Genomic DNA, 269,743 nt, shown 5'->3' with positions numbered 1-269,743 from the left:
CAGTAGAGTGCTATGGTGCCACAGCTCACAGCAACCTCCAACTCTTGGGTTTGAGTGATTCTCTTGCCTCAGCCTCCCGAGTAGCTGGGACTACAGGCACCCACCACCACGCCTGGCTATTTTTTGTTGCAGTTGCCACTGCTGTTTTAGCTGGCCCGGGTGGGGTTCAAACCCACCACCCTTGGTATATGGGGCTGGTGCCCTACCCACTGAGCCGCAGGCGCCACCCTTAACATTACATTTATATAAGTGAAAACTCTCCCTTGTTCTTATTTTCTACTCACCAAACAATTCTCTATCAATCTACTTTCAGGAAAAAGCAGAACATGATGACTCTGATCATGGCAGCACAGCTCCTCAGTCCATGTGATAGTTATATTCCTCCTTATTTGTAACTATACTGGGATTCTGTTTTCAGAGTTTCATCTGTCACCCAGGCTGGAGTGCAGTAGTGTTATCAGAGCTCACTGCAGCCTCAACCTCCTGGGTACAAGCCTCCCCAGCAGCCAGGACTACAGGTGCACAGCACCATGCCTGGCTGGATTCTGGTTTTGTACATTGCTCTTAGGAGTTTAGTTAATGAGTCTGCCCTGAAAGATGGAGCTGTTAAGAGTGTGCTGACCAAATATCCAGCTTCTGAGCCTTTAAAGATGAGGAAAAAGAGTAAGCCAAGGCAAATTTTCCAAAGAAATGAACTTCTCCTGATGTAACCCTTTGTTTATATCTCCTGATGTAGCCAGCCAGGTGAATAAACGCCCCGTCCAGTTTGTGATTACCTTCATTGAATTTCTGGAGAAACAATAGCCATGAACTATTGAATGTTTACTGTGTAGCAAGTATAGTAGTAGGTACTTTTCATTAATTGTCCCATTTAATTTTCATAGCAGAAAACATTATGGCATATAATTACTTGAAAAGATTTCCACCCAAACCAGTTAAAAGAAAAAAAGCCCAAAAGAATGAATGAAAGAGATTGTGCATTAATATGGAAAAATACATCTGTGTTGACTACTTACTGCTTATAATCTATAATGCCAGATCTGGCTACAGCGCCATGTGAGATATATATGCATACATGTGTGTATATGTATACACACACACACACATATACAGGTATATCTCACTTTATTAAGCATTGATTTTCCAAGTAGAATTTCATCGACATTCCCCATCCCATTACAAAGAATAGTCTTTTTTTTACATTTCAGATTAATATGAAGGTACAAATGTTTAGGTTATACTGTTTTCATTTCTAAGGTAAACTTCAAGTTGTGGTCTTACCAGCTTACCAGGGGGTAGGCTGAACACCCTCACAATGTGCACATTAGGTGAGAACTTGCCAATCACCCTCCCTCCTCCCCTTTCCCCTGTTCCCCCTCTTTCTTTCCCCTCACTAAAATGTACTTGTCTTGGCTCAGTGCCCGTAGTTCAGTGGTTGGGTGCCAGCCACATACAATAGAGTTGATGAGTTCAAATCCAGCCCGGGCCTGCCAAACAACAATGACAACTACAACCAAAAAAATAGCCAGGTGTTGTGGCGGGCGCCTGTGGTCCCAGCTACTCGGGAGGCTGAGGCAGGAGAATCACCTAAGCCGAGGAGCTGGAGGTTGCTGTGAGCTGTGTGAGGCCACGGCATTCTACCAAGGGCCATAAAGTGAGACTCTGTCTCTACAAAAAAAAAAAAAAGAGAGACTCACTTAAGCCCAAGAGTTTGAGGTTGCTGTGACGCCACGGCACTCTACCTAGGAGAACATAGTGAGACTGTCTCAAAAAAAAAAAAAAAAAAAAATATATATATATATATATATATATACTTGTCCTTTTCTTTTGGGGGTGTGTTTACATATTTTTATATAAACTGATATGTTTATACATCAGTTTCATATTAGTATTGAAAACATTGGACACTTGCTTTTCCATTCTTGTGATACTTTACTAAGAAGAATGTGTTTCAATTCCATCCAGGTAAATACAACAGATGTAAAGTTTCTGTCTTTTTAATGTTTATAGTACTATATGGGATACATATAGCACAGTTTGAATTCATTCATGTGTAGATGGGCACTTGGGTTCATACCACATCTTGGCAATTGTGAATGGAGCTACATTAAACATTCTAGTATAGATGTCCTTGTAGTAAAAATGATTTTTTTTCTTCTGGGTAAATAGATACCTAATAATGGGATTGAGGGATCAAATGGAAGGTCTACTTTTAGTTCTTCAAGAATTCTCCATACTTCTTTCCGTAGGAGTTGTATTAGTTTACAGTCCCACCAGCAGTGTAAAAAATGTTTTCTTCTCTCCATATCCACACCAGCATCTGCAGTTTGGGGATTTTGTAATGTGGGCTGATTTCACTGGAGTTAAGTGATATCTCACAGTGGTTTTGATTTGCGTTTAGCATTTGTTTCATGTGTTTGTTGATCATTCATCTGTCTTCTTCAGAGAAGTTTCTGTTCAAGTCTCTTGCCCACTTAAAAATAGGGTTGTTTGCTCTTTTTTGTTGTTGATTAAATTGAGTCATCTGTAGATTCTCTTTATCAGCCCTTTGTCAGATGTGTAGCATGCAAATATCTTCTCCCATCCAAAGGTCGTCTGTTTCAATTATTGTGCCCTTAGCTATGCAGAAGCTTTTTAGCGTGATCATGTCCCATTTATTTATTTTTGGTGTTGCTGCAATTGCCAAGGGGATCTTCTTTATAAAATCTTTTCCCAGGCAGATTTTGTCAAGAGTTTTTCCCACGTGTTCTTCTAGGATTTTTATCGTTTCATGTCTTAAATTTAAATCTTTTATCCAGTGAGTGTCAATTTTTGTCAGTGGTGAGAGGTGCAGGTCCAATTTCAGTCTTCTACGTGTGACTAACCAGTTCTCCCAGTACCGTTTATTAAATAGGGACTCTTTTCTCCAGAGTATGCTTTTGTTTGATCAAAGATCAGAAGGCAATATGTGGCTGGGTTCATCTCTGGGTTCTCTATTCTATTTCATAGATCTGTATCTCTATTCTTGTGCTAGTACCATTCTGTTTTGATCATTGTAGACTTGTAGTATGACCTGAAGTCTGGTAATGTGATGCCTCCAGATTTGTCTTTATTTCTTAAAGTCGTATTGGCTATTTGGGATTTGTTCTGGTTCCATAAGAAGCGAAGTACTATTTCTTAAAGTTCTTCAAAGTATGGCGTTGGTGCTTTAGTGGTGATTGCATTAAATCTGTAGATCACCTTGGGTGGTATAGACTTTTTTTTTTCAAATTTAATTCCATCTTTATAGAATGAAATTAAACAAATCAATACTACAACCAACTACAATACAGACATTTTAACTGTTGATTCTTCCCAGCCACAATCATGGCATGTTCTTCCATTTGTTGATGTCTTCTGCTATTTCTTTTCTCAGGGTTTCACAATTTTCTTTACAGAGATCTTTCATGTCCTTTATTAGATATGTTCCCAGCTATTTCATCTTCTTTGGAGCCACTGTGAAGAGTATAATGTCTTTGATTTTATTCTCAGCTTGGCTATTGTTGGCATATATGAAGGCTACTGATTTTTGGACCTTGATTTTGTATCCTGAGACATTACTATATTTCTTGACTACTTCTAAGAGCTTTGTAGTTGAGTCCTGGGGGTTTTCCAGGTATAAGATGATGTCATCCATGAAGAGTGAGAGTTTGACCTCCTCTGTCTCCATTTGAATACCCTTGATCTCCTTCTCTTCCTGACTGTATTGGCTAGGACTTCCAGTACTGTGCTGAATAGCCGTCGTGACACTGGGCATCCTTGTCTGGTTCCAGTTCTAAGTGGATGTGCTTTTACTTTTACTCCATTCAATATGATATTGTCTGTGGGTTTGTTATGGATGACTTCTATCAGTTTAAGAAATGTCCCATCCATGCCCATTTTCTTTCTTTTTTTTTTTTTGGCAGTTTTTCGCTAGAGCCGGGTTTGAACCTGCCACCTCCAGCATATGGGGCTGGCACCCTACTCCTTTGAGCCACAGGCACCACCCTATGCCCATTTTCTTAAGTGTTCTTGTCAGAAAAGGATACTGAATTTTGTCAAATGCCTTTTCTGCATCAATTGACAGAATCATATGATCTTTGTTTCATTACAAAGAATGATAAAGAATTTTCCATTTAAGATAGTATTATAGTACTATAATACTATAGTAATCCCATACTGTCATAATCCCCTGAAAGTGAGTGAATGATGAGGATATTGCTATTAATTACTCCACACTATAGAATCAAAATACTTGAATTCCACAGGTGCAAGGCATGTGTCTGTTCGAAAGCCAGTGCCAATTCATGTATTAAATAGTAATCATCTATAGCCACACAAAAACAGGATGCTTTTTTTAAGTTCAGAATATTAGGGGATACACATGTTTTATTTACATAGTTTATTTTTTTCACAAATGGAGTCAAGGTTGTAAGTGTGCTCCCAACGTAGACAGTGTGCACCATACCCAATAGGTGTGAATTCACCCTCCTTCTTCTCGCCTCTCTCCCAGCTTGGTTTTCATTGAGATTTACTTCCCTATGTGCACTTAACGTGTTGACAATCAGATCCAACCTGATAGTGTGTGTGTTTGGTTCTCCATTCCTGTGATGTTTCCCTTAGAAGAGTGGTCTCCAGGTTGTCGCAGAAGATACTAGATCATCATTTCCCTTTATGGCTGAGTAGTCTCCATGCTATGCATATACGACATTTTATTAATCCATTCATGTAGTGGTGGGTACTTGGGTTGTTTCCACATCTTTGCAATTGTGAATTGCGCTGCCATAAACATTCACAAACACAGAATTTTTATACTTTTCCCATACTCCAGTGTAATGTCTTTTATATTCCCTAGGGTACATGATCTTTACTAATTCTATGTTTTGCAGAACAATATTTCCTAGTGTAACAGAACACACTTTATTTATTATTTTTTCTTCCCATTTTTTAGAAGGGTTCTCTCCATTCCAAAATCAGGCTCAATAACCTAGTACCTTCCCAGTGGTATTCAGCCATGGCAATTGTTCAGGTGTTCTGAAAAGTGAGCACAGATTTGGAAGAATGGTTCACCAGTAGACATACCAGGACCACGTGTCCAGCGTCAGCCCTCAGCAGGACCCAGAGTAATGGAAGGTAGTGTGAGAGCACATTCCATCTGGGGTGAAAAGATCCGGACTCAAGCCCTTGCTGTATTACCTGTGAACTTCATGCTCTTCAAGATGTTTCCCCTTTTCTACATGAATTGAATAACAATTGGACCATCAATTCACAGGCTTATTTCAGCTACACTGCAGAAGACCCCAGTGGCAAGACACAGTGGATTGGTTACCCAAAGACATTTAGAAGTCATCTTCTCCCTTGCCTCCCTGTGCCTAAATTATTCACATTCCAAGGATCTCCTGCAGCTAGGGCTAGACCACCACACCTAGCTCTGGCCAAAGAGACATGGGACAAGGGAGGTGGGTAGTCACCGAGAGAGCCTCCAGGAAAGCGATGTGCAAGAAATATACTCCACTGGCATACTGCCTTTTTCTCTTACGCTCCAATCCACTTTTTTTTTTTTTTTTTTTTGTAGAAACAGAGTCTCACTTTACCGACCTCAGTAGAGTGCCATGACGTCACAGGACTCACAGCAACCTCCAGCTCTTGGGCTTATGTGATTCTCTTGCCTCAGCCTCCTGAGCAGCTGGGACTATAGGCGCCCACCACAACACCCGTCTATTTTTTTTGTTGTTGCAGTTTGGCCAGGGTTGGGTTTGAACCCGCCACCCTCGGTATATGGGGCCAGCACCCTACTCACTGAGCCACAAGCACCACCCCCAATCCACTTTTTATACAGCAACCGAAGTGATCTCATAAGACAGTGAAGCAGATCATCCCACTGCCCTGCTGAAACCCTTCAATGCCTTTCCATTGCAGTTAGAATAAAATCCAAGCTGTTTTCAATGGACTGGCTCCTTCTGCCTCTGCAGTATCATTCAGTCTGTTCTCCCCCACTCACTGTACTCCAGTCAGACCTTCTGCTCCTCAAACTTGCCAAGGGTTTTCCTGGCTCCAGGCCTGTGCACTTGCTGATTTCTCTGCCCACTGTTATGGTCTCTCACGGTCCACTCACATAGTCCTTGTTGGAGAAACCTTCCCTGACCATCATGGCTTAGACGGCCTCCTCCGCTTTAGTCTCTTATCACATCACCCAGTTTTTCTGTTATCCCACACCCCAATCCAGAGTTATTTTGTGTATTTGCTCACTTTTTAGTTTTCTGTCTTCTCCCACTAGAATATAAGCATCACTGGTCTGCCTGTTTATTGCTGTATCCTTAATCCCTTGTATGATACCTGAAATATAGGGGACACTCATTTAATGTCTGTTGAATAAGTGAATGAATCTTCCCTATGAATCTCCATCTTCTAATGATTATTCTTCATCAAAGATTTATGCAAGACTACACAAGCATGTGTAATGGATACAACAAGTGTTAAACATAGTAACAGAAAAATTAGCCTGGTGTTGTGGTAGGCACCTGTAGTCCCAGCTACTTGAGAAGCTGAGGTAGGAGGATCTCCTGAGCCCAAGCATTTTGAGGTTGCTGTGAGTTATGATGCCACAGCACTCCACCCAGGGCAGAAAAGTGAGACTCTGTCTCAAAAAAAAGAAGAAAGAAAGAAAAAGAAAAAGGCTCAGTGCCTGTACTCACTGGTTAGGGCGCCAGCCACATACACCAGAGCTGGTGGGTTCAAACCTGACCTGGGCCTGCTAAACAATGACAACTACAAGAAAAAATAGCTGGGCGTGTGGCACGCGCCTGTAGTTCCAGCTATTTGGGAGGCTGAAGCAAGAGAACTGCTTGAGCCCAAGAGCTTGAGGTTGCTGTGAGCTATGACACCATGGTACTCTACCAAGGGTGACATAGTGAGACTCTGTCTCAAAAAAAAAAAAAAAAAAGAAAGAAAGAAAGGAAGGAAGGGAGGGAGGGGGGAGGAGAGGGGAGGGGAGGGGAGGGGAGGAGAAGGAAAGGGAAGGGAAGGGAAGGAAAGGGAAAGGAAGGAAAGGGAAGGGAAGAGAAGGGAAGGAAAGGAAAGGACGAGAAAGTGTTAACACAAGACGTGCATGATGGTTGGATGACTTACAGGAAAAGGCAGTGAGGGCAGGGGGGTTGGGGACTTGTTGGCAAAAAAAAAAAAAAAAAGCAGGAGAGCGATTGTGATTGGATGAGAGCAGAATGTGAAGGTGGTGTAAAATGCTGTGTCAGCACCATCAACCAAGAGGTATTTGGATTCTCCCAGCTATAGACAGCTCAGGAGGTCTTGGAAGAAGATGTTTGGAGGAAAAAGTGGTCCAGTCAAGCCGAAATGCCTACTTCCCACAAATTCAACTTCACATGCCAAGAGTAAGGTGGCTCTCACTGTCTATTTAATTCCCATTTCTTTTGACTTCTCCTCTTTACCTGTCTCCTCTATTTTGTCAACAGCTGCTCCTGTTCATCTCCTTTAGGTTTCCCTGTATTGGATAATTTTTAACTCAAGAATAGGACAGTGAAGACTTCTGGGAAGAGCAGGGGCTGCAAAGTCAGACAAGCCTGGCTTTAAATCATTGCTCTATTCCTCTAGCCATATCATAGAAAATTTATTTCACTTCTCTAAGAGAAACAAAAATACCCACCTCATAAGAGTTATTGTAAAAATTGTCCAGGCAAAATGGCTCATTCCTGTAATCCTAGCACTTTGGGAGGCCAACACAGGTGGATAGTTTGAGCTCAGGAGTTCAAGACCAGCCTGAGCTACAGCGAAATACCATCTCTACTAAAAGTAAAAAAACTCAGGTAATGGGTGGCGCCTGTGGCTCAGTTGGTAAGGCGCCGGCCCCATATACAGAGGGTGGCGGGTTCAAACCCGGCCCCGGCCAAACTGCAACCAAATAAATAGCCGGGCGTTGTGGCGGGCGCCTGTAGTCCCAGCTACTTGGGAGGCTGAGGCAAGAGAATCACTTAAGCCCAGGAGTTGGAGGTTGCTGTGAGCTGTGTGAGGCCATGGCACTCTACTGAGGGCCATAAAGTGAGATTCTGTCTCTACAAAAAAAAAAAAAAAGAGGAGACCAGAGGTAGGAGTCAAGGGAAATAGGAAGCTAAATAGAATCTGGAAGTTTTAAGCAAACACCGGAATATAAATACGTTTAAGAAGGAAGATTATGCGTTTACAAATTTTAAATTACATGTTTATTTGAGCATTCCATTGGATACCTCAAAAGAAAGATGGCCCACCTGCAGCTGCTCATTCAGGAATTCAGGGGCAAAGCCAGGACTCTAAAAATAGGTTCAGGAATCTCAAGCTTTCTGCTGATGAGATCACAAAGGGAAAGAAAGGGCAGTTAGCTAGAAAGAAGACAAAGGCTCAGGGAGTGCCTCCTTGTCTAGTTTATGATACAATTTACCATGTGACTAAGTTGCCAGTGTCTTCAGAATTCACAAATGTATGCTATATGCAGACTCTAAGAAGCAGGCAACATTTACTAGTATTACATTTCTATAAGAAGTTTATGAAAATATAACAAATCACCAATTTAGCCAAGGATTTCTTTGTTAGTATAATACTTTAGAAACTCATGAAAATAGCAGTATATTTCCCAGTGAAAAGTTTTCACAGGCATAAACCAGTATCGCTTTCTGTGGCTGATGTTGACTGGCTCGCTCCTGGCCTCTCCTAGAGTGCTTTCCTGTTGTGGAGCCTGGAATGTTAAAAACTCTAGTTCCCAAGATTTCTTTGCAGCTTGAGTTGAGGTCACGGTCCAGGGAGGCTTGTGTCACCAGGAAGAATGGTCTTTCTTGCCAGCATCATGTTGGAGGGCTTCCTTTCTTCTGAGGAAATTTTGGGGACACATTGTGGCTGATCCTGAGTGTCATTCATGCTGAGGAGAGGTAGTGGTGACAGTGAACTTTCCACTACAATGCTGGGCCTTTCTCCTGGCTGCTATTTTTCCTATCTTCCTAGCGTTTAAATCTTGGCATCAGGTCCTCCTAAAGATTATATAAGCCACCCCAAACTCTCTAATAAGTCCTTTTCTCCCTAAATAAGCTAAAAGAGATCCCTAACCTATACCAATTCTATATCAGACTTCACACAAATATTGTTTCACATTCAGTAGTAAAATTATATAACATTGATTTTATCACAGACTGATATATTTTAACAATTTGAAGCTGGATATACTATAACTTAGATGAGGTATTAGCTAACCTGAAATAAAACAAAAATAAAAGTATTAAACAAAACAAAAATATTTTATCACTTACAAGCCAAGGCATAGCTGTCCGGGGCTATGATGGCAGCTGCACAGCTCTGGGACCCAGGCTCCTTCCCCTTGTTGCTCTACCACTCCTAAGGTGCTGCCCAAGAATACTGTCTGCATGGTTCATACATTTTCCGTTAAGTTCCCATAAGGATGTTTTTCCTTGGGGCAGGGTTGGAGGATGATAGAATGGCACTAACTCAGGCTCTCCCAAAAAGTTGCTCCTATGAAGCACTGGGGCCCTGGGACAGCATGTGGACACCAAGTCAGCTTGCTGCCCACAAGGCAGTCCCTAGACTGGGATAGCATGATCTTTGTTCAAAAGCCTTCATTTCAATGTCCCCAAGTCTCTTTCCCATGTCACCTAAAGTATTCTTCTGGGATTGAGTACAGCTATGTGTGCCCAAATCTGCCCAAAACTGGGATTATTATTTTTTCACCAGAAGTCATGAGGTGAACAGCCCAAGCTGGAGTAGTGGCTGTAGGACACTATTCTACAGATCTCTCTCTCTGTTTTTTTTTTGAGACAAAGTCTCACTCTGTTGCCCAGGCTAGAGTATCATGGCATCATTATAGCTCACAGCAACCTCAAACTCTTGGGCTCAAGTGAACTTTCCTCAGCCACCTGAGTAGCTGGGACTATAGGTGCCCACCACAATAGTATACTGGCTACTTTTTCTATTTTTAGTAGAGATAGAGTCTTGCTCTTGCTCAGGCTGGTCTCAAATTCCTGAGCTCAAGCAATCTACCTCCTTCAGCCACTCAAAGTGCTAGGATTGCAGGCATGGACCACTGTGCCCAGACTCCAGATCATTTCTTAAAAACAAGGCATCTGGCCAGACACGGTGGTTCACACCTATAATCCTAGCACTCTGGGAGGCGGGTGGATTGCCTGAGCTCACAGGTTTGAGACTAGCCTGAGCCAGAGCAAGACCTTGTCTCTAAAAGTAGCTGGGCTTTGTGGCGGGCGCCTGTAGTCCCAGCTACTTGGGAGGCTGAGGCAAGGGAATCACTTAATCTCAAGAGTTGGAAGTTGCTGTGAGTTATGATACTACAGCACTCTACCAAGGGCAACAAAGTGAGACTGTCTCCAAAAAATAAAAAAATAAAATAAAAACAAGGCATCCACACTAACCTCTTGCCTCCCTCCCACCTGTCCAACAGAGACAGAAAAGGAGAACGCAACCAGAGGAAACGGCAGTTCTCTTCCCAGGAAAGCAAAAGTTCCCTGAACATCTCCGACAAACATCTGCTTACATCTCTTTGGACAGAACTGTGACATATGGCCATACCCACCTGAAAGGAGGCTGGGGAATGTTTTAGTAGGGCACATGGCCATGACAAACAAAACCAGCATTCTTTTAGTAAAAGAGGAGGAAGAGACGTGCCATGGGCTGAATTGTGTCTCTCCAAAAAGATATTTTGGAGTCCTATCCCCCAGTATCTCAGAATATGACTTTATTTAGAGACAGGGTCTTTACAAAGATAATCTAAAAGCAGTGGTTCTCAACCTTCCTAATGCTGCCATGTATTTTCATTGTTACAAAGGGGTCGTGACCTACAGGTTGAGAACCGCTGATCTAAAGCAAGGTCATTAGGGTTGGACCTAACCCAGTATGCCTTGTGTCCTTGTAACAGGAGGATATCAGGACACAGAAAGAGACACATGTGGAGGGAAGACATGTGAGGACACAGGGCGAACACCATCTACGAGCCAAGGAATGCCTAAGTTGAGAGAGGCATGATTCTCTCTCACAACCCTCACTACTTTGTGAGAAACCAACTCAGCCAACGCTTCCAGCCCCCACAACTGCAAGACAATAAATTCTGTTGTTTATGCCACCCAGTTTATGGTACTTCGTTATAGCAGCCCCAGGAAACTGGGGCATATAAAAATTGGGTGGGCAACCTGCAGTCTCTGACACATGGATTTTATTATTATTATTTCCAGAAAGTCTCACCTTGTCGCACGTGGTAGAGTGCTGTGTCATCATAGCTCACAGCAACCTCAAACTCTTGGGCTCAAGCAGTTCTCTTCCCTCAGCCTCCCAAGTAGCTGGGACTACAGGCGCCCACCACAATACCCGGCTATTTTTGTTGTTGTTGTTGCAGTTTGGCCGGGTCCAGGTTTGAACCCACCACCCTTGGTACTTGGGGCTGGCGCCCTACCCACTGAGCCACGGGCACCGCCCTCACCCAGCTATTTTTAGAGATGAGGTCTCGCTCTGGCTCAGGCTGGTCTTGAACTCCTGTGACACATAGGTTTTAAAAAATAGATTCTAGAGCATGTTCACAGCAGAACTGAACATGGCCCTGCCTCTCCACATGCACATGGCCTTCCCCACTGTGCCCATTAATTACATTTGATGGATCTATGGTGACACAGTGATACATCATAGTCACCAAAGTCCCTCATTTACATTAGAGCTTACTCGTGCTGGTGCACACTGTATGGGTTTTGACAAATGTAGAATGACATGGATCCACCATTTAGCATCAAATTCCTCTGTGCTCCACCTAGAAGTCTCCTCCGCTCATGCCTCACTCCACACTTACCCTAGCAAACACTAACCTTTTTACTGTCTCCATAGTTTTGCCTTTTCTACAATGTTGAATAAAGTTGGAATCATACAGCATGTAGCCTTTCCAGATTGGCTTCTTTCACTTGGTAAGATGCATTTCTTTTCATGGTTTGATAGCTCATTTCTTTTTAATGCTGTAGACATTCTGTTGGGTTCTTTCATATTTTCCATTTCTCTTCTTATCATGCATGGCTTTCCTTCTTAAACATATGGAGCATATTTATAACTCCTCTAGCATCCTCATCTGTGGGTTCCTCATCTCTATCACTTCTGAGTATTTTTCTATTATTTTTTCTCCTGATTACAGTTCATACTTTCCTGCTTTATTGCATGCTTGGTAGTTCTTTATTCAATGCATTTTCAACTTTACATTGTTAAGAACTAGATTTTTCTATTTTGTATTCCTACAAATAGCATTGGATTTTGTTCTGGCACAGATAGGTGTTTGGAATTAAGACTCTTCCAAGGCTTGCTTTTTAAGTTGTGTTATGGCAGGTCCTAAATTAGCCCCCTACTAAGGTGATGCCCTTCTGAGGATGATGCACTAAGTATTACACAGTCTTTCCACTCTTATTGATGGGAATGCAACCTATTCCCAGCACTGTCCAGATCTGAATGCCCATTCTCCACTCCTTTCTGGTGGTTCTTCTTTTTTTTTTTTTTGAGACAGAGCCTCAAGCTGTTACCCTGGGTAGAGTGCCGTTGCATCACAGCTCACAGCAACCTCCAACTCCTGGGCTCAAGCGATTCTCCTGCCTCTGCCTCCCAAGTAGCTGGGACCACAGGTGTCTGCCACAACGCCCAGCCATTTTTTGGTTGCAGCTGTCATGTTCTTTGGCAGACCAGGCTGGATTCAAACCCGCCAGCTCAGGTGTATGTGGCTGGCGCCTTAGCTGCTTGAGCCACAGGTGCCGAGCCTTTCTAGTGGTTCTTGTCTGAGTCTTGAATAGATTCCTTCCTTCACGTACAAATCAATATCCAAAAAACGTGGGATGTTTCTGTAATTCTCTGCCATTCCCTCTCTGTGCAGCTCCCTTGTCTCCACTCCTCTGCCCTTGGCTTCTCAAAACTTAAATCTTGGGGCCAGGCACGGTGGCTCACACCTGTAATCCTAGCACCCTGGGAGGCAGAGGTGGCCTGACTTCATAAGTTCAAGACCAGCCTGAGCCAGAGTAAGACCTCATCTCTAAAAATAGCTAGGTGTTGTGGTGGGCGCCTGTAGTTTTAGCTGCCTGGGAGGCTGAGCCAAGAGAATCACTTAAGCCCAAGAGTTTGATGTTGCTGTGAACTGTGACTCCATGGCAGTCTACTCAGGGCGACAAAGCGAGACTCTGTCTCAAAAAAACAAAAACAAAAAATTGTAGCTCAAGTGGCTAAGTGGCGGGTTCGAGCCCAGCCCAGGTCTGTCAAACGACAATGACAACTACAACCAAAAAATAGCTGGGTGTTGTGGTGGGCACCTGTAGTCCCAGCTACTTGGGAGGCTGAGGCAAGTGAATCACTGCCTAAGCCCAAGAGTTTGTGATTGCTGTGAGCTATGATGGCATAGCCCTCTATGGAAGGCCACACAGTGAGACTCTGTCTCAAAAAAAACAAAAAAACTTAGATCTTGGTCTTTTCACCTCTGCAAGACTTGCAGGGTTCTGTCAAGTTTCTGCCTTCAGTGTGATGAAAGTGTGTCAAACGGTCTGTGAAGCTAGTGAATGATGCCCCATGATCATATCAATGTACACAGCTATGATTTAATAAAAAAAAAGTTTCTATACCACAGCCTAAAAACTACTTCCCAGGAAAAAAGTTCATGCAATAAGAGAACTTACCTCACTTCTCCTACCTTCTTTCTGGACAAGTAAGTCTGGAGTCGCCTTTTGTACTGTTTTTAAAAATTGGTGATTGATATATTTTATCCCAAACTCCAGTGCTTTAAGGCTAGAGAATGGTCCAGTCCCTCCATCTTGACCAAATATATAGAATAGTTTTGAGATACATTCTCAGAATACTTAATGTCCCCTAAAACATGCACAAAGAGTGCAACAGAAAGATAAAATCTCAAAAACATACCTCTCAAGAAATGAGTACAGCTACATGAAAAAAATCTCTACAATGCTCCTGAGGAGTATAGAAGATCACTGGAATAAAGTCTCAGCAGCATCAAACCATTGACTCTCTTTAAGTTAATCTCTTAATTCAAAATAGAGCTAAAGAAAACACTAACAGGATTCTTTTGTATTAGACTTTAGATCTTGCAATGATTTTAAAGTTCCAATGAAAAAATAAGCAAAAACAATGAAATTCTTGGAAAAGGGGAGCAAAAACTGGGAAGCCTACCAGATATTAAAATAATAATTAATAAAACATATGACACATGAATAGGAGATTAATGGGATAGCATAGGAAATCCAGAAGTACACCCAAATACACAGAAAATTTAGTAAATGATCAAGTTACAATCTCAAATTCAAGGAGAGAGCAGAGGTTATTTAAAATACGGTGTCAGGCCAAGTAGGTCCCATCTGAAAGAAACAAAAGTTGGATCCATATCTCTTTCAGACCTTTCATTGAAATAAATTTTAGATTATAGATTTACTTGTACACATAAAAGAAAGAAACCATAAAAGTGCTAAAATAAACTACATGAAAATTCTTTTTTTTTTTTTGAGACATAGTCTCACTCTGGTGTCCGACTAGGGTGCCATGGCATTGTAGCTCACAGCAACCTCAAGTTCTTGGGCCCCAGAGATCCTCTTGCCTCTATTTTTCTACTTTTAGTAGAGACTGAGTCTGGCTTTTGCTCAGGCTGGCTTCAAACTTCTAAGCTCAAGCAGTCCACCCACCTCGGCCTCATAGAGTGCTAGGATTACAGGCATGAACCACCACTTCCAGCCTTTGAAAATTCTTATATTATCTCACAGGTTAGTCTATCTAATTATGACACAAAACTAGTGTCATAGAAAAGATTGCTAACTATCACAACATTAAAATTATTTTCAAGCTAAGCTCACAGCTGTAACTCTATCACTCTAGGAGGCCAAGGTGAGTGGATTGCTTGACCTCAGGAGTTCGAAACCAGCCTGAGCAAGAGCTAGACCCTATCTCTTAGATATTGGGGAGTCTGAGGCAAGAGGATCACCTGAGCCCAAAGAGATTGAGGTTGCTGTGAGCAGATGATGAACTTTGAAATGAAGTGACAGTCAGACCCAAGTGATGATACCATAGCATTCCACCCAGGGCAACAGCGTGAGACTCTCTCTCTCAAAAAAAAAAAGAAATTATTTTCATGTTCGAAACAATTATAAGCAATACCAATTAGCGAAAGACATGCTAGAAAAATGAGTTAAAACTCACATCGCAGGGGGCTGGGGAAAACTCATATTACAGAAAGGGCTAATTTCCCCACTATAGAAAGTATCCCTACAAATCAAAAGGGAAAAAAACCAGCAAAGGAAATAAACACACAATTCAACAGAAAAGGAAATACAAATTACTATTAAATATAAAAAGATACTCAACCCTATTCATAAGAGAAATGCAAATGAAAATAACACTGAGATACTGTTTTTCACCTATTGATTTGCAAACATCAAAAACTTTGATAATGTGTAGAATGTGTTGGGAAGTGTGTGAAGAAACAAGAACTTTCACTTGCTAGTGTAACCTCTGAGGAGGAGGATTACAAATCCTTATTGCAAATGCACATACCTTTTACCTAGCAATGTCATTTCTAGGAATTTGCCCTTTGGATATACCAACACATTTGAAAATGACATATGTAAAAGGTTATTCCTTTCAGTAATGCTTGTAATAGCAAATGATCAGAAACAACCTAAATATACTCATCAGAGGACTGTCTAAATAATGGTCAACTAAAGGAATTCCTAAGCTCTAAAGAATAGTGATGAAGTTTACGTATTTTAACATAAGCTCATCTCTAGGATATATTGTTATATGAGGAAAACACAAGAAATTCATGGCATCGTTTGCGTATGATGAGAAGTAGGGACATGGGAGAAAGAGTGGGAAGGAAAACTCACCATTTCCTCTTTTGTGCCTGGTCCAAATAGTGAACCAGGTGAATGTGTTTCTTATACAAAAATTTAATTAAAAAAAGAAATCCTACTACTGATCACACTTCATTAGAACATGAAACTCTCAATTTCTAGCATGAAAGAATTAATAATGAGGAGCTGAGAAGTAATGAAATGCCCCCCCTTTTTTTTTTGAGACAGAGTCTCAAGCTGTCACCCCAGCTAGAGTGTCTGGGCATCATAGCTCACAGCAACCCTCCAACTCTTGGGCTCAAGCAATCCTCTTGCCTCAGTTTTTCTATTTTTTTAGTGGAGACAGGGTCTTGCTTTTTGCTAAGCTGGTCTTGAACTTGTGAGCTCAAGCAATCCACCGGCCTCAGCCTCTCAAGAGTGCTAGGATTACAGGCATGAGCCACTGTGCCTGGCTGAAATGTCTTTTTATACTTTAATTCTATGGAATAAATAACTAAAGAAAAATATTGAATTGTTTAAGTAATTTAAAGAATGTTCTGGGACTCAAAAAATATTTTATAATTAAATTATTTCAAGTAAGAAAATTATCTAAAAGCATTAGTATATAAAAGTTAAATACTTTTAAATGAGAAGTTTCACCTGTTTGAAAAACTTTGAAAAATAAATATGGAAATGACAGATGACAGGAATCAATCTTTTGATAAAGGCAAATTAAAGCAATATAATGATTCAAGAAAAAAAACCAAACCTAGACTTTCTAAAACATATGTCCACATATAGTGCAGTGAAATGTGTAGCCCTAGAAAATAATGTTAACTGGTTTATGAAATTAAATTGACTTTGGCTTTATCAGTTTACATTTAGTCAGTCTTTAACTCTGGGGATTTTAACTCCAAAATGTGTCAAATCTATATTCTTTGGCTCATCAGCTAAAGCTCTTCTAGGCTATCACCATGACTTCAACCCCGCACATCCCTTCCACTGCCAGGAATTTGCAGCATAAATCTAATGGTCTCAGTACACTTGCAAAAAGCTTTACTAGTTACCCATTGCCTACACAGTGAAGGCAATGTTTTCATGTGGCTATGTATATATATACACATACATACATAGTTTTGCTCCCTTTACCCCAGATTCCTTCTCCCACAAGTACAGATAGAAATTTCCTGTTTTACCTTTTACAGCTATTGGTCTTGAGTGAGCATCTGATTCTAGCCGGGACAATTAACAGTTCATCCTAAAAATTTCATCTTGGGACTGTCACTTCACTTCAAAGTTGAGAGGCAGTCATTGGCCATGTTTTCTGCCAATTTACCAGAAAAATGGAAAAATCCAGTTTTAAAAGAGAGACGCTAAAGACATGCAGAGAAACTAAGCCCAGTTAGAAACCTGGTGCTCAATCCCAGCTCTTAAGTCCAGTCACATTCTTGTTCTGAAGTCCAGTGAGTCAAGTCGGACTCTCCCCCTTGTAAACTGTTTCAAACTGAGTTTCTGACACCTGCACCCAAGTCAGTCCTGATTCCACCAACATGGCAACTTGGCAGGGTCACCACAGTTTATCTTTCTAGCTTCATTTCCCAGTGTTCTGACCAAACATCTACTACATACCTACACTGACTTGGGTGTCAGAAGCATTCTGTCCAAATTCAGTTCTACTCTTGAGCTTTGCAGTGCATTTACCTGGGATGTGTTTCCTCCCTCTACCTCAAGATGCAGCACAAACGTCCTCTCTGTTGGGGGCTTTTTAATGCTCCCCTGCATCCAAGCAAAAGACCACTCCATTCTCTGTCCTTATGTCTTTTGTATATGCTTCTTTGATGACATTTATCACATTATCTACAATTATATTGTAGAATTCCTATTTGCTTATACACTATTCTGTAAGTTCTTCAAGGACAGAGTCTTATTCATCTATGTAGCGCCACTGCCCAACGCAACTGAAGAATACATGGCAAGTACTTGATAACTGTTTAGTAAATCAGGTTATTCCAACAAATCAAGTGACTTAGCCCTTGTCACACAGCTTCTAACAAATCTCTCCCCAAAAGACATAACCAACTTGTTGTCTTAAAATCTAAGAAAGCAATCATTTGTGAATAATGTAATTTTGAACACAAGAGTAATTGATATGTGAAATAAACTGACCAGGGAAAGCAGTTATCAATTTTAGAGGCACACAAAGCCCCAACCTTCTAAGGCCTAAATCAGTAATTGCAATCTTATACCTGCAACATACATCATCTCTACTTTCTCATACTTCATATTTATTCTTTCTGCTAAATCCTTTCACATCTAAATACATGTCGACCATTCTTGTAGTATTGCCATTTAAAACTGAAGCATCTTAAACTAGTTGGAAAACTAAACCACACAAACACAAAAAACTACCCTATCGGCTAACTTTAATAGTAACCTCAAATACATAAAGGAAAATAAATTTCCAATGGGTTGGATTTTATTTTTTGTTTTTAAAAATGTATACTATGTTGTCTGGAAAATGGGGGAGTGGAGAATAAAACAATATCCTTTGTTTTATTTTATGTTTTACCTAGTAACCAAAGAAAATAAAACCCAAAATTCTTTGTGGCAAAGCTGGTTTATTGAACTTCATGGAAAAAATGTAAGAGTGACAATATTCCATAACACAACTTAACTTTAGCTTAGATTTCATAAGGAAACATGTTATTAGCAATATACTTTCAATAAAGCATTGTCATTAATAGCTTACTGTGTTCAATTCTGGGGTAGTTTCCTTTGGTGTTCTCAAACTTTTCCCAAACATATCTGGTATTTTCAATTAAAGATCATAGTTAAAATAAATTCACACAGATTTATAAAATGTGTGATTTGTGCTTAAAAATATTAATGATTAGTTGTTGGTCACCATTTTGGAAGTGATTTGTCAACAGTTAATGAAATACTTCATAAGTATTTTGAAATATCTCTAAAAGCTTTATCCCCACTCAACTGATAAGTATGTTCTTTTTAAAAATAAAAACATACATATAAAAATTAAAACAAATTGTTACAAATAAGATACAAATATTTTAAAATTAATAAATATTAAAGTGAAAAAATAAGTTCTTTCACAAAACTATAAAGAATAATAGTAATGTCTTACGAAATAAATGAAGTTAAATCACTTTGTTTTAAACCATAGAAACAATACTAAAAAAAATTGTGCTTGGAAAGTCTATAAATTTTCTTTCCTACTTTAGAAAATGTTCTGAGAATAAACAGATTCCCTTCTTTAAAAAACCTGCTACCCCCATCACTACAGCTGTCATTGTTTTACTACAAAAATAGTTATAAATCAATGTTAATTTAGATAAAAGTAAAACAATTTTTAATTCCAGCATGATTTAAAAAATTTATTTTTTCTGAATGCAAATAAAGCCAATTTGACCTCTAATACTTAAAACTGAATAATCACTTCCTGCAATTATTACTTTCAGTTCATTTAATATAATTATTTTGTCTGTATAGCTGAATTATCCAGTTAGCACTATCACAACAATTAAACAAAAATCCTAAACTAGATTAGATTACATATTTAACTGATTTCCCACTTTCTAAAAATACTATAAGTACAATCATCTTTTGGCTTAATTTCCCCTAAAATTATCAAGGACTGAAATCTATTAGGATTTGTAAATGTGCACAATTCAGTTAAAATCCATGGCTTACATTCCATTTATGTAAATAGCTTCATATGAGAGGTTGTTATTTTCTATGTGCAAAGTCTCAAATTCAAAATCAAAGTATTTAGGGTAAAAAACTTTTTGAAATAATTCTTTTCATCACTGAAGGATGGGATAAGATATTTTTCAATATCTAGTTTATTTTTCATACCGAAGAGGAATAGCTGGTCGTGACCATAAAATTTAAACATATAAAAAATTGACATGGGCGGCGCCTGTGGCTCAGTGAGTAGGGTGCCAGCCCCATATGCTGAGGGTGGCGGGTTCAAGCCCAGCCCCGGCCAAACTGCAACAAAAAAATAGCCGGATGTTGTGGCGGGCGCCTGTAGTCCCAGCTGCTCGGGAGGCTGAGGCAAGAGAATCGCGTAAGCCCAAGAGTTAGAGGTTGCTGTGAGCCATGTGAGTGCCACGGCACTCTACCCGAGGGCAGTACAGTGAGACTCTGTCTCTACAAAAAAAAAAAAAAAAAAATTGACATAACAAAATACTATTACAGCAATACATGTAGACTCACAGCAATTAGAGTTATACCCTCAAAGATATAATCCAAATGGAAGTTAATTTGTTAACTCAGCGTTTAGTCATTAAACTGATTGGGGGAGAGGAGAGAGCAAAAGATATCATGCCAGATACACAGTTTGAAATTACTAAGAGCTAAGAATAAGAATCCTGTGGTAGCAAGGAACAATGTTTACCTATTTTCTCCTAAGTTACAACTCAAATGCTTTCAAGTAGTTTCTCACTGTTTAAAGATATCAAAATAAAATATAAAGCACCTTATTATGTCACTTCATTTGCCTTAAAATTTGACTTATTTTTGCATATTTTAATAGAACTCAGTAAGGAAACAATTCAAATTATCCTTTTAAAAATAACAATGATTTTTGTAGACCTGGTTGATATTAACTAGAAATAACATGCTGGGCATGGTGGTATGGACCTGTAACCCCATGTACTTGGGAGGCTAAGGCAGGAGGTTCACTTAAGCCCAAAAGTTTGAGACCATCCTGGGCAACACAGCAAGACTCCTGTCTCAGAAAAAGTTAAAAAGAAATATCAAGCATCTGGAACTGTTGGAAATTCATCCATATGGACTAAGAACCAGAAAACATTCTATGCCTTCTTATCCCACAGGAACTAAAGTCTTGGCTCTAACAATGTACCAATAATAACACCATTAAATATAATAAAACAAAGAAAGTCTGGGCACGGTGGTGCATGACAGTAGTCCCAGCTACTCAAAAGGCTGAGGCAAGAGGATTGCTTGAGCTCAGGGGTTTGAGGTCAGTCTAGGCAAAACAGTGAGACCCTATCTCAAAAATGAAACAATCCCCTCCCCCCCAAAATGAAAGAACTGGCCAGGCATGGTGGCTCATGCCTGTAATCCTAGCATTGCGGAAGGCTGAGGCTGATTGCTTGAGCTCAGGAGTTGGAAACCAACATGAGCAAAGAGTGAGACCCCTATCTCTACTAAAAATAGAAAAACTAGCTGGACATGGCAGGCGCCTGCAATTCCACCTACTCAGGAGGCTGAGGCAAGAGAATCGCTTGAGCCCAGGTGTTTGAGGTTGCTGTGAGTTACGATGCCACAGCAGTCTAGCCTGGGGCAAGAGAGTGAGACTGTCTCAAAAAACTAACAATAATAACAACAACAACAACAAAAAAAAAAAAAAACACAAAAAACTCTGGGGAAGAGGCAAATACCAGTTTTTACCCTATTGGGAACACTTCCCATTCAAAGGACATTCAAAAATGTGTACTAAACCCTTGATATTTTTTTCAATTCCAGGAACATGGAACTGATCAATTATTGATTCTTAAAATCTCATCATACTCTCTCATCTGAAGCCTTCTTCATTGGGCCCTCTATTGAAAGTTATTCTGATTCATCTATCTGCTTCATTTATAATCTCACCTGAAAACCAAAAATTTCCTTGTGTTGGCACAGTAACAAACTTGATTAAGGAGATACAAAATGCAAAAGTAAGCACAACAATGATAAATGGTAAAGTGTCAGAACGATCCATAATGGTTGAGTTAAATCTATGATTTACCACGGTCATACTTCAAAAGTATTTCTTTAGTCAAAATTAGATAGTATAATAAAGACTGTTACTTAGCACCAGCACGTCATTGTAGGCTTTGGTTCAGGCTTCAGAGTAATTCCATTATCAGGGGGCTGACTAAGCATTAATGGTTTGTGACTCTTAAGCTTATGAGCCAATGTCATAAATATAGCTTCCACATGGTCATTATCATTGGGGTTTTTAGCAGAAGTTTCAAACAAAGGCATACTGTGTGTGTCGGCAAATTTCTGTGCCAAGTCTGTGGGTACCTGAATGGCACTTCTCAAGTCACATTTATTTCCAACTAAAATCCGTGGTATATCACTGGCTAGCAAATGTTGCTTGCATTCCTCTATCCAAGATGGCAGGCTGTGAAAACTAGCCATGTTGGTCATATCATACACGAAGACCACAGCATGTACATTTCTGTAGTAGTGCTGTACCATGCTCTTTCTGAATCGTTCTTGTCCTGCTGTGTCCCATAACTGGATCTGAAAATAAAAAAAAAAGAAGAAAACTAAATATTTCATTCCAATTATATATATTGAAATTTTTAATTGCCTTTGCATAGTCTTTACTTATACTTTGATCCCTTCCATGGTGTTTTCTCAGTGTTACGTATGGAATCCAGACTTCATGATAACAGTAGTTACCGCATAATTAAATCACAATGCAAGTGTCAGAACAAATAATTCAATTTAGTGTTTTATAAATTTCAGTAAATCAAATCTGTTTGCATAAAATTATGACAAAATTTTATTTAAAATGTTAAAAAAGTTTTTTCACATTTTAACAAACATGTTAAGTATGTAATTCCTGTAAATTTATTTACTATATGCTCTTCTTACCTTTTCTAGTCTATATTAGATCTAGAAAAGCTGTTGAGGGTTATGAAGTACAGCCTCCAAATCCACATGTACAGGTATATATTGTATGAAATCCAGGCTCCCTTGGACATTTTAAAAGGTTATAAAATCACTTATCTATCCTGCACATCTCTACGAACAAAACTATTCCAGTACCTTCTAGTGGAAATATGGGGGAATTTGGGGAAATTATGTGTAAAGCTAAATTTAAGTCACATACTATGATTTCTCCTAAAACACTGAATTACCTACACCAATTATATTCACATTTACTCAGGAAATCACAAGGTTTTGCTTCAATAAATTCTTATATGCCATGTCACAAAGTAAATAAATCATTAAAAAAAAGCCACTTTGTGATGTAAGCTAGATAGCTAACAGATGGGCCACAAAGAAAGACTCAGTGTCCTTTAAATCAGATATGGAAGCAACTAGTAGTAGTTGTGTGCAAAACTACTACTAACATCAAAGAACATTTCGGTCATTTGCTTACTTCCTAAAAAAAGGTTAAATGGTGAGGATACTAGTCACAGTGGAAAAAGAGACAGATTTGCTTAGATAACTTTAAAAGACTTCAACTTTATATACATATGTGTGTGTATATACATTCATTTACATATACATAAAAAACTAGCCATGTTGGTCATATCATACATGAAGACAACAGAAACATTTAAAAGACTCTTAAAATCTCATCATGCTGACTTCATTGGGTTCTCTATTAAAAGTTATTTAATTCATCTATGTTTCATTTTTAGTCTTACCTGAAAACCAAAATTTTCCTAGAAAAGAAAAAAAGTTATTTGATTCATCTATATGTTTCATTTTTAGTCTTACCTGAAAACCAAAATTTTCCTAGAAAAGAAAAATCAGACCTAGAAAAGATGTTGACAGTTAAAAGTCCAGCCTCCAAATCCATACACAGACACACACATACACCTTTACATATATATACACAGTGGTTTGCTCTGTTGCGAGGGCTAGAGTGCAGCGGCCTCGTCATAGCTCACTGCGACCTCAAACTAGGCTCAAGTGATTCTCCTGCCTTGGCCTTTTGAGTAGCTGGGACTACAGGCAGGCATTAACACACCCAGATAACTTTTCTTATTTTTTGTAGAAATAGGGTCATGCTATGTTACGCAGGCTGGTCTTGAACTCCTAGCCTCAAGCAATCCTCCCACCTCAGCCTCCCAAAGGGCTGGGCCAATGTGCCTGGTTATACCTACACCAGTTATATTCATGTTTACTCAGGAAATCACAAGGTTTTGCTTCAATGAATTCTTAGATACCATGTCACAAAGTAAATCATCAAAAAAAAACCCCACTTTGTGATGTAAGCTACATAACTGGCAGATGGGCCACAAAGACTCTGTCCTATAAATCAGATATGGAAGCAAACAGTTGTCTGCAAAACTATTAACATCAAAGAACATTTCAGTCAACAAATATTTATTTGATACCTAATATCTGCTGGTAGATTATGGCTATACCTCCAGGCTTTGGCTCCCTCAATTTACTTTTACAAGTAAAAGTAAAATTTGCTCCAGACCTTATTAATAAGTACTCTTATACTAGCTACAGTGACAATGAGAAGAGCCAGTTAAGAAAATACATAATTCTTTAAAAGTAAACTTTCCTTAAAAAAAAACACCACAACTTTTTAAAATTTCACCCCAACTAGCATGGTAAGAATAAAAACATTCAAGATGGGCGCAGTGGCATAGCGCCTGTAGTCTCAGCTACTCAGAAGGCTTAGGTGAGAGGATCACTTGAGCCCAAGAGTTTGAAGTCGTACTACATTTTTATCACACCTATGAATAGCCACTGTACTCTAGCTAGATCAATACTCAAAACCAATAATTTAAAACACTTACAACTTTAGATCTCAAAATTTACTACAAACCTATAGTAATCAAGACTGAGTGGTGGGCAGCGCCCACAGCTCAGCAGGTAGGGCAACAGCCACATATACCAAGGCTACCGGGTTTGAACCCGGCCTGGGCCTGCCAAACAATAATGACAACTACAACAAAAAAATAGCTGGGTGTTGTGCCGGGCGCTTGTAGTCCTAGCTATTTGGGAGGCTGAGGCAAGAGAATCACTTAAGCCTCCTCACCAAGAGTTGGAGGTTGCTGTGAGCTGTGACACCATGGCACTTTACTGAGACACAGTGAGACTCCGTCTCAAAAACAGACTGAGTGCTACTGACATAAGATTAGACACAGAACAGAACAGAACAGAACTGAGAATCCAGAAATAAACCCATATACCTATGGTCAACTGATTTTTCAACAAGCGTGCCAAAGGCAATTCAATGAGAGGAAAGAATAGCTGTTTTAACAAATGGTGCCGAGACCACATGCAAAAAATGAGGTTGGATACCTTTCTCACAGCATACACCAAAATTTCTCAAACTAGACTGAAGACCTAAGACTAAGAGCTAAAACTTTGAAGTTCTTAGAAGAAAACACAGTGGTAAATCTTTGTGACCAAACTTAGGCAATGGTTTCTTAAAAAACACATAAAGCACACGTAACCAATGAAAAAATAAATAAACTGGACTTGATCAAACTTTAAAATGTTTGTGCTTTAAAGTACACTATGAAGAAAGTGAAAAGATAGCTCAAAGAATGAGAGAAAATATCTGCAAATAAAATATATCTGATAGGGATCTATCTAGTATCTTTAACTTAATAATAAAAAGACAAGCCGGGCGTTGTGGCGGGTGCCTGTAGTCCCAGCTACTTGGGAGGCTGAGACAAGAGAATCACTTAAGCCCAAGAGTTTGAGGTTGCTGTGAACTGTGATGCCACAGAGAGAAAGAACTGAGACACAGATTGTGTGACTCTATATGAAATGTCCAGTGTAGGCAAGACCATGGAGACAAAGCAGATTAATGATCTGAGGACAGGAGAAGAGAGAGTAACTTGCTAATGAATATGGGGTTTCTCTTTTGGAGTAATGAAATGTACTAGAATTAGTGATGATGGTTGCACAGCCTTGTGAATATACTAAAAACCTCTGATTGCATACAGGTAGTCCCTGGGTTCTATAGGTCCGTTCTTAAATTGAATTTTTAAGTTAGAACAAGGTACATTTACCTATTAGCTATAATAGCCTCCATTTGTAAGTGTGAGTTGTACATAAGCCCAATGTTTGTAATTTGAGGACTTCCTGTATTTTAAAAGGGTAAATTTTGAATTTTATGGTATGTCAATTATATCTCATTTTTCAAAACTAAAAAAAAAACTCTTCAAACTCTAAATTATTGTGATAATAAATTGGATTACCCATATAAAAGTTGTCTAAAGAAACCAGAGCTCATTTTTTTCTCTTTTTTCTTTTTTTAGAGACAGAGTCTCACCCTATCACCCTCAGTAGAGTGCCGTGGCCTCACACAACTCAGAGCAACCTCCAACTCTGGGGCTCAGGTGATTCTCCTGTCTCAGCCTCCAGAGTAGCTGGGACTAAAGGTGCCTGCCATAACGCCTGGCTATTTTTTTTGTTGCAATTTGGCTGGGGCCAGGTTTGGCCCGCCACCCTCAGTATATGGGGCCGGCGCCCTACCCACTGAGCCACGGGTGCCACCCTTTTTTCTCTTTTAATAACATTTCCTGCAGCTCATATATTCTAATATAACCTCACTGATGAAGAATTATTTATAATGTAAAAAGTATGAAGTATATTCACAAGTTAAATAAATAAAAAGAATACCCAAGGGAAATAACAAAATATTAACAATGGTTTTCTCTAAGGCCATTTCTTGCTTTATTTCCACTTTTCTGTTTTCCGTAACAGATATACATTTCTTTTATAAAAATAAACTCCAAAAAAATAATAATTACACATAATTTTGGCCTGCCTCAAAGAATTATGGAAGCCCTCAACAAATATAAGCAGTGGCTGGGCACAGTGACTCATACCTGTAATCCTAGCACTCTGGGAGGCCAAGGCATGTGGATTACTCGAGCTCAGGAGTTGAGACCAGCCTAAGCAAGAGCAAGACCCTGTGTCTAATAAAAATAGAAAAACTAGCAGGAGGTGTGGTGGGCACCTGTAGTCCCAAGTACTCAGAAGCCTGAGGCAAGAGGATTGCTCAAGCCCAAGAGTTTGAGGTTGCTGTGAGCTACAGTGATGCCAGGACACTCTACCCAGGGTGACAGAGTGAGACAGTCTCAAAATAAAAAGCAAAAACAAAATGTAAACAGTAATGATAAGGAATTTTAACCCTAAGAATATCTTTGAGTTTGGGGTGGGGCTGGCTAAACAATATTCCTCTTTCCTCCAATCCTGTTCAATACTTTTCATTCTAATCATATCAAGACTTCCAGAAAGAAAGCAAGAGGTGTGAAATAACTCTTCATACTTTATCAGAGAGGAGAGAGCCATAAAAGTAATTAGTAAGTTAATGAGGCATTTACAAAGGCTTTTTTTTTTTTTGAGACAGAATCTCATTATGTTACCCTTGGTAGAGTGCTGTAGCATCACAGTTCATAGCAATCTCAAACTCTCGGGCTTAAGCGATTCTCTTGCCCCAGCCTCCCAAGTAGCTGGGACTACCAGCACCTGCCACAACACCTAACTATTTTTGTTGTTGCAGTTGTCGTTGTTTAACAGGTCCAGGCCAGGTTCGAACCCACCAGCCTTGGTACATGTGACCAGCGCCATAACCACTGTGCAACAGGCAACAAGCCTACAAAGGCATATTTTAAAAGAAGTTTCAAAATTTCACTCACAGGATAACTACATCACATGAAGGCTGAGGGCTACTGCTGCCTGCTGCCTCCTGGGCCTGCACACGGAGGAGAGGAGAGCACTGGACAAGGAGGAGTAGTGACAGACTCAGCCAGGAAAGGACAAGTAAACTGATGAAAACTATTGACCACAAAAGGCTAGAGAAATTTTGAGAGCAAGAAACACGCAGAAAGACAGACACTATGTGGATAACAAATCTTACAATTGCCTTGAAAGCTCTAAGTGGTGTTTCATGATGTTTAGAAAAGAAGAAAGATGGCTCAGCATCTGTGGCTCAAGCGGCTAAGTCACCAGCCACATATACCTGAGCTGGTGGGTTCTGCCAACAACCTGGGCCCCCAAACAACAATGATGGCTGCAACCAAAAAAAAAAAAAAAAAAAGCTGGGTGTTGTGCGGGTGCCTGTAGTCCCAGCTACTTGGGAGGCAGAGGCAGGAGAATCCCCTGAGCCCAGGATTTGGAGGTTGTTGTGAGCTGTGATGCCACGGCAGTCTACCCAGGGTGACAGCTTGAGGCTCTGTCTCAAAGAAAAAAAGGAAAGAAAAGGAGAAAGAATGACACTTTGGAACCTAAGGAAGTGACATGTTTTTTTCTGGTAAACATTAAATTAGGAAATATTTTCAGAGAATATTTTACTTAAATATCTTAAGAAAGACAGCTAATATGTGCTCTCATATATATTATTCCCATCTTAAACATTATAAAGACAACATAAAATATACTTCCTTTATAATAATACTTCATGAATCTCCACTTTAAATTCCAATGTCAAGTTCCAACAAAAATGGCACCCTAACTATTGCTAAACCCTAATAGAATCTAACAGTACTATAATTGCATTAATGTACACGTCTATGATTTAATTAAAAAGAATCCTAACAGTAGATTCTTGTTCATGGAAGTTCTTTTGGTAGTTTTATTACCCAAAATGAGAAATGATTTGACTTTAAATTGATTTAACACTCCTTTCACTTGACTTAAAATGTTAAATGTATTAATTCAAATTATCTTTCCTTCCCTGATTAGCTATCGAATTTCTTTCCCCTGTTCCTTCAAGGAACACAGTTTTATTCTTTCTGCTCTAAGCAACATGCCTAAAAGACCAGCTATGAAAGATTAACTATCTAAGAGCTTCTATTACAAGGTTAAGTAACTTTCCCCAGGACACAAAAGTAGTAATTCTTAAGGCCAGAACTTAAACTTGGCCTGCCTTTACTGCCTTTGAAAAGAACACATTGTTTTCCCCAACCTAATTCCCATTGCTGTTAACAGCACCCCCATTCTCCCTGGGGGAATCACCCATTCCTTGTTTTCAAATCATGTGAATCCCTGGCTCCCATGCTGCTTGCGGGGCATGTGACCTAGGCCTGACTAATCAGATGGGGCAACTGCCCCATCACTACCATGCTTTAGGAATGGGCGTTATAGGCTTGTTGTTGGATCTGGCAGAGAAACTTACTTCTAGGCTTTCAATTTTGTGAAACAATAAATTCCCATTTTGTTTAAACTAACTTGTGTAGAGTACTAAATTCCATAGTAAAAGATCTTGACCACTGATTAAAGATTCCAGGGAAGTAAAGAATTCTCTCTTCTCACCACTTCTCAGGGCACACACCAATGTTGCCATCTTCATAAGAAGTGCTCCATAAGAATCAGTTTTCTGAATTCAAGCTGGAAGAACAACAGGAGCTCCGACATCCAGAAAATGTATTTGGCTTACACCATTTAGTCCCCAGGATCAAACTCCAGTAATTGAGAATCCATCAGGCCAGAACCAATGGTTTCTGAACTAAGTAAGAGGTTACGAGTTAAGATTCTAGAATATTTTTCTTAGAGCATCCTGACTGCTAACATCTCATTCACTGAATTCCAATGAAAATTAACTCAAAAGGACCATCTCTAACCACCAATACCATACTTCAAGAGATAAAATATCAATTTAATTCTTTTGCACTAGAATGTTTATTGCAGGTTAATTCACAATAGCCAAGACATGGAAGCAACCAAGGTGCCTATCAACCCATGAATGAATGAACAAACTGTAGTATATGGATAGTATAGAGTACTATTCAGCCATTAAAAAGATGGAGACTTTTTATCTTTTGTTGTTTACCTGAGTTGAGCTGAAACACATTCTTCTTAGTAAAGTATCTTAAGAATGGAAAGACAAGTATCTAATGTACTCAATACTAATATGAAACCATTATATAAACAACTACATTTCCTCATGGAAGAAATACACAAGTATAGTCTAGTGAGTGGGAGGGAGAGGACAAGTAAACTGATGAAGGTGATCAAAGGGCAAGAGGGAGGGTGACTGGCGGGATTTCACATAATGTGTACAATGTGAGGAGGGTGTTCAGCATGCCCTCTGGGTGAAGGGCTCAGCTATAACTTGAACTTTATCTTAGAAACAAAAACAATGTAACCTAAACATTTATACCCTCATATTAATCTGAAATTAAGAAAAAAAAACAAAACCCCCCACAAAATATTCTTTGATGTACAAACATTAATTTACTTTTAATGAAGATTAAAACAGAACAATGGATTTATTCACATATATCACCATTACCATTGAAAGGACCAAGTTAACTCCATTTTGTTAAAACTAACTCCATTTTGTCTCACAGCCTTCACTGACCCCCACTCTGCAGCCTTCAATTTGCAGCTGCATACCAAAGGTGATAGGCAACCTGCTTCCTCCCCACCCCCACTCCCCCCACTCCCACCCCCCCCACCCCCGCTCCAGTATGTCTGCCCCTGAGCGATAACAGCACCCACCCTGGCCCCAGTAGTAGTAAATCTTTCCCCTAAGCAATCAGCCCAACTCAAACATTGTTTAGGTCCCTAAGCCCCTATCCCCCCTCCCTTTTTCCTTTCTGTATCCTTAAAACTGCTCTTCCCTCTGCGATCAGGGCTTCTCTGCTGTCCTGCTGTGCCAGGAACGGAGAATTCCAGGCCCTGGCCTGTGAATAAACCACTTCTTGCTTTTGCATCGGACTTGGTTTTCGGGTGATTTATGAGGGGTATCCCACGACCTGTGCACAACACCATGCCATGAAACAAACCTTTCTCTAGGAATATTAGCTACATTGAGCATTTTGTTCTTATCTAGCCATGCTTCCAAACTTCACTTTCTTATTCATTGTTATTTCTTCTGTGCTCCAATCACACATTCCTATCAATCAGAATATTGATTTGAATATAACACCATCCCAATAAACACATGACTAATGAGAAACACATTAGTTCTCTTCAAAACATTGTTCTCTTCAAAATTCAATGTTCCATACAGATTCCCTTATCTCCACTACCGACCTCTTGTCACCCAGACTCGCAACCTTAGTCATCTATAAGTCTTCTTTCTTCTCATCACCAAAATCCAATCAAGGAAGCTGTTGCCTTTATCTTCAAAATACCCCTTTCATTACCTCTTTCTTTCTTTTCTTTTTCTTTTTTTGTTGAGACAGAGTCTCACCATGTCGCCCTTGATAGAGTGCCATGGCTTCACAGCTCATAGTAACTTCAAACTCTTGGGCTTAAGTGATTGTCTTGCCTCAGCCTCCCAAATAGCTAGGTCTATAGGCGCCCACCACAACGCCTGGCTATTTTTTGTTGCAGTTTGGTTGGGGCCGAGTTTGAATCCGCCACCCTTGGTGTATGTGGCTGGAACCGTAACCACTGTGCTACAGGTGCCAAGCCACTCTTTCTCTCTTTTCCTTAGCTTCCCTCGTCACTTCAATGCTGCATTTCCAGAGCAGCCTACCATACATTCAACACTTATCCCCTTAGTACCTACAACATGGTTTAGGAACTGAGCTAGACACAGGAAGACATCTATGGAATTACCAGACTTGGACCCTGCCCTGAATAAGATCTAATCAAGGTGGTAAGACACATATGTATATCTAATCAAGGAGGTAAGTCAAATGTATATGTAATACATTCAGGTAGAGATCATTTAAAGCAGTGGTTCTCAACCTTCCTAATGCTGCGATGTATTTTCATTGTTACAAAGTGGTCGTGACTCACAGGTTGAGAACTGCTGATTTAAAGATTTAGGTAAGGTGCTAAACAGGGTTCATAAAAGAAAGTAGATTGAAGAAGGCGGAGAGGGAGATTCTTTTTTCTCTTTTTCTTTCCTTTTTTTTTTTTTTTTGGTGAGACAGTCTCACCTGTGCACTGGGTGGGATACCATGGCATCATAGCTCCCAACAACCTCAAACTCTTGGGCTCAAGTAATCCCCTTGCTTCAGTCTCCCGAGTAGCTGAAACTACAGGCATCTGCCACAACCCTGCCTAGTTTTTCTATTTTTAGTAGATGGGGTCTCACTCTTGCTCAGGCTGGTCTTGAACTCCTGACCTCAGAGAATTCACCCATTTCGGCCTCCCAGAAAAATATGGAACACTTTACCAACTAGCCTGTCATCCTTGCACAGGGGCCATGCTAATCTTCTCTGTATGGTTCCAATGTTAGTATATGTGCTGCCAAAGCAAGCACAGAGAGGGGACATTCTTGATAGAGGTCCACTAAGTTAAATAAGAAAGAATCTCATAGGGCAAAATATGAGAAAGGGGAATATTCCAACTAAAGAGTATGTAAAAAGTGAGGAGTGAGGGGAAAACCTAAGGATCAGCAAATAATTGGTGGGACTGCGGGATACTTCAAGGAAATCAATGGCGAAGTAAGAAAAGCAGTCTGGTATAAGAAAAAGGCAGGCATATGTTAGTTTCAAAAACTGGAACTTTATAATGGAGAACCATCCAGGGCATCTGAGATAGGGAGATAAATCTCCCTTGAGGTACAACACTAATCCAGCATCTTGACAACAATGTATAAAATAGATTGAGGACTCCAGGTTGATGAGTTGAGCTACCATAACAATCCAAAGAAAGGTTAAAAAAAAAACAAACTTGCACTAGAATTTTGAAGAGTAGATGACTGAAATTGTGCAGGTAGAGGGGTGACACCACAAGGATAACACCACTATAGCCTACGTGAATTTTGAATTTCATATGATTTTCATGCACCATGAAATCTTAAGATTTTTTTCCCCTAACCATTAACAAATGTCAGGCTCAGTGCCTGTAGCTCAGTGGCGAGGGCACCAGTCACATACACCTGGGTTGGTGGGTTCAAACCCGGTGGGGATCTGCCAAACAACAATAACAACTGTAATAAAAAAAATAGCCGGGTGTTGTGGTGGGTGCCTATAGTCCCAGCTACATGGGAGACTAAGGCAAGAGAATCGCTTTAGCCCAAGAGTTTGAGGTTGCTATGAGCTATGATGCCACAGCACTCTACCAAGGGAGACATAGTGAGATTCTGTGTCAAAAAAAAAAGACAAATGTCAAAATTATTCTTAAATTGTTAGCCATTCAAAAATATGTAGATAACAATTTTTAGCCCTTGAGCACAGTTTGCTGACCTTTGCATTGTGTCATAATTATTTGTGTTAAACAAAATGTCTCTCAGGGCCGTGTCTATCTCAGTGAGTAGGGCGCCGGACCCATATACTGAGGTCCCCCACCAAAACTGCAACAAAAAAAACCCAGCCCCCACCAAACTGCAACAAAAAAATAGCTGGGTGTTGTGGTGGGCGCCTATAGTGCCCGCTACTTGGGAGGCTGAGGCAAGAGAATTGCCTAAGCCCAAGAGCTGGAGGTTGCTGTGAGCTGTGACGCCACAGCACTCTACCAAGGACGACAAAGTGAGACACTGGCTCTAAAAAAAAAAAAAGTCTCTACCCAACAATTATATTTGATTTACTGATATTAGGAGAGGTCCTGATTATTTTCCTTTAGTTAATGTTAACATCTTGTACTTAATATGGCAAAATTTCAGTTCTACCTCTACAATAAGCTACTGAAATCTTCCAGTAGGAACTGCTAACCCCTAACGGGAGGATGAACTAAAAATATGACACTGGGATTTAACAATTCCACTGGTATATTTGCCATCACAAACTGTGTGACAGGAATACAGCTGGTCATGATCCCCATCATACACGTACAAGGAATCAGCATAAGGATTAGAGTTGGGAGTCTCAATTTAAAAGTCAAATGTATTTCTACTTAAAGAATTTATAATTTTATTCAACTTCCAAATTTTGCAAACAAGATTTTCCCTTTCAATTACACATATGTAGTACTTAGGAATAGATTAGCAAACATAGACTTTCTTACATTTCATAAAACATTTTAACTGATCCTGAAAGGATCAACTGCAATTGGAATATTGGAAATATTCCAATCCACAATTATCAAAGCATTTAAGATAATAAAATCTCATTTTTATCTAAACAAATGACTAGAATTATCTAAACAAAAAATGTTTAGATAAAGTAAAGTAGTAAAGTAACTATGTTTGTAAGTAACTAACTTTGTTCTAGTAAAGTAACATAGAACTTTCCATCTTTCAGACAAAACTTAGGAAAAATGTCTTTGCAAGCCAGGCTCACAATTTTCCAAAGATATAACATGAGCAAGATATGCAAATTTCAGTAGCATTTAAGATGTATTAAAAATTAACAAAAAGTTAAAAAAACTTTATTCAGTACACAGAATAAAGTTATTTATAGCACTTCACTTTTTAGAAAAGATACATTAAAAAGTTTTATGGATTTATTTCCAGCACTGCTATATGTTTTTCTGCTACAGAAAACTCAAAACATTCCTATAGTCATTTCAACCACAATAAAAATCTCTCTCAGTCTTAAGAGTTAGTGGCACATGGGCAGCACCTGTGGCTCAAAGGAGTAGGGCACCAGCCCCATACGCCGGAGGTGGCAGGTTCAAACCCAGCCCCGACCAAAAACTGCAAAAAAAATAAAAAAGAGTTAGTGGCACAAGTCATTGACTAGAAGCTTAGAAGAAAAAGAATCTCAGTGTCCAGGTCCCCATCAATATAACAGATTAAACTGTTTTCCTTACTCTTCTTAACCAGAAGGATCAACCTCTGAGATCCCAGATTCATCACACCTGTGCTTCTGGCTTACTTATTACTGCCAGCCCTCACCCCAGTAATTAAATATTCAGCTTTAGGGTGGTGCCTGTGGCTCAGTGAGTAGGGTGCCAGCCCCATATACCGAGGGTGGCCGGTTTGAATCTGGCCCCAGCCAAACCGCAACAAAAAATAGCCAGGTGTTCAAGTGGGCGCCTGTAGTCCCAGCTGCTCGGGAGGCTGAGGCAAAAGAAACGCCTAAGCCCAAAAGCTGGAGGCTGCTGTGAGCTCTGAAGCCATAGCACTCTACTGAGGGTGACAGAGTAAAACTCTGTCTCTAAAAAAAAAAAACTTCAACTTTATACAATGCTCTTGCTCTGTATCGTTTCAATATTAATATTCTTTTAAATTTGCACCTGAGTCATCTGTGATTTTTAAGTATAAATGACAACCCAGGAACAGGTAAAGGATCCTCAAATCCCAACCCCTCCCCACCCCTATTCTCTCTACTCTTTAAAAATTTCTTGCTTCTTTCTTTCTTATTTACTGTATTTTGTTTCCCTTTTAGTTCTCTATCTATACCCTCCTTTATCTCTGCTTTCTTCTTTGGGTGTACAACTGCAGAACTAATAGTGCCAAGGAGAAAAATAATGTTAAGCTGCCAGAAAAGATAAAGAATCTTTGTAAGGGTACTAATTATTAAGCAGGTGTTTTATTTACTTTTTCATCTAATCCTCCCGTCAGCCTGACAAGGTATTATGATACTAATTTTCAGAAGAGAAAACAGACTGAGAGGTTAAAGAATCTGCCTAAGGACCAGAGTGACCAACTATCTCAGTTTGCCCAAGATTGAGGGGAATCCTGGGATGTGACACTTCCTATTTTACCTAGACAGTCTCAAGCAAAGTTGGTGTCACCCTACTAAGGACAGTCTGTCCTTATTCTTTCATAGGTTCAGATTTGAACTTAGATTAGTTGGGCTCCAAAACCCATGCCCTTTCTTCCAGAACTACTTCTCCCAAACTAAACTCCCTCTCAAACTTCAGAAGGCCCCTTATTTTCCTCCTCCACAGGCTTCTGGGCCTAATCTAATTCTGGAGAAAAATGTTCAGTCTCCTTTCATTCTTCTTTTCTTCAGCAATGTATGCAAATCTTAACTCTCTAATACAGGGCACCCAAAGTACCACCATTGCCAGCCTGAATGGGACAATGAAATGGCAAACTGAAAAATTAAAAGGCAAATCTGCCTATAGAAGGGTTTTCTTTTAACCTACCTTATATCTCCTTTACCGTGATTAGCAATAAAACTCCTTGGTGTGGGAAGCAATGATTAGAGAACCGAAAGATAAATCTGTTCCTCCTCAAAGATACAAGGGTAGGAATGACTGCAGCAAGGCTGTTCCTCCACCCCCTACCCCACTAGGGGACTGAGGTAAAGAAGAATACTAATTTAAAGTAGAAGCAGTAGTATAAGGAAGGTAGGGCAGTTCCTAGGGTCCACTTTTTATAGGGTGGTATCAGCTGGTGACATTATTTAGTGGTGGCTTGCAATGAACAAGTGTGTCTAATGTTTATACCATCAGAAGGCCTCAGCGTTATCACTGATCTTCATTCTCCACTGTCCCTGTTTGAGCCCCTTAGAACCCCAGGGTTGGCCTACTATCTTCTCCTCTATTGTTCAGTGTCTCAAGTCTCAGGAGTCACCAATAAAGGGAAGGAGAACTGGAAGAGGATGCGAGGTGGCATCAAAAGGCACATCATAACAACTATCATAATATACAATCTTTCTGCAGGAAAATAAGATTTTTCCAACCAAATCAATGTCATACAGAAAACACTATAGCAAAATTGTACAAGAGAATACCTAAGTACTTCCTCAAAGGCACTGGGCTTTACTTCCACAATACCTAGCGCAGTGCTCCAGTGAATGTTTAATAAATATCGATTAAATGAATTTTCCATGCTTCCAGAGAAGTCCCACTGTTTTTCCTTCAGTCACATTTCACTGACTCCCAGCACATGAGACACAGCCAATGACTCAGTGGACTACACTCCTGCTGGTGAAAGTGCACGGGCTAGCAGCATCTACATCATCCGGGAGCTTACCAAATCATAATCTGCATTTTTTTAAAACATGATTTTCAGGTAAACAGCATGTACCTTAAAGTCTCAGAAACACTGCCTTATAAGTTTGCTACATAGAAATCCTTTCAATTCCCAACTCCAATCTCCACACCAGCATGGGGGAAAATGTAGCGCACACCCTGCCCAGCGAATAGCTCACACTGGGTTGAGACACTTGTCATTCCGGGAGTCCTTCCTCACTGACAGTCCCCCATCCGCTCACCTTGATGCGCTCCCCATCGATCTCCACTGCTCGTTCTCGGAAATCCACCCCAATAGTGGCCTCGGTGCGGTCGGGGAAGCGGCCAGCGCAGAAGCGGTAGGTGAGGCACGTCTTGCCCACATTGGAGTCACCGATCACGATTATCTTGAAGATGCGGGAGCGGGCCGGAGGCAGAGCCCCTGATGTCCCCGACACCGCACCGCTGGAGGAGAAGCTTGCCTCGAGCGACGACTCCATCTCCGAAGACATTCTCCCCACCCCGCCCCAAACTGAGGCGGAGAACTAGAGACGAAAAAAGGCTGGGAGATTACGCCACGGCGAGCTAGCGCGCACGGCCCGCCAGTTCGGCTGCGCAGAGCCGCAGGAGCCCCCGCCCGCCAGCGGGGCAACGCGCCTGCGCACCTTCTCGCCCCTGCCCCGCACAGGTGTGGCACCCACCCGCACCGCCCCCCAGTCCCCAGCCGGCCGGCAATTCCACCTTCGGCGTCACTCCTACGGGGGCAAGTCTACCTGGGAAGGTGCGGGGTGGCCGGGACTTGGCAGCGACGTGTTGGAAAGCGAGCCCACCCCCACCCCAGACCCAGCACTCAGGCTGGCTCAACCCCGCCACATCCAAGGTTCCCACCCTCGGGAGGAAGCCGCGCAATCGCTCTGGGGGCGGGGAAAGAAAGAGAGCTGAGAGGAAGGAGGTGCCACAGGCGCTCTCTCGCGAGAGGACCGAAGAGCCGCCATTTGAATGGGGAATGTGCCTGGGGAGCGAAGGTAAGGACGTGAGAAGGCTCGGACCTTGGGTACGTCGTAGTCGGCGTGTTTGCTGAGTCTGCCCGGGACCCGAGAAGAAGACAGATTCCCTTGGCTTGCAGCTGGGGTCTGTGACATCGGCTGGGCTCTCTCCCCCGCCTCCTTGCTGAACTGCGGGAGTTGGGACAGCGGCCAGGGCTGAATGGGGTGGGACTCATGGGCTGCACCGAGCTGCGCAGCCTACTTGGCAGAAGCGTTGCGGTCAGGGAGCAGGCCGCAGTTCGAGGCAACCCACCGCCTGGGCAGCTAAGACCATGTGAGAATATTCCGCGGGACCACACTGCCCAGGCTCGTTTGGCCAGTACCTCAGCCCCGAAAGTACGGCACGTCAGATGTGGGCTACGTGGGGGCATTGAATCTGGGAGTTGTTACTCGATACTTCTGGTGAAAATGAACCCTGTGATGCCTTAGTTATTTGTCTTAGTGACTGAGTGACGATGACCTGGTGGTTAAATATTACTGCGCGTGCTTCATCTCACTTAGAGGCTATCTTTGTCAGACTGTGGAAAATATTAATAGATGAAACCACTTATACTTAAAGAATTTCTGTGAATTTTTCCGAGGAAAACATTGCCATACAAAAGGTCCCAAATGTGTAAACATAATGCTTTTTGTTAAAAGTTTTATTTTATGGGCGGCGCCTTTGTCTTAGTGGGTAGGGCCGGCCCCATATGCCGAGGGTGGCGAGTTCAAACCCAGCCCCAGCCAAACTGCAACAAAAAAAATAGCCAGGCGTTGTGGGGGGCACCTGTAGTCCCAGCTATTCGGGAGGCTGAGGCAAGAGAATCGCCTAAGCCTAGGAGTTGGAGGTTGCTGTGAGCAGTGTGATGCCACAGTACTCTACTGAGGGCAATAAATATGAGATTCTGTCTCTGCCAAAAAAAAAAAAGTTTTGTTTTATAATGTCCGGACTTCATTATCTGTTTGAGCAGATGGATAATGCCTTTGGAAAGTCAAAAACTATGAAGAGGAAGACAAGGCAGACCCTAAATAGAGGAGGACACTAGAGCCCTGAAAGTTCTAGGGAATGAGATAAGCTGCTTATTTCATCAGATTAAGTGAAAATGTACTCAGAACAAATGAGTAGTATAACTTGAACATGCCCAGAGTTGTTGGGAATTTGCCAAATCCTTATAATAAAATACTTTCTGTTGCTGTAGACTTTCTGTGGTCATTAACATACCAGCGTACATTAGGCTGAGAAAAAAAGTTTATTCATTTGGTTTAATGTGTATGCCAATTCCAATTTTTCAGTTTCCTGTTACAGAAATGAGAATATGGGTTGGAAAATTCTAAATGTTTATCTCTGAGGTTATTTCCATGGACATAAATCATTCAGAAACTATTAGAGGGCCTTCGTATATATTCCTGTAATCTACTCTATCCCAATCAAAGGAGAAATTCTGAAAATTAAGGACAAAGAGCAGTTGAAGAATTCAAAGCTGTGGTTAATCACAGAATTTTACAGCATGGTGAGAAAAAGCTTCAGTTTCACGGCACCCAATGACCCAGCTCTTTCTTTTTTGTATTCTAGCCTTTCAGTTTAGATCTGGATAAACTACATCAGAAATTCTCTATCATATTTTTCCAAATCCTATTCATTTTTCACTTCTTAGCTCAAAGTCCCATCTCTGGCCAGGCATGGTGGCTCACACCTATAAACCTAAAACTGGGAGGCTGAGGCAGAAGGGTTGCTTGAGACAGGAGCTCGAGACCACCCTGAGCTAGAGCAAGACTCCAGATGGTGATATCAGTCTATAGTCCCAGCTATCACTTGAGTTTGAGGCTGCAGTGAGTTATAATGATGCCATTGCACTCTATCCAGGGCAACAAAGCAAGACTGTCTCAAAAAAGAAAAAAAAAATCCCATTGCTATAAAGCTTTTCTCGTTACATCAAATCAGGGTGTTCTTTGCTCATTTAGTCTTTGAAGACTATCTTTGATGTTTAAGTTTCATGATCATATGTTGTGTCCTATCAACTAAGATTGACTACTGCCTGGAAATTGGTTTTCAGAAGATGATGAATAAATAAGAGAAGTGAGAAATTTCTTGTGTAAGGATTGTCAACCTGAACCCTTTATCAATTATACACAGTTCAGCATTACTTAATTGAAAAATTATTGTTGCGAGTTTTATATTTTCATTTTTTTCACTACTACTCAGAATTTTTATGCTTTCTCTGCTAACATGTATTTTCAGTTTGTAGCTTGAGAAAGTCCTCATGTGATTGAAATATGTGTACTCTAATTGAATAACCCCAGAACCTCTAGAGTTGATAGTTGGAGGAGACTGCTGTTCATTAGAGTGGATAGATTATGGCAGCCCTGTTTTTTGAGAGTTCATTTTGTCCTTGTGATACAGGTCAAGTGGCTCCCCAGCCGGCTCCAGTGGAGCTGAGGGGAGACGTGCTGCCTCTACCCTGGCTGTGTTGGTGTGGTGGCAGCTGCAGAGGAACCAGTTGGGGGTGGAGGGTGAGGGGAGGCAGAAGGCTCCAGTAGCCAGAGGGGCCAGACTGCTGGGGATACACCAACACCTTAGTATCTCCTTCCCTTGCACTTGTAGCTGAACAGGGAAACCCCCTCCCCCCAATTTCCTAAGTCTAGGCCAATTTCATGTAAGTTTCCTAGGCCTGGCCAATTCTGTGACTGGACTGTATCTATTCATTAATGCATTCATTTACCTTGTTACAGCAGAAGGGACTGTATCCATCCATCTTGCCACAGATGAATGAGTGCATTAATGACTCATTAATGCAAGTCCTGGCCTAATGTAACTACAGAGGATCCATGTGACTATATATACCCCTAGACAAAGAACGAAAGAGAGAGAGAGAGACAGCGAGCCCCCCCACCCCCAACTTGGGTTGTTTCTCTCTGCCAGGAGCTTTGGTGTTTTTGCATTCTTTTCTGTAAAATAAATCCTGTCTTACCAGTGATCGGTGGTCCATGGATTCATTCTTCAAATCACCAAGACCAAGACAAAATTCTGGTATCACTTGGACTCTCTTACTATCATTTGGCCTCAAATTATGATGACCCCTTCCTTAATACTTTGCTACACAGCTAAGGAGAAACTGTAAATTTGGATCCTTTATCAGTACAACTCAAACTAGAACATTATATGGTTTAGGGTAAAATGAGTAGGTAAAAGTATAGGTGGAAAGCCTATAAATAAGCCTTTAAATAGTTCTATTTTGTGAAGGCAAGTTTGAAGTCTTCTGTGAGTTAGAAAGGAAAAAAAACCTGGATAGAACTCCATATATGGCTAAAGACCTGGTCAAGTAGAAGTGATTAAAGGCCTGGCTTTGTGGGGGCAGGCCTGCAGGTACCTATATATCTCAAGACTTTTCCAGACTACTCCCTAAAAATGAATGACTGCCTCCAGATGATCTGTTAAAGTCAAGCATTCAAACAGCTTATTCCCCCAGAACCTTTTTTTGTGGTTTTGTTTTTGATTACTTAGCATAAGAATAGCTTTAGATAATGGAGTGGTTATCAGTTAATCCGTAGACCCATAGGCACAGGCAGTGAGAGGCCTGGGGCTAAGGTTTAAGTCATGTTTATTGATTAGTTGTGTGTACGTGTAGTATGGCCTATATAAGCCTTGGTGGAAGAAATAAAGTTGCTGCATGCCATAACAGAGCTACAGCCTTCCTTATTCGCCAGTTTCATTGCAGGTCTAAATCTCTGTGGCACCGCACCACGCAACTTTCACACCAACATTTTGGCGCAGCAAGCAGGGTGAGCTTCACGAGGACAGCACGGGATTGCTTCTCTGTTTGAGCAGTTGTCAGGTTAAGATAAGCCTGGTACTTTGAAACTAGAAGGAAGGTCATCGTGCCCGTAAGTACGTGAGACTTCCAGCAATAGAATAAGGAAATAATGGGAAATTCTCAGTCCTTGCAGGACCAGTATGTGGCCCTGTTAAAGTCTAGAGGCACCACTGTTAAAACAAAGACCTTGCAAGGACTGTTTCAGGTAGTAGCTAAACATTGCTACTGGTTTATTCCAGAAAAGAAAAATCAGTTAAATTTAAAAGTTTGGAAGAGTGTAGGCAAAGCTGTTAGGCGTGCCCATCAGAGGTAAGAATGTATAAGTAGAGATATTTGGGTCACCTATCACTTGGTAACTCTGGCATTGGAACCCTTACAATCTAGTTCCGATGAAGAATGTCTTGAAAATTTCCCTCCCCCCACCTCTGAAAGAGGGACAGACTGTAGGAGAGCCTGTGTATGATGAACCAGAAAGTCCAGAAGTTAAGAAAGAGTCAGAGAGGGCGGCACCTGTGGCTCAGTGAGTAGGGCACCAGCCCCATGTGCTGAGGGTGGCGGGTTCAAACCCAGCCCCGGCCAAACTGCAACAAAGAAAATAGCCGGGCGTTGTGGCGGGTGCCTGTAGTCCCAGCTGCTCGAGAGGCTGAGGCAAGAGAATCGCGTAAGCCCAAGAGTTAGAGGTTGCTGTGAGCCATGTGACGCCACGGCACTCTACCCGAGGGCGGTACAGTGAGACTCTGTCTCTACAAAAAAAAAAAAAAGAGTCAGAGAAAGATCCAACCAAAAGTGACTCAGATCATACTATAACCAGTTTTTCTGATAGCAAGGACATGACTGAAACTAAGAAAAAGTTAACCCAACGTTGCCAAGCCATTGAGAAACGTTGTTCAAAACCCCCCAAAAGTAAGTATTTTCCACCTTTACAAGATAAACCTTTGACCCCCCACTGCTCTTCCAGGTTGCTGTCCAGTGTGGCCAAATCCTCTAGATTCTCAATTCGTTTCTAAACTCCATTTTCCTGTTGATCCGGCAACTTTTAATATCATCCAAAATTCCAAGTCTTCCTCAGCACTGCCCCAAGCTTCTAATGCTCAATCCACCAGTACTTTCACTTTCCCGCTATTTAGGGAAGCACTTGAGGATGGGCAGATACAAACTAGTCATGTTCCTATTCAACTAAAAGTTTTAACTATATTAAAAGATGTTATTCATACTTATGGCCCTAACTCAACGAATGTTGTGGGGATTTTAAGATCCTATTGAGCAAACCATTTACTTATTCCTGTAGATTGGGATACTTTAGCACAGACTACTTTGAGCCCAGGACAATACATTCAATTTAAGTCCTGGTGGATGGAGGAAGCAAAAAAACAAGCTTGTCGTAATAGACTTGAAAATCCTCCTACTTTTAACTTTGATTAGTTAACAGGAACTGGAGCCTTTGATGGTATAAATGCTCAAACATGGTATTCTAATGAATTATTGGCTCAAATTCAAGATATTTGCCTTACTGCATGGCAGCATCTCGATGAAAAGGGGCAGATTAGACAATTTTTCACAAAAATATGTCAAGGAAACAATGAACCATATACTGAATTTATTGCTCGATTACAATCAGCAGTTGAGAGATCAGTGCCTGGACAAGATGCCCAAAAAATGTTGCTCCTGCAACTGGCTTTCGAAAATGCTAACAATGATTGCAAAAAAGCCATGGCTGGACTCAAATATCAGGATAATGTCACCATTTATCAAAATATTCACGTTTGTCATGAGGTAGGATCCGGCACTTTCCAAGCTAATTTGTTAGCCTCAGCTTTGTAGCCCAGTACTATGAGATCTAAATGTTACAACTGTGGAAAATTAGGCTACATTTGGAAAGAATATAGAAAAGGTAAAAGTGAAACTAAAACCAAGACCAAGCTGCCAGGCTTTTGTCGCCGGTGTGGTAAAGGCAGACATTGCCAAATGAGTGTCGCTCAAGTAAGGACAAAGATGGCAATATTCTGCCTTTTACCCAGAATCAGGGAAACTCCAATGCAGGGCTAGCTAAGGCCCCCAGACAAACAAGTCGAGCTCTCTTCTTCAGCAGTTTCCAGTGAACGATGGCCAGGCTCACGCTCAGATGAATCAGAACTAGGTTCTGTTAACAAAGTCCATGTCCAGGATTTATTTCATGCCACTCAAGTAAGTGCAGCCTTGGATCTCCCTATATTAACAGATGTTAAATTAACAGTGGGGAATCTCCTAAAAAATTACCCACTGGAATTTGTGGTCCCATACCTTCAGGGTCTGTCAGATTTATACTAGGAAAAGTCCTTACTATGGAAGGACTTTGTGCACACCCAGGAATAATTGATGAAGATTACAAGGAAGAAATTTTAATAATGGCTTCAGCCACAAAAAATATCCAATTGTCTATAGGACATCGTGTAGCTCAAATATTAATTTTACCATATCATAAAGGCAAAACAGCGCCTTTTACCAGGGAAGGTGATTTTGAAAGCACAGGAAAACATGTTTTTTGGCATAATTTCCTAAATGATGCTCACCCTCAATGTAAGGTGACATTTGAACATAATATTCAAATTGAGGGGCTAGTGGTCACAGGAGCAGATGTCTCTATTATTGCTTCTCACATGTGGCCTGAGTGTTGGTCAAAAGCTCAAGTAAAAGCTGCTTTTGTCAGACTTGGAACAATGACTAATATTGAACAAAGTACTTCTGACTTACATTGTCAAGGACCTGAAGGACAAGCAACTCGTATCCGCCCTTATGTTGCACCCATGGCCATTACCTTGTGGGATCAAGATCTATTACAGCATTTGAGAGCTACGTTCACTATGCCTACAATTTCAAAGGCTGTTAAAAATATAGTGTTTAATATGGGCTACGGTCTAACTCAGCCCAGCTCTTCTAGAGAGCCCGAAATGACTAATTGGCCATGATAAAAAAGGCCTGGGGCTTCCTTCTTTATCAGAGGATTTTTCTTAGGGACCTCTGCCCAGTGCTTTGCCTTTTCCTTTCAGTGGAAAACAGATAAACTGGTTTGGGTGGAACAGTGGCCTCTTCCTTTGGTAAAATTAGAAGCATTACATCAATTAATTGATGAACAATTACAAGCTGGACATATTGAACCCATGACCAGTTCATGGAATTCCCCAATATTTGTAATTAAAGAGAAATCAGGCAAATGGAGAATGTTAACAGATTTAAGAAAAATTAACGCAGTCATTCAACCAATGGGTCCTTTACAACCCAGAATTCCAACTTTAATACCAAAACATTATCCTATAATTATTATTGACTTAAAAGATTGCTTTTTTAATATTCATTTGCAACCGAAGATGTGAAATGTTTTACTGTTCCTGCTTTAAACAATGAAAAGCCCACTTGGAGGTTTCACTGGAAGGTATTGCCTCAAGGTATGCTTAACAGCCCCACCTTGTGTCACCTATCCTGTTTCCCTGAAAATAAGACATCCTCCGAAAATAAGACCTACTTACAGGAAAGATAAGACGTCCCCTGAAAAAAAGACCTAGTGCATCTTTGGGAGCACACCTTAAAATAAGACATTGTCTTATTTTCGGGGAAACAGGGTATTTATAGATCAACCTTTAGAAGAACTTAGGAAATCTTTTCTAGAGGACACGTGTTTACATTATATGGATGATATATTGTTGGCTCATCCATGCCCTAATAAATTACAAGAATTATACCTATTAGCATGTTCCAAATTTAAAGAATATGGTCTTCAATTGGCAGAAGATAAAGTTCAAACTCAGGAACCTTGGGAATATTTATGATATTGCATTACTGCTCAAAATATTGTTCCTCAAAAAGCGCACAATAGAACAGATTCTCTTTGAACTCTAAATGACTTTCAGAAATTATTAAGAGATATTAATTGGGTACGGCCAACTTTAGGAATCCCCATTTATTCTCTTATGAATTTATTTTCCATTTTGGAAGGGGATCCTGATCTTCACAGCCCTAGACAGCTTACTCCTGAGGCTGAAAAAGAATTACAGTGGGTTTAGGAACATATTCAGGATGCTCAATTAAACCGAATCTCTCAAATCAATAATTTTTATATCTGTTTTTCCATCAACTCACTCTCCTACAGGACTGATTGTGCAAGAAACAGCCTTTGTTGAATGGTGCTTTTTACCTAATAAAGCATCCAAAAGGATGGAAACCTACTTACAAAAAAATGGCCTTTATAATATTAAAAGGAAGACAGCACTTAAGACAATTAATGGGAAGAGATCCTGAAAAAATTGTTGTCGCTCTAACTAATAATCAAATTTCTGATTTACTTATGTTGAATAATGAATGGCAAATTACATTATCAAATTATATTGGAATAATAGACAGTCATTTTCCTCCAGATAAAAGAATTCCATTTCTTAAAAATAATTCTTCAGGGTGGCATCTGCGGCTCAAAGGAGTAGGGTGCCAGCCCCATATGCCAGAGGTGGCGGGTTCAAACCCAGCCCTGGCCAAAAACTGCAAAAAAAAAAAAAAAAATGCTTCTTGGATTTTGCCTAAAATAGTAAAATTAGAACCCATCTCACATGCACAAACGTTTTACATGGCTGCAAGTAAAATAGGATTGTCTGGATATTTAGGTCCTCATACTCATAAAGTACAACAATCCCCTTATTCGTCTGAATAAAAAGCAAAGCTATTTGCTATTATATTACTTCTAACAGATTTTCCTGATTGTCCTCTTAACATTATTTCTGATTCACAGTATTCTCATAATATAAAAACTATTGAAACTGTTATTTTGCCATTTAATTAACAAGAACTTACTTTATTGTTTTCATGCCTACAGCAGTTAATTAGAAATAGATCTTATCATATATATATATATATATATATATATATAACTCATGTTAGAGGTCACTCCAATTTACCAGGACCCATTTCATTGGGCAAACTATTGATCAGTTAGTAGGTTCAGTTTTATCTGCTCAACATGAGCATACATTACATCATACTAATGCTCATGCTTTAAAAAGAAGACATCACATTTCTTGGCATACTGCAAGAGCTATAATACGCTCTTATATACGCGTATTATAGCTCTTGCCCTACTTGTCAGCCTTTAATGGCTCCACATTTACCTATGGAGTCAATCCTAGAGGATTATTATCTAATCAATTGTGGCAAATAGATGTTACTCAGTTTCAAGAATTTGGAAAATTAAAATATATCCATCATTCTGTAGATACTTACTCTCATTTTTCTTGGGCTTTAGCAATGACACCTGAGAAGGCTGATGCTGTAATTTCTCATTTATTAGAAGCCTTTTCAGTCATGGATAAACCTTTGACTATAAAAACAGATAATGGTCTGCTTATATTTCTAGCAAATGTCAAGCTTTTTAAAAATTATATAATATAAAGCATATTACTGGAATTCCTGGTAATAGTATAGGACAGGCCATTCTCGAAAGACAAAATCAAACTTTAAGGGCTTGGTAGACACAGGAGCTTATGTTTCCATCATAGCTTCTTACATGTGGCCTGAAGGCTGGCCAAAAGTCAAAGTTAAAACCATTTTTGTAGGTTTAGGAACTATGTCAAACATAGAACAAAGTGCAGTTTCTTTAGAATGCAGAGGGCCAGAAGGACAAGCAGCTAGCTTACATCCCTACATTGCTCCCATAGCCATTATCTTATGGGGAAGGGACTTATTGCAACAATGGGGAGCTACACTAACAATCCCCACTGTTTCTAATGCTGCTAAGAATACAATGCTTAACATAGGCTATGACCCTATGCACCCTACTTCGGTACGAGAGCCTGAAGTAACCTGTATAGGAAATGAAAAAACAGGACTAGGTTTGCCAGCTGTCTCAGAGGATTTTTACTAAGGGGCCCTGCACAGCTCTTCGCCCTTTCCTTGCAATGGAAAACAGATAAGCCAATCTGGGTAGAGCACTGGCCCCTCCCTCTGGAAAAATTAGAAGCACTACATCAATCAGTTGATGAACAGCTCTAAGCAGATGACATTCAAGAAACCTCCAGTGGTTGGGATAGTCCAGTCTTTGTTATTAAAAAGAAGGTCTGGTAAATGGAGAATGTTAACTGATTTAAGAAAAATTAATGCCATTATCGAACCAATGGGAGCCTTGCAACCAGGGATCCCAAATCCAACATTAATTCCAAAACATTATCCTATAATTATCATTGATTTAAAAGACTGCTTTTTTAACATTCACTTGTGGCCTCAGGATGCAGAAAGATTTGCTTTTACCATACCAGCCCTAAATCATGACAGGCCAACTAAAAGATTTCATTGGAGAGTTTTGCTTCAAGGTGTGCTTAACAGCCCCACCTTGTGTCAGTTGTTTGTAGATCAGCCATTAGAAGAGCTTAGAAAGGAATTTCCTGAAAATACATGTTTACATTATATGGATGATATTTTGTTGGTTGTTCTAAAAAATTACAAGAATTATTTTAAATAGCTTCTTTAAAATTTAAAGAATATGGTCTTCAGATATCAGACGGTAAAATTCAAAGCCAAGAGCCTTGGGAATATTTAAGATATCGTATAACTGCTCAAAATATAATTCCACAGAAAATTCAAATTCGAAGAGACTCTCTTAAAATTTGAAATGATTTCCAAAAGGTATTAGGAGATATAAATTAGATTAGACCTACATTGGGAATTCCCACATATGCTCTTAAAAATCTTTTCTCTATTCTTCAGAAAGACTCTAACTTAAATAGCCCCAGGACATTAACTCCTGAGGCTGAAAAAGAATTACAATGGGGCGGCGCCTGTAGCTCAGTCGGTAAGGCGCTGGCCCCATATACCGAGGATGGCGGGTTCAAACCCGGCCCCGGCCAAACTGCAAACAAAAAATAGCCGGGCATTGTGGCAGGCGCCTGTAGTCCCAGCTACTCGGGAGGCTGAGACAAGAGAATCGCTTAAGCCCAGGAGTTGGAGGCTGCTGTGAGCTGTGTGAGGCCACGGCACTCTACCGAGGGCCATGAAGTGAGACTCTGTCTCTACAGTAAAAAAAAAAAAAGAATTACAATGGATAGAAGAGCATATTCAAGATGCTCAATTAAATCGCATATCGTAAAGTGGCAAATTTTTTTTTTTGTAGAGACAGAGTCTCACTCATGGCCCTCGGTAGAGTGCCATGGCCTCACACAGCTCACAGCAACCTCCAACTCCTGGGCTTAAGCGATTCTCTTGCCTCAGCCTCCCAAGTAGCTGGGACTACAGGCGCCCGCCACAACGCCCGGCTATTTTTTGGTTGCAGTTTTGGCCGGGGCTGGGTTTGAACCCGTCACCCTCGGTATATGGGGCCGGTGCCTTACCCACTGAGCCACAGGCGCCGCCCTAAAGTGGCAATTTTTGTATTTATGTATTTCCATCTATACATTCTCCTACAGGTTTAATAATACAAGAAACAGCTTTTGTTGACTGGTGCTTTTTATCAAATAAAGCAGCCAAAAAGATGGAGATTTATGTTCACAAGATGGCCTCAGTAATTTTAAAAGGTCGTCAAAGACTTAAACAACTATTGGGCAGAGACCCTGAAAAAATAGTAGTTCCTTTAACCAATAACAAGATTAATAACTTGCTTATGTTAAATGTTGAATGGCAGATAGCCTTGTCTGACTATGTTGGAATCAGAGACAACCATTATCCCCAGAATAAAAGAAATCAATTTCTTAAAAATACTTCTTGGATTTTACCTAAAATTATTAAATGAAAGCCTATTCCTGATGCTCAGACCTTTTATACAGATGCCAATAAATTAGGAATTTCTAGTTATGTTGGTCCTTATTCTCAAAAGGTACAGCAATCTCCTTATTCATCAGTACAAAAGGCAGAATTATATGCTGTTATTGTGTTATTAACTGATTATGCTGACCAAGCAATAAGCATGGTCAGTGATTCGATTTATTCTACCCTTGTAGTGCAAAAAATTGAAACTGTTACTTTGCCAACAATACAGAAGAGCCTAACCTGTTGTTTACCTCATTGCAGCAGTTAATCAGAAATAGAAATTTTCTTTTATATATCACACATGTTTGAGCTATTCTAACTTACCAGGACCCATAGCTGAAGGAAGCTAAGCAGTAGATCAGTTAATTGAGTCTGTGATAACAGCTCAACATGAACACACCTTACGCCATACAAATGCTAAGGCATTAAAGAAGAGACATAACATCTCTTGGCATTCAGCCAGGACAATAATTCGATCGTGCCTTACCTATCAACCATTAACTGCTCCTCATTTACCAATCGGAGTTAATCCTAGAAGTTTACAATCTAATCAATTATGGCAAATGAATGTGACTCAGTTTCCAGAATTTGGAAAACATATTCATCATTCTGTTGACACGTATTCCCATTTTTCCTGGGCATCGGCATTATCAGAAAAGGCTGATGCAGTAATTTCTCATTTACTGGAGGCATTCTCAGTATTGGGAAAGCCTTCCACCATAAAAACTGATAATGGATCTGCTTATATTTCTAATAAATGTCAAGCTTTCTTTAAATTACATAATATTAAGCATATTACAGGAATTCCTGGAAATAGTACAGGAAAAGCAATTATTGAGAGACAAAATAGGACATTAAAATAGATGCTGCTGAAACAGAAAAAAGGGGGAGAAGAAAATAATATAACCCCAAGAAATAGAATATCTTCAGCACTTTTTACTTTAAATTTTTTTAATATGAATGATGATTATGAGATTCCCACATTTAAGCATTGGATAACTGTTAACATCTGCCCCATTAAATCAACCTGTTTATTATAAGGATACCTTAACTGATGCTTGGGTTCCGGCAAATGTTATATGTTGGGGAAGAGGTTATGCTTATATTTCTACAGGAAACACTAAACTTTGGGTTTCAAATAAGAACTTGAAGTTTTGGCACAGTCCAGAAGAACTCTGCTTCAGTAATGGGGAGGAAGAAGAAGAACACCAAGACAGTAGCAGCCAACCTAAAAAAGATTCGTCTAATACCCTCAAGGAGAGAAAGGAGAGCTGCCACATTCCAGATGAACAGAGCTTGAGCAGTGACATAGGGACAACTGAAGAAGCTGTGTTAGGAGTCTCAAGGTTTGGTACATCACACACAGCAGGAAGTTAATGTTGTGAATATTTTTCTAGCTATAATTGAGTTATTATCTGCTCCTACAAACAAGCAGAAGTTTGAATATTAGACTTATGTCCCCAACCCTTCTATATTAAGAGGAGTAAGGTGGTTGGAACCTACTGTGCCTATATATGTTAATGATTCATCTTGGCTCCCAGGTCCTTATGACACCAGAGGGCCTTTTAAGCTTGAGGAAGAAGGCATAGTAATTACTAATTATACTAGTGGAGTGACTGGCGCACCTATTTGTTGTGGAGATCAATCACATTGTCTTAATATGACAATCCAACCTTGGGTTAGCCTATATCAAGAATTAAAGGAAATTTATATGCTAAGGACTTATTCTTTGGCTAAAATACAGCATAATAATATGTTATCCAATCCTGAATTACCACCTTGTAAAATGCATTCTTTCATAGAGGTACACAATTGGATACATTGGATGAAATGTAAAGGGCAATTCCCTTATATGCTTATTAACACCACAAGTGGTGAAGTAATTGATTGAGCACCCATTCCTAATTTACAAACTTCATTTGGTGCACCAGTTTCATTTGAAATACCATTGCACAGAAATAAGACTGTATAGGCTAAAAGCCTATATGTCTTTGTGCCCACCTGCCTGAGAGAGAGCAGTACCAGTTTCTTGCTTTACACAGTACCGCTGGGGCCTAGGCTGAACTCAAACAATAAGCTGTTAAGCCTGGATGCTTTGGAGGTAAAAGTTCAGCTCCAGTGACACGGCAGCCATTAAGCCTGAAGGCTTTGGAGGTAAAATTCCAGCCTCAGTGATACAGCAAGAGGCTAATGCATGCAAGGCATGTCATTAGTAAGCCTTTGGAACCTTCAAGCTGTGGTTTAGCAAGATAATGAGTTTCTGCCTCCAGGTGGTCATGGGCCTCCGGAGACTGGAGATACAGTCAACTCTTTCTCCTGCTGTGGTCTTGTGACTTATCAGTTAAAGGTTAAATAGTTAAAATATGTTTTGTGAAATTATTATTTTTAGAGTTAGAAAAATGTGTATTAATCAGTAGAGCAGTAGGTTCCAGGGAGAGATTGATCAATTTTTTACAATAGACCCTTGAAGTCACTGTGTGATTATAGATTAATAGTGTGTACGTACAGAACTGGCTATTTAAGCTGGTCAGAAATAAAGAAGTTTGCTATTTGCCATCAAGAGCTTGTAGTCATTCTTTGTCCTACACTATTTCAAAAGCAGGTTCTACCAACACATCATCAACCACCCAAACAACCCCTCACACAACATTTTGGCACAGCGAGGAGGGTCCCGCCAGAGATGGAGGGATCGCAAGACCGGTTCCGGGTGAGCAGCAGGACAATCTTCGTGCAGACAGCACAGCCGGCCTCTTCAGGAATGCTCTCCAGCTGACTTTGGTGAATTCTTAAAGTAGGCTTCGGACTTTGAAACCTGACGGTTCTGGTCGCACTATAAGTACGTGAGACGTCAGGCATTGGCAAAGAATTAAACAATGGGGAACATTCAGAGTACTCAGACATTAGAGGATAAATATGTTGCTATGCTCAAAACTTTGCTTGGTTCCATGAATGTTCTGGTGAGAACTAAAATTCTGAGGGAACTGTTCCAAGTGGTGGTGAAACACTGTTACTGGTTTTCACCTGAAATAGAGGTCCAGTTAAACATGAAAGTCTGGAAGAAAGTTGGTAGGGCGTTAAGGTGCACGCACCAAAGAGGAGAGTTTATTAGCAGAGATGTATGGGGCTCTTTTCAACTGATTCTGGCTGCTTTAGAGCCGTTCAGTCATGCTCAGAGGCTAGTTCAGAAGCCGGAGAATTGCCTCCTCCACAGGTGGAGGACCAGCTTCCTCTTCCGCCTTCCAAGGCAGAGGACCAGGTGGAAGAGGCACTTCCAGAACAACCAACTTATGACAAGCCTATGCGCACCCCAGAGCCAGATTACCCAGTCAGCCCTGCTAAGAAACTCTCCGGTGATCTAGACCATGATTTTACTGACTTTAGTGATTTTAAAGTGATTTTAACTTTAGTGATTTAGATAATCAACATCTAAAATTGAAAGCCAGAAAATGCAAGATATCAAAAAACTGTTCACTGAAGGCTTTCAGAATATTAATAGTAAAATCCAGGCTATGGAGAAAAGGGAACAGCAGTCAAAATCTCCTTATGCTTCTGTTCCTCCTCCTCCTTTTGAATCCAGACCGCCTCCTACGGCTCCTCAGGCTTCTTCAGTAACTAGACCGCCTGTTACAGCTTCCAGGCAGCCCTTAAAGTGGCAGGATGGCCCTTGGTCACCCTCATCTCCACCAGGTATATACCCAATCTGGCATAATCCTTCAGATTCTCATTTCATGGCAAAATATCATTTTCCCATTAAGGCATCTACTTTTAATATTTTGAATGATGCCCCTGCATCTTCATCTGCCCTATCATCTAAACCCTCAAAACAAGACCCTATGGCCTTCCTGGTTATTAGGGAAATTCAGGCAAATGAACGCACTAATCCCATGCATATACACATTGAATTAAAAATTTTAAGAATATGAAAGATGTAGTACATGGCTATGGCCCTAATTCTCCTTATGTAATTGGCATTTTAAATACATATTGTGCTGATCATTTCTTTTTACCGGTTGATTGGGAAACTCTTGCAAAAACCACTCTTAAGTCCAGGACAATTTATTCAATACAGATAGATCCTGGTGGATGGAGGAAGCCAAATTGCAAGCACGTCGTAATAGAGCTGCTAATCCTCCCTCCTTTACTTTTGATCAGTTAACTGGCTCAGGAGAACAAGAAAGTGTAGAAGCTCGATTAAGATATCCTCAAGAGCTTCTAATACAAATTAAGGATGTCTGTATTAAGACCTGGCAGCGCTTGGATGAAAAAGGAGAAGTGAGACAAAATTTTACTAAAATCAAAAAAGGTAACAGTGAGCCTTTTTCTGAATTCATTGCCCGCCTGCAGATGGCAACAGAGTGCTCCATACCAGGAGAAGAAGTTTGCAGAATGTTGCTTTTACAATTAGTCTTTGAAAACGCCAACGTGGATTGTAAAAGAGCTTTGGCTGGTGTTAGAAGTCAAGGGAGTATTACCCTTGATCAGTATATTCGTGCTTGTAGAGAGGTAGGGTCAGGCACATTTCAAGCTAACTTGCAGGCTGCTGCCTTGGCTTCCATGTTAAAGGCAGACAATGGAAAAGTTAAATGTTTTAATTGTGGCAAAATTGGTCATACTAGAAAGGAATGCTGCAAGAGAAAGAAGAAAACAATTGAAAACCATCTGGGCTGTGTCACAGATGCAGCAAAGGGCGTCATTGGACTAATGAATGTAGGTCTGTTAAAGAGAAGGATGGCAACATCTTAAAACTCAGGAGCAGGGAAACTTCAACCTGGGCCTAGCTCGAGGCCCATAGACAAACAAAATGAGCAACTCCCCCCAGCAATAATTTCCAGTGAACAGTGGACTTGCCTATGCTCAAATGAATCAGAATTAAAAACTGCTAACAAAACACAGATGCAAGATTTATTTCATGCTACTCACGGAAGTGCTGCTTTAGACCTCCCTATTTTAACTACTGTTGATATTAACAATGGAGACTCTCCCAAAAAACTACCTATAGGAGTATATGGCCCCTTTTCTCCAGGAACAGTGGGTCTTATATTAGGAAGTGTCGCGACCCCTATGGCACTAGTCTTGGTTGCCACAGGAAGGAACCAGGCGTGACATGGATTAGAAGTACAAGCTTGCGGGAGGTGGGCTAACCTTAGTTGCAGGGTAGCCCCGAGCCCCCTTTGCAATAGCTATTTATTAAGGTTATACATTACAGGCGTGGTGAGTTAAGGTAATTACATAGGAGGGCTGCATGCGTAAGGATTGCCACGTACTCTCCTCACGTGTTCTTTCCCCACAACCCTCATGAAGAAGTACTAGATAATCATTACCCCCAAGACAAAAGAATTCAATTTCTTAAGAAGACTAATTGGTTATTACCTAAAAATTATTAAGGAAGAGCCTATTGATAATGCTTTAACCTTTTATACTGATGCAAATAAACAAGGAATGGCACGATATATTGGACCAAATGTCCAGAAAGTAGAACAGTCTCCCTATAACTCTGTTCAAAAGGCAGAATTGTTTGCTATTGTGATGTTGCTAACTGATTATAAACAAAATGTCCTAAATATTGTGAGTGACTCAATTTGTAGCACAATAGTAGTACAAAATTTTGAAACAGTTGCTCTTTCTGATACCATCTCTGAGTTAAATTAGTTATTTATTCAGTTGCAAGCCCTGATTATAGCTCGACAACATCCTTTATATATAACACACATAAGAGCTCATTCAGGCTTACCTGGACCTTTTTATGAAGGAAATCATATGATTGACAGCTCAACAAGAACATAAATTACATCATTCTAATGCCAAATCTTTAAAACAAAGACACGGAATATCTTGGCAATCAGCTAGAGCTATAATAAGGTCTTGTCCCACTTGCCAACCTATGGTATCTCCTCCCTTACCACAAGAAGTTAATCCTCAAGGCTTTAAATCTAATCAAATTTGGCAAATGGACGTAACTCAATTTCTAGAATTTGGTAAAACTAAATATATTCATCATTCTATTGATACCTACTCCCATTTTTCATGGGCAACCGCTTTATCTTCAGAAAAAGCTGATGTAGTAATAACATATCTATTGGAAACTTTTGCTATTATGGGAAAACCAAATACCATTATGAGTTAAAAACGGCTGTTGCTAATACAGAGGTTAAGGAAGCCTGGACACCCCCCCCCCCCGAGGCACACACAGGGCCAGTTTGATAGGAGTTAAAAGCCCACAAGCTGAGTCTCTGAAGTTGTGCACCATTAAGCCTGAGGCCAAAGGGCATGTCGCCCCTCCTCAGAGATACGGGCCAGAGGGTTGACAAATGTTAAACACATAATTGTCTAAATGTCTATAGGTGTTCTGCCCTGTGGAGAAACACAGTCGTTACTTCATTCTGGGTAAACTGAGTGAACGCTTGAAGGGCTTTTTCCATTATCTTTGTTCCCCTGCAGCTTTGTGATTTTTATTTATATGCTTGCTCAAAAGATTAGTTAATGTCTAGAAAGGAATTTAAAATGCAGAAGTGATTGTTGTGCTGGTGTGGCAACACAAAGTCACCCCCAAACTTAATTTTAGATAGGTAAGATGAGGTAATGGTGAAACTAGTAGATTATAAATTAAGTGTGTACGTGACTAGTATTGTATAAAACCCACTTTGGAATAAAGACCTTTGCTACACGCCATCTTGTAATGTGTAGTCATGTGTTTCTTGCCTTTTTTAAATTGCAGGTGCGGGTTTGCACCTGAGACTGCGCGGCTATCTCACCGTGGCACCTGCACTTACACCACAGTTCAGCATATATTTCTAATAAATGTAAAGAATTTTTAAAAATTCACCAAATTAGTCATGTTACTGGAATACCAGGAAATAGTACTGGTCAAGCTATAATAAGAAATGCTTCTTAAACAAAAGGGGGAAGGGCAGTATACCACCCCAAGAAATAGACTATCCTCAGCCCTCTTTACCTTAAATTTTTTAAATTTAAATGATGAAAATGAAACACCAGCTTTTAAACATTGGAGTATGGTCACAACGCCACCTGCTGACCAACCAGTATGTCACAAGGACAATTTGAGAAAAGAGTGGCTGCCAGCATGGTCGTAAGATGGAGGAGAGGGTTTGCTTATATTTCTACAGGAAACCATAACTTTTGGGTTCCAGATAAGATTATAAAATTCAGACATCCTCTTCATGAAGAAATATCCCCAGAAAAGGATAATGGAATCATTGATAAACAACATGACCAGCAGATTTCGGTGTCTGTCTCTCACCCAGAAGAAAATGAGGAAGAGAAAGATAAAAGTGACTCCTCATCTCGAGATGCCAACTATGGAACAATTGCAGGATCTGGGAAGAATGGCAGTTGAGAATATATGGAGGAAAAAACGTAAGGTGACGCCTGTCTCAGTATTTTTGGCAATGTTTGCACTTTTGGTTACTATAGCTAAAGGAGAGGAGTATCATTACTGGATCTATGTCCCTAACCCACTGTTATTGCGAGGAGTTAGTTGGACAGAACCTACTGTACCAATTTATGTGAATGAGTCTGTGGCTTCCTGTTCCTTATGATACTCGAGGACCTTTTAAAGGTGAGGAAGAAGGCATGGTTGTGACTAATTATGTTACTGTTACTGGGGTTATGGGCCCACCAACTTGTTTTGGACAGCAATATCAGTGTCTTAACATGGCAACTCAGTATTGGTTAAGCCATTATGACCGGCCTGCTCCTCCGGGATATATAAAAAGAGAGATGTTTATGCTACATGCAAATTCTACTACAAGATTTATTCCTGGGTTTGTCCCAATCGACGTAGAGGCTCCATCTTGTAAAGAACATAACTTTAAGGAGGTAAAAGATTGGATTCATTGGACTAGGTGCAAAGGTGAGAAAATATTTTTCCTCACCAATACTTCCATGGGAGAAATTATGGATTGGAGTCCTAAGGAAACTTTATTAGATCATAATAAAACCCGTATTAGACTGGTCTTGACTGAAGATGAACGTAAATATCCTATAAGAAAGGATTAAGTATAAAGATGTTGACATCTATGAGTTGGACTGATGTTGGCTTTTCACGGCCAGCACCAGGAATCTATGGATTCCCAAAACAAAATCATTTATGGAAAGTTACTGCGTCTTTAAAGCCGGTAAAGGCCTGGAAAGGTGGTCTGTATTATCATTATACCACCAATTTTCAAATGTATGGTATGAAGTTTGAAGTACAAGAAGAGGGAACTATTGAGGCCTGTGTACAGTTACCATTTGTATCGTTGAAAGGAGATATTATTTGGAATAAGAAAACAGGAGAATTACCTTGTGCCATATGTCAATTGTATAATTGCATTAATAACTCTAAGTTTTGATCCAAAAAAGGAACAGTTGTATTTATTAAGAGCCAGAACAGGCGTGTGGATGCCGGTGAACTTGAATAGACTCTGGCAAGAGTCTCCAGCTTTGACTGTTCTTCAATTGTTGGTGGATCGAGTCTTAAAAAGAACCAGATGTTTTACTGGACTTTTGATAGCAGTCATTTTGGGAATTATAGCAGTGACAGTGTCAGCAGCAACAGCAGGTGTCACTTTAACCCAAGGGATCAAAACACAGAACTTTGTGGCTGATTGGCATAAGAACTCTGAACAGTTATGGACTGCTCAAAAACAAATTCACACTGAATTATACAATAAAATATCTAATCTGGAACAAGCTATTGTAATGCTAGGAGGTGAATTAGTGAGTTTAAAGAGACAATTGAAATTGAAATGTGATTGGAATGTAACAGTTTTTTGTGTTACACCATAATGCATAACGAGACTTAAGTTTCCATGGGAAAAATGTTAAAAAGCATTTCTTAAATCATAAATATTTAACTAAGGAAATTGTTAATTTGCAACATTAAGTGTACTCGACCTTTGAGAATAAGTTGTAGAAGATAGATGGAAATCAGATATTACAAGGCATAGCTAATTGCATAAAACGGATGAATCCTATACCCAAAATACAAGGTTTAATTGGAAATTCAGTAGGACTTTAGCTTTGCTTTTTTTTTTTTTTTTTTTGTAGAGACAGAGTCTCACTGTACCGCCCTCGGGTAGAGTGCCATGGCATCACACGGCTGACAGCAACCTCTAACACTTGGGCTTAATGCGATTCTCTTGCCTCAGCCTGCCAAGCAGCTGGGACTACAGGTGCCCGCCACAACGCCCGGCTATATTTTTTGTTGTTGTTGCTGCAGTTTGGCCAGGGCTGGGTTTGAACCCGCCACCCACAGCATATGGGGCCGGCCCTACTCACTGAGCCACAGGCGCCGCCCTAGCTTTGCTTTTAATCATAGGTTTTATTTTGTATGTGATTTGTAGAAAGATGAGACATGCACAGCAAGAGAATGAGCATTATGCGCAGATTTTTCCCGTTATGATGACAGATACGAATGACTTGCGTCAGAAAAAAGAAAGGGGAAATATGGGATAAAAGAAGAAAAATGTCCCACATGAGGCATACAAGGCAAGCTCATTATGGGTTAAAAATGGCTTTTGCTAACAAAGAGGCAAAAGAGAGCTGGGCCCCCCCCCAGGCATGTAGAGGCTGTTTGTTCAGAGGTAAAAGACCAGAAACAGTTTCTTTGAAGTCATGCTCCCGTTAAGCCCAGGTGGTTAGGGACTAACAATCTCTCCCCTGGAGATATGGGCCAGAGGTTGACATGTGGAGAAACAGAGTCATTACTCCATTGTGGGTAAACTAAGTGTGCACATGAGGGATTTTTATTTCCCCTATTCCCCTGCAGCTCTTTGTGATCTTTATTTAGATACCTTGCTCAAGAGTTGACACATGTCTGAGAAGAATGTAAAAGCAGAAGAGATTTTGCTGATCTGTAGATTTGATGTCTCCCCACAAGTTAATTTTATGCAAGTTTCTTTTTTTTTTTTTTGTATTTTGGCTGGGGCTAGGTTTGAATCCAGCACCTCCAGCATGTGGGACTGGCGCACTACTCCTTGAGCCACAGGCGCCGCACCCACAAGTTAATTTTAGATAGAAGTAGTTAGGTAATGGTATAAGTTATACATTAAGTGTGTACATGACCAACAGTGTATATAAGGTGGCAAAAAATAAAAAGGCTTTGGTACACACCATCTTGTGTAGTCAGTTTCTTATTTCCTTTTAATAACTGCAGGAGCAAGCTTGCACCCGTGGCAAGGCTGCTGTTGCGTGTTTCCGGTCACACAAGAAAACAAAATTCCCATGGGATAAGTGTAAGAAGCATTTGGTAAACCATGAAAATTTGACTACAGAAATTGGTAATTTATAGCATGAGGTGTATGCAACTTTTCAAAACAAGTTACAAAAGATTGATGGTGATCAGATTTTATAAGGAATAGCTGATGGTATTGAACAAATGAACCCGAGGACAAAAATTCAAGGGTTAATAGGGAGTTTGATTGGGTCATTTGCATTATTCTTGATTATTGGACTAATCATGTATATCATTTGTAGAAGAGTTAATCAAACTAAAAGAGAAAATGAAAGACATGCCGCTGTCTTTGCTTTAATGATGAAAGACATGAATGCCTCTTTGTCAGAAAAAAGAAAGGGGAAATGTGGGGTAAAAATCCTCACATATGTGCCATTAAGGCAGGGAAAGACATGGTTTCTAGTAATACAGAAAGCTAAGAGCCTGGCTGCCTTGGTTGTCATGAATAGGGCCTGCAAAGCAGGAGGTAAAATTCCATTTGCTGTGTCTCTGATGCGGTTGTTAAGCCCAGAAAGGTCACAGATTAAGAGCCTGCCTGCTGGAGATACAACTCAGAGGTTGACATATGTAAAAACATATTGTCTTAACAGCTGTGTGGCTTCAAGCACTGTGGATAAACAGAATCATAAAGGTTGGTTCTTAAATCTTAATGAGCACATTGAATCATTCCATGTTTTTGACTGATTATCTTTGTCCAGCAGACAGCTGAAGCATGTCTTTAGATAAAGAAAAAATGTTTACTGTTGATACTGTGATTTGATAAACATGATTCTTAGACTTGATATCACCAAGAAGAGTTGAAATTAGTTAAGAATTGTTAAGACTGGACTTAACAGACATCTACAGAACATTTCATCCCAACAAAACTGAATACACATTCTTCTCATCAGCCCACGGAACATACTCCAAAGTCGACCACATCCTAGCCACAAATCTAACCTCAGCAAATTTTAAAAAATAGAAATTAATCCTTGCATCGTCTCAGACCATCGTGGAATAAAAGTTGAACGCAATAACAACAAGAACCTGCATACACATACAAAAACATGGAAGCTAAACAACCTTATGCTGAAGGATAGATGGGTTATAGACGAGATTAAGAAGGAAATCACCAAATTTTTTGAACAATCAAGACACGAATTACCAGAACCTCTGGGATACTACAAAGGCAGTCCTAAGAGGGAAATTTATAGCACCGCAAGCCTTCCTCAAGAAAACGGAAAAAGAGGAAGTTAATAACTTAATGGAACATCTCAAGCAACTGGAGAAGGAAGAACATTCCAACCCCAAACCCAAAAGAAGAAAAGAAATAACCAAAATCAGAGCAGAACTAAATGAAATTTAAAACAAAAGAATTATACAACAGATCAATAAATCCAAAAGTTGGTTTTTTGAAAAGGTCAATAAAATAGATAAACCTTTGGCCAACCTAACCAGGAAAAAAAGAGTAAAATCTCTAATTTCATCATACAGAAATGGTAATGATGAAATAACAACAGACCCCTCAGAAATTCAGAAAATCCTTAATGAATACTACAAGAAACTCTACTCTCAGAAATATGAAAATCTGAAAGAAATCGACCAATACCTGGAAGTACTCCCCCTACCAAGACATAGCCAGAATGAAGTGGAAATGTTGAACAGGCCTATATCAAGTTCTGAAATACAAAATCTATACAAAATCTCCCTAAAAAAGAAAAGCCCAGGACCAGATGGCTTTACATCAGAATTCCACAAAACCTTTAAAGAAGAACTAGTACCTATATTACTAAACCTCTTCCAAAATATAGAAGAAGGAATATTACCCAACACATTCTACAAAGCAAACATCACCTTGATCCCAAAACCAGAGAAAGACCCAACAAGAAAAGAAAATTATAGACCAATATCACTAATGAATATCGATGCTAAAAGACTCAATAAGATCCTAACAAACAGAATCCAACAACACATCAAAAAAATTATACACCACGACCAAGTGGAATTTATCCCAGGGACTCAAGGCTGGTTCAATATACGTAAATCTATAAATGTAATTCAGCACATAAACTAAAAAATAAGGACCATATGATTCTTTCAATTGATGCAGAAAAAGCTTTTGATAATATCCAGCATCCCTTCATGATCAGAACACTTAAGAAATATTTTCTTTTTTTTTTTCTTTTGCAGTTTTTGGCTGGGGCTGGGTTTGAACCCTCCACCTCAGGCATGTGGGGCTGGTGCCCTACTACTTTGAGCCACAGGCGCCGACCAAGAAGGGACATTTCTTAAACTAATAGAGGCCATCTACAGCAGACCCACAGCCAATATCGTATTGAATGGAGTTAAATTGAAATCCTTTCCACTTAGATCAGGAACCAGGCAAGGTTGCCCATTGTCTCCATTGCACTTTAACATTGTAATGAAAGTTTTAGCCATTGCAATTAGGGAAGAAAAGGCGATCAAGGGTATCCACGTAGGGTCAGAAGAGATCAAACTTTCACTCTTCGCAAATTATATTATCGTACATCTGTAAAACACTAGGGGTTCTACTACAAAACTTTTAGAAGTAATCAAGGAATACAGCAATGTCTCAGGCTACAAAGTCAACACCCATAAATCTATAGCCTTTATATATACCAACAATAACAAAGCCGAAAAAACAGCCAAGGACTCTATTCCTTTCACAGTAGTGCCAAAGAAGATGAAATATTTGGGAGTATACCTAACAAAGGATGTGAAAATCTCTACAAAGAGAACTATGAAACTTTAAGAAAATAAATAGCTGAAGATGTTAACAAATGGAAAAACATACCATGCTCATGGCTGGGAAGAATCAACATTGTTAAAATGTCCATACTAACCAAAGCAATATATAATTTTAATGCAATTCCTATTAAAGCTCCATTGTTATATTTTAAAGATCTTGAAAAAATAATACTTCATTTTATATGGAATCAGAAAAAACCTCGAATAGCCTCGAAACATTACTTAGCAATAAAAACAAAGCAGGAGGAATCACGCTACCAGACCTCAGACTACTATAAATCGATAGTGATCAAAACAGCATGGTACTGGCACAAAAGCAGAGAAGTAGATGTCTGGAACAGAATAGAGAATCAAGAGATGAATCCAGCTACTTACTGTTATTTGATCTTTGACAAGCCAATTAAAAACATTCAGTGGGGAAAAGATTCCCTATTTAACAAATGGTGCTGGGTAAACTGGCTGGCAACCTGTACAAGATTGAAACTGGACCCACACCTTTCACCATTAACTAAGATAGACTCTCACTGGATCAAATATTTAAACTTAAGACATGAAACTATAAAAATACTTGAAGAAAGTGCAGGGAAAACTCTTGAAGGAATCGGCCTGGGTGAATATTTTATGAGGAGAACTCCATAGGCAATTGAAGCAGTGTCAAAAATACACTACTGTGACCTGATCAAACTAAAAAGCTTCTGCACAGCAAAGAACATAGTAAAGCAAGCAGACAGCCCTCAGAATGGGAGAAAATATTTGCAGGTTATACCTCCAATAAAGGTCTAATAACCAGAATCCACAGAGAACTCAAACGTATTAGCAAGAAAATAACACGTGATCCCATTTTAGGGTGGGCAAGGGACTTGAAGAGAAACTTCTCTAAAGAAGACAGCTGCACGATCTACAAACACATGAAAAACTCATCATCCTTAATCATCAGAGAAATACAAATTAAAACTACTTTAAGATATCACCTAACCCCAGTAAGAGTAGCCTACATAACAAAAATCCCAAATCCAGAGATGTTGGCGTGGATGTGGAGGAAAGGGCACACTTCTACACTGCTGGTGGGAATGCACACTAATACGTTCCTTCTGGAAGGATATTTGGAGAATACTTAGAGACCTAAAAATAGACCTGCCATTCAATCCTATAATTCCTTTACTAGGTTTATACCCAGAAGACCAAAAATCACAATATAACAAAGACATCTGTACCAGAATGTTTATTGCAGCCCAATTCATAATTGCTAAGTTATGGAAGAAGCCCAAGTGCCCATCAACCCACGAATGGACTAGCAAAGTGTGGTACATGTATACCATGGAATATTACGCAGCCTTAAAGAAAGATGGAGACTTTATATCTTTCATGTTTACATGGATGGAGCTGGAACATAGTCTTCTTAGCAAAGTATCTCAGGAATGGAAGAAAAAGTATCCAATGTACACAGCCCTACTATGAAGCTAAATTATAGCTTTCACATGAAGGCTATAACCCAACTATAACAAGACTATGAGGAAAAGGCCAAGGGAGGGGGGAGGTTAGGGTGGAGGGAGAGAAATGTGTGGGGCCACACCTACGGTGCATCTTAGAATGGGTACAGGCAAAACTTAACTAAAGTCAGAATACAAACGTCTACATACAATAACTCAGAAAATGCCATGAAGGCTACATTGAACAGTTTGATGAGAATATTTCAGATTGTATATGAAACCAGCATATTGTACCCCTTGATTGCACTAATGTACACAGCTATGATTTAACAATAAAAGTAAAAAAGAAATACCATTGCACAGAAATAAGACTGGAATAGTAATTAATTACCCTGTACATTGGAGTAACAGTGGGTTTTCACCACCGTCTCCTGGTATTGCAGCTTATCCTAAACAAGTACATCTGTGGAAAATAGCTGCAGCCTTACAGCCATTAAAAGCCTGGATTGGAGGACTGTATAAAAATGAGATCATTTATGAAATGAAATTTGAACTGAAAGAGACTAAATATATTCAAGCTTGCTTACAACTGCCATTTGTGTGGTTAAAAGGCAATGTTACATGGAATAAAGCCACAGCAGAACTTTTTTGCCCAGAATGTCAAATGTTTACCAGCATTAACAATTCTGGGGCAGCGGCAGCCATGGACGACGAGGAGGAGACTTACCGGCTCTGGAAGATCCGTAAAACCATCATGCAGCTATGTCATGACCGTGACCCAGGATGAGCTGGACCAGACACTGGAAGAGTTTAAAGCCCAGTTTGGGGATAAGCCCAGTGAGGGGCGGCCACGGCGCACAGATCTCACCTTGCTGGTGGCCCACAATGATGATCCCACCGACCAGATGTTTGTCTTTTCCAGAGGAGCCCAAGGTCGGGATTAAGACCATCAAGGTATACTGCCAGCGCATGCAGGAGGAGAATATCACCCGTGCCCTCATTGTGGTACAGCAGGGCATGACGCCCTCTGCCAAACAGTCTCTGGTCGACATGGCTCCCAAGTACATTCTGGAACAGTTTCTGCAGCAGGAGCTGCTCATCAACATCACAGAGCATGAGCTGGTCCCAGAGCATGTCGTCATGACAAAGGAAGAGGTAACAGAGCTGCTAGCATGATACAAACTCCGTGAGAACCAGCTGCCCAAAATCCAGGCGGGAGACCCCGTAGCGTGCTACTTTGGGATAAAGTGTGGACAGGTGGTGAAGATCATCTGGCTCAGTGAGACAGCAGGCAGGTACATCACCTACCGGCTAGTCCAGTAGTTGCTGCCTGGCCAGGCCTATTGGGTGTTTTCCACTCTCAGTGAAGTTGGTATGGGGCTGCCCAGCCCCTGTGGTAACTTCTTTCCTGTCCAGACCCTGGAGATGAAGAGACAGTGACCACCATCATCTTGAGGACTCATGCCTCTGCCCTGTGGAAGTCTGATCCTCCCAAACTTTGCCACTGCTCCTCTGGACTTTCCCCAAGGCAGGCAGCTGCTGCCTTGGTTCACCTTTCTTGGGTGAGGCTTTCGAGGGCCTGGCCGGCTTGATTCACCTATGGATCCTTGAATGACAGGGCCTCAGGAGGAGCAAGGCCCCAGTTGGGAAGACAGCTGTGGATAGCTGATGGCACATGGCAGTGCTGGATTCTTGTCTAATCTGCACTGACTCCCTGGCAGGGGGACTTGGAGTCTATGTCTCCTGCCTGGCCTGTCAGGAGCTGGGGCTGGATCTTGGGCCTGTGTGTGTGGGCTGCACCTCCACTAAGCCTTGGCTTACACCCATGAGTTCTCTAAATTCAGCAAGGTTTGAGATTACAATTCATTTGGAGTTTTCAGTTGCCATAGGATGTTGGATATTTCCAAACTTTAAAGACATTTTGAGTAAATAAATTTGCTTGTTTCACAAAAAAAAAAAAAACCTGTAAGTTTTAATCCTTCTAAGGAACAAATGTATTTGCTGAGAGCATGCACCGGCGTGTGGCTTCTGGTTAAATTGTCACTTCCCTGGCAAGAGTCACCTGCCCTGTCTGTGTTGCAGTTGTTAGCTGACCGAATCTTGAAGAGAAGCGTTTTATCAGGTTGCTGATAGCTGCCATCCTAGGGATCATCGCCATGCCATCCACCACTGTCACTGCTGGTATTGCCTTAACCCAAGAAGTTAAAACTCAGAACTTTGTTGCCAATTAGCATAAGAACTCTGAACAATTATGGACTGCCCAAAAACAAATCCATACTGAATTGTATAATGAAATTTAAGATTTAGAACAAGCTGTTGTAATGTTAGGTGATGAATTGGTTAGCTTAAAAAAACAAGTTAGACTTAAATGTGATTGGAATATGGCAATTTGTTGTATTACCCCTGTTATGTATAATGAAACTAAGTTCCCATGGGATAGAGTTAAGAAATATTTGTTAAATCATGAGAATTTAACTTCTGATATTGTTAATTTACAACATGAAGTATATTCAACTTTCCAACATGAGTTAAAAAAGATTGGTGGTGGTTCCAGAATGCAAGGGATAGCAGATGGAATCCAGTGCCTAAAACTAATGGGCTTATTGGAAGTTCAGTTGGTTTATTTGCTTTTTTATTAATTTTGTGTTTAATTTTGTATATTATATGTAAGAAAGTTAATCAGACAAAAATGTAAAATGATAGACATGCTGCCATTTTTGCCCTAATGATGACTGACATGAATGCCAGGCGTCAGAAAAAAAAAGGGGAAATATAGGCAAAAAGCCTATATGCCTCTGTGCCCACCATCCGGGAGAGAGCAAGGACAAAGTTTTTCTTTACACAGCCAGGAAGAAACTGAGGCAGAACTCTCTTAAGCCATTAAGCCTGAGCACTGAGGAGGTAAAATTCCTGTGGTCACAAGCTGACCCCAGAGGCTGAGGCATGCAAGCACATCATCAGTATGTCTTAGAAATCACCAGGCTGTGTCTTAGCAAGATAATGTTATCTGCCTCCGGATGGTGAAAGGCCCAGAGGGCAGGTGAACAATCAACCTTTTCCCCCATCACAGTCTTGTGACTTACTGGTTTATGGGGAAATGGCTAACAATATGGTTTTCCAAAATTACTATTTTTAAATATAATAGAAAGTTTAGAAGAATGAGTATCAGTTAATCAGTAGATTAGTAGACTCCAGGGAAAGGTTAATTTGTTTTTACAAAGCAATTTTTTGTTGTAGTTTGGCTGGGGCCATGTTTGAACCCACCCTTGGTATATGGGGTCGGCGCCCTACTCACTGAGCCACAGGTGCCGCCCAGGTCCAGGTTTCTTGATCCAGATTTCACAAATACCTTTATACCTTTTTCCTTTTGTTCACCTGGCTCAAATCCAGCCTGGTTTATTACCTTGATACTGAGTTCCATCACATTCCTAGATAGTGGCCTAAGCATTAGAGGAAGTACTTTTGACAGCAGGGTATCTAGATGAAAAGAAAATCATCCAAAACAAAACAAATATATCCTTAGATTATATATAATTTACTTTCCACCCCTATATCCATGCTTGTAAAAACGCTCTTTTCTCATTTTTAGTGTTGGTGAAGGGCTTTATGGAAAGCTCAAGTGGATCCAAAAGTATTTAGGTGTTTAATGGATATGCTTCCATTGAAATTTTAGCACTGTTTTCTTTTTTTTCTTTTTTTTGTAGAGACGGAGTCTCACTTTATGGCCCTTGGTAGAGTGCCGTGGCCTCACACAGCTCACAGCAACCTCCAACTCCTGGGCTTAAGCGATTCTCTTGCCTCAGCCTCCTGAGTAGCTGGGACTACAGGCGCCCGCCACAACGCCCGGCTAGTTTTTGGTTGCAGTTTGGCCGGGGCCGGGTTTGAACCCGCCACCCTCAGTATGTGGGGCCGGCGCCTTACCGACTGAGCCACAGGCGCCGCCAGCACTGTTTTCATGTCATGGAGCAACCTCTAACTTTTATGCTTCTCTCATTGGTATATTTTATTCACTTGTGCAACAAATATTGAGTACCTGATATATATTTTCCAGATACTTTATCTTTAAACAGCTTCTAATAAAAATACTCAAAGAAGTTTAAGATAATACTACAGGGAAAACTGTGCCAAACTGCCACCATTTGGATCATCCTGCTCAGAAACAGCAATGCAAAGGCAAAGAGTGATGGCTTGGGACACAAAGATAAGAAAGGAGGGAAGTAAGTAGGAGGAGCAGGGAAAGGGAAGCTGGCAACCCAGGGGCAGAACCTGCATGTGGAATTGCTGGCAGATACCTACACCAGCCCTCACCACCTCTGCAGGCACGGACAGGGGACTGACCCAGTTCCTGGGTGGGTCTATCCTACTTACCAGACAGAGGATGTAGAGTGGGCCAGATGAGAGCTAGGGACACACGGGGCTGTCAGGTGTACTAATGCTAGCCTTTTAGGGAGGTCTGGAGAGGAAGTGGTCTAGCCCACGGCTTTTTTGGAATGGAGCCACTAACTTGCAGCCAAGCATTTCTCTCACAGAGTGCAGGCAGGTCTGGGCGTAGGATCAGGCTAGCAGAGGACCCAGTGGACTAATGAGCATTGTGGAGACATTCCTGCCACCCCAATCCTGTCAGACACAAGGGTGGTATGGAGATCAATGAGATGGAGTTGTGCTGACACCCACATGGCCTCTACTGTGCACAACTTTCTAGAGACTGTGAGGCCCTATGAGTTGGCCAGCCACAATTAACTTCAGCTCCACCTTCCAAGCTGGGGCAGTCATCTTTGGTCTGATCCTACAGCTCCCCCAAGCAGATTGAAGAGGTTGGTTATTCCTTCCCAACAGTCCTCTTTTCAATCTCCGGGTCCCATTTGGATCACTTGAGGCATGATCCCCACTCAAGTCACCTAACTTCATAACTGATCTCAGAACTAGGTTGCACTGTCCTTGAACATCTAGTGTACACTCCAGGCCTGTGGCATCACTTCTGGGGTCCTTAAGAACAGGAACTGGAAACCCAGCCCTGATCTTCACAACTAGTTGATGAATGCTGGGCAACCCAAAATCCAGACAAGGAACTTCACATTCAAAAAGGACTGTTTCTGAGTGCCACCTAGTGTTCCTGCTAATTTTTAAAAACTCTCCTAGATACCTAAGGGGTTGATAGGTCATTTTAACCCCAAGGCCCAGAGCTAAAGAAGAATAAAGGGAAGGAGCAAAGGAGATAAGAAAGCAGGGAAAGGAAATAAAGAAGAAACCACACATGAGGAAAAACCAGCAAAAAAAATCTCTGATTACATGAAGAACCAGAACAAATTGACTCCCCCAAGGCATCACAATGGAGTTGCTACAGAAGATTCTAAATATGAAGAAATTGTGGAAATGAGAGACATGGAATTTAGATTATAGATGGCAAATACAATGAAGAGAATTGAAGAGTAAGTGGAAAACCAGCAAAAAAAAAAAAAAAAAAAAGTCCATAAAAGTGTCACAAGAAATTAATGAAATGAAAGACAAAGTCTCCAAGGATCTGAACAAAATTAGAAAGGATAAAAGGATTATAACTGAGCTTTAAGAATTGAAGGAGGCATTCTGGTAATTTTAAAATATAGTAGAAATTTTCAACAATGGATTAGATTAAACCAAGGCGAAGAAAGAATCTTAGACTCTCAAGCTAACCTGGTCATTTAAAGAGGGAGAAAAGAAGAGAGTAAAAGCAGAGAAAGCTCTTAGAGAGTTATGGGACTACATAAAGGCATGCAAACATACAAATTGTAGGTATCTCTGAAGAAGAAGAGAGTCCCAAAAGCATAGAAGCTCAAGTTGATGATATTACAGTGGAAAATTTCCCAACCATTGGCAAAGATTCAGACATATGCCTACCTAATGTATACCAAACCCTGGGGTGACTCAATTCAAACATTCAATCAGAGCTTCTCCTAGACATGTTGCAATTAACCTGGTCAAGTCAAAATGAAAGAGAAAGTTCTGCAAGCAGCCAGGCATAAGGAACAGCTGACCTATAAGACCAAACTCATCAGATTACAAGCTGACTTTTGAGTAGAAACATTATAAGCCAGAAGAGAATGGGATCCTTCATTCAATCTTCTTTTTTTTTTTTTTTTTTTTTTGAGACATATCCTCAAGCTATCGCCCTGGGTAGAGTGCCTTGGTGTCACAGCTCACAGCAACCTCAAACTCCTGGGTGTAAGCAAGTCTCTTGCCTCAGCCTCCCAAGTAGACAGGCACCTGCCACAATGCCTGGCTGTTTTTTGCTTGTAGTTGTCATTGTTGTTTGGTGGGCCCACGCTGGATTGGAACCTGCCAGTTCTGGTGTATGTGGCTGGCGCCTTAGCTGCTTGAGCTACAGGCACCACCCTTGTTCAGTCTTCTTAAACAAAACAATTGCCAACTTAGCATGCTATATCCTGCAAAACTAAGTATCGTGTGGGAGACATTTTCGTGGAGTAACCAAATATTTTACTGACAAACAAACATTGAGGAAATTTGCCACTGAAATACTTGTGCTATTTCTAGACCATGGAACGCCAGCAAAATAAAGACATCTGGAAACCAAAGGACAAAGCCTAGCTGTCACAATGGCCCACATGATAAAACAAGGCAATAGAGTCCCATACAGCAAGAGGAACTGAACTCCACCTCACCTATCAATCCTCTCAGTAAATGAGAACAGCTTGAATTCTATACTGCATAGAGTAGATTTAAAAAAAAAATACAAGTAAAATACAAGCATATGTTGTCTTCAGGAAACACATCTAACCCTGCCCACCCCCCAAGGACATATAAAGACTCAGGGTGAAGGGCTGGAAAACAATATTTTATGCAAATGGAAACCAAAACAAAATGGAAGTTGACATTCTTACTGCATATACAATTGCCTTTAAAGTAACAGAAGAAAAGAAAGACAAAGATTGACATTTACTGGTCCAGGGAACAATCCAACAAGAAGACATTTCGATCCTAAATATTTATGCACCCAAATTAAACACTCCCAAATTTATAAAGCAAATCCTATCTGGTCTCAACAATATGTTAAACAATAACACAATGATAGCTGGGGACTTCAATACCCCATTGACAGAACTGAACAGATCCATCAAGCAGAAACTAATCAAAGAAACAATAGACTTACATACAACTCTAGAACAAAAAGGCTTAAAAACACATACAGAACACTTCAATTCAATACTATTAAATATATGTTCTTATCAGCTCATGGATCATTCACTAAGATTAATCTCGTCTTAGGTCACTTTCTTGAACCAGCATGGGGAAAGAGAAATAACCTGAGTGGAAACAGTGGGAAATGAAGCAGAACATGAAAGACATAAAATGCACAAGAAACAAAAGATAGGATGGGGGGGTTGGAGGTCAGACACAGCTGATGACTGCAGATACCCAGCACTGAATTGTGGAAGCAGCTTTATTTATAAAGTATCTTTAACAAGGTAAATCCTGGTGTAAGGATTAGGTAAGGAGGAAAAGCTGTAATAAGGAAAGTATGTAGGGAGTAAGTGACTTCTGGAGGTGAAGAGAATGTTAAGCCAGGAGGAGAAGTGGCTAGGGGAGGGGATCATTCCCTGAACACTTCCCCAGGCTGTGAGGACCCTGCCGCCTTACAGCCCACTCCCCACAGGTCACAAATCAAAACTCAATAAATTTAGGGGTTTTTGGCAAGCTCTCACTTAAAAAGCACATTGTAGGGATATATGGAATACCTCCTGGGTGAAGGGCTCAAATACAACTTGTACTTTACCTAACAAATGCAAAACAATGTAACCTAATCATGTGTACACTTATGTTAATCTAAAAAAAATTTTTTTTGGTAGAAATTATACTTTGCATTTATAGACCACAATATATTTAAAGTAAAACTCAGGCTGGGCACAGTGGCTCACGCCTGTAATCCTAGGACTTTGGGAGGCCGAGGTAGGTGATTGCTGAGCTCACATGTTTGGGACCAGCCTAAGCAAGAGCAAGACCCCATCCCTAAAAATAGCCAGGCATTGTAGCAGGAACCTATAGTCCCAGCTACTCAGGAGGCTGAGGCAAGAGAATCACTTGAGTCCAAGGGTTTGTGGTGGTTGTGAGCTATGACAACATTGCACTCTACTGACGTGACAAAGTGAGACTCTGTCTCAAAAACAAACAAACAAACAAAAATAAAGTGGAGATCAATTCCAACAGAAACATCTATTACTGAATAATAGCTGAGTCAAGGAAGAGATAAAGAAGGAAATCATTAGATTCCTTGAACAAAATAATAATGAGGCCACATGCTATCAAAACCTGTAGGATACTGCAAAAGCAGTCCTAAAAGTGGAATTTATGCAATTAAATGCTCACAACCAGTAACAGAAAAGAGTACAAATCAGCAATCTAAGGAAGAGCAATCAAATTCCAAATCTAGCCGAAGAAGAGAAATAACCAAAATCAGATCAGAACAAAATAAAATTGAGAACAAAAGAACTACCAAATCAACAAGCTAAGGAAGAGCAATCAAATTCCAAATCCAGCTGAAGAAGAGAAATAACCAAAATCAGATCAGAACAAAATAAAATTGAGAACTATTCAGAAGATAAATGAAACAAAAATTGATTTTTTTGAAAAGATAAATAAAATCAATAAACCCTTATCCAGATTAACCCTTGTCCAGAAACACGGGCTCTAATAAGCTCTATCAGAAACAAAAAAGGAGAAATAACAAAAGATGCCAAAGAAGTACAAAAAAATCATCACCAAAAACTACAAAAATCTCCATGCCCAGAAATTCAAAAATGTGGAGGAAATGGACTAATACTTGGAATCACGCTATCTCCCTAGACTCAACAGGAAGAAATAGAACTTTTTAACAACTAATATCAAGCACCAAAACTGAAACAACAACAAAAACACTTTTAAAACAACAACAAAAAGTCCTGGACCAGACAGTATCACATGAGAATTCTACCAAATCTTCATAGAAGAGCTTGTACCTATATTGCAGATTATATTCCAAAACATTGAGAAGGAAGCCTCCACAACTCCTTCTACAAACCAAATATCACCTTGATAACAAAACCAGGAAAGGATGAAAAAAAAAAAGAAAAAGAAAGACCAATATCATTAATGAACATTGATGAAAAACTACTCAATAAAATTTCAGCAAATAGAATTCAGCTATGCAACAAGAAAAGTAATTCATAACAACCAGGTGGACTCATCCTAGGGATGTAAGGTTGGTTCAACATATGCAAATCTGGGGCAGTGCCTGTGGCTCAGTGGCCAGGGCGCTGGCCCATATAGTGAGGGTGGTGGGTTCAAACCTAGCCCTGGCCAAACTACAACAAAAAAATAGCTGGGTGTTATGGTGGGTACCTATAGTCTCAGCTACTCTGGTAAGAAAATTGCCCAAGCCAAGGAATTGGAGGTTGCTGTGAGCTGTGACACTACAGCACTCTACTGACGGTGATAAAGTGAAACTGTCTCTACCAAAAGAAAGAAAAAATATATATATTTTTTATTTATATATATATATAATTTTATATATGTAAATCTGTAAACCATAATTAACCACATAAACAGAAGTAAAAAAAAAGACCATATAATCCTCTCAATAAATGCAGAAAAACCATTTAACAAAATCCAGCATCCTTTATCAATAAGAACATTTAAGAAAATTAGCATACATGGGACATTCCTTAAATTAATAGACGCCATCTATGATAAGCCCACAGCCAACATCATATTCAATCTAGAAAAACTGAAAGTATTCCTGCTTAGAACTGGAACCAGACAAGGATGTCCACTATTGCCACTATTATTCATCATAGTGCTAGAAGTCCTAGCCAATGCAATTAAACAAGAGAAGGATATCAAGAGCATCCAAAGGAGGACAGAGGAGGTGAAAATATTGCTATTTGCTGATGATATGATCTTAAACCTAGAAAACCCCAATACTAAACCCCAATACTCCTGGAAGTGATAAAAAATACAGGTTATAGAATCAATGTACACAAATCAGTAGCTTTCATATATGCCAACAACAGTTGCGCTGAGAATCAAATCAAAGACACAATACCCTTCACAGTAGCATCAAAGAAAATAAAATACCTCAAAATATATTTGGCAAAGAACATGAAGGATCTCTACATAAAGAACTATGAAACAGAAAAATTAACCCCCAGCATTGGGCAAAGAGGCACCTCATTGGTGGTGTTACTCTTATATCAGTCAGGGCGGAGTAGACTGACAGCCCTTTGTTCATCCTAGCTTGATGCCTGGGTTGGTGGCCAAAGCTGTTTCATGCCTAGGGCACAGGAAAAAAAAGAAAAGAAAAAGAAAAATTGCAGAGGATTTTAACAGATAGAAATACACATCATGCTCATAGCTTGGCAGAATACATTGTTAAAATGTCTATACAACCTAAAGCATCTATAGATTTAATGCAATTCCAACTAAAATACCAAGATCATACTTTAAAGATCCTAAAAAAATAGTTTTACATTTCATATGGAACCAGGAAACACCCTGAATAGCCAATGCAATTCTACAAGAACAAATCTGGAGGCATCGCTTTACCAGACAGAACTCAGACTATACTACAAGTCTATAGTGATGAAAACATCCTGGTACTGGCACAAAAATAGAGATACAAATCTACAAACAGAACAGAGAATCTAGAGATGAAATAAGCCTCATATTGCCATCTGATCTTTGACAAAGCAAACAAAACCATACAATAGAGAAAAGAATCACTAATCAATAAATGGTGCTGGGAGAACTGGTTAGCCACATGTAAAAGCCTGAAGTTGGACCCATTCCTCTTAACACTTACAAAATCTAACTTATGATTTATAAAAAGACTTAAATCTAAGGCATGAAAATATAAAAACCCTAGAAGAAAGTGTAGGAAAAACTCTCAATCTTACTGGCATAGGTAAAGAATTTATGAAGACTATCCCACTGGAAATCCTAACAGCAACAAAAATAAATAAATGGCACTTGATCAAGTTGAAAGCTTGGACAGCTAAGAATACAATTAACCAAGCAAAGAGACAATCTACAGAATTGGAGATGATTTTTGCATGCTATTAATCCAACAAAGAGCTAATAACCAGAATCTACAAAGAAAAAATCAACAAGTAAAATCAAAAGTAAAAATCAAACAACTCCATTAAAAATTGGGCAAGAAATATGGACAGAAATAGATGAATGGCCAAAAATACATGAAAAAATGCTCATCATCCCTAATCATCAGAGAAAAGCAAATTTGAGACCCTGTGATATGGGCCATACTCATTGGGGTTAGGAGATATCTCACAGTGCCTATTTCTAAGGATTCTGTCTATTCTTTAAGGATTTTCTTAGCTGGATATAGATTCTTCTTGAGGCTCGGTGTCCGTAGCACAGTGGTTATGGTGCCAGCCACATACAACAAGGGTGGCAGGTTCAAACCATCTGGACCAGGTCAGCTAAACAACTCCAACAAAAAAAATAGCCGGGTGTTGTGGCGGGCGCCTGTAGTCCCAGCTACTTGGGAGACTGAGGCAAGAGAATTGCTTGAGCCCAAGAGTTTGAGGTTGCTGTGAGCAGTGACACTATCGCACTCTACCAAGAGTGATGTAGTGAGACGCTGTCTCAAAAATAAATAAATAAGGGTGGCGCTTTTGGCTCAGTGAGTAGGGTACCAGCCCTGTATACAGAGGGTGGCGGGTTCAAACCCGGCTCAGCCAAACCACAACAAAAAAATAGCCGAGCACTATGGAGGGCACCTATAGTCCCAGCTACTGGAGAGGCTGAGGCAAGAGAATTGCCTAAGCCCAAGAGCTGGAGGTTGCTGTGAGCTGACGCCAGGGCTCTCTACCATGGATGACGAAGTGAGACTCTGTCTCTAAAAAATAAATAAATAAATAAATAAATAAATATATTCTTCTTTGATCTTTCATAGCACACTCCATCTTCTTTTTAGTCATTTCCACTTGGGAAAGACATGTAGCCCTTTCTTTTGCTTTTTAGAGGTACTTTTCTTTTCTTTCTTTCTTTCATTTTTTTCTTTTTTTTTTTTTTTTGAGACAGTCTCACTTTGTTGCTCTCAGTAGAGTGCCATGGCATCACAGATCACAGCAACCTCCAGCTCTTAGGCTTAGGTGATTGTCTTGCCTCAGCCTCCCAAGTAGCTGGGACCAAAGGGACCCACCAACAACATGTGGCTATTTTTTTGTTGCAGTTTGGGTGGGGCCAGGTTTGAACCCGCCACCCTAGGTATATGGGGCCAGCACCCTACTCACTTAGCCACAGGTGCCGCCCTTCTTCTTTTTTTTATTTTTTATTTTTGTAGAGACAGAGTCTCACTTTATGGCCCTTGGTAGAATGCCATGGCATCACACAGCTCACAGCAACCTCCAACTCCTGGGCTTAAGCGATTCTCTTGCCTCAGCCTCCCGAGTAGCTGGGACTACAGGCACCCGCCACAACGCCCGGCTATTTTTTGGTTGCAGTTCAGCTGAGGCCGGGTTTGAACCTGCCACTCTTGGTATATGGGGCCGGCGCCTTACCGACTGAGCCACAGGCACCGCCCTTCTTTTCTTTTTTTTATGACAGAGTCTCATTCTGTCACCTGGGCTACAATACTGTGGTATCATCATAGCTCACTGCAGCCTCCAACTCTTGGGCTCAAGCAATCCTCCTGCCTCAGCCTGCAGAGTAGCAAGGAATACAGGTGCACTCCACTATGCCCAGCTAATTTGTCCATTTTTTTGTAGAGACAGGGTCTTATTCTTGCTCAGGCTGCTCTTGAACTCCAAGCAATCTTCCTGCCTCAACTTCCCAAAGTTCTAGGATGCCAGGTGTGAGCCACTGCTCCTGCCTCAAAGGTAATATTTTTAACAAATAGCCAGCATGGGCCTCTTGACCAGAGAGTAAAGTTATGCCCAAAATCTTTATTAGCAACAATGAAAGCATACTTATAAGGTACAATGTTAATATCTTAATATCAGCCTATTTTGGGTCAGAAAGGCTTTTTTTTTTTTTTTTTTTTGAGACAGAGTCTCACTCTGTCACCCTGGGTAGAGTGCTGTGGTGTTATGACTCACAGCAACCTCAAACACTTAGGCTCAAGTGATCCTCTTGTCTCAGCCTCCCAAGTAGCTGGGACTATAGGCACCTGCCGCAACGCCTGGCTTTTTTTTTTTTTTTTTGAGATTGAAGAAACAATACAGGGGTCTTTATTGTTTCTGAGACAGGACAGGGTCTCACAATTGCTTAGGCTGGTCTCCAACTCCTGAGTTCAGGCAATCCACCTGCCTTGGCCTCCCAGAAAGCAGGGATTACAGGCATGAGCCACCTCACCCTGCAGAAAGGCTCATTTAAATGTTCAATGCTTCATAGTAATTTCTTCTACTAACAAGAGAAAGCTCAAAATTGTTTTTTCTGAACAAATTTAGGGGATTACTATTTAAAAATAAAAAGAAGTTCTCCTTTTTAGTTGGGTCCCTTCCTCGTTTTGGTATCAGGGTGATGTTTGCTTCATAGAATGGATACATTGGAGGAATACTCTCCCCCTTCCTTCTCAATGTTTTGGAATAGGTTCTGCAGTATAGGTATAAGCTCTTCTTCTATAGGTTTGAGAGTATTCTGGTGTGAAGCCATCTGGTCTAGGGCTTTTTTTGTTGGAAGATTTTTTATTGTTTCTTCAATCTCAGTGCTTGATACTAGTCTGTGCAAGAAATCTACCCTGTTTCCCTGAAAATAAGACAGTGTCTTATTTTAAGGTGTGCTCCCAAAGACGCGCAGGTCTTATTTTCAGGGGATGTCTTATCTTTCCTGTGAGTAGGTCTTCTTTTCAGAGGATGTCTTATTTTCGGGGAAACGGGTATTTCTACCTGGTTAAGTCTAGGGAGATGGTATGATTCCAGGTATTGGTCCATTTCCTCCACATTGTCAAATTTCCGGGCATAGAGTTTCCCGTAGTAGTCACAGAGACTCTCATATATCTCTGTGGTATCTGTTGTTATTTCCCCTTTTTAATTTCTGATTTTTTTTTTCTGTTTTTTGAGACAGAGTCTCACTTTGTTGACCTTGGTAGAGTGCCATGGTGTCATAGCTCACAGCAACCACAAACTCTTGGGCTCAAGCCATTCTTTTGCCTTGGTCTTGCTCGTAGCTGGGACTACAGGCACCCACCTATTTTTAGAGAGGAGGTCTCACTCCGGCTCAGGCAATCTGCCCGCTTCAGCCTCTCAGAGTGCTAGGATTACAGGCATGAGCCACAGCACCCAGCCTTCTGATTGAGTTTATTAGAGATTTTACTTTCCTGTTTCTAGTTAATCTGACCAAAGTTTTATAGATTTATCTTTTTGAAGAACCAAGTTTTTGTTTAATTCATTTTCTGACTGATTCTTTTGTTTTCGATTTTATTTATTTCTAATTTAATTTTTGTTATTTCTTTTCTTCTGCTAGGTTTAGGATTGGATTGCTCTTCCTTTTCTATGTCCTTGAGATGATTCATTAGGTTGTTGATGTGCTCTCTATCTGTTTCTCAGATATAGGCATCTAATGGAATAAATTTCCATCTTACGACTGCTTTTGCAGTATCCCTTAGGTTTTGGTAGGTTGTGGCTTCATTATTGTTATGTTCAACTAATTTAATAATTTCCTCTTTTATCTATTCCTTGAGACAACTGTCATTCAGCATAAGGTTTAGTTTCCCTGCACTTGTGTGGTGATGAAAACTTTATTGTCTTCTGTTCTGAGAAGATATAAGGTATAATTTTAATTATTTTAATTTGCTTGAGGTTTGATTTGTCTCCTAGGATATGATCTATTTTGGAGTATGTTCCATGGGTTGATGAAAAGAACGTATACGCCTTAGCTTTGGGATGATGTGTTCTGTATATGTCTATTAAACACAATTGTTCTAGTGTCGCATTTAAATCCCTTGTATCTTTTTTCAGTTTCTGTTTAGAGGATCTAGTTCTTTCCGAGGGGTATTAACATCCCCAGCTATTATGGTGTTATAAGATATCATATTGTTTAGACCAATTAAGGTCTGTTTCATAAATCTGGGAGCATTTAAGTTGGGTGCATAAATATTTAGAATTGAAATATCCTTTTGTTGTATTGTTCCCTTGACCAGTATAAAGTGATCATCTTTGTCTTACTTTAGTTGTTTTAAATCCACTTATATGTGAAAATAAGATCGCAACCCCTCCATTTTTCAGATTTCCATTTGCCTGAAATATTTTTTTCCAACCCTTCACCCTGATACTTAGAAAACCCCACAAACTCAACCATAAGACTCCTGGAAGTGATCAAGAAATACATTAACAGGGCAGCGCCTGTGGTTCAAAGGGGTAGGGCACTGGTCCCATATGCCGGAGGTGGCAGTTTCAAACCCAGCTCTGGCCAAAAATCACAAAAAAGAAAGAAAGAAAGAAATACATTAACATCTCAGAGTATAAAATCAATGTCCACAAATCAGTAACATCTGTATACACCAATAACAGCCAAGTTGAAAAGCAAACCAAGAACACAATTCCCTTCAGAGTAGCTTCAAAGAAAATAAAATACCTCGGAATGTATCTAATAAAAGAGGTGAAGGATCTCTACAAAGAGAATCATGAAACCCTAAGAAAAGAAACAGCAGAAGACATTAACAAATGGAAGAACATACCATGCTCTTGGCTGGGAAGAATCAACATTGTTAAAGTATCTATACTACCCAAAGCAATCTACAGACTCATGTAATCTCCATTAAAATACCAACATCATACTTTGAAGAACTCAAAAAAAATATTACTTTGTTTTGTATGGAACCAGAAAAAAACCCATATAGCCAAGGCAATTCTTAATAATAAAAACAAAGCTGGAGCCAGGTATGGTGGCTCACACCTAGGTATTGGCACAGAAACAGAGACATAAATTAGGGAACCCAATAGAAAATGAAGAGATGAAACCAGTTTCTTATTGCCATCCAATCTTTGATAAACCAAACAAAAGCATACACTAGGGAAAAGAATACCTATTCAGTACATGGTGCTAGGAGAACTGGATAAACAACATGTAAAAGACTGAAACTGGACCTACACCTTTCACCACTTACAAAAATTAACTCAAGATGGATAAAAGATTTAAATCTAAAACATGAAAAAATGGTGGCGCCCGTAGCTCAGTGAGTAGGACACCGGCCACATACACCAAGGCTAGCAGGTTCAAACCTAGCTCAGGCCAGCTAAAACAACAATGACAACTACAACAACAACAAAAATAGCTAGGAGTTCTGGAGGGCACCTGTAGTCCTAGCTACTTGGGAGGCTGAGGCAAGAGAATTGCTTGAGCCCAAGAGTTTGAGGTTGCTGTGAGCTGTGACAGCACAGCACTCTACTTAAGGTGACAGCTTGAGAGTCTGTCTCAAATAATAAAAATAAAATAAAGTAAAATAATTGCTTCAGGTCAGAAGTTCGAGACCAGCCTGAGCAAGAGCAAGACCCTCTCTCTAAATATAGCAGGGCATTGTGGTAGGCACCTGTAGTCCCAGCTACTTGGGAGGCTGAGGCAAGAGAAACACTTGAGTCCCAGAGTTTGAGGTTACTGTGAGCTATGACACTACAGCACTCTACCAGGGCAACATAGTGAGACTCCATCTCAAAAAAAAAAAAAAAACAAACTTTAATTTTGATCAATTTCTTCATTTAGATATAAACTGTTGAGACAACATTGCTATCTAGTTGCTGAATGCTGAGTATATTGTTGAAACATTCCTGACAGTATTCAATTTCTCTTTTATACAACCATTCAAGAACCCACAGAGAAAACAATCCATTACATTTTCTTCCTAACAATGTGAATGTGACTGCCACAGTGCAGCCTATGCTACCTCTGGAAAGTAATGATATGCCTCAATCCAAGCAGGTGATTATGTATCCTGTAACTACCCCATGCTGAAGGCTCTCCACATCTCTCTCTCTCTCTCTCTCTTTCTCTCTCTCTCTCTCTCTCTCACACACACACACACACACACACACACGAAAAACAGAACAAACTACTTGATTCTGCTCTAAGCAGTTTGGTCAGGGAAACAGAAAACTAAACATTTGAATACCGAGTAGTGGACTCTATGAGTGCAGAAGGACAGAAAATAATGTAGCTCCAAGGAACTCCAGCAGAAGTTCAAGGTTTAAGTAAGATCAGTGGAAGTCTATCTAAAATGAAAGCATTAAAAAAATAAAGGCTCTGCGCCTGTGGCTCAAGGGGCTAAGGCGCCAGCCACATACACCTGAGCTGACAGGTTTGAATCCATCCTGGTCTGCCAAACAACAATGACGGCTGCAACCAAAAGAATAGCTGGGTATTGCGGCATGCACCTATAGTCCCAGTACTTGGAAGGTGGAGGCAAGAGAATCACTTGAGCCCAGGAGCTGGAGGTTGCTGTGAGCTGTGATGCCATGGCACTCTACCCAGGGTGAAAGCTTGAGGCTCTGTCTCAAAATAAATAAATTAATTAATTAAATGAAATGAAATGAAAGCATTAAGTAAGAGGAGATGAGAGTCTGCAGTGCCCTGTAGGCTATTTTATTCTAGAAGCAAAGAGAAGCTTTTGAAGGATCTTAAGGGAATGGAATAATTAGATCTTTATTTTAGAAATAATCTTCTGGTTGGTGTATACAGAATAGATTAAAAGGAGGTAAGATTGGAAGTAGGGAGACCACTTAGAGTGAGATGAAGTTGCATAGTGAAAGGAAGGTGCAACTGAGAAAGAATAGTAAAGGCTCCAGGCCTTCTCACTCCATCTCAAGCACACAGGTAGAACTTACTGTTGTTCCTGCACTGTTTTTCCATCACTGCATCTATCAAAGCACCTTTATCTGTCATTGAATATACTTTTTCTTTGTCTCTCCTTCCACTAAAACATAGGGATCTTATAGCAAGGGTCATGTCATATTTATCTTTGGGTTCCCAAGACTTAACACTACAAGATAATGTTTACTAAGGCTTTTATTAATAATTAACAATTGGAAGAATTTATTGAGGACTTTCTGTGTTCGAGGCACTTTATATACAAGGTCTATTAAGCCTAGTGTACGTTGATATATTAAGACTCAGAAAACTTAACTGAATTGCCCAAGAAGCGTCCAGATTCAGACCCAGTTCTGTATGAGTCCATGAATTTATTTTCGTTTTTATTTATTTTATTTATTTATTATTAAATCATAGCTGTGTACATTAATGCAATCATGGGGTACAATGTGCTGGTTTTATATACAATTCGAAATATTTTCATTGAACTGGTTAACAGAGCCTTCATGGCATTTTCTTAGTTATTGTGTTCAGACATTTATATTCTGTATTTAGTAAGTTTCACTTGTACCCTTCTAAGATGCACCGTGGGTGTGGTCCCACCAATTACCCACCCTCCACCCATCCTCCTCCCTCCCCTCCCCTCCCTTGCTCCTTTCCCCACATCCCTGTGCTATAATAGGGTTAGTTTCATAGTGGGGCTGAGTACATTGGAAACTTTTTCTTCCATTATTGAGATACTTTGCTAAGAAGAATATGTTCCAGCTCCATCCATGTTAACATGAAAGAGGTAAAGTCTCCATCTTTCTTTAAGGATGCATAATATTCCATGGTGTAAATATACCACAACTTATTGATCCATTCTTGGGTCAATGGGCACTTGGGCTTCTTCCATGACTTAGCAATTATAAATTGGGCTGCAATAAACATTCTGGTACAAATATCTTTGTTATAATGTGATTTTTGGTCTTCTGGATATATACCTAACAGAGGAATTAAAGGATTGAATGGCAGGTCTATTTTTAGATCTGTAAGTATTCTCCAAACATCTTTCAAAAAGGACCGTATTAGTTTGCATTCCCACCAGCAATGTAGAAATGTTCCCTTATCTCCACATTCATGCCAACATCTCGGGTCTTGGGATTTTGTGATGTGGGCTAATCTTACTGGAGTTAGATGATATCCCAAAGTAGTTTTGATATGCATTTCTCTGATGATAAGGACGATGAGCCTTTTTTCATATATCTGTAGGCCATGCACCTGTCTTCTTCAGAGAAGTTTCTTTTCAAGTCCCTTGCCCAGCCTGCGATGGGATCACTTGTTCATTTGTTGCTAATACGTTTGAGTTCTTTGTGGGTTCTGGTTATTAAACCTTTGTCGGAGACATAACCTGCAAATATCTTCTCCCAGCCTGAGGGCTGTCTGCTTGCTTTACTTAACTGTATTATTGGCTGTGCAGAAGCTTTTTAGTTTGATCAGGTCCCAGTAGTGTATTTTTGAAGCTGCTTCAATTGCCCGGGGGGTCCTCCTCATAAAATATTCGCCCAGGTCGATTCCTTCAAAAGTTTTCTCTGCACTGTCTTCTAGTATTTTTATAGTTTCATTGTCTTAAGTTTAAATCTTTAATCAAGTGAGAGTCTATCTTAGTTTATGGTGAAAGGTGTGGGTCCAGTTTCAGTCTTCTATAGGTCGCCAACCAGTTCACCCAGCACCATTTGTTAACTAGGGAATCTTTTCCCCACTGAATGTTTCTAATTGACTTGTCAAAGATCAAATAATGGTAAGTAGCTGGGTTCACCTCTTGGTTCCCTATTCTGTTCCATACATCTACCACTCTTGTTTTTGTGCCAGTACCATGCTATTTTGATCACTATCGATTTATGGTAGTCTGAGGTCTGGTAGCGTAATTCCTCCTGCTTTGTTTTTATTTCTGAGTAATGTCTTGGCTATTTGAGGTTTTTTTCTGATTCCATATAAAATGATGTATTATTTTTTTGAGATCTTTAAAGTATGACAATGGAGCTTTAATAGGGATTGCATTAAAATTGTATATTGCTTTGGGTAGTATAGACATTTTGATAATGTTGATTCTTCCCAGCCATGAACATGGTATGTTTTTCCATTTGTAACATCTTCAGCTATTTCTTTTCTCAGAGTTTCATAGTTCTCTTTATAGAGATATTTCACGTCCTTTGTCAGGTAAACTCCCAAATATTTCATCTTCTTTGGCACTACTGTGAATGGAATAGAGTCCTTGACTGTTTTTTCAGCTTGGCTATTGTTGGTATATATAAAGGCTACAGATTTATGAGTGTTGATTTTGTAACCTGAGACACTGCTGTATTCCTTGATCACTTCTAAGAGTTTTGTAATAGAATTCCTGGTATTTTCCAGATATACAATCAGATCATCTGTGAAGAGCAAAAGTTTGATCTCTTCTGACTCTACATGGATACTCTTGATCGCTTTTTCTTCTGTAATTGCAATGGCTAAAACTTCCATTATAATGTTAAAGAGCAGAAGACACAATGGGTAACCTTGCCTGGTTCCTGATCTGAGTAGAAATGATTACAATTTAATTCCATTCAATACAATATTGGCTGTGGATTTGCTGTAGAAGGCCTCTATCAGTTTAAGAAATGTCCCTTCTATAACCATTTTCTTAAGTGTTTTGATCATGAAGGGATGCTGGATATTATCAAAAGCTTTTTCAGCATCAATTGAGAGAATCATATGGTCTTTGTTTTTTAATTTGTTTATGTGCTGAATTATTTTTATAGATTTACGTATATTGAACCAGCCTTGAGACCCTGGGATAAAACCCACTTGGGTCATGGTGTATAATTTGTTTCATGGGTTGCTGGATTCTGTTTGCTAGGATCTTGTTGAATATTTTTGCATCAATATTCATTAGTGATATTGGTCTATAGTTTTCTTTTCCTGTTGGGGCTTTTCCTGGTATAGGGATCAAGGTGATGTTCACTTTGTAGAATGTGTTGGGTACTATTCCTTCTTTTTCTATATTTTAGAACAGGTCAAGTAAGATAGGTACTAGTTCCTATTTAAAGGTTTGGTAGAATTCTGACAGGAAGCCATCTAGTTCCAGGCTCTTCTTTTTAGGGAGATTTTGTATAGTTGATGCTATTTCAGAACTTGATATAGGCTTGTTCAATATTTCTACTTCTTTATGGCTAAGTCTTGGAAGGTGGTGTGCTTCTAAGTATTGGTCAAATTCCTTCAGATTTTCATATTTCTGAGAATAACGTTTCTTGTAATATTCAACAAGGATTTTTTTTATTTCTGAGGAGTCTGTTGTTATTTCGTCTTTACCATTTCTGGTTGATGAAATTTGAGATTTTAGTCTTTTTTTTCTGGTTTGGTTAGCCAAAGGTTTATTTGTTTTATTGACCTTTTCAAAAAACCAACTTTTTTATTTATTGATCTGTTGATATAATACTTTTGTTTTCAATTTCATTTAATTCTGCTCTAATTTTAGTTATTTTTTTTTCTTCTGCTGGGTTTGGGATTGGAATGTTCTTCCTTTTCCAGTTGCTTGAGATGTCCCATTAGGTTGTTAACTTCCTCTCTTTAGGAGGAAGGCTTGCAGTGCTATAAATTTCCCTCTTAGGACTGCCTTTGCAGTAGCCCAAAGATTCTGATAATTCATGTGTTCATTATTGTTTTGTTCCAAAAATTTGGTGATTTCCTTATTGATCTCATCTATGACCCAGCTATCAGTCAGCATAAGGTTATTTAGCTTCCATGTTTTTGTATGAGTATGCAGATTCCTGTTGTTACTGAGTTCCACTTTTATTCCACGATGGTCTGAGAAGACGGTAGGAATAATTTCTATTGTTTTAAATTTGCTGAGGTTAGATTTGTGACCTAAGATGTGATCAATTTTGGAGTATGTTCCATGGGCTGATGAGAAGAATGTGTATTCAGTTTTGTTAGGATGAAATGTTCTGTAGATGTCTGTTAAATCCAAATGTTGAATGGTTAAGTTTAAATCTAAAATTTCTTTGCTTAGCTTCTTATTGGAGGGTCTATCCAACACTGCTAAAGGGGTGTTAAAATCTCCAACTACTATGGAACTGCAGGAAATCAAGTTGCTCATGTCTGTTAGAGTTTCTCTTAAAAATCAAGGTCCATTTTTGTTGGGTGCATAAATATTAATAATTGAAATCTCATCATATTGAGTATTGTCCTTAACAAATATGAAGTGACCATCCTTATTCTTTCTTACTTTTGTTGGTTTAAAGCCTATTGTATCTGCAAATAAAATTGCAACACCTGCTTTTTTCTGCTTTTCATTTGCCTGGAATACAGATGACTATCCCTTCACCCTGAGTCTGTATTTATCTTTTAAGGTAAGATGAGATTCTTGTATGCAGCAGATATCTGGCCTGAGTTTTTGTATCCAGTCAGCCAGCCTGTGCCTCTTTAGAGGACAATTTAAGCCATTCACATTAATTGAGAATATTGATAAGCCTGGTAGAATTTTGGGTATCAAGTTTTTCAAAAGACCAGTGGACATTTTTAATCCTTTTGCCACTATGGAAGTTGGAATTTGATCAAAAGCTTCAGAGTGAGGTTATTTTTGTGGTGGAGGATTGTGCTGGTCATTATGGAGGATAGGTCTGAAAATATCCTGGAGAGCTGGTTTAGTTATGGCAAATTTCTTCAACATGTGAATGTCATTAAAGTATTTAGTTTCTCCATCATAAATGAAACTCAGTTTAGATTTCTGTATCTAAATCTGGATACAGAATTGTGGGTTGAAAGTTATTTTGTTTTAGGAGATTAAAAGTTGATGATCACCCTCTTCTGGCTTTAAAGGTTTCAGCAGAGAGATCTGCAGTCATTCTAATGTTCTTCCCCTTGTAGATTATGGTTTTTTTACGTCTGGCTGCTTTCAGAGTTTTCTCCTTCATATTAACTTTAGTGAAGTTAATTGTGATATGCCTGGGGGATGTCTTATTCGGGTTGAGTCATGCTGGGGTTCTGAAACTGCCTGCTATCTAAATTTCAGAATCTCTTGGCATGTCTGGAAAGTTTTCTTTCATAATCTCATGAAGAAGAGCCTCTGTGCCTTGTGAAGCTACTTTGTCGCCTTCACGGATCCCTATAAGGTGAATACTGGTTTTCTTCGAATTATCCCAGAGCTCTCTGAAAGAATGATCCATTTTTGCTCTCCATTTCTCTTCCTCTTTGAGCATTTGGGAGCATTCAAAAGCTTTATCTTCGATGTCAGAAATCCTTTCTTCTGCCTGCTCCATTCTGTTACTGAGGGATTCTTCTGTATTTCTCATATCTTGGAAGACTGCAACTTCTTTTCTCAATGTGTCTAAATCTTTGGTAATTTTGTCTTTGAATTCATTAAATTCTTGAGACATCTTTTGAACTATTCCTAGAATTTCTACCTCCAACTTACTTCCATTCTGTTGATCTTATTTGCTATCCAAATTCTAATTCGATTTCTGACATCTCAGTCATCTGTTTGTGGATAGGATCCTCTGGTTTGGTTGGTTTGTCATTCCTTGGGGGAGTTCAACTGTTCTGATTATTCATGTTGCCAGAGTTTTTCCACTGATTCTACCCCATGATTGTTTTTCCCTATTTAGCTAGATGAGCAGGTAAGGTGGAATTGGATTGGAGACTTCTGGGGTTATGGTTGACCAGCCCTTCACCAAGGAACTTGGACTGGTGACTGCAGCTTTTCCTCTACAATGTTGCAAAGGACCTGTACATTACTACAGTCTGTGACTCTCGAGGCCTGCTTGGTGTAGTAGGGGTAGGTGGCTCTGTCTTGTATTCAGCTGATCTCTGTCCAATCCTAGTGAATCAGTGACTCTGGGTTGCAGTCTCAGCTTTGGAGAAATACAAGCAACTAGGACATCCCATACCCCACAGGTAATACCTGGAAGAGGAAAATCAAACCTTCCCACAACAAAACCAGGGTACCGCCTTGGAGGGTCCTCAGGTGATTTGTCCAGTTCAAGAGTTCCAAGCCAATTGTCCCAAACAGCACCCACCCTCTAGCTGGAGAGTTCAAAAGGTCTCCAGCAACTATATATGAGGAATCTACTGGTAGCTCAAGTGTGGCTTGAGTACCTCCTGTGTTCCGAGGAGTCAGAAAGGCCCGTCCAATAGGTTTGGAGCAAGGGGATTGATGCCTCTTTCCCCACTTTGCTCACTCTTCACCACCAGACTCTGGTAACCCCAGTCTTTGGTAGCCCCACCAGCAGTCTCTGTTAACCCAGTCTCTGTGGCCCAGTTCTGTCCAACAAGCCAATGTGCCAGGGCTATGTGCCTGCCAAAGTCAAAGTAAGGTCACTGCCTCGTCCTCGTGGTTACCACCCTCTGCCACCATCCACCAGTGGAAGCTGAAGCCTGCCTGCCTCAGGTGTTCAATGGCAGCTGGAGAAATTTCCACCTGAGCTAAATCTAAACCTGAGGATATCCAGACAGCAAAAGAATTTCTCCCTCAGCCACTGCACCTTTGTTGCCGCTGTTCTGCATCTCTGGTATCCCTATAGGGTGAGGTCTGGTTCCCTCTGGAAAACCAGATTTGGGGAGATGACTCTCCAAAATTAGACCTCAGCAGGATCACTCTATTAATGCTGATATTGGGTGGGAGGTGTCTCCAGCAGTTCCTGAGTCTCCACCTGTAGTGTAGAGACCCAAGCCTCCGCCCACTGCTGAGATACACTTTCTCAGGGCCAGGTCAGTCACCTTTCCCTCTATGTCTTTCTGTAGTGTTACTGGATTCACAGATACAGCACAGCTGCACTGCCTCCATCTATGCAATGCCCAGTCCTAGCCAAGAAGTGCAGACATTCTGGTCTCTGCAGGAGTTGGACTTTTAGACCACCAGGCCAGGGGGGAAGTTCAAGGTGGCAAGGAAAATATTTTTTCAAACTTCCTGCCAGACAAAAGAGTTCCTGGGCTCACAGCAGGGGCTCTCTGGAGAAGGAGTTCCAGCTTCTAGCAATTCTCTCCAGTGGGGTGAGAGAGGAGAACCTCAGTTCATCGCTTACTAGTAGAGATCCCATCACTCACAAGTAAGCAACTCTCTTAGGGGAGGGGATAGACACACATCTTCTTTGGGTTGAGATCTGTACCTGAAATTTGTTTCCTTGGAGTTGAAGCTTGCCTTGGCAGGGAAGATGTGCAATTATCTATCTCTTCTCACAGCTTAGCTCCCCTCCTTCAGCTTTGTTGAGTTCTTTCTGGCCGTTATCTCTCCCTTTGGACTAGAGCTTCTGTTGAAAGCTGGCTCTAGTCAGCCGTCATCCCCCATTTCCCCTTGTTCTTGTTGAATGTGAAAATTGGAGTTAGGGAAAATAGTCAACCCGAGGATTTAGCAAAACATAAAACACTTTGAAACCAAACAGTTGAATAAACAGACAAAAAAGCTAGCAGACACACAAGCATACAGATGCACAGACAATCAGAAACAAATAAACATACAGACAAAAAACAGCAAAAATGATAATAATCATAAAATAATAAAAAAAAACACCAACAAAAAACTCTAAAAATCTAATGTAAGCATGCTCAGCAACCATAAGAAGGGAAGAAGAGGAAAAGAAAAATAATGGTATTAATTAAGAAAAATTTAACAATAACTCCTAAAGAAAAGGATGAAAAAAGAGAAGAAAAAAAGGCACCAACCACAAAAATATTTTATATATATATAAAATATATATAAACATACAACTATACATATGACATAGGGGTCAACTTTAGTAGGAATATATTTATATTGCAATATACTTTCTGGACACCATGTGGTGGTGTGAGTGGTTCCCAGACTTATACCTGATTCACAGTTTATGCTGTTACCATGGTTACCATCTTACCTGGTCCATAGGAGGAGGTGCCTGTGGCAGTCACCATTTTTGAAGTTTCAAAATATTTCTGTTTCCTGACCATCCACCTAACCTCAACTGTCCTGCTCCAGACAGCATAAATTCGGGGCAGGAGTCCACGCTTCACCAACTTTTCCACTCAGCTCCTAGTTTCCCGCAAACTGGGAATTGCAATCTTCTGTTGGGGAGGGGCTGGTTGCCACTGGCACCCTCTGCTTCAGCAGCAGTGCCGAGACTTTTCCATCAGTCTCCACGGCTCAGGATTACATTTTTGAGTCCAGCAATCCACCAGTTCGCTGCACACCCCGAACTGCCAGTCTACACCAATATTCCCCATCAGCAAGGATAGTCCACTCATTGACATCTGCTGTTCTGGGAAAAGGTGTGAGTGGCAGTCGCCACTTCTGACATTTCAGAATGTGTCCATTTCCTAGGTGGGATCCTTTCCCCTTAATTTCCTTTTTTTTTTTTTTTTTTTTTGTAGAGACACAGTCTCACTTTATGGCCCTCGGTAGAGTGCCATGGCCTCACACAGCTCACAGCAACCTCCAACTCCTGGGCTGAAGCTATTCTCTTGCCTCAGCCTCCCGAGTAGCTGGGACTACATGCGCCCGCCACAATGTCCGGCTATTTTTTTTGGTTGCAGTTTGGCCAGGGCCGGGTTTGAACCCGCCACCCTCGGTATATGGGGCCGGTGCCTTACCAACTGAGCCACAGGTGGGCTGCCTAGCCCCCTGCCACCCGAACGGCATCCCTTTCCAGTCACCAAATTCCACTCAGCAGTCCACACTTCATCGAACTTTCCACAAAACCCCTAGTTTCCCCATGAACTGGGACCTGCAGTTCTCCATGGGGGAGGAGCTGGTACCTACCACCTCCAGCCACCACAGCTGGCACCACTTCTACAGAAGGACTGAAATTTCTCTAGCAGACTCCGCAGCTCCAGGTTAACTTTAAGTCCACAAATCCACCATTTCGCTGCACACCCCTAGCTGCCTGTCTACACCAGCACTCCACGTGGGAAAAGACTTAGCCCTCTCACTCTCACCTGATGATGAAGGGGAGTTGGGCTAAACATCCATCCTATCCACCATCATGCTCCACCTCCCAAGTTCATGAATTTTTATACTACAGCAGAACCTCTGTAAGTTGACCTCCCAAGGGAATGTAACAGACTGATCAACATAAAGAACTAGGCCTACTGTACATGTGGTGCCTGTCAATCTATGAAAATTATTTCAGTTTAAGAAGGTGGTGAACTATGAAGATACCGCTAAATATCTTTCTCTGTGGAAAAGACTCCTGAATGAAATTGATCTTTAATAAAACAGGGGGAGAAAGGACTCCATTTTATATAAAGCACAGGTACTGATCCTTATGCTAAGGAAGATGTAGTCCTACAGAGAAAAATCCTTGAGTTCTGTTTCCAGGGGTGTCTGGTACAAGTCATGCTTGCCAGATAGCATAGCAAATCGATGATTGTCTTAAACCATAGGTAGAGCAGAGACACAGTCACTTTGCACAACAGCCCCTGCAAGGATCCAGCAATTACCACTTAGCAAAGATCTAGAGACACCCCTACAAAGATAGGTTAAACACTGCGTAGGACCTTAACAGTTTTGCTCAAAACAACTTGGCCAAAGCTGAGAAACTTTAGTTTTAGTTTAGTTCAATCTGAATTTTTCATTCCTGATTATACTGTTCATTGCTCTGAAGTAGTCTAATCCATCAGCTTCCTCTCTTTTTTTATCTCCAAATGGCTCTGTGTACCTGATAGTACCCTATCCCCAACAACATACAGTGCCCTCCCACACTTTTTTTTTTTTTTTTGGAGACACAATCTCATTTTGTCACCCTGGGCAGGGTGCAGTGGTGTCATAGTTCACAGCAACCTGAAACTCTTGGGTTCAAGTAGCTAGGACTACAGGCACCCACCACCACATCTGGCTATTTTTTTACAGACAAGGTCTTACTCTTTCTTGGGCTTGTTTTGAACTCCTCGGCAATCCACCTACCTCGGCCTCCCAGAATGCTAAGATTACAGGCGTGAGCCACTGCGCCTGGCCCCTCTACTTTTTCAAGAATGGGATAAACTCACCTATACCCTCGGTTCTTTTTTTTTTTTTTTCTTTTTTCCCACCCCTACCCTTAGCTCTTTTGATGAATGTCTTCCATTTCTTTGATCTCTTTCTCAATGAAGACACTGCTTCCTTTGCAGTTTCCTCAAACTCTATGTACTAAGAGAGGCTTGAATCAATATCACCACTTTATTATTTTTTTTTTTGGCCCCACAGCCTTTTCCAAACCATTTCACTTTCCTGTAAAATCTTTAATTCATTTGAAGTTCTTCCATCCAATTTTGTCACCCTTTACTTTGCTTTGTCTCCAACATCCATTAACCTCCAGATTATTCCCCCACAATAACATACCTGGATCATGTTATTCCTTTAAACATAAGTTCATTTAATCATTTCCTAGGAGATTTTACCATTCACATGGACTGTCAGTTGAATGTTCAAGCATCACAGTTCCAAGACCTCTTAAATCTCATTTCTTTGCTCACACTCTCCTCTTAGTTATGGAGTTCCTGGTTCCTGGTGACTACAACCAACACCCTTAACCTTGCATACATATTACTCCCAGTGTGCCTAATCCTCGACCACATCAAGACTGCCAATCTTACAATACTTTCATTCTTCCAGTTTATTTTCTGTCCTACTTACTTCTGTATCTGGCCTGAATCTCTTAATTGGTCATATTAATTGCTCTGTCACCACAGTGCTTTCAATCACCCTCTATATTTTTCCTTCCCTAGCATCTCTCTTCTTCTTCTTTTTTTTTTTTAATGATTGAGAAATTCTTTATTTTGGCTAATATCAATTGCATTCATTACTACTGTTTGATTTATTACAGCTCAAAGGAAAGTCACTCACTAGACATTTTGTTGTTATTGGACACTAAAAATTAGGAAGAGACTGGCAAGAAATAGGATAAAGAGAGTAGAAAAACGCTCAGGGGAGAACATGAGATTCTGCCCCTCCTCCTCATTAGGAGGGACTAGCTATAGGAAATGAGTAACTCGATCAGATCGAATTTGAACATCAACCTTTCCCAAAAGGTTTTCCAAAAAAGATTTCCTATGACAATTATTTACTGGATCAAAAAAAAAAGTTGGTATTTCTATGAAGGAAGATCTCCTTGAGGTGAACAACCCAATTTAGGACCCAATTTAACACAGCACAGAGCTGGAATCAATGGACACAGCGGCCTCTAGGTACACATTCTCACCCACAGACAGATATGTTTTAGGGCATAAATTTATGTTTTATGGCATAAAGACATTGTAGACTGTTCTCACTTAGATGTCATCAGAAGGTGGCTTCTTCTTGCTGCCTGGTTCAAGGAATCTCTTAATTGTAGGGATATTACTTATTTTCACTGTGTACTCCTGGAGGAAAGGAAATGAAGCCAAGATATTAGGAATTTTCTCTTCTAGAGCCAAAATGGGTTGGAGAAAAATTATGTCCGCAAGGCTCAGCTGATTACCAACAAGAAAGGTTTGTCCGTGACCCCTTAAAATCTTTTCAAACACGGGAAAGTATCTAATTATAGCCTTCTGCGCCATGCCAACCACTTCCTTTTGCTGATCATCCGGCTTTAAGAAAGGATGCATGATAATCATCTCCAGCAGATCCAGGGTCCCTTCCACATACATGTCAATCAGGGTTCTCTCCTTGAGGTCTTTGCTGAAGAGATTGTGTTTTGCTGCTATGTAGTGGAGGATGCTTCGGGTCTGCACCAGCTTCATCCCGTCGATTTCAACCATGGGCACTTGCTGGAAGAGCAGGTGGTTACCCTCCTGCAACTTTTGCAACTGTTCTTTGGTTTCCAGAAATTCTTCATCAAACTCGACTCCAGCCGCCGCTAAAACCCATCTTACGGATTCCATCCGGCCTCTCCCGTTGGGATAGTGGAGCTTGGGCTTCTCTGCCATGATGACTTCTCAGGCTTTCTTGAGAATCTTAAGATTTTTCAAATTCAGCTTGGAGAGGCCAGACGCGGAGGGGCCGCGAAGGAAAACCTTACGCCCACTGGGATGGAACCTCTCGGCACAGTCACGCTTTTACATACATCGTCATGTTTTATTATCGCAGCAACTGGAGTCCGCTCGGAGCATCGGGAGCCACACAAAGCGCAAGACCAGCGGACTGCAAACCAGCAGGCGGCCTGAAGCGCATCTCTCTTCTAATTCACATTTCTACATTCTGCCTGGCACCAGTGTTCTCCATTACCTCCCATCCCTGTCTTTCTCCTGCATTTGTTATTTAACTCACAAGTCTGGATCAGTTCTATGATGTACTTGGCCCTGTTAGCCATTAAGCTGAAATGTTAGAAACAATCACACAATCACTATACTTTCATGATTTCCAAATTCAATTTTGTAGTTAACTCTTCATTAATGCTTTGTCTTTCCTCAGATTCTAAACCAGTGGTTCTCAACCTTTCTAATGCAGTGATGTATTTTCATGGTTACAAAGGGGTCGCAACCCACAGGTTGAGAACCGCTGTCCATCTCCATTTTTTTTCAGGCCACAAACTAACCTTTTACCTCTTCCTACCTCACAAATAATATTACCTATCATTTTTTTTTTTTTTTTTTTGTAGAGTCTCACTTTATGGCCCTCAGTAGAGTGCCATGGCATCACACAGCTCACAGCAACCTCCAACTCCTGGGCTTAAGCGATTCTCTTGCCTCAGCCTCCCGAGTAGCTGGGACTACAGGCGCCCGCCACAACGCCCGGCTTTTTTTTTGTTGCAGTTTGGCCAGGGCCGGGTTTGAACCCGCCACCCTCGGTATATGGGGCCGGCGCCTTACCGACTGAGCCACAGGCGCCGCCCTACCTATCATTTGTTACTTCACAAAAATATTGAGACATGTAATATAAACCTCTCCTTCCACATCTACAAATTTACTTATAACCAATTCCTTTCTTTAAGTTTTTGAGAAAAGGTATTTTTTTCTTTTTTTTTTTTTTTAAGACAGAGCCTCAAACTGTTGCCCTGGGTAGGGTGCTGTAGCATCACAACTCATAGCAACCTCAAACTGCTAGGCTTAAGTGATTCTCCTGCCTCCACCTCCCAAGTAGCTGGGACTATAGGCGCCCGCCACAAGGCCCGGGCTAGTTTTTGGTTGCAGACATCATTGTTGTTTGGTGGGCCGGGGCTGGATTCAAACCCCACCAGCTCTGGTGTATGTGGCTGGCACCTTAGCCACTTGAGTTACAGGTGCCACGGAGAAAAGGTATTTTTCAAGGCTCATCTTTCCTGTCTCCTTTGGGACCTGGCTCTGTTAATCCAATTACCCTCCCCTTCTCTGCTAGTTTCTTTTAGTAAAATATAATCATGCTCAAATATCATGACCCCTCTTTTTACTACATCTCCTTCTGGTTTCTGTTCTCTACCTCTCCTTTACATCTCATTTAAAACTTTTTGGAAAAGTGTTATTCTCTTGATGTCTTTTTATTTTCACCTCTCATTCACTGTTCAACTCATTTCCCTGGCTTCTATTCTCAATACTCAGTGGAAATCAATTTTGTGAACTTGACAAAGGACTTAGTATTTGCAAAATTTAATAAACATAGAAATTTATGAGTTCATATTAATAATGGTTTGCAGCAATATTTCCCCTCATTTTATTGAGGAAGTGTTGCTCTTTGGCCTGAAGTATAACATTGTAGTGAGGTAGTTTCTAATTATGCTGTAGCAAGACAGCTTGGCAATCTCTTAACAATCAATGCATCTGTAACAGACAGCTCTCAGCCATTTTCCAACTGGCATATTACCCATTAAAGTAGTCTATTTTTCAGAAATTGAGTCCTTCACTCAAGAGATAAAGGAATTGTAGTTTCTAATGAGTGGATTTGAGTGGATTAAATGATCTCACTTATCTTCACCATTGTAAACACCTACCTTCCTAATGTAAAAGGAAATACAAATGCTAGCATTAATAGGAGGATTATGAGGGGAAAAAGCTAAGTTTGAAACATAAAGCAGTGGCAGCATAAAGTATGTTTTATGTATATGTATGTGCATATACATATCAAAAAGAATAAAAGCCGCATAGTTAAAAAATTACCCATTTTTAAAAATCTTAACATTCTTTTCTTCTAAGGAAGTTCTATATAGCTCAATGTATTTAACTTCAGTAACAGCTTCCTAGGCAAAAACCATAGGATCTAAAAACAACGTGCAGTTTAGTTTGCCTTGAAACCAAAAACCTGGCTTCAAGTTCCTGCTCTAACAGCTACAATTCTGTAACCTCGAAGGACCAGCTGATAATGAGAGGAACAACACAGGGAAAGATCAGTATCCTTGGGTTCTTTGACTTGGCTCTCTCTTACTCTCTGGGTACCCTTTTGCCACTCATTTAACATCTCTGAGACACACATCTCTTTCTGTAAAGAAGAGATAATAATACTTTATGTGACCACCTGGGAAATTAGACATTGTTTGAGCCCCTTTTCCTCCTGACAAATTATGTTACACATTCTGGTAACTCTCCTTCACATACCCTTCCCCCCAATTTCTGGACATTCTTAAATGAATTTAAATGTACCCTTGACCTCTTGATAAAGTATAGGAAGCGAAGAATCATTTGTTTCATTTGTAGATACTATTTGTAGGAACAGATTTGTAGATACTATTTGTAGGAAACTATTTGTAGATAGTTTCCCTGATTTCTGAGTAAATCGGTATTAGCCACTATTTTTTGTCTACCTGCACTTTCATGGGAAATAAAAACTTTTTTTCTTTTTTTTGTAGAGATAGAGTCTCACTGTACCGCCCTCGGGTAGAGTGCCGTGGCGTCACACGGCTCACAGCAACCTCTAACTCTTGGGCTTACGCGATTCTCTTGCCTCAGCCTCCCGAGCAGCTGGGACTACAGGCACCCGCCACAACGCCCGGCTATTTTTTGGTTGCAGTTTGGCCAGGGCTGGGGTTGAACCCGCCACCCTCGGCATGTGGGGCCAGCGCCCTCCCCCCTGAGCCACAGGCGCCGCCCAGAAATAAAAACTTTTTACATCTCTTCACTGGGCATGGTGGCCCATGCCCATAATCCTAGAACTTTGTGAGGCCAAGGTGGGAAGATCACTTGAGGCCAGGAGTTTTAGACCAGCCTGGGCAATAAGGAGACTCTGTCTCTATAATAAATAACTTTTAAAAAGTAGCCAGGAGTGGTGATGTACACTGTAGTCCCAGCTCCTGAGGAGGCTGAGGCAGGAGAACTGTAGTGAGCTATGATGATGCCACTACACTCTACTCCAGGTAATAGAGCAAGACTCTGTCTTGGAAAGAAGAAAAAAATTAAAGAACTGAAATTAAAGACCCCAAATTAAGGGACTGAATCTTATCAGTTTGCCATGCTTACCTCAAATATTTTCAAAGAAATAAAGGGGTAAAGCACTTTTGTCCCCCTGTTTCTTTTAAAAAGAACCACTGTCCTGAATCTTGTGTTTATAATCCCTAAGCTTGGTTTTAAACTTTCACTCTATGTGAATGTATTCATAAACCACTTAGTATTATCTGCATTTATAAATATTTATATATATACAAGATAAAAAATGAAATTCCAGCTCGGCGCCCATAGCACAGTGGTGATGGTGCCAGCCACATACACCGAAGCTGGCAGGTTCGAACCCAGCCTGAGCCAGCTAAAACAACAATGACAACTGCAACAACAACAAAAATAGCCGGGCGTTGTGTTGGGCGCCTGTAGTCCCAGCTACTTGGGAGGCTGAGGCAAGAGAATCTCTTAAACCCAAGAGTTTGAGGTTGCTGTGAGCTGCGACACCACAGCACTCTACCGAGGGCGACATAGTAAGATTCTGCCTCAAAAAAAAAAATTCCATTTAACTTGCTTTGGGGGGATCACCTTATTTTGGAAGATAAACCTTGATTGTCTTTTTTTTTTTTTTTTTGAGACAGAGTCTCACTTTGTTGCCCTTGCTAGAGTGCCATAGTGTCACAGCTGACAGCAACCTCAAACTCTTGGGCTCAAGCGACCCTCTTGCCTCAGTTTTTCTTTTTTTTTTTTCTTTTTTAATAGAGACAGGGTCTCACTTTTGCTCAGGCTAGCCTTGAACTTGTGAGCTCAAGCAATCCACCTTCCTTGGCCTCCCAAAGTGCTAGGACTACAGCATAAATCACCACGCCAGGCCTATTCCTTGATTCTCTTAACCTTAGTTTATTCGTTTTAACTTCACAGCATTATGTTAGGTAATATAATGATAGCGGAATTTACTTCCCAAGTTTATTATAAACAATGCTGCACTGAATATTTACGTACATCATACATCATTTGGCAAATGTTTGGGAATGTTCTCAGTGCACAGACCTGAGTGTAATTACTATTTCACAGGATATGCACATTTCATTTTACCAAATTAATATTACCAATTGCCCTCAAAATCATTATAGCAATTTATACTCCCAGACAGTGCCCAAGAACTTGGGTTGTTTTGTAACATCCTCAGAAACATTTAATATTCATACTTTAAAAACTTTACTAATGTGATAGGTATGAATTACAGTATCTTGAGTTAAAATCCTTGAAACACTTTGGTTCCTCAGTAGTTTCATCTTCCACTTCTCCTAGCTTTTTTTTCTCCCAGCTTTTTGACTACTATCTCTTGATCTCATTCTTAAAGTTACCTGTATGTTTCAGCTGCCCACCAGACATCTTCACTTAGATATCTAACTACTCCTTCTCCATTTCTCTTCCCCTCAACAGCCCTACCTTAAGAGCCCTTGTATTCTTGCTTTCCTCTCCATATTTACTGTTGTCCTTACAATTTCTTGCCTGAGCCTACTTGTATTATCCAGTTTTCAGAAGAAAACACTTTGGAGTTAAGACATACCTGGGCTTGAATCCAGATTTTATCACTTAACAACTTCTTTGATCCTCAATTTTCCTTTAAATGACAATGCCTACCTCATGTGTTTTTTCCACGGAATACAAGCACTTAAATGAGGCTAACAAATGCAAAATATTTGCTGCACATAATAAGAATGAGATCTCACTGAGCCACAGGTGCCACCCCCTCCAAACTCAACATTTTCCGTGAAGCTTTTCCAAGGGGATTGTATGTTGCTATTGAGTATTTCTTGATTTGTCTGTTTCCTTTAGAAGCCTGTGAAAAATGTGAGAACAGGGACTATGTCATATATCCCCAACATGAAACACAGTGCCTGGAGGTAGTAGGCATTCAGTAACAACTGGATACATGGAGGGAAGGAGACAGGGACTGGCCTTACTTCATATTTCAAAAATTTCAAAAGCCATCATCATGAGTCTGCCAACTTTGCTAACACTACTAAAGGTTTCAATAAATGTCAAAATGATAATGGCAGAAATATTATAGGTGGTTTTCTCAACTGTATGAAAAGGCAAAATAGTGCAACGTACTAGCAAGAATAAAATAAAATACAGGCATATCTCATTTTACTGCATTGTCTTATTGTGCTACACAGATACTGGGTTGTTTTTTTTTGTTTGTTTTTTGAGACAGAGTCTCATTATGTTGCCCTGGGTAGAGTGTCGTGGTGTCACAGCTCACAGCAACCTCAAACTCTTGGGCTTAAGCAATTCTCTTGCCTTAGCCTCCCAAGTAGCTGGGACTACAGGCGACGACCATAATGCTGGGCTATTTTTTTGCAGTTGTCATTGCTGTGCCTCCTAGGTAGCTGGGACTACAGATGCCCGCCACAACACCTGGCTATTTTTTGTTGCAGTTGTCATTGTTGTTTAGCTGGCCTGGGCCGGGTTCGAACCAGCCAGCCTCGGGGTATGTGGCTGGCACCATAACCACTGTGCTACAGGTGCCAAGCCAATACTGTGTTTTTTTAACAAATTGAAGATCTGCAGCAACCCTGCACCATTTTCCAACATCATGTGCTCATTTCATATCTCTGTGTCACTGTTTTGGCAATTCTCATAGTATTTCAAACTTTTTCATTATTATTATTATATTTGTGATTAGTGATCTTTGATGTTATTGTTGTTACTTATTTGGGGACACCACAAACTCCACCCATAACAAAATAAACTTAGTAAGTGGTGTGTGGAGTGGGCACAGTGGCTCACACCTGTAATCCTAGCACTCTGGAAGGCCGAGGCAGATAAATTGCTTGAGCTCAGGACTTTGAGACTAGCCTAAGCAAAAGTTAGACCCTACGTCTACTAAAAATAGAAAAACTAGCCAAGTGTGGTGGAGCATGCCTATAGTCCCAGCCACTCTGAGGCTGAGTCAAGAGAATTGCTTAAGCTCAAGAGTTTGAGGTTACTGTGAGCTATGATGACACCACGGCACTCTACCCAGGGCAAGAGTGAGAGTCTGTCTTAGAGAAAAAGAAAAAAATATGGTGTGTGTATTCTGACTGGTTCACTGACCTGCCATTCCTCTCCCTTCCCCTCTTCAGGCCTCCCTATGCCCTGAAATGTAACAATATTGACATTAAGCCAATTAATAACCCTGCAATAGCCTGTAAGTGCTCAAATGGAAGAAGAGTTGTAGGTCTTGTCTTCACCCAAAAACTAGAAATGATTAAGGTTAGTGAAAAGGCATACTGAAAGCTGAGATAGGCCAGAAGTTAAGTCTCTGTGCCAACCCATTAGCCAAGCTATGAATGTGAAGCAAAAGATCTTTTACTTTTTGTTATTTATTTTTTGAAACAAGAGTCTCAAGCCATCACCCTGGGTAGAGTGCCATGGTGACATCATAGCTCACAGCAACCTCCAACTCTTGGGCTCAAGGGGTCTTCTTGCCTTAGTTTTGGGATTTTTAACAGAGACGTGGTCTGGCTATGGCTCAAGCTGGTCTCGAACCTGTGAGCCTAAGCAATTCATCCGCCTTGGCCTTACAGGTGTTAGCCAACAGGCCTGGCCAAAGCAAAAGTTGTTGAAGGAAATTAAAAGTGCTATTCTGTGCAAATTAATACATTCCTTTTGAAAAGATGTTTGGAGAACACTTAGAGATCTAAAAATAGATCTGCCATTCAATCCTATAATTCCTCTACTAGGTATATATGCAGAAGACCAAAAATCGCATTATAACAAAGATATTTGTACCAGAATGTTTATTGCAGCCCAATTCATAATTGCTAAGTCATGGAAAAAGCCCAAGTGTCCATCAATCCACGAATGGATTAATAAATTGTGGTACATGTACATGATGGAATATTATGCAGCCTTAAAGAAAGATGGAGACTTTACCGCTTTCATGTTTACATGGATGGAGTTGGAACATAGTCTTCCTAGTAAAGTATCTCAAGAATGAAAGAAAAAGTATCCACTGTACTCAGCCCTACTATGAAACTAATTTATGGCTTTCATATGAAAGCTATAACCCAGTTATAACCTAAGAATATGGGGAAGAGGGAGAGGGAGGGGAGGGATGGGGGAGGATGGGCAGAGGGAGGGTGATTGGTGGGATTACACCTACGGTACATCTTACAAGGAAGGGTACGTGTGAAACTTAGTAAATGTAGAATATAAATGTCTTAACACAATAACTGAGAAAATGCCAGGAAGGCATTTCATCACATAACCAGTGTGATGAAAATATGTCAAATGGTCTATAAAACCGGTGTATGGTGCCCCATGATCTCATTAATGTACACAGCTATGATTTAATACAAAAAAATAAATAAATAAAAAATAAAAGTGCTACTCTGGTGAATAGATAAATGACAAGAAGGCCTTATTGCTTATATGGAGAAAATTTTAGTGGTCTGGATAAAAGATCAAACCAGCCACGACATTCCCTTAAACTAAAGCCTAACCTAGAGTAAGGCCCTAACTTTCTTCAGTTCTATAAGGGCTGAGTGAAGTGAGAAAGCTGCAAGAGTCTTTAGTTAATAGATGTTGGTCCATGAGGTTTAAGGAAAGCAGCCATCTCTAGAACACAGAAGTGTAAGATAAAGCAGAAAGTGGTGATGTAGAAGCTGCAGTAAGTTATCCTGAAGATCTAGCTAACTGATGAAGGTGGCCACACTAAACAGATTTTCAATGCAACAGCCTTCTATGGAAGAAAATGTCATTTAGGACTTTCATAGCAAAGGAGAAGTCAATGCTTGGCTTCATAGCTTCAAAGGTAGGGTAACTCTCTTGTTAGGGGTTAATGCAGCTAGTAACTTTAAGTGGAAGTCAATACTCGCTCACCATTTGGAAAATCCTAGGGCTACTAAGAATTATGTTAAATCTACATCTACTCTGCCTATGCTCTGTAAATTGAACAAGAAAGCGTGGATGACACACATGGTTTACTGAGTACTTTAAGCTCACTGTTGGGACCTACTGCTCAGAAAAAAATATTACTGCCCATTGACAATGCACCTAGTCACCCAAGAGCTCTCATCAGACATGAATGTTCTCATGTCTCCTAACACAGCATTCTGTAGCCCATGAACCAAGGAGTCATTTTGATTTGCATGTCTTATTATTTAAGAAATAAATTTTGTGGCATGATGCCCGTAGCACAGTGGTTACGGCCCCAGCCACATACATGAAAGTTGGCGGGTTCGAACCTGGCCCAGGCCAGCTAACCAACAATGACAACTGCAACAAAAAATTGCCAGGCGGGCACCTGTAGTCCCAGCTACTGAGGCAAGAGAATCGCTTAAGCCCCAGAGTTTGAGATTGCTGTGAGCTGTGATGCCACAGCACTGTACCAAGGGCAACATAGTGAGACTCTGTCTCAAAAAAAAAACAAAGAAATTTTGTGAGTTTATAGCTTCTATAGTCAGTGACTGCTCTCCTACAGATCTGAATAAAACAAAGTGAAATCCTTCTTGAAAGGACTCACCATTCTTTGTTTTAAGAACATTTGTTATTCATGGGAAGTCAAACTCCAATATTCACAGGAGTTTGGAGTAAGTTGATTCTAACCCTAATGGATGACTTCAAGTGGTTCAAGGAGCGGTGGAGGAAACCAGTGCAGATGAGGTGGAAATACCAAGAAAACTAGAATTAGAAGCAGGGACTGAGGATGTGACTGACTGCTGCCATCTCATGATTAAACTTAAAGAAATGAGGAGTTGCTTCTTATGATAAGCAAAGAAAGTGGTTTCTTGAGATGAAATTTACTCTGGGTGAAGGTGCTGTGAACAATGTTAAAATGATAACAAAGGACTTAAATATTACATAAACGTAGTTGATGAAGCACTGGCAAGATTTGAAAGGATTGACTCCAATTTTGAAAGATGTTCTGTTGCAGGAAAATGCTATCAAATAGCATCATATGCTATGGAAAAATCTTTTGTGAAAGGAAGAGCCAATTAATTAGGCAAACTTCATTGTCTTAACTTAAGAAATTGCCACAGCCACCTCAACCTTTAGCAACCACCATCCTGATCCGTCAGCAGTAATCAACATTGAGGCAAGACCCTCCATCCAGCAAAAATTAATATTAACAATCACCTGAGTCTATTAAGCAAGTCTTAATATTAATCAAGCATTTCTTAGCAATAAAGTATTTTTTAGTTAAGATTCACTAAAAAGATTGCTTTTTTAGACATAATGCTATTGCACAATTAACACACTATGGCACAGTATAAACATAACTTTTGTATGTACTAGGAAACTAAAAAATTTGCATGACTCGCTTTATTGTGATTGGATGTGTATGACTCACTTTATTGGAATTTTGCTTTATTATGGTGGTCTGGATTGAACCCATAATTTCTGAGGCATGCCTGTACTAAAAAAATAAACAGACAAAATTTGAACTGCTAGTATTTAGAAAAAGATGATAACCTATTTCCTGAAACACTGGCCGAATGTACTTCAGTAGACAAGAATAATCAAGTAAAATGTTGGCAATTAAATAGAAAAGAACTTTTTATAAATACACATATTTAAAATGTTTACTATGTCATTTACTGTGATAATCACTTTATATAGAGTATATCGCTTAATCCTTCCAACAACTGTATGACCTAGCAATTCTTAGTATCTTATCTAAGGGACCTCAAGCAGTATTTATAACTAGCTCTGTCTGACCTAAAAGCTTGTTTTAACTACATTATACTACAGTTGTAGCAAATCACCAAGTGTTTATACCAGAAGTTCAACATAGTCACAAGGATCAAAGAAAAAGTAACTGAAGCATAAAGTAAAGCATCTATGTGAAGACAAACTAAAACATTTAGACCTCCCAGTTTGCCAACTGAGGTAACATTATCTGTCTATACACTCAAGGATGGTGATAAACAGTATCAACATAGCCTGATTCATTTACCAAATATTTTTTTACCATTAAAAAACAAACTATAGATAGACTTGAGGGTTGTTCTATAAAATAATCCCTATTTTATTAAAAAAAATACTGGATTGGATAGATCTAGGCACTGTATCAACATTTATTACTTTAACAAATCTTGTAAATTGGCTGGGCATGGTGCCTCGTGCCTGTAATCCTAGCACCCTGGGAGGCCGAGGCAGGCAGATAGCTTGAGCTCAGGAGTTCAAGACCAGACTGAGAAAGAGCGAGACCCCATCTCTACTAAAAATGAAAAACTGAGGCAAGAGGATCACATCAGCCCAAGAGTTTGAAGTTGCTATGAGCTATGATGCCACAGCACTCTACTGAGGGAGAAAAAGACTCTGTCTCAAGAAAAAAAAAATCTTGTAAGTTAAATTTCAGCTTGATGTATGATCTGTAGGACATAAATCTCCTTTCCAAATTCTCCACTATTAGGCCAACACACTTAGCTTTAATTGTCTACCTAAGTGTCCTAGAATTATGGTTCCTTTCATATTAAGATTTATAACAGTGATTCATTTATGGAAAATACAGTTCTGTTTGGATAGACATATATATGACTGGGGGCTAGCAATGTACTTATTTTCAGAGAGTATTATCTACCATTTATCCTTATTTAAAATCCCGCTCTTTGCTGTGGTATGCATCCACTTAAAAAACTCAAGCATCGGGCAGCGGCTCGTAGCTCAGTGGGTAGGGAGCCGGCCACATACACCAAGCCTGGTGTGTTCAAACCCGGCCTGGGCAAGTTAAAACCGCAATGGCCAACAAAAAAATAGCTGAGCGTTGTGGCAGGCGCATGTAGTTCCAGATACTTGGGAGGCTGAGGCAAGAGAATTACTTAAGCCCAAGAGTTTGAGATTGCTGTAAGCTGTGACACCATGGCACTCTACCCCACGGGGACAGCTTCAGATTGTATAAAAAAAAAAAAAAATTCAAGCATCTATGTGGCAATTATATTTAAAAAGCCTTTCAAATGAGTTAAGTTACTATGACATTTAACAAAGCTAACAGGTGATTTTGTTTTTTCTCTATCAGTGTTTCAGGTAGTGTAGTTAACAGCATGATTCAAGTAGGGAAAAGCATGACTTGGAAACTAACCAGAAAGTTCCTGACATAAAGTTCAAATCTGAGTTCTTCCACTTAGTGTATTACATGGGAAAAGATAATCTCTTTGCATTTCCATAGGTGTTTGTCCTTTCATCTCTATGGAAATAAAAACCAATAGTATAAAATACTTTTAACTTCTCTATCATTAGATAGTGGCTTTCAACTCTGGACGTACCTTGGAATCCCTGGGGAAGGGAGGAAAGAACGGGAAGAAGGGAAAGAAATAAGAGTAGGAAGGAAAAGAAGGACAAATGCTTAGTCCTGACTATAGATCATTTTTTGCTCGTGGGCCCGGACATTAAGGTTATGGTTTTTGTTTAATGGGTAGGGAGCCGGCCACATACACCAAGAAAAGAAATAAGGGAAAGAAATAAGAACCTCTGGGGTTCTAATATAAAAAGTGTTAAGTTTATGACTGAAAAGCATTTAATCACCAATCCCCAGTAGAAAGGATCAATTTTGAACCATAAAACCACAGCTATTGGTTGTGGTGGACACTCACTGTAAGGACACTCCAGATACAACCATATCACTTCCCTAACTCCTGTCTCCTTACCTGTAATGATTAAAAGTGGAGATACTGAACTATGAAAAACAGAGCCTTCTAGGTTGATGGTGTTACCAGGCCCTTTATACTGGTTAAGCGACAATCCTTGTAACTTTATTCCAATGGCACGATGTTACCTGGGTGGCTAGTTGCTAAAGATGTGAAGGATGAGTAGAATCACTGCTAATCACTGCCACAATGAACGGGGAATTGAGAAAAATTAGAGGATGGTTCTTCCAGGCATCTGCTTCTTAAAGACCAGTCACAACCATTCCTCTGACAAACTATAGGAAAAAAACAAAAATTAGACTTGAGAAATACAAATGCAGTATTTTGAGGAAATTCCTTAAGACCATCAGAAGGAGACAAAGGAGAGATGAATGGGGATACTCTTTGTATCAACAGATAAGGGACAAAAAATTGTCAGCTTTTTGCAGGTGGCCTGAAAGTTTACTTTATTGCTATTTTCTACAATCTGTAAGGCAGCATTAATATTCACAGAAAATTTAACAAGAATTTAAATATCTATTATGCATTGTCCCACTGTTGCTTTATACCAAAATGTACCCAGAGTAAATCCTTAAAATTTCATACATCACATTAAAAATGGATTTACATGAGTCCGAACCAAAGCATTAGTCATTTAATTTCATGTTATAGGTAGACATTTCTCCCAAATGAAAAGCATCCTAGCAGGTGAATGAAAACTGCTACATGAAATAGAATGCCTGAATAAGAAATAAGCTCTTTAGAACTTTAAGTTTTAAAAAATTACAAATGAAGCAGTTAGTTTATTCTTAGGGCCGTTTCAATGAACTTCTGAACAAATGTTAACTGTACAATAATGCTAGCTAAAAAGGTTTTTAAATACTTCTATTATTATTGTTAATCCACGGTTGTTGTTTTTCAGTTTATGAAGGGGAAAATTAGTATTTAGTATTCCAGAGTCCAGAATTTACAGAAGGGAAGAATCTAGGAAACAGGTTATTATCTACATTAATAGCTCCCTTTTCATTTTTATAGACAATCAAGTGACAGTATGACTACTTGAAGGCAAATAAGTAGTTCAAAGAAAGATGAGAAGTAGCAGCTTACTATTTATTACTACTAATAAAATCATCATATAGTTGTAGAACACTTTAGAAAAAAACATTCCTATCCCATTTTTGGTGAGACAGTAAGTACTAGACAACAGACCAGATAAACTTGCAGATCAAAGTAAACAAGTGGCAAAGTCATAAAAGCCCAAAGTTAGGAAACTGGTAGACTGGGAAGACAGGCATAGACTGTTATAGAGAGAGGCTTCCTGTGTTACACAATGACCAGGTGACTAAATATAGAAGATAAATGTATTAGCTGAAAGCCAGGCATGAGATCAAAAACATACTCCAAAAACTCCTTGTTAATGAGAAGATAATTTGTACTTATTGAGGCCAAGCTGAAGGTTTACCAATAGCAGAATCTTTTATCACAGAAATTTTTTCACCATATATTCACCACCATTCATTTTTTCAGTTAGGAAGAATTATGCTACTTGTGTTAAATAATACAGACCTCTCAATTAGGGACAAAGACTTAAATTTAAACACCACTTTATAGTTTTGTTAGGTGGCTAAGTATCAATTGTACTTTTGACACAAGCAGCTTTGAAATAAAGTCTATATTCTCATTTTGCTACATAGAAATCTAAAAAGAACACTGAATGTTACTAAATTTTCAAGCTTCTCTATAGTTGTCAAGTTAGACAAGGTTCTAATTTATATAGTATATAATTTATACATTAGCTTCTTGTCTTTCTTTTGGCTATAATCCCATTGCTATTGTAAGGCAACTGGACAAAGTGAGAGGTTGGAAACTTTTAGATCATCTTTCCTAAATATATTGTCCTCTCTTCTGGGGAGCTCATTCTATCTATCAAATCTATTTTTGAGACAAAGTCTTACTTTGTTGCCCATGGTAGAGTGCCGTGGGTCATACCTCATAGCAAACTCATGGGCGCGAGCAATCCTCTTGCCTCAGCCTCCCTAGTTAGCTGGGATTACAAGCACTCACCAAACTGCTTGGCTTTTAGAGTTGGGGTTTCATTCTTGCTCAGGCTGGTCTCAAACTCTTGAGCTCAGGCAATTCACCCACCTCGGCCACCCGGACTGCTAGGATTACAGGCATGAGCCACCATGGCAAGTCTGGGAACTCATTTTTTAATGCCGTAAGGGGTGTGTTCTGATAGAGGTGGCAGGTTTGGATGCACCACGTAACCCAGAGTGTCTTCCGATTTATTAAAACACAGCACAGATATTTCTGAAGGTTTTCTCCAGAATTTTCTAAACACTATCGATACTTTTATTTCAATATCCAACTCATAGTTATCATACTGAAAGGTCAAAGTGCAATTAAGTAACAACCTTTCCCAAAACTATTTCATTGCTATAGGTTGAGATTTTCAACCATCAAAATTGGAACAAAATATGCTTCTGCTCACTATAGTGCAGCATGGTCATCTCACAGGACTTTGTTTTTAATCTAAGTTTAGTAATAGATTCAATAAAGCTCAGATCATAGCAGAATGGTATCATGAAACTTTGTAACTTCAAGAACTAGAACAGTACCTTTTAGGTTACTAAGTATGAAATGTCCAAGTTTCTTTAGAACATTTGGTATCTGACATTTCACTTTGACACTTCTTGCTTCTTTAATTTTTAAACTGTGAAGGTACATCCTTATTCTTTCAAATGCACATTTTGGCCTATGATTATCTTTCAAATTTTTACAGCAATTTTTGTGAAACTATGGGTATGTCAAAAATTCATATTATTTTTAAGTGTGAGTTCCATTGTGGAATCAATGCAGCACAGACAGCTCAAAGAATCAATGAAGTATTTGGAAAGGATGTAGCTAGTGAATGCACAGTATATTGATGATTTGAAATTGTGATTTTAGTCTTAAAAATGAGCCATACCAAATGACTTGAGACCAAGGTGGATAATGATGAGCTGAAAGCTATAGTGGAAGTGAATCTATCTTAAGCTACCCATGAATCAGCAGCAAGGTTTGATGTCACTATTCCAACAATACTGGATCATTTGAACTTAATCAGAAAGATAAAGAAGCTAGATGAGTTCCACATGAATTAAATGAGTGCCAGAAAAGACACCTTCTATAACATATTGTTAAATGTGATGAAAAAATGGATTCTTTTGCACCATGACAAGCATTCAGCACAATGGTTGGATAAGACGAAGAGCCAAAACAGTCCAAAACCAAATATTCATAAGGGGTGGGGGGAAGGAATGGTGTCTGTTCGATGGTCTAGCACTGGTATTATGCACTACGGCTTCATGAAACCTGATCTTTCAATTCTAGGCAATGTCTACTGCAATCAGCTAGAGACATGATGAGGATGCTTGCAATTAAGCAGCCAGGACTGGTCAATGGGGACAGGCTAATCAATCCTCTTGCCAGACGAAACTTGATCACATGTTCCACAAACAAGGCTGCTCAAAGTACAGAAGCTGGACTTGGAAACTGTCATCCTCACTGACTACCACTTCTTCCAGGCTTTGGACTACTTACAAGGAAAAATATTCAATTGTCAACAAGCTGCAGGAAATGCCTTTCACAATTTCATTGCCAACACTCTCCAGGCTTCTTTCCTGCCAGCATACACAAGCTACCATTAAGATGGCAAAACTAGGTGGATAGTTTTGGCACATAATTTAATTATACTGCTTCTTGTTTAAGATATAATAAACTTGTGATTCAAAATTGGACATTTCAGATTTAATGACCTAATAAAATGGGAAGACTGCCTCCATGTGAAAGGTTAGGCTTTCAATTCTCTTACCAAGATTAATTTAAAATTTTAAGGCTTGTAACCATCTAATATATGTCTATCTTTTAATAAAGTCCAATATTTCACTTTTTAGCTCTTCCCAAATAGCTGCTACATATGGCAACTGAAATACTCTTAGAACTTATAAAGCTTTCTCTGAATTTATTGAACCCTACCTGAATCTGGATGGTTTTCTGACCTCTTCAATCACAGCTTTCATTTCACACCTCTACTAGCAATATACCATAGAATACAAGCAACTGTGAAAAAATAAGGGCCTGATTAAGCCCACAGAAAAGCTATTCTAACATTGGCACTACTTTTTAGTCATGCTATTATAGATCACATTTTATTGTTGTGCATAATAAATAGATACAGAAAAATGTTGAAAATGTATGAGTCAACTATCTAATTAAAACTGAGTAACTAACCTAGATTTTAGGTTTTCAGTGAGAAATGACAATAGTTGAAAATAAAAAAAGGAACTTTACTTTTCCTATGTTAATACAGGTCAAGGGACCCTTTCTTCTCAAAAGGGTCAATAACACCAGTTCTTAGCAAGAAACATAAGGCACTTGTTTAAGAGTACAATATCACTGCATTTTCTTTTCCACTTGTTTTTCTAACCCTGTTTCCCCCCACAGTATCATTTGAAATTAATAGAATGAATAGGGCAAATGTGAGATGATCCATTGATACTACTCAGAGCAAGATAACACAGTACATATTTTAAGGGTGCTGTCTGGACTTAAAATGAACCCAGTTAAAGTCCTTTGACACCAGACAATGTATTCACTATCAAGTAAACCTGAAAGAAAATAAAAGATTTATTCAATAGTTCCAGTAAAATTGGGATGGAATACAACATACATGTTAGGAATTTAGCTCCTCACGGGTGGCATTAAGAGTTTTGAGTACTTAGGAATATTCACTCTAAGACAATCTACATCATTTGAACATTGTCAAAACAAACAGATGAATCCATTATACAGCAGAATTTAAACAAAAGTCACACATACACCCCCTATTGTATGGCTGGTGCCTCCTCCAAACACCTCATTAGTGGCAGAGGTAGCACTAGTGTTCTTTCCCAACAATAAAAACTTCAGTTGCCACTCATAGGAGAGGTTGGAAAGGTTTTTTTGTAGGTTTTTTTGCGCCATCTGTTAAGATGTTCCTGAGACAGGCCAGTTAATAAAACATAACAAAGCACTGAAGTTCAGTTTGAACTCTTCTTCATACCACTCAACTGTTAGCCTGGGATGTGGAATGCAGAGCATATACTATGAAAGGCTGATTTTAGCACAAGTGTTCAATCCAGGAAAGGATCGGGCCATCTGAAAATTCCCTTTAGATAATACTTTCTATAACCTAAAAGTGCCACAAAAAGGTCAATCATATATACAACTGATTCTTTGAATTTAATCTTATTTACTGAGATCTCACAAATGCAATGAGATTGTTCAGCCTGAGGCCAGTCCTCAGTGTACCGGTCTAATATGTTAAGGCTCATTTTCCCAGTCAGAATAGTTCTAGTTTTCCTTTCAAATTATGGATTACATTTGTAGTACCTGCCACCAACCTAGTCCTCAATGAAATCTTAATGCAGGAGCAGCACTCCACTTCGTTATGAAATTTCCCTTCTAAAAAGCTCCCATCTGCACTGGCCTTATAAGACATTGCACTGACTCTGGCTTGCACCTCTGTTTCCACTTGTATATTTTCACAGAAGCCCAAAACAGACTGGTTGAAATATTCACACAACTGTTTTTCAAAACAATTTATTGCATCATATTTGGTACCTTATGTTTGACAACAAAAAGGAAATTACATCTGTAACTGCAGGAAAAAGAAGCTGGTCTGTTACTTGGAAGAAAAAAAAAAGGTCGGGCCCTTTAAAAATTACAAAGTCTTGGGCTTGCCTGAAACAACTGAGCAAGAAATATATTCTTAGAAATGTAGGGCTTCAAGTATTACAAACCTGTGACACTGTGGAAAAATTCCAGAGGTATCTAAACTGCAGCACTTTTTTTCTGCATATCGTGAACAAGGCCTGCTGAGGTTTTAACTATAAGTCTTTTGATCAGTCATAGAATGGTAGTCAGGAGTTCTGCTCTTTAACTTCAAGCCATGGTAGATTTCCTTTATTTTCACTCTTGGGTGAAAAATTCATGCTTGCTAATTAGTTGGTGCCACATCACAGTGCATTTGGTTCTTGCATTACAGTTTTAACAAGTTTGGCCAAAACAATGCTGAAAGGTTTGCATTGTTGTTTTAGTTCTTCAAGTTTTAGTTAAAATTGAGACTGTTTCAACTGGTTCCTTCAGTTAAAAACTGTGGTACAAGAACACCAAACTGATCATATACAGTGAATTTAGGAAACACAACAAGCATATTGAACACCTTCTAGGTTCCTTATAATTTTGTTTGGTATCTATTATGTCCCAGTTTCTACAACATCAAGCATCTGTTGTAGATTTCTCTGTAAATAGTGATTCACACTGCATACTTATTATGGTCAGAATCAACTCCTTAACAAAATCAGTCAGATGCTAAAGCCCCAACAACTTTTTGTGCTCAGTGAAAGAATCCAGTGCTAAAACAGCATTTAGGCTGTCTGAGATATAGTAAAATCTCACAAGACAAATTTAAAGTAATATTTCTGCCACACACCTGCTTTGTTAGCTGTAACAACCTCCAGATTTTATATAAATTAGTTTAAAAACATGGGTGGGTAAGTGGGAATAGGATAAGGTATCTTTTTTTTAACCTTTCAATTTTAGCAGCTTTCATTTTTTTTAAGAAACTGAACCTATATCCTGTTATGTTAGATATTTTATATATACTTTTTCAGCAGGATAAAAAAACGTAAAACACTATTTGAAGGCAAGAACATTTACTCCTCTCATTCTGTGTAAGTTAGAGCAATGCAGCAGGTGCGTGACAAAAATATTATACACTAGATATGGTCCAAAGTCATTCCATTTGCTTGTTTAATGATGTTCAAATTTCATTGGCCAATTCTTCAGTTTCTGCAGAACTATCTCCATTAACTGTGATCTTCATATCCTCTTCATATCCAGGAGGCAAGAAAGCCAAAGCATAAGGGAAAAGCTTATGACAATTTGCTCTATAAATGTCAGCAGCTTCTTTACAGTCTCCTAGGCTACCATCACACAAGGCTTCCAATACCTCCATACATGTCTAAAGAAAGAAAAATGGTCACATTAAAACTTGTCAAAAAAGATGTTTACTGTGAACTTTATTAGACATTTCAATATCAATTCAGTATTTCAAAATAATAAAAAATGTGCATTATATGAGAAAAACAACATTTGCTCCTGCATGTACATTGGATTAGTATGTTCTTTAAGGCCTAATTTAACCATTTCTCCAGAAGTGCAGGATTTACACAAGAAGATAAACATGTACAAATGTAAAAACAAGACTATGGCAAATAGGGTGTATAGGTCCTGTATTTAAGAAGGGAACCCGCTCTCAGCAAATACACAACCTAGGCAGCGACTTTACCTTAGCCTGGTCTGCCCCGTGTATATAAGCAGCTAAATTTGCTATGCCAATGCCAATTATTATATGTAGGTCTTTTAATTTTTTGGAGCCTTAGACCCAGCCAGCAAAATCAAATACACATATTCAAATAAAAGCACATGTTAAGGCATGCCCTATAACTAAGCAGAAAAGAGTATCTCAAACACAAAGTGATTATATGCAAGAAAAACCATGAAAATCCACAAGTCTTTTAGCCAAATCCCTAAGGCAAATCTGCTTCTCATATTTTCAAATGATTCATGCTGTCTTGCATTACTTATGCTTTCTTTCTTAATCTTATCATTTAGAAAACATTACTTAGTTTCCAGATACATAAAATTCTATAAACTGTGCTAAGTTATAAAGGATCTTAAATCCAGATTCTAACTGGTGTGACTAACAAAAGTAATTTTTCTTTCTTAAAGATAGTGCCTTCATTTGCTGTTTAATAAATATGTATTTACCTTTCAGCAAGTACTTCTTTGTCTGGATGCTTATAACACAAAGTAGCTATCCTTTGTTCTTAGTCTAAACTTTATATTTTATAATACTCTATTTAATCTTTTATTGTATTATAAACTACCAAATATGTATTTTAGTTGAGCCTCTGGTAAATAAACCTTAAATATGTCAGAATTTTCACTGAGACCACTGCCTGCCCAGAAATGCAGAGATGAGTCAAAATCCAAAAATAACATAAGAAACATATATGATTTTACTAAAATATATTTCTAAAAGTTATTCCAAGTTACAGACATAAAAGTAGTTACTGAATGCCATGCAGCCCAGTGCGCATGTGTACATATAAACACAACCCTAAATAAATTTAAGATGAGCTATGTCTGACACAGATTCTTAATGGTTTCAAGGAGAGTATAAGGAACAAAAAACTTATTTCTCTTAGTGAAAACAAAAACAAAAAATAGGCATTCTTATATAAAGATTATGAAAAAAACTCTTTACCTGGAGGTTTCTGTTAGCGAGAGATTCATCAAGTGTTGTTGCCAACTCTATAGCTCGCTTCTGACTAGAAGGATCTAAATAATATACCATTTTGGCAGCTAAATAGAGGGGGGAATGACATTTGTTTTATTTCAAGGTAAAACCAACAAACTCAAATATAAAATGCAAGTTATATGTGTACACAGAGTATGGCCCTTTATTAGAAAAATGGGAGTAGCCACTAAAGACACTGTTATTTAAAAGAAATAATCCTGGGAGGGTAGACCAAAAAACAGCCTGTCAAAAGTAGGAAAGTGATTAAGGTATATCGTGTATATCTATCTAATAAAATATAAAGTATACATAAAATATGCACAGTAAAACAGGAAGAAATACAAATATTCTAGTAATAACTAAGGATGGTGGGACCATGGAGAATCTTCTTTCTAAAACAAGAATAATTTGTTGGTGAAGTGAATACTTTGAGCCAAAAATCTGAATTCAGGATTCCACAAAGCTGCTGGGCTTCTCAGCCAGGTATAATAAAAGCACAGCATTTTATAATAAGGCATTACCCACATGGTCCCATTATATCCAGATTGTGCTTCACTGGTACAGACTCTTGTCTTAGGTTTCCTATAAACTACCATATAGTTCCAGGTGGTCACATCTGCATGAATTTTAAGAACACATGATAGAAGGAGAAATAAAATTCTACCTTTCTTGTATGATACATGTTTAAATTCAGTTATTCTTGCTTCTTTGTAATGGCAATGTTAAACCAGCAGAGACTACTAACCTTTGATTCACAGTAATAACTTTGTCTTAAGAAATTTAAAAATGTATAGGAAATGTATATATATGCATGTATTTGAGATGAGGTATTGTTATTTTGCCCAGTTTGGGCTTATGAGATCTAGTGATCCTTCTACTTAAGCCTCCCAAATAGCTGGGACTATACAGGTGCACGCTACCACACATAACTGAGGCATATTTAAGCTGCTTGTTTTCACAGGATTAAAATGTCAAATATACACATTGCCTCTTCCTGTGCTAAAAATGTGCATCTTATCTTGTTGTTGATGATTAAAATGAATACCCTAGATGTTTCAGAAGGCTAAAAGAGGAATAAAATAAAGTGATTACCTGATAATCTGTGTGGCAATGAATCAGAATTCCTTTTCAGAAAAGTTTCATTAAAATTCTTTGGATTTGTTGCTCCAAAAAGACGATTCATTTCTTGTTTTAATACTGTTCTAACTGTATCTGGTAAATCTTTACTTTCACACACTGCTGAATAAATTAAAAACAAGCTGTGTTAGTTTGTAAGAGCTAAATTTTCTACTTGATGAAGCCAATGAAACACGGCAATTATAAAGCAAATTATAATAAAGAGCTTACCTACATAAACTTAAAGAATACAGTCAGGTAGACCAATCTAATGATTGTTCTAAGACATTCAAAGAATTTCACTGATGATTCATTTCCAGAAAATAACAGGAAGCAAAATGAATGACAAAGATGTAATTTCAAAGCCTTAAAAGCCCCAGGATTGACCCCCTCAACCTTAACGTCTGCAAAGCAGGGGCTTAAGAGCATCTGCCTGTTATGCTGTGCTGAAGATAACCAATTTTCCTTATCCTCCCTATCCTTTCTCTATACTTAATTGGTAAGTAAGGCACACTTACCAATTAAAAAATAATACTTGACTTCACTGACCCTTTTGAGAAACTATGCGAAATGAGCTATCACTATATATAAACTCCAAGGGACCACCAAAGCATTTTCCTGTAATAAATATATAATAGTCGATAAATACCTGTATTCCCAGGCCTTAGGATTTGGAGATAAAAGAAAAGACACCAATCCTTCTGGACTGAATCCAAGTTATGCTTTGTTTCATTGTTATTTTGCTACAGAAATGATAGCCTAAAGCTTTGGAGCCAGACAGACCTGGGTATGGATCTGGGCTTGGACTAGTCACAACCTCTCTGAACCTTTTTTTCTTTCAGTTTTTGGCTGGGGCTGGGTTTGAACGCACCACCTCCAGCATATGGGGCCGGCGCCCTACCCCTTTGAGCCACAAGTGCCACCCCTGAACCTATTTTTTTGATCTATAAAATTAGGCCGATATCTAACCTATAAGGTTTACGGTAAGTACTTGTTGTGTAAAAGTGATAATTATATAAAATAGCATTTGATAAATTTTAGTTACTAATTTTATCAGTTTGAAAACATAAGTAATTTTCCTTATGGTGGTGGCTTTCAAATTTCAAAAGCAACCAAATATTTGTACTTTGGCAAATAACATATATATCCCACATCCGTAACTTATACGAACCCAAAGTTTTGCAGAAGACTTATTACATGCCATATGTGCTGATAGTTTCTGCATTATTGTATTTCTATTTAGGCTTTCGAACGTTGGTAATGACTCACTAATAATTATTTCATCCTACCAATGGATCATTACCTTAAGTTTCAAAAATACTCAACTCTGAGTAGTAGATATCTAAGTGTAATATTCTACACATAATTATTAACTGAATAATTCACTGATATGTCCTTCAGTGGTTTAATAGCATTTCTTCTATTGTTCCATAGAATTGGGTGGTTCAAACAAATGAGCTATTAGCAAAACAATTTAAGCTTAACACTGTTATGGCTGTATTGTCAACTTGGTTTTGGTAACTTTATCAATACTTGTTTTTCAGGGGGAGGCAAAAATATAGAATAAGAAGAAAAGTTCAAAGAGTATAATAGCAAATTACAATGAAAGATTATCTCAAAAAATATAAACCTTCTATAAAATAAGTTATTTCCATGGGTACTTAGTAGTTTGCCTGAAATGCTTGCAGTATACTTTGTATGTAGAAATTAACAGTGTAGTTGGCATTATTGCTGGGGAGGGAGGACAAGGTAGACTTTCCAAAAAGTGCAGATAAAATGGATGTGCGTATCATATCTCAGTACACTTGACAAATAATGGTATATTCGATTCAACTTTGAAAAGTAATACATAGATAACATTGCTTAAAATGATACATTGTTCAGCACAGTGTGTGTGTGTGTGTGTGTAGATATATGTGTATATATAAATATTTAAATAACTCACAACTTCACTAACAGTTGTTTCCAAAAATATTTCCTCACTCAGCAATTCACAAATGTTTCAGGGCCATCCATTTTTTTCTCCTAAATCATGTAGACTGTAACTGAAATTTCCAGGAAGCTATCAAGTATCAAAAAAGCAAAAAAAAAAAAAAAACCAAACAGAACAAAAACAAAACTACTGCAGAAACACCTAGAATGTTCTATGGAATTCTGTGCAATGAAATTTTACCTCTACCTTTAAGAAAAGCCAAGGCAGCACCTGTGGCTCAGTGAGTAGGGCGCCAGCCCCATATACCGTGGGTGGTGGGTTTGAACCTGGCCCCAGCCAAACTGCAACAACAACAACAAAAAATAAATAGCTCAGTGTTGTTGCAGGCGCCTGTAGTTCCAGCTACTCAGCAGGCTGAAGAAAGAGAAATCACCTAAGCCCAAGAGGTGGAGGTTGCTATGAGCTGTGATGCCACAGCAATCTATCAAAAACGACAAAGTGAGACTGCTAAAAAAAAAAAAAGAAAGAAAGAAAAGGGATCAATTTCAAATGTCACAGATTATCAGATGACTTATTATTGCTAAACACTAGTGGACAGAAAAAAAATCTAAAAAACCTAGAAAGTGATAAGATTACTTATGAAATACTGAGATCTCAGGAAAACTTAAAAAAAAAAAAAATCTCAGGCTCATCAGTCCCTGTAGCTCAGCGGCTAGGGCACGGCCACATGCAATGGAGTTGGTAGGTTCAAACCCAGCTTGGGCCTGCCAAACAACAACGATAACTACAACCAAAACAATACCTGGCATTGTGGCGGGTGCCGGTGGTCCTAGCTGCTTGGTAGGCTGAGGCAAGAGAATAGACCCCAAGAGTTTGAGGTGACTGTGAGCTGTGACACCATAGCACTCTACTGAGGGCGATATAGTAAAGACTATTTCAAAAAAAAAAAAATTCTCAGACTACTCAATCATCTTCCACGGTAACAGTAGCAAGTCTTGTGAATCAAGAAAAAGTAACTGGCTCAGCGCCTACGGCTCAAGAAGCTAAGGTGCCAGCCACATACACCTGAGCTGGCAGGTTTGAATCCAGCCTGGGCCTGCCAAACAACAGTGACGGCTGCAACCAAAAAACAGCCGGGTGTTCTGGCGGGCACCTGTGGTCCCAGCTACTTGGGAGGCTGAGGCAGGAGAATGGCTTGAGCCCAGGAGTTGGAGGTTGCTGTGAGCTGTGATGCTACAGCACTCTAGCCAGGGGGACAGCTTGAGGCTCTGTCTCCAAAAAAAAAGAAAAGAAAAAGTAACAACTAATTGGGAAAGTAGATAAAACCTTTTGATATGGGTCCTTTGACACCTTAAAACTGAAATAATGTTAGATTCATGCTATTAGCTTATTAGCAGATTGATGTAACTAAGTAATCACCAATGATTAAAAGCCACAAAGAAAACGAATATTAAACAAGGTCTAAATAATAATAATAATAATAATAATAATCAAGAGTATTTAAGCAAGGGGAGATACATAAATACAGAGAAAAATAATCCCTGAAGATAAAAGAAAAATGAAGTACAAATGAGAGAAAACAGATCTAAATTTCACTGTAGATCAAGGCAGCCAAATAGTGTCAATTTTAAAGCATGTAGAAAAACATAAACAGGTAAGAAAAATAATCAGGAAAATTGAATATATAAACTCCTTTTACTTAGCACTGATGAGAAATGTAATTTAAATTGCCTTTAAATCCTACAACTTTAAAAAAAATTTTAAGTTAAAAAGTATTAACTCATAATAAAAAGGAAGGAGGGTGGTCCTATATGATAAATGACTTCATGTAGCTTATAATAATTACATTTGTAGTTTAACATAGTCTAGAGCAGTGTTTTTCAACCTTTTTTATCTCACAGCATGCATGAACCTATAGTTAAAATTTCATGGCACACTTAAATTATGTTCATCAAAACAAAAGGGGGGCTAAAAAAAAAAAAGAATAAACTTACCACACTTTGAATTTTTTACAAAAACAATTTAATTAATGGTGTCTAAAATTTTTCACAGAACACCTAGGATCCTCTCATAGCACAATGGTTGAAAATCACTGTTCCAGAGACTTGGAGGTGGCTGGAACCATGTTAAAATCCGTATTTATTTTTAAAAGTTTCTACAAATGATGTGGAGGGACTGTTTTTTCCCTTCATACTGTCCAGAAAGGTGTATTTGTCAGGATTTCTTTGTAAAGATGCAATTACAATATATCTAAATATGGTAAATGTATTTACCAAAAAATAACTTCTAAATTAATTTTTAAGTACCAAATATTTTAGTTAAAGAAACCTTCTAAGTATACTTTTTTTCATCAATATAATTGAAGTTTGCCACGGAAGTTTAAGTATAGGAGCAAGTGTGCCGTGAGATAAAAAAAGGTTGAAAAACTCTGGCTAAGAGCAAAAGGCACAGCAAGCAGCACAGATACTCAATAATTCTAACTATTAATAATTCTAAGCACACATGTATTTTAATTTTCTGAAACCAAATGTTGAAAGGAGTCAAGCTAATCAATCGCTAAATCCATCATTAGCAAACACATTTAAATAAGTTACTTTTAATCCATATTTCAAAAGCAAGTTTAACTCAAAGGACCTATGTATTTTACTTAACTATTATTCACGAAAAACATCTAATGCATAAAACAAAGTATGTATGTTATTTTGAAAACAGTTTGTGGGTACTCCATTCTAGTAGATTAAAACTATTATTTATGGCCCTAATTTTCTGATTCATGGCTTCCATGTTTTCTTAATACTAAAAAAAATAAGAAAAACAAACTTCTTTGTTTTTTCTAAATATAGTAATTCTTCTATTTTCTATAATGTAGCTATATTATTACTTTGAGAGTTTTAAACACTGAAGAAAAACATTCCTACAAGTCAATTTCTGTAACAGTAGTTATTTTTGGATAAGCACAAATATAACTTAAATAAAGCTTTACTTTTTATCATAAGTCAAAATAATGCTCTTAACTAGGACAATTTAGCGTTTTTTGACACTTTTCCTAAAAGTGTCGTTTGGATGCCTGGCTTAATTTCATCATTTTTACATAATGTATGAAATTAGCAATGATATAGCTAAGTTAATATTATTTCCGAATTCTATAGTTAAATAGTTGGTTAAAAGTTCCACTTCTCCTTCTTTAGCTGTTCAGAATCTAAACAATAACCATACTTTCTGACTACAACAGTACTTTATTCTAAATTTAAAGCTCTTATAGTAGAACCAACAATAAGAAAACTGTTTCTATCTACATTGCCGTGAAATGAGATAATTAAAATAAAATGTTGCCTTTCGAGATCTAAAATTCTATAGTTGTACTTCACATTATAACTAATATATTGATCAGATTGTCAAAATATTCAAAAATACAGATGGTTATTTTCAAGTAACAAAAAATTGTGTAACTCTGTGCTAAGCAAGTCTAATCATGCAAATTCAGATCTACAAGACATAAACAAGGAGAAAAAAATCAACTTCAAAGAGATTCTCCAATTTTAAAACAATTTCCTAAGAAGCTTTACATAATGAAATAAGATTCAAAACTTCAACTTACATGTAACTTTTTAGAAAGAGAAACAAAGGTAATTCTCAAATATCTGGACTCAACAATTCTGTGTCAAAATCAGGTAACATATGTATCCTTAAAATAAAGACTGTCATCACACACACAGACCTGGTTTTCCTCTTACCTAAATTAGTATGTAACAGCTTTAAAATCATCGTGTCTATGATAAACTTGTACAGATAATTTATATAGTAACTATCAACTACTTATTTAATACTTAAGTAATGGAAAACAAAAACATACCAGTACTAAAGAGTCGAATCATACACTCATGAAGCCAGGGATGACTAGAATCAATAGCAAATGCCCTCTTTACTGATTGTAGCATCAAAAGAAACTTTTCTACAAAAAGAAAAAGTAAGATATGTTTTGATCACTTAATAAGAGGCCCTCCTTTAAAGGGCCAAGACCTTACAAACAGAAAAATTAAATTTAGAGTCAATCACATCTGAACTGCAAATGTATGGTTTGAAGTAAACAACTTTTTTCCTATTAGCAATATTAGCTAATATTTTTCATATAACATTCTTTAAGAAAAACGGTTTTATAAAATATAGGAAAATTTAGGCAGCATTCAGCAATATTTGAACTAATGGCATATAAAAAACAAAGAAACAATGTGAAGCCATTTCATCTCCTAAGCTTTTTTTAAACAAAATGCTCCCCACTACACAAAAATATTTCCTTATGTATGCTTGAAACTATCTCCTTTCTTCTTTTTTGTGACATGTAAAATCATTTCTCTTTTACTTGACTCTTTCTCTTACCAATTAGTCCCTAACTCCTCTTTCCCCCAAAGGTAAAAATAAAATATTCACCAAGATTATGTTTTCATTTTCTAATCTCTCTTTATGCTATGCCCACTCCCATTCTCCATCTTTTCCAAAGTTCAGTAGTGTTTCCACCTGTTAGATGGAAGTTTGCACTTACATACTCAGTCCATTTTCAAGTCTTATTTATATAACCACCTCTTTGTTAAGACTTCCCTAATTTGGTACCATCTTCCAAACATAAAAGTTCAAAATCCCGGGTTCTTCTGATACTTTTCCCTTGCCCACAACACTTAAAGAGCTAAAAATACTGCCATGCCCTTTGTCATTACCAATTTCACACAACTGCAGTGGATTCCAAATGCTGGGGTCCTTTAGAGGTTAGAACACAGCCAAGAAGCCAATTGAATGGGGCTTTAGATTGCCCTTCCCCACTTTAGGCAGAGCAGCTTTTGTATTTTATACTTTGGGGTTCCATTTAAGAAAATTTTTAAAAGGGGAGTTGTATTAACTGTTAAAAGAAAAGTTTGAAAATTATTGGACTATTATTAAATTTATTTTCTAAGTTATAACATAATACTTGTGGAAAAGAGAAAATAAAGTAGAAAATATTTTTATCATTCAAACTGTGACAATAGAAATTGTTATCTTTGGATCTGTTTCTTCTCAGTCACTTCTATGTTATGTACCATGGTAAATATATTAATAAAAATTCAATCTATAGTTAATTTTTTATCCTATTACAAAACAATGCTACAAAGCCTCTTTCTCCTACATTAGTATTTTTGATAAACATGACTTTTAAAATGGATACAGAGAAGTACCTCCTTTAATAATTATACTGTTTAATGCAACAATGTTGTTTGATCTTACCAGTTTCTCTTCCCTTCAATAGGCAACTGCTTAATGATAAAAGTTTTTTTTTTTTTTTTTTTTCTGTTGCAGTTCGGCCGGGGCTGGGTTTGAACGCACCACCCTCGGTATATGGGGCCGGCGCCCTACTCACTGAGCCACAGGTGCCGCCCAATAAACTTTTATTTCAGTTTGTGGTTTGCTTTTTTTTTTTTTGGTTTTTTAAAATTCATGGAAGCTTGAAAGATAAACTTTTAGTCAATGCATCAATTCAGTCCTACAAAATCTTATTACCTACTAAATACCTATTCTAAGCATTTTAAACCTGGAAACCAAGTCGCTTCATTTATCTTTTACCTGGCTCCAGGTAATACAGACAACCTCTACATTATTTACACACTCTTTCGTTTTCTTAATACTTTCTCTTCTATGTATCTTTTCCTTTAGAAATACAATCTACCCTTCAAGATCTAGCCCACAGATTACAACTTTTGTTAACAATAGCTTATAATAGCCAACATTTATTTAATGATTATTGTTTATCCAGGCACTATAATAAGCTCAGTATTAACTAATTTTATCCACACAATCAATCATCAGTTCTTTGATTGAACCATATAAATGGTAATTATCATATTTAACCTTAATCCTAGTTATTTCTGTACATCTACTGTTGATTCTAATGTCCTCGATAACTGGTCCTAGATAATTCTAATGTCCTAGGTAATTGTATCATTGTACTTCCCCACAACATTCTGTGCATAGCAGGCATTTCTATGAGAAAGCTGCATTGGCATTTGCCAAATCATCCAACAGTGGTGAGGCTACAAGAGTTGGGTGACTATATCTAAGAAATACAGTGATCAGTTTCATCAGATCCACTATACCCTAATTGCCTACCTTTCCTAAAGTAAATCTCAAAGGCAAAAAGATGAGTTTCTATCTTGTTCTTCACCAAGTTCTTCAACGGTGTTAAAAATTTAATAGCTTCTTCCAATGGAGTTTCAACCTAACAAAAATAAAAGATATTATACAAATGGAAGTAAGATTCTTGGGGAGTGTGATTGTATTCTTGCTTTTAAAAATACTTATTGGTTTTCTAAAAAAAAAACCACTTACCAGTCACTCAGAAAAACACTGTCATATTTTAATTTCCTATAATCTAAATGAAAGGGAATTTGAATTCTAGAATTCTTAACTGATTTTTAACCACAGATACTATATTATCTCTACATAGCCATTATCTAATAAAAAGGAAGTAGATAAATAGAACTAGGGAAAGAAAGTAAGAGAAGTAAGTCAAAACGGCCAAGGGGAATAAAAAACAGAAGAGAGATTTAAAATGGGATGGAGAGAGAAGAGAAGGGAACTGTAGAGAACATTACAGAATAAGTGAATGTTCTTTATAATTCAAAGTGAAATATAATCAAGCTATTAAAAATAATACACTATCCATTCTGTCTTGCTTCGTTCTACTACAAATTCTATAAAAATCTGTATTTATTCAAATCACATACTAATGGTAAGACAGCATCTGAAAAAAATCGTATTTATCTGTCTCTACAACCCATTATTAATTACATAATGTCATACTAATTATATACTTGTAATTATTACTGAACAGGTGTAATGTAATTGTGCTCTTACCCCTCAATGGAAAACATATTTGCTGTATTTGTCCAGCATGCCTCTGCTAGTACAGTAATTATGGTTTCATCAACACTTCAGGCTAAGGAAATTATTTCACAACATCAAAATAATAATAATAATAATAATAGTAAGTTAAGTAATGAAGTGATGTCTATGGGATTCATTCACCTTGTCCTAGTATATAAAGCAATGGTCTTATAGGACAATAAAATAATCCATTAAAATCCCAATTACAGGGCCAAATGGTGTTATTTTGAAGTACACATATTCTAAACCAGAACCAGAAATCAATAAATGACAGTGCACTCTAATAACTGTAGATTCAGGAACCAAGAGATAAAAGAGATAAGAGGGGCCCCTATAGGGCGGCACCTGTGGCTCAAAGGAGTAGGGTGCCGGCCCCATATGCCAGAGGTGGTAGTTCAAGCCCAGCCCCAGCCAAAAACTGCAAACAAAAAGAGAGGGGCCTATAAGTATGCTTTTCTAAGCCGGGTGTGGTGGCTCATGCCTGTAATACTAGCACTCTCGGAGGCCAAGGCGGATGGATTGCCTGAGGTCACAGTTTTGAGACCAGCCTGAGCAAGAGTGAGACCTCCGTCTCAAAAAATAGGCAAGCATTGTGGCAGGTGCCTGTAGTCCCAGCTACCTGGGAGGCTGAGGCAAGAAAATTGCTTGAGCCTAAGAATTTGAAGTTGCTGTGAACTGTGATGCCACACCACTCTACTGAGGGCAATAGAGACTTTGTCTTAAAAAAAAAAGTATGCTTTTCTCACATATTTGTAAATATTTTATTTCTTGTTCCCATGTCTCCATATTTTATTGGGTTGGAATATGTAGTACAATGGAAGAAATGTTTCTACTAAAGACAGGTAGAAAACTGGGAACTGAAAGTGTCACCAGCTATATCCAGAGGCTTTTCATAGGGTATAAGCTGAAATGAGGGTTAGTATATTGACCACAGTAATTATTAGGGAAATATGACTGCCATTACAAAATGGAAACAAGAAGAAACATCTAGTGTAAGTAAGGTAAATCAATGCAAGTATTCTATTTAGTAAAATCAAGTATATGAATGTGGAGAGAAAACAGAACATTTGATTCTGTCTGCAATTCCAATAAACAAAAAATATTCCCCTAAGGGAGATCTGGTTCTGATGTTCCAACATGTAGTCTGTTTCTGAGTACCTCTGATGGGGAAGATTTTGTCAGGGTAAATCCAAATGTTTAAGCGTATGTATAAAACCACAATCACTATAAAACTAAGCATATTCTACACTTACTCGTATATAATGCAGTACAGAGTTACATATGCAAAAGCATATAAATAGTAATGCAGTGCTAAAACTCAGCGCTAAAAAAAAAGTCAAAATACCCTTGAAAATCCTGTAAGTTGAAAAGATAGGCAGATAGATATATAATACAACTAGTTTGCATTATGTTTAACCATATTTTCAAGAAGTACCAAAATCACAATCACTGTAGCAAGACATTCACACCAACAGAAGCACAAAAGGATTGATGAGATGGACTAGACAAATGGCGCTCGTGCCTCCCATCTCATACTCAGCTGGAGTCTGATGTTCACTGAAAGAAATACTGGATAAATTGCCACCATTATGAATATACTCCCATCCCCCTCTTTTTAGTCAAGAGCCTCACTTTTGTCACTCAGGCAAGAGTGCAGTGGTGTCATCATAGCTCAAGGCCACAACTTCAAACTCTTGGGCTTAAATGATCCTCCTACCGTAGGCCCCTGAGTAGCTGGTATTACAGCCCTGTGCCCCCATGCAGACCTAATTTTTTCTGATTTTAGTAAAGATGGGGTCTCAGTGTTGCTGAGGACTGGTCTTGAACTCCTGACCTTAAGCGATCGATCCTTCACCTCCCAAAAGTGCTGGGATTACAGGCATGAACCACTGCCCCTGGCTTTCTTATCTCTCTTTAAGAAAAAATTAACATATACTTGTGAAGAGTTGAATTCACTCAGGTTAAATGCATGTAGAAAAGTTTAAGGCGATTAAACCCTACACAAGAAGAATACTGTATTAAGGACACACAGACCTTGGAAGGAAAGTGTATATATAGCAGGAAAAGAAAAATTCAATTCAGGGGCGGCGCCTGTGGCTCAAGGAGTAGGGCGCTGGTCCCATATGCTGGAGATGGCGGGTTCAAACCCAGCCCCGGTCAAAAAACCACAAAAAAAAAAAAAAAAAAAAAAGATTAAAAAAAAATTCAATTCAGATGTGGCGACTGAAGGCAAACGGGAACACAGGATGAGTTGCAGGTGAGAGAATTTACAAATACCAACTGTTGAGAAACACATGACACTGCTTCAACCAAGACCTCGGATTTTTAATTATAATTTATAATTAATATTAAACTTACTAATTGAACCCTTTTCCAGTTTCTTTCTTTCTTTTTTTTTTTGCAGTTTTTGGCCAGGGCTGGGTTTGAACCTGCCACCTCTGGCATATGGGGATGGTGCCCTACCCCTTTGAGCCACACCTTTTCCAGTTTCTTTTCACCATCTTAACTAGAATTACTACTAACTTGGTAATATTCTGATTGTATTGTATATATGTATATAATCATATGCCACATAATGACATTTTGGTCAATGATGGACTGCATATATGAGAGGCTTGTAAAATCATAGCTTATTTTTATTGTACCTTTTCATGTTTAGATACACAAATACTAACATTGTGTTACAACTACCTATAGTACTCAGTATAGTAACATGCCATACAGGTTTGCAGCCTCAGAGCAATAAGCTATACAAGATAGCCTAGGAGTATAGTAGGCTATCATCATCTAGGTTTGTGTAAGAACACTCACTCTATGATGTTCACAGAATGATGAAATCCTCTAAGGACACATTTCTCAGATAAACTCACCTAAGATACATTTCTCAAAATGCAGCCCTGTTGTTAAGCAACACATGACTGTATATTATCCTGAACTGGTGACATGAAATTTGCCATGGAAGAATGATGAAGTATAGGATCACCCCAAACAAGCCACTGTAGATTCAAGACCCAAACTTGGCAGGTAGCTTTTTAAACAACAATGACACTCCTAGTTATGGTTTTATTTGGCTTTATCACCACTGTTGAGATACAAGTAAGTACAGATTAAGTGGGGCCATCTAAGAGGAAGTGTCTTGGCAATGCCCGTAGCTCAGTGGGTAGGGCGCTGGCCACATACACCGAGGCTAGCAGCTTGAACCTGGCCCAGACCAGCTAAAACAACAATGACATCTGCAGCAACAACAACAACAAAAAATAGCCAGGTGTTGTGGCAGGTGCCTGTAGTCCCAGCTACTTGGGAGGCTGAGGCAAGACAATAGCTTAAGCCCAGAGTTCGAGGTTACTGTGAGCTGTGACACCACAGCACTCTACCCAGGGCGACAGCCTGAGACTCTATCTCAGAAAAAAAAAATTGAAGTGCCTTCTTCAAATTCTTCAAAGTGCCTAATAGGCAAGAATAGTACATGAAAGTGAATGCCTTCAACTAACTTCCTTCCAAATAAAGCAATCAAAAGCATTTTCTGTAAGTATTATTTTTTTCTGAGACTCTGCGAACCTAGCAATAAAAACAAAGACCACAGTTTGACATCTGGTCCAAAGGCAAGCCCTGCATGCAGGACATAAGGAAAACCTAACAGTCTACAAGCAGGCTTGGTACAAGAATTCCGCTCTGTAGGTATAATCTTAATTAAACAATGACTAAATACTCCAAATAGATCCTCTCATTAAGAACCATATGAAGACGTAAAGAGTTACAAAGAAAAAGGTCACTAAGGAAAGTGTCATGGGATAAAGGGAAAAGCAAAATTAGAAAAAGTGAGGGTAGAAGGCAGTCAGTAACGGCGGTAAGAGTGAAAGTAATAAATGAAGTTGAAGCATAAAGATGGGAGGCCTAGGTTTATTTTCTGCCCTGAATAACTTTGCAATTCTCCAGGAACCCTAAAAGGTCAATCTTCTGTGCTTTCTTGTTTCTCTCTGTACTCTCACAATAAAATCTCAAACAATAAAAAGATATGTTTGTTCCTAGCAGATATGCAATTATTTATGAAAATATGTCAATATGCCCTGTGAAATCCAAACTAGATGTTTCCATATTTCTTTTTCTTTTTTTTTTGAGACAGAGTCTCATTATGCTGCCCTCAGTAGAGTGCCGTGATATCATAGCTCACAGCAACCTCCAACTCTTAGGCTTAAGTGATTCTCCTGCCTCAGCCTCCCAAATAGCTGGGATTACATGTGCCCGCCACAACGCCCGGCTATTTTTTGTTGTTGTTGCAGTTGATTAGATGGCCCAGGCCAAGTTCGAACCTGCCACCCTAGGTACATGTGGCTGATGCCATAACCACTGTGCTATGGGTGCTGAGCCTATTTCCATATTCTTACAGCAATATTACTAAGTCTATGAAACATTACTGTCCACCTGATCTGGTATAATTCTGAACATACTCTCCAACTCTTTGGTATTATAAGTTTCTTCAGTTATAAAATAGTAAAGGAAATTGTTTTGAATTTTTACTTCCTAGTGAGGCTAAATTAATAAGATATAGGCAATGTACTTAATATACTGCTTTAATGTATTAAATTATGTATTTATTATTTTATATAGAAGACAGGGGATCTTGCTATATTATCCAAGCTGAATTCCTGAACTCAGGCACTCCTCCCATCTCAGCCTCCCAAGTAGCTGAGACTGACTACAGGTGCTTGCCACCTTCTACCCATGCAATTATTTTCATACAGAGTAGGAAGATGTCAAGGGTCATAAGAAAGGGCACAAGAATATTATTAATCAACATTGTTCAGGTTACCATGAATACCTCAGTTTCAGTTTATTGGTTAAAAGTAGCAAATCGGATTTGACTTGGAGAAAATATTTAGGAACTGTAAAGGTTATTAGGTTTAAATGGGAAAGGCCAGTAGTAAACTGACAACACTAGTGACAGATACACATACAGCCTTCAGTTTATAACAAATTTAATTTGGTCTAGGAATTAAAGTCTGCATGTTATCACTAAAAATAGATACTAGATGTTTCACTCATATGTCTTCTCTAGTTCTAGTAAGGATTTTCTTACTCCCATTTTATACACAAGAAAACCATCAGAGAGGTTAGACAAAGTGTCCAAGGACACACAATGAGAGTGAAGAGCTAATATCTGAACCCAGACCAGAATGACTCAAAAGCTAAATGTTTTCTGTATATATCACACTGGATGACTATGGACAAGGATTATTACTACAAGTTTCAAGCATGAAATACAATGAGAAACAAAGTATTTTAACAAAACTAAAAATTTTAATCATTTTTGGGTCTAAAATTTATAATCATATTGATCAAATAAGATAGTATAAAAATGACTATGGCTGGTCATGAAATTTCACTCAATCGTGTAAACACTATTAATTACCTTGGCCAGTTTCTCAGGGATAAGTTCTTCTTTTGGACCTCCAATTTCCTCATCATCATCATCCTTCTTCTTTTTCTGATTTCTCTGCTGTTTTTCTTTTTCTGCATTTTTTTTCTCCTCTTCTATCTGGGCCTTCTTTTGTGCTCTTCTTTGTTTATTACGTAGCTTCTTTAGCTCTTTATCAGACATGTTTGCTGCAGGCAATAAGTGTTAATGCAATTATAAGCATGTTATATCAGATTAATAATTATCAAAGACTACTGTTTAATATTCCCAAATGCCCCTAAAAAATATTGCATGCTATACATATAAATGGGCCTGTAAGTACCTCGCCCTTTAATGATTTCACATTAGATAGCCAGCAAGTAACCACCTCAAAAAATTTTTTTGAAATCAAGTGAGATATGTATGTCAACATTTAACAATGGCAAAACACAGGAGTTACTCCAGCAATATTAAGCTACTCGCAATTCTATGAATACAACAAGCTGATGGATATCTCCATGGCGTTGGACTGTGCTTTTAGTTATGCCTTCTCTAACCTGACAAGTTATTCATTCTCTTCTCTGTGCTGCCACTATGCCTAATATATTTTGCTTATCACAATAATTTATAAACCTGCTTCACTTTTAGACTATGAGCTCTTTATTAAAAGAGACCCTATATTAACTTACAATTTCTGTATTCTCAGGACCTAGCACCATGCCAAAACATATAGAAAACATTCAAATATCTGTTGACAAAATAAAGGAATAGCTCCATCATAAATTAAAAATTTGATATTAAAAATTAATAATATCCCTAGAGTTATAAACTGTGGAGTATCTCCAAAGAAAGACTAGAAATCACTGATTAATATGCTATAATAAAGTAATTAATGTATACTGTTTAGGCTTCAAGCAACAAACTTGAAAGCTACATGCTCAGTCCATGTTTATTTGGGTAACAGTTGTTAATAATGAAAAATGAAAAAAGTCGGTCCAAAATATACCACCTCTGTGGTGACTTTAAAACTCGTCCACAAATTCTTCCCTTCAAAAAGCAAAGCCAGCCTATCTCCCTTTCCTTTAAACGTGGGCTATCATTAATGGCAATGAACAGAATGTACTAGAAATGAAGATGTGTAACAGTTATATTAAGTAGGACCTTAAAGTACTTAGGGGTTCCTCCTTTCCTTCTCTTGCATCACTCAGAGGAAGCTAGCTACCACTTTGTGAGGAAAACCAACCAGTCTTCTACAAAGAACCATGTGGCCGTGAGAGTAAGCAATCTTGGAAGCTGATCTTCCTAATCAAGTCTACTCTGAAGACCCATGGGCTGACATCTTGATTTCACATTCCTGGACATTAATAACTGTTAAATAACAATGTTTGTTACTTAAAGCTGTTTTAAAGCCTTGAATAATTTGTTCTGCATCAATAGATAAGCAACATAGATGATGGTACTTGGAAGTGGGATATTGCTATAACAAAAACATAAAATGTGGGAGTAACTCTAGGACTAGGCAGTGGCAAAAGGTGATGGACTTTGAGGAAAAGGTTTTATGAAAGTTTGATGAGCCCTGCACTATGCATATAAGCCTGGACTCTGAGGATACTGTAGATGAGGTCTTAAGGTATAGTGAAGGACATAGTGACAAAAAGTTTAGCAACAGTGTTACAAAATGCACAAAATGAACTCAGAGATCTATCTAAGGTGATTTTCGGAAAAAGTATTGAAGGTAGCACCTGATTCCTCTTGCTGCTCATAGTAAGATGCAAGAGAAGAAACTTGAAGTAGGGACCTGAGGGTTTTGAAAATTCAGTCTCTCCAGAAACAGCTGCTGGGTTAAGATGAAATCCAGGGTGTTGTTACAAAAACATGTCAAGAGAGAAAGCAAAAGATTTGGCATTTGGCTTGGCGCCAGCCACATACACCAAAGGTGACAGTTCGAACCTGCCCCGGGGCCAGCTAAACAAAGACAACTGCAATGAAAAATAGCCGGGCATTTTGGCGGGTGCCTGTAGTCCCAGCTACTGGGGAGGCTGAGGCAAGATAATTGCCTAAGCCCAGGAGTTGGAGGTTGCTATGAGCTGTGACGGCATGGCACTCTACCAAAGGCGATAAAGTGAGACTCTGTCTCTTAAAAAAAAGAAAAGGAACTATACTTGGTTAGGGTGTTGGCCACATGCACCAGGACTCATGGGTTCAAACCCGGCCAGGACCTGCTAAACAACAACCAAAAAATAGCTGGAAGTTGTGGCAGGTGCCTATAGTCCCAGCTACTTGGGAGGCTGCAGCAAGAGAATCACTTAAGCCCAGGAGTTTGAGGTTGCTATGAGCTGTAATGCCACAGCACACTCTACTAAAGGGCAACAAAGTGAGACTCTGTCTAAAAAACAAACAAAAAACTATACGTGAAAAATTGTACGTAAGGGGGAAAAGAAGCTGTACTCAAGGAGCTACATCAGTTCCTCCACCTGATTTATACGATATCCTCTAAACTTTAAGCTAACATAGTAATGAGATAAAGCTTCTGATAGCCTTGGGAGGGATAACTGTACATACATACAAGAATAATGTAAATAACTTATAACCAGAATGTAGGCAGACAATGGCAGTTAAAAGTATGTCCACAAATACTTCAATTCTCCTCACTTCGAGTATAGATTGTACTTGGTGACTTGCTTCTGACGAATGAGAATGTGAAGAAATAATAAGGTGTGTGAACTGAACTTTAGAAAATGTTGTGGCTTCTTACTTGTTCTGATGGATAGCTACCATGTCTAGAGAAACTCTAGAAACCCTACGGAGAGACTAAGAACTAAAGCCTCCTGTCAACGGCTTTCTCAGTGACTCATCTAAGAAAACGGATCTTTCCATTCTAGTCAAGTCTTTAGATGAATGCAGCCTCAGCCAAAATCTGAACTACAATTTCATGATTGTAGTTCACCTAGACGCTTCTATATTCCTGATCACTGCTAAATTTTGGGATAATCTATTATGCAATGACCACCAAAAGCAAATACATACCTATTTCTCTTTTTCCTGGTAAAATCCCTTAATACTAAAAAAAAGAAAATTTCAGATAAAGACCAAACATTACATTCTAAAAGCACAAGATTATAACTGGGTGGCCCTATGAATGCAGGTAATGACCGGTAAAATAACTGCTACCACTTGTATCCTGGCTGCATGCTAAATACAGTACATAGTTTTATTAAATGCAATATTCTCAACAACTTCATGGATTAAGAGTGTTAATACTAAGTATGACAAACCAGGTTTCAGAGGAAGATAACAACCTACAAAGAAAGTAAAAGGCAGACCAAGGATTTAAATCTACTTCACTCTGCCTCCAATATCTATGCTTCTTATGCTCTGTCTTACCAAACTTAATTCCAGATCATGAAAGAGTCAAATGTAAAAATAACAAAACTAGATTCCGAAGTCTGGGATTTTTCCACTATGAAATACCAAGCAAAAGTCAGCAAACATTTTCTGATGGGGCAGATGCTAACTAATTTCAGTTTTGTGAGCCATCAGTCTCTGTTGCAATCAACCTCAACTGTTGCAGAAAAAGAATTTATTTTATTATTTATTTATTTTTTGAGACAGAGCCTCAAGCTGTCTCCCAGGGTAGAGTGCTGTAGCATCACAGCTCACAGCAACCTCCAACTCCTGGGCTCAAGAGAGTCTCCTGCCTCAACCTCCCAAGTAGCTGGGACTATCGGCGCCCGCCACAACGCCTGGCTATTTTTTGGTTGCAGCCATCATTGTTTGGCGAGCCTGGGCTGGACTCGAACCCGCCAACTCAGGTGTATGTGGCGGGCGCCTTAGCTGCTTGAGCCATAGGCACCGAGCCTGCAGAAAAAGAATTTAGTAAATATAGAAACCAGTAGGTTTGGCTCGGCACCTGTAGCTCAGCAGCTGGGGCACCAGCCACATACACCGGAGCCGGTGGGTTCAAATCCAGCCTGGGCCTGCCAAACAACAATGACAACTACAACCAAAAAATAGCTGGACCAACGTTGTGGCGGGCGCCTGTAGTCCCAGCTACTTAGGAGGCTGAGGCAAGAGAATCGCTGAAGCCTAAGAGTCTGAGGCTGCTATGAGCTGTAACACCACGGCACTCTACCCAGAGCGACAACTTGAGACTTTGTCCTCTCCCCACCCAAGAAAAAAGGCTTGCCTTCAATTATGTTCCAATAAAATTTTATTTATCAGAACAGACTACAGTATGAATGTGACCTAGAGGCCCTATTCTATATTAAAGTTTGTCACTGCATTAAAAGGACTCATAACAGTAATTCCATAGAATTACCATATAAAAACAGAAACAACCATATAATTAATGAATTAAGAATTCATACCCAATTTCACATAATTTAGCACTAATTAGCAGGAAGTACTATAATTTTAAACTTTACAAATATTAGTTATTACTTCTAAGTGCATAACAGAGGTTCAGAATTTTAGGTTAAAATGAACTAAAGGAAAATTCTCTACTAGAATATTCCACTATCTTTTTAGAAAATATGTGTGTATACACAGAAAATAACATTTGAACCCACACTACTATACCTAGTCATACTAATTAATATCCACATAAGAGGGCAAAACAAATCTGGCCAAATAAAGCTCACTAGAAAGATAAAAACACTGTTTCTTGTGTTTTTAATATCTCAACCAAATAAAGAGTAACTATCAAATACTTATTACAGATATAGCAAACTTCATGGTGAAATATCAGAAGTACTGCCTCTAAAGAAAAATGAATAGCTAGTACACTACTATTCCTACTAAACAGAACTGTTTAGGGTTTTTCTGAGGGTGGGAGGGAGGGATTAATACTGAAAGAAACAAAACTACTAATCAACTGAAAATGACAAACCTAATACTAGAGTTCAATAAAAATGCCAACTCGACATATAAAATATTGCATTGTATTAGAATATTATAATCGTAACAACATATAGAAATAATGCTAATAGTAAATTTGCTTATGTAACAACAATTACACTAAAAAATAAGTAGGAGATGTATGCATTCTGGTATACAAAAACTTGGTATTATTTAAGGCCCACCTCTATACCCTTCTCAAACTGTTTTGAATGAAAAAGTCCAGAAGCAACTTTCTGGAAAAAAGGTTAATTTTACAACTTGTGCATAAGCAAAAATCTGCATGTAAAACCATAAAAACTCTTAAAGAAATTTGTGTATTGATGTCAATACCTTGTAGTTTTAATTATGCCCTTTACAGTAAGTTTTAATATGTGTTGGAAAAAGATGTCATACCCACAATTCACCACATTACTTTTTCAGAATTCAGTTCATGATAAAGGTAGTATTTTAAATCAGTGAAGAATATGCCAACCTATTCAATAAATACTGAATAGTTAGCAGACTATTGGTAGGGGAAAGGTGGGGAAGACACTCTCCACCTTACATTACATTTAAAAATGAACTCCAGATGATTAAATAGCCAAATCTAAAATAATGAAAGTATTAGAAGAAAAATACAAACTATTCATAAATATATTTTTAATTTTGAAGTAGAAAAAGCCTTTCTAAGCAAGACCCAGGAGCCATAAAAAGGATTAAATATTAAAAATGAAAAATTTTATATAATAAAAGAGATCTACCATAAATAAAGGTAAAACCTAAGTGAAGGAAAGAAAGTATATAATATGCATTTCATATATAAATAAGGATTAAAGAACCCCTACAAATCAAGTTTAAAAAGCAAGCAGGTGGTGGCACCTGTAGCTCAATCAGCTAAAGTGCCAGCCACATACACCCGACCTGGCAGGTTCAAATCTGGCACAGGCCTGCCAAACAACAATAACAACTACAACCAAAAAATAGCCGGGCGTTGTGACAGGTGCCTGTAGTCCCAGCTACTTGGGAGGCTGAAGCAAGAGAATTGCTTAAGCCCAGGAGTGGGAGGTTGTTGTGAGCTGTGACATCACAGCACTCTACCCAGGGCGACAGCTTGAGGCTCTGTCTCAAAAAAAAGCAAGCAGGGAACAGAACAAGCAATTCATAGAAAAAAGCGAAAGTTACATGAAAATATAAACAAATGTTCCATTCCACTAAAAATCTAGAAATTAGAAATGAGATATTTTGCCAAACACAGCAAACATTAAGGACTAATAACTTTCAGAGTTAGCAATAACGAAGAACAAAAGATATTCTCAAAACAATGCTTGTGGTAATAAACTGATGAAACCGTTATGGAGGGCAATTTGACACTTGCAAATAATCATATTCCATGCCCCAGAAATTTCTACTTGTAAGTAATAATCAATGCTAAATAAATATGTGTATGATGATGTACAAGGATATTCAGTATAGTATTATAATGGTGAAAAAGAATTCATGTAGATTCTTCTATTGCCATTAAAATGTCATTTGGATAAGTATCCAAACATAGAACAGTACTATTAAGCAGGAGATAAAAAATATAAGTTGCAGAACATGTATAATCCCACTTATAGACTAAAAAAACAAAAACAAACAAAACCAAAAAACTTGGCAAGAACCACCTTGAAATGTGGATATAGTATTTATACACACAAAGCTCTGAAAACTGCATTTGTGCATGAAAGGAATTGACTCTTTCATAGGAAAAACTTCTGTAAAGGAGAATAGGTGGGAGAAAAGTGAAAGAAGATTTTCATATTTGCTAGGCATATTTCTATGCTATCGCAACTTTGTGTAATTAGAGTTAATTGTATAATATTTTGATAATTTGAAGGAAGCAGGAGTGAAAACAAAGGTAAACAAAAGCTAGAGGGTCTTAGCTCTCAATTGTAAATATAAATTTTCCAGCAAATTATTCTTTTTGGTATTTTCTTCCAAGTTGAAGCAACAATCTATACAAGGGCTTCACTGTTTGACCTTAGAAAGTTCTAAACTGTCCTTACACAGGAAGTAAAAATTTAAAACAAATTAACAAAATAATTCAAAAGCTCTTCAGCAGGAGGAGGAACATAGAAAGTAACCAGTAATATCCCAGTAATGTCCTCAAAAGAAAAATGAACTAAGGACCAAAGAAAAAAATCTGACTTTTTATGCCCCAACTCTTAGAACATTTTTACCATGATTAAGTCACAAAATATTTGGATATACAATTAACTTTTATCTTTCTACATGCAAAAATCAGTTTTATTCTGAAATTCATTCCCAAATAACTGTCTCCCTAATCATCCTGATACTCTGCACTAAAAATGATACATTAAAAATCAGTCAAATGGGGTGGCGCCTGTGGCTCAGTGAGTAGGGCGCTGGCACCACATGCCGAGGGTGGCGGGTTCAACCCCAGCCCTGGCAAAACTGCAACAAAAAAATAGCCGGGCGTTGTGGCAGGCGCCTGTAGTCCCAGCTGCTTGGGAGGCTGAGGCAAGAGAATCCTGTAAGCCCAAGAGTTAGAGGTTGCTGTGAGCCATGTGACATCATGGCACTCTACCCGAGGGCGGTACAGTGAGACTCTGTCTCTACCAAAAAAAAAAAAAGAGTCAAATGGCTCGGCGCCTATAGCTCAGCAGCTAGGGCGCCAGCCACATACATCAGAGCTAGCAGGTTCAAATCTAGCCCTGACCTGCCAAACAACAGTGACAACTCTAGGGCAGTGCTTATGGCTCAGTGGGTAGGGTGCCAGTCCCATATATAGAAGGTGGTGGGTTCGAACCTGGCCCCAGCCAGCTAAAACAGCAATGACAGCTGCAACAACAAAAATAAAGTCAGGCGTTGTGGTGGGCATCTGTAGTCCCAGCTACTCGGAAGGCTGAGGCAAGAGAATCACTTAAGCCCAAGAGTTTGAGGTTGCTGTGAGCTGTGATGCCATCGCACTCTACCGAGGGCAACAAAGTGAGACTCTGTCTCAAAAAAAAAAAAAAAGAAAGAAAGAAAAATACAATGACAACTCCAACCAAAAAATAGCTGGGCATTGTGGCAGGTGTCTATAGTCCTAGCTACTTGGGAGGCTGAGGCAAGAGAACTAATTAAGCCCAAGAGCTTGAGATTGCTGTGAGCTGTGACACCACACAACTCTAACGAGGGCCCATAGTCAGACTCTGTCTCAAAAAAAAAAAAAAAAAAATCTATCAAATGATAAGTCAAACTGGTTTTTAATGTCCAAGCAATATTCACCTTTTAGTAACTTAATTATAAATTATACTTAAAAAAATAATGATGAGTTATATAATGACCAATATTAATATGCAGTTAGCAATATATTGTATTATAGTTAGCAATTTATAATATTGGGTAAACCAGACATTAAATGTAAAATTCACAAAATGTAAACTTCCTAACTGCTAATGAGCAATTACATTAATCAAATGCTTAACTTATTTTGAAAGTATAAAAGTAAACAATATTTTTCTTTTGTTGTTTAGAGAAATTCACAAAATAACCATCATTTTCTAACCTTGTATGGTATTCTCCCACAAGGTGCTTAATAAAAAGCTCAAGAGAAATACATACATTCAGATACACACACCAGAGCAAATACTGAGAAATCTTTGAATATTATACCTGTATCAGCTTCATGTTCTTTATTCTCATCTGTAAGGGGGTTATCATGAAGTTTCAAATAGATCTCTATAGCAATTCTTGCTGCCTTGAAGTAAAATGGATGTTGTCGAAGTACATCTTCTAGTTTTAATAAGTCCACATATGATCTAAGAGTAATCTTCCTCATACAGTATGTATGAAAGTCAAACTGGTCATCAGTGATTTCTATAAAATGCTAACAAAATTATCTTTTTATTATTTTACTGAAGTACAGCAACATCTATGAATATTTTAGATTTCAAACACAGTTGGCCATCACCTAGCACAGGATATGGCATACAAGAGGCACTAAGTTACAGTAGAGTCACATGTTGAACATTGAGTTTTTATATTTAGAATAATTTATAAGGGATTATAATATGTATAGCAGTATTTGACAACTGTTTTTGAGGATACAAATCTGAAATCTTATGCAATGTGATGCTGATGATATGAGGGAAGCAATTAATAAGCAAGTAAGTCAAGCAACCAAGAATTAAAAATTTCAACTAAGTTCTACTGTTCTATAATTGACTACATTACAAATGTTAAATTATATAAACTATGTGCACCTGTGAAAAACACACAAAAAGGAAGCCAACTATTGCTTATAGAAATGAATTAAGTGAAGAGGACTAAAACACAGTGACTTTAAATGAGGACTTACATACTGTGAAAAGGTGTCAAAACTTATATTTTTATCAACAGTATACAGCATCACCAATCAACCCCACAATAAACAGGCTTCTAGGATTATTTAAGAAGCTTTGTATGTACTAATAAAGCAGCAGCAGCAATTTGAAAAAAAGTAAAAAAAAATCATTAAAACACAATCAAGACACAAAATTCCAAAATCTTTAAAAAGAATTTACAGGTAGAATAAACAGAGACGTCAGCTGAAAATACAGTTTATAATATTTCCCTAAAAAACTGAAAAAAGTGAATACTAATTTTAAAAATCACCTGTGAGTCATAAAGAGGGAGAAGAGAAAAATCTATAAATTTGCCCAAATCATCAATGTATAACAGAATGAGAAACTCACATGTGTGAGGTACTTACTCTCTCAATCTCATGACATTTTTTCAGTGCTTCACCAAATTTATTCATTGCTCTATAAGCCTGGGCACATTCTGTCTGGAACCACATGCACTGCATTTCATTCAAATTCTCTACCGCTGAAGTTCCTTCCTATACGAAAATCGTAATATATTCAAGACGATTTCTTAACAAATACATGACTTCATTACAGATTTAAGAATAAGATGTTCGGGTGGCGCCTGTGGCTCAGTGAGTAGGGCGCCGGCCCCATATGCTGAGGGTGGCGGGTTCGGACCCAGCCCCGGCCAAACTGCAACAGAAAAATAGCCGGGCGTTGTGGCGGGCGCCTGTAGTCCCAGCTGCTCGGGAGGCTGAGGCAAGAGAATTGCTTAAGCCCAAGAGCTGGAGGTTGCTGTGAGCCGTGTGACGCCACGGCACTCTACCCAAGAGCGGTACAGTGAGACTCTGTCTCTACAAAAAAATTAAAAAAAAAAAGAATAAGATGTTCAACTGATTTAAATTCTTGCAAAATAATTTTTTAATTAATTTAAAAAATTATTAATTAAAAAAATTCATTGTTAAACTATTGTTAAACTATTCCCTTTCATTGAGGTAACAACACCGCACCACCAGGTGCGGTGGCTCATGCCTATAATCCTGGCACTCTTAAGAGGCTGAGGCAGATGGAGGGGTTGAGCTCCTGAGTTCAAGACCAGCCTGAGCAAGAGTGAGAGACTCCATCTCTACTACAAATAAAAAATTGAGACAAAACCATCACTTGAGCCCAAGAATTTGAGGTTGCTGTGAGCTATGATGCTATTGCACTCTATAAACGATAACAAAGTGAGACTCTGTCTCAAAAACAAAAAGAAATTATTTTTTAACCACTATAAATAATATGTAGTTTTTTTTTTTTTTTTTTGTAGAGACAGAGTCTCACTTTATGGCCCTGGGTAGAGTGCCATGGCCTCACACAGCTCACAGCAACCTCCAACTCCTGGGCTTAAGCGATTCTCTTGCCTCAGCCTCCCGAGTAGCTGGGACTACAGGCGCTCGCCACAACGCCCAGCTATTTTTTGGTTGCAGTTTGGCCGGGGCCGGTTTTGAACCCGCCACCCTCGGTATATGGGGCCGGCGCCCTACCGACTGAGCCACAGGCGCCGCCCAATAATATGTAGTTTTACAAGTGATTAACCAAAAGGTCTATATAACTGAGGGTAGGAATTAACATAAGAATTAAAACACTAGCATATGGCAGGTACTCAAAAAACATTAATTCCTTTAAACCCTTAAAAATTCATCTGAACAGCCAGGTGCGGTGGCTCACGCCTGTAATCCCAGCACTGTAGGAGGCTGAGGAGGGAGGATTGCTTGAGCTCAGGAGTTCGAGGCTTGTCTGAGCGAGAGTGAGACCCCAACTCATGGAAAAACCCAGCCAGGCGCCGGGGCGAGCGCCTGTAATCCCAGCGGCTTCGGAGGCTGAGGCAGCAGGATGCCCACAGCCGAAGTCTGAGGTTGCAGTGAGCTATGATGCCATTGCCCTCTGCTCAGGGCATAGGGTAGAACTCTGTCTCAACAACAAAAAAAAAAATTCATCTGAACATAAGTCAACATAAACCAGAGTTAAAAATATCACTGTACAGCGATCAAAAAAGAAAATGTGTTTTACTAATATTGGCTCCAGTTTTTTTTTTTTTCTGATAAGGTGATTTAATAAAAATCTGTTTAGCAGCTGAGGTCATTAAAAATAATCTCAACTGGGCGGCGCCTGTGGCTCAGTGAGTAGGGCGCGGGTCCCATATGCCGGAGGTGGCGGGTTCAAACCCAGCCCCGGCCAAAAACCACAAAAAAAAAAAAATAATAATAATAATCTCAACTGGCTCAGCGCCTGTAGCTCAGCAGCTGGGGTGCCGGCCACATACACTGGAGCTGGCAGGTTCAAATCCAGCCTGGGCTTGCCAAACAATAATGACAACTACAACCAAAAAAAATAGCTGGGCATTGTGGTGGGTACCCAGCTGGGACCTGTAGTCCCAGCTACTTGGGAGGCTGAGAAAAGAGAATTGCTTAAGCCCAAGAGTGATGCCACGACCCTATCTCTAAAAAAAAAACAGCCAGGCATCATGGCGGGCACTTGCCTTCTACCCAAGACAACAGTTTGAGACCGTCTCAAAAAAAAAAAAAAAAGGTAAAAAGAAAAAAAAAAAAAAACTCAACTATTCTGACAATAAAAACAGGTCAGGCGCAGTGGCTCACACCTGGGAGGAGCACTCTGGGAGGACAAGGCAGGTGGACTGCCTGAGCTCATGAGTTAAAGACCAGCCTGAGCAAGAGCGAGACCTGCATCTCTTAAAATAGTTGGGAGTTGTGGCGGGCGCCTGTAGTCCCAGCTACGCGGGAGGCTGAGGCAAGAGAATAGCTTAAGTCCAAGAGTTTGAGGCTGCTGTGAGCTATGACACCATCACACTCTACTGAGGACAACATAGTGAGACTGTCACAGGGTGGCACCTGTGGCTCAAAGTAGTAGGGCGCCGGCCCCATTTGGCGGAGGTGGTGGGTTCAAACCCAGCCCTGGCCAAAAACTGCAAAAATAAATAAATAAATAAAATATATATAAAAAACATACTTTGAAAAATAACCAAGGTATACAAGTATAACTGGCTCATGTCCTATTTGTTTATAAGTAAGAAAACTAACTGTACAAACCCTTGTAAACTTTGAGCACATTTCTTCAGCTTCTTTAATCAGATTGGCTTTTAGCATGTACTTTGCACATTTGGAGTTAATGAATCTATCTGCTGTGTCCAAGGCCTGGGCTTCATCCATCCACCTCGCAGCTTCTTTAATATTCCCAGCATGCTTACAAGGTACAAAAGTAAAATAAACAAGTAAGTATGCTAACTTTACCATGTAGCTAATTCATTACCTGTTGGTAAATAATTAAAAAACAAATGAAAGAAAAGGTATTCTTTTGACTCTTAAGATGCCAATCAATTGAGATGCATGCATTCTTCCATAACTTAAGTTCTGATCTTTTCTGGCTATCAAGATCACTGGTCTCTGACAGTTAAGAGTTATTTGAATGGTTTTGTCTACTGTTATATCCCCATTGCCTACAACAGTGCCTGATACCCAGTAAAAAATACTCAAAAATAATTGTAAAATCTGCTGGGCCTGGTGGCTCATGCCTATAATCCCAATACTCAGGTAGATTGCCTGAGCTCAGGAGTTAGAGACCAGCCTGAGCAAGAGCAAGACTGTCTCTAAAAAACAGCCAGGCATTGTGGTGGGCACTTGTAGTTCCAGCTACTCAAGAGGCTGAGGCACGAGGATTGCTTGAGCCCAAGAGTTTGAGGTTGCTGTGAACTATAACCCACAGCATTCTACTGAAGGTGACCCCCCCCCAAAAAAAAATCTATATATATATAAAATCAAAGAATAAATAATAATAGAAGTTTTTAAGTTCAGAACAACATTATTCACCATAAAAGGAAAGTGCACGGCCAAATTTCTACCCAAAAGGAAATATGGGACTAATTATGATCATTGGTAGACATTCCCCAATGACATTCATTCTAATTCCCCTACCTCGCCCATTTGGTAAAGCCCTAGAACTGATGAACATAACCTGGCTTTCAAATTACTTAAACTGTTTTTATTTTTACTTTGAGACAGAGTCTCACTTTGTTGTCCTCAGTAGAGTGCTGTGCTGGCATCATAGCTCACAGCAACCTCAAATTATTGGGCTAAAGCGATTCTCTAGCCTCAGCCTCCCGAGTAGCTGGGACTACAGGCGCCCATCACCACAACACCAGCTGTTTGTAGAGACAGGGTCTCTCTCTGACTCAGGCTGATCTTGAACCTGTAAGCTCAGGCAATACACTCACCTCGACCTCCCAGAGTGTTAGGCTAGGATTATAGGTGTGAGCCACCATGCCCGGCCATCAAATTACTTAAATTGTTTTACAATCATTCTCTCAAGAGCTCTGATTACTAAATTTTATTTGCAATAAGATAGGGAAAAGCCAATTTTACTTTAATATGTTGCTGGAATATATGATAAACATTCTAAAGCATGGTTCAGGAGTTGAGGCTTCAAAAAATATAATAATATGTAGAATTCATAATAGAATCTTCACAGTTTGATTTCATTAACATTACCAGACATTAATGTTATGAAAGTCAAATGTCAATAGAAACACACTGCACAGCAAATATAATTACCTTTAGATCACCTGTACTCTTACTCCTAAAACCCAAGAGACCAACCATATGGATAACTACGTGTATATAAGTATTTATAGACACAGATGAAACATCAAATTAGTATGACCATTTCACGTCTAAAAGTTATCAAAGCAAGAAATGTACTAGTTATTCCATGGTTTCTGAATCATCAAATGTCTTTTTTTTTTTAATTTAGAATCTATAAAATACAGGAAAAACTTTATGATAAGTCTCACTGCCTTACAAGAAAAGGGAAAAACGATTTTTACCTTATAGATTTTAGCTTTCACAAGAAAGAGTTCTATCAACGTAGGTGTACTTTCAATAGCAGTATTTATGTATTCCAGAGCAATAGATGGCTGGCCAATTTTGTCATAATGTTGTGCCAAATAGTACTGGACCCAAAGTAATGTGGTTGGTGGTTCCTCCTTTCCTTCATCTTTAAAAAGCAGGAGAGGAAGGAGAAAGAGAGAAGAAACCAAATTAGGCATTACATATATGAGTATCCCCCCAAAATGGTCCCTATATTAATTAAGAAAAGTATTTTATTCACGTATATAGCTATAAAACTGTAAGATCTTTGGAAGGGACATTTTCTGCTCTATATTTTTATAGGCTCTAGCACAATGCCTTACATATAGTAAGACTTCATATAACAAATATGGCAGACAAATAAGAACAAAGATATCAACTACCTAAAAAGAAGAATAAAGGCGTTAGAAGACAAGCTATACTAGATCTGGGAGAGTGTATGGATCAGGATATCATTTATGAGGGAAAAAGAAATTTTCCACTAATTTGAAGTTAAAAATAGTAAAAACTCTGCTTAATTGAGTTTCTAGCTACTACAATAAACCATATAAATATATTCATGATGTGGTTATTTTGAACTTTGGTGATTGGATTAGATTTTAATATGCTGAAGATGCAAAAATGTACAATTTATGTTGAATAAAAACTATACTCAAAAATGTGATGACAAATAAAAAATCTTCATTCTGTATTTTATTTCATGATTTAATTTTAATATATTTGAAAGAAAATGTGCAAGTATACAACCTTACATTAAAAAATTCTTCTTTAATACAAATTACTAAAGTCTGAGAACTGTTATTTGCTTTCAAAGAAAGCAATGGATTGCTTTTTTCTAGTAAAAGCAGGATTGCTCAGTGGACAAACAACAGGAGTGGAACTCACCAACTCCCCATCTGATAGATCTGCAACAAAAGTGCTGCATATTCTTGGGCATGTCATTGAACCTCTTCCACATTTGTAAAATATGTAGGAAAATGCTGATAATCAAAGGAACATCATGATGATTAACCAATGAAACCATGTAAGGCCTTTAAAAAAATACTATTAAAATTAACCTGAGATCTAGAAACAATGACCAACCCAAAAGCAACAAGCACCCCAGGTCCCACACTGGGTTCTCCCATAATAGGAAACAGAACTTCTTGGAAAAATAACTGATTCCAGATCTACAATGGCAGCACACAAAATAAACTGTAATATCTTATCTTACTAAACAGTAAGGAAGCTATCAACTGCTACTATGGTATGTAAAGAATGGAACCGTATGAGATTTAAAGCTTATTTAAATGCATGAATTCATAATACTTTCTAAAATGTATTTGTCATCTTATAGGATACTACTAAATCAATTCATTATTTTGAAAACTGGTAAAAAAACTACAAAAGTAGGAAACAAAGAAAAACCACATTTATAAATCATGCTTTCCCTATACAAATGAAATATTGGGTAAGCAGATAACAGATTAAGGGAAATTTCTCTTTTAAAATAATAAGGAATGATAAGAATTATCACCAGTTGGTAATTCCTAACTGTTGCTAACATATAAAACAAGTATTATATGCCTGCTGACAGAAGAATACACCACCATCTGCAAAATCCTCTTGCTCACTTCTCTAATGCTTAAACACACACACACACACACACACACACAAAGCAAAATCACCAAAAAAAACCTCTGAATCTCTTCAAACCTCTAGTGAGACTTATCCATTAGAAAACTCTACAATGACAAAAAATGTTCTGTATCTGCCCTGTCCTATATTTGGCTATTGAACAACACTTGAAATGTGGCTACTGCAAATGAGCAATGGAATTTATTATTTTATTGAACTTAAAACACATTTGTTAGCCCATGTGGCTAATGGCTATCATACTAGACAGCACACTTCTACAGACAACTATGAATTTATAGGAAATTCAGAGGACAAAGGAATCTGTTAAGCAATACATGGGGTACATTCAATACACTCTAGACTGGGAAAATAAAAAATAGAAAAAAATTTCTTTGACAAATAATTTGCAGGAAAAGAGATGGATGAGAAATGTATAGATTTTAAAAGAGACTTAGGGAGGCTCAGTACCCATAGCTAAGCAGCTAGAGTGCCAGCCACATACACTGGAGGTGGTGGGTTTGAATCCAGCCCAGGCCCACCAAACAAAAATGACAACTACAACCAAAAATAGCCGGGCGTTGTGATAGGTGCCTGCAGTCCCAGCTACTTGGGAGGCTGAAGCAAGAGAATCGCTTGAGCCCAAGAGTTTGAGGTTGCTGTGAACTGTGATGCCACAGCACTCTACCTAGAGTTTGGAGACTCTGTCTCCCCCCCCCAAAAAAAAAAAAAAAGAGAGAGAGATTTAGGGACATATCAATCCAACTCAAAGTATAAATCTCATCTGGATCTTCAAAACAAACTTCAAAAAAGGAAAGGAAAGGCAAATAATATATATCATTATATCATTTATAACAGAACTTGCAATGTGAACATGGACTGTATATTTGATATTACATATTAATTTTAATATGATTATGGTATTATGGTTATGTTTTAGGTTAAGTCCTTATCTTTAGAAATACTCATGGATGAAATAATGCACTGTTTGGAATTTCCTTAAGAATAAGACAGGAGTAAAGTAGTGAGGATATAGATTTTAAAGTAAGTTTGATAATGAATTAAAAATTATTAAAGCTGAGCTAGAGTGTCATAAAATTATTATGTCTGGTTTTCCACATGTCTAAAATTGCTTTTTCTTTTTTTTTTTTTGAGATAGTCTCACTTTGTTGCCCTCAGTAGAATGTGTGGTGCCATCGCTCATAGGAATCTCAAACTCTTGAGCTCAAGTGATTCTCCTGCCTCTGCCTCCCAAGAAGCTGGGACTGCAGGCACCTGCCACAATGCACAGCTATTTTTAGAGACGGGGTTTCACTCTTGTTCAGGCTGGTCTCGAACCCATGAGCTCAGGCAATCTGCCCGCATCACTCTCCCAGAGTGCGAGGATTACAGGCATGAGTTACTGCACCTGGCCTGGATGTCCTAAATTTTATATAACTTTTTTTCCCAGGGCGGTGCCCATAGCTCAGTGGGTAGGGCACCAACCACATACACCAAGGCTGTCAGGTTCAAACCCAGCCTGGGTGGCTAAAACAATGACGACAACTATAGTAACAACAAAAAATAATAGCTGGGTGTTGTGGCAGGCACGTGTAGTCTACTTGGGAGGCTAAGGCAAGAGAATCACTTGAGCCCAAGAGTTTGAGTTGCTATGAGCTGTGACACCATGGCACTCTACCCAGGGTGACAGCTTGAGACTTTAAAAAAATAAAAAAAAAATTATTCCCAATAAACTAACGTGATTCTCATATAACCAAATATCACAGAATGTACAATAGGAAAAAAATTAAATGCATTATACTTACTGCCTAAATAATTAATACCAACCTACTGACTAAAAATTTCATATTCAATATATTAAAATTTTCAAGATGTTTTTAAAACATAATACTTAAGCACTTACCATTGGGGTTAAATAACCGGCAGCTTTTTAGAGAGGTTTCATAACCTACTACTAATTCTTCTATGATTGCCACCTAGAGTACAAACACACAAGTACACTTCAATGGAAAAAATAGTTACTATTCTTGTGCAAAATGTGTCAATTTCTATTAAAGAACTATATAAAACACTCCAACACATATATACCCATTATAAATCTCTTAACCTATGGCTAAAAATTTTTAATGAGTCAGATATTTGTGCAAGTATATATTAAGACATAACTTTATAAAAACTAACTGGTAAACTCCTTTTCCCTGCTAGAAAATGCAGCATCAACTAAACCAAAAATCAGGAGACAAGAGTTACATCTTGATTCCTTCTTATCTCAAATCACACAAATAGCACCTACAAGTAACATTTACTCTTTAAAAATCAAATATTAAGTGCTATGTAAAGAGAGAAAACCCATAAGCAGATGATAATATTCAACTCTCAATTTCACAACTCAGGGGAAAACATTAGTAAAACTGAGACACGAAAGAGTAAGTCTAAGTGGGTTTGAGGCATAGGAGAATGAGTTGTCACTTTCCCCAAACTGAAAATAACAAATCATATTTTATGGATGTGATATTATGCAATGGAAAGAAGTGAAAAAGCAATCAAAAAAGCCCATACCTCAGGCCTCTCAATGAAAGACTGGCAAGTAAATGATGTGCTTCAGGTTAAAGTGTTTAGTATATTTAATTTGTCTCATTTTTCTTATTCTCTAATCACGTCTTTGTGACAATGTGCTTACATGCAAATTAATCTAAATTAAGATTAAAATACTCTCTAAATAAGCATTTTGAATATTATAGCTGAAAAACTAAGTTGACCAGGACAGTATACAAACTTTTCTGACAGAACTTGACTTTTGAACAAGGATTAGAAAAAATGTTGAAGAGGGCAGCGCCTGTGGCTCAGTGACTAGGGCGCCGGGGCCCCATATGCCAAGGGTGGCGGGTTCGGACCCAGCCCCGGCCACACTGCAACAGAAAAATAGCCGGGCGTTGTGGCGGGCGCCTGTAGTCTCAGCTGCTCGGGAGGCTGAGGCAAGAGAATCATGTAAGCCCAAGAGTTAGAGGTTGCTATGAGCCGTGTGACGCCACGGCACTCTACCGAGGGCGGTACAGTGAGACTCTGTCTCTACAAAAAGAAAAGAAAAAATGTTGGAGAAATCACTACTTTACCAACTTTTCATAACCTACACTGAACATGAAAGAACAGGGTGACCATCAAGTTTGTATGCAATTGAAAACTGCACACCAACTTTATGGCCACACTATATAGCAGAAACAAAGGAAAGAAAACAAGCACCAAGTTACTGGGCTAAAAAGACAAATAACATGAAAAGAGATATTAGAAGCATTTAAAGAGCAGACTACAAAGTCTGACACCAAATTCATAAAACATGTACTATTGTGCAAAAATAATCAACAATCAACCATTCATTCCAAATCCAGAGCAAAAGAATGATAGGCAACAAAAGTCCATGATATTTTACTTTACCTTTTCTTTATCTTTATATAATGACCTCAAAGTATTGAAAACGGGTGGGCAACCCTTGCTGAAATTCATCCTTAGGAACTTATCCAAACATTCTTTAAACTTGTCACCTTGGAAGAGAAAAATCCTGCTGGTTTACATTTACCAACTAGATTTACTAACTTATACTTAATAACATATATTTCGTAACTTAAATTTACTTGAGTTGTTGGACAATTCTAATAATGCGTCTAATCTTAATACACATACTCATATTTAAAACCAAGAAAAGAAAACTTTAGTAACTTGGTGGAGGGTGGGGGGTAGAGGCAGGTCTTCCTATTGTTACCAGGCTGGTTTTGAACTCCTGGACTCAAGTGATCCTCCTGACTCAGTTTCCTAAAGTTCTGGGATTACAGGCACCAGTGACCATACCCGCCTATGAAAAGAATCTTTAAACCATAATAACATTTTATTTCCTTTGCAATTATTCTCACTTACCAGATAAAAAGTTTAATGGCAACCTTCTTGGCACCAATCCCCTGGGATATTTAGTCCAGGCTTCCTCATAAATTTTTAGCCGTTCTAACATATTAGCTGCAAAAAAAAAAAAAAAAATTATATGTAATTATAAACCGTTTATTTTTCTAGAACTAAAAAGAAAATTTATGGCTTGGCACCTGTAGCTCAGTAGCTAGGGTGCCCACCACATACACGGGGGCTGGCGGGTTGGAACCTAGCCCAGGCCTACCAAACAATGACATCTACCACAAAAAAATAGCCCAGCGTTGTGGAAGCCATCTGTAGTTTCAGCTACTTGGGAGGCTGAGGCAAAAGAATCACTTAAGCCCAAGAGTTTGAGGTTGCTGCAAGCTGTGACACCACGGCATTCTACCGAGGGTGACATAGTAAGACTCTGTCTCAAAAAAACAAAAGAAAAGACAAAAGAAGAAAATTTAAAGATGAGGAAAAAACATTTGTAATCCCACCACCCAAATACTTGGATACTGACAATCATTTTAGAATCTTTTTTTCATTATTTATTTTTTCTTTAGTGACAAGGTCTCTGTCACCTAGAATGGAGTGCGGTGATGCAGCCTTTAACTCCTGGGCTCAAGTGACCCTTCTGCCTAAGCCTCCCAAATAGCTAGAACTACAAAGGTGAGCCACAACACTCAGTTAATTTTAACAATTTTGTACAGATGAGTTTTCCCTATGTTGCCCAGGCTGGTTTCAAACTGCTCCCACTTCAGCCCCCTAAATTACTAGCATTCTAGGCATGAGCCACTGCACCCAGCCATTATTTTTCTGGACATTTCATATTCATAAAATATGTAATTTTCTTTATCCTGTCTGCTTTAGGCAGGCTTTCAAAATCTGAGAATGCCTTTACTTTTATGTTCTGAAAAAGTTTTAGTTACCACGTTTCCACATTTTGCTTTTCTTACTATTTTCTTAATTAAGCTTCTTTCCTCTAATTCCTCTCTTCTGACTTATTTTGGAGGTCTTGAATTCCCCTTTCATCCCTCCATATTTCTTTTACATTTTCTCTTTTATTCTCAGTGCAAAAGTTGAGAGCTTGCCTCAGTTTAATCTTCCACTTCACTAATTTGTCCTCAGCTAAATGGCCTCTATTTTATTCAGTTGTTGCAATTTTTATTTCAATAAGTAGGTTTTTTCATTTTGCTTTTTTTTTTTTTTTTTTTAATTTTTGGCCAGGGCCAAGTTTGAACCTACCACCTCCGATATATGGGGCTGGTGCCCTGCTCCTTTGAGAAACAGGCGCCACTCCATTTGCATATTCTTAATTGGTACTTTTCATAACTATTCATATTTCAGAGCTATAATTCCTTCTATCCATTTTTAGATTCTTCAATCATCTCTACTCTCCCTTTGGCAGGCAGTCATGATTAACTGGTCCTTGCTGGTGTTTCTGTGACAGTTTAAGAATCTTTGTTACCAAGTAATTTGCAGCAAAAGATTTCTCTTGTATATATATCAACGGCTCACTATCAGCCTTGATGGAAACAAATAAGATCAGCTCTGCTAAGGATAGTGGCCATTTTTTTATGGGCTTACCCCAACAAGAAGACTCCATTTAAAGGAGAGGGTAGTGGGGGTATGAGGAGCATGGGCACACAGAAAGTCTCTGGACCCAAGTGTTGAGTGATGGAAATTTAACCCCTCTTCCCACAAAGGAACAGTGCTGCTCATTCAGCATGGCTATGTTTATGTGATACTGGTAGGTCACTTCTGCAGTCACAACTTCGTACAAAGATAATACTTGCTTCTTTCCTTTGGGGAGATATCTCCAATTCTGTCAGAGAAAATTTCCCTTTCATATTTTTGATGCTATCATGCATGTGCACATTTTTTCTAAAGTTGTTTCTAAAATTCTTTTCTTAATCATTTCTATGAATCTATAGTAGAAAAGAGGTTGACAAATGTGCTTAATCTGCAATATTAAACAAAAGTTTGCAAATGTAATTTTGTATTCAAAGTTTGAACAAATTCTTAATCATTATTTTTCTAGTTGTCATTAACAACATTAGCAATTAAAACTTAAAAAATTACTTTTAAACACTACCTGGCTTGAGTGCTTTTTCTAAGCCTTTGTAATAGGCCCAGTTTTCAGGATTTCTCTCTTGTAATCCTCTATAAACATCCGCAGCATCTTCCAAGCGACACAGTTGCAACAGAAGTTCCCCTGGTTTAAAAGGAAAAAAAATTAAATATTTGAGAATAACATTCTAATTTTAACTTTTCTCAAATTTTCTCTTAAAATCTCTTTACAAATCAATGTTGGGAAGTAAATGGATCTGGTATCAATTCCCTTAAGATTAGATCAAGTTATTTTACTGTCCCCTTCTTTTGTGAAGTTACATTATTTAGAAATGGCATCCTCGGGGTGGTGCCTGTGGCTCAAAGGAGTCGGGTGCTGGGCCCATATGCCGGAGGTGGTGGGTTCAAACCCAGCCCCGGCCAAAAACTGCAAAAAAAAAAAAGAAGAAATGGCATCCTGTTCACATTGTTAATTTATTCAGGGAATTTGCCCCTCGGGCCACTTTCACTGAACAATGTCACCAAGCTACCATCTACTTAACACTTATTCTTGACATCATAACAACAACTACCACATCCAAACTAATGACACAATCCAGTATCATAACCTTATGATCCTTTAATCAACTATAAAGCAAATGGGCTGTAGTAGCCCATAATCCAACCACATTCAAAACTGTCTAATAATCTTTGCCTTTTTATCTCTTCTAACAAGCAAATAAAAATCCTACTTTCACACTTAACTTTTTTTTTTCCTTTCTCCTTCTTATCTCACTAATTCTACCATTTGATCTCAGAGAAAAATCATTCCCTTTTCTTCAGGCTTATGTACTGCTTGCTTTCCCTGGGCTACATGACCGATCAAATGCCTGAATGACATTAACAAACCCCAAGTATCAAAATCAATCTTAAGTCCTTGGCTTCCTTGTTTACTACATTTAAAGCCTGGATCATTACACTTCTTTATTCGTTCTATACTTTCTCATGAGAGGAAACAAGTTAGATAAATAGAAAGAGACAGAGGCTTCACTAGAAATACCTGAGCTCCAAAGCCAAAGAAGCTTCAAACACTGCTCAGGATTACTTTTTGGTATCCTTAACGTGCTTCCCTTCATCAAAGGGATTATTTTCATACCACTTCACCTTTGCACCCATCACTCTCTACCACACCATTTGATAATAAAAACGAATGCAGCTCAGACCCTGTAGCTCAGGGCTAGGGCGCCAGACACATACACTGGAGATAGTGGATTCAAACCCAGCCCAGCTGCCAAACAACAATGACAACTACAACCAAAAAATTGCTGGGTGTTGGGGCAGGCACCTGTAGTCCCAGCTATTTGGGAGGCTGAGGCAAGAGAATTGCTTAGGCCCTAGAGTTTGAGGTTGCTATGAGCTGTAACACCACCGCACTCTACTGAGGGCAACATAGTGAGATTCTTTTTATTTTTTATTCTTTTTATTTATTTATTTTTAGAGACAGAGTCTCACTTCGTCACCCTCGGTAGAGTGTCATGGCATCACAGCTCACAGCAACCTCCATCTCTTGGACTTAGGTGATTCTCTTGCCTCAGCCTCCCGAGTAGCTGGGACTACAGGCGCCTACCCACAACACCTGGCTATTTTTTGTTGCAGTTTGGCCAGAGCTGGGATCAAACCCGCAACCCTCAGTATATGGGGCTGGCGCCCTACTCATTGAGCCACAGGTGCTACCCGACATAGTGAGATTCTGTCTCAAAAAAATAAATAAATAGGGCTCAGCGCCTGTAGCACAGTAGTTATGGCACCGGCCACATACACTGAGGGTGGTGGGTTCGAACCCGGTCCGGGACACCTAAACGATAATGACAACTGCAACAAAAAATAGCTGGGTGTTGTGGCAGGCGCCTGTAGTCCCAGCTACTTGGGAGGCTAAGGCAAGAGAATCGCTTAAGCACAACCATTAGAGGTGGCTGTGAGCTGTGATGCCATGGCACTCTACCTAGGATGACATAGTAGGACTCTGTCTCAAATAAATAAATAAATACAAACACTTATTGAGTACTTATTGTGTACCAGTGACTTTTAAATGCATCACATACATTAATTCAGTATTCAGAACTCTTATGAGATAAGTTATTATTTTCGTCATTTTAAAACAGAGAGAACGGGTGGTGCCTGTGGCTCGAGGAGTAGGGTGCTGGTCCCATATGCCGGAGGTGGCGGGTTCAAACCCAGCCCCGGCCAAAAATCACAAAAAAAAACAGAGAGAACTTAAGTAAACTTGCTTAAGTAAAGGTCTTTCAGACAGTGTTAGAGTTAGTGCTTGAACCCAAGCTCTTTAGCTAAAAAGATCCATATTCTTAATATCTATACTAATGGTTCCCAAACCAGGCACTTTTACCATCCAGAGAACATTTGGCAATATTCAAAGACATTTTGTTTGTCACAGTAGGATTGGTGGACATTATTACTATCTAATAGGAGAAGCTAGGAATGCTGGTAAACATCCTACCTGAAGAGATCTCTACCCTTAACAACTTAGGCCTAAAATGTCAACAGTGCCATAGTTGAAAAAGCCTGCTTCAGACTAATCAAAAGTTGGCCTTACTGAAAACACAGAAAATAACCTACAGCAGGACACACTGGCATGAGCTGTAGTTCCAGCTACTTGGGAGGCTAAAGAGGAAGGACTGCTTAAGCCCTTGTTCAAGTCCAGCCTGAGACAGAGCTACATCTGGTTTCTTAAAAAAACAGTAAGAGGGTGGCACCCGTAGCTCAGTGGGTAGGGCACCAGCCACATACACCAAGGCTGGCAGGTTCGAACCCGACCTAGGTCAGCTAAAACAACAATGGCAACAAAAAAATAGACCAGTGTTGTGGCAGGCGCCTATCATCCCAGCTACTTGGGAGATTGAGGCAAGAGAATCGCTGAGTCCAAGAATTTGAGGTTGCTGTGAGCTGTGACGCCACAGTATTCTACCAAGGGTGACATAATAAGACTATCTCTCCCCCTCCAAAAAAGAAAAAGAAGAATCAAATGATCTCTCATGTAATTTCCATAAAGAAACCAAGCCTTGCCCTTGTCATATAGCTACACAATAACCAAATAAAGAACCCAAACTAGCTTTGTCCAGACTTTTGATCTTTCCAGAAAGTCAGAAATCTCCCTTTACAATTAACTGACTACAAAGGGGTGACTAATTCAAATGCAAGAGAGTTGTCTTAGAGCTTACAGTTCGCAACTAAGCTCCTAGAGCAGGCGTCCTCAAACTGTGCCCCACAGGCCACATGAAGCGGTGTGAATTGTATTTATTCCCATTTTGTTTTCCACTTCAAAATAAGATATGTGCTGTGTGCATAGGAATTTGTTCATAGTTTTTTTTTTTTTAAACTATAGTCCGGCCCTCCAATGGTTTGAGGGACAGTGAATTGCCCCCCTGTTTAAAAAGTTTGATGACTTGGGCGGCGCCTGTGGCTCAGTGAGTAGGGCGCCGGCCCCATATGCCGAGGGTGGCGGGTTCAGACCCAGCCCTGGCCAAACTGCAACAACAACAACAACAAAAAAAAATAGCCGGTGGGTGGCGCCTGTGGCTCAAAGAGTAGGGCACCAGTCCCATATGCCGGAGGTGGCAAGTTCAAACCCAGCCTTGGCCAAAAAAAAAACCACAAAAAAAAAAAAAAAAAAATAGCTAGGCGTTGTGGCGGGCGCCTGTAGTCCCAGCTGCTCGGGAGGCTGAGGCAAGAGAATCACATAAGCCCAAGAGCTAGAGGTTGCTGTGAGCCGTGTGACTTCACGGCACTCTACCTGAGGACGGTATAGTGAGACTCTGTCTCTACAAAAAAAAAAAAGTTTGATGACTTGCTGTGAGCTGTGTGACACCACAGCACTCTTCTGAGGGCGATAGGGTCAGACTCTGTCTCTACAAAAAAAAAAAAAAAAAAGTTTGATGACGCCTGTCCTAGAGTCTTACGCTTCCAGGTTCTCCCTTTTTTCTTTTTGAGATAGTCTCATTATGTCTCTGAGGTAGACTGCCGTGGAATTACAGCTCACAGCAACCTCAAAACTCTTAGGCTTAAGAGATTCTCTTGCCTCAGCCTCCCAAATAGCTGGGACTACAGGCACCCGCCACAATGCCCAGCTATTTATTTATTTATTTATTTATTTTTGTTTAGCAGATCCAGGATGGAACCCCCCCATCCTCGGTGTATGTGGCCAGCACCATAACCACTGTGCTACCGGCGCCGAGTCAAGGTTCTCTTACAAGTAGCATTATTCTCTGAATCCAGTTCATCCAGCAAACAATGGCAATATTCATTGTGCATATAAACACACACTATACTTTTCTAGTGTAAAACTTCAAAGTGAGCCGAAAGAACTTAAAACTAGAAAAATTCAGTTCCTTGGACTAAAAAGGACAAACCAGCATTTCAGAAGGTACTATATTTTGCTGTGTAAAACGTGCACTTTTTTGCCCGGGCTTTTGAGAGAAATATAAAGATGCACATTATACATGGTAGTACTAATTCTGTGTATATATATAAATGTTCTTAATTCTTTCATTTATGCTTATTTGTTAAAAGTTTAACTCTACAAAGCAATACAGATATCCATGTGCAGGCTCAGTGCCCATAGCACAGAAGTTATGGCACTAGCCACATGCACGGAGGGGTCAAACCCAGCCTGGGCCAGCTAAACAATGACAACTGCAACAAAAAAATAGCCGGGCATTGTGGCAGGCACCTGTAGTTCCAGCTACTTGGGAAGTTGAGGCAAGAGACTAGCTTAAGCCCAAGAGTTGGAGGTTGCTATGAGCTGTGATGCCATAGCACTCTACGGAGGGCAACACAGTGAGATTCTATCCCCTCTCCAAAAAAAAAAAAAAAAAAATCCATGTGCAAAAGAATACCCTGGAATAACATAAGTGCACCCCCTCCTTAGGCAGGCATCACAGTAGTAGGAGCCTCCAGCCTGTCTAGCAGATCACACCTCACACCAGATACAGCTGCTGCTGGCAACAACCATTAGCAATTATCAGAAAAGTAGCCAGGCAGTAATAACCTCCTCCTCATGCAAGAGGTGCTAGTGCAAAACATAGAACCAACCACTATGGAGAAGCTGGGAGTGAGCCAAGGCAGGTGAGAATGGTCTGGATGACTCGAGTACCCAACCACCCCCAATGTCTCATCCCCACATGCTCCCATTTCCTATTTCCACCCATGTTATGTTGGTGGGAATGTTGCTCCGGCCACTCCACTGAGAACCCGGGCAGGCTTATACCAAGAAAGCTCGTATGAGGGGCCAGGGCTGTCCCTGTCTACTATAGGCTCCTGATGGTAGATTCCCACCTTTTCCAGGCTGTCTCATCTCTTGCACAGGTGGCTGCATTCTGAGGCCCTACGACAGTACACTGAGGAGGAAGATCCCTGAACTGGGGTATGGAACACTGGGTTCTGAAACCCGGTTCTATTAGTATCCCACTGTTGTAACCACGGGCCTCAGTCCCCATGAAGTGTCTATCTACAAAAGTAAATGGCAGTGAAGCACAAAAGCTTGCTGATACCTGAGCCCATAGATTGTAATTTTGAGCCTATGAGCTGGTATAATTTCCCAAATTTGCCAGGAGAACGCACCATCTAGGACAGAGGTTCTCAACCTGTGCGTCACAACCCCTTTTAACAATGAAAATAAATTGCGGCATTAGGAAGGTTGAGAACCACTGATCTAGGATGCTTGTTAATAGAATGGATACCCAGGTCTTTATCCTGGAGAGCTGATTTAATGCATTTGGGTGTGGTTTAAGACTCTCATTTTACCCAGTCCCCTAGGTGATTTGTACGATTTGCACATTTGAAAAAGGCTGGTATAGTTCATTCTGAAGTTACTAAGGGCCTCAAACTACGGCCCACGGGCCACATGAGGCAGTGTGATTGTATGTGTTCCCATTTTGTTTTTTTACTTCAAAATAAGATAAGTGCAGTGTGCATAGGAATTTGTTCATAGTTTTTTTTAAAAACTATAGTCCAGCCTTCCAACGGTCTGAGGGACAGTGAATTGGCCCCCTGTTTAAAAAGTTTGAGGACGCCTCGCCTAAGGTGTAGATGGCTCAAGGAAGTCACTGTTAAACAGAAATGTAAATGCACAATTCTTTACTGAGGTATCATCAGATAAGGATTCCTCCTTCAGTATGGTGTCCAGGGGGGGGCCTCAGAATGGGGCCAGCTCCCCAAGAGAAAAGGCAGCCCAGAAGGGCAGAGATTTAACATCAGGAACCTGGAGCAGACAGGGGCAGCCCTGCCCCCTCACACTAGCTTCCTAGGAAATAAGCCTCCCAGGGTTCTCAGCAGAGCGGGTGTGGCTATGTTCCCCCCACAGACATAAGTGGGAAGAGGAAATGAGAAGATGTGGGGACCAGGTGGGCCTGGAAGGAACAACTAGGGGAAGTTGAACGCTCAGATAATTCACATCCCTACTCCCTGCCAACTTGACTCACTTCCAGTTTCTCCACAGCAGCTGGCTCTGCCCTCTTTTAAAAAATTAAAAAACAAGATTGGCGCCTGTAGATAAGTGGCTAGGGTGCCAGCCACATACAACAGAGGTGACGAGTTCAAATCCAGCCTGGGCGTGCCAAACAACGACTACAACCAAAAAATAGCCGAGCACTGTGGCAGGTGCCTTGTAGTCCCAGCTACTTGGGAGGCGGAGGCAAGAGAATCACTTAAGCCCAAGAGTTCGAGGTTGTTGTGAGCTTGACGCCACAGTACTCTTCCCAGGGCAACATAGTGAGACTGTCTCAAGAAAAGAAAAAAAAAAAAATCAAAAAACAGATTTTTTTAATACACCTGAGCTGGCGGGATCGAATCCAGCCCGGGCCGGCCAAAAAAAAAAGATGGCTGCAACCATCCGGGCGTTGTGGTGGGCACCTGTAGTCCCAGCTACTTGGGAGGCGGAGGCAGGAGAATCACTTGAGCCCAGGTGTTGGAGGTTGCTGTGAGCTGTGATGCCACAGCACTCTACCCAGATCGACAGCTTGAGGCTCTGTCTCAAAAAAAAAAAAAAAAAACAAAACAGATTTTCTCCCACCCCCCGAAAGTTTGGGCTGAAACTTTACAAAATATTCTCTAAGGGTTGGCCACCTTTTATAAAAATCTGTAATGAATATTTTGTAAGTAAGCGTATACTTAGCTATAATTTCCCATTTTCCCTACATTTGGTAACTTCAGGGGTGTGACTTTGAGGACACCCTAGAAATGAGTTTTCAGCCTTGTTCTCTGTCATAATTAAATATTAGAATAACAATTTTTTAAAAATACCTTTGGTTTCCTCTACAGCAAGTTTATCACAAATCTGCTTTTCATAGGTACAAAGATGCTCCAAGGCTTCTCTATAAAGACCTGCTTCCCGAAGGACTTGATTCTGATACAAAAGTAGTTCACTATATTCATAATCCACCTTATCAGGGGATGTCTGTATATGGATATAAGGAATATTAACAGTAAGAATTTTCACATCAGAAAATTGTTTACAACACTTGAAAACATGTAAGAAGTCAAAAGGTAACATCTTAATGATAAAACGAATTTTTAAAACAAATTCCTAAATATGTGTCTATGGAGCAACTAAGTAAATAACAACTTTAATTTATAATCCCTTGAATAATAATCCATAAATCCTTACATATAATAAATTCAGAAGAATGGAAACATGTATGACCGTAGAATGCCATATAAATCTAGAAGGAGTGACAGAGTTAGAGAATCACCATTCTGTAACCACCATAGTAATAAATGATTCACACAAGAATCACAATCAATGAAGGCTAAAACTAGTAATAATAGTTTGATGAACAAAGTATTATTCACAGTGTCCAGTTGTGTATTAAACATAGAGAAAAAAATAGAAAAAAAAAATACTACCTTAACCAAATAATCAAATGGAACAAAGAGATGTCATGTGCCTCTTGACATAATGAACCAAGAAGGACCCAACAACGCTTTCGTGGTTTCCTGACAAACTATATAACTAATCTAACAATGAAGAAACATCTGACAAATCCAAATTAAGGGACATTGTGCAAAAACATAACCCTATGACCCTTTAAAAAATATGTTACAAATTCTGAAGAAAGTCTTAAAAACTGTTCCAGATTAAAAGTGACTGAAGATAGCAGAGCGTTGTGGCAGGCGCCTGTAGACCCAGCTACTTGGGAACTGAGGTAAGAGAATCACCTTAGCCCAAGAGCTGGAGGTTGCTGTGAGCTATGATGCTACCGCACTCTACAGAGGATAACAAAGTGAGACTCTGTTTCAAAAAACTAAAAAAAAAATAAATAAAAGTGACTGAAGAGAAATGATAGCTAAATGCTAGGTATGATTCTAAAGTGTATGCTAGAGTGGGGAAAAATGCTAAAAAAGAATAAAACTAGGACAACTAGTAAATTTTGTAAGTGGGCTAATTAGCTAATAATCTACTACTTTTAAATTTCCTAATTTTGATAATCTATAGATATAATACATATACTTTCTATAGAACTGACAACTGCACAGTTATTTTTTAGAAAATATACAATGAAGCATTTAGAAGTAAAAGATCATGACATCTTCAATTACACTCGAATGTTTAGGGGAACAAATTTAAATAGACACAGGGATTTTAAAGCCAATGTGTCAAACACTAACAGTTAATATGAGTGAATTCCTTTGGGAGTTCTTTGTATTGTGTTTGCAACTTTTCAATAAGTTTGAAATTATTTCAAAATTTAAAAAAATAGACTATGTACAATTCTTTCTTTTAGTTATACTTAGAATTAGACCTAGCAAAATGGCTTCTGGTTATTACCTGTTGTGTTTTCCTAAATTCTTCTAAAATCTTTGCTGCCATTTCATAATCTTCTAATAAATGGTAAGCAATAGCATAACCTATCCATGATGCTCTCTGTGCAGGTCGAAGCTGAAGTAACTGATACCTCGTTTCCTTAAAGGAGAAAAAAACACTTTTTCTTAGGCTTACAGTTAAAAAGCAAGTGATCCTTTAAAGATCATATTAATTTACTCCACAACACTAAGCATTCTGGACCACAATGCAAGGAATGATTATCAAAAACAGTTTCAAACATCCACGTTTTGTAGCTTTACAGAGACAAGGAAATATTTGCTAAGAAGCACAATGTATGGACACGGTGGCTCATGCAATAATCCAAGCAACTTGGGAAGCTGAGACAGGAGGATCACCTGAGGCCAGGAGTTTGGGCAACAGAGCAAGACCCATCTCCAAAAAAAAAAAAAAAAAAAAGCCTGAAAAAAATTAGCTGGACATGATGGTGATCATCTGTAGTCCCAGACACTAAGGCAGGAGGATTGATGAACAACTATAACTACACCATGGCACTCCAGCCTGGGCAACTGAGACTAGGTCCCAGGAAGAGGAAGGGGAAGGGGCAGAGGAAGGGGAAGAAGAAAGGCAATGGGGGAGGAAAGGGGAAGGGGGGAGGAAAGAGGGGAAGGGAGGGGAGAAGGGAGAGGAGGAAAAAAGCACAGTGAAGCCTCTACGATGATCTTATAATTTACTCATTAAAAACTTAAGACCAGATATCCTTCTTTATTTCCTGATCTATTTATTCTAAGAAAAGATAGAAGATGGAAACGATGGTATAAAGGAAAAAAATTGTTCAAGGATTTTAAAAAAACAGTGACCAATAATTGAGTGAAGATATATATATATAGGAAACAATTCAGCAGGGACTACTATTGAATTAAAAAAAAAAAAAAGTAATGGCTGGGTGCCCAAGGCACAGTGGTTACAGCGCCAGCCACATACACTGAGGCTGACAGGTTCGAACCCAGCCCAGGCCAGCTAAACAACAATGATGACAATTTCAACAAAAAATAGCTGGGTGTTGTGACAGGCACTTACAGTCCTAGCTACCTGGGAGGCTGAGGCAAGAGAAATGTTTAAGTCCAAGAGTTTGAGGTTGCTGTGAGCTGTTACACCACAGCACTGTACCAAGGGCAAGAAAGTGAGTCTCTGTCCCATCCCCTCCCCACTAAAAAAATGAAGACTGTGAGAGAGGAACATCCAAGACTGATTTACAGATTAAACTAAAGCTACAAAAACATGTTAGTCTCACTAGATATAAAACAAATATTTGCTTTCCAGAAAAACATGGGTAGTAAAGGTTATAATTGCATATTAATACCAAAGGCATTGTCTATTTGAGTATTAATACTAATTTTTACCAAATTAAACCCTATATAGTAATCCAAATCTTCCTTACAACAAAACAATTGATTTTAAAGGTCTGATTATTCCAATCATAAACACAACCAACCCACTATGGTAGGAGGAAAAAAGCATTCAATTAAGTTACTTTGAAATGTAATAGAAAATTTCTTCATCAGGAAGTATACTAAGTTTTAAATAATAGCTTCCCCTCAGAATAAAACAATTCTCTATTTTACTTACCCTGTAACCCTCAAGATCTCGCATTTGAATCTGTAGTAAGGAAAGGTCCCTTAAAATTTGAAGATTGTCTTTATCCCATTTTAGTGCATTTCTGTAACACTTAATGGCTTCATCATACTTCTTGTCTGACCTCTGAAGAAGGCCATAAACATGCCAACCTAATAAATTTAGTTAAGGATACAACCTACAAGTCAAGAATTCCTATTACAAATGATCTCTCAAGAAACTTGGAGAACTATAGCCATTTATAAAATTATAAGCTTTAAGACAGTGGGTAGGGAAAAATACAAGCATAGAAGGCAGTTTAATGCAATGGAAGAGCACAGCTTTTGGAGCAAGAAAAAATTAGTGTTACCTTGCCTTACTAGGCTCTATAATCTTGGACAAGTCAGTCTCATTAAGTTTCCACATATATAAAATGTGAACAGAAGTAGCAAATCATACTGATGACAACTAAATGGGATAACATATGAAATGCTCACTGGCTGGCACAAAGTTAAATTAGTCAATAATGTAAACAGTTCTCTTTATTATTAAAAGGAAAAGGAAAAGAAGGGTTTTGTGGAATTTAATTATACACATATAAAAGCAGGTAGATCTTTTCTTTAGCTAACAAGATCCTTAAGACAGCCTTACTGCAGCACAAAATTCCTAAAACTCAATCACAAATAAAATAAAAACATCCATTCAACAAATAAATATGAAAAATTCTTAATAGCAAGACATGATTGCAAGAAGGACTTTACCTAACAATTGCAATCAGTGTAACCTGCTTATTGTACCCTCAATGAATCCCCAACAATTAAAAAAAAAAAATTAAATTAAATAAAAACCAGGAAAAGTTAAAAAAAAAAAAAAGAAAGAAAAATTCTTAATAATTAGGGTATAGCTGATGTGTTCAAAAGGCAGTCTCCTACATTCAAAGAACTTAAAGTCTAGTAAATGGGCATAGATAAGCAAGCAAAATTACAGTGGGCTGTAAAAAATATAGAAAGGAAGAAAATATCCCACTTCCTAATTACAACACAGGTCCTTTTCACTTTAGATCTTGATTACCATAAATCATCCAATCCACCTAGCCTCAGTCTCTCTTCTTTTCTTTTCTCCTACCAAATTAATCTTTCCAAAACACACATAATAAAAAGGAAAAAAAATCTCCCTTTCCAGAAACTTACAAAGCTTCCCCCTCAAATCAGGCTCAAACTTCAATCTAACAATTTTTTAGGCCATAGATCAGTAAAAGTCACTAAAAGAATGTCTACAATGGCATGTGTAACTTTATAATACATATTTAATATTAGAACTTTTTTTGATTTGCTTTCAAAAGATAAATGACAAAATAAAGCTTGACAAAATCCTCTCAGCTGGCTGAAACATGGTTTTTAAAACCTATGAAACATCATCCTTTGAAATCTGGCTCCCAATCCCTCTCATTTCTATCAGGACTTCATTTCTCTTGAGTATAAAACCTTATTAACTGCCTCCAATCTTCACCTCTTAAAAATCCTACTTTCAAAGAATTTAGCATTGTTAAAAAGTTAGAAGAAAGTATGAAGGCTGAATGCGGTGGCTCACACCTGTAATCCTAGCACTCTGGGAATCCAGAGCAGGTGAATGACCTGAGCTCTAGAATTCGAGACCGAATGACCAAAGTAAGACCCCATCTCTACTAAATATAGAAAAACTAGCCAAGCACCTGTAGTCCCAGCTACTCAGGAGGCTGAGACAAGAAGATTGCTTGAGCCCAACAGTTTGAGGTTGCTGTGAGCTATGCTGCTACAGCACTCAACCCCAAGGCAACTGAGTGAGACAATCTCAAAAAAATACATATATATGTGTGTGTGTAATGCCTCTCCATCAAAAGGCATCCAATTAAATAAATCATAGCAATACATACAGAACACTACACAATTATTAAAAACAGCCCTTGCTTACCTTTCTAAGTTTTTGGTCACTCCTTAATTCACACGTTTTGGCTTTCCTGAATTATTGACAATTCCTTGAAAAAGCAATTAACATTTTATGTCATACTCAAAAATGTTCTGTACATGTTTCTGGGAAGCTATCTTCCTTCACTAGACTCTACGTTCCTTGAGAGCAAACTCCATATATAATCTGTACTGTGTTAGGGGCCTGATAAACATTTGAAATTTTGCCAAATGTTTCAGCTATTATAATTGTGCTAGCCCACAAAGTCGGCACAGGAATATTTGTTAAAGACTATTTAAAAAAAAAGAAACCCACATTTTTTTTCTCTATCTTCCCTCATACATTTCTGCTTGTTCCCACCCTCATACTTCCTTAAATAAAATAAAATTTATCTATTATGTTACTTAGCTTTATCAGGGACTATGTTATATAGTCCATCATTAAATCTTTATACCAGCACAATGAGGTGAGTATGATTACTCCCATCTTACACATCAAGAAACTAAACCCTAAGATCACATAGTGAGAAAGAAGCCAAGCTGTGTTTCGAACCTAAGTGAAGCACACTCCAAACCTATATTCCAAAAGCCTGTGCTCTTAACCAGCGCACTATATTGCCTAATATTCCTTCTTCTATATCTTTCTCTAAAGTTATAATTATGATAAAATCTGCATGCCTATCTTATTCCATTTGGGCTGCTATAATAAAATACCTTAGACTGGGTAATCTATAAATAACAGAAATTTACTGCTCACAGTTCTAGAGGCTAGAAAAATCAAGGTGGCAAAAGATTAGGTGTCTGGTCAGGGCATGCTTTTTGTTTCATAAGATGTTATTTATTTTCTAGCTATGTCCTCCTATGGCTAAAAAGGCAAACAAGCTACCTGGGGCCTCTTTTATAAGGGCACTAATCTTTTCATGAAGGCTTCACCCTCGTGACCTATTTGCCTCCCCCAAAGACCCTACACCTCCTAATACCATCACACTGGTGAATAGGCTTCAACATATGAAGTAGGGTGGGTGTGATAAACATTCAGATGATACAATGCCCCCGCTTTTTAAAAGTGGAACAAGCTTTCACAGTTACTTGTAAGGATATTTATCTATGAGATAGAGGTAATGTTAAAACATGGTATATGGTAGGCATACAAAAAATGTATTATGAATGTAGTTGCTGTTGTTCTATTTAAGACAGAACAATTTCCTCTAGAGTTGCATAAGGGGAATTTCAAACTTCTGATTCTCAAACTGCTGCCTTAGCTCAAAACACCCCACTCAATCCTTAAATATATCTCAAAAAGGATACACACATGACTCTTCAAGTCATTTCTCAAACCTCTACGAACCAATTCATAAGCTTCTTCCTTTTTTCCCAAACAGTTCAATGTTAATCCTTTCATAGCCAGGGTTTCTATTTTTAAAAACAAAAAGAAATAATAAAAGAAAGGAATTAAACATTAAAAATAATTAACAACAAAAGATAACTATAATCTCATAAATAAATGCTACATCATCCTAAGAATTAAAATTTTCAAGGAGATTATTGAGACATTTTCCAGGTTTGTGAAGATTAAAAATATTTCTAGACTATTTTCAGGAGCTCTCCTAGATAAAAAAAATATATATATATATATATATGTGTATATATATATATATATGTATATATATATATATATATATAAAATGTATGTACATCTGATTAGAATGAAACCCAGTAATTCATATTCTAAGAAGATGTATTCTATTACTATTCTTTCCAGGGGATGACTTTATATAACCACTTCATTAAAATATGAGAAATGTTATCTTGAAAACAGACAATTTCTGTGAACCTAAGTTATGTCAAATTCACTCTACAATGATTATAACATACACATAAATTGCCTACATTTCCGACTTCCTTAAATTTATTTTAAAATGATTTTTTGAGATTACTATTACCTATAGAAACAACAGAGGTAGTCAGAAATCTGTCATTAAAAAATCAATAGATTAAAAGAGAGATTTAAGAGAAACATTAAGTTTTCAGAAAAGAGGAAAAATGTTTTCTAATTTTATGGGTATTTTACAAAGCATAAATAAAAAATAGTCATTATGATTTATTGGCCTTACTTGTAGGGCCAAAATTTGGAATTTACAGAAAAATTAATCAGATATAGAAATAAGGAATCCTGAGGAAAAGTCAACACATATTGTTTCAAAACACATTCAGGGAAATCATGACATTTCATACATAACATGATTTTGGATATGTTCAAATGTGAGGGGAAATCACATTTTAGAAACAGTGAAATAAGATGTGGAAAACTGCATCATTTTAGAAACAACAAATTCTGGTATTCTTTGGTACTAAAAACTCTTTTTTTTTTTTTTTTTTTTTGTAGAGACAGAGTCTCACTTTATCACCCTTGGTAGAGTGCCGTGGCGTCACACAGCTCACAGCAACCTCCAACTCCTGGGCTTAGGCGATTCTCTTGCCTCAGCCTCCCAAGTAGCTGGGATTACGGGCGCCCGCCACAACACCCGGCTATTTTTTTGTTGCAGTTTGGCCGGGGCCGGGTTTGAACCCACCACCCTCGGCATGTGGGGCCGGCGCCCTACCCGCTGAGCCACAGGCGCCGCCCGGTACTAAAAACTCTTATCATGATTACATTACTAAATGTCACATTACCAGTATTGCCCACTTTAGAAATGAACATAAAACAACCTACTATCTGGCTGGCCAGCAAAAAAAGATATTTAAAAAGGAAAAGAAGAAAAATTTAGAAAATTTTACCTTTACTGTTTTTATTTCCAAACAATTGCAGTGAAAGTATAAAGTGAAACTTGGTGAAAGTAAAAAGCGTATTGTAGCAGGAGGGGTGGCTCATGCCTATACTCCTAGCACTCTGGGAGGCTGAGGCAGGTGGATTGCTTAAGCTCACAAATCCTCAGCCTGAGCAAAAGCAAGACCCCCGGTCTCTATTAAAAATAGAAAAACTAAGTCGGTAAGGCACCGGCCCCATATACGGAGGGTGGCGGGTTCAAACCCGGCCCCGGCCAAACTGCAACCAAAAAAAAAAAAAAAAAAAAAAAAAAAAAATAGCCGAGCATTGTGGCGGGCGCCTATAGTCCCAGCTACTCGGGAGGCTGAGGCAAGAGAATCGCTTAAGCCCAGGAGTTGGAGGTTGCTGTGAGCTGTGTGAGGCCACGGCACTCTACCGAGGGCCATAAAGTGAGACTCTGTCTCTACAAAAAAAAAAAAAAAAAAAAAAAAATAGATAAACTAAGCCAAGAGGGGGTGGCGCCTGTGGCTCACCCATATACCGAGGGTGGCGGGTTCAAACCCGGCCCCGGCCAAACTGCAACCAAAAAATAGCCGGGCGTTGTGGCGGGCGCCTGTAGTCCCAGCTACTTGGGAGACTGAGGCAAGAGAATCGCTTAAGCCCAGGAGTTGGAGGTTGCTGTGAGCTGTGTGATGCCATGGCACTCTACCGAGGGCCATAAAGTGAGACTCTGTCTCTACAAAAAAAAAAAAAAAAAACTAAGCCAAGAGGATCACTTCAGCCCAAGCTGGAGGTTGCTGTGAGCTATGACGCCATAGCACTCTACCCAGGGCAACAGCTTGAGACTCTGTCTCAAACAAACAAAAAAAAAAGTATATTGTATATGTGGGCAAAAAAAAAAGAAAGCTAACAGAGAATTATTACTCTCTCTCACCTCTTCAACACAAAGAGCACATTAACAAATTAGTTATTGAAGAGTCGTATTTCCTAACTCTGTACAAAAGAGACCTGCAGAAGTTTATTTTTCCTTTGTCTCCTCACAAGTTTAGCCACATACTCTCCCCCTGTTCTACAAATATCTCACCATACAATTGTCTACCTTCATATAGTAAAAGCTGGTAAATTGTCAAACCATTACAATATATAAATCATGTCTTAAATATGACTCAGTCTTGAAAAACCAAGACACAATGTAAATATATGATAGTTCATAAGCAAAGGAGCAAATGGTCACTTTCTGAATAAGCTTACTGTCAAGCATAAAATTTCTTTAGCTCAACCAAAGTTCTAAACTAAACTTTTCTCCTAACAGAATTTTATTTAAATAAAAATATTGGGGCGGCGCCTGTGGCTCAAAGGGATAGGGCGCCAGTCCCATATGCTGGAGGTGGTGGGTTCAAACCCAGCCTTGGCCAAAAACCACAAAAAAAAAAAATAAATAAATAAATAAAAATATTGCCCTATGAAGTTCTTCTGCTTTCCCTACAACACAGCTAATATTTAAAATAGAAATCAGAACTCAAGTAGAATGTACTATTTTCTTAACATTAAATTTAAAAAATTCATCTTCTCACATTACATTTAATCTTCTCACAGGAAGATAAGAGGGTCCATTCCCTCTGAAAAATAGTTAAGGCTGCAAGGAGTAAGAAAAGCCTAGTAAGAAAAGTCAGGCAAGAATGCAGTAAAACCTTATCTACTTGCACTTACCACCATGCTCAGCAAATTTGGGATTTGAAAGGATTTGTTTACAAAATTTCAATCCATTTCTATACTGTTTATGTTCATAACATCTCTGAAAACAAAAAAGAAAATTTTGAGTTTAGCAAGAAATGCAAACAACTTTAAATCAACATTAAACTTTTTATTCTGTCAAATACAACAGAATGCTATTTCCATATTCTTCTAAATCTCACTGAAGTGCCACTAAAATATATAAAAAGTTCAAATACAGAAAGTAAAAGAAAGGGGACAATATAGATTAGAAAGAGTAAGAAAAACATAAGTTCACTCCAAAAGGGTCAACAACCCTTTCTAAGTGATGCAGAAAATGAAAACAGAAAAATAACAAATACAGAAATTATACTTTTTTTTTTAATTGTTGGGGATTCATTGAGGGTACAAGAAACCAGGTTACACAGATTGCATTTGTTAGGTAAAATCCCTCTTATAATTGTTGTAAATTATTCTTTAAAATAACCTTTTTTTACGGAAGCCAAGAAACTTTCAAGGTAAAAGAAACAAGGATATGTTAAATAAACGAAAAAAAAAAAAGACCCACACCATGGCATGTTATCACAAATTTCAAATTTTGAGAATAAGAAAAGTCCCTTAGGGCGGCGCCTGTGGCTCAGTGAGTAGGGCGCCGGCCCCATATGCCGAGGGTGGCGGGTTCAAACCCAGCCCCGGCCAAACTGCAACAAAAAAAATAGCCGGGCGTTGTGGCGGGCGCCTGTAGTCCCAGCTGCTTGGGAGGCTGAGGCAAGAGAATCGCGTAAGCCCAAGAGTAGAAAGGTTGCTGTGAGCCGTGTGACGCCACGGCACTCTACCCGAGGGCGGTACAGTGAGACTCTGTCTCTACAAAAAAAAAAAAAAAAAAGAAAAGTCCCTTAAAAACCTTCCAGAGAGGAATAAAAAAAAGTCATATAAAAATGATTTATAATTAGAATGGCACTGAACTTTTACTCCAAAGTTAAAATGAAATACTATTCAAAGCTAGAAAATGAATATGCAGCCTTCAAAATTCAGAATGAAAATTGTTTCAAACTATAATTCTTTAACCAGTCAAGTTATCAATGAAGTATATAGGTGGCCCCTATATCCATAAGTTCCACCAAACTCAGAGAGAAAACCATTCAAAAAAAAAAAAGCTGCAGGTAACACCTGTGGCTCAAGGAGTAGGCACCGGCCCCATATACCAAAGGTGGTAGGTTCAAACCCAGCCCAGGCCAAAAATTGCAAAAAAAAAAAAAAGCTGCATCTGCACTGAATATATACATTTTTTTCTTGTCACTGTCCTCTAAACCAGATGTCCCCAATCTTGTGTGCACAAGGGACCAGTTTCATGGAAGAAAATTTTTCCACAGATTTGGGGGATAAGGGAGTAGGGGATGGATTTAGGATGGTTCAAGCCCACTACATTTATTGTGTACTTTATTTCTATTATTATTATATTGTAACATATAATGAAGTAACTATACAACTCACCATAATGTAGAATCAGTGGGAGCCCTGAGCTTGTTTTCCTGCAACTAGATGGTACCATCTCCAGGTGAAGGGAGACAATGACACCTGAAGTGTGTTGCTTATGTCCAGTCTACTCTGTAATCTCGTTTTGGTTGCTGTCACTGCAGAAAACCCTGCTTCACAAAGATAGGATGTTGGAAATAGAAGCAGGCTTTTCAGTGATTTTGTGGCAACCTCAGGATATTCCTCCTTGACTTTAATCCAGAACATATGGAGGTTTGAAATTATCTCAAACATACCTTTAAGGCAACTGTCATTTGCGATCTCAAGCAGGTGACCCTCTTCTAGCACGAAGTCAATTCACCTAGCTTACTCACAAATGAGTTGTGGATCCATTCCTTCCCACTTTAGGGTGTTTTGTGTTTGAGGAGTAATGCTCAAACTGTTGAGAAAGCTGAGATAGGGGATCATGCACCAGTTGGGAGAAAGGCAGCCCTGCCTCAGTCTCTTTCAAAATCTCTGCTAATGTTTGAAAAATATCAACAATCCCAAAGTCTCTCATTGCCCCCATCATTCCAGTTTGGCTTTGAACACAGCCACTTTATCTGTATGAAGACTTGAACACAGCTGTCATTCTCCCTCAAATGACAGAATTGAGTTTGTCGAGTGCTATGGCATCATCACAGCTGTCACTGAAATGTGCTGCCAATGGTCACTGACTTTCTAAAAGAAATCCCTGGAGTGGCTCTTATAACTAAAAAACTCTGGCCAGGGATATACACCTTTAGAAAGCCATCTTGCTTCTGTGCATGAGAAGACGTGTGTTCTGCATCCGTCTCTTCTCAGAGCTGCGCAGACATGCAAGGCCGTGTACTTTCATGTAGTTGATAGTTTTAATCACATCCCTGGCAAAATGTTGCTGACTTCAGGTGACAATTTTTTTTTTTTTTTTTTTTTTTTTTGAGACACAGCCTCAATCTGTCACCCTGGGTAAAGTGCTATGGCATCATCACAGCTCACAGCAACCTCCAACTTCTGGACTCAAGCGATTCTCCTGCCTCTGCCTCCCAGCAGCACCTGTATGGCTGGGACTACAGGTGCCTGCCACAACGCACGACTATCTTTTTTTTTTGGTTGCAGCCATCATTGTTGTTTGGCGGGCCAGGGCTGGATTCAAACCCACCAGCTCAGGTGAATGTGGCTGTCGCCTTAGGTGTTGAGCCTCAGGTGACAATTTTTGGCTAGCTAGCATTTCTCTATGGATAACACAATGTACCTACTCACATTCAGACATGGCCTCCCTGACCAAGTAGTGAAACCAGAAAACTGTCCAGTCATGGCAGCAACTGTCAATACACATACAAAATGCCCAATTCAGTTTTCCTGACGTGTAATCATTCAAAACACTTAAATAGTTCTGCAGCTGTGGTAGTGGTTGGCAATAAAAGTGCACATAACATATCCTCACACACATCCTCCTGAAAAATATATCCCAGAAAAATAAGTATCATTGCCTTAATGCCAACACTGGAAGGGTCGTCAACCTGGACTGCATACTACAATGACTCATTAATCCTAACAACTGTGCCTCAATATCCTCAGCTATTTCATCAATTCATCTGGTTATATTGCTAGTCCAAGAGGAACATGTACCACCTTTTATACTGCAGCCTCTCTTAAAAGTTCTCAGCTTATGCACTTAGCAGTAAGCAGGATCAACTCTTCTCTAACAGTAAAGGGCTTCGTAGCTTTCACAATGTGGCTAGCCACTAAGATTGATGCTCTTAGCTCAGACACGTGGCGAGGTCAAAAACTGGTGGACTTTAATTTTTGCTTCTTTTTCATGTTCATGTTTTTTTCTTTTGGAAAACTCCAAAGGCTTAGTCTTTTAATAAAGAGTACTTAGTATCCATGTGGTGAAACAGTTTTAAAGGTGACAGGGCTTCACTGGATAGCTGGTTGCCACTATACACTATACAGGTTCAGAGAACACAAAACCACCTGCTGCAATGAACCGGTAATTTAAATTTAAACCCTTAGTATTTTCTTTTAAATGCAGCTTTTATTTTGCTGGCAGTCTTAAGTCTTCTGCTGCCTCATCATTGGGTCTTTCTCCCTTTTCAAAGAAGCTCTCCAGCAACATTTATTTTTTACTGATTTTTGCTAGCATTAGCTTGTGCACTTACCACAACTGTGACTGAGATAAGTGAACAGTGCAGGGAAAAGAAGTACAGACAGAAGTGGCAAATAAAATAAGTGGGCCATGTGAAGACTAAAATAAGAGTCGGATTCTGACTGAAAGCCTTCATCAGATGTGGCTGTACAATTAAAGTACATCAACTTGCTTGCCGTTATAAAGCCTGACACAAGATGCACTTTAATTGTCACTTGCCGGTCACTTATAGGGTTCTGATAAATTTGTAAGCAACTGATTTATTTACAGTCTCTATGCTACAAACTTCTCTGCTAGTAATAATCTGTATTTGCAGCCACTTCCGAGAGCTAGCATCAATTCCTCAGTTCCACCTCAGATTATCAGGTATCAGATTCTCACAAACAGCCACCTCACATTCTCATAAGGAGCCCACACACTAGATCTCTCACATCTCCAGTTTACATTAGTGTTTGCACTCCTCTGATAAACTAATGCTGCCACTGATTTGACAGGAAGCAGAACTCAAGCAGTGATACTAGCAAGAGGGAACAGCTGCAAACACAGATGAAGCCTCACTGGCTTGCTCACTTCCTGCTGTGCAGACTGAGTTAAGGCGGGGACTATAGCCCTAAACAACACAGTTATAGGGGCCAGGCGCAGTGGCTCACACCTGTAATCCCACTTCGGAGGCTGAGGTGGGTGGACTGCCTGAGCTCACAGGTTCAAGACTGGCCTGAGCCAGAGCGAGATCCTGTCTCTAAAAACTAGCTCGGTGCCCATAGCTCAGTGGCTAGGGCACCCAGCCACATACAATGGAGCTGGCGGGTTTGAACCTGGCCCAGGCCTGCTAAACAACAACAACAACAAAAACAACAACAAAAGCAGGGCGTTGTGGTGGGCACCTGTAGTCCCAGCTACTTGGCAGGTTAAGGGAAGATAATCACTTAAGCCCAAGAGTTTGCGGTTGCTGTGAGCTATGATGCCACAGCACTCTACCGAGGGCAACAAAGTAAGACTCTGTCTCAAAAAAAAATAAATAAATAAAAATAAAATAAATAAAATAAAATAAAAAATAGCCGGGCATTGTGGTGGGTGCCTGTAGTCCCAGCTACTTGGGAGGCTAAAGCAACAGGATCACTTGAACTCAAGGGTTTAAGGTTGCTGTGAGCTGTGAGTTAAGATGCCACGGAACTCTACCAAGGGTGACCAAGTGAGATTCTGTCTCAAAAAAAAAACACAGTATAACAACTATTTACACAGGATTTACATTGTATTAGGTACTTCAAGTAATTTTGAGGTTGATTCATAGTTTTTTTTAACAGGTACTTGAGCATCCCTGGATTTTAGCATCTGAGGAAGGTCTTAGAACCAATCCCCCATGATACCAAGAACAAGAAGAGTATGAGTAAAATAACATTTTACAGTTTGAAGAAATCTAAATTTTTATCTACATGTACTCTTCCTTAAGAAGCTATTAAAAGGAATTAAAATAAATTCTTGGAATATATGAGATTCAGTAAATAAGGACTCTAACTAATACAGAAAAAAGGACTAAAGACTAGCCACTCCAAAGTGGAAATGGAAGCCAACAGCTCTGGTGTGCCTAATATGAAAAATATTATTTATAAGCACATGACACAAATATAGGCACATTTGGGAAAAATGAGTAATAAGTCTACAGAAAGCTAGGCAACTGACTAAATGAAATAGGTATTAACTTCAAGAAAAACAAAGGCCTAAGAAAGGATGTGTTAATTAGTGTAATATTTGTCTTAATAGTGAACAATATATGCATAGTTATAAAATGTAAATATTCAGAACAAGTTCATCAAAAAATGTGATATAACTATGTTAGGAAAATGAAAGTGGGCAATGTGTAAATGAGGAAGTCTGAGTCCTCATTTTCAATAACCAGAAGTCAACAAATGTCTAAAAGTTAGGTAACAAGAAATAGTAACATAAACCGGGAGCAGTGGCTCACACCTATAATCCTAGCACTCTGGGAGGTCAAGGTGGGTAGACTGCCTGAGCTTACAGGTTAGAGACCAGCCTGAGCCAGAGTAAAATCTCATCTCTAAAAATAGCCAGGCATTGTGGCGGGTGTCTATAGTCCCAGTTACTCGGGAGAGTGAAGCAAGAGAATCGCTTGAGTCCAAGAGTTTGAGGTTGCTGTGACCTATGACTCCATGGCACCCTACCAAGGGCGACAAAGTGAAACTCTGTCAAAAAAAAAAAAAAAAAAAAAAAAAAAACGAAAGAGGGAAGGAAGGGAAGGAAGGGGAGGGGAGGGGAGGGGAGGGGAGGGGAGGGAAGGGAAGGGAAAGGGAAAGGAAGAAAGAAAAGAAAGAAAGAAACAGTGATATATTTTTAAGCAACAAGAAGGCAAATGCCAGAGAATATAAAGGACTGGGGTTGCTTGATTCTGAGATTGAAAGGCTAGGGGCAGAGTAAACTAGGAAACATATTTTTTCATTATAAACCTTTTAGTGCTAGGTTTCAACATTTGCTTTCATAATAAAAATTATTTTTAAGGCTGGGTGCAGTGGCTTACACCTGTAATCCTAACACTTTGGGAGGCCCAGGTGGGTGGATCACCTGAGCTCAGGAGTTTGAGACCACCCCAGAAAGAGTGAGACCCTGTCTCTAAAAATAGCTGGGCATTGTGGTGGGCACCTACAGTCCCAAATACTTAGGAGGCTGAGGTAAGAGAATCACTTAAGCCCAAGAGTTTAAGGTTACTGTTGAGTTCTGATACCATTACACTCTACTGAAGGCAACAAAGTAAGACTATTTCTCAAAAAAAAAAAAAAAGAATAGAAAAAAAGAAAACAAAACATATATATATATATTTTTTGTGTGTGTGGAGACAAGAGTCTCACTTTATCACCCTCAGTAGAGTGCTGTGGCATCAAAGCTCACAGCAACCTTCAACTCCTGGGCTTAGGAGATTCTCTTGCCTCAGCCTCCTGAATAGCTGGGACTACAGGCACCCACCACAATGCCCGGCTATTTTTTTGTTGCAGTTTGGCTGGGGCAGAGTTTGAACCCACCACCCTCAGTATATGGGGGTGGCGCCCTACTCACTGAGCCATAGGTGCCGCCCAGAAAAAAATATTTTTAAAGCACTGTATTTATTGCACAAAAAGCCTGCACCTAAAAGACATATTAATAAAAGAATTCATAAATTTAAATTTTGTCATAAATTTAAATGAATTTTATTCACTTCTGAAGCAATAAATTTGAAATCTGGGAGGGATAGTTAATATAAGTCATAATAAAATCATAGTAAAAAATGTGTAGCAAGCTGGGAACAGCTGGTTCATACCTGCTATCCCAGCACTTTGGAAGGCAGAAGTGGGAGGATCCCTGGAGCCCAGGAGGCTGCCCTGAGCTATGATCTTGTACTACACTTCAGCCTGGGTGCCAGAGTGAGACCCCGTCTCTTTTAAATACACAGAAACAATAAAAAATGTAAGATTTTATATCAAACTACAGACTTTCTCTATAACCAACTATGTACCTATCATCTCTACTTTGTTGATTTGTATCTTAAACCTCACATATCCAAAAACAACTGATTTTCTTCCCCAAAACTTAATCTTCACCACCACCATCTCATGCCCTCCCCTCAATTCACTCAGATAATTAAGAAAAAAAGGCCTAATCAGGGTGGCGCCTGTGGCTCAGTTGGTAAGGCGCCGGCCTCATATACCGAGGGTGGCGGGTTCAAACCCGGCCAGGGCTGAACTGCAACCAAAAAAAAAAAAAAAAAAAAATAGCCGGGCGTTGTGGTGGGCGCCTGTAGTCCCAGCTACTCGGGAGGCTGAGGCAAGAGAATCGCTTAAGCCCAGGAGTTGGAGGTTGCTGTGAGCTGTGTGATGCCACGGCACTCTACCAAGGGCCATAAAGTGAGACTCTGTCTCTGCAAAAAAAAAAAAGGAAATAAAAAAAAAGGCCTAATCATCCTTGGTGCCTCTCCTTCCCTCACACTTCCATCCTCTATACTGCAGTCCCTAACTCCAAGGCTACAGATTGGCCTGTGGCCTATTAGAAATTAGTGGCACAACAGGCAAAGCTTCATCTGTATTTCCAGCTGCTCCAATAACTGCCTGAGCTCCACTTCCTGTCAGATCAGGGGCAACATCAGATTCTCAAAGGAACACAAACCCTACTGTAAACTGTCATGCAAGGGATCTAGGTTGCATGTGCCTGTGAGAATCCATGGCCTAATAATCTCAGGTGGAGCTGAGGACATAAGCAACACACTTCAGATGTCACTGTCTCCCATCACTTCCAGATGGGACCATCTAGTTACAGGAAAAAGCACTTCCACTGATTCCGTATTATGGCAAGTTGTATAATTATTTCATTATATATCACAAGGTAATAATAATAGAAATAAAGTACACAACAAATACAATGGGCTTGAATCATTCCAAGCCCACCCATCAAATTTGTGAAAACATTTTCTTCCATGAAACCAGTACCTAGTTGGAAATCAGTGGTCTATCAGGTCCTATCAGTCCCAGTTTCTCTGCAATAGCTTCCTAGCTGATGCACACATTTTATATGTCCCCCACAATCAACCACTTAACAGGCACATACTCAACAGGCACAGTGATTTGGAGAGTAAGAGGAGAGAGCAGAAGCAGTTACTTGAGAACTATTACTAACCATATATAGCCAAAGAAACATAGTAAGATTAAGCACTAAATGCAGTGTTCCTATTTAATTAGCAGAAAGCCTAAAAACAATTTGGTTTTCTCTAATAATTATAATAAGAGTAAAAGGCATTAAAGGAAGTTATGGTGTGAACAGTGACATAATTAGGGGCTGGGCATGGTGGCTCACACCTGTAATCCTAGCATTCTGGGAGGCAAAGACAGGTGGATTGCCTGAGCTCATAGGTTCAAGACCAGCCTGAGCCAGAGCGAGACCTCGTCTCCTAAAACTAGCGGGTGCCTATAGTCCAACCTACTTGGGAGGCTGAGGCAAGAAAATCACTTGAGCCCAAGAGTTTGAGGTTGCTGTGAGCTATGACGCGCCAGCACTCTACTGAGGGCAACAAAGCGAGACCCTGTCTCTAAATAAATAAATAAAATAAAGACTAATGTAATTTAAAGAAATGCTCTTGACTTGTTGCTTTTTCCTAAAACAAAATACATACGAACAAGAACTTGAGTATCACCGTTCATAAAGCTATCATTAACTTTCTGAAAATTTATTTCAGTAAAACTGCAGTTAGGTGACTACCACTTTTGGCATGGGGCTGAACATGCCCTTCCCCCACAAACAAAACTAAACAAAATATATGAAATAACAGATACTACAAGATTGTGAACAGTGAGAGAGGAAAAGAAACAAGGTGAGCTCCAGAAGTGCCAATAATTCACACCTGGGAGCACTTTCTAGCTCTCAGCACAAGAGGAAGGATGCCAATCAGAGTACACCAGTCCAGAATTAAGGGACAAAGACTGATGTTCAGGCTGGGAGCAGTGGTTCATGCCCCTAATCCAAACACTTTGGGAGGCTGAGGCAGGTGGATTGCCTGAGCTCAGGAATTTGAGACCAGCCAAAGGAAAAACAAGACCCCCTCTGTAAAAATAGCCAGGTATTGTGGCCAGCATCTGTAGTCCTAGCTACTTAGGAGGCCAAGGCAAAAGGATCGCATGAACCCAAAAGACTGAGGTCACCATGAGCTATAATGCCACAGCACTCTCCCCAGGGCTACAAAGTGAGAATCTGTCTCAAAAAAAAAAATTGATGTTCAATGAGGCTGATATACTCTGCAAGGAATAGTACTGAAAATGGTGGAACCTCCCAGAGAAAGAGATCCAGAAATCTGCATAGGTTCCCATGTATTTCTTGTTGAAAACTGTTGTTGAATACTAAGTTTTGCATATGTAGGGTGAAACTTCATGGGGCCAGAGAATGAATAACCAAGAAGCAGTAAGTTTAACCATCTTCATAGCCCAACATGGTACTGTTAGCTCCAACGAGCCAGAATGAAATGTCACTAAATTGTTGCAGAATTCAGTAAATACTGCAAAAACATCATGCATCATGACTAAGTAGTAAACTAGATAACTAGACCCAGAGTGTCATTCTTCTAGACTCACCTTAATAAAGCCTCAAAAAGGACCAGATTGATATACAATACTTTCAGTGTCTACCACAATGAAGTCCAACACTGTTTAAAGATAGCTAAATCCAGTAAAATAATGTAAAATCAACAATGTATAATATCTAATAAAAAATTGTTAGATGAGGCTTGGCGCCCGTAGCTCAGCAGCTAGGGCACCAGCCATATACACCAGAACTGGCGGGTTCGAATCCAGCCCAGGCCTGCCAAACGACGACAATTACAATCAAACAAAAATAGTCAGGCAGGGCGGCACCTGTGGCTCAAAGGAGTAGGGCGCGGGCCCCATATGCCAGAGGTGGTGGTTTCAAACCCAGCCCCAGCCAAAAAACTGCAAAAAAAAAAAAAATAGTCAGGCATTGGGTGGCGCCTGTGGCTCAAGGAGTAGGGCGCCGGTCCCATATGCCAGAGGTGGCGGGTTCAAACCCAGCCCCGGTCAAAAACCAAAAAAAAAAAAAAAAAAAAAAAAATAGTCAGGCATTGTGGCGGGCACCCATAGTCCCAGCTAAGAATCACTTAAGTCCAGGAGTTGGAGGTTGCTGTGAGCTGTGATGCCACAGCACTCTACCCAGGGTAATAGCTTAAGGCTCTGTCTCAAAAAAAAAAAAAAAATTGTTAGGATGAACTAAGAAGCAAGAAAATATGACCCACAATCAGAAGGAAGATAAGAAATAATGGAGTTATAAGATAAACAAGTCAGAGCAACTATAATAAATATGCTCAAGCATATTTTATTTTTAAAATGTTTTAAAGTTTATGTTTTAAAGCAAAACATAAACAAATGAAGAAAACAAATAAAAAAAGAACCAAACAGAACTTATAACAATAAAATTGCAATTTCACCAAATAAGATTAAAGTAGATTATTATACTTAAGAAAATAATCAGTGGGGCGGCGCCTGTGGCTCAGTCAGTAAGGCGCCGGCTCCATATACCGAGGGTGGCGGGTTCAAACCTGGCCCCGGCTGAACTACAACCAACAAAAATAGCTGGGCGTTGTGGCGGACGCCTGTAGTCCCAGCTACTCAGGAGGCTGAGGCAAGAGAATCGCTTAAGCCCAGGAGATGGAGATTGCTATGAGCCGTGTGACGCCACGGCACTCTACCGAGGGCCATAAAGTGAGACTCTGTCTCTACAAAAAAAAAAAAAAGAAAATAATCAGTGAACTAGAAAGCACAGCAATAGACTACCCACCCGACATTGTATTAACGGCTTTTATGCCACAGGCTTAATTTTACCAACACCAATGTCTAGGTCTTCTCTGTTAGTATCGTCATCACTGAGTCATAGTCCTAGCATTACATTCCAAGGTAATTTCTACAAAACAGAAACATTATGGACTGAAAAATTTACTTCAAGGAATTAGTGAAATGAACAGAGCTGCCTTTGGAATCAAAGAGTTCTGGTTTCAGTGACTCTAGGGTCTTCAAACTACGGCCCGCGGGCCACATGAGGCAGTGTGATTGTATGTGTTCCCGTTTTGTTTTTTTACTTCAAAATAAGATATGTGCAGTGTGCATAGGAATTTGTTCAGGTTTTTTTTTTTAACTATCGTCCGGCCCTCTAACGGTCTGAGGGGCAATGAACTGGCACCCTGTTTAAAAAGTTTGAGGACCCCTGCGTCTAGACAATAAAACTAGTTATATAATCTTATGTAGTACTTTGCTGAGTATCAAAAGGAATCCCTAAACCATGGAGATTAGTTATCAGAAAAATGCATGTAGAAAACTTAGTTATAATAATTTCTAATATTTACCAAGCATTCACTAAGTGTCAATCACAGTGCTAAATGCTTTACAAGGAAAATTCATTATATCTTAACAATGATATGAAACAACTAGTCTTTTTTTTTTTTTTTTTTGTAGAGACAGAGTCTCACTTTATGGCCCTTGGTAGAGTGCCGTGGCCTCACACAGCTCACAGCAACCTCCAGCTCCTGGGCTTAAGCGATTCTCTTGCCTCAGCCTCCCAAGTAGCTGGGACTACAGGCACCCGCCACAAGGTGAAGCAACTAGTCTTATCCTCATTTTTTTTTTTTTTTGAGACAGAGTCTCAAGCTGTCGCCCTGGGTAGAGTGCCGTGGAGTCACACCTCACAGCAACCTCAAACTCTTGGGCTCAAGCGATTCTCTTGCCTCACCCTCCCAAGTAGCTGGGACTACAGGCACCCACCACAACACCTACACCTACACCTGGCTATGTTTTTGTTGCAGTTGTCATTGTTGTTTTTTAGCTGGCCCAGGCCGGGTTTGAACCCGCCACCCTCAGGGTACGTGGCTGACACCCTACCAACTGAGCCACGGGTGCAACATTATTATTCTCACTTTACATCAAATAACTGAGGTACAGGAGGTTATATAATCTGACCAAGGTCACACAGCTATTAAGTGATGGAAAAATAAATATAAACCCCAATAATCTGGATCTAGAGCCATTACACTTAATCATTATAACTACCTCCCTACTACAGTGCCTACAACGTTTTTTTAAATGTGTGTTTGTAAAAAATAACACAAAATTACTAATGTAGTAATAGCCATTGTAGAAAGCTTTTTTAAAACATGGAAAAAAAGAAAATTAATCCACAAGCCCAATTCGGAGACAAATGCTATTAAGCACTATGATTTTTTGTTTGTTTGTTTGTTTTTCGTAGAGACAGAGTCTCACTTTATGGCCCTCGGTAGAGTGCCGTGGCCTCACACAGCTCACAGCAACCTCCAACTCCTGGGCTTAAGCGATTCTCTTGCCTCAGCCTTCCAAGTAGCTGGGACTACAGGCGCCCGCCACAACACCCGGCTAAGCACTATGATCTTAACAAGAAAGTTTCAATCCAAACCTTGCAAAGAAGTCTATTATTCTACATTATAAGTGTGAATCCGTATACAATTTATATTACCATATTGATATTTTTACTTGACTACGCACAATGTGACTTTGTTTTACATAGCTCAACTTAAAAATAATCAGGATGCTAATTCTCTTTTCGTGATCTGACTGGAAACACCTTACATTTGTTTACAGTATCATAATTTTTGAAGAGATTTCTCAGTAGCCTTTCATCATGATAATTCCATAAACTAAGCACAAAAGTTCAATCCTTATTATATAGACAAAATGTAGAAAATAAGTAACTTGCTTGCGCCGGTCCCATATGCCAGAGGTGGTGGGTTCAAACCTAGCCCTGGCCAAAATCCAAAAAAAAAATTAAGCAAAGAAAGATTCTCCTGTGTAGGTTTTAGGGAGGAAATGGCCCTGTCAGTACCTTAATTTCAGCCTTATAGCCTCCAGAGCTGTTAGAGAATAAGTTTCTGCTGCTTTAAGCCATCCTAGTTTGTAGTTATTTGCAATAGCCTTAGGAAAATATAGGATGGCACCTGTGGCTCAGTCGGTAAGGCGCTGGCCCCATATACCGAGGGTGGCGGGTTCAAACCCAGCCCCGGCTGAACTGCAACCAAAAAATAGCTGGGCGTTGTGGCGGGCGCCTGTAGTCCCAGCTACTCGGGAGGCTGAGGCAAGAGAATCGCTTAAGCCCAGGAGTTGGAGGCTGCTGTGAGCTGTGTGACGCCACAGCACTCTACCGAGAGCCATAAAGTGAGACTCTGTCTCTACAAAAAAAAAAAAAAGAAAGAAAAATTAACCCAAAATGGTGGCCAGTCCCAGCTACTCAGAGGCTAAGGGGAAGAGGATCGAGCGCTTGAGCCTAGGAGTTTGGGGCTGCAGTGAGCTACAATGACACCACTCCACACCAACCACGGAGACAATAAAAATGCCAAAAATAAAGAAAAAGGAACGCATATACAAAATTAACTACCCATAAACAACTCATTTTATCACATGAAAATTAAAAACCAACCCCCTCTTTCTTTGAATGAGATAATTATACTACTATAGCACTACACTTTTTATTTTATCACTTTCAGAACAGTAATTAGTTTCAAACCCTAATAATAATGTTCTCAATAAAAATGAAATCTTCTATACTGAAATTATATTCAATGCCATTATCTCAATTATATTCTGTCAATGTGACCTGTAAAAACAATTCAGAAAGGGATATGTCTCCAAATAACTACTAATAATTCATTGTCCTTATCAAGAATCAGAGTACAGGGCGGCACCTGTGGCTCAGTCGGTAGGGCGCCAGCCCCATATACCAAGGGTGGCAGTTTCAGACCCGGCCCGGCCAAACTGCAACCAAAAAAAAAAATATAGCTGGGTGTTGTGGCGGGCGCCTGTGGTCCCAGCTACTCGGGAGGCTGAGACAGGAGAATCGCTTAAGCCCAGGAGTTGGAGGTTGCTGTGAGCTGTGTGAGGCCACGGCACTCTACCGAGGGCCATAAAGTGAGACTCTGTCTCTACAAAAAAAAAAAAAGAATCAGAGTACATTTAAGTAAATGGATCTTAATACCTTTTCCCCCCTCAAACAAGCTACTTCTGCAAGAGCTCATTTATTAGAAATGATAGTAGTCTTCTTACAAAGCAAAAAGTACCCAAAAATATTCGATTTGTGGAAAATTATATAAATTTCTCTTAAAGCTGCTTCTGCTCCTGCCTGGTGGTAAACTCCAGTAGCAAATAAGAGTTAATAAGAAAAATAAGAAAGAATGCATCATATGTGTATATATATATTTTTTTTTTTTTTTTGAGACAGTCTCACTTTGTCACCCTCAGTAGAGTATGGCATCACAGCTCACAGCAATCTTAAACTCTAGGGCTTAAGTGATCCTCTTGCCTCAGCCTCCCAAGTACCTGGGACTACAGGCACCCACCACAATGCCTGGCTATTTTTAGAGACAGAGTCTTGCTCTTGCTCAGACTGGCCTTGAATCTGTAAGCTCAGGCAATCCGCCCACCTTGGCCTCCCAGAGTGCTACGATTACAGCAGTGAGCCACCGCACCAGCCTACATCATATTTCATTCAACGGTTTCTCTTTCCCCTACAATGTTTATGTAAAGAAGTACAGATATAGATATATAATTCAGCTTTAACACCAGTTTTATCTAATCAAAATGGAATCTTACATATAATTCAGCTGTAATACTGGTTTTACTTCATCAAAATGAAATCTTATAAAAAGTCTGAAAACGTAATAGAAAATGCTGATGAAAAATCTTCAACAAAATACTAGCAAACTAAACTCAGCAGTATATTAAAAGAATTGTGCACCATGACCAAGTGGAATCTACTCCTAGAATGCAAAGATAGTTCAACATGCAGAAAATGACCAAATATAGTACACTACATTAACAGAATGAAGGGGGTGGAAACCCCCACATAATCATCTGAGCTGATGCACAAAAAATGCTTGACAAAACTCAACACTCTTTTGCAATAAACACAATCAATGAACTAGGAATAAAAGTAAACTACAGTATAAAGTTATTAACAAAGAAATGTTCACCAACAAAACTGAATACACATACTTCTCATCAGCCCACAGAACATACTCCAATATCGATCACATCTTAGGTCACAAGTCTAACCTCAGTAAATTTAAAGGAATAGAAATTATTCCATGCATCTTCTCAGATCACCATGGAATAAAAGTTGAACTCAGTAACCACAGGAATCTGCATACTCATACAAAAACATGGAAGTTAAATAACCTTATGCTGAATGATAGCTGGGTCATAGATGAGATTAAGAAGGAAATTACCAAATTTTTGCAACAAAACATTGAAGACACGAATTATCAGAACCTCTAGGATACTGCAAAGGCAGTCCTAAGAGGGAAATTTATAGCACTGCAAGCCTTCCTGAAAAGAATGGAAAGAGAGGAAGTTATCAACCTAATGGGACATCTCAAGCAACTGAAAAAGGAAGAACATTCCAACCCCAAACCCAGTAGAAGAAAAGAAATAACCAAAATTAGAGCAGAATTAAATGAAATTGAAAACAAAAAGATTATACAACAGATCAATAAATCAAAAAGTTGGTTTTTTGAAAAGGTCAATAAAATAGATAAACCTTTGGCTAACCTAACCAGGAAAAAAACAGTAAAATCTTTTCATTTCATCAATCAGAAGTGACAAAAACGAAATAACAACAGACTCCTCAGAAATTTAAAAAATCCTTAATAAATATTATAAGAAAATTTGTTCTCAGAAATATGAAAATCTGAAGGAAATTGACAATACTTGGAAGCACGTCACCTTCCAAGACTTAGCCAGAATCAAGTGGAAATGTTGAACAGTCCTATATCAAGTTATGAAATAGCATCAACCATACAAAATCTCCCTAACAAGAAGAGAATTGATAATTCATGTCTTTGGGACCAGATGGCTTCACGTCAGAATTCTTCCAAACCTTTAAAGAGGAACTAGTACCTATATTACTCAACCTGTTCCAAAATAGAGAAAAACAAGGAAGACTACCCAACACCCAACACGTTCTACGAAGTAAATATCACGCTGATCCCCAAACCAGGAAAAGACCCAACAAGAAAAGAAAATTATAGACCAATATCACTAATGAATATTGATGTAAAAATATTCAACAAGATCCTAACAAACAGAATCCAGCAACACATCAAAGAAATTATACATCACAACCAAGTCGGTTTTATCCCAGGGTGTCAGGCTGGTTCAATATACATAAATCTATAAATATAATTCAGCACATAAACAAATTAAAAAACAAAGACCATATGATTCTCTCAATCGATGCAGAAAAAGCTTTTGATAATATCCAGCATCCCTTCATGATCAGAACACTTAAGAAAATGGGTATAAAAGGGACATTTCTTAAACTGATAGAGGCCAGCTACAGCAAACCCACAGCCAATATCATACTGAATGGAGTTAAATTGAAATCAGTTCCATTTAGATCACGAACCAGACAAGGCTACCCATTGTCTCCACTGCTTTTTAACATTGTAATAGAAGTTTTAGCCATCGCAATTAGGGAAGAAAAAGCAATCAAGGGTATCCATATAGGGTCAGAAGAGAGCAAACTTTCACTCTTCACAGATGATATGGCTGTATATCTGGAAAACACCAGGGACTCTACTACAAAACTCTTAGACGTGATCAAGGAATACGGCAGCATCTCAGGTTACAAAATCAACATCCATAAATCGGTAGCCTTTATATATACCAACAATGGTCAAGCTGAAAAAAGTCAAGGACTCTATTCCATTCACAGAAGTGCCAAAGAAGATGAAATATTTGGGAGTTTATCTAACAAAGGACGTGAAAGATCTCTATAAAGAGAACTATGAACCTCTAAGAAAAGAAATAGCTGAAAATGTTAACAAATGGAAAAACATGCCATGCTCATGGCTGAGAAGAATCAACATTATTAAAATGTCCATACTACCCAAAGCAATATACAATTTTAATGCAATCCCTATTAAAGTTCCACTGTCATACTTTAAAGATCTTGAAAAAATAATATGTTTTATATGGAATCAGAAAAAACCTCGAATAGCCAAGACATTACTTAGAAATAATAGCAAAGCAGGAGGAATCACGCTACCGGACCTCAGACTATACTATAAATCGATAGTGATCAAAACAGCATGGTACTGGCACAAAAACAGAGAGGCAGATGTATGGAACAGTATAGAGAACCAAGAGATGAACCCAGCTACTTACCGATACTTGATCTTTGACAAGCCAATTAAAAACATTCAATTGGAAAAAAAAAAAAAAAACATTCAATGGGGAAAAGATTCCCTATTTAACAAATGGTGCTGGGTGAACTGGCCGGTGACCTGTAGAAGACTGAAACTGGACCCACACCTTTCACCATTAACTAAGATAGACTCTCACTGGATTAAAGATTTTTTTTTTTATTGTTGGGGATTCAATGAGGGTACAATATGGATTAAAGATTGAAACTTAAGACGTGAAACTATAAAAATACTGGAAGAAAGTGCAGGGAAAACTCTTGAAGAAATCGGTCTGGGAGAATATTTTACGAGGAGGACCTCCCGGGCAATTGAAACAGCTTCAAAAATATACTACTGGGACCTGATCAAACTAAAAAGCTTCTGCACAGCCAAGAACACAGTAAGTAAAGCAAGCAGACAGCCCTCAGAATGGGAGAAGATATTTGCAGGTTATGTCTCCGACAAAGGTTTAATAACCAGAATCCACAGAGAACTCAAACATATTAGGAAGAAAAGAACAAGTGATCCCATCTCAGGGTGGGCAAGGGACTTAAAGAGAAACTTCTCTGAAGAAGACAGGTGCACAGCCTATAGACATATGAAAAAATGCTCATCATCCTTAATCATCAGAGAAATGCAAATGAAAACTACTTTGAGGTATCATCTAACTCCAGTAAGATTAGCCCATATCACAAAATCCCAAGACCAGAGATGTTGGCATGGATGTGGAGAAAAAGGGAACACTTCTACACTGCTGGTAGGAATGCAAATTAATACATTCCTTTTGGAAAGATGTTTGGAGAACACTTAGAGATCTAAAAATAGATCTGTCATTCAATCCTATAATTCCTCTACTAGGTATATACCCAGAAGACCAAAAATCACATTATAACAAAGACATTTGTACCAGAATGTTTATTGCAGCCCAATTCACAATTGCTAAGTCATGGAAAAAGCCCAAGTGCCCATCAATCCACGAATGGATTAATAAATCGTGGTATATGTACACCATGGAATATTATGAAAGATGGAGACTTTACCTCTTTCATGTTTACATGGATGGAGCTGGAACATATTCTTCTTAGTAAAGTATCTCAAGAATGGAAGAAAAAGTATCCAATGTGGCGGCACCTGTGGCTCAAGGAGTAGGGCGTCAGTCCCATATGCCAGAGGTGGCGGGTTCAAACTTAGCCCCGGCCAAAAACCACAAAAAAAAGAAAAAGAAAAAGAAAAAGTATCCAATGTACTCAGCCCTACTATGAAACTAATTTATGGCTTTCATATGAAAGCTATAACCCAGTTATAACCTAAGAATATGGGGAAGGGGGAGAGGGAGAGGGGGGAGGAAGGGATGGGAGGGTGATTGGTGGGATCACACCTATGGTGCATCTTACAAGGGTACATGTGAAACTTACTAAATGTAGAATATAAATGTCTTAACACAATGCTTAAGAAAAGCCAGGAAGGAGGCGGAGCAAGATGGCAGCCGAGTAACAGCTTCCTTGCATCTGGGCACCGTGAGTCTGGGGAGATAGGACTCCAGGCATCTCTGGCTGGTGGGAACTGCCTATCATCACTCCTATGAAAATACAGGGAGTCAGCGAGAGACTTCTGGACCCCAAGAGGAGGACTAAAACAGTGGAAAGCCGGCAAGTGGTCGCGTGTGTTCAATCCGTCTAAACCCGCCCACAACTGTAAGTTCAGTAGCAGCGAGACTGCAAACCAGAAAGGCCTTACCTGTGAACTGTTTTGATGTCCTTGGACTTGGCACTGAGTTGAACTGCCTTGGGGAAGGCCTGAGCGGGAGTGCGGAGAACTTTGGCCGTTGTCTAGGGCCCCAGTCTGAGCCGCTGAGCCAGACGGAGCTGATAGTGTTTGGCGGTGGGTCACACGGATCCATTGTCAGTGATCTGCCCCGGCAAGCTCTGCCCTCAGGGTCGCAGAGCTAGAAACGGGTGGGAGCTGGTAACCCAGCAACCAAGTAGCCTAAGGGTGGGGTCTGAGCCGCCTTGCAGCCCTAACCCTCAGGGGCAGAGTGAGATCGGTTTTGGCACACTGAGTAAGTGCATAGCCACTTCAGCAGCGATTCCAGCGAGAAAGCTGGGAAAGCTTCTGCTCAGCAAGTTTACAAGTTCAAAGTGCCTTTTAAGTAGGCTGAAGAGAGATTTAGGGTGTCTACCTGCTGGGGTTTGAGAAATCAGCAGCCTCCAGTCGTATCAGAACTGTGACTAACATCTCATACCCCAGAAGACCACGTGTTGCCCAGACAATATTCAATAACATATACAAACTGCTTTGTTTTTGGTTGTGTATTTTTTTCTTCTTTTTGTTTTTGGTTTGGTTGTTTTTTTTGTTTGTTTATTTTGACGTTGCTGATGTTCTTTTGTTTTTTTAATTTCAATCTTTTCCACACAGATCCCTTTTTCTTTCTCAATTTTCCTAGTTTAATTATAATTTCCCATTGCTGCCTTTTTTAATAACTTCAACTTCATTTTTGCTAGTGTTTCTACCGATATAATTTGGTTTTTCACCCAATTTTATCCCCGTAAAGTTTTCTGTTTGCTTCTTTTGGTTTGATTTAAAGCATTTTTGTCTTTCCTCTCTACTTGGTGGAGGTGGGGTACTGTGTCTGATCAGGTTAGCAAAGAGCTGCTGACCTCAAGGGAACCACGCAACTGGGCACCCCCAGAAGGTGGGGTTTTTTAAGGTTGTGTCAAAGTACCCTACTGTACACCTATATTGCCCTGTCTCCCTCTTTCTGTGCCTCTCTTCTTTTTGTCAATATTCCTTATACCCACCCCCTCTCCTTTCTCTATCTTTCTTTTTTTCTTATCACTCGGTCCTCCTTTCTTTCATCCCCTTTTTTTGCTCTTCAACCTTCTCACCCTTCTGGTCCGATAACCCTTAGTCCACAGGCACAAGAACTTAAAGAGCAAGAGGAAGTGAAAGGAAAATTAGGGCAAGGAAACAGATAAAAGAAATCACTCATGAGGAAGAATCAGCAGAAAACTCCAGGCAACATGAAGAACCAGTCTAGAACAACCCCACCAAGGGACCATGAGGTAGCTACTGCAGATGATTCCACCAGTATAGAAATGTTAGGAATGACAGAAAGGGAATTTAGAATACACATGTTGAAAACAATGAAAGAAATGATGGAAACAATGAAGGAAATTGCTAATAAAGTGGAAAATAACCAAAAGGAAATCCAAAAACAGAATCAAATAAGAGATGAACGATATGAAGAATATAAAAAGGATATAGCAGACCTGAAGGAACTGAAACAGTCAATTAGGGAACTTAAAGATACAATGGAAAGTATCAGCAACAGGTTAGACCATGCAGAAGAAAGAATTTCAGAGGTAGAAGACAAAGTTCTTGAGATAACTCAGACAGTAAAAGAGGCAGAAAAGAAGAGAGAGAAAGCAGAACGTTCACTGTCAGAATTATGGGACTTTATGAAGCGTTCCAACATACGAGTTATAGGAATTCCAGAAGGGGAAGAAGAATGCCCCAGAGGAATGGAAGCCATACTAGAGAATATTATAAAAGAAAATTTCCCAAACATCACCAAAGAGTCTGACACACTGCTTTCAGAGGGCTATCGGACCCCGGGTCGCCTCAACTCTAACCGAGCTTCTCCAAGACACATTGTGATGAACCTGTCCAAAGTCAAGACAAAAGAAAAGATTCTGCAAGCTGCCAGGAGTAAGCGCCAGTTGACCTACAGGGGCAAATCCATCAGAGTGACCGCAGACTTCTCTAATGAAACTTTCCAAGCAAGAAGACAATGGTCATCTACCTTTAATCTACTTAAACAGAACAATTTTCAGCCCAGAATTCTGTACCCTGCTAAGCTAAGCTTCAGAATTGACGGAGAAATCAAATCATTTACGGATATACAAACATTGAGGAAATTCGCCACAACAAGACCAGCTCTACAGGAAATACTTCAACCTGTTCTGCACACTGACCACCACAATGGATCAGCAGCAAAGTAAGAACTCAGAAATCAAAGGACAAAACCTAACCTCCACACTGATGCAAAAGATAAAATTAAGCAATGGACTCTCACCAAATAAGACGAATAGAATACTACCACACTTATCAATTATCTCAATAAATGTTAATGGCCTGAATTCCCCACTGAAGAGACATAGATTGGCTGACTGGATTAAAAAACACAAGCCATCCATTTGCTGTCTGCAAGAAACACACCTGGCCTCAAAAGACAAATTAAAGCTCCGAGTCAAGGGTTGGAAGACAATTTTTCAGGCAAACGGAATTCAGAAGAAAAGAGGAGTTGCAATCTTATTTTCAGATACATGTGGATTTAAAGCAACTAAAGTCAAAAAAGACAAAGATGGTCACTTTATATTGGTCAAGGGAAAACTACAAGAAGAAGACATTTCCATTCTAAATATTTATGCACCCAATTTAAATGCTCCCAGATTCTTGAAGCAGACCTTACTCAGTCTGAGCAATATGATATCTGATAATACCATCATAACAGGGGACTTTAACACACCTCTTACAGAGCTGGACAGATCCTCTAAACAGAAATTAAACAAAGATGTAAGAGATTTAAATGAGACCCTAGAACAACTACGCTTGATAGATGCATATAGAACACTCCACCCCAAAGATAAAGAATATACATTCTTCTCACCACCCCATGGAACATTCTCCAAAATTGATCATATCCTGGGACACAAAACAAATATCAACAGAATCAGAAGAATTGAAATTTTACCTTGTATCTTTTCAGACCATAAGGCACTAAAGGTGGAACTCTACTCTAACAAAAATGCTCAAGCCCACCCAAAGGCATGGAAATTAAACAATCTTCTGTTGAATAACAGATGGGTGCAGGAAGAAATAAAACAGGAAATCATTAACTTCCTTGAGCATAACAACAATGAAGACACAAGCTACCAAAACCTGTGGGATACTGCAAAAGCAGTTTTGAGAGGAAAATTCATCGCTTTAGATGCCTACATTCGAAAAACAGAAAGAGAGCACATCAACAATCTCACAAGAGATCTTATGGAATTGGAAAAAGAAGAACAATCTAAGCCTAAACTCAGTAGAAGAAAAGAAATATCCAAAATCAAATCAGAGATCAATGAAATTGAAAACAAAAGAATCATTCAGAAAATTAATGAAACAAGGAGTTGGTTTTTTGAAAAAATAAATAAAATAGATAAACCATTAGCCAGACTAACTAGAAATAGAAAAGTAAAATCTCTAATAACCTCAATCAGAAACGATAAAGGGGAAATAACAACTGATCCCACAGAGATACAAGAGATCATCTCTGAATACTACCAGAAACTCTATGCCCAGAAATTTGACAATGTGAAGGAAATGGATCAATATTTGGAATCACACCCTCTCCCTAGACTTAGCCAGGAAGAAATAGACCTCCTGAACAGACCAATTTCAAGCACTGAGATCAAAGAAACAATAAAAAAGCTTCCAACTAAAAAATGCCCTGGTCCAGATGGCTTCACTCCAGAATTCTATCAAACCTTCAAGGAAGAGCTTATTCCTGTACTGCAGAAATTATTCCAAAAAACTGAGGAAGAAGGAATCTTCCCCAACACATTCTATGAAGCAAACATCACCCTGATACCAAAACCAGGAAAAGACCCAAACAAAAAGGAGAATTTCAGACCAATCTCACTCATGAACATAGACGCAAAAATTCTCAACAAAATCCTAGCCAATAGATTACAGCTTATCATCAAAAAAGTCATTCATCATGATCAAGTAGGCTTCATCCCAGGGATGCAAGGCTGGTTTAACATACGCAAGTCTATAAACGTTATCCACCATATTAACAGAGGCAAAAATAAAGATCACATGATCCTCTCAATAGATGCAGAAAAAGCATTTGATAAAATCCAGCATCCTTTTCTAATTAGAACACTGAAGAGTATAGGCATAGGTGGCACATTTCTAAAACTGATTGAAGCTATCTATGACAAACCCACAGCCAATATTTTACTGAATGGAGTAAAACTGAAAGCTTTTCCTCTTAGAACTGGAACCAGACAAGGTTGTCCTCTGTCACCTTTACTATTCAACGTAGTGCTGGAAGTTCTAGCCAATACAATTAGGCAAGACAAGGAAATAAAGGGAATCCAAATGGGAGCAGAGGAGGTCAAACTCTCCCTCTTTGCTGACGACATGATCTTATACTTAGAGAACCCCAAAGACTCAACCACAAGACTCCTAGAAGTCATCAAAAAATACAGTAATGTTTCAGGATATAAAATCAATGTCCACAAGTCAGTAGCTTTTGTATACACCAATAACAGTCAAGATGAGAAGCTAATTAAGGACACAACTCCCTTCACCATAGTTTCAAAGAAAATGAAATACCTAGGAATATACCTAACGAAGGAGGTGAAGGACCTCTATAAAGAAAACTATGAAATCCTCAGAAAGGAAATAGCAGAGGATATTAACAAATGGAAGAACATACCATGCTCATGGATGGGAAGAATCAACATTGTTAAAATGTCTATACTTCCCAAAGCTATCTACCTATTCAATGCCATTCCTATCAAAGTATCTACATCGTACTTTCAAGATTTGGAAAAAATGATTCTGCGTTTTGTATGGAACCGGAAAAAACCCCGTATAGCTAAGGCAGTTCTTAGTAACAAAAATAAAGCTGGGGGCGTCAGCATACCAGATTTTAGTCTGTACTACAAAGCCATAGTGCTCAAGACAGCATGGTACTGGCACAAAAACAGAGACATAGACACTTGGAATCGAATTGAACACCAAGAAATGAAACTAACATCTTACAACCACCTAATCTTTGATAAACCAAACAAGAACTTACCTTGGGGGAAAGACTCCCTATTCAACAAATGGTGTTGGGAGAACTGGATGTCTACATGTAAAAGACTGAAACTGGACCCACACCTTTCCCCACTCACAAAAATTGATTCAAGATGGATAAAGGACTTAAATTTAAGGCATGAAACAATAAAAATCCTCAAAGAAAGCATAGGAAAAACACTGGAAGATATTGGCCTGGGGGAAGACTTCATGAAGAAGACTGCCATGGCAATTGCAACAACATCAAAAATAAACAAATGGGACTTCATTAAACTGAAAAGCTTCTGTACAGCTAAGGAGACAATAACCAAAGCAAAGAGACAACCTACACAATGGGAAAGGATATTTGCATATTTTCAATCAGACAAAAGCTTGATAACCAGGATCTATAGAGAACTCAAATTAATCCACATGAAAAAAGTCAACAATCCCTTATATCAATGGGCAAGAGACATGAATAGAACTTTCTCTAAAGATGACAGACGAATGGCTAACAAACATATGAAAAAATGTTCATCATCTCTATATATTAGAGAAATGCAAATCAAAACAACCCTGAGATATCATCTAACCCCAGTGAGAATGGCCCACATCTCAAAATCTCAAAACTGCAGATGCTGGCGTGGATGTGGAGAGAAGGGAACACTTTTACACTGCTGGTGGGACTGCAAACTAGTACAACCTTTCTGGAAGGAAGTATGGAGAAACCTCAAAGCACTCAACCTAGACCTCCCATTCGATCCTGCAATCCCATTACTGGGCATCTACCCAGAAGGAAAAAAATCCTTTTATCATAAGGACACTTGGACTAGACTGTTTATGGCAGCTCAATTTACCATTGCCAAAATGTGGAAACAGCCTAAATGCCCACCAACCCAGGAATGGATTAACAAGCTGTGGTATATGTATACCATGGAATACTATTCAGCTATTAAAAAAAATGGAGACTTTACATCCTTCGTATTAACCTGGATGGAAGTGGAAGACATTATTCTTAGTAAAGCATCACAAGAATGGAGAAGCATGAATCCTATGTACTCAATCTTGATATGAGGACAATTAATGACAATTAAGTTTATGGGGGGGGGAAGCAGAAAGAGGGATGGAGGGAGGAGGGTGGGGCCTTAGTGTGTGTCACACTTTATGGGGGTAAGACATGATTGCAAGAGGGACTTTACCTAACAATTGCAATCAGTGTAACTGGCTTATTGTACCCTCAATGAATCCCCAACAATAAAAAAAAAAAAAAAAAAAGAAAAGCCAGGAAGGCTATGTTAACCAGTGTGATGAAAATATGTCAAATAGTATATAAATAACCAGTGTATGGTGCCCCATGATTGCATTAATGTACACAGCTATGATTTAATAATAAAAAAATTAAAAATAAAAAGAAAGAAATGTTCAATTTTCTTAAGCAGTAAGTTTGACAGTTGATAACTGACATTTCACTTTGACATATCTTCTTTCTTTATTGTGAAGGTACATCCTCATTCTTTCAAACACACATTTTGACTTGTAATTATATTTCAAAAAATTTTAGAATAATTTTTGTGAAACCTTGGATAAGTCAAAAATTCATGTTATTTTTTAATATGAGTTCCATCATGGAACCAATGTAGCACAGACAGCTCAAAGATATCAACAAAATGTTTGGGAAGGATATGACTAACAATGGTTTGAGAAGTTTCATTCTGGTGATTTTAATTTTGAAAATGAGCCACATAGATCACTTGAGACCAAGGTGATGATGACCTGAAAGCTGTAGTGAAAGCAAATCAATCTTAACTATGCATACATTATTAGCAGCAAGGTTTCACGCTACTATTCCAAAAGTACTGGAACATTCGAAGCAAACTGACAAGGTAAAGAAGCTATAAAGATGGATTCCATGTGAATTAAAGAACATCAGAAGGCTGGGTACAGTGGCTCACACCTGTAATCCTAGCACTCTGGGAGGGTGAGGTGTGGGTGTATTGCCTGAGCTCAGGAGTTGGAGACCAGCCTAAGCTAGAGCAAGACCCCCTTCTCTAGAACTAACCAGACCTTAAGGAGCGCTTGTAGTCCCAGCTACTCGGGAGGCTAAGGCAAAGGGATTGCCTGAGCCCAAGAGTTTAAGGTTGCTGCAAGCTATGACACCACAGCATGCTACCAAGGGCGACAAGTAAGACTTTGTCTCAAAAATTAAAAAATGAAAAAAAAACAACCAGCATCAGAAGAGATATCGTCTCAAAGAAAGCTTGGTTTTCTTTGCTGTTACAATATAAAGGCGAGCGATTTCTACGCTGTATTGTAATGTATGATGAAAAATGGATTCTTTTTTGGCAAATTACAAGTGTTTGGCACAATGGTTGAATAAAGATGAAGTACTTAAACACTCCAAACCAAATATTCATCCAAAAAAGCCAATGGTGTCTGTTTGGTGGTCCAGCACTGGTAATACCCACTACAGCTTCATGAAACTTGGTCAATTACAGTGGATGTTTACTGCAACCAGCTGGGCACAATGAGGATGCTTGTGATTAAGCAGCCAAGAATTAATAGGATGGTCCAATCCTCTCACAAAACAACATTAAACAGCTTAATCACATGTGGCACAAGCAACAGTGCTCAAACTACAGAACCTGGACTTGGAAACTCTTTGTCAACCACTGTCGTGACCAGACCTGACACTAGCCAGTATTACTTCTTCTAGCCTTTGGACTACTTCTTGCAAGAAAAAATATTTAATTCTCAACAAGTTGTGGAAAATGCCTTTCACAATTTCAGAGCCCCTCACTCTCCAGGACTCTTTGCTGCTGGAATACACAAGCTAACATTAAAATGTCCAAACTGTGTCCATAGATTAGACTCATACGTGGATTAATTTTATTGCTTGTTTGATATATGATAATCTAAACTTCTGATGTGAAATCAGACACTTCATATTTAATGACCTAGTACCTCAATGTAATAAAAGCTATATATGAAAATCTTACAGTGAAAACTATAGTAAATAGTGAAAGACTGAAAGCTTTTCCTTTAAGACCTTCTAGAACAATACATGGATGCCCATTTTCTTGCCACTTCTACTCAACATAGTACTGGAAGTCCAAGCCAAAGCAGTTAAGCAACAAAAAGAAATAAAGGCTCGACACCTGTAGCACAGCAGTTACGGCTCCAGCCACATAAGCTGGCGAGTTCAAACCCAGCCTTGGCCAGCTAAACAACAAAGACAACTATAACAAAAAAATAGCCAGGCATTGTGGCAGGGACCTGTAGTCCCAGCTACCTGGGAGGCTGGGGCAAGAGAATTGCTTAAGCCCAAGAGTTTGAGGTTGCTGTGAGCTGTGACGCCACAGTACCCTACCAAGAGTGACACAGTGATACTCTGCCTCAAAAAACTTAATAAATGGGCTCAGCGTCCATGGCACAGTGGTTACGGCGCCAGCCACATACACCGAGGCTGGGGGGTTTGAACGCAGGCCAGGTAAGCAACGATGACAACTGCAACAAAAAATGGCCAGGCGTTGTGGCAAGTGCCTGTGGTCCTGGCTGCTTGGGAGGCTGAGGCAAGAGAATCGCTTGGGTCCAAGAGTTTGAGGTTGCTGTTTGAGTCACGGCACTCTACCAAGGGCAGTACAGTGGGACTCTGTCTCAAAAAAAAGAAAAGAAAGAAAGAATAAAAATAAATAAATAAAAACCCTCCAAATTGAAAAGGAAGAAGTGATATGATACTGTTTACAGATGATATGATCTTACATCTAGAAAACCCTAAAAGATTCCACAAATAGGTATTAGAACATATAAAGGAACTCGGCAAAGTAGAAAGATAAAAAAGGTCAATACACAAAGAACCCAAGAGACAGACTTCCAACTTGGGCCTTCCCCTTTGCCAGAAGCTCTGGTGTTTTTTACTCCTTCCGAATAAAAGATGGTTTTTACTTCCTTTCTAATAAAAATCCTATCTCACCACTGAGGGAAAAAAAAGTCAACACAAAAATCAGCTGCCATTTCTTTTCTTTTTCTACTGTAAAATAAGTTTACTGGTGGTAACATGTCACTTATTCTCAATACTTGATGTTGCAAACATTAGGGTCTTTGAGATACGCAGGACCCTTACATGTAACTGGCATGAACCCCATTATTTGAGCTCTTTTAATTGCTTTTGTGATTTCTTTCTGTTTCTTCCCACAAAGACCTGTTATGTGCCTTCCATAAATGCATCCAGTAAATGAAAGAAATAAACTGGGACAAAAGCTATATATTCTTATAATCTACACATTCTCCACACAAGATATATTTCTTAGGAGGCTCCTTTTAAGGATTTACCATCGCAACAGGCATGTCCTCATTGCTGGTTTCCTGCTTATACTGTGAACAACCTCTGCTCCACAGCACTAAATGCCAGGACGTGTGAAACAGAAAAAAGCTGTTACCAAGCTTGTCAACTTTTTCCTCCCTAGAACACTACAAACCATAGTTGCCACGCAATTCTCCTTTCCTCCTCCTGCGGCCATTTCTATACACTAAAAACAAACAGCAAAAAAGGAAACTAAGAAAATTCCACTTACGATAGCATCGAAAAGAATAAAATACTTAGGAATTAACATAACTGAGGTGAAGTGTTTGTGAAATGAAAACTATAAAAACATTTCTGAAAGAAATTAAAGACATAAATACAGCAAATGGAAAGACATCTTAAGTTTACAGATTAGAAGATTTAATATTATTAAAATCTCAATACTACCTAAACAATCGACACATTTAATGAAATCTCTATGGAATTATCAATGCCTTTTTAACAGAAGCAGAAAAACTCATCCTAGAATTCATATAGAATTTCAATAGACCACTAATAGCCAAAACTAGTAGGGGGGTGGGAACCAGCAAGGCTAGATTTATACTTCCTACAGAACTTACAGTAAAAAAAAAAAAAAAGCTACAGTAATTAAAACAGCGTGGTGCTGGCATAAAGACAGGCATATAGACCAATGAAATAGAGTCCAGAAATAAACCTTAGCTAGTATCAAATGATTTTCTGAAACAGTGCCAAAACAATTCATTGTCAGAAAAGACAGTCTTTTCAACATATGGTGCCAGGAAAACTGAGTATCTGATGCAAAAGAATGAAGTCAGACCCTCACCTAACACCATATATAAAAATTAATTCAAAATAGACCCACTGTCTAAATGGAAGACCTAAAACTGTAATACTCTCCATAAAAAAACAAAGAAAAAAAGCTTCTAAATGGCCGGGCATGGTAGCTCACGCCTATAATACCAACACTCTGGGAAGCCAAAGTGGGTGGATTGCCTGAGCTCATAAGTTTGAGACTGGCCTGAACAAGAGCAAGACCCCATCCCTAAAAACTGGCCGAGCGACGTGACAGGCGCCTGTAATCCCAGCTACTTGGGAGACTGAAGCCCAAGAGTTTGACGTTGCTGTGAGCTCTGACACCATGGCATTCTACCAAGGGCAACAAAGTGAAACTGTCTCAAAAAAAATAAATAAAAATAAAGTTTTTGCATAAAAATTCATGTTGACATTGTGTCACTATCAACAGAGTAAAAGGCCAACTTGCAGACTAGGAGAAAATAATCACAAATCATGTATCTGAAAAGAGATTGATATCTAGAATATATAAAGAACTCAACCAAAAAACCTTAATTCATATAAAAATGGGCAAACAACTTGAATAGACATCTCAAAAGATATACTATAAGCATATGAAAATGTGTGTAACACCATTCAATATTAGGAAAATACAAATCAAAACTATGCATCTCATTAGAATGGTTACCATTAAATAAATAAAAAATCCAGAAAATAACAAACGTTGGTCAGGATGGAAAGGAATTGGAATCCTGTGCACTGTTGACGAGAATGTAAAACAATACAGCCACTATGGAAAACAGTGTACCAGTTGCTCAAAAAATTAAAAATAGAATTACTACATGATCCAGCAATTCTAATCCCCTGGGTATATACCACAAAGAATTGAAAGCAGGATCTCAGAGAGGTATTTGAATACCCATGTTCCTGTCAACATTATTCACAATAGCTAAAACATGGAAGCAACTCAGGAATCCATTGATAGATAAACTGATAAATACGGCATATACAATGGAATATTATTCAGTCTTTTTTTTTTTTTTTGTAGAGACAAGAGTCTCTCATTTTATTGCACTCGGTAGAGTGCCATGGCATCACACAGCTCACAGCAACCTCCAACTCCTGGGCTTAGGCAATTCTCTTGCCTCAGCCTCCCGAGTAGCTGGGACTACAGGCGCTCGCCACAAGGCCTGGCTATTTTTTGTTGCAGTTTGGCCGGGGCCGAGTTTGAAACTGCCACCCTCGGTATATGGGGCCAGCACTCTACCACTGAACACAGGCACTGCCCCCAATATTATTCAGTCTTAAAAAGAATTCTGCAGTGTGCTACAATTTGGATAAATCTTTTTTTTTTTTTTTTGAGACAGAGTCTCAAGCTGTTGCCCTGGGTAGAGTGCCCTGGCATCACAGCTCACAGCAACCTCCACTCCTGGGCTCAAGCGATTCTCTTCCCTCCACCTCCCAAGTAGCTGGGATTACAGGTGCCCGCCACAACGCCCGGCTATTATTTTTGGTTACAGCCATCATTGTTGTTGGGCGGGCCCGGGCTGGATTCGAACCCATCAGCTCAGGTGTATGTGGCTGGCACCTTAGCTGCTTGAGCCACAGGCGCCACGCCAATTTGGATGAATTTTAAAGGCATTATATAAGTGAAATAAGCTAGTCACAAAAAGAAATACATGGTATACTTATACTTATATGAAATACTTAAAGTAGTCAAAATCATAGAGACAACAAGTATAATGGTTGTTGCCAGAGGCTGGGGATAGAGGAAAATCGGTTACTGTTTAATGAGTATAGTTTCCATTTTGCAAAACAAAAAGAGTTCTGGAAATGGATGGTACTAATGGTTGTAAATACGAATGCACTTAATATCACTGAACTGTACACTTAAAATAGTTAAGATAATGAAAAATATAAGCTTACTTGCTTGTTTTTTAAAAAAAAATCCCATTCAAAACTACCACTAGAGTTTATTCTACAAAACAATATGGGAGAAAGATACCATGACAAAAATGTTAGTTTTTCTTTTTGTCTTTTTATTTATTTATTTATTTTTGAGACAGAGTCTCACTTTATTTGCCCTTGGTAGACTGCCGTTGCGTCACACAGCTCACAGCAACCTCCAACTCCTGGGCTTAGGTGATTCTCTTGCCTCAGCTTCCCAAGTAGCTGGGACTACAGGCACCACCACAACGCACAGCTACTTTTTTAGAGATACGGTCTCACTCTTGCTCAAGTTGATCTCAAACTGTGGAGCTCAGGCAATCTGCTGGCTTCGGCCTTCCAGAGTGCTGGGATTACAGGCGTGAGCCACTTCATGGGCCTCATGACATGATTCTTAATGCTATCTTCTGAACCAAACAAGCTGGCTTAAACTAAGTTTCTAAGGAACTTACTACGCTTTTATTCAGGGAAGAGAGATGCAAAATATTACGTACAATGTGAGTATATGTTTCCCATAGATTCATTTATAACGGGTTTTATAAAATGGCATGGTGGACTGACACACTTAGTTCTCCACAATACAATCACTACATTAAATAAAAAGCCTAAATTCCCTTATACAAAACTATTATGTTTAAAAAGTTCTTGGTGAATAGGAAATGAATGCCAGAGTATTCTATCTGTCCTCCTGCCTATAAATAACATGGGTATATGTTAGGTCAAAATTCAACTTAGATTCAAGGCTGTGCGAGGTGGCTCACACTTATAATCCTATCGCTCTGGAAGGCCAAGGCATGCAGTTCGCCTGAGCTCATGGGTTCAAGACCAGCCTGAGCAACAGCAAGACCCCGTCTCTAAAAATACCCGGGAATTGCAGTGTGCACTTGTAGTTCCAGCTACTTGGAAGGCTGAGGCAAGAGCCCAAGAATTTGCCGGGCTCGGTGGCTCACACCTGTAATCCCAGCACTGTGGGAGGCTGAGGAGGGAGAATTGCTTGAGCTCAGGAGTTCGAGACTCACCTGAGTGAGAGTTAGACCCTGATTCATGAAAAAAATGGAAAAACCCAGCCTGGCACCACAGCGAGCACCTGTAATCCCAGCGGCTTCTGGAGGCTGAGGCAGCAGGATGCCCATAGCCTGAGTCTGAGGTTGCAGTGAGCTACGATCCCACTGCATTCTGCTCAGGGGCATAGGGGGGGACTCTGTCTCAACAACAAAAAATAAAAGCAAAGAAATCAAAAATAAGGAAATTAAAAAAAAAAAAAAAAAGCCCATGAATTTGAAGTTGCTATAAGCTATGACACCATAACACTCTACAGAAGGTGACAAAGCGAGACTCTGTCTCAAAAAAAAAATTTTTTTAACTTAGTTTCAAAAATAGTAGGACACTGGCTCGGCACCCGTACCACAATGGTTATGGCACCAGCCACATACACCGAGGCTGGCAGATTCGAACGTGGCCCAGGCCTGCTAAATGATGACAACTGCAACAAAAAATAGCGGGGCATTGTGGCGGGCGCTTCTAGTCTCAGCTACTTGGGAGGCTGAGGCAAGAGAATCACTTAAGCCCAAGAGTTTGAGGTTGCTGTGAGCTATGACATCACAGCACTCTAACCAGGGCGACAGCTTGAAACTGTCTCAAAAAAAAAAATACTAGAACACTATAGGCTACTGTATTCTACCAGAAATTAAAATTTAAAATATTAGCTCAGCACCTATAGCTCACCGGCTAGGGTACCATCCACATACACAGGAGCTGGCGGGTTCAAATCCAGGCAGGGCCTGCCAAACAACAGTGACACCTACAACAAAAAATAGCGAGGTGTTGTAGCGGGCACCTGTAGTCCCAGCTACTTGGCAGACTGAGGTAAAAGAATCACTTAAGCCCGAGAGTTTGAGGTTGTTGTGAGCTGTGATGCCACAGCACTCTACCCAGTATGACAAAGTGAGACTTTGTCTCAAAAAAAAAATTAAAATATTAATACTGTGCTACAGAAACAATGAAGCAAAGAAGCAAAACAAAATGTAATTAAAACAGACATAATTGTTCTAATAGATCATAAAATCCCCATGTGCTAAATTCTGGCATCATACACTCTGTGACTTCTGCTCCCAAGTGTGCAGGAATAACAGATACCCAGATCAGGGTACCAACGCGCATAAAACTGAAAAGTAAATATTAAATAACTATTATCAACTGTTGGGCGAAAGCCAACACAGCACGGTAGTTGAGAAGAGAAGCAAAGTAAATCCCAAGAAAATCCCTGTTCATGCCTTAAAGGCATCTTCCCGACTGCAGAAGAGAGGGAAAACCTAAACAGAAATCAGCAGTTTCACTGATCAGAGCAGACATGAGTTGAAAACTGCTAAAATAGCTGGAATTCATGGGGCAGGATACCAGAGAGAACTACACACAGAAGAGGCTTCAGGAATCTGCACAGGAAAATTTGGTCAAATACTAAGCAGACCGAGTACACAACAAGAGTCTCCTAAACTAGACAAAGAACAATGAGTCTAACAACTAGCAACTAACATGGCTAGGAGGCATCTGAATTCCAACTATCCAGGATTCAGAAAGCCTAGAACAGGCGTCCTCAAACTGCGGCCCGCGGGCCTCATGAAGCAGTGTGAATTGTATTTGTTCCCGTTTTGTTTTTTACTTGAAAATAAGATATGTGCAGTGTACACAGGAATCTGTTCACAGTTGTTGTTTTTTTTTTTTTTAACTATAGTCCAGCCCTCCAATGGTCTGAGGGACAGTGAATTGGCCCCCTGTTTAAAAAGTTTAAGGACGCCTGGCCTAGAACTTGAAGAATAAGGCTAATCTAGACACACTCTTATTTTTTTTGGAGACAGGGTCTCACTGTGTTACTCAGACTGAGTTCAGGGGTAATCACAGCTCACTTCAACGTCCAATTCCTAGGCTCAGCCTCCTAATTAGATAGGACTATAGGTGCTTGCCACTATACCTCGTGAAGCTTTCTATTCTTTGTGGAAATGAGTTCTCACCATGTGTCCAGTCTGGTCTTGAACTCCTGGACTCAAATGATCTTCCTGCCTCAAGCTCCCAAAGCACTGGGATTACATGCATGAGGCACCACACTTGGCCAAGATCCACTTTTTTTTTCTTTTGAGATGGAGTCTCACTTTGTCATCCTCAGTAGAGTGCCGTGGTGTCATAGCCCACAGCAACCTCAAACCCTTGGGCTCAAGCAATTCTGTTGCCTCATCTTCCCAAGAAGCTGGAACTACAGGCGCCCACCACATTACCCAGCTATTTTTAGAAACAAGGTCTCGCTCTTGCTCAGGCTGGTCTCAAATGTGTGAGCTCAGGCAATCTACCCACCTTGGCCTCCCGGAATGCTAAGGTTACAGAAGTGAGCACCTCACCTGACCCACCTAGACCAACTTTTATCAAACAAGCCTTGCAAAGGCAAAGGTTGATGCACAAGCAAATTAACCACCTGCCAAAACAAAACTCTATCAAGAAATTCAACAGGGGGGTGGCGCCTGTGGCTCGGTGGGTAAGGCGCCGGCCCCATATACCGAGGGTGGCGGGTTCAAACCCGGCCCCGGCTGAACTGCAACCAAAAAATAGCTGGGCATTGTGGTGGGCGCCTGTAGTCCCAGCTACTCGGGAGGCTGAGGCAAGAGAATCGCTTAAGCCCAGGAGTTGGAGGTTGCTGTGAGCTGTGTGATGCCATGGCACTCTACCGAGGGCCATAAAGTGAAACTCTGTCTCTACAAAAAAAAAAAAAGAAATTCAACAGGGGCTCAGTGCCTGTAGCTCAGTGAGTAGGGCGCCAGACACATACACCCAGGCTGGCAGGTTTGAGCACGTCCCAGGTCTGCTTAGCAATGACAACTGCAAGCAAAAAACAGCTGGGCATTGTGGTGGGCACCTGTGGTCCCAGCTACTTGGAAGGCTGAGGCAAGAGAATCAATCGCTTAAGCCAGCAGTTCTCAACCTGTGGTCACGACCCCTTTGTAACAATGAAAATACATCGCAGCATTAGGAAGGTTGAGAATCACTGGTAAGCCCAAGAGTTTGAGGTTGCTGTTAGCTATGACACCACAGCACTCTGCTGAGGGCAACATGGTGAGACTCTGTCTCAAAATAAATAAATAAATAAAAGATAGAGACTTTAAATCTTTTGTATTAACCTAAATGGAGTTGAAGAACATTCTCCTTAGTAAAGTATCACAAGAATGGAAAACCAGGCTGGGCTAGGTGGCTCACACTTGTAATCCTAGCACTCTGGGAGGCCAAGGCAGGTGGATTCCCTAAGCTCAGGTTCAAGACCAGACTGTGACAGGGCAAGACTGCATCTCTAAAAATAGCCGGGCATTGTGGTGAGAGTCTGTAGTCCCTGCTACTTGGGAGACTAAGGCAACAGAATTGCTTGAGCCCAAGAATTTGCTGTTGCTGTGACCTGTGACCCAAGAGCACTCTACCCAGGACAGCTTGAGACTGTCTCAAAACAAAAAAAAAAAAAGGAAAGAAAGAAAACTTAAAGAAAAGGTCTTCTGGTGGACATTAACTATATTTAATTACACAGAATTAAATCTAAAGCAAAAGTGTTGAAGATGGCTTGGTGCCCGTAGCTCAGTGAGTAGGGCACCAGCCACATACACCGAGGCTGGTGGGTTCGAGCCCGGCCAGGGCCTGCTAAACAGCAATGACAACTGCAACCAAAAAACAGCCAGGCATTGTGGCGGGCGCCTGTAGTCCCAGCTGTCTGGGAGGCTTAGACAAGAAAATCCCTTAAGCCCAAGAGTTTGAGGTTGCTGTGAGCTGTGATTCCATACGACTCTACTGAGGGCAACATAGTGAGACTCTGTCTCAGAAAAAAAAAAAAAAGAAGTGTTGAAGATGGAAGAATAGTATGCAAAATGACAAGATCTCACAAAGTTCAAAATAGCTTCAAAAAGTCACAAGAAAAGAGGTGGAGGGGAAAAAAAAGAAAGTAATCATTCATTAATTCACATTGATTCTAACAAAATTAGACTCAGTGACTTTAAAGCTGATAAATCAAATAGTAGTAGCCTAAATAAGATAAAAGGGACTAAAGGAATTAAAGGTATAAAGGTAACTAACAAAAAAATATAAACTTAACCAAAAAAACAAATACACACACACACCACGGAAAGCTATTCAGCCATAAGATGGAGACTTTCCATCTTTTGTATTAACCTGGATAGAGGTGGAGAACATTCTCTTTAGTAAAGTATCAGAAGAATGGAAAATCAAGTATCCAATGTACTCAATACTAATATGAAGCTATTAGACAAACTAATACATGCCCATACAAGAGAAAAACTCAATTTAATTCAAGTTGGGAGAAGAAGAGAGTAGGGAGGGATTGGTGTCCTCCCACACAATGGGCACAATGTAAGAGTATATGGCATACCTCCTAGGTGCAGGACAGAACTACAATGGGGACCTTACTCAATAAATACAAACATTATAACCTAATCACTTGTACTCTCATATTAATCTGAATTTTTTTTAAAAAAGCAAAATAAAGCAAAAAAGAAATCAACAGAATACAAGACACACACTAAGTATAACAAAAAAATGATGACATCAATTCACTGAAAAAGCTAAAGTTCAGGGTGGTGCCTGTGGCTCAAGGAGTAGGGCGCCAGTCCCATATGCCGGAGGTGGTGGGTTCAAACCCAGCCCCAGCCAAAAGCCACAAAAAAAAAAAAAAAAAAAAGCTAAAGTTCATAATAAACTAATCTGCAATAAAGCAAGTACTAATACACGTGCCTTACCATTCGCCAGGCACTTTCGAACATATCTCACTTTTTAATCTGTGAGGCAGGTGAGAAAAGCACTGTTTTTTCTTTTTACTCAATTTGTCAAATAAGTCTTAAAGATGATAAGTGATAAAATAGTCAGGATTCAAACTTTCCAGTTCTCAATCTATTGTTCTTCCTCCATTGAGTATCTAAACTACTTCAAAACACAAACTTCAGAAATATGGGATATTTTATTTCGTTAAGTTTAAAACATTAGCCTCCCCATAAAAAACTTCAGAACAAATTAGCCTCTGATAAGAGCTTCCCAAAGAAAAAGTTGGAAGAAGTTTAAGTCTCCTGGGTTATATTTACTGGCAGTAGCAACCAATAAGGCAAAAAATGTGACACTGGCCAGGTGGGTGGCTCACGCCTGTAATCCCAGCACTCTGGGAAGCTGAGGCAGCTGCATTGCTTGAGCTTACAAGTTTGAGACTAGCCTGAGCAAGAGTGAGACCCCCCCCCTTCTCTAAAAAAACTAGCTGGGCATTGTGGTAGGCGCCAGTCGCCCCAGCTATTTGCAAGGCTGAGGCAAGAGGATCGCTTGAGCCCAGGAGTTTGAGCCACAAGTCCACAGCACTCTACCAGGGCCACAAAGTGAGACAATGTACCTCAGTTATTACAGTGCCAGCCACATAGGCCAGTGGGTTGGAACCCGGCCCTGGCCAGCTAAACAATGACAACTGCAACAAAAATTAGCAGGCGTTGTTCCCAGTGCTTGTAGTCCCAGGTACTTGGGAGGCTGAGGTGGGAGAATCATTTAAGTGCAAGAGTTTGAGGTTGCTGTGAGCTGTGACACCACAGCACTCTACCGAGGGTGGCATAGTGAAACTATGTCTCAAATAAACAAAGAAATAATAAGAAAAAATGTGACACCTACTCAGGTACTAGATGCAGGAAGACCAGGACTGGCTCTTGTTTAGTAAACAGCCATACGTCAGAGTCAAGCAGAGCTACCCAAACAAGCTATGCGATCTCTACAAGTCTAAGTTAGATAATGTACAAATTGTGCTATACTGCTTATTTTGAAAACACACATTTGATATACTAGGGAACATTTTGAGCATTTCAAATTTTATTTTTGCGCCTGTGAAGTATCTGCCAGAAACACAAGATGAACACAGAAAACAGCACCCAGCTAAAACAAGTGTCACAAGCATGCAGCAGCAGACAGGCACACACGTCAAACATCTACCTACTAGATCAGTTCACCTTATAAGCCACAATGAACCACACCCGTCCACATCTGATGTTACAACTTTCCATCAGATTTCAGATAATTTTCCTCCTATCACTTCACAATTAATTCACAAACAATCCTTCATTTCTTTCTTTTTCACTTCACCCATCTGCATGCTGAGAAGAACTGCAACCTTTCAGACGTCCACTTTCACAAGCAAACTTCAGGTCTTTTTCAAGATAAAGTGCAATGTTTACATCGTAGTATCAATGTATTTGTTAACCATTTAACATACATAAAAATGTGCTACAATCTTTTTTTTTTTTTTTTTTTGTAGAGACAGTGTCTCACTTTATGGCCCTCAGTAGAGTGCCGTGGCCTCACACAGCTCACAGCAACCTCCAACTCCTGGGCTTAAGCGATTCTCTTGCCTCAGCCTCCCGAGTAGCTGGGACTACAGGCGCCCGCCACAACACCCGGCTATTTTTTGGTTGCAGTTTGGCCGGGGCCGGGTTTGAACCCGCCACCCTCAGTATATGGGGCCAGCGCCCTACCGACTGAGCCACAGGCGCCGCCCTTTATTAAATTCTTATCTTTGTTTTCAATCTGTTACTACTGTTTCAAAATGTTGTGCCCAATCCCACTTTTTCACAGAAGCCCTATAGTTTTTACTGCATGATTTTGCAAAGTGCAGCAACTTTCAGAAACCTGTATGTCCTGATATAGGAAAACTGCCTGTATCTACAGCAATCGGAAATATACTTTTAATAATATAGTCATAAGTATTGCTTATACTTATTATAATTTCCTTTTTTATTCCCCTAAAACAGTCTTGCTCTATCTCCCAGACTAAAGCACAGCGAGCACATCATAGCTCACTGCAGCCTGTCCTGGGCTCAAGTGATCCTCCCATGTAAGACTCCCCACTCTCAACTCCTATAGTTGGGACTACAGGAATGCTCAGCTAATTTTTTAAAATAATTTTTGTAAAAAGAAAAAAATAATAATAAAATAATAATTTTTGTACAGAAGGGGTTTCACTGTGTTGCCCAGGATGGTCAAGGACTCCTGGCTTCAAACGAATCTCCCGCCTTACCCTAAATTATACTTTTCTTAAACAAGTGTCACAAGGTTTGTATCAGCTAACATGTAAAAAGCCTAAAATAAAATATGGCTCAAAATAAATATTAAAAAAATACTGGTTTAGAACATTATTCCCTTCTAAAGATTCTGACTCAGTTCCCAAGCACCAATAATCAAAGGTAATCTTGGAATACCCAAAGAGATCTCTGAAAAACATACAGCATCATTTTAAGTATAAGCCATTATTTCATGAGTGGGGAAAAAGAAGTTTTTGAATCAGAACCACAACCGTGTGTAAAAGTAGACAACTGCTAGACTCCCCCCTACCCAGGGTCAGGTCTGTTTTGGTTTGTTTTTTTTTTTTTTTTTTTTTTTTTGAAGACAGAGTCTCATTATGTCATCCTCAGTAGAGTACAATGACGTCACAGCTCACAGCAACCTCAAACTCTTGGGCTTAAGTGATTCTCTTGCCTCAGCCTCCCATGTAGCTGGGACTACAGGTGCCCGTCACAACATCTGGCTGTTTTTTGTTGCAGTTGTCATTGTTGGTTAGCTGGCCCGGGACGGGTTCTAACTTCAGTGTATGTAGCTGGTGCCATAACCACCGTGTTACATACAGGCACGGAGCCCAGGTCTGTATCTTTTTTTCAAGTCTGTATTTTTCAAAACAAACTTTTATTTCTCCTTTATGTAATCAGATAAAACTCTTACAGATGCTACACAGGAATGTTTAAACAATATCCTTTGTAATAAAAATCAAATGGAATCTTCGGGCGGCACCTGTCGCGCAATGGGTAGGGCGCTGCCCATATACTGAGGGTGGCAGGTTGAAACCCAGCCGGGGCCAAACTGCAACAAAAAATAGCCAGGCATTGTGGTGGGGGCCTGTAGTCCCAGCTACTCGGGAGGCTGAGGCAAGAGAATCATTAAACCCAGGAGTTGGAGGTTGCTGTGAGCTGAGACGTTATAGCACTCTACAGAGGGCGATAAAGTGAGACTCTGTCTCTAAAAAAAACACAACAAATGGAATCTTTAAGATTAAAAATATTGGGGGAAGCAGAAAGAGGGACGGAGGGAGGGGGGTTGGGCCTTGGTGTGTGTCACACTTTATGGGGGCAAGACATGATTGCAAGAGGGACTTTACCTAACAATTGCCATCAGTGTAACCTGGCTTATTGTACCTTCAATGAATCCCCAACAATAAAAAAAATATATATATATATATATATAAAAGAAAAAAAAAGATTAAAAATATTACCGGCTTAGGGTGGCACCTATGGCTCAAAGGAGTAGAGCACCGGCCCCATATGCCAGAAGCCAGAGGTGGTGGGTTCAAACTAGCCCTTGGCCAAAAAACATAATATATATATATATATATATACACACACATATATATTACTGGCTTCAAATAATATAGTTTCTCAGGAAGCTTTAGTAGAAATTTCAAATTACCTCAATTGAAGAATTCTTCATATTACACTAACCAACATAATTTCAGTGGAGTAAAGCATATCAGAGAACAACAACATTAACCTGTCCATCACTTATTTCTAGGCTGCAATTCTTTTTTTTTTTTTTTTTGAGACAGTCTCAAGCTGTCACCCTGGTTAGAGTGCCATGGTGTCACAGCTCACAGCAATCTCAAACTCTTGGGCTTAAGTGATTCTTTTACCTCAGCCTCCTAAGTAGCTGAGACTACAGGTGCCCACTACACTGCCTGGCTATTTGTTGTTGTTGTTGTTGTTGTTGCAGTTGTCATTGTTGTTTTAGCTGGCCCTGGCAGGTTCAAACCTTCCAGCCTTAGTGTATGTGGCCGGCACCCTTACTCACTGAGCTATGGGTGCCACCCCTGCAATTATTATTTTACTTTTAAAAAGCAAGGAATGATTGATTTTATTAAATCAAAAGTTTAAGAAATTATCTTAACACCAGAGTAAGCAGTGAACAATATATAATTTCATATCTTACCTAGGAGGAAAAAACAATATGCAACAAGTTAGGCTAGTTTTTTTTTAAGTTACACTTTCAACACAAGTTTGTACAGCATGCATCATAAAACAGCTTAGATGTTTAAGTGTACAGCTGATGTGGCAGGGAAATTTCCAGAAGTCAAGAAGACAAACAGCATAAAATCCTGTCCACACCCTAGCATTTATACTGACAACTATCACTCTTAATTTAAACTTCACTTGCTCTTCTTACTATCAGAACAGGCAACTGACATTCTTTGCAGAACCATTTTTCATAAAGAATCTAAGTATTTCTGTCTTCAACATGGATACTGCCGGGTGGTGCCTGTGGCTCAGTCGGTAGGGCCCCGGCCCCATATACCGAGGGTGGCGGGTTCAAACCCAGCCCCAGCCAAACTGCAACCAAAAAATAGCCGGGCGTTGTGGCGGGCGCCTGTAGTCCCAGCTACTCGGGAGGCTGAGGCAAGAGAATCGCTTAAGCCCAGGAGTTGGAGGTTGCTGTGAGCTGTGTGAGGCCATGGTACTCTACTGAGGGCCCTAAAGTGAGACTCTGTCTCTACCAAAAAAAAAAAAAAAAACATGGATACTGCCTGTGAACAGGTAGCAAAGTTGTATTTAGCTATGACTACTGAGGGTTGGCTAAACTCAATGCCTCGTTAAAGTGACTTGGTCTCTCTCCCACACCAGCTTCCCAATATCCCTTCCCAAATTCCAAGAATTAAACTTGATATTCTGAATTTTCTGAGAAAAAACTCGTAAAACAATAAATGTTTTTCTTTCTTTTTTTTTTAAACAGAGGTGGTCTCCACTGGGCCGGTAACTCACATCTGTAATCCCAGCACTCTGGAAGACCAAGCAGGGAAGATCACTTGAGCTCACAGAGTTTGAGACCAGCCTGAGCAAGGAGAGGGAGAAGAAGAAAAGGTCTTATTATGACAAGGCTGTAAGTACAGTGGCAATTCATAGATCAACAATTGCAAACTATAACCTTGAACTCCTGGGTTCAATCAATCCTCTGCCTCAGCCTCCCTAGTAGCTGGGACTACAGGAGTACCATAGCACCTAGTGCTTTTAACATTTTATGTTTCTGTTTCATATCATATATAGTGGTCCTCAATCCGGGCTTTGTATCAGAATCAGTTGTATAACTTCATGAAATGGCATATTACTAAGTCTTACTACACACAAATTCTCAGAACAAACTCTTTAATCCTGATACCATTTACCTTTAGATGCCAAAACAACCAAAAAAGGAACAATAAAATGTTCCTCTTATTATGCTTTTGTAATGAAACAAAGGACATGTAAACAAATTAACACTATGATTCACTCATAAGTGAAACTCCCAAAGATAAAACAGGTTCTGCCCAGTAAAAAATTATCTCCTATAATAATGTCCTCAACACAATGCCAAGGCCCAATTTAACTTTCTTCTTCAAAAATATTTATCCAGGCACACAATCCAAATACATTTATTGCCCGTAATCACTTCTTTAACAACCATGCAACAAATATTCATTAAACATCTACTATGGTACATCAGTTTAACCAATATGAATGTAGGAATTAACAGAACAAAGTCCCCACCATCATAAAAACTGCATTTCATTGTGGAAAATATATAGTAAATATATGTCAGATGGTGATAAATGATATTAGAGACAGATAAAGCAAGGAAGAAATAAAATAATAAAAAGGTTGAGGAGGAAGAAGAGCTCTGCCTCATCAAGGAAGGTCTCTACAACATTTAAAGGACACTAAGCAAAGTTCTAAAAGAAATAAGAAAATGAGCCATGCATGTACCTAAGATAGAAAATTCTGAAAAAACAGTCCTTTGCATATGATTTTTTATATGACCTAGCTTATGTCTAAAAACTGCTAAGATGTACTTGAATCAATGCTCTGTCAAACTATATTCTCAGAAGCAGAAATATAAAAGGAGGCTCGGCACCTGTGGCTCAAGCGGCTAAGGCACCAGCCACATACACCTGAGCTGGTGGGTTGACTCCAGCCCAGGCCCACCAATCAACAATGATGGCTGCAACCAAAAACTAGCCAGGCATTGTGGCGAGCGCCTGTAGTCCCAGCTACTTGGGAGGTGGAGGCAGGAGAATCACTGAAGCCCAGGAGTTGGAGGTTACTGTGATGTGCTGCCACAGCACTCTACCAAGGGCGATAGCTTGAGGCTCTGTCTCAAAAGGAAAAAAAAGGAAAGAAATATAAAAGGAAATAAGAACACACACTAAGGAGGGAGATCCCTTAACTGAGTCCTTTAGGACAACAGTTCTCCAGTCCTCCAATCACACAGAATACCATGTCTGCCTCTCTGCAAACTATCCTCTAACTAGCGCTTCAAAGCAAAAGTGGGGATAGCGATTCTATTATCATCAAATAACTAGTCTGCATGACCCCTAATAATGACCAGGAACTCATTTACTAATTATCAAATTTACCAATTATTTTACTTTCTCCTAGATTTTTTACAGACTTTTAAAAAATTATCCTTGGGTGCAGAGAGAGAGAACACTTATGCAGTGTTGGTGGGACTACAAACTAATATATAACCCTTGTGGAAAGACGTGTAGAGAATCCTCAAAGAGCTAAAAGTAGACCTTCCATTTGATCCCACAATCCCATTACTAGATATCTACCCAGAAGAAAAAAATCATTTTAGCACAAGGACATTTGCACTCAAATGTTTACAACATCTCAATTCACAACTGCAAAAATGCAAAAACAACCCAAGTGCCATCAGCCTATGGATAGATTAATAACTGTGGTATATGTGTACCATGGAATACTATTCAGCCATAAAAAAGATGAACACTTTGCATCTTCTGGATTTACCTGGAGAGATTTGGAGAACATTCACCTAAGTATCTCAAGAATGGAAAAGCAACCATCCCATGTACTCAATACTATGCTGAAACTAATAGTTCAACAACTACAGGCCCACATGAGAGAAAAAATTAAATTCAAGAAGATGAAGGGGGGCTTAGCTAAGTTCCCACCTTCCAGGAACAATGTATGGGTACATGGCACAGTCCCTGGGAGAAAGACTCAAATGCAGCTCTGACTTTACCTTACAAATGCAAAAAAAGTAACCTAATCATATGCACCCTCATATTAATCCAAATTTTAAAAATAACAGTAACAGGGCTTAGCACCTATACCTCAGTAACTAGGGCACCAGCCACATACACTGAGACTGGTGGGTTCAAGCCCAGCCCGGGTCTGCTAAACAATGACAGTTGCAACAAAAAATAGCCGGATGTCGTGTTAAGCGCCTATAGTCCCAGCTACTCGAGAAGCTGAGGCAAGAGAATTGCTTAAGCCCAAGAGTTGAAGTTGCTGCAAACTGCGACACCAAAGCACTCTACCAAGGGCAACACAGTGTCTCACATAAATAAATAAATGTAACAAATTTTAGAAAGTTATTTTGAAAACTTGTGATTTTCATAACAAGATGGTATGTTTATATTTGTATTCCATTTTCTGGTATACTCTGCAGCAAAACTTTATTCTGATTTAAACACTTGATTATCTACCATAAATAGAAGGGGACTTGACAGCAGGTAAAATTTTGTTTCCTTCTTTTTTTTTTTTGAGACAGAGTTTGTCTTACTATGTCACCCTCGGTAGAGTGCTGTGGCATCACAGCTCACAGCAACCTCAAACTCTTGGACTTAAGTGATTCTCTGGCCTCAGCCTCCTAAGTAGCTGGGACTACAGGCGCCGGCCACAATGCCCAGTTATTTTTTGGTTGCAGGTGTCATTCTGGCCTGGGCCAGAATTGAACCCATCAGCCTCAGCGTATGTGGCCAGCGCCCTACTCACTGAGCTACAGAAGCTGGGTCTCCATTTTTTGTTAAAGTCTTTTTTTTTTTTTTGAGACAGAGCCTCAAGCTGTCGCCCTGGGTAGAGTGCTGTGGCGTCCAAGCTCACAGCAACCTCCAACTCTTGGGCTCAACAATTCTCCTGCATCTGCCTCCCAAGTAGCTGGGACTACAGGTGCCCACCACAATGCCCAGCTATTTTTTGTTGCAGCCATCATTGTTGTTTGGTGGGCCCAGGCTGGATTCGAACCTGCCAGCTCAGGTGTATGTGGCTGGCGCCTTAGCCACTTGAGCCACAGGCACCAAGCCCATTTTTTGTTATATTCTAAATAAATCAGGATAAGCAAAAATATATTAAAACCAATTTCAAAGTTACAGTCCAGGGCGGCACCTGTGGCTCAGTGGGCAGGGCGCCGGTCCCATATACCGAGGGAATCGAACTCCACCCCAGCCAAACTGCAACAAAAAAATAGCCAAGCATTGTGGTGGGTGCCTGTAGTCCCAGCTACTCGGGAGGCTGAGGCAAGAGAATCACCTAAGCCCAAGAGTTGGAAGTTGCTGTGAGCTGTGATGCCACGGCATTCTACTGAGGGAAATAAAGTGAGACTGTCTCTACAAAAAAAAAAAAACAAAGTTACAGTCCACACTCAGGCGCAAAACTAGAATTCTGCCATAAAAAAGTTTACTTTAAATAAGCTGACCTTTCCTGTGCACATGAAAACCTACCTGTTAACATTTCCTAATCTGAATTCAATAGCAATAGTTAACCTAAGTATCTAGTATAAAAAGTACTTTTTTGAAAAGGCAATAAATCATACAAAATAATTTACCTACAATGTTTGTAGCCACTCAATAATTATTACAACTCCTTGCCCTAACAAAGAACTCCCTTTCCAACCTCCTACATCCCTCCCCAAAATAGTTAAACACTAGGCATATGTGATGTAAGTGCCCTGGGAGGAGAAAAAAAGCTTTATTCTGGACTCTCACTACTAGTTGTTGACTTTAATCTCAGTCTGTTTGCTTAATAAAAAGTTTTGAGAAGAAAGGACTTAAAAAGTGTACCATGTCCAAAATGGTAGTCATTTACTACATGTGACTATCTGAATTAAAATTAATTAAAAATTCATTTCCTGGGCGGCACCTGTGGCTTAGTCGGTAAGGCGCCGGCCCCATATACTTAGCTGGCAGGTTCGAATCCAGCCTGGGCCCACCAAACAACAATGATGGCTGCAACAAAAAATAGCCGGGCATTGTGGCGGGCTCCTGTAGTCCCAGCTACTCGGGAGGCTGAGGCAAGAGAATCGCTTAAGCCCAGGAGTTGGAGGTTGCTGTGAGCTGTGTGATGCCATGGCACTCTACCGAGGGCCATAAAGTGAAACTCTGTCTCTGCAAAAAAACAAAAAAAAATTCATTTCCTAAGTCCCACTAGCCATACATATCTTAAGTGTACAATAACTAAATGTGGCCAATAACTACCATTTTAAAGAAGATTTAGAAGGGCTGGACACAGTGGCTCACGCTCATAATGGGAGGCCGAGGCAGGTGGATTACTTGAGCTCACAAGTTCGAGGGCAGCCTGAGCAAAAAAAAAAAAAAAAAAAAAATCAAGACCCCCATCTCTACTAAAAATAGAAAAAGTGAGGCAAAATAATGAGACAAGAGAATCACTTGAGCCCAAGAGTTTGAGGTTGCTGTGAGCTTTGACACCATAGCACTCTACCAGAGGCAAGAAAGTGATACTGTCTTAAAAAAAAAAAAAAATTTCTATCATCACAGAAAATTCCATTGTGCAGAAAATTCCAAAAAAATTTCTATCATCAGAGAAAATTCCATTCTAAAGCATCTAAGGCAGAGCCTAGCAAACAGAAGGTTTCCCAGTTCACCTGGCAAATAGCAATAAAGCACAAATATCACTATGCTATGCTAACTTCTCTTATCACTTTTCTAGGAAAGTTTTGTCCTTCATGAGTTCATAACAATATAAATCACTCAGGCTAAAGACCAAACTATATTCATTAATGGTGTAACATATTTTAAGTATTCTCAACTTAGATTTTTTCTTATAACTCACATAAACATCTGAAGAGCAAAAAAAGAGAGAAGGAAGCAGCAGCAACAGCAACCAACCTAGCAACATCTGACTGCCAAGGCATTAGGGATATCCAACTTATCCAACTAGACTAACATCTTAAAAGATGTGGATTTTATTCTACCCTGGCAATCTCATTCTCCTTTCCTTACCCTAGATTCTAATAAAGTGATGTAAAGATCTGACGACACCCTCAAAGTATTATAAACAAATAGCATCAAGAGCAGGCAAAGCCTATAATTTTCTAATGACTCAGTTTTCCAAGCATGGTGCGGTGGCTCACGCCTGTAATCCTAACACTCTGGGAAGCCAAGGCAGGTGGACTACCTGGGCTCACAGGTTCAAGACCAGTCTGAGCCAGAGCGAGACCCCATCTCTAAAAATATCAGGGCGTTGTGCCAGGCCAGTAGTCCCAGCTACTCGGCAGGCTAAGACAAGAAAATCGCTTAAGCCCAAGAGTTTCAGGTTGCTGTGAGCTATGATGCCATAGCACTCTACCGAGGACAGAAAGGTAAGACTCTGTCTCAAAAAGAAAAGTTTCCAAATAAGTTAAAAGAGTTTGTAATTACAAAAATAAAATAAAATAAAATAAAGCTTCCGGTGAACACAAATAATTCTTTCAACTCTTACATAATATATATCACATTAGGCTCGGCGCCTGTAGCTCAAGCAGCTAAGGTGCCAGCCACATATACCAAAGCTGACGGGTTCGAATCCAGCCTGGGCCCGCCAAACAACAATGACAACTACAACAACAATGCCAAAAAATAGTCCGGCATTGGGCAGCGCCTGTGGCTCAGTGAGTAGGGCGCTGGCCCCATATGCTGAGGGTGGCGGGTTCAAACCCAGCCCCGGCCAAACTTCAACAACAAAAAAAATAGCCGGGTGTTGTGGCAGGCACCTGCAGTCCCAGCTGCTCGGGAGGCTGAGACAAGAGAATCGCGTAAGCCCAAGAGTTAGAGGTTGCTGTGAGCCGTGTGACACCACGGCACTCTACCCGAGGGCGGTACAGTGAGACTCTGTCTCTACAAAAAAAAAAATAGCCTGGCATTGTGGCAGGCACCTGTAGTCCCAGCTACTTGGGAGGCTGAGGCAAGCGAATCACTTAAGCCCCAGAGTTGGAGGTTGCTGTGAGCTGTGACACCACAGCACTCTACCCAGGGCGACAGTTTGAGGCTGTCTCCAAAAATATATATATATATATATTTATATAATATATATAAAATATATATTTTTTATATGTGATTAATATATCACATTAAATTCATTCTTCCCTTCATCCATACAAGTTATAGACAAGAATATACAAACATTCTGACTAACAGTGTGACAATGCCATAATAAGAAAATAGTAGAGTAACAGGGGGAAAAGGGGTAAATATGCAACAAAACTGAATTTTAGATATGAACTAGACTAACTCCAGCCAGGCAAATCCACTGCAGAAACTGAAATTTGTGCAAACTGATGTGTAAACCACGTTTGCACTGAAAAATTAAGGGAAAAAAAAACTTCATTATTTTGAAACTGAGGTTTCCAATTTTTAGAAAATACTAACTTCATTTCTTACTTTAGAACAAACACATATGGCACAACTTACAAAGCAAAAACTGAAAGGTGCTAGAATGATTTAACGGTTACCAACCTAACAACACTTCATTATAAAGCCTTAGAATATATCCAACTTTCCTTTATCAAACAGGGACAAAAAAACTTAAAATCAAAAGAACTAATTTGGGCAGCACCTGTGGCTCAAGGAGTAGGGCGCAAGCCCCATATACCGGAGGTGGTCGTTTCAGACCCAGCCCCAGCCAAAAATAAATACATGAAAATAAAAAAAGAACTGATTTATAATCAAAGCTCAAGAAGCATAAGTAATTTCAAAAAATCAACACTAACTATTCTTTTGGCCAATATCTTCTTCATTCCTAACTTAAGGGAACAAAAATAAGGGTATTATATTTCCTTCACTTTTCTTTCAATTAGTGATTTTTCACATTCTTCTTACATACAATTTATCACAACAAATCCCATAGTACTGAGATTGTAGCAATGAACGTAAAGTTATGGCCCCACTATCACAACCCATAAAAAAGGAAGATGAGGGCTCGGCGCCTATAGCTCAGTGGTTAGAGCACCAATCACATACATGGGAGCTGGTGGGTACAAACGCAGCACAGTCCTGCTAAAAGGTAACAGCTACAACAAAACAATAGCTGCAGTGGTGGCGCCTGTGGCTCAGTGACTAGGGTGCCGGCCCCATATACCGAGGTCATGGGTTCGAACCCGACCCTGGCCAAACTGCAACAACAAAAAAAATAAGAGGCGTTGCGGCAGTGCCTGTAGTCCCAGCTACTTGGGAGGCTGAGGCAACAGAATTGCCTAAGCCCAAGAGCTGGAGGTTGCTGTGAGCTGTGACGCTACAGCACTCAACAAAGGGCGACAAAGTGAGACTCTTGTCTCTTAAAAAAAAAAAAAAAACAATAGCTGGGCAGTGTGAGGGGCGCATGTAGCTAATTGGGAGGTTGAGGCAAGAGAATCGCTTAAACCCAAGAGTTTGAGGTAGCTGTGAGCTATGACATCACAGTACTTTACCAAGGGCGACATAATGAGACTCTAGTCTCAAAAAAGAAAAAAGGAAGATGCTTAATAAAAAATTGCTATTCTGGGCGGCGCCTGTGGCTCAAGGAGTGGGGTGCTGGTCCCATATGCCAGAGGTGGTGGGTTCAAACCCAGCCCCAGCCAAAAACCAAAAAAAAAAAAAAAAATTGCTATTCTATGACTGCTTAAACAAATATGGTATATGTGGTATATTCCACTCAGGAATAAAAAGGAATAAACTATTAGCTGGGTGGTGCTGGATGCCTGTAGTCCCTGCTACTCAGGAGGATTGCTCTAGCCCAGGAATTCAAGGCTGCAGTGCACTTATGTTCATACACGTGAATAGCCACTTCGCTCCAGACTGGGCAACACAGTGAGACCTCCTCATCTCTAATAAAGGAATAAAGGAAAAAGAAACTATTGATTGATACAAGCAACAATGTGGATGAATCTCGAGGGAATTCTGCTGCTGGATTAAAAAAAGGTCAATCTCAAAAAGTTAAATACTGTAGGATTCTTTTTAATAAACATTTTGGATTGACAAAATTACACAAAGGAATGGTTCCTGGAAAATGAAGGGAGAGGGTAGGAGAGGTGGGTAAATGTGGTTCTAAAAGGGCAACAGAGGGATTCTTTGTGCTGATAGAACTATTCTGTATCTTAACTGGAGTGGTGGAGCCTATACATGAAAACACTGCATAGAACTTAATACAGTTGGCTCTCATTTTTCTTGGGCTCTGCATCAGGATGGAAAATATTTGAGAAATATAAAAATAAAACAACATTAACAACAATACAAATTTTAAAATACAGTATAACAACTATTTACATAGCATTTACATTGTATAAGGTGAAAGTAATCTAGAGATGATTTAAAGTATACAGGAGAGCTGGGTGTGATGGCTTAGGCCCAGAACTTTGGGAATCTGAGGTGGGAGAATCACTTGAATCCAGGAATTCAAGGCTGCATGCAGTGAGCTGTGATTGTGCCACTGAGCTCCAGCTTGGGTGACAGAATGAGAATGTCTCTAAAAAGAAAAAACAGGCTCAGTGCCTGTAGATCAAGCAGCTAAGGCACCAGCCACATACACCAGAGTTGGCAGGTTCAAATCCAGCCAGGGCTGCCAAACAACAATAACAACTACAACTAAAAAATAGCCAGACGTTATGGCGGGCACCTGTAGTCCCAGCTACTTGGGAGGCTGAGGCAAAAGAATCACTTAAGCCAAAGAGTTGGAGGTTGCTGTGAGCTGTGATGCCATGGCACTCTACCCAGGGGGACAGCTTGAGGCTCTGTCTCAAAAAAAAAACACAACACCAAAAACCAAAAATGTAAATATAGAGGAGGATGTGTGTAGCTTATATGCAAATACCACACTATTTTATATAGGTGACTTAAGCATCTTGGATTGTGGAATCCCTGGGCATCCTGAAACCAATTCTTGAAGGATACCAAGAGATTACTGTATATACACAAAACACACATACACAAGTACAAGTAAAACTGGGGCAATCAGAGGAAGACTGGTAGATAGGATCAATGTTATAATAACGAACAATAGTTTTGCAAGGTATTAGTATTGGGGGAACTTAGTAAAGGGTAAAAGGGATCTTCTATATTATTACTTAAACTATGTGAATCCACAGTAATCTCAAAATAAAAAGTTTGATTTTCTTAAAATATGATAATACTTGGAAAAATCTAAATATAAACTGGGAAAATATAAACCTGTATTAGACAATATTAGGGAGTGAGGGTATAACAGTTACACAGGACAATGTCCTTATGCTTAGGGCATACTTTTAAAAGTATTTAGGGGGTGGCGCCTGTGGCTCATCGGTAAGGCGCCAGCCCCATATACGGAGGGTGACGGGTTCAAACCCGGCCCCGGCCAAACTGCAACAAAAAAATAGCCGGGTGTTGTGGCGGGCGCCTGTAGTCCCCGCTACTCAGGAGGCTGAAGCAAGAGAATCGCTTAAGCCCAGGAGTTGGAGGTTGCTGTGAGCTGTGTGACGCCGCAGCACTCTACCGAGGGCCATAAAGTGAGACTCTGTCTCTACAAAAAAAAAAGTATTTAGGGATGAACGTTAATGTTTGCAACTTACATTTAATTGTTTCATGTAAGTTGAAACAATTATATAAGGGAAGAGAGAAAGCAATTATAGCAAAATGTTAAATACTAAATTTACATAAAGGACTTATGAGTGTTCCTTGTTCTCTCCACTCCTCACTTTTTTTTTTTTTTTGTAGAGACAGGGTCTCACTGTACCGCCCTCAGGTAGAGTGCCATGACATCATACGGCTCACAGCAACCTCTAACTCTTGGGCTTACAAGATTCTCTTGCCTCAGCCTCCCGAGCAGCTGGGACTATAGGCGCCTGCCACAAGGCCCAGCCATTTTTTTGTTGCAGTTTGGCCGGGGCTGGGCTTGAACCCGCCACCCTCGGCAAATGGGGCTGGCGCCCTACTCACTGAGCCATAGGAGCCGCCCCCTCCTCATATTTATTCTTCCAAATAAAGGAGATTAAAAATAAACTGTTATCGGGCGACACCTGTGGCTCAAAGGAGTAGGGCACCGGCCCCATATGCCAGAGGTGGCGGGTTCAAACCCAGCCCCGGCCAGAAAGTGCAAAAAAAAAAAAAGGAAAAAAAGATAAACTGTTATCCTAAAACTATATTATAGGCCTACCTACACACCACTTAGTTTTTTTAAAGGCTTAAAAATAAATAATTGTTCTCCAAAAACTGGGGTATAAACAAACTCTCATTAGTCTTAAAACAAAATGCCAATAAGGATTTCAGGGTAACTAAGAATTATGTCGCACTGAATGCGACTTTCTAGTGTTTTCCAATATGAAGTCACTAAATCTGTAAGACGTACGGGTATTTTTGTAAAAATCAATGTTAGTTCAACATGGATGATTCTTTATTACTAGAAAAATAGGATTCCCAGAGTTGTTACAAAGCAAGTGAAATAAATTATAACTTTAAGAAAAGAAACTAACACCCCAAATTTTAAATCCTAAGTTTGGCAAGCATAGCTAATTCTTTCATTAGGAAATGTTTGAGTTAAAGAGGCAACCCACACACTAAATGCCAAACAAGAAATGTGCTACAATGTATTAATTATAACACCAAGACCACGAGACATATTCTACAACGTAAACAGTCCCTATAAACAAAAATGTAAGTATGGTTTTAAAAAATGAAAACTGCACACATTTGAAAAGTAGGGAATAAGTGGGTTTTGAACTAGAATGAACAATATCCTTCTCAAAAGTTCTTATATTCTCTTAAGTTTTTGCAGCTGTGTTATAAAGTCTAAGGCTCTCAAATGAAGGCTCTTTACTTTTCCCTTCCTACCGAACCGCCCACTCACAATGGGCCCCACCTCCCAAAGACAGAGATGGGGTGGGGCTGTTTCCCGCTCCGAAACTAAGAAATAAATGCCTCATACCAACTCCTGAAAGGAGGGAACAAGAAAGGCTGAGAAGCTGCAGACTCAAGTATGCAACAAGGAGGGAATTGTTTGGAAAGCTTTCTTTCCTGCTCCGAACTCCCCATTCCTTTCCTCCTCCCAGGTCACTCCGCGACGCTGGGCCGGACAGAGACAGGTGAATCCCAAGAGGGGAGAAAGAGGGAGGAACAGACGATGGAGAACCGAGCTTGGGCAATGAATGAGCCGTGCCGTGCCGCATCCGCACCACCTGTTCCTTCCAAGGGTGCCAACCCGGCCTGCCGGCAAGGTTCCAACACCAACCGTGCCGCAACTCTTGCCGGTGTACTCCGCTTCACTGCTGAACGCTCTTCTCCCTTAGCTTGGGGAGGATGAAAACCGGCAGTCCAGAAGCCGGGAGGTCTGGGCCTAGTCAGGAACCAGAGCCTCAAGCGTGGGGACGGGAGGGGGAAGCCTGTGGTCCTTAGCGTGCGGGCCAAAGTAGGAACCATAGAGGACGAAGAAGTGCATTCGGCCTGACTAGGACTACGAAGGCGGGGTCGGCTCGGTGCCCGCCGGGCCGAGTTTAAGGGTGACAGGCCCGGTTACTGGACAAATCTTCCCCACTGCTTGCCCAGAGCCTCACGCTTACCAAGATCCGCTTGAAGAGCGCGTTCTCCTTGGGCGGGAGGCTCACGGCCGGCATCGTTCCGGCTTCTCCCGCTGCTCCCGCCACTACCCGGCTCGGTTAGTCTGTTTGTCCGACCGCCGCCGTTGCCGTTCCCTGCCTGCTTCAGCCTTAAATAGAGCGATCCGTTGCCACCAGTAGGTCTCGGGTGTCGCCGCGTCGCCCTACGCGGACACCCCCTTCTCCTCGTTGCCTTTTTTCCTTTCTCACTTAACGCTGCCGCCGCCTCCCCCCCCCACACGAGTCTCCGTCGGCGGTTCACGTGGTAACTGAACAGACGGACAGAGGCAGCCAAAATGGCGGACACGGAGGGCTTTCCCACCCGGGTCACACCCCTAACACGCAGGCGCGATGACCCCTTCTCCCCACCTCCTCTGTCCTAGAGCTTGCCGGGTAACACGAAGGCTGGCTCAACTGCAAAGACTGAGGGGGTCCGGGCAAGGCCCCGCCCATTCCTTTAGCCTGTGCCCTCGAAGCGCCCGGGGAGCGACAGTCTCGTCATCAAAAATAGCCTTTCTGTTTCTTCCTACTACTAGATCGCTTTTCATTCATTGGATAGATTCTCGTACACTGTGTGATCATACTTTGAACCTGAAGTGCTAAAAAGCAGGTGCAGGTGTTCAGGAAGTGCTGTATTTGATCCTGGACGAAATGCCTAATTAAGGAGCAGAGGAGGAAGGGAAAAAATATTTTCCCTGGGTGGGGACTTAAGAACAGAGATGGAGAGGAAGGGTCTTAGTAGGTTTTGAAAAGCGTGAAAGAGATTGACCTATTAAAAGAACCTAGCTGACTGCGGAATAAATGATTTGGTGACTATTGCCTAAGATGAGCCTGAGACAGCCAGATCCGAAGAGACATATTTGCACTACCAAAGGAGCCTTTGCTTCTTGAACTTTATTAACAAAGATATTTTACAGTTTTCAAATTGCTCTTCATTTATCCCCCCCCCGAAAAGTGTGAATTGAGAAAGATGTTTCCCAGTGTAAAAATCCAAGACTAAAACTCGAATTTTTTAGCTGCTATCTTGATTTCTCTCTCCCTTCATCTGAATCATAAATACGATTTTAGGAAATTCCTGGAATTTCTTTCAATTTTCCTTCAATTCTGTTATATCTCTTCAACAGTTTAAGAAACTATGTTTCAATTTTGAAATATGACTTGTTATTTATATTTTTTGCTTTTTTTTTTTTTTTTTTTGGTTTTTGTTGTTTGAGACAGGGTCTCAAGCTGTCGCCCTGGGTAGAGTGCTGTGGCATCACAGCTCACAGCAACCTCAAAGTCTTGGGCTTAAACGATTCTCTTGCCTCAACCTCCCAAGTAGCTGGGACTACAGGCGCCCACCACAATACCGGCTATTTTTTTTTCTTTGCAGTTTTTGGCCCAGGCCGGGTTTGAACCCACCACCGCTTGTATATGGGGCTGGCACCCCACTCCTTTGAGTCACAGGCACCGCCCAACACCGGCTATTTTTTGGTTGCAGTTGTCACTGTTTAGCAGGCCCGGGCCAGGTTCAAACCCTCTACCCTCAGTGTATGCGGCCAGCGCCCTGGCAACTGAGCTTTCGGCGCCACCTATGACCAGTTTTTTAACCTTCACTTTTTTATATATATATCAAACTAAGAACAAGCTTAGAATTCATTTTTTTAAGTTGTTATTTACTGATCACCTGCAAAATTCGCTGCCCCATGATATCTTTCTACTACCTTAACTGAATCTAACTGCAGGTGATAATTTTGGCTTAGGATTAACAGGTTTCTAAATTTCTGGCTTCATATCCAAAGTCCGACAGCAGTATTATTTACTGTGGTTTTCTAAATTTCTCCTGTAAATAATACTTTATTTTTCCCTTCAGAGGAAGAAAATTTATGGCCTTTGAAAAAAACAGTAGTTCCAGAAAATTAAAAAATAAAAAAAAAAACAAAAAACAGTAGTTTCCACCAGAAGCCGAGTACCTGATTAGATGAGCCAGCATAATAGTTTGGCAAATGTTATATTCCTTTCGGGTGGTAATAAATAAACAGCAATTTTTAAGTATCAGTGAGTCCTAGTCTGATTTAACATTTATTTGATTTATTTCCTAGATAACAGTCTTATCACACCATGACTTGATAGCCTGAACTCAACAATTAAATATCTACTCTGATCACTACCATTTGACAGAGATCCCATTTAATTTGAGTTTTGCTGTGAGTGACAGCTATGCTTAGTTAACATGTCCAAGGCTGAATCTCCAATTTAAAGAAAAAAATTTTAAGTAAAGTTTTAGACATAAAAAAATAAATTAAAAAAACATGTTCAAGGCTATCTGCTGCTACTGCTAATAATGATGATAGTAATTCACTCATATTACCCTGTGTATTTGTGTATCCCTATGGTTAAAATGCTACTTCAAAAAACTTACTCATAAATAAATCATTGCAAACTTTAATTCTAAAAAAGGCATATATAGAAAATGTGAAATTTCGGGCGGCGCCTGTGGCTCAGTCAGTAAGGCGCCAGCCCCATATACCGAGGGTGGTGGGTTCAAACCCGGCCCCGGCTGAACTGCAACCAAAAAATAGCTGGGCGTTGTGGCGGGCGCCTGTAGTCCCAGCTACTCGGGAGGCTGAGGCAAGAGAATCGCTTAAGCCCAGGAGTTGGATGTTGCTGTGAGCTGTGTGATGCCACGGCACTCTACCGAGGGCCATAAAAGTGAGGCTCTGTCTCTACAAAAAAAAAAAAAGAAAATGTGAAATTTCTCCATGTGTGTAAGATGTTTTCTGTAGAGACTTTTATTTATTATTTAGATTTTATGAAAAGCAACATAAAAGAAATCTATGTGTGGGCGGCACCTGTGGCTCAAAGGGGTGGGGTGCCAGCCCCATATGCCAGAGGTGGCAGGTTCAAACCCAGCCCCGGCCAAAAAAGAAAAAGAAAGAAAGAAATCTATGTGTTTATCACTTAGATTTTTTTAATTTTTTTTTTTTTTTTTTTTTTTTTTTGGTGAGACAGGGTCTAGAGTAAAGTGACATGACCTCAGCTCACTGCAACCTCCAACTCCTAGCTTAGTCTCCCAAGTAGCTAGGACTATAAGCAATCGCCATTACACTGGCTCATTTTTATTTTGGGGACAGTTTCACTTTGTTGCCCTCAGTAGAGTGCCATGTTGTCATAACTCAAAACAACCTCAAACTCATGGGCTCAAGTGATCCTCATGCCTCAGCCCCCCAAGCAGCTGGGACTACAGGTACCTGCCACAACACCTGGCTATTATTTCTTTTTTAAGAGATGGGGTCTTGCTCTTTCTCAGGCTGGTTTCAAACTCCTGAGCTCAAGCAAAGCACCCATCTCTGTCTCTCAGAGTGCTAGGATCACATGTATGAGCCACGGAGCTCAGCCAATTTTTTTTACCTTTTGTAGATAAAGAAACTCCCTATGTTGCCCGGGTTGGTGGCCTCAAGTGATCCTTCCACCTTGGCCTCCCTTACAGGGATGAGCCATTGCACCTGGCCTGCCACCTAGATTCAACAAATGCTACCGTTCATGATTTTTTTTAATAAAAACTTGTAGCTATAGCCGGGCATGGTGGCTCACACCTATAATCCTAGCACTCCGGGGGGGGCCAAGGTGGGTGGATTGCCTGAGCTCACCAGTTCCAGACCAGCCTGAGCCAGAGCAAGACTTTGTTTCTAAATATAGCCAGGTGTTGTGGTGGGCACCTATGCCTATTCCAACTACTTGGAAGGCTGAGGCAAGAGAATTGCTTAAGCCCAAGAATTTGAGGTTGCTGTGAGCTGTGATGCCACAGCACTCTACCAAGGGTGATAAAGACTTTTTGGAGACCAAAAAGAAAAACAAACCAAAAAAAATAAAAAAACTTGTGGATACATGAGGTCCATCTCGTCTGATCGGTAGTACTCTTATGTATCATAAATCAATAAACATATATGTGGTGGTTTTGCATTTTATACTGTTGGGATTGTTCTTTTTTTTAACCCTCCCTGGGAGATATGAGGTCAGCAAGATGTTTCCCAGCAGAAAAATCTGGGACTAAAACTGGTTTTCTAGCTGCTCACTCAAATCCCCTCTTTCTTGATCTAGGTCATGAATGAGGGAGGTTTTAGTGTTCAAATTCTGAAAATGCTTAAATAAATGTTATGAAGCAACTTCTACCAAAATATCTTAGCTATTAGCTCCTGCTTGGAATTGCTTCATCAGGATTCTTTTCAAGATGGAGTTTAGTGTACAGCTAGATACTCCAAGTTTAAGTTTCCATCAGCTCTAACATGCTGACAGAAATGTATGTATATGTCTTCACTGCTTTCCCAAAATATACACTAGTAAAAGGACACAGGGACCAAAGCTCTGAAAAAAGAACAAAACAGCCTTTCCCAAGCAGTACTGAAATTTGTTTACTGGTTCTTTATGCTCTGACTAAACGTGGCTCTGTTTCAACTTGTGGATACTAGCAAAAGTGTTGTCAAGACAAGCTTCCAAAAGATAGTGTAGAAAGGATATATAACTGACAAGTTGCTGAGTGGACAAGAAGCCAATAAGTTGAGAAGCAACAACTGACTCAGCAGGCGTTAGGCACTCTGCTTACTTGAGCATGAGTCCAAGGAGCTCAAAGTAGGTTACAAAGTAAAATGACTCACAATTTAGCAATATGTTTAGCCATCATTGCATGTAAAAATGAGCGAGAAAGTATAGTACAATTATTTTACTCTTTGGTCAGTAATTTTTCTTAACAAAAATTTTGAAAATAACATTGTTAAAGAAAATATAGAAGAAAAAAAGATTTGCTAACATTTATCTTGCTTTCAAAATTAACCTAAATGGCATTAAGTTTAAAGGATTAATTTTAAAGGGTCAGAATTTATTATCTGTTATTTACACTTTTTTTAATTTGAGACAGAGTCTCACTTTATCGCCCTCTGTAGAGTACTGTAGCGTCACAGCTCACAGCAACCTCCAGCTCTTGGGCTTAGGTGATTCTCTTGCCTTAGCCTCCCGAGTAGCAGGGACTACAGGCACCCACCACAACGCCTGGCTATACACATATTCTTTATACATCAGACTGAACTGAGAATGGAATGCACAAAAATCTGGTTCAGTTGTTCAAGATAAAACCTATTTGTCAGGTGGCACCTATGGCTCAAAGGAGTAGAGCGCTGGTCCCATATACCAGAGCTGCCGGGTTCAAACTTGGCCCAGGCCAAAAATTGCAAAAAAAAAAAACCTATTTGTCAAAACAATTATCTTTATGTATTTATTTTTTTCTTTTTTGTAGAGACAGAGTCTTACTTTACCACCCTCAGTAGAGTCCTCTGGCATCACAGCTCACAGCAAATCTCCAACTCCTGGGCTTAGGTGAGTCTCTTGCCTCAGCCTCCCGAGTAGCTGTGACCACAAGTGCCTGCCACAACCCCCGGCTATTTTTTTATTGCAGTTTGGCCGGGCGGGTTCGAACCTGCCACCCTCAATATATGGGGCCAGCACCCTACCCAGTGAGCCACAGGCGCCGCCCAAAACAATATCTTTAAATATGCAAAACCAGATTGTTTACTACAGCAAGACAAATTCTAAGGTTCCCAGTGATGCTATAGGATGTTACAGATGTAAAATGGAGGGAGACAGGTTAAGTAATTTGCCTAAAAATCATACAGCTAAAATGTGGCGAACAGGAGTGGAGCTTTGAACTCTGATCTACATCATCTTATGGTCTTGGGTGGTCCAGACCCTTTGATGAGCTAACAAAGATCACCAGATCAGGGAGCAGAAGATCTCAAACTGAATCGCAATTGTGCCAGCTGTGTGATCTTGGGCCTTGGCCTTTCAGGGCACTTTCACTTCTAAGATACGGAAATTTCCTCTACTTAACAAGATTGTGAGGCTTCATTATGATTGTGAGTGTAAATGGACTTTAGGAATTAAGATATTTCTCAGATACGCAGCCATTGTCTTTGAGCCTCATCTGTAAATTTGCTAATAATCACGGCATGTCACGTGACTGTCATGAAGCAGAAATAAGACAATGAATGCAAACCACATGATACATTAACACACCGTACCGGGAACACAGAATTCAATTTAAATGGTAACTTTTATACAGCATGACACATCATTTTCAGTTTCTTGGCTCATACTGGAAACTTTTAGTAAACTCCTTGATAAGTGTTCCCAGGAAGCGGGTAAAAATAAACTCTCAGAGGACTGAGAAGTAGATAAACTTTTTTTTTTCCTTTCTAGCCGCTTTACAGACATAAGGCCAGGAACCTGCCATAACGGATTTACCAAGCTAGGCGGCCGAGCCGGCGGACCCCGCACTTCCGCCCGCCAGGGGGCGCTGGGACTGGCGCCGTCTATCAGCTGGGCCCGGCAAGATGGCGCTGTCTGCATGGCTGCGTCCCTTCTCACGGCTGTTGTCTCCTGCTAAGCTCCCGAGCGGCTGTGAGTGTCCACCTTATTGTAAGCAGACTTGACTCTGAACTCACCCTTCCCAGGCGGACCTGGCCTGCAGGGGTACAAAGCGGTAACGGCCCGGGCTCGGGGTTTAATGACCTTCGCTGCTGGCGGCCCGGCATACGAGGCAACAGTGCCCCGCACTCCTCGTACAAGGACCTTCGCCGCTGGCGGACCGAAGCCCACATTTACCCCTACCCTGGACTTTCCGGTCCCCATCACCCGGCACCTTTTTTCCAAGTGCCGCCTCACACGTCTTGGCCTCTGAGAATGGACTTTAGGTCCTTCCTTTACCAACTCCACAGGTTCGGGTACCGCAGACAGGGAGAAGGAAAAACTCTCCCTGGGGCGTCTTCTACCTGCCCACTCCCGATTGGTCTGCGGATCCCAAGTCCTTTTTGTTTATTTGTTTATTTGACACACAGAGTTTCACTCTGTCACCCTGAGTAGAATGCCGTGGCCTCATAGCTCACAGCAACCTCACTCTCTTGGGCCGAGCTCGCCAGAACACCTGCTAGTTTTTCTATTTTTAGTACAGACAGTGTCTCGCTCTTGCACAGGCTGGGTTCGAACTCCTGAGTTCAAGCAGTTCACCTGCCAGTGCTCTGGCATCACAGTTCCCAGAGTGTTAGGATTACAGGCGTGATCCACTGGGGCCCGGCCGCAAGTCCTTTTTATTTATTTATTTATTTATTTATTTATTCGTACAGAGTCTCACTGTGTCGCTCCTGGTAGAGTGCTGTGGCATCGCAGGTTACAGCAACCTCCAACTTTTGGGCTTAAAGGATTCTCTTGCCTCAGCCTCCCAAGTAGCTGGGACTACAGGTGCCCATCACAACGCCTGGCTTTTTGTTGTTGCAGTTCTCGTTGTTTAGCTGGCCCGGGCTGGGTATATGTGGCCGGCGCCTTACCCACTGAGCTACCGGCCACCCCGCAAGTCCTTTTTAAACCAGGTTTTGAAGGTATAGGGCTGGACAAGAGCAACCAGACTCAGCTGGTGGCGCTGGGGAAGTTACCTGACCTTTCTGAACCTCTTTACTTGACTGGGGGGCGGGGGTGGTGGTGGTGGTGATGGGATAATTAAATGAGATAATACACATGTAAAGGTTAAGTTTTTTTCTTACAAGGCAATAAGTTACGAATTTACAGATTCTGTCCCGTTTCAGCTTCGGTGCGGTCAAAGTTCTACATTCGGGAACCGCCGAACGCCAAGCCCGACTGGCTCAAAGTTGGGTTGACGCTGGGTACCAGCATCTTTCTATGGGTCTGTGTAAGTACTTTCACATGTCGTGAGACCCCAACACAACAGGAGAACGAGATAGACCTCAATGTGAGATTGAGATTGGTGCTGTTTTGTTGTGTGGGAGTAAAACTCCCTTAACAATAGGATACTTCCATAATCGTTGATAACGTTTCTCCATAAAGGAAATCCCAAGAAAGACTAAAAGAAATTACAATTTCAGTGCCATTGGTAAAATATTATGAAGTTGAAATTTCTGTTAATCATTATTACTTAGCATGATTTTGTGAGGAATGGCAGTTTTACTAAATGTAAAGTTAAGTTTTATTTCTTAATAAGATTTGAGGCTGGTTGGGGTATTATGAAGGTACCTTTTTGCGGTGCCATAGGGACAAACCAGAGTGAACAAGTTGTACAAATTAAATCCCAGTAGACTTCCAAAACATTAGATTTTAATCAACATTTGTATAAATACATTGTTGGAAATTGGAGTTAATGCATAGCAGCCTTTTAAAGAAAATCTTTATGCCAGATGCTCTACATGTAAACTCTCGTTTAGTCATTTCAACAGTTGTGTGTAGTATATATTATTATTATTGATCCTTTGTGGATGAAGAAACACATATGGAGAAATTCGTTTGTGGAACCCAGTTCTCTCTGACCTCAGAGTTCATAATATATTACTGCAATATGCTGCCTTTGTAGAGATGATTTTTAAAAGTTGACACAAAGTATCTGCTATGTAAGTATTTAAAATTTTGTGTATTATGATGGGGCTTCCTCCATAGCCCCCCCCCCTCCAACTCTTAGGTCTTTTTTTTTTTTTTGAAACAAAATTTCAAACTATCACCCTGAGTAGAGTGCTGTGGCATCATAGCTCACAGCAACCTCCAACTCAGGCTCAGGTTTTCCTATTTTTAGTAGAGACAAAGTATAGCTTTTCCTCAGGCTGGTCTCAAACTCGTGAGCTCTAGCAATCCACCCTCCTCCGCCTCGCAGAGTACCAGGATTGCAGGCGTGAGCCACCGTGCCTGGCCTAGATCTCTTATTTTGTGTTTTCTTCTTGAAGTAGTTCAGATCTTTGACTTGAAAGGGCTAAATGATTTTGAAATTCACTTACAACTTAACAAAAGTAACTCATCCTGGGGCGGCACCTGTGGCTCAGTTGGTAAGGTGCCAGCCCCATATACCGAGGGTGGCGGGTTCAAACCCGGCCCCGGCCAAACTGCAACCAAAAAATAGCCGGGCGTTGTGGCGGGCGCCTGTAGTCCCAGCTACTCGGGAGGCTGAGGCAAGAGAATCGCTTAAGCCCAGGAGTTGGAGGTTGTTGTGAGCTGTGTGAGGCCATGGCACTCTACCGAGGGCCATGAAGTGAAACTCTGTCTCTACAAAAAAAAAAAAACAAAAAAAAAAAGTAACTCATCCTTTTCAATGACATTTGTTATAATGAAATTTTATACATTCTTTAGGTTTTTCCTAAAAAGAAGCTTGATTGTGGTTGAGAGCACAAATGATTAAAATTGGATTTTTGATTGCTATGAATGCCAGTGTATATCAACAATTGTTCCAGTTGCATAGTCTGTCAGGCAGTGGTTCTAAGAAAGTGGCTTTCCTTCTTGACATCTAATTAATACACATATAGTTCAGGGTGGAGGTGCTAGTCATTCGATCAGTACTAGACTTCCAAGATTAGAGGTAGAACATAAACTCACCAACCTGCTTGGACCCCGTGGAATAACTAAGTTCTTTTGTATCACTAGCTACTCTGTGGTAAGGCATTTTGTTCCATTTATTACCTACTGAATGAAGCAATTTTATTAGTAGAAGTTGAATTTACCTTTAAGGGCTACTAACCTTTCTCTGATAAGACATTTTGTTCCATTTATTACCTAATGAATGAAATAATATTTCTAGCTGAATTTAAATTTAGTGCCTTGGCGGCGTAGCTCACAGCCACCTCCAGCTCTTGGGCTTAGGCTATTCTCTTGCCTCAGCCTCTCAAGTAGCTGGGTCTACAGGCGCCCACCACAATACCCGGCTATTTTTTTGTTGCAGTTTGGCTGGGGCCAGGTTCGAACCCACCATCCTTGGTATATAAGGCCAGCACCCTACTCACTGAGCCATAGCCACCGCCCTGAATTTAAACTTTTATGGGCTGGCTTCTCCAATGTGGTATGTTAGATTATGGTGAACGAGTATATACCATTCATGGTTGGATTTTTGGATTTCTTAGTCTTTTATTTCTAACTAGCATAGTTATAATTATTTTTACCATCCTTACTCTTACAATGTTAAGAATCATTAGTTAGCCTCCTATTTAAGGTGCAAGGAAGATTTCTGACTAAATGTTAACTACTTGTAGCTCATCAGACAACATAATGAAGATGTTTTAGAATATAAAAGAAGAAATGGATTGGAATAAATTTTCGAAATACTAATACAGTAAGTATACAATTTTGAAGGATGAATAGTTTATTCACGTTAACTTCATCTCTTTTTAAATACTGTAAACAAAACTGTGCTTTTAAAATTACATTTATATTGTTAGCTTCCATATTCCCATCTGTGACAAATATATGAATTTTTAATACCTTAGCTCAAACATCTTACCATAACCAGTTTTAATGATTCTTTGTGTTCAAAGAAAGTTACTGTTTAAGAATGAAACCAAAATTATGTTATTTTCTTTTTTTTTTTTGCAATTTGGCCGGGGCCAGGTTCGAACCCGCTGCCCTCAGTATATAGGGCTGGCGCCCTTACCCATTGAGCCATAGGCACCACCTGTATGTATATATTTCATAAGATCTGTTTGGCATATCCCATACTTGAGTATGAATTCCATGAGAATAGAAACCCTGTTATAAATTGTCATGTACTCAGCAATTTGTCAAATGTCTGGCCAATCTAGGAGTTTAGTTATAGAACTGATGAATGTGAGGGTAATAGATTTTTAAACTTTTTTTATGACTGTTTTATTATGATTGTCACTACAACTATTGGACAATTGGCCAATTCCTGGTAAAATCTAGCTGTGAGCAAGATAGCATGATCTATGATTTAAAAGGGAGAATGGCTATATTTTATACTTAAAAAAATTATATACCTAATATATGTGGATTACAGACATATAAAAATACATATATATACTAAGTACATTTCTGAAAAATCCTTTTTTAGAAATCCTATATTAATCCTTTTCTAAGGTAAAAAATTATGCTTAAAAATCTCAACTTTCAGGCAGCACCTGTAGCTTAGCAGGTAAGGCACCAGCCCCATATACCGAGGGTGGCAGGTTTGAACCTGGCCCCGGCCAAACTGCAATAAAAAAATAGCCAGGGGTTGTGGCGGGCACCTGAAGTCCCAGCTACTCAGGAGGCTGAGGCAAGAGAATTGCTTAAGCCTAAGAGTTGAGTTTGCTGTGACCTGTGCCGCCACGGCACTCTACCAAGGGCAGCATAGACTGTCTCTCAGAGAAAAAAAAAAGTAAAAATGAAATGGGTATTTAAATCAAAACAGTTAGCTTTTGCTGTTCTTTCATAGTTCAGGCAATATATTTTTTGTTAAAACTTAAATGAAATGATGTATTGGTACTCTTTGTGGATTTGTTTTCTAGACTATTTCTGATGCTCTAGGGTGAATTATTCATAGTGGTTTAATTTTAATGTTATTTCTGCTGGTTAGTGCTATAGTTTTAATTTTTTTCCCCTTTTCGTTATAGGTTTGCTCCATATAATGATTAGAACAATTCCTCTGGATTCACTTATCTGTTGAGTTATAAATGTGAGAGGAAAAGTTACATGTGAATATATGTCAAATCAGCAGGTGTGTTTCGTAACATTAAATGAAAAAATAAAAAGACTTCTGTATTCTTGAAATAATGTGTATTATGATAACATGTAGAAAATGTCAATTCTAAGATGCATAGCCGGGCGTTGTGGCGGGTGCCTGTAGTCCCAGCTACTCGGGAGGCTGAGGCAAGAGAATCGCTTAAGCCCAGGAGTTGGAGGTTGCTGTGAGCTGTGTGAGGCCATGGCACTCTACCGAGGGCCATAAAGTGAGACTCTGTCTCTACAAAAAAAAAAAAAAAAATTCTAAGATGCATTATTAGAAGTATTTCAATTTAGGTTCGGTGCCCGTAGCACAGTGGTTACAGCACCAGACACATACATCGAGGCTGGTGGGTTCGAACCCGGCCTGGGCCAGCTAAACAACGACAACTGCAGTAAAAAATGGGGCATTGTGCCGGCGCCTGTATTCCCAACTACTTGGGAGGCTGAGGCAAGAGAATCGCTTAAGCCAAAGAGTTTGAGGTTTCTGTGAGCTGTGATGCCATGGCATTCTACGGAGGGCGACATAATGAAACTGTCTCAAAAAAAAAAAAAATAGGGCAGCGCCTGTGGCTCAGTGGGTAGTGCGCAGGCCCCATATACTGAGGGTGGTGGGTTCAAACCCGGCCCTGGCCAAGCTGTAACAACAACAAAAAAATAGCTGGTTGTTGTGGTGGGAACCTGTAATCCCAGATACTGGGAGGCTGAGGCAAGAAATCGCTTAAGCCCAGGAGTTGGAGGTTGCTGTAAGCTGTGTGATGCCACAACCTTCTACTGAGGGCGACAAAGTGAGACTCTGTCTCTACCAAAAAAAAAAAAAAATAGTGGGGCATCGTGGCCGCCTGTAGTCCCAGCTATTTGAGGGGCTGAGTCAAGAGAAATGCTTACTCCCAAGAGTTGGAGGTTGCTGTGAGCTGTGATACCACAGCATTCTACCAGGGAGTGACAAAGTAAGACTCTGTCTCAAAAAAAAAAAAAAGGTATTTCAATTTAGAAGATACCATCTGATGATAGGGTCAGTAGTAGTTAAAGACACATCACTAAGAAAACTTGTCACAGAGGTGAATTCAAAAATTCAGTGCTTAAAGATTGAATCCTTTTAATTTCTAACTTGTAATTTCTACTCAAAACACTTATTCTTGAGTATAGCAGAGGTACAAAACTATTTTATTCTTCAAAATGCAAGAGTCCAAAGATTGTTTTTTTCTAGAGGAGACATTTTGCTAAGTTAGAAGGTAAAAATGAATCCTGTTACCAGAGTTACTTCTGACTCTCAGTTTGAATGATTTTCATTTGGGTTATTGTTTTGACTTACTGTCAAGGCATCAAAAAGTTTATCTTTATTTGCGCATATGACTTTCATCCAATGACTTAGCAAACATTATTGTTTAAAAAGTGGGGGAAGGGATTAATATAACAAAATTTAAAATATACAACTGACCTTTAACCGCCCCCCTCCAAAAGCAGTCAAAAATCCATGTATAACTTGGCGGCGCCTGTGGCTCAGTGAGTAGGGCACCGGCCCCATATACCGAGGGTGGTGGGTTCAAACCCAGCCCTGGCCAAACTGCAACAAAAAAATAGCCGGACGCCTGTAGGCCCAGCTGCTTGGGAGGCTGAGGCAAGAGAATCACATAACACCCATGAGCTGGAGGTTGCTGTGAACCGTGTGATGCCACAGCACTCTACCCAGGGCAGTAAAGTGAGACTCTGTGTCTACAAAAACAAACAAACAAACAAAAAAATCCATGTATAACTTTTTGGTTTTGGAGATACAGTTTTGCTCTGTATTAGAGGCATCATCATAGCTCACTGCAATCTCAAAACTCTTGAGCTCAAGCAGTCTTCCTGCCTCAGCCCTCCACGTAGGTGGAACTACAGGCACCCCAACTACATCCAGCTAATTTTTGGTGGGGAGGGGGACAGAGTCTCACTATGTTGTGCTCAGTAGAGTGCTATGGCAACATAGCTCACAGCAACCTCCAACTCTTGGGCTTAAGCGTTTCTCTTTCCCCAGCCTCCCAAGTAGCTGGGACTACAGGCACCCACCACAACACCCGGTTATTTTTTTTGTTGTTATTGTTTAGCAGGCTCCGCCCAGGTTCAAACCCACCAGCCCTGGTGCATGTGGCTGGCACCCAAACCACTGAGCTACAGGCGCTGAGCCACATCCAGCTAATTTTTCTGTTTTTTTTTTTTTGTAGAGACAGAGTCTCACTTTATGGCCCTCGGTAGAGTGCCGTGGCCTCACACAGCTCACAGCAACCTCCAGCTCCTGGGCTTAAGCGATTCTCTTGCCTCAGCCTCCCGAGTAGCTGGGACTACAGGCGCCCGCCACACGCCCGGCTATTTTTTGGTTGCAGTTTGGCCGGGGCCGAGTTTGAACCTGCCACCCTCGATATATGGGGCTGGCACCTTACCGACTGAGCCACAGGCACTGCCCCAGCTAATTTTTCTTTTCTTTTCCTTTTTTTTTTGTTTGTAGAGACAGGGTTTTGCTCTTGCTCAGGCTGGTCTTCAACTCCTGACCTCAAGTGATCTTCATACTTTAGTCCCCCAAAGTATTAGGATTACAGATGTGAGCCACTGTGCCTGGCCTACATACAACCTTTGACTTTCCAAAAACTTAAACTATTAATGGCCTATTGTTTACTGGAAGTCTTACCAATAATATAAACAGCTATTAACACCTATTTTGTATGTTATATGTATTATATACTGTATTCTTTTTTTGTTGTTGGCAATTTAGAATGCAAAGTTGTTTTGTTTTTTTGCAGTTTTTGGCTGGGGCGGGTTTGAACCCGCCACCTCCGGTATATGGGGCTGGTGCCCTACTCCTTTGTAGAATGCAAAGTATTTTATTTTTAAACTTAAAAGATTTGAAAACAAGATAGACAAGGTTAAGTGACAGTTTTCTGAAGTTGAATATGCTCATTTGGAGTTCAGTTTTACTTTTATTTTATTATTTTTTTTATTTTTTGTAGAGACAGAGTCTCACTTTATGGCCCTCGGTAGAGTGCCGTGGCCTCACACAGCTCACAGCAACCTCCAACTCCTGGGCTTAAGCGATTCTCTTGCCTCAGCCTCCCAAGTAGCTGGGACTACAGGTGCCTGCCACAACGCCCGGCTATTTTTTGGTTGCAGTTTGGCCAAGGCCGGGTTTGAACCCGCCACCCTCGGTATATGGGGCCGGCACCCTACCGACTGAGCCACAGGCGCCGCCCTGGAGTTCAGTTTTACAAAAATAACTTCCTAAAACTCTAGGAGGTGGGGACACTACTGTTTTAATGATCTGTGATTAGGTGAACTGATCAATTTCAGTTGGTAACATCCCTTTTTTGCCTTGGTAAGGGTATAAAAAGTTACATAATCGATTTATTTTTCTGGTCTTACACTGCCAGTCTCATCCTGAATGTTTCCTGGGAGGTATACACCATGTCAGGAACCCGTCTTCATCCTTCTTGCTCTCATACACCTCGGAGATGGGCGTCGAGACGCTCACCATGCTGTGTTCATTCACCAGCAGAAAGAAGGCTTGGTTAGCGCTTAGCTGTAAGCACCTTCTAATTATCTTGATAAGTTCACTCACGTTGACATGATCAGGTACGAGAAACTTGGTTTTATACAGGACAGGAAGCTGCTTCTCACCCTTATATCGTTCTGTTATAACCGGGATTTTGGTAGCGTGCTGCTCTCTTATGAGCCGGACATCTTCTACTCTCTGTTGGAAGGTGCAGCGCTGCTTGAAGGTCTTCCATGGCATGGCAGGGAGGGTCCCGGAGGTTCCGGAGCACGACGACGGCAGTGGAGACTCCTACTTTGGCGACAGCCACTACCCTTGTCTATATACTGTATTCTTACAATAAAGTAAGCTATGCAGGATACAGTGGCTCGTACCTGTAATCCCATCACTTCAGGAGCCTGAGGCTAGGAGACTGAGACCAGCCTGGCAACATAGTGAGACTCTATCTCTACAATAAATGAAAAATTAGCCAGACATGCCAGTGCATGTCTGTAGTCCCAGCTACTTGAGAGGCTGAGGCAGGAGGATCTCTTAGGCCCAAGGAATTGGAGGCTGCAATGAGCTATGATTTTTGTGCCACTGTACTCAAGACTGGGTGACAGACTAAGACCTTGTTAATATTTATTTATTTATTTATTATTTTTACTGAGACAGAGTCTCACTTTGTCACCCTCCATAGAGTGCTGTGGTGCCATAACTCACAGCAACCTCAAACTCTTGGTTTTAAGCAATTCTCTTACTTCAGCTTCCCAAGTTGCTGGGACTACAGGCGCCAGCCGCAACATCTGGCTATTTTTTGGTTGCATTTGTCATTGTTTAGCAGGCCCAGGCTGGGCTTGAACCGGCTAGCCTTGGTTAATGCGGCTGGCTCTCTACTCACTGAGCTATGGGCGCTGAGCCAAGACCCTGTTTCTAAAAAAGAAAAAAATCAATTTTTAAAAAAGTAAAAGAAAGAAATGTTATTAAATCATAAGGAAGAGACAATATATTATTAAGTGAAAGTGGATTATCATAAAAGTATTTATCCTCATCATTATCTTCAAGTTGAGCAGGCTGATGAAGAAGGGGAGGAATTGGTGGTGTTTTCTCAGAGGCACTCTTAAGAAAATCCACCTATGGCCGGGTGTGGTGGCTCACAACTGTAGGCCCAGTGCTGTGGGAGGCCAAGACGGGTGGATTGCCTGAGCTCAGAGGTTCGAGACCAGTATGAACGGCAGTGAGCCAGAGTAAGACCCCATCTCTACTAACATCAAAAACATCGCCAGAGGAAGAAGAAAATGAACAGCAAAAAAAGAGTACTTCAAATGAAGAAGAACGAACAAGGAAGCTGAAATTAAAAATAAAAAAAAAGAAAAGAAAATCCACCTGTAAGCAGACCCATGAAGTTTAAACCTGTGTTATTCAATAGTCAACTGTACTTCATTTAACCTCATCAAACTGCTTTCTTGCAAATCAGTTAAAACTTACGTGCCACCTCATTAACTTGTAATTTAAACACTTACGGTATTATACATTTAAAAAGTCATTATTAATAGCCGGGCGTTGTGGCGGGCGCCTGTAGTCCCAGCTACTCAGAGGCTGAGGCAGGAGAATCGCCTAGGCCCAGGAGTTGGAGGTTGCTGTGAGCTGTGTGACGCCACGGCACTCTACCGAGGGCAATAAAATGAAACTCTGTCTCTACAAAAAAAAGGAAAAAGTCATTATTTATGTCTCTGTTTTGATGGTAAGTGGAAAAGTTCATTGCTTTATAGTTGGTTTTGTGTGTGAGCTCTGGCCAGACACTCACTATTCTGGGAGAATCAGTCTAATATCCTCAGAAGTCACTTCTGAACATTACTTAGAGTTACATTATTTAAGAATAATTATTTACTCAAAACTCAATGAAAGACCAGCTGTTGTTAATAGTAACCATTAATTTTTGTCAGTTTAGAATCCTAGTTGTTAGAGCTGGAAAAGCTCTTGGAGATCATATAAAGCAGCCTCATAATGTTACAAATGCAAAAACCAGAGGTGAAGAGTTATTTGACCAGCTCTACTCTGATAGAATAATGGACCACCAAAGATGTTCAAATCCTACTCCCTAGAGGATATGTATATGTTAGGTTATATAACAAAGGGGAGTTAAGGTCACACATGGAATTAAGTTTGCTAATCAGCTAACGTGGAGAGGAGAGATTATCCTGGATTATCCAGTTTGGCCCAGTGTAATCACAAGGGTCTTTATAAGTGGAAGAGGGATGTGCAAGAGTGTGTCTAAGTTATGTGATGTGAGAAAGACTCAACCTTCTAATACTGCTTTGAGGATGGAAGAAGGCCAACAGCCAAGGAATGTCAAGGAAACAAATTCTCCCCTAGAGGATCTAGAAAGGAATACAGTCCTGCTGGTGGCACCTTGATTTTATGTCAGCAAGAGCTTTGTCAGATTTCTCACCTACAAAACTGTGAGATAATAAATTTGTATTGGTTTAAGACACTTAATTTTGTTTTAGTAGCAGTGAGAAAACTAATATTATCACAAACTGATAGAGACCAAGAGGTCAGGTATCAACTTCCTATTTAGGCTTCTCTTCACTAAAAGAAATGTTTAAAAATTCGCTATCTAAAGGGAACAAAAAACTTTTCAGACACAGTATGTACTCTGTGTCAGGCTTTGAGAATATAGAAGTCTCACTCTGTTGCTAGAGCTGTAGTATAGTGGCATTGACATAGCTCACCGCAACCTCTAATTCCTGGCCTTAAGCTATCCTCCTGCCTCAGCTTCCCAAAGTGCTAGGATTACAACCAGGAGCCACTGTGCGCAGCTTCAAGCTATGTTTATATAAAAAGTTATGATTTGGAGTGACTCTCAGACTCCAAGAACAGGAATGCATCTGATCCCAGGAATAATTGACTCCTGGGAGTCAAATGGCATCAAGACTTTTGCTCTTGGCTCTGATATCTGTGCCTCCATTTTATTTCCTTTGCACACGGAACTTCTCTTCCCCAATCAACATTGTAAAAAGAAAGCCACAGCAAATAGTTTCTGGGTTACCTCTCAATTTAAGAGAGAAGCCAGACTAAACAAGAATCATTCTGAGTCTAAAATTCACAAAGAAGTTTTGAATTAACTGTAGCAAAGGATGATTTCTATAGTAATAATATAAAAGGAGGGTTTCCATATAAAAAAAGATACAGAAGGGCGGCGCCTGTGGCTCAGTCGGTAGGGCGCCGACCCCATATGCCGAGGGTGGTGGGTTCAAACCCGGCCCCGGCCAAACTGCAACCAAAAATAGCCGGGCGTTGTGGCAGGCGCCTGTAGTCCCAGCTACTCGGGAGGCTGAGGCAGGAGAATCGCTTAAGCCCAGGAGTTGGAGGTTGCTGTGAGCTGTGTGAGGCCACGGCACTCTACCGAGGGCCATAAAGTGAGACTCTGTCTCTACAAAAAAAAAAAAAAAAGGAAAATATACAGAAGTGTTAGGCCACCTCATGTTTTATTTTGCTACAGAAGAGAAAGTGAATAGATGGGGTGAGTACGGAGTGACCCTCAAGAATAGTTTCTTCAAGAATTTACTATGTTGGGCAGGGAGAGGTGGCTCATGCCTATAATCCTAGCGATCTAAAAGGCCAAGGCAATCAATTACCTGAGCTCAGGAGTTGGAGACCAACTCGAGCAAAAAGCAAGACTCCATCTCTACTAAAAATAGGAAAAAAAAGAAAAAAATTGGCCAAGTGTGTGGCAGTTGCTTGTAGTCCCAGCTATGAGGGAAGCTGAGGCAGGGGTTTGCCTGAGCCCAAGAGATTGAGGTTGCTATGAGCTAGGACACCACAGCATTCTACCCAGGGTACAAAGTGTGACTCATATCTCAAAAAAAAAAAAAAATTTACTATGATTAACTTTTCTTCATTTAAATAGTTTCAGCCATCTCAAAAAAAAATTTACTATGCTGATTAACTTTTCTTCATTTAAATAGTTTCAGCCATCAAAAGTATGCTTATCAAGACTTTTCTTTTTTTAGACAAATCTTAACTCTGTCAACCTGTAGTGTGCAATGGCATCATAGCTCACAGCAACCTCCAACTCTTGGGCTTGAGCAATCCTCTTGCCTCGGCCTCCCAAGTAGCCCTCCCGAGTAGCTGGGACTTAGGTGCCTGCCACCATGCTCTGCTAGTTTTTGTTTCTTTGTTTTTTTCTATTTTTAGTAGAGACAGGGTCTCTCTCTCTCTTGCTCAAGCTGCTCTCAAATTCCTGGGCTCAGCCAATCCACCAGCCTTGGCCTCCAAGAGAACTTTCCTTTTTTTTTTTTTTTTTACAAATTGGGAGGCATCATGTTAGTAATTTATTTATTTGTTTTTTGCAGTTTTTGGCCGGGGCTGGGTTTGAACCCGCCACCTCCAGCATATGGGGCCATTGCCCTACTCCTTTGAGCCACAGGGGCCGCCCCAACAGGACTTTCTCTTTTTTTTTTTTTTTTGTAGAGACGGTCTCACTTTACCGCCCTCGGTATGACGTCACAGGACTCACAGCAACCTCCAACTTCCGCGCTTACGCGATTCTCTTGCCCGAGCAGCTGGGACTACAGGTGCCTGCCACAACGCTCGGCTATTGTTGTTGTTGCAGTTTGGCCGGGACTGGGTTTGAACCCGCCACCCTCGGTATATGGGGCCAACGCCTTACTCACTGAGCCACAGGCACCACCCCAACAGGACTTTCTTGATTGTCAATTTGTCTTTCTAGATACTCTTCTAAATTGTTTCCACTTTTGGTTGGGGGAGGAAACAAAAAGAAAATAAATTGTTTCAATTTATATCAGTATTTATCTGGCAAGCCCAGGTGAGGCTGGCAGATCACCTGAGCTCAGGAGTTTAAGACCAGTCTGAGCTGGAGCCAGACCTTGCCTCTAAAAAAAAAAAAAAAGTCAGGCAGGGCGGCGCCTGTGGCTCAAGGGAGTAGGGCGCCGGCCCCATATGCCGGAGGTGGTGGGTACAAACCTAGCCCTGGCCAAAAACTGCAAAAAAAAAGCATTGTGGCAGGCGCCTGTAGTCCCAGCTACTTGGGAGTCTGAGGCAAGAGAATCACTTGAGCCCAAGAGTTTGAGATTGCTGTGATCTGTGGCTTCACCGCCCTCTACTCAGGGCCACAGCTTGAGACTCAAAAAAAGAAAGGGCGGCGCCTGTGGCTCAAAGGAGTAGGGCGCTGGCCCCATACGCTGGAGGTGGTGGGTTCAAACCAAGCCCTGGCCAAAAACTGCAAAAAAAAAAAAAAAAAAAAAAAAAAAATATATATATATATATATATATATTACTCTATATAGAGAGAGAGAGTAAGAGTCCTATACTGGTAATATATTGCTTTCAAGACTAATATATTTATTTGTCAATAATCATGGTTAGGTGCCGGTCATCTAAGGTAAGCTGAGTTATATATCTGACCCTGTATTGTTTTCCTAACTAGACCAAGAAAAATGTCAAGGATGTGCTCAAGGGCAATGTGACTAACTGCTGTAAACAATATGACTAACAGCTGGGAAGCTATTGTCTGAGCCTTACAGAGTTTTTTTGTTTGTTTGTTTGTTTGTTTTTGCAGTTTTTGGCTGGGGCGGGTTTGAACCCACCACCTCCAGTATATGGGACCAGCGACACAGGTGCTGCCTTTTTTTTTTTTTTTTTTGTAGAGACAGAGTCTCACTTTATGGCCCTCGGTAGAGTGCCATGGCATCACACAGCTCACAGCAACCTCCAACTCCTGGGCTTAAGCGATTATCTTGCTTCAGCCCCCCCCATCCCTTTTTTTTTTTGAGACAGAGTCTTACTATGTTGCCTTCAGTAGAGTACTGTGGTATCACAGCTCACAGCAACCTCAACTCTTGGGTTCAAGCAATTCTCTTGCCTCATTCTCCCAAGTAGCTGGGACTACAGGCACCCACTATAATGCCTGGCTATTTTTTGTTGCAGTTGTCATTGTTTAGCTGGCCCGGGCTGGGTTGGAACCCGTCAGCCTCAGTGTATGTGGCTGGTGCTGTAACCACTGTGCTATGGGTGCCAAGCCCCTTACAGAGTCTTTTACAGAAAAAAAATCTAATATCAAAATTCTCCTGGGTTTGGGAGAAACAACTAACTACAGAGTAAATTTGATAATCCAAGGGCATGTCTTCTTTGGGGAAATGTTTCATTTAGATGTGAAAAGTTTGCCATCAAAGTGGAAAGCCATATATATATATAATATCTTACAGGAGTAGTAAAGTAGGTAGAAACTCACTTCAACCTGACAGGCATAGGCTTTTAACTAAGAAACCAATCTGGCGAAGTGGCACTATTTATCTCAAAGTTCTTTTGTCACCTAGCTAGGATGGTCACTTCCAACCTAGACAGCATGATAAGCTCCCCACTAATAAGAGACAGTAGAATACAACAAATCCTGTCACGTGTCACACTGAAAGGCAGCAGAGCAGCTAGTAGTGAGCCTTGAGCTTAGGCTGGCAGTCTGAATCTACCACTGCCTCCTCCAACTAGCTGAGCACATTTCGTATCAAATGTACTTTAGGGTTCACAACCCTATGAATAAAAAAAATTATCGACGTTTTACTCAGACCAGCAAATCAAACAAGGTATATAATTCCCAAACTCATGATCTTAACCACAATATTACGTGACTTCAGTTTTTCTCATATGTAATACAGGGATAATCAACATTTGCCCACTGCCTTAGGATTGTTAAATATGATAATGCTTGTGGGAAGGGCTATATATGTATGTTATTTTTGCATTGTTTAAACCAATTTGATTTGAGCCAAAGTCCTTAGATTACATTTGTTATTGATACCTGATCAGAGGATTCTTTGTGATCATTGACCTGACCACAAAGCCTGGCTATTCTTGCTCTAGCTGGTCTCAAACTCCTGAGCTTAGGCATACACCTGCCTGGACTTCCCAAAGTGCAGAGATTACAAGCGTTAGCCACTGCACTGTGCTTTTAAGACTGTTGACTTCTTGGAGGATGGTCTGAGTATCTTGTCCCTTTTTGTGTTGCTTGGAAGTCTAAACTTGACCCTTCATTAACTACACATTACCCAGATTAGTAGTTACTTCATTAACTACTAATTGACCATGCTAATTATTTAACCACTAATGGTAGCAACATGTTTTCTGAGTATCCAGAAAGCCAGTTTCATTGTGGACTTGTATTCTTTGTATGATACTTTCTTAAATATTATTAGAACTGGGTTCAGGTTCTCTCTCACCTTTTCTCCTTCATGAGAGGGACCCACTTCCAACTCTCTTTGGAAATGCTCTAAGATTTTTCTTTGTTCCTCCTAAATATCTTTGTTGGGGGGAGGCGGGAGAAGAATTGGGTTCAAGACTATAATTTCTGAGAAATATTTATTCACAAAACGAACAAATTTGTGACTGTTACATGCCAAGGGAACTTAGAGCTAGAAATATTATGATCGTGTCATTTAAAAAAAAAAATTCATGACCATAGGTAAAATCTTTGGACATTCCTCCCCACTACCTGGTATTGTCATTTGTTAAAGGGAATAATTGCCACCTCCCTCAGAGGATTGGAGTGATAGTTAAAAGAGATATATATGAAAGTGCTTTATAAACTGCCACGTGCCAAACACACATAAGGGATTATTAGAGTAGGAAATGGTTCCTTCCAAAGATTAAGCATTTTGAAAAGGTTACAAACATAAATTATTAGTTTCCATATACAAACCATGAAAAATTCTTGTAGCCTGACCGGGTAAGTAAAATCGAGGAGACGAAACTAACAAATTAGCATTTTTAGCTGAGGTGGAAATACTAATTTACATCCCATAGAGGAATGTACCGTGTTTGGGGAGTTTCTATTTCAGATCCTTACGACGATGAATAACCTAGAAATGCAACCATTGCCTGGAGATTTTTCTTAGGATTCTGAACATCCCCCAGGGCACTAATGAAAGGCTGAGGCCACCCCTCGTGAGTGCATCTGTAAGAAACTTCCCTTTCTTCTCCTCGAAACGCTACCGGATTGTGTGAGATGAAACGGATTCAGATGGCGTGCAGCAAGATAAACCTGGTCCTGATCTCAGTCTCTATGCGATTCCCAAAACATTTCCAGCCTGCCTGAGGAGTTGCTCTCAGTGGAACACATAGGTGAGGCAGGTGACGGCAACTTCCAGGCTCTCGATCCCGTTTTTTGAGATGCCGCCATCTGTTTTCCCGAAGCGGAGGAAAGCAACAGAGCTAGAGAAGGGTTTGGGACACCAGGAGAAGTGCAAACTCCCACCCGCCTCGCAAGGCGGCGGGGGCGGGGCTGGGCGGGGCGCTCTCGGGCTCTCCACGGGTCGGCGTCTGGGCAGCCAAGCGTCCAGCTACCCGGGCTGCGGCGCGGCGGACGGTGGACGGCGGCGCCATGTACCTCCGCAGGGCGGTCTCCAAGACCCTGGCGCTGCCTCTGAGGGCGCCCCCCAGCCCGGCGCCGCTCGGGAAGGACGGTGAGTGCGTGACTAGGGAGCGTCTCCCCGGCGGTCGGGTCCCCGCCGGCACCCGGCTGGCCGAACCCACCCAGAACAGCAAAAGCCAGAAGGGTAGAGTCTCAGGGAAGACGTCCGGGAGTTCTTGGAGACTTTGAAAATAGGGAAACTTTCCAGTATGCCGTCCGAATCCAGCTAGGCTTTCTGGGTTCGAATCCTGATCTCGGTCAAGAGGTTTAACCTGTTTCCTCATCTGTAAAATGGGGGCAATAATAGGTGTGAGTTCGAATGAGTTATGTAGTTAAAAGCACTTGGAGAAGTGCCAGGCTAACACAGTTTACCACACTTGTTATAAATAGAGCCCAATTCGCCGTCCAGCATCAGGAAGAGGCAGAGGCTGGGTGGGCAGGCGGATGGTATGAACTGAAGACCTGGCGGGTCTACGCAGCCCGAACCCCTCGAGCCCGCTGAGTATCCATCAGCCCCAAGAGAAAGGGCCTTCGGGCCCTTTCCCTTGTGTCAGCAGATAGTCCTGTATCTATCTATTCAGCTGTTTGGCTGTCGCCCAAGTATCCTCACCTTTGCATTTGGGGATGCGTGGGAAACAGCATACTCCGAGATTTTCCAAAGGGGGAGTTGCAGTATGAGCTAGAAGCTTATTAAATAAAAATTGGCATATAGGAAAGCGCCTAGTACAGTGCCTGGAACATAGTAGGTGCTTAAATGTGCACAAGAAAGATTGCTTTTCCCCCCAACAGCCGGCGGCTCCGGGACCGAGTTTGTGCTCCGGTGCGCCCTGCTTCCGCCGCCCTTTTCCTCGTCCTCGTCAACCCTGTCTTTTCCATCCCTGACATAGGGACATCTCTTAGACGACCTCATGCAAAATTAATTCTCTATTAACTTCGCTTCACTTGCTGAGATTCTGAGGTCGCTTTAGTCCAGAGGGTGGATTCGGGCAGGAGACAAGGGCTCCCGCGGAAAATTCCATGGCCCAATTTTGTCCACTCGGAATAGGCCTATGTTGTTGATGGTGGTGGGAGAGAGGGAGGGAGTTTTTCCAGCTAGCTATATTTTTCTTTAAAATACTGATAAGAGAAAGTTGCCCCGCAAGTATCGTTTTCCTGACCTTTTATGTCTTCATTTTCCTCAATCTTTATACCAGATAAGATAGAGCAATATATATTTTCACTGATGAAGTAGGGAGAAGCCATTTATTTTAAAATTATGAAGATAACTGGGCTGTTGTGATGGGGAAGTGTAGGAAGAAAGGTGAGACCCCTGACTGTGGCCTTTTATTTTATCTGTCCGTGACCTCCACAGACATCACGTAAGAAGACATAACATCTTTTTATGTAACTGCACCTATTTTGAATATCGAATAATTTCTTCCCCAACATGGAGCAAAATAAAAGTAGTTAAAAAATTTAAATACCTAGTTAGCAATACTGATTGTAAAAGTACTAGCTTTTCTCTAATTTTCATCTAATCACTATTTTTGTGGCAGTGCTTCATGTATTTTAAGATCTATTATTGACTGGAAACAAATCTGTCTTCAGTCATGGACATTAATACCTTTTTAATGATAATTTTATCATACCTCCTGCTTTGATGAAAAAAATTGTTTCAGTCTCATTGAAGGATAAATTTTTAATTGTCTCATCAAACTGTGTTCTCTCCCTTTTGCTTTTTTTAACTTTAAAATTAAGAATATTCAAATAAACCAATGAGAAATTGGTTTGAAATCACAGGCCACAGTTGTAATTATAACTATATATATGTAGATAAGTGCATGTAAATTTGAATAATTGATAACTATTACAGAGACTTTACAAACAAGACTAGGATTTATGAGGAAAAGGCATTCAAGTGAGTAGAATGAGGGGTATTTCACAAGACAATGTACAAATGGCCAATAATTACAGGCTAATATATGTTTAACCTCATTACCAATCAAAGGAATGACAATAAAATAAAGTTGCTAGTTAAAATCACTAGCTATGTTCCCTTTTGCTTTTAAAATTACAACTTTTTTTTTTTTTTTTTTTATTGTTGGGGATTCATTGAGGGTACAATAAGCCAGGTTACACTGATTGCAATTGTTAGGTAAAGTCCCTCTTGCAATCATGTCTTGCCCCCATAAAGTGTGACACATACCAAGGCCCCACCTCCTAAAATTACAACTTTTATTTTATTATTATTTTTTATTTTTGTAGAGACAGAGTCTCACTTTATGGCCCTCGGTAGAGTGCCGTGGCCTCACACAGCTCACAGCAACCTCCAACTCCTGGGCTTAAGCGACTCTCTTGCCTCAGCCTCCTGAGTAGCTGGGACTACAGGCGCCCACCACAACGCCCGACTATTTTTTGGTTGCAGTTTGGCCGGGGCCAGGTTTGAACCCGCCGCCCTCGGTATATGGGGCCGGCGCCCTACCGACTGAGCCACAGGCGCCGCCCTAAAATTACAACTTTTTAATGAACAAATAACTTGGGTTTATAATAGATCATCAGGGAAAAACCCGACAGATAAAATAGAAAATAGAATTCACCTGTAATCCTACCATTCATTTTCAATTTAAAATGTTTAAATTTTAGTATATTTAGTTTTCCAGACTTTTTTTTTTTTAAACTTCATGCATGTTTTTCTTAGCACATTGCTTACTGTGGGACAGTCCTATACAGAGTATTTTGCTGTGATTTCTCTTTTTTCTTTCTTTCTTTCTTTCTTTTTTTTTGAGACAGAGTCTCACTATGTCGCCCTCCACAGAATGCCGTGACGGCACAGCTCACAGCAACCTCAAACTCTTGGGTTTAAGAGATTCTCCTGCCTCAGCCTCCCAAGCAGCAGGGACTATAGGTGCCCACCACAGAGCCTGGCCATTTTTTGGTTGTAGTTGTCATTGTTTAGCTGGCACCGGCTGGATTCAAACCCTCCTGCTCTGGTGTATGTGGTTGGCGCTCTAGCCGCTGAGCTACAGGCACTGAGCCTGTGATTTCTCTTAATATATTGCAAATATTCTTGTTGTTAATACCTTTCTTCAAAATTATAATGTCTTTTTGTTTCACATTGTATGAATGCATGTATAGCTAATTAATCCGTATTGAATTATTCCCATTTCATTGCTATTTTAAGTAACTTGGCTGTAATAGTATGTGTTTAAATCTCTAAATTTTTCTTTAAAAAAACTTCCTGTTTTTTCTGTCTGGGAAATATAAAAGCTATATTTTCTCTATTTGATCAGAGATTTATTTTTAGTAAATATTATTTTTACTTTTATTTGACCAAAAAACATTCCACCAGAAGTCAAAGCCATAACCTCTTATCACAGCCTCTTGAGCACATTTGAAAGGAAAAACATTTTTTTTCTAAGAAATGGCCACATATATCCAAACTAAGAACATTGTGATTTTGCTACTATGAAAGTTTGTAACCAGTGCAAATGTCTTAAGATGTGCAAGTCCCTGTACCCACTCTTTTTATGTTAAGCCGTATCAAGTAACAGGTTGAACATCTCTAATCGGAAAATCTAAAATCCAAACTGCCCCAAAATTTGAAAACGTTTTGAGCACCAACACGATTCCATAAGTGGAAAATCCCATACATAGATACTGAACACAGACTTTCTTTCATGCACAGAATTATTTAAAATATTGTACGAAATTACTTTTAGGCTGTTCATATAAGGTGATGAAACAAATTAATTTCATGGTTATATTTGAGTCCCATCCCCAAGATAGCTCATTCTGTATGTGCACATATTCCAAAATCCAATAACATCTGAAATCCTAAACACTTCTGGTCCCAAGCATTTTGGATAAAGGGATATTCAACCTGTAGTTTGCACTTTCCAGGTCACACAATTCTCATGCTTTTGCACATGTTGAGCCCTGCTGTGCCAGTTCTCCTTCCCTTTACTTATCTGAAAAATTCCTATTGTCTATCAGATCATGTCTCAATTGTCAGGGCTACCGTGAGCCAACTAGCTGAGGTTTTTTTCTCTGCATTTTCATGTGCTTAACTTCTATTACAACATTTGTCATACTGTATCACAATTATTTGTCTGTATGTCCATCTCCTCCTAAATTATGAGCTGCTTGAGGCAGGGACCTTGTCTGTCTTGTTCACAATTGTGTCTTTAATGCGTCTAACAATTCCAAACACATAGTAGGTGCTCACCAGTATTTGTTGAATGAACATATAAATGTCTCTACTTCTTTATCTTTAAAATAAATAATTTAGGCTCGGCGCCTGTGGCTCAAGTGGCTAAGGCACCAACCACATACACCTGAGCTGGCGGGTTCAAATCCAGCCCGGGCCCGCCAAACATCAATGACGGCTGCAAACAAAAAATAGCCAGGCATTATGGCATGCGCCTGTAGTCCCAGCGACTTGGGAGGCCGAGGCAGGAGAATCGCTTGAGCCCAGGAGTTGGAGGTTGCTGTGAGCTGTGATGCCACTGCACTCTACCCAGGGTGACAGCTTGAGGCTCTGTCTCAAAACAAACAAACAAATAAAATAAATAATTTAGGGCCAGATGTGGTGGCTCATACCTGTAATCCCAGCACTTGGGAGGCTGCAACAGGTGGATTGCTTGAGCTCAGAGGTTTAAAACTATCCTGAGCAAGAGTGAGACCTTGTCTCTAAAAAATAGCTAGATATTGTGGCTAGTGCCTATAGTCCCAGCTACTTGGGAGGCTGAGGCAAGAGAATTGCTTAAGCCCAGGAGTTTGAGGTTGCTGTGAGCTATGATGCCATAGGCATTCTACACTGGGTGACAAAGTGAGACTATCTCAAAATAAAATGAAATAAAATAAAATTAATTAAATACATACTTTGAGCTACATGAACTTTAAGTTCCTTCTAGCTTTCAGTCTGTTACAAAAATTTCAATTCCAGGGCAGTGCTCAAAGGAGTAGAATGCTGGCCCCATATGCCGGAGGTGGCGAGTTCAAACCCAGCCCCGGCCAAAAACTGCAAAAAAAAAAAAAAAAATTCAATTCCAAGGCATTACGGAATGTGTAAATTCTAGCACTACAGAATAAATATATTTAAATATAATAATATACTACTTTGGTCTATTCCTATTAGTTTGTATAGAATTGTACTTCCATTTCAATTACAACCTTATTGCAATATATAGCTTTAAAAAGCTTTTATCTGGGGTGGTGCCTGTGGCTCAGTGAGTAGGGCGCCGGTCCCATATGCCGGAGGTGGTGGGTTCAAACCCAGCCCCGGCCAAAAACCAAAAAAAAAAAAAAAAGCTTTTATCTGCCCAGCAGTTGGGAGGCCAAGCGGGTGGATTGCTTGAGCTTAAGAATTTAAGACCAGCCTGAGCTGGAGGGAGACCTCTTCTCTAAAAATAGCCAGGCGTTGTGGTGGGCACTATAGTCTCAGCTACTTGGGAGGCTGAGGTTGCTGTGAGCTGTGATGCCATAGCACTCTACTGAGGGTGGGAAAGTGAGACTCTGTCCCCACCTCCCAAAAAAATAAAAAGCTTTTGTCTGTGTTTGCTTCATGTTAGAATAATTGAGATTTCTTCCTATATCTACATTTGTATTACAGATTTATAAGAATGTGTTGAATTTTATTATTTTATTTTATTTTTTTGAGATAGAGTTTCACTTTGTTGCCCTCAGTAGAGTGCTGTGGCATCACAGCTCACAACAACCTCAAACTCTTGGGCTTAAGCAATTCTCTTGCTTCAGCCTCCCAAGTAGCTAAGACTACAGGCGCCTGCCACAACACCTGGCTATTTTTTTAGAGATGGGGATCTCACTCTTGCTCGGCTGGTCTTAAACTCCTAAGCTCAAGCAATCTACTCTCCTCGGCCTCACAAGTGCTAGGATTACAGGCGTGAGCCACTACGCCCAGCCTGAATTTTGACACAAATGTTTTTACGTCAAAAAATATTTTATTATGATTTTAAGTTAATAAATATTTTATTAAATTTTAAGTACAAATATATTTCAGTTTTTTAAAAAATAACTATTTCCATTGAATCCTGTAAAGAACTACATACCTAAGTAGATTTCTTTTGCTAATATGCATTTCATCTCTCTGTTAATATTGTTTAGTGCTTTTGTCATTTTTCCTTATCCACACCTTCCAAGAAAGCATAATACTGAGCATTAAGATGACAGATTTCATAAATACTTATCAAATTGTATTGGGAAGTGGAATTATTATTGCCTTGTAATGCTGTATTCCCTTAAGCTAAAATCATTTGATGTTAATTGATTCTAGGTTCACCAAAGGGAAATTTTTTTAAAGATGTAATTATTTAAAATAGTTTTGCGTAAGCAGTGAAGCTAACTGCATTTAAACTTGTTTTTCTAGCATCTCTTCGCCGGATGTCATCTAACAAATTCCCTGGATCATCTGGATCAAATACGATTTATTATCTACTTGTAGGTGTCACAGTCAGTGCTGGCGGATATTATGTAAGTCATTAAATAATCATAATGCTTAGGGATTCATGTATTTTACAACCTATGGTTAAACTTAAAGCAATGTCATGATCAGATTGTGGGATTAAATAAGTATAGGAGTACAACAACTAGTATAGATGACTTTCAATAAAAACAATGCCATTATAAATGCTAATATTAATATATGTGTGTGTATATATATATTTTTTTTTTGGGGGGGTTCACTCAGTTGCCCTGAGTTTCACTCAGTTGCCCTGTGGGTGAGTGCTGTGCCATCATAGCTCACAGCAACCTCAAACTCTTTGGGCTCTAGTGGTCCTCTTGCCTCAGCCTCCCTGGTAGCTGGGACAATGCCCAACTATTTTTTAGAGACAGGGTCTCACTCTTACTCAGGCTGAGTCTTACTTTATTGCCCTCAGAAGAATGTCATGTCATCACACTGCTCACAGCAACCTCCAGCTCCTGGGCTTAAGCAATTCTCTTGCCTCAGCCTCCCGAGTAGCTGGGACCACAGGCGCCCACCACAACGCTCAGCTATTTTTTTGTTGCAGTTCAGCCTGGACCGGGTTTGAACCTGCCACCCTCAGCATATGGGGCCAGCGCCCTACCCACTGAGCCACAGGCGGCGCCCTAGAGCAGTTTTGTTTTGTTTTGTTTTTTGTGTGGTTTTTGGCCGGGGCTGGGTTTGAACCCGCCACCTCCGGCATATGGGACCGGCGCCCTACTCCTTGAGCCACAGGCGCCACCCCCTAGAGCAGTTTTAATTTATAGAAAAATGAGTGGAAAGTACAGAAAGTTCCCATGTATCTAAACCCTTTCATATGTCTCTTCTTTTCTCCTATTAACATTCCATTAGTATGGTATATTTGTTAAAACTGATGAGCTAACTTCGATACATTAATATTAACTAAAGTGCATAGTTTGCATTAGGGTTCACGCTTTGTGTTGTATATTCTGTGAGGTTTAACAAATATACCATGACATGTATCAACCATTATAGTATACAGAACAGTTTCACTGTCTTAAAAAAATCCCTATACTCCATCTGTTTATCCCTTCCTCCTTCCTCCTAGTCTTTCTACTATTTCCTTAGTTTTATCAGTTTCATAATTTACATAGTTTTATTATTTTATTTTTAAACTTTTATTTATTTATTTATTTGTTTATTTTTAAGGCAGGTTCTTGCTGTCACCCAGGTTAGAGTGCAGGGGTGGTCATCATAGCTCACAGCAACCTCAAACTCCTAAGTTGAAGTGATCCTCCTGCTTCAGTCTCCCGAATAGCTGGTACAGGTACCACCATGCCTGGCTAATTCCTTTTTTATTTTTTTTTTGTAAAGACAGGGGTCTCACCAGACTGGTTTATAAAAATTTTAGTATATTTTACATGCTTATATTTAATAAATATCATTTTAAAATAGCTTTCAAAGTCTAAATTTGAGACCCTATCTTCTAACAGGCTCTTACTCTGTGCTCAATTGTGCTGGATTTGGAAAAACTAGACCCTCTGGGCCACACATGAGGGTGAATTATTCTAGTATTATAGGTCTTCAATTCTGCCTAAAGTCAATTTTTCTCATCTTGTGGGTTAGCATCTCAAGCAATATGACTAATAACCTGTGGGATGTTGCTGCTGGGATGATCATTTCAGAGATGTGAACTTGTGTACTGGGTTCAGTCACAGTGTTTTGAGAAATGAGAATGCTGACTCAGCATATTGGTTCTGTATGCCTGCTTTTATACAAAAATGTTGATTGTCATTCCTTTTGATCCTGTTTGTTCCACAGGTTTCAAAGCCTGAAGGCTGAATTCAGTAAACCCTGGGAAGTTTGTTATAAAGGTCCACTTTGCATGGCCAAGCGCGGTGGCTCACACCTGTCATGCTAGCACTCTGGGAGGCTGAGGCAAGTGGATTGCCTGAGCTCACGAGGGAGACCTTATCTCTAAAAATTGCCGGGCATTGTGGGCAGGCGCCTGTAGTCCCAGCTACTTGGGAGGCTAAGGCAAGAGTATTGCTTGAGCCCAAGAGTTTAAGGTTGCTATGAGCTGTGACACCATGGCACTCTACCAAGAGTGACATAGTGAGACTTTTTCTCAAAAAACAAAAAACATCAACCAAAAAGTCCACTTTGCATCACTTCCACCCCTGATGTTATAAATTTCCCATATTTACGGTATAATTTTTATACTATAAAATGGTTTTGGGGCCAAGCACGGTGGCCGAGGAGGGTAGATTGCCTGAGCTTACATGTTCAACACCAGCCTGAGCCAGAGAGAGACCCTGTCTCTAAAAATAGCCAGGCATTGTAGCAGGTGCCTGTAGTCCCAGCTACTTGGGAGGCTGAGGCAAGAGAATCACTTGAGCCCAAAAGTGAGAGGTTGCCGTGAGCTATTGCAATAGTACTCTACTGAGAGCAACAACTCTGTCTCAAAAAAAAATGGTTTTTAATTTGCATGGTATCATCTTTTTTTTTTTGGCAGTTTTTGGCTGGGGGCGGGTTTGAACCTGCCACCTCCAGTATATGGGGCTGACACCCTACTCCTTTGAGCCACAGGTGCCGCCTGGTATAATTTTTTAATAAGGTACTTGGTATGCCTTTATGTCTCGCTCTAGCTCAGGCTGTTCTCAAACATGTGAGCTCAGGCTATCCATGAGCCTTGGCCTCCCAGAGCACTATGATAGAACTATAGGCACGCACCACCACACATGGCTAATTAAAAAAATTTTTTTTGCAGAGATGGTGTCTCACTCAGCTGGTCTCAAATTCCTGTCCTCAAGTGATCGTGATCCCTCTACCTTGCCTCCCAAAGTGCTGGGATTATAGGCATGAGCCACTGCACCTGGAATTAAATTGTACTTTTATTATAATTGTTATACTTTACAGTCAAAAGCATACCAAATATTAAAGTAACCCAATACAAGGAACCTTCTTTATCAAGCACCATGTAAACATAAATAATTGATTCAGTTTCTTATTAAATCCACTTAACATTTTGAGTAGAGATTTAACAGATTTCTAGACTGGCTGCCTTTTCTGTTTTTTCTTTCTTTCTTTTTTTTCTTAAATAGAGACAGAGTCTCACTTTAATGCCCTCGGCATAGTGCTGTAGTGTCACAGCTCACAACCTCCAGCTCTTTGGCTTAGGTGATTCTCTTGCCTCAGTGTCCTGTGTAGCTGGGACTACAGGCACCCACCACAATGCCCGGCTATTTTTTCTTGTTGCAGTTTGGCCGGGGCCAGGTTTGAACCCTCCACCCTCAGTATATGGGGCCTGCGCCCTACTCGCTGAGCCACGGCACCACCTGCTGCGTTTGTTTTTTTGAGACAGAGTCTCAAGTTGTCGCCTTGAAGTTGAGTGCTATGGTGTCAAAGCTCACAGCAGGCTCAAACTTTTGGGCTCAAGTGATTCTCTTGCCTCAGCCTCTGAAGTAGCTGGGACTACAGGCACCTGCCACAGTGCCCAGCTATTTTTGCCTTTGCAGTCGTCATTGTTGTTTTAATTGGCCCAGGCCGGGTTCAAACTCCCCAGCCTCAGTGTATGTGGCCAGCGCCCCTAACCACTGAGCTACGGGCACCGCTCCAATACTGCTTCTTTTTCTTTTTTGAGACAGAGCCTCAAACTGTCCCCCTAGGTAGAGTGCTGTGACATCACAGCTCACAGCAACCTCAAACTCCTGGGCTCAAGCAATTCTCCTGCCTCTGCCTCCCAAGTAGCTGGGACTACAGGTGCCTGCCACAATGCATGGCTATTTTTTGGTTGCAGCCGTCATTGTTGTTTGGTGGGCCCGGGCTGGATTCCAACCCACTAGCTTAAGTGTATGTGGCTGGCGTCTTAGCCACTTGAACCACAGGTGCCAAGCCCCAATACTATTTCTTAAGTAACCTATAACCAGGTTATATTGTTGCTTGTAATGACTGATCTTAGCTTACCTAAGAAATTTTCATGAGAATCTAGCAATATGTCATTTTGGAAAACTTCCTTAAATGTTTTATTGTGATATAATTGAGATTCACATGCAGTTATAAGAAATAATATAAGAAATAATATAGCCACATATACCTTTGACCTCATTTCCCCAGTGATGACTTCTTTCATAACTATAGTGCAGTAGCACAACCAGGAGACTGACACTGGTAGCACCCCTTGATTTTATTCACATTTCACCAGTTTTACACGCACTCATTTGTGTGTATGTATTTGATTCTGTGTAGTTCTATCACATGTAATCTGTGTATTTACTACCACTGTCAAGATGAAGAGCAGTTCCATCTCCAGCAAGATCCCTTGAGTTGTCCTTTTATCATTGCACCCACTTCCCTCCTCCTCTCCCCCTCCCCTCCCCCTCCCTTTTCCCTCCACTTTAACCCCCTCCTCCTCCCTCTTCTCTCCCTCCCTCCTCTACCTTTGTTCTCCTCTGCAACCACTAATCTGTTTCTCTACTTTTATCTTTTTAAGAACATTACATAAATGGAACCATAAGGTACATAATCTCCAAGATTGGCTTTTTTTCACTCAGCATGGTTACCTGGAGATTCATCCAAATTGTTCCACATTATCTACAGTTCATTCCTTTTTACTGCTGAGTAGTGTTTGATGTTATACATAGACCATAGTTGTTTTAACCGTTCATCCATTGTAGGCCATCTGAACTGATTCCACTTTGGGGCTGTAACAGATAAAATTGCCATGAACATTTGTGCACAGGTTTTGTGTGAACTTAGATTTCCTTTTCTCTAGGATGAAAGCTGGAGGATATTTGTAAATGTCTGCCAGGATATTTTGGTTATAGTATAATTTTTTTTTTTCATTTTTTCTTCTCCTTTCCATTTACTCTGCATGTTTTCAGTGATCTTTGACTACTGTTAGAGCATTTCTTTCTGTTTTTAAGCATTCTCTAATATTTAATGACAAAGGCTTCCAAAAGGAAGTAAAAGCAAACGCTATGCATTGATTTCTCTTCTTTGCTACATTGGGATTATGATTTAAACTTCTAATGATTATTACATGGAGAAGTGTATATAGCTTTGAGGTTGGCATGATGAATCTTAAAGCTCAAGAAGCAAACCTAAAAAAAAAAAAAAAAAAGGAGTAAACCTAAGCACACATTTGCTTTCAGACGTACAAGACAATAACATCAGAGCAAGCCAAACACATGGAACATATAACAAATTTGAAAGAAAAAACAAAAGCAGAGTTACATCCACTTCAAGGTAAAGTAAATTTTTTAATTAATTAACTTATTTATTTTTGAGGCACTAATTTCCGTCATCTTAGTCTAGCAATAAACAGTATTTGCTTTTGGCTTCTTTGCTAACTTAATCCAAAATGGCTCTGGGTAGGAGTTCATTTAGAAAGAAAAGCCCAACCAAAATCTAAGGAATATTATTATACCTTCTGGATGGGTGCATTTGATAAATGAACACATTTTACATTTATACTGCTGACCAGTGGCTTCGACTTCTTTGTGCGGTGATATTATTTCCCCCCCAACTAGGGCATTCATTCATGCAGGCATAATTTAGCATCTGTCTCTCTCAGCAGCTTGACCTTTCATTTATCCCATTATTTTTTAAAATCATAAAACTCATTTTTCTTTCACTTTTGGCTAAGACCCCCCTGAGTGCCTTTGTCCAAAGTATACTTGACATTAGTAGAATCCGTAATGTAAATTGAGTCCCTCAGTTGATGAAATAATGACCAAGGAACAGAAACTTTATTTATTTATTTTTCAGTTTTTGGCCAGGGCTGGGCTTGAACCCGCCACCTCCGGCACATGGGGCCGGCGCCCTACCCGTTTGAGCCAGAGGCACTGCCCAAAAACTTTTTTTTTTTTTTTCTCAGTTTTTGGCCAGGGCTGGGTTTGAACCTGCCACCTCCAGCATATGGGGCCAGCGCCCTACTTGAAACTTTATATTTTCACCCTGGCCTAATGTAGATTTCTTGCTTTAAACTGCTTCATTTAAAACCATACTTTTTTCCCATTTCAACTAGAATGCCATTATTTTCAATTACTGTGATCACTAAGGACAGAGAGATTAGCTGCTCATGAACAGGTTTTAATCTGTTAATCATGACAATAATAAAAAACAATATCGTCCCAGCTGCTCGGGAGGCTGAGGCAAGAGAATCGCTTAAGCCCAGGAGTTGGAGATTGCTGTGAGCTGTGTGAGGCCACGGCACTCTACCGAGGGCCATAAAGTGAGACTCTGTCTCTACAAAAAAAAAAATAAAATAAAAAAATAAAAATAAAAAACAATATCATCAATAAGTATTATTGAATATAATCAAAAGAAGGTTGTTTATAATAAAGTATAGCATTTTCATTGTACTTCATTTAAGTCCCTTTTCATACACATTATTTTAATTAATCTTCACAAAAGCCCTATGAGGTAGATATTATCAATATCCTTACTTTACAGATGACAAAAATGAGGTTGAGAGAGGATTAGTGACTCCTCGGAGTCACCAGCTAGCGACATGGCTACTCTTCCATGCTTTTTCCCATAAATGGTTGAATAGGTTGGCTATTTATTTTCATATTCTTTGTATTTGAGTAATAATATATTCAAATGGATTTTTTAAGTTCAAAAGAACTTACCGAGAAGCAAATCCCCTATCTCCCAAGTGGCAACCAGTAAAACCAATTTCTTTTAATCCTCCTGGAGAGAATCTTTGCAAATATAACTATGTAGGTATATACATTGCCCCCCTCCCCTTTTGTGCAAACATGGTTTGTACATAGTCTCCTTTCACTGCTTTTTCACTTGAGAGTCTACCTTGAAGACCATTACCTATGAGTGTATAGATTTGTCTTACTTTTTTTGGCCGGGACTGGGTTGGAACCCGCCACCTCCAGCATATGGGACCGGCGCCCTACTCCTTGAGCCACAGGCGCCGCCCAGATCTGTCTTACTTTTTTAAATGATTGTATAATGTTCAACTATATTCCCATGTGCTTTAAATTAATACTTTCAATGGGCTAAATCTTAAAGGTGATAAAGAACATATTGCAGAAGCTGAGAAAGCAAGTCCAGAAGCTCCTGAAGTATCTGTAGTGGAAGCTGAGGTGATAGATGCTGAAGAAATTCCAGATGCTACAGTTGCGGCCCTAACAGAGGCTTCAGCCTGTCCAGGTGGTGTGGAGGCTGCTCCAGAGACAGCAGCGATTGGTGATGAAACTGCACCAGAGGTTCCAGAGGCCGTCATGGGTGAAACCACAGAAGTGAGTGCTGGAACAACCCCAGAGGTTATAGATCCAACTCTGGGTGAAGCTGTTGCCATCGATAATGACAAAGGTACAACAGAGAACAAAAGCTCTGATGAATGTGCTGAACTAGAAGAAGAAAATTCTCCAACTGAGTCACAACCCTCTGCTGAGGATGATTTACTGGCAGAAGCCAGTGTTGATGCTGAGGCTGTCTCGTCTCAAGGCTAATCTCAGGCTGGTAGACAAGTCAGCAAAAAATACCATAGAGTGTCTGATAGGTGCTTTTGTGTTTCTAGTAATCTTAGTTTTTAAAAAGACTTCTGTTTTAGAAAGCTTTAATATGCCTTGAAGGTTTTTGGTCTCTACTGATAGATTTAAGATTGAGAGATTTGAAATTGTGTATGTCTTAATGGTTTTCTAATCTCTGAGATCAGAATATGATGTTGCAGTAAAGAGCTTACGTAGTTTCATCTTTGAATTTAAAATTTAAAAGATAAGAATTGAGCTATCTATATAACCTGTATTCATTTTAATTTTGCTATACCTTTACCTTTATTGTATGCAGATCTGAAACACTGAGTTTGATTTGAACTCATTAAAATAAAATTAGAAAATTTATAGTGCTTGCTTCTACTTTTATTCACTAACATTTTTATGCATATATGGTATATTAACATGCACACATTTAAAATACATGAAGAAATTAAGCTTTTGTAATATTATTGAAGAAAGAACATACAACCTATGGACACCTCTGGGTATAACAATATATGTATATGCCATTTCCTCATCTGTATTACATAGGGGTCTATGTAGAAATTGTCCATTCAGTTTATTTCAAACAATATTTGTTGAAGATTACACTTTGTACCAGGAATCATTCATTCATTCATGTGTTCAACAACTATTAGCTGATCATCTACAACATATTAAGTACTGTTTTAAGTGTTCTTCAGCTTATATTTTACAATGGACCAGACAATAAACACGATAAATAAGAAAACCATATAGTATGTTAGATATTGATAAATGCTAAGGAGAAAAGTAATGAAAATGGATTTTTGAGTGTCAGCTAAAGACAGAAGTTGTGATTTTATTTTATATTTATTTATTCATTTTTTATTTTGTTTTTTTTCTTTTTGAGACAGGGTCTCACTGTGTCGCCCTCAGTAGAGTTCTGTGGCATCACAGCTCACAGCAACCTCAAACTCTTGGGCTCAAGCGATTCTCTTGCCTCAGCCTCCCAAGTAGCTGGGCCCCACCACAATGCCCACTATTTTGTTGTTATCGTCATTGTTGTTTAGCAGGCGTAGGCTGGGTTCGAACCCACCAGCCCCATTGCATGTGGCTGGCTCCCTAACCACTGAGCTACTGGTGCAGAGCCAGGAGTTGTAATTTTAGATAGAGTAGCCAGAAAAAGCCTTATTATGAAGGTGGAGTTTTTGATTTTTTTTTTGGTTTTTGGCCAGGGCTGGGTTTGAACCCGCCACCTCCGGCATATGGGACCAGCGCCCTACTCCTTGAGCCACAGGCGCCGCCCATGAAGGTGGGGTTTTTTTGTTGTTGTAGTTTGGCCGGGGCTGGGTTTGAACCCACCACCCTCAGCATATGGGGCCAGAGCCCTACTCACTGAGCCACAGGCGCCGCCCCATGTTTTTTTTTTTTTTTTTTTGAGACAGATTCTCAAGCTGTCGCCCTGGGCAGAGTGCTATGGTATCACAGCTCACAGCAACCTCAAATTCTTGGGCTTAAGCGATTCTCTTGCCTTAGCCTCCCGAGTAGCCGGGCCTACAGGCACCCAGCTATATTTTGGTTGCAGTTGTCATTGTTGCTTAGCAGACCCCAGCTGGGTTTGAACCTGCCACCCTAGGTGTATGTGGCCAGTGCCCTGCCAACTGAGCCATGGGTGCTGCCAGGAAGGTGTCTTTTGAGTAAAGACCTCAAATATATATAAGGGAACTTCTCATGAAGACATGGCAAGGCAGGGGGATCATTTCTGGAGACAAAACAGACAAGTGCAGAGGATCTGCAGCACGAACATGCTGGAGAATTTGCAGCGTTGCGAGGTGACCAGTGTAGCTGGAGCGGAGTGAAAGGCAAGGAGAGTAACTAAAGAAGGTCACAGAGAGAAAGGGCATTCTTAAGCAGAGATGGGCTACATCATGCTGGGTCATATAAGATTTGGGCTATTTTTAGAGAAAGCTGGGAAATTTTAGTGAACACTGCTGATGTTCTGCCTAGATCCCCTTAATCTAGCCCCTTAACTGGGTACATTTACTCTGAGCTGCTACAAGGATTACACGCGTAACCTAAATCCTGCCCATGTCCCAGGCAGCTCACAACCAATGACTGGCACAGTGGTACAAAAGGTGGAGCCAACTCTGCAGTACAGTTCATACCCCAGAGCTCAGCTAAAGCTGGTCTCTAGCTGAGATTACATCCTTAGCTTCCCCCCTTCCCTTTCCTGCTTTCCTCCATCTGTTCATCTGATGCTGTATATGGTCCCAGGAAACCAGGTGGTAAGATTAGGATTCTGGAGTTGTATCACTCTTCAGCTAGGTGGCAATGGGGACCCCCATCATTGGTGGTAGGTGGAGGAGAGCCAGTACCTGGCATTTGTAGCAATGTGATTACAAAGGTTTCCACTCATGGTAAAGCAGGGTGGGAGATAGGCTAAGGGTGATATACTGGCCAGCTTAATGCCCCTGGAATTTGACAGGTACAAAGAAACAGTGACTATAAGGATTTAATTATGGCTCTGACATACAGGGTGGTATTGCTTTTGACTTTATCTCAAAGTCAACTCTGCATTAGACTTACAAGTCTAAGGTTAAACTTAGACTTGTAAGTCCAATTAAAGGGAGGCTATTTTACTAAACACTCTGTAAGCCGGAGCAGAAACGCTACCAACTACCACTTTTACACACCTTACACACAAATGCATTTTTCCCCAATTTTGTTTAGGATGATTTCTACTAAAAATAATAGAAAACAACTCCGCGGGTTAAACAACAGAGATAATAAATCCAGGGTTGGTGCATTCCATGGCCCTGTCATCAAGAACCAAGTTGTTTCTGTTTTCCTGCTCTACTATCAAGAATGTTTTGGCTTGATGGTTGGTGGGCTTTCCTCAAAATCACAGGATGAATTACCACAATTCTAGGTATTTTACTTAGCTATAATGATGTCCACCAAAAGTCTTTCTTTTTTTTTTATTTTTAATTTCAGTGTGCTTGTTCATTCTTCTTTGTTTGAAGTACTCCTTTTTTGTTGATTTTCTTCTTTCTCCTACGGTGCTGGCTGTTTTTGATGTTGTTAGTAGAGATGGGGTCTTACTCTGGCTCACTGCTGCTCATATGGGTTTTGAACCTCTGAGCTCAGGCAATCCACCCGCCTCGGCCTCCCACAGTGCTGGGACTACAGGAGTGAGCCACCAGGCCCGGCCCAAAAGTCTTTCAAAAAGAAGAGTTCCTTCATCTTAAAAAACAAACTTGAGGGCGGCGCCTGTGGCTCAGTGAGTAGGGCGCCAGCCCCATATGCCGAGGGTGGCGGGTTCAAACCCAGCCCCGGCCAAACTGCAACCAAAAAATAGCCGGGCGTTGTGGCGGGCGCCTGTAGTCCCAGCTGCTCGGGAGGCTGAGGCAAGAGAATCGCGTAAGCCCAAGAGTTAAGAGGTTGCTGTGAGCCGTGTGACGCCACGGCACTCTACCCGAGGGCGGTACAGTGAGACTCTGTCTGTACAAAAAAAAAAAAACAAACTTGAATACTTTTTTTTTTTTTTTTGAGACAGAGTCTCACTCTGTCGCCCTGGGTAGAGTGCCATGGCTTCATAGCTCATAGCAACCTCAAACTCTTGGGCTCAATCTGTCCTCTTACCTCAGCCTCTCAAGTAGCTGGGACTGCAAGGTGCCCACCATAATACCCAGCTACATTTTTTTTTTTAGAGATGGGTGTCTCACTCTTGCTCAGGCTGGTCTTGAACACCTAAGCTAAGGCAATCCAGCCACCTCAGGCTCCCAGAGTGCTAGGATTACAGGGGTGAGCCACCATGCACGGCCTAAAAACTTGAATACATTTTTTTCTTTTTAAGTTTTTGTTGTAGAAAATTGTAAACAGAAGAGAATAGTATAATAAATTTTCACGTACCTAAACCCAGATTTACTAATTATGAACTCATGGTAAATACTTATATTCATACTCCGACACTTTACCTTCTACCACCACAACTGAGGGCCCACCTACAGCTAACACTGACCCCAGCAGTGTGGATAAGATTATAAAGTTGGCTTGGTTCCTATAGCTCAGCGGCTAGGGCGCCAGCCACATACACCAGAGATGGCGGGTCCGAATCCAGCCTGGGCCTGCCAAACAATAATGAGAACTAAAACCAAAAAATAGCTGGGCGTTATGGTGAGTGCCTGTAGTCACAGCTACTTGGGAGGCTGAGGCAAGAGAATTGGTTAAGCCCAAGAGTGTGAGGTTGCTATGAGCTGAGATGCCATGGCAGTCTACCCAGGCTGACATAGACTGTCTCAAAAAAAAAAAAAGGTTATTATTATTATTGTATTTCAAATCTATGAAATACAATATAGATATGTAAAATTCTTACTAATGCTCCAGTCAGTGATCAAATTTCATCAGCCCTTCATGAAGAGTTTTTTCCACCTTTAGTTTGATTTCTGAATTTGAATCTGATTAAAGTTCACAGATTGTAATTGGTTGATACGTCTCCAAGTCCCTTTTTCTATAGAGTGCCCCTTAGCATCACTTCCATTTTTTTTTTTTTTTTTTTGAGACAGAGTCTACTCACCTTTGGTAGAGTGCTGTTGCGTTACAGCTCACAGCAACCTCCATTTTTGGACTTATGAGATTCTCTTCCCTCAGCCTCGGATGTAGCTGGGACTACAGGTGCCTGTCACAACACCTGGCTATTTTTCTTTTTTGGTTGCAGTTGTCATAGTTGTTTAGCAGGCCCAGGCTGGGCTCGAACCCACCAGCCTCATAAATGTGGCTGGCACTCTATTCACTGAACTATGGGCACCAAGCCAACTTATATTTTTCTTAGCAATTTATTGTTTTAATAAATCACATCAGATCTATAGAATTTTTTACAGTCTGTATTTTGCTTATTGCAGCCATATATATTTTTGTTTTGTGTTAACACATTCTTCTCCCCTGCACTGCCTGTAAGTTGGTATTTAGATCTAGAATTTCAACCAAATTCAGATTTATTGTTTTGGCAGGAACTCTTTACAGGTCACGTTCATACATCTGTCAGGTAATGTACAATATCTGCTGTTTTGTTTTTTTTTTTTGAGACATTCTCACTATGTCACACTCAGTAGAGTCCTATGGCGTCACAGCTCAGAGCAACCTCAAACTCTTGGGCTAAAGCCTCTCTTGCTTCAGCCTCCCAAGTAGCTGGGACTACAGGCCTACAACGCCTGGCTATTTTGTTGTTGTTGTTGTCATGGTTGTTTTTAGCAGGCCCCAGCTGGGTTTGAACCCACCAGTCCCGGTGTATGTGGCCAGTGCCCTAACCACTGAACTATGGGCACCAAACCCATATCTTCTGTCTTGATGATGTTAAAAGCCATTGAACCATTACTTTCTTTTTTAGACAGAGTCTCACTTTGTTGCCCTTGGTAGAGTACCATGGTGTCATAGCTCACAGCAACCTCAAACTCTTGGGCTCAAGTGATTCTCTTGCCTCAGTCTCCCAAGTAGCTGGGAATATAGGTACCGGCCACAATGCCGGGGTTTTTTTAGAGATGAGGCCTTGCCTTGTCTAAGGCTGGTCTTGAATCTGTGAGCTCAGGCAATCCACCTGCCTTGGCCTCGCAGAATACTAGGATTACAGGTGTGGGCCACTGTGCCTGGCTGAACCATTATTTCATTAGGAGTTATAAAATGGCAATGTTGTAATTTTACTATCGTTTGTTTATTAGCTGGACTACCTCTATAAAGGGGAATTTCTTTTACCAACTCTTTTGTTATCGTGGAGTATAGTCATTTAGGAAAGACAGAATTAAAAACTTAGATCTTTCTTTTATTTACAGTTTTCAAAACAATAAGAAGGCTCCCTAGCATCTTTCATCAGTGACCAATAACATTTTTTAGTATCATTGTGAACTTAGTGATTTAAACATAATTTATGTGCTTCAATTAATTGCAGTTATTCTCCTTATAAATGCACAAATCTCCCATCTTTGAGTAATGGGAGATTGTTCAAGGGGGCTTCTGAGTCCTTTTGATAAAGCCCTAGTAGTCTAGGATAGCTTCCTTGCTTTCTGATATAATGAGATGTAAATTTCCTACCCCAGACCTGACTATTTCTTTAAGAAATCCGCTTTTAAAAATGTAATTGTAGTATTTAATGATTATAGTCTGGGTGTTTAGAAGGTATCCATTGCTACTGGGTTGGTCATTGCAGCTAGGCCTTTTAGTAGATAGTATTTTTTAAAAAAGATAAACTGTATTACAGATTCATATTGATACTTCCAATTTAAAGTTATGACTCTGAGGTTTTTTTTCTTTGTTTTTTTTTTTTGCTGTTGTTGTCGTTGTTGCAATTTTTGGCTGGAGCCAGGTTTGAACCCATCACCTCCAGTATATGGGGCTGATGCCCTACTTCTTGAGCCACAGGCACCACCCAAGACTCTAAGGTTTTTATTTAACCTGCTTGATCTTCCATTTCAGCCCCCAATCTGGATCTCAAAGACACCAACAGAATTATTTATATGATTTATTCCACAATATCAAACATCAGTGTCAAAATAACAAATACTAGCATTAATAATATAAGTACTCGCTCACTTTGGGAGTTTTTTTTTTTTTTTTGAGACAGAGTCTTACTGTCACCCTTGGTAGAGTGCCGTGGCGTCACATCTCACAGCAACCTCCAACTCTTGGGCTTTAGCGATTCTCTCGCCTCAGCCTCCCAAGCAGCTGGGACTACAGGCACCCACCACAACGCCCGGCTATTTTTGTTGCAGTTGTCATTGTTATTTAGCTTTCTTTTATTTACAGTTTTCAAAACAATAAGAAGGCTCCCTAGCATCTGGGGCGGGGCTTGAACCCACCAGCCTTGGCGTATGTGGCTGGTGCTGTAACCATTGTGCTATGGGCGCTGAGCCACTTTGGGAGTTTTTGGTACTTTTTTTTTTGGTACTTATTTTTTAACTACAAAAGCTCACTGTACGCTAAGTACTTTTTATCCTTGGGGTATATGCCGTCAAATTACTACAATCTAAAGTCACTTGTAATTGTTCCCCTCTGTGCTGTTATGGCACAGGTCAAATCATAGTTTCATTTTGCTTTAGAGGGATTACCTTTTTAAACTCTTTTTAAATACATATTTTTTTGAAACAGAGTCCTACTTTGTCAACTTCGGTAGAGTGCTGGGCATCATAGCTCACAGCAACCTCTAACTCTTGGACTAAAGCCATTCTCTTGCCACAGCCTCCCAAGCAGCTGGGACTACAGGCACCTGCCACAACGCCCAGCTATTTTTAGAGATGAAGTCTTGCTCTGGCTCAGGCTGGTCTTGAACCTGTGAACTCAGGCAATCCACCCGCCTTGGCCTCTCAAGTGCTAGGATTACAGGCGTGAGCCACCGCACCCAGTCTATTTTTATTCTTTTTATTCTTTTTTTTTTTGTAGAGACAGAGTCTCACTGTACCGCCCTCGGGTAGAGTACCGTGGCGTCACACGGCTCACAGCAACCTCTAACTCTTGGGCTTACACGATTCTCTTGCCTCAGCCTCCCGAGCAGCTGGGACTACAGGCACCCGCCACAACGCCTGGCTATTTTTTTTTTGTTGCAGTTTGGCTGGGGTCGGGTTTGAACCTGCCACCCTCGGCATATGGGGCCGGCACCCTACTCACTGAGCCACAGGCGCCGCCCACCCAGCCTATTTTTAAAATTTTAATAATGATGTAAACTCTGGCTCTAAAGTCAAATCTATAAAACAAAGTATATGCAGAGAAATCTGCTGTCCCTCTTTATTGTCTTCCAACTATTCCTTCCATAACCTAACATTGACTCACTTTTTAAAACTTTATGGTTTAAGACAGGCACAGTGGCTCACAGCTATAATACCAGCACTCTGAGAGGCCAAGGTGCATGGATTGCTTGAGCTCAGGAGTTCAAGACCAGCTTGAGCAAGAGAAAGACCCCATCTCTAAAAATAGTTGGGCATTGTGATGGGTGCCTGTAGTCCCAGCTACTTGGGTGGCGGAGGCAAGAGAGCCCAAAAGTTTGAGGTTGTTGTGAGCTGTGACTCCATGGCACTCTACTGAGGGTGACAAAGTAAAACTGTCTCAAACACACGCACACACACAAAACTTTAGGGTTTATCTTTCCTTCCATTTTTTTCTTTGTATGAGCTATACACATTTATTGACCTTCCTTCTTAGATAACAGCACTATATTACGTACACACATCGCTCTGCTTTGCCCTTTTAACTGTGCTTAGGGATTATAATAGTACATAGATATTTCTCATTGCTTTTCACAGTTGCATAGAACTACATTGTGTAGTACCACTCTTGTTTATTTAACTAATTTCCTACTGATAGATATTTGACTAGCTTCTAGTATTTTCTGTTACAAATAGTGCTGCAATGAATAACTTCATGCATATGTCGTTTTGCACATTTGCCAGTGTATCATTGGGAGAGCTTTTTAATTATTTTGTTTGTTTGTTTTTTGAGACAGAGTCTCACCTTGTCACCCTGGATAGAGTGCTGTGGTGTCATGACTTACAGCAACCTCAAATTTTGGGGCTCAAACAATCCTCTTGCCTCAACCTCTCAAGTAGTTGGGACTACAACACTGGATAGTTTTTCTATTTTTAGTAGAACCAGGGTCTCACTCTTGCTCAGGCTGGTCTTGAACTCCCAAGCTCAAACAATACACCTACCTCAGCCTCCCAAGGTGCTAGGATCATAGACCTGAGCCACTGTGTCCAGCTGGGAGAGATTTTTAGAAGTTCAAATACTTTGCTGTTATTGCAAACGTCCTTCCATAGAAGGAATACCCTTTTATATTCCAAAACAGCAGTGTGTGTTTCCTGTCAGAATATTGTCAAACATTTGGGCTTTTACTCATGTGACATTTGAAAAATATCTCAGTGCAGTTTAAATTTCCATTTCTTTTATTTATTTATTTTTTCCAAGCCAAACTGTATCCAGCTTTATTAAAGATACTTTTCATAAACAATCACGGTATTTCAGGCAGGACATGGGCAGACGATCGTTAACAGTATACAACAACTTTCAAACTCCCTTCTTCAATGTTCTACCAAAAATCAGAAAGCCACTATAAAACCCAATGAAGTCTTCATTTGATGCTCTGAACAGGGAAGTTTAGAGTGAGGGTTGACATTTCACATTTAGCATGTTGTTTAACAACTTTTCACAAGCCGACCCTAACTTTCAGGAAATGAAATGAAAATGGCAGAATTTATCTGAAGATCCAACAATCTACAAATGGAACCGCTGCTCTTTTGAGGGATGCCATCTCAGTGGTATTATTGAAAAAGTCCAGATTCCTTGATATACTGGTAACCAATTATTGGGGGTCAGGTTACAAGAGGTGACTGGGTTTAAGGGAGTTAAGACTATGCTGAAGACTGAGGGAGACTAGGACATAAAAACAAATTAGTTTTTCCATACCACAAGGCATTTGTGCCAAGGTAGCTGTGTGTCAACATCAGGGAATCCCTCCTCTTGGGAGCCAAGAGGAAGTCTCTCAAAACTAGAGGGAAAAACATTTTCCCTCATATCAATCTAGCTTTGGAGACATTCTATTAGTGACATATGTCCCTTCCCCAAAAAACAATGAAATGTTCTGTGTGCTAACAACATAGATTAAAAAAAAAAGTAAAACAAAATTCTGCATTTTTATAAAACTTGATAAAAAATAGTATTTCAAACTGTACAGTCACCAGAAGTACACAGTTATCAAAAATGCACACACTTCACTTGGCGTCTCCAGCACCTGCAGCTTTCTGGGCCTGGTCTGTGTTGGCATCTCCGTTTTCTGCAGGGTTATTCCCCTCCTTGCCAGCGTCAGCTTTTCCCTTTTTCCCTTTGGGTACCTTCTCTCCCTTCTTTGCAGGGGCCTTTTTGGGCTTGGGCTCTGGCTTTGGAGGAGCAGGTTTAGCAGACAACCTTGCAGCTCTTCTCTGTGGTTCGTCCTTTGCCTTGGCTTTATCTCCTTTAGCTTCCCCTTCAGCCTTTCTCTTGGGCATGGTGGCAACGGCGGCGGGACGTAGGCGCTGTACGCAGGGATGCAGTGACACGCGAGCTTTGGTCGGGGGTCGTTCTCGCCTCCTCTTCTTCCCATTTCTTTTATTAAAAGCAAGGTTGAACATCATTTAATATGGTTAAGAACCAGGTCCATTTCTTTAATTGCAAATTGTGTTATTTATGTCTCTAGTCTATTTTCCTATAGTGTTGTCAATTTTTCTTCTATGTTTTATAAGCTCTTTATACATTATATAGATATTACATTTTTGTCCATGACATAAATTACAAATATTCTTCTAAGTTTGTCATTCATCTTTTATTTATTATATTTCTGTAGTATAAGATTTTAAAAAATTTTCATTTCATCAAATTGATCAATCTTTTTCTGTATTATTTCTGTATTGAATTTTAAGCTATTGTTAGTATAGTAGATTGGGAAAAATAGCCACAAATTTTTCCCACTCTCGTATATACCTTCTTGTTAAATATGACTTTACATTTATCTTTTCCTATCAAGAGATGGAGACTGTTTTTCCATCCCCTTGAATTTGGACAGGGCTTGTACTTTTCTTCAGCTGATAGAACGCAATGGAAGTGACTTTGTAAGAATTCTTACCTGCTTGGACTCCTGAGACTGCCGTGGAGAAGCCTGAACTAGCGGTGAGAATGAGAGATCAGATGGAGAGAAAGACCCGCCTGTAAGCTAACACCAACCTCAGATATGTGAATGAGTCATCCTAGGCCGTTCAGGTCCAGCAGCCCTGCCAGATGACTGCAGTTTTAAGAGTGATCCCAGGGAAGACCAGGAACGAGCCCCCTAGCTGAACGCAGATCAAAAAAAAATTTTTTTTGAGACAGTCTCACTTTATCACCCTTGGTCGAGTGCTGTGGCATCACACAGCTCACAGCAACCTTCAACTCCTGGGCTGAGGTGATTCTCTTGCCTCAGCCTGCCAAGTAGCTGGGACTATAGGCGCCCGCCACAACGCCGGGCTATTTTTTTGTTGCCGTTTGGCCTGGGCTGGGTTGGAACCCGCCACCTTCGGTATATGGGGCCGGCGCCCTACTCACTGAGCCACAGGCGCCACCCAGATCAAATTTTTGATCCACAAAACTGCAAATAAGATGGGTGTATACTAAGCCAAGTAGCTGGGGTACTTTATTAGGCAAGTGATAACCCATAGGTAAGAAATAAAACTTAACTTTGCATTTG

At 39.9% G+C, this 269,743-nt stretch overlaps 6 protein-coding genes, 1 non-coding gene and 4 pseudogenes across 14 annotated transcripts; 4 read left to right on the top strand and 7 right to left on the bottom strand.

Annotated features, from left to right (window-relative positions):
* Positions 1-19,439: 19,439 nt before the first annotated feature.
* Positions 19,440-40,467, bottom strand: RAB33B (RAB33B, member RAS oncogene family). Of its 2 annotated transcripts, none has more exons than XM_053581824.1 (3): positions 37,052-40,467; positions 36,542-36,823; positions 19,440-22,118 (listed from the first exon to the last, which is right to left on the bottom strand). In XM_053581824.1, the coding sequence occupies exons 2-3, from the start codon at positions 36,788-36,790 to the stop codon at positions 21,678-21,680; spliced, it is 690 nt and encodes a 229-aa protein (XP_053437799.1). In that variant the 5' UTR covers positions 36,791-36,823; positions 37,052-40,467; the 3' UTR covers positions 19,440-21,677. The 2 variants fall into 2 exon arrangements, with proteins under 2 accessions (XP_053437799.1, XP_053437788.1); XM_053581813.1 differs by having other exon boundaries at positions 37,328-40,467.
* LOC128592263 (U6 spliceosomal RNA) lies at positions 31,646-31,752 on the bottom strand. Its single transcript, XR_008381824.1, has one exon. It is a non-coding gene; the product is annotated as a U6 spliceosomal RNA (small nuclear RNA).
* A 23,511-nt stretch (positions 40,468-63,978) lies between the features above and the next one.
* On the top strand, positions 63,979-65,364 carry LOC128588507 (DNA-directed RNA polymerases I, II, and III subunit RPABC1-like; annotated as a pseudogene).
* Positions 65,365-73,452: 8,088 nt separating this feature from the next.
* LOC128593332 (uncharacterized) lies at positions 73,453-73,595 on the top strand (annotated as a pseudogene).
* Positions 73,596-91,705: 18,110 nt separating this feature from the next.
* Positions 91,706-93,193, bottom strand: LOC128588494 (glutathione S-transferase A4-like). Of its 3 annotated transcripts, none has more exons than XM_053595333.1 (2): positions 93,075-93,193; positions 91,706-92,955 (listed from the first exon to the last, which is right to left on the bottom strand). In XM_053595333.1, the coding sequence occupies exon 2, from the start codon at positions 92,935-92,937 to the stop codon at positions 92,302-92,304; it is 636 nt and encodes a 211-aa protein (XP_053451308.1). In that variant the 5' UTR covers positions 92,938-92,955; positions 93,075-93,193; the 3' UTR covers positions 91,706-92,301. The 3 variants fall into 3 exon arrangements, with proteins under 3 accessions (XP_053451308.1, XP_053451319.1, XP_053451328.1); XM_053595344.1 differs by having other exon boundaries at positions 93,030-93,145; XM_053595353.1 differs by having other exon boundaries at positions 93,025-93,137.
* A 16,360-nt stretch (positions 93,194-109,553) lies between these two features.
* On the bottom strand, positions 109,554-222,026 carry NAA15 (N-alpha-acetyltransferase 15, NatA auxiliary subunit). Of its 2 annotated transcripts, XM_053581425.1 has the most exons (21): positions 221,138-221,244; positions 168,707-168,858; positions 167,210-167,294; positions 164,041-164,145; positions 160,805-160,962; positions 159,182-159,316; positions 157,657-157,810; positions 150,389-150,508; positions 148,303-148,398; positions 147,826-147,932; positions 146,297-146,369; positions 142,737-142,906; positions 140,947-141,099; positions 138,262-138,390; positions 137,184-137,397; positions 128,664-128,857; positions 122,477-122,585; positions 120,198-120,296; positions 114,388-114,534; positions 113,263-113,360; positions 109,554-111,954 (listed from the first exon to the last, which is right to left on the bottom strand). In XM_053581425.1, the coding sequence occupies exons 2-21, from the start codon at positions 168,707-168,709 to the stop codon at positions 111,754-111,756; spliced, it is 2,550 nt and encodes an 849-aa protein (XP_053437400.1). In that variant the 5' UTR covers positions 168,710-168,858; positions 221,138-221,244; the 3' UTR covers positions 109,554-111,753. The 2 variants fall into 2 exon arrangements, with proteins under 2 accessions (XP_053437400.1, XP_053437375.1); XM_053581400.1 differs by lacking the exon at positions 168,707-168,858 and having other exon boundaries at positions 221,138-222,026.
* On the bottom strand, positions 195,495-195,944 carry LOC128587732 (28S ribosomal protein S18c, mitochondrial-like; annotated as a pseudogene).
* Positions 222,027-227,463: 5,437 nt separating the features above from the next.
* Positions 227,464-232,712, top strand: NDUFC1 (NADH:ubiquinone oxidoreductase subunit C1). 2 transcript variants are annotated; one of them, XM_053581784.1, is made up of 4 exons: positions 227,464-227,602; positions 228,781-228,884; positions 231,217-231,296; positions 232,573-232,712. In XM_053581784.1, exons 1-3 carry the CDS (start codon positions 227,536-227,538, stop codon positions 231,274-231,276), a joined length of 231 nt encoding a protein of 76 aa, XP_053437759.1. In that variant the 5' UTR covers positions 227,464-227,535; the 3' UTR covers positions 231,277-231,296; positions 232,573-232,712. The 2 variants fall into 2 exon arrangements, with proteins under 2 accessions (XP_053437759.1, XP_053437754.1); XM_053581779.1 differs by having other exon boundaries at positions 227,496-227,620.
* Positions 232,713-235,958: 3,246 nt separating this feature from the next.
* Positions 235,959-236,716, bottom strand: LOC128579713 (microtubule-associated proteins 1A/1B light chain 3B-like; annotated as a pseudogene). The gene has a single exon (XR_008378248.1). The product of XR_008378248.1 is annotated as a microtubule-associated proteins 1A/1B light chain 3B-like (transcript).
* A 7,812-nt stretch (positions 236,717-244,528) lies between these two features.
* MGARP (mitochondria localized glutamic acid rich protein) lies at positions 244,529-258,830 on the top strand. Its single transcript, XM_053581738.1, has 4 exons — positions 244,529-244,663; positions 250,976-251,079; positions 256,186-256,279; positions 258,062-258,830. The coding sequence occupies exons 1-4, from the start codon at positions 244,582-244,584 to the stop codon at positions 258,502-258,504; spliced, it is 723 nt and encodes a 240-aa protein (XP_053437713.1). The 5' UTR covers positions 244,529-244,581; the 3' UTR covers positions 258,505-258,830.
* An 8,615-nt stretch (positions 258,831-267,445) lies between these two features.
* LOC128579706 (non-histone chromosomal protein HMG-17-like) lies at positions 267,446-269,350 on the bottom strand. 2 transcript variants are annotated; one of them, XM_053581760.1, is made up of 2 exons: positions 269,245-269,350; positions 267,446-268,629 (listed from the first exon to the last, which is right to left on the bottom strand). In XM_053581760.1, exon 2 carries the CDS (start codon positions 268,530-268,532, stop codon positions 268,260-268,262), a length of 273 nt encoding a protein of 90 aa, XP_053437735.1. In that variant the 5' UTR covers positions 268,533-268,629; positions 269,245-269,350; the 3' UTR covers positions 267,446-268,259. The 2 variants fall into 2 exon arrangements, with proteins under 2 accessions (XP_053437735.1, XP_053437725.1); XM_053581750.1 differs by lacking the exon at positions 269,245-269,350 and having other exon boundaries at positions 267,446-269,127.
* Between the last annotated feature and the right edge of the window lie 393 nt (positions 269,351-269,743).

The sequence above is a fragment of the Nycticebus coucang genome, chromosome 1, assembly GCF_027406575.1.
Source record: "Nycticebus coucang isolate mNycCou1 chromosome 1, mNycCou1.pri, whole genome shotgun sequence".
In the NCBI taxonomy this organism is placed as follows: domain Eukaryota; kingdom Metazoa; phylum Chordata; class Mammalia; order Primates; family Lorisidae; genus Nycticebus; species Nycticebus coucang.
This window is presented reverse-complemented; position numbering and strand designations above follow the sequence as displayed.

Coding starts and splice junctions, on each gene's coding strand:
- NDUFC1 (XM_053581779.1), top strand. CDS start 227,536: ATGGCGCTGTCTGCATGGCTGCGTCCCTTCTCACGGCTGTTGTCTCCT. Junction 227,621..228,780: donor CTGTGAGTGTCCACCTTATT/GTAAGCAGACTT, acceptor GTCCCGTTTCAG/CTTCGGTGCGGTCAAAGTTC. Junction 228,885..231,216: donor GCATCTTTCTATGGGTCTGT/GTAAGTACTTTC, acceptor AACTACTTGTAG/CTCATCAGACAACATAATGA.
- MGARP (XM_053581738.1), top strand. CDS start 244,582: ATGTACCTCCGCAGGGCGGTCTCCAAGACCCTGGCGCTGCCTCTGAGG. Junction 251,080..256,185: donor TCAGTGCTGGCGGATATTAT/GTAAGTCATTAA, acceptor ATTTGCTTTCAG/ACGTACAAGACAATAACATC. Junction 256,280..258,061: donor AGAGTTACATCCACTTCAAG/GTAAAGTAAATT, acceptor TAAATCTTAAAG/GTGATAAAGAACATATTGCA.
- RAB33B (XM_053581813.1), bottom strand. CDS start 37,420: ATGTCACAGACCCCAGCTGCAAGCCAAGGGAATCTGTCTTCTTCTCGG. Junction 36,824..37,327: donor CCGACTACGACGTACCCAAG/GTCCGAGCCTTC, acceptor TTTCGTCTCTAG/TTCTCCGCCTCAGTTTGGGG. Junction 22,119..36,541: donor TCGATGGGGAGCGCATCAAG/GTGAGCGGATGG, acceptor TTTTATTTTCAG/ATCCAGTTATGGGACACAGC.
- LOC128588494 (XM_053595333.1), bottom strand. CDS start 92,937: ATGGCAGAGAAGCCCAAGCTCCACTATCCCAACGGGAGAGGCCGGATG.
- NAA15 (XM_053581400.1), bottom strand. CDS start 221,191: ATGCCGGCCGTGAGCCTCCCGCCCAAGGAGAACGCGCTCTTCAAGCGG. Junction 120,297..122,476: donor TGAGATTTACTTTAGGAAAG/GTAGGCAATTAG, acceptor TTCTTTTTGTAG/AAAAGTTTCTTTTGATGCTA. Junction 113,361..114,387: donor ATTGCCACACAGATTATCAG/GTAATCACTTTA, acceptor CCCTCTATTTAG/CTGCCAAAATGGTATATTAT.
- LOC128579706 (XM_053581750.1), bottom strand. CDS start 268,658: ATGATGTTCAACCTTGCTTTTAATAAAAGAAATGGGAAGAAGAGGAGG.